The sequence below is a fragment of the Pyrgilauda ruficollis genome, unplaced genomic scaffold (assembly GCF_017590135.1).
Source record: "Pyrgilauda ruficollis isolate IOZ18807 unplaced genomic scaffold, ASM1759013v1 scaffold4, whole genome shotgun sequence".
Lineage (NCBI taxonomy): Eukaryota > Metazoa > Chordata > Aves > Passeriformes > Passeridae > Pyrgilauda > Pyrgilauda ruficollis.
This window is the reverse complement of record NW_024525489.1, coordinates 22054879-22343236: the sequence shown is the minus strand read 5'-3', so window position 1 is coordinate 22343236 and position 288358 is coordinate 22054879. Positions and strand designations below refer to the sequence as shown.

Genomic DNA, 288358 nt, shown 5'->3' with positions numbered 1-288358 from the left:
AAAATCTTTAGCAGCTCTGGAAAAACTTCCATCCAAAGGTATAGGCACTATACAAACATGAACTTAGTACATGCCCTTATGTAAGGGAATAGTCCTATAGAGGTAAACCTAGGTAAAGGGAGGTTAAATCATGTGTTTTAGTCAGTGTTTTGTCCAAGTTTGCTGTGCACAGAAAGTTTTGGGAGTAATACCAGAGGCTAAGTGGTTTCAGCAGGTTCAATGCCCTTTCTTGGTTGTTGTAGTAGGAAATGCCTGTGGAGCAGAAATGCTAATCTTTAAACTACACAAACACAGCATTAATATTAGAATTTCAGAGTTTAAAGAAAAATATTCCAAAAACTCCTCTGCAAATCTCTGACAGAGTATTTGTTGCTCATTTTTCCTTCACATGCTAGTGGCATTCATTACATTGGCTGAATCCAAAAAACACAAATGCTGTCATTGTCATCTACACACCAACACGTTTATTGAGTCAGTTACCTGTAGTAGCAAACCCTTTCCAAGCCTCTTCAGTGTTTTCCCCTTGAGCAGGCCCTTTTGATACTTGGAGATCCTCTGTCAGCTGTACCGGTGAGGAAGGGTCAGTTATCTGTCTTAGATAAGACAGCGTTTAACACTCCATGAAGGTCCAGCTCTTCAGCCCACAGAATTAGCTCAGTATTTGCCATATCTGAGTTTGGAGGAAGTTGTGCTTTAAAATTTTTTTTATCTATTCACACTTCCTAAAGGAATATCTTCATTCTCTCCTGTCTTGTGTATCTCCTCCAAATTAATCTGAGTCATCAGAGAGAGCTTACAATGCAGAGTCTGAGATCTGGAGTTACTCCACAGTTAATCATCTCAAATGACTTGAAAACTATGGTATGCTGACTCTATTTAGGTGAGTCTGACAAAGTGCAAAGCTGTAATTAAGCTCTTCAGTCATCAAACTGCTACAGTGCTGTCAAGCTCAGCAGCGCTGAAGCCTTGTTGGGCTTGTTACTGTCGTACATCTGTGACTGCTCTTTACGTGGTTTGGATAACCAGGTTCTGCCTTTCACAGAGGTGATAGAGACTTTACATTTCCCCCACTTGTTGACTTTGTGGGAAAAAAATGTGATCTCAGGCTCCAAATGTGGTATCAGACCAGTACATAGCATGTATATCAGTGTTCATCATTTCTTTAGCTTATTATAAAATATACATATGAACTTCAGCAGGGTGAAGTCTCAGCCAGTTTCAGATTTCTTCTCTTCTCTGCATTATGTTGAATTTATTTGAAAGAAGATCAGTCCCAGAGCTGGCACCTGTATCTTATGGTAGAGGAGCTAAAGCAATCTGTCTCTGCACAATCAAGGATTTTATTGTCTTTATGAGAATGAAGGGACAGGAATGCTACTGAATTTATGTAGGAGGTAAAAAATTATTTACTAGGGAGGAGGAAACAGGTAAGCATTCTCAGCCATGGAGTTATCTTTAAATGTTAGAAGAAAATATTTCTTGCACTGGATTGTCGTTTACTCATTGACTCCTTTGAAGGATAGCCTATGCCTTTCACTTTCAGCAAGCAGTTCTGAGAGAGGCTTTTCTTGGGATTTGGTGTATTCAGTTTATTGCCAGACTTCAGCCAAAGCTCATGTTGATGCCTCATGAATCCATCAGGTTTCTGCCATTACCATTAACCTACTGAAAGTAAACAGGTAGGTTATATTTGGTGAATCCATCTTGGTCTCACATCCTTTCTCTGATCTTCAGGGTCTGGAAGCCTTTGTTGGTTAAACACATTCCTTACAGAGTAACTGCTGCAGGCTGATGAGCCAGCCTGGGATTTGGGAGCTCTCAGAGCTCCATCTCACAGCTGCTTGCCCAGAATCTCCCGGTAAATGAGACTGCTGCACTCCATCCTGGGGATAGATCTTTCTCTGGCAATACATGATTATATGAACAGACATAAAATTGATATCAGACCACAAGATGCTTTTGGAAGTTTACCTTGAATGGATTTTTAGTAATGCCTTGCAACTGATGAAAGTGTATGACACCAGGAGAGGATGATAAATCACCTTTAGATTGTCATTGTTGTATACACCATTCTGGCCTTTATGAAGGTCACGGTGTTGCTGGTAGTCATGAAAACACAGGAATTGGTTTTGGTGCTTTTAGACAAGAACTTGTGATGGCCTTTTAAGTCAGTGGAAGAGGAGAATACACATTCACATAGCAGTCCAAAATCAATAGTACCATCTCCGTTTGTCACCATCATTGTTAAAGCTCTCTCTGTCTCTCATTTTAAAACTAAAATTAATTGTTTTGCATGCCAAGTAATAATCTGCTCTCTCATGCCAGACAAGCTGGCTGATTTAAGCTATAATGAAACATTTACAGGAAATACAGAATCATTTTCTGCATGACATGTAGTAATCAGTCTCCATCCAGTATCCCTGGTAATCTGCTGTGTATCTGCAATGCTTCAGGATGTTCAGGCTGTCCAGAAAGATTTCTGCCTGACAGGCAGTTTGTCCTTCAAGCAGCAAAGGAGGTACAAATTACTTCCTTATGAAAGAAGAGAAATTCCCAGATACTTCTCAAGGGAACAAGAAGGAACCTGTAATTTTTTTTCTCCTTCTCATTCATTCTAAGCCAGAATAAATGCTTAGAGAACAAAACAGGTGGGTTTAGTGGAACAGGGAGAAGTGGCAGATTCCCTCACAACTTCCAAGATATCAGAGATCCTAAAGTCTCCAGGTGCTTGTTTTCTCCACTTTTATTTACCTCAAGATTATCAACCTTGTGTGACCAAACAGTAGGAAGACTTCATCCTAAAACACAGGTGCAGTAATGCAGCTGAGTGGAGGAATGACAGTAAATTCCACATGGGAGATGAAGATCTCTCACTGTCTCTTGGTATCAAAAGTATCTCCAGTTGTCCATTCACATAAGCACTTCCCAGCTCTCTGGAGATCTTCTTCAATAATTATGCTCCTTTTCAGCTTCACATTTGCTGCAAAGGAATTGTACAGCTCCTTCTCATGAGGTCTTTGTCACTCTTTGTAGACAGATAGTTCAAGCCCAAGGAAGACCTGGAAGGTACTGGATTGAATTGGAGGATGTCTACTGTAATGGAAAAAAAAAAAAAAAAAGGCACTCTAAGAAAATCAGCCTTTACATGCAGTCCAAAGACATTTTTTCTTTTAATAGGAAGAAGAACAAGCTGCACACATAATACGAACAGAGAGACAGTGAGATAATCATATGGAGCATAGGCAAGTCATTCAACTTGCTGCTTTTCAAGTGTTAAAGAGTAAAAGAGGCTCCATTTTTTAATCCAATACTTAAGCAATTCCTTATTGCTGTTTTCATGAGTTTTAAGTGGTGTTTGTGAACTTGACTATGTTGCCCTCATATTATTCCCATGACTAGTGCCAACAGGAACCCACTGTTGGACATCAAGACTGTAGAGGAAACCAAGCCCTTCCATGTTCTGCGTGTTTCTGCCCTTCTGGCTGAGGTATCTTGTGCCCATGCTGTCAAAAAATTTAGGTGCTTCTCTATAGTCACATTATCTCTAAGAGAGATGCTTCCTTCAGAATTTGAGGGTTAAAACCCTCAACAATTTGCCCAAATGTTCTGTAGCAGGAGTTTTGCCCAGGACTGGAGGCAGAGCTCAGCTGCTTCCATCTTCAGCCCCTTACTTCTCTCTTTGTCCCAGAAACTGGAGTATTACCTGGGTGGAATGGATGGATCCTCACATGGTGGCTCATGCCACACTGTGTGTTCTGCTCTGCAGGGAGCCAGTCCAGGCTGTGTGCTGAACCAAGGGCCAGCAAAAGGCACTGCCTTCTGTGACAATTGAGTGCTGTCCAGGAGCAGTGAATGGGATCCTTCTCTCTGTCATGAATTCCTTATGTATGGTGCTAAGCTGATCTCTTGAACCAGATTTTGGACTGTGGTGGTTTGTTTGTTGTTGGAGTTTTTTCTCAAGTTCACAGCTGGATCGAGCCCAGATAAATTAGCAGAGCTGTTGGCTTGACCGTAGTGCCATGCAGCTGACAGGGTGCTCTTCTGTGTCACATGAACTGTCCTAAAACAAACAGTTCTCTGTAAGGTCAGGTCTTAGGTATTTCACACTGAGGACTCAAAAGCATTATCTTACAGTAATCTGGAGGTGGATTTTTTGTGAACCTCTGATTTTATTCAAATATGTATATGCTGTTATACAAAAGGTATTAATAAAAATGTATTTGTAACCATAATCTTTGAACACTTGATTTGGCAACTTTAAGTGCTGCTACTTATGTGTTTGACTGCTTCTTCTTTTGGTCCTTATTAGTAGTGGGGATGCAGAGAACAGGTCTCCAGGGCTGTTCTGGAAAAAATATTTTTAATTGCAAATTAATATACATAATGTTCAGGTTGATAAATGCTTGACTGCTTCTGTCATTTTCATGATTACTCTTTAAGGTATTTGTGCATTACTGGTGCAACGTAGTTCCTACTGAAATGGATGGAAACTTTGTCAGTGCCTGCAGCAGTTCTGGGTTGCACCAGTTACCACTTCTGCAAAATGTCTGTGCAAGTAAGGTTTGGTAACCGCACCAACATTGTGACATTGCAGGCCTCACTTTTCATATTTTAAATTTAAACTTACATTTACAAATTATACATCTCAGATTTGTTGTCATAAAATACTACTTCACAGGTTGTGGAAAAGGTGCACTGAGATTTCTGGAGTGCTGCAGTTCCTAAGTATCAGTGCTTCCATGGCAGTGTTTGGTTTCCCTCCCAGAGGACAAGGGAATTAGGCACAGCCACTGGCTGGACAGCCTGAGCAGTCCTGGCCTGCCCAACCATCTGAATGACAGCTGCATTGGGCCAGCTCTAGTGAGATCTAGGCCAGCTTCTAAGAGAGGAGAGGTGTCATCGGAAAACCCTTACCTCCAGTGAGAGCCTTTTATTTTATTCTATTTCCTGTGAGTTATTTGCCTTCACTTCTCCATCAGAAGGGAGCTGTGGGGAGGCAGGCAGATGGCCCAAGGCCATGGGCTCCTGATGTAGGTGCTGGAGGATCACCTTCCTTTGGTTTGTGACCTGGAGGGCTTTGATTTTAATGCTGGGCTTCACAGACTCATGTCTAGTTCAAGCTTTGCTCTTTAAAAGGTAGAAGAAAGAAGGAACATTTCTCCTCTCCTAAGACCTTTTTCAACCGTCATCAAAACAAGAATCCTCAAAATCTTTGCAACAAAAAATTGGAAAAAATCTATCCTTTTTCTGTACAGTTTTGATACCTTATTATCAGGCTCCTTAACAAGACCCACACAAGCAGAGTAGAGGACAGCTTTTCAAATAAAAACTTAATTCTTTCCAATGTTCCCTTGCACCTAACAAGGACCTCAACACAATTTGTAGAAGTTGGCATTGTAGAATTTAACTTTCAGCTGTTACCTTGACATAGGGCTGGTTTAGATAAAGTCCTGGGTGCTCTCTCCACCATCCATGGCCCATCCATGGCCCCTGGTGCAGCTCTCAGTGAAAGGAGCACATTAACAATGTGCCTGGTTCTCTGCTTGCCTGAGGGATGGGTTTGGTTCATCGTGGTTGGCAAGCACCTCAAATTGGAAATTAGTGTGCATGAATAAATATTCCTTTGCTTCTGTCATGATGAGTTATGAACATATTACAAAAATAATTATCTTCCCTTCATAAATCAGTCTGATAGTTAACTTTGGTTTGCTTACTAATTCACTGTTCCTGCTAAATGTTCTCTGGTTTGGGTCAGATACTTAAGCATAGGAATAAATCACCGCTCTAAGCCAGAATGCTTTTTGTTGCTGGGAAAGAAAAATAAGTCAAAAACCAAAATAGATGACATTTGTGAGCAAATCGACAGTGCAGTGATGGCCCTGAAATGAGGTGTTTGTATTAGCTGTTCTACCCTGCTTTTAGAGTATTTTTAGATAGAATTGTGCCTAATTTATTTAAAATTGTGATCACCCTTAACTTAAGGTGGGCAGGTTAGTGAAACATATTTGTGAAGCTAGATATACTCAGAGGTAAAATCCAGGAGAAAAAGGGAATCATACGTGCCAGAAGCCTGAGGGCTTTCACAAGCCTTGGGGCACGTGAAACGCTCAAGTATTTTATGTGTATGTTGCACTCATACCCACCAGCAAATGCAAGTGAGGCACAAACCTTTTTAAAAGGAGAGCAAATCAAGCCAGTTAGAAGGAAGATGTTGTATTCCTGAGTTGCAAGGAGAAATATGTTGCCAATTCATACTGCACCAGAGCTCTGGTGACAAGGGGCTGCATAATAAAGCGAGTCCTTGTGCGATAGTGCCGGCACACTAGCTGCATGTTCTACAAGAGCATTTTTTAGCCATGTTCAACAGTGTGCCTGCTATCGCTCCTCCATTTGTTGAATTCAGGATGACCTTTGCATGAATAAAGTCAAATAGGATTAAGGCAGGAATTTTCAACAATGGGAAAGAGCAACAGATGTAGCCGACTTTGAACGTGGGAGGATTGTTGATGCACGGTTGCCTAAAGGGAGTGTCTGTGGTGACAAAAAAAGGGGGGGAAAACCCAACAATTTCCTAAAATATTAACTGCATAAAAGAAAAGAAAATAAATAGAAAACAATCCAAAGGAACTGAGTGATTCTGGTTTTTATTGGCATCGAGCTGAAGGCAGGGTTTTTTGATTCACTGCCTGCTTTTAAATCTATTTCTCTCTATTCTTTCAGCAGCAGAACTCTGTTCTCTGCAACTGTCACTATATGAGCTGTCTGAGGGGTTTGTGGCATGTACCATATTTTTAGTTTCACATTTTTTCTGAGTTGTTTTCAAGAAAACAAAAATTGAGTATGCAGGAAAAAAAAAAAGATGTTGTTTTGGTGGAGAATGAGCCATTTGAATACAAAATCCAGATCCTGCTAATGTTTTATGGTTTGATTTGTCCTGTGCAGAAGAATATAGATGGATCTCAAGTGAATATACTTCAGGCACTCTGTACAGAGACTCTGAATAAAGGGGAAAAGAAGGTTAAAAATATATTTAAAGCAAGAACCCTTTCTGATACAACTTAAGTAGTTTTATGTGTAATTAGATATACCAAATTTGTTTTTATCTCAATAAAAAGAGGGCATGCAAATGTGTTTTACTTAGTTTCATTATTGACAAGAGCTGTTTTGCAGTTTAGCAGATAATTGTGTTAAGCCTTGAATGCTACTTCATAGTTTGTAGTAATGAGCAATGCACAGAATTTAGATATCGTTCATATGTCTAATTCAGACAAATCAGCTTTGAAAGGCATGTGTAGGAAAAGCTTTTAAAATGTGAATGAAATCATGTGCTCTAGCTCAATGAAAGGGATTTAAAGGAGCTAGCTAGAAACTAAAGCCATTAAGGAAATCACCTTGTAAATGTTACGAAAAATATTGGTGAGCTTAGTATATTAGCTCAACTTGAATATTTAAAAGCTTGATTAAACACTCACTGATTAAATGCTTACACCACTTTAAAGAGAGCTATGGTGTTGAGAGGGCAGTCTCTCACAAGGGAATAATCATTTGGATTCAGAGGATGTAGCATGGTCAAACATCTTCTAATACTTGTTATCCTGCCTCTCCCCATATTCCTTTAGAGCAGAGCTTGCTGGGGTGAGCTGTGTGTTCCCACTCACAGATGCTGTGCCATAGGATACTCAGTAGTTGTAACACATCTCCCATCCCCAAAATAAGGAATATTTCAACAGACACAAACAAACAAACAAACACCCCCTCCCCCCAAACAAATAAAACCAAAACAAAAAAATTACACACGCACACACACCCCTCCCGCCCCAGGATGGAATATCTTGAAGAAAACAGCTCTCCAGGTACGGGAGACTAATTTGTGACTAATGACTAATTTTTTTTACCTTGATTAAGGTCCTTGTGATGTTTAATTTTGAGACTAGGAGCAATTTCATATGCATGCCTGGAATCTTTAGCACCAAGAGCACATCACTGTTGCTTGCATGGCATGGATTAAAGCCCACTGTGGCTGTAAAAAGTCATCTTTATTTCCCTGTGGGCTCAGTGTGGGGACCAACATTAAGCTCACAGATGTGTACACAAGTGCTCAAATTGTGCCTGCACAACTGGGGCAGAGGCTGTCACAGGCATGCAGCAGAACCAGAGAAATACATTTTGAAAGAACTTCTGGATGCTGACTGTTACATGCCTGGATTTTTGTAGGCATTCTTGAGACTTAATGCAGAGTCCACTGAAGGCAGGGAGAAGTTGAGGTCCTTTAGTTGCCCCTCAGTTGTGTTCCAGAGCAGTGAAATCTTTGCACCCAAGATTCCACGAATGGGAACTGAGGCAGGTTAGAGTTGTTTCTAACCCCTTTGTTGTCTTTTGGATGTTGGAAGGGTGAGCCACAAGGAAGAGTACAGTCTCCTTTTCTTTGGCAGGCCAGCTAAAATCTTCATTCTCCCTCACTTCATCAACACCTTTGAGACAAGGAACTGTAATCTTAAAGCCTTGCAGGGGTCATGTTTCTTGTCTTGCTTCAATGCAAATATATCCTTAGAATCCAACTCAGCCAAACAACCTTTAAAATATCCTAAAATGTTATACCACCACAAATAATTATAAATAAGAGAAGTGTTCTATTTTTGTATTTTTTTTCCAATTATCTGCCTTGTATTTTATGCTTCTTGAGCATAATGAAAGTAATTTTTACTTAAAAAACACATAGTCAGAATGTGTTTCTGTTACTTCAAGTAAGCTTGGGGTGTTTTTTTATATATTGAGAGAGTGTATATTTTATTTCTGTATGTATATATAGATACATTAAAGTTATATGTGTTATATGTATATCTTTATAACAATATATGAATTTGTATACATATATACATTTATATGTAACAAATATATGTTTATTATCTACATTCAGGCTTTCTAGAAAGTGAATTCAGACACCAATTCGATACAGATGGCTTAACAGATCATAATTCAAGTGTTTTATTCTACAATCTGCTTCATAATTCAACCATATTCCATAACACCATGAGCCCTTTTCTTAACATTGCCAAGGTGCTCTTAGGAACTCTGTGAAAAGCTTTGTTTTTATCACTGTAAAGCAATGCTGCAGAATTGATGCTTTTCTGAAGTGCTCTCCTGGCCCTCTGTGCTATTGGTAAGTCATCTGTCATGGTTGTCGTTGACAGCAGTGACTCAGTAACATAATGGGATTCAGTCTTTTATTGAGACATGGGTGTGTAGATCAGAACCCAGTCAATAGGCTTACATATAAAAAAACATGGCAAATCAAGTATTGTTGCAATGCTCAATGTGGTTATAGCTGTAACCACAACTTTTCCACTCTACCTAAAATATTATCACTAGGATTTAAAAAAGGAAAAAAAAAATTGCTTTTGAGGGATTTTCAGGGATGGAGTTTTCTCTGGAAAAGTGTTTAACTATTTTTACATTCCTTTATAGCAACAAGATTAGACTTTTAAAAAAAAGATGTTTGGGGTTTTGCCTGCTAGAATTAGGTTTTCTTTTAGGACAGTGTCCTTTTTTGTGTTTACATGCTTAACATTGTTTTCAAATGTAGGACCAGAATGTGGCATAGGTGTGAGTAATAGGGAATAGTAGAAGATAATTCCAATGAGAGCCTCCACATTTTTGAAATGTTCTTCCATTTCTGGTCTCATTGGCTACATAAGTGATTGATTTAAAATCACAATCTGTCTTTTTTGCAAGCATTTAGAGAATCATGGAACCCATACAACACATGGGACATTACAGGGTTTGCTTCAGAGCACTTTCTTATCTTTTGGAAAAGTGTTTCCTTCCTTTTTTTGGAGGAAGCCAGTACTGTGACTAGTCCCCATACAAATGAAATGTATTGCTCTGGATTTTGGGTACTGTATAGATTTCTGCGTTTTGGGGTTTTTTGAGCACAGATGAAGTGTAATTGGTCCTTTATCACCTCGGTCTCATTTTCTCTGACAGTTGCTCTGCCAGCCTTTTGTGGCCAATACAGAAGAAAAAGAACAAAGAAAGCAAGATCATGCAGTGGGCCTATTTTCTGACCAGATTTTAGCAATTTCACATCCTTAAACTCCTTAACATTGTCCTTGCTTCTGTCCCTGCATGACTAATGGACTCTGTGTGGATCCTCAAACAGATGATCTAAATGACACTGGAAAATGCATATCTGCTTGGAACTATTTGAGAAATAGATTCACATTTAAAAAAAAAAAAGTTTAAAATGGGTTATTTTCATATTTATTGAGCAAAAGGAGAGTGAGAGAGATCAAATCCTACTACAGTCTCATTTTGTTTTGTCCTTCTCAACTTTAAAGATTCTTTTAAAAATTGGTGATGAGTATGGCTGTGAGTTGTAGGTTCAGATTCCATAAGAATTGACCTCTTTTTGTAGTCAAGTTAGTTACAAATATGCTTCTTCTGTCTGACTTAGGACATAAACTACCTCTGTGGTGTTCCATAATGTAGGGACAGAGATAGCATTCCTTAGTCTGCTTGGAGCTTCTTGGTTTGACTTCTGCTCTGAAGAATCTTCTAAACAGCCAGGCTCTACCAGCTGCAAAAGAGGTTTTGGGAGAGCAGTGAGACCCACCTTGCCTACTTGAACTCCTCTTTTGAGAGTCCAGTGCCCTTCCCTTCCTGCTTCCTCCCACCCACTCCCAGACTTGCAGAAGGGATTGTTAAGTACCAGCACCTAGCACTGCCAAGGTTTTACGAACAGGAGAAAATAAAAATAATTGCTAAATGACTTTTTATTATTTACATGTGGTAAGGAAAAAAACTTCTGTGAATGTAACTCATTGAGAAGCTAAACTATGACTAAAGCAACGTACACACTATATATTTATCAACTTGTCATTCTCCCACTGGAGCTTCAGCACTTCTGTTTGAGTACTCTGTAAGTTTTATTGTAACTGCAGGAAAAACTGCTCTTTGAACTCCCCTCCTGTACAACTTTAAAGGTAAGGCAGGTGTTAATCAAATGATGTTGCTGTGCTTGTTTCCCAGTCATGTCTTGACTGATGCTTCTGCTGCTGAGTGTTGCCTAGAAGTTAAAAGCTTGTGTTTTTAAGATGATGGGTCCTGCACCTTTGAATAATTTTTAGAAGCTCATGTAGCTTGGAACTAACGCTCAGTATTGGAACAAACTTTGTAGATGCCATTGGAAGCTTATTTAGAGCAGTTGGCTTTTATAAATTTACCACCAAAGTTTGGAAATTGCAGCTAGTTTGTTGTGTTACCAGAGCTTTCACTTTACATTAACTTTCTCTTCCCTTTATTCTCCCCATTTCAAAGTCTGTCATAATCATTTAATCTCCCATTATGCAATTAGATATGTTGCTACACATTTATTAGCAAACTTACTGTCAGACTAGTAGTAATGCTCTAATTTACACTTCCCAAAGCATGGAAATTCCTGTGTAGGAATGAAGGCTCCCTTCTTTTCCCTCCTCCACCTATCCCGAGGTGCTTGTGCAGTGAAAAGTATTGCAGGAGACTTGAGATGTGTGAGTGATAAGTGCTCAACATGTTGTAAGAGCTGGACATGATCAGACATGTTAAAGATGATGTATGAGGCTCAAGTGTGAGTTTTCTGCATTTGTGCTGGTTGAAGATTTATCCTGTGTTGCTCGTTTGGTCTTCTCTGATAAATCTCATCTCATCCCCCTGTGCAAGAAAGATCACTTGATACCTTCCCCTGATGCTCCTTCTAATAATTGACTGAAAGACTGAAGTCTGCTGGTGCAGTCCTTCTGTCCGGGTGTTCCCTAGTTCTGCCTGCAGATGGGTGTTTGGAATCACAAGCAGCTCACACCCAGCATGTTAATCATCACATCATCTGGGGACCAATAGAGAACCTGGCAGTAATGCTTAATTTTAATTAACACACCGTCTAAGTCCAAAAGGCACTTGAAATGTAACACTTTCTTCCATTTGTGGAAGCTCAATCCTCTTGAGGATTTTAATCCAATGGACGTTAATGTATTGGGGATCCAGTGATGTCATCTGCCTGTCGCTGGAAGTTAATGACATTTAATACATGGATTAATGATTGGAACAGTGAGTGTTGAAAGACCAGGAAGTCATGAATCCATATCTCTGATACTGCCTTAGAAATACAGACTCCAATCAGAAATGCCTATGGAATTGTGGAGTTGTCTGTTCAGGAAAACCCATCAGGCCATTATCTGGGTCCTATGCTCTGTAACTGTACTATGCACAGTACAGGTGTAGTAGTGCATGCTAAAACCCTGTCTGGTTCTTCACATACCCTGTTGTGGCAGTACCCTTCTTTTCTCTCTTAGCTTGGAATACTCCATATATGTATGAGCTGCAAAATTTGTTCCTTGAATCAAAATCAGCATTTTGTCTCAAATCTTTTAATATTACAATATTTGCCATGTGACCCTTTGCTCAAAGTGTTTATTTTTTTTGTTCTACATTGAATTAATGAAAAAAGCTGTCTCTGTGGACAGTGTACTAATACTTAATTCAAAATTTTATGGAGTAGATCCTAGGGATCATTTAGGAGTTTTACATGTGTTTAAAAAAATGAAACCCAGAAGATCTGACTGCTGTGCATTGCTGTAACACCCCTGGAACGTGGCTAACGCCCAATTACTGCATGCTTAGACTTGGATGGGAATTACAATTGAGCTGTAAAATATTTTGACAGTTTCCAACAGTTGTGTGGTTATTAGCCAGGCATCATAAGAGAATGAAATTCAGTGATTTGATTAGGTTTGTATCATGATCTGCTTAAACAAGGACTTTCAACATAAACATGTAGTGTAAAGTGTTAATCAGAGGCAGTATTTAATTATTACCAGCTTTTCTGGAGTTCTGCAGGCGAGAATTCCTCTCTCCCAAAGATTTTGATTTCTTAAATGAGACTTGCCATACCTTTATGCTTCAGCTTTTCATTTACAAGCTTTTACTTGTTGAGTGCTAAAAGCATAACCACACCAAATTTAATTTGTCGCATGAAAATTATGTGTGTATTTTTCAAGAGGATAGATTTGACAGTGTTGAAGCTAGAAAAGCTTCTGTTAATTACATATTATAAAACAAAAAGGATATTTTCATTTAACATGCATTTCTCCTTTTAGCTGAACAAGTCCTAGCAATTAGCAAATTTGAATAATGTAAGCATTCCTGGAAAAATATATGTTAAACCGAGTGGCACTTGAATTGCTGTTACTTTTACATGTATTTTTATTTTGAAATTAAACTAATAAAGCAAAAATATTCAAACTGCATGCAAATTAAGCTCCAGATTGTGCCAGTCTTGTTATGTTCATTAAGCCATTGAATCCTTGAGTAGTGGCTGTTATTCCATGGGGACTGTTCACAGAATAAGGTACTATTCAGAGAGGTAAAGATAACAATCTGCCTTCACACTGCTTAAATAATGCTCATTCTGTTGGGCAACTAAAGCAAGAATATTCAAGCCTGTCATTCCTTAATTTTTCACTTGCTTTATTTAGTAATGCTTTTTTGTTTTCTGTGCTGCTTATGAGTGGTGCTTGAGAGTGAAGCATTCTGTTTCTGGTAGAGAAGGCTTTTTCAAGTGTTGTCATCCTGTTTTTTCTTTAAAAAACCCTCTAAGGTAATCTTTGTCTCTCAGTTCAGTCTGTGACATCTCTGCTGTGGGTGAGAGCTGATTTAGTTACCAGTGTTGCTTGTGTGTTGCTGTTTGCCTAAATACCTCATTTCACCCAGCTGTAATTGGTGGGCTTTTTCTGACTGTTGTCCTGGGTTTGACCTGAGCTCTCACCTTGCAGATGACAAAACCTTTGTAATGGTGTCCTAGATTTTAAAGTGGCTCTGTGACTCTGTGGAGATGTGCTGACTGGGAGAGAGCCTTCCTCTCTGGCAGTCCTCACGAGGAGCAGTTGGAGTGGTGGGCTTATAGTCAGTAGCCAGTCTCCTAAACAGCTGAGACAGTTGCAAACTGTACAACTGTACAGTTTTTCATTTGGAGAGTTGTTAGTGGTTATTGAACTTCCCGTGTATTCAGATAGCTGTGTGCCAGGAAAAAAACCAAAATACACTGTGCTTTGCAAGGAGATCTGATTAACAAAGGGGAATTGGTGCATGAGTTGCTTATGGAACCAATAATATCAGGATCTCTATGCAAGGATTAATTTTTAAAATGGGAAATGGGGTTTTTGGTGGGTGGTTGAACTGAGAGGCCAGTGTGAAGTGTTGCTTGGTGGGAATTAGGGGTTTTCCAGCTTCCTTCCAGTGCAGCTAGAGCATGGAAGTAAGCTCTGCCAGGCTCCTGCTCCCTGGTGGCAGCAGCCCATGTGAGCTGTAAGCTCTGGAGGTAAGAGACACAGATAATGTTGGTCTGAAGCACATCTGAAAGATCACTTGGTCTTTCTACTTGCACAAATGCTAAGTTCTCCTTTACAAATAAAAGATTTCTGCGACCTGTTGTTAAACAGTAATGAAGCATCCATGACCTTCCCAGGCAGTATGAGTGCTTCATTTTCATTATTCTTTATTATAGATTGCAGCTCCTGATGTCTGACCTCTAGCAACTAAAGCCAGTAACTTTGTTTCGGTGAACACTGGTGTGGGGGGGTCAAAGGGTTTGCTTTCTTCTTTGGAATTTTACACGCTTGATGATTTACCATGTTACTTTCCTCTATCGTTTGTTCATACCATAAATGACCTAAATGTGCTTCAGCTTTCTTCATGCTTCCCCCCCCAGTCTTTGGGCTCATCTTCTTTACACTCTGCATCAGGGAAAGCTGCATGTAAATTTTTTGATGTGGTTTTGTCGATGCTAAGTGGAGTGAGAGAGGCAGTCTTGATCTTGCAAGCTTTATTCCTGTCTGTACATCTCAGTACAATGTTTGTCTTTTTCACAACAACCTGATGTTGTTGACTTAATGTTCAGCTTGAATAGACTGTTTCCCCCATATCCTTTGGTGAAGAGCTGTTACCTAACCAGTTCTTCCTTATCCTGTATTTATGTAAATGTTTCCTATGTTTCATTTGTAGCTATTGAATTTCATACTGCTTTTTTTCAGAACTTTACTCCTTTTTATGCGATTGGAGTACTTCTAGTGCATTTGATGTCCATCTCAGCTTCTCGTCCAGGGCATCGTTCACCTTCCTAATTCAGACTTTCACTGAACCTAAGAAATACTCTTGCAGAGCCCCTTTCAATGCATAATTCCAAGAATCACTTAAAACTAGTCTTTGGTGTAGTTTTTCAGCCTGTTTTGCGCTTATGAGTCTCATTAAGGCTCTGTTTTCCATGCTTCCTTATGAGAGCATCTTGAAAGACAATTAAAAGAGCTCAGCTACATCTGTAATCTGTTATTTGATGCTTCTCTATTCCTTGCTTCCCTCTTGCAGAAGGAACTTGGAGTGCTAGTCATGATTTGTTGATGACAAATTAATGTTTGTTGCTTGTCTTCTTTTAACTTTCATATGCTAAGAAGGTCCTTAATTATTTGTTCCACCTCTTTTTCATTTGCTTGTCTGAATTCTTGCTATTTGTCCTTTTTCTTATGCATTTAAAGACTAGAAGGAAATGTAGTCTTTTCCTACACTTCTAATATTCTCCCCTATGTTCAAGTTTCCAAACCGACTATTCATTTCGGATGTTGTTTCATATTTCAGGACCTCAGGATTACATTAAATGTGTTCAGCTAATCTGAAAGCTTCTGGTTTATCTAAGCTCTTTCCACATGGGGCTGAAATCTGACCTTTCTGTGCCTGTATGAGTAATGCAAGTCTCCAACTTCCATCTGATTTGTGGAATAAAGACAGATGCAGAAAAAAAGTACTGAGCATTTCAGATGTCTCCCCATCATCTATGGACAGCTTCTCCTTAGCACTGAGGAGGGAAGCAATGCTTTTGTTAATCTCCATCTCATGATTGTTTACATAGAGTCAGCTGCCGATGCAGTAGTTTATCAAGGCAAAAACTTGTTTCCATTAAATTCTCACTTATCTCTTGCTGTCCTCAGGAGCTTTAAGAATATCCATCTTTATGCCTGGTGCCAGCTCATGGGTACCAGCACCTCATGCAGGATTGTAAAATATACTGATTTTATTTCCACTGTCAGCCAAGAGGTGTACTATGGCCTTCAGAGGTACTGTGACATCAATACCAGGCTTAAAAATACTGAGTGCTCTAAGCACACCCAAACAGAGATTGTTTTCCATTGTTACTGCAATACCTGCACAAATCTGGCATCTGTGTGATGCTCTCAAGTATTTCAAACAAAGATTTCTCATAGGTAAAGGTAAATGCTTCCATAAATCTGCCTATGGTTGGGCATTAATATAAATGATGCAGTAGATTTACAAAATAGGTAACTATAAAGTTTTGAGCAATGTCACCTTTAATGAGCCAACATCAGAAGGTTGCCTGAAAAAAAAAATGTCTGTTGAAATGTTCAGAGGAGTGGGATAATGACTTGTGTTTATTTAATGGCTCTGTCAAAAGAAATTCCTGCAAAAGCAACAAGAGTTCACTGTTTTTAGGAAGAATTGGCAGTGACTCTCATTTTTAGTTTGCCTTGTGCTTTCTTTTAGAAGAGATTCTTGTGACCTTTTCTGACAAGCTCTAACACTTCCATTGTTTGCTGCAGGCCTTTGAAATGTGGCAGAGATAGCCTTGGGCCCAGGGAGGTGCGTTTTGCTAGTTCAGTTCACATTTAACAAAGTTAAAAGCTTTGAAAATTGCTATTCCTCATCTGTGGTTTAAGTTGCTTAATTCTGGCAACCTGCCCAAAACCCTGAACGTTCCCATCATGGCAGAGAGCCAGGGATTGTGAACCAGCAGCATCCTGGTAGCTCGTCTAGGCTTCCAGCACAGATTACATGAGAGCAGAGCGTTCAGCCCACATGCCACCAGGACAACTGGAGGAAGGAAGGTGGACGCAAGGAAACTGCCTGTCTTCTGAGAGCAGAAAAATGAGGCCCCATCCCTGCATGTCATCTGTTCATACTGTTACATTATAAATACTTGTAATCATCAGAGACCGAGCTCCGTGTTCGCTTCTGCTTAATGGTATGAGTTCCATACCTTTCCTTGAGATTTTTAATTGAAAACGTGGCGCTCAAGACAAAGATTATGCGACCTCAGGGAAGAGAAGCTAGGTGAGCCTCGGCCAATCCCTTTTTAATAGTTCAGTCTGAGAAGGAGAGCACTGTAACTTGTTTCCTGGCTGTACTGACCATCAGGTGAAATTACTTCCGCATAAGTAACCAATTCATTATGTTGTCTCAGATTTGTTTCCCTTTTACCAGTTCATTAACATAATCTTCTCCTTGCAATTAGCTAATAAATTTAGGGCTTCTCAGCCTGGTGAGATAGCTGCCCACACTCCTGTGCAGTCCTGTTCTTCTCTGCTAAGAACATCCACGGGGGAGGTTGTCATCTGGAAATAAATCGTCTGCCTTGCTCTTAATTGATTGCCATGAGCAGACAGCCCTGTGTCCTGTTGCGCAAACGAGGCAATTGTCCAGCAGTTGATGTGTTGTGAATTTTGGTTCTGAAGGTTTAGAGTTTAGTTCTGAATTCTTGGCTTCTTTCATCCTTTTAATCCCTGACAATGAAAACCAAAGCAAAACCCTAAAAGACTCAGCTAAGAAAATGTTACTTCATTACTAGACAAAGTAAAAAGCAAAAGGAGGCTACCAGATAATTACAAAAGTTACAAAATTAAGTACTTAGCAGTAGCCTTTGTTACTGCAGTCTCTCCCGTCTTTGTGCACTGGATGCCTGTAGGTTATATACATGTGCACATTTCAATTGTATGATGGCATACTGTAATTTTCTACCAGACCACTTCCTCGATGCTCAGAGTAAAAGTAACCAGAGGCAGCCATCTGCAGGCTTGCTTTCCTTTCTTTGCCCAGGAATGGTTTGGAAAAGCTCTTTCCAGACTCCTGGCCATCAAAATATATAACAGGCAACTGAAAACCCTTTTGCATGAAATAATCAGACCTGCTTGACCAACTGTTAACTTGAGGTGTGTCCCAAGGATTTCACCTTCCTCTTCATCCTGCCACATTCAAACATGAGAGCATTGTGTCAGCTCAGGCAGATGTCTAAGTGTTGGGTTGTGATTGAACATGGGCTAGTTTGGTTGTGCCAAAATTAAACCTGTAAAATGATAAGCAATTTAAAGCTTATGCCTAAGGCTTTTGAGATAAAAGTTTGTATTTTATTGCATATCCACATTAGCTGTAGGCACAATCAGAAGAGTGAGGAAGGCAAAGTTTTAAGATGTCTGCTGCTGATGAAACCTGGCGATTACCTAAGTGTTCATTATTAATCATATATAGGAAATAAATTCAGTGTAACTTGTGTCCAGCAGCTGGGTTTTCATATCTTGTTCATTTTTAGGGACAGTAGGAACCAGGGACATTTTGTACCATGCAAATAGAGAGCACAGAGTTAAAGAATGTACTCCTAAACTGATCAATTTGTTTATCAGAGTAACAGAATAGCAGAACTAACATTTCTTTCTAGGAAATGTGTATTTTCTAATACATGCATGATCTTCCCTTACTAGAAGCAAAGAGCAATGCCACTTGTATTTTGATGTGTCACTAAATTGTAATCTTATGGTGACCTGCTATGTAAAAAATACCTAACTACTCTTAAGTAAAGAACATCTCAGCACAGCTGGGTCATGAGGATGTTTTCTCCATTTTTGGAATAAAACAGAAAGCTGTTCCATTCTATTTTTGCAGACTGTTTCCATATTGTATTTGAAATTCCTGATTCCACTTTTTTACTTACACCCAGACTGTTCCACAGCCCAGAATAAACAAAATTGAATGCATGTTGGACACATACAGACCTTGCCAAAGGCATAAATTCTAATAAATGAGCCATATTCAAATTCTAATACTCCCAGGCTAATGGGACATTCCTATTGGTGAAGTCCTGTGTTGTTTAAAAAAACAAAATTTTAGTATATCATTTTGAGGATATAAACTTACCTATTTGACTGAAATGTATTTGGTGTCTTGTTTCTATTGCACTTTTATACAGCTTTTCAGACTGTTCAGTTCAGCTCAGCTGAGTTTCCTGGACTTCTACATTCAGCCACATGCTGCACATTTTCACTCACCTACTTGTGCCTTACTTTCATTAATCTTACCTTGCATTTTAATGGTTGCACAATTTTCAGTGGGCCCAGACAGCGTCGTGGTTTTGATAGGGGTACGGGAAATTCCCTTTTATTTTGCTCAGTCAAATAAGTTAGAGGCCAGTGTCTGTACTTGCCTTGTGAGGGGAAAAAAAACTTGCTTGTTCATTGTTTGTAGGTCTTCCCTATTCTGACTTTCAGCCCTATCTCAATCTGAGCTTCCTCTCCTGCAATTAATTACCAGTCCTGGGTGGTTGTCTCAGCTCCTTTCCTCTTCTAGGAGTTGTGTTCATTAATATAAAACTCAAACCAGGTAAGTCTTCCACCTAGATTACAAATTTTTTTTTCCCCTTACTCCTCTCAGCATCTTTCTCTTCTGGGCTTCAACAGTCCTGCTTTCTTTAAATACCTTTACCCCCATGCAACCTGTCTACAAGCCCTTGAGGTCCTCAGACTGAGCCCTTACAGTCTTCATCCTGATTGTGTCACAGTCCCATAGCCCCATGTTCTCATCACAGTTCCAGTCTTGATTTTCTTCTCCTGAGTGTTGGGCTGTGTGTCAGACGTGCAGCTCAACCCTCGCTCTGTGAGCCATCACTGTGCCTGCTGCTGGGTTCCTCAGAGCAGCAAGAACAACTATTTAAATATTTTTAAGTGTGGGTATGCAGCCTAATACTTGAAGCTATTGTCCTCTTGTTAGCGCAGAGTAATGGTCTGATGGGATAATCTCCCAAGAGAAAAAATGCATACACTATAAAACATATCAACTGAGCTTCCAGAATATGTAAAAAGAAGAATAGAGACTTCAGTGCTTTTGTTGAGTGTGAAACGAAGATATCCCGAAGCCAGTGCTGACTCCAGCTGATAAATCCATCCTCATGATGCTGCGTTTAGATCTGAGCTACCCCGTGAGGGACGAGCTCTGGAACCTCCGCGCTCGCCGTGCGGTTGCTCCACGGCTGGACAGAAGCCAGTTGTGTTGGATTCCATAACCTGTTGATCAGTGAGCAGCTCTGGCAATCTGGTGTGGATATCTTGGGCTTTTTAGTGGCACTTCCAGCCGAGTTTGCAGGGGCTTCGGCTTTTGAGCTCAAAAAGGCAAGTCATGACTGCTGTGTCGTTTAGAAGAATTGTGTAGTCAATGCTGAAAAGAATGATGTAAGAAAAAGGTTATTAAATTTTCATTTCATCTGATTAGTTCCTACCAATCGTGTAGAACAAATACATGCTAGAAATAGGCACCTGGCAGTAATTGTGTTTGAACCAAGCCAGTAATTAATACGTCCAACTTACAAATATTGAAAGAAAATGTTTTACATAATGATTATTCACACACACATGAAAAAGAAACTAAAACTAACATTTGTAAAGTACTCTGAAGGCATGTCAAGTGCTCACATACAGTTCTGCCTTTACTTCTATATTTCCGTTGTGTCTGGAATTGAATGCTTTTATCATAGATTAAATAATGAAAGCTTTGACGCAGGTGGTGATTAGGAGCATAACATTGTCATGGTATTAACTTCACCTTTATCAAAAAAAATGGACTAATAAGTGTGGAAAGAAAACCTTATACAATTTCTGCTTTATCAGGTGAGAGAAGAGAAAATTGTGCGTGTTATGCACATTATGCACGTCTTAAATCTTCTCTATTCTGGAAAAAGTGCTTTTAGAACATCTAACGTAAGTGGAAAGACAAACACAGAAAAATTATCCAGATTTTCAAGGAATTGCAGTCCGTCTTTTTAAACATTGATAATTTTAGAATAATTTTTTTAATAAAGTATGAAATTCGGCTTAATTTATTGGTTTAACGCCTTTGTATTTGCTTCTGTAAAACCTGCTCTTAAATTCAGCGACATCTTCAGTTTGTTAGATAAGTAATTAAAGTAAAGTAATTTAAATGGCAATATTGCCTAAGGCAATTTCAGTGTTAACCAGAAAGCATTTAGGTGGTGACTGGAGAATTTACCATTTTTGTTTAGAGTTTCAGCAACAAGTATTAAGCCTTTATAATTAACATTTATTATATCTGGTAAGTAGTGCTCTATGATTTGAAGACGTAGCTTTTTGCATTAATAATTTGTTAAAATATCACCATTCCACTGTTTGATAATGCTATTTTACTTTTTTTCTCTCAGTAGTGCTATTTCCATGTATATAACTTATAATAGCAAATATATTTTAAGTAACATAGCACCTTAAATATGAGGTCAGTGATTAGTTACTGGGTTTTGCTTCAAGTTGTAAAGAAAACAAGAAAAAAACACCATCTTAATTACTTCACTGAATCTGGAGTAACAGTCTAGCAGCTCCTATCTTTGTTTCTCTGATTAAAATCTTGTGCGTGGTACAGTTTATAATTTATTGCTGCTTTTCCTTTCCTATTTTGTATATCCCTGTTAAAGCTGTTAATTCAGTGTATTTGGAGATATTTGTCTCATCGTTAATGGATTTGTTCATGCCGATTTGAATTGTTGACAGGATTACAAAACGTAAGCACTTTCTAACAAGTTATTTTGTACATATGATGTGGTGTTAAAAAAAAAAAAATCTCAGCAAGGTATACCTTTTGCACTTTGTAAATGAGTTAGCAGTGCTTCTGTCTGGTGAGGAGGTAGGGTGTTTATGCAATAACTTTTTAGGGCTGATTTGACAGTAAATGAAAAATTACTTCCCCGGCTCTGTGCACTTTTTTTCTTTCCCCAGAAGCAGTGAAAACAAATGAGTTGATAGCAGCTAATTGCTGAGCACTGACAGGCTTCAGTCAAGGGGGGGCATCGTTGGTCTTTGACAAATAGACAATAACAAGTAAATCCATTTGACCATAAAGTGGCTGTGATATAGTAAATTACTTGCTCTTAATTTGTCTTAATTTGGGAACTCTCTAGCTCTAAAGTGCATCAAGAGCTTGTTTGTTTTGTATATATGCTTTAAATGATATTACATTGAAAGAATAGGGGATCTCTGTTCTTTCACTGTAATTGAAATGTAGGATTTGCATCAGTCAAATTCTGCCTGTTTGATTAGATCTAAGAAGTTTTTAAAGTGGCAGTATTTTTCTAGGGAATTAAATGTATATGTCTTGAAAACAGCTGCTGCAATCAGTATGCTGAATTTGAGGAGCAGTGGGTAGTCTGACAAATGCCAAATGCCTGAGGTGTTCTATTTTATTTCTTGGTTTATGCCCACAAAAATGTTACTAAAAGGATCAAAATAACTTTTTTGGAAATGGTCGTTATTAGCTAATGATGATCTAATGGTTGTTAGCTAACGACACTTGTTAGAAACCACCCTCTGATAGCAGATTTCATCTGAAATTCCTTTTCCAGGTAGAAAAGCTGAAGCCTGGAAGAGGCAGCTCTTCGGGTACGGTTGGAAGTGGCTGTTCAGAAACACGGTGCCATAATTACCTTTATGCAATTGCTCACTGGCACAGAAAGAGCACCAAAAACTGTCCTCTGGAGCCTGTACCAGAGGAATTCATCAATCCTGTGTCGTGACTTTGAATGTGAAAGGGCTCGTGGGGATGCTTTTCCGTGGCTGCATTTTGGGAAATGTTTTCAAGGCTGTGTGTCACGGGCTGTGCAGGGCTGTGCAGTGTTTCAGCACGGGTGTTTCCACTGGTACAATTCTTGGCCTCTTCCCCTGTGTAGATCTGGAATCCTGTCTATCTGCATCCTTGGGAGACAAGTGCCTAGGGCAACAACTGTAGATAATAACTCGCGATTTGTGTCTTTTGCAAGTTACAGTCATTGTAAACTGACAGCTGTGAAGGACCTAAACTCACATCAAAGGATACAGATCATCTAGTTAGGTCAATTAATGTTAATTCTCATCTTCCATTAAATTCTTTTATCTTCTCTCTTTTTCTTTTTTTTTTTTTTTTCCTTTCCAGCCAAGCCCAATACCAAGTCCTGTTTTGGGGAGAAAGCCAAACGCTAGTCAGTCATTGCTCGTGTGGTGCAAAGAAGTTACAAAAAACTATAGGGGAGTGAAAATTACCAATTTCACCACGTCGTGGAGAAACGGTTTATCCTTTTGTGCAATATTACATCACTTTAGACCAGACCTAATGTAAGTTGTGTACTCTTTGCCTGCATAAACTAACTCTCGTAGAAATACTGAACAATTTTAAAACTTGAAAATCAAATACCAGTGTGTTTTAGGTGCTGAACTGTTTTTACCCTTTGCTTTCAAGCAGGGAACCGTCCTTTCTAAGAAACCAGGTTTATGAATGCTCAAACTTTGTGACCTCTTTGCTCTCCCTTGTTGCATAAACAATTATTTCTCCCCTCTCTGTGATTTGTTTTTCTTCTTCTTAATCTTATACAAAGAACTGACTTCAAGATGATTATGAGAATTGCGCCAGTGTTGAAATGAGATGAGAGGAATAAGCTCTTTGTATGCTGACAAGGACGGATTACCTCCTGGTAAATTTGGTTGTCAAGGCTGGCCTCTAGTCTCTGCCTTAACTTCTTTTTTAGATGGAGAGCTTCAGGCAATGAAACATGTAATCGGTGTTTATTTATTTATTTATTTATTCCTTTAATTTTCCACACTATTAGTTTTGTTGATTGAATTGCTGTGAAATTGCTAGTTACTGTATGATATTATTGTATGTCAAATTTTTAGATTTAGTTTGTTTTAAAACTGCTGCTTTTATCAAATACTGTATATACCCACTGTGCCATTTTCCCCCTCAGTGACTACAAGTCCCTGAATCCTCAAGATATTAAAGAGAACAACAAAAAGGTAAGAACTGCCAGGCAAAAAAAACAAAACCAAAAAACAAAACCGTAGCCTCAATTTTGACTTCACTGCAGGTTTTTATTAATTTTGGGGAAGTGTGGTTGTTTTGTAAGGTCATAACTGTGGCTCACAGAAGGTATCCAGCCTCCCGCGGTTCAAATCGGATGTGTTATTGACTCGAGTTTGTCATGGTTTTAACATTCACAACAAGTGCAAGGCTGCCATTAGAGTTTAATATTTGTATGGCCTACATTAACTGTGAGAGCAGAGGAGGGGCCTGGCCAGCCTTCTGTGAGCGCTGCTCTGGTTTTTCCAATCAGCCACGTAATTAAAAGAATGAAAAATGTAACTGCTCTTGGACTGTGGCACACAAGGCTTCTCTTGCTTTAACAAGGCTCTGCGAGCTGGGCACGGTTGATGTTGCTTTGATGGTGATGGTTATATTTTTAAAGATGGAATTTTATGCCTACTCTTACACTGCATCAGCTCAATGAAGTAGTGTGCACAACATGGGAGGTTTAGGATAAAAGGTGTTGAGATATTACTTTACAAATTAATTGAATGCTAGCAACATACAACATATGTTAATAGCCTTGTGCTGTGCAACTGTTTTAAACCACTCTTTGTAGGTGCAAGATGTAAAAAGTTTCTCTGGAAGAAGCAGGAATTCACTTTGGGGATCGCTGGAAGACCGTTTATGTCTACTCACTATTTTATATATGTTACAAGCTTCAGTTGGGCCCTAGGGACATGTTTAGAAATTACAATTTTCATGTGAGTCACTGATAATAAAATTGTTCCTGAAGATCATCTGAAAATTGTTTTAAGCATCTGCCTTCTTAAAGCTGTGATTTTATTTTTATACTGCTTTAAAAGGTACTAAATTTAACTGGGATGAAGGTATAAAAATATAATTTGAATAAATTACCAAGTTCAATCTTATATAGCAAACCTATCTACAATCTAGTATTATTTACTTACCTGGAATTTCTGAAAGTACTTTATTAAAATTCACTTTGTTTATATTTTAATGTGCCTGCACACTTATGTGTTAGACAGGGAGTTACTTGTCTTTAATTTAGTACTTAAATATTATAAATAATGAAATATCTCTGAGCTGCTCCTATCTAATGAGTATTTGGCTGATGATATTTTTTTCATAATAATAGGAGGACTTACAGTGACCTAAGTGGATTATCTGTGGCATCACAGTATTTTCTGTGACCATATGTTTTTGTACTTCAAGTTTTGTTGAGCGTCTGGCCTAATTGAGCTGGATTATAAAAAAGAAGGAATAGATTATTAATTAAAAATGTTAGCGGTATGACCAGTCATTTTTTCTTTGTGAAACTGTGATGGCAAACAGTGAACTTTTTAGCCTGTCTCTAACAGGATGTAGTTCCCAGAATTGAAGAAATAGTGATTGTTGTTATTGTGCAGTTTTTTTCTTTCATCACTTTGCCAGCCTTTGCCTGACAGCTACACTGAGTATCTCAGTTGCTTCCTGCAGATTTATTTCCTGGTCTCACACAGTTCTGCCAGATAACCCCGTGTGCCCTTGGTTGGAGTGAATGCAGCACTGCCAACAATGGCTGCCTAGAAATTCCATGCAGATATGTAACACATTTGACAATGATTCCTCCTAACCAATTAAAATAACATCTTTGGATGAATAGGATGATTTTCTTTGTCTGAAGCAGCTCTTTTTTTTAAAAATGTTTTTCTGCCTTTCTTTCCCTCTCCCCAAAAGGAAAACCATAGATTAAAGGTTAAGCTGTAAGAGTATAGATTTTAGAAATGCATGACCTTGTTTGTATTTTAATTTTTAAAAAAAGAGGAAATCTTAAGATTTCTTAACAACTGTTTCAGTGCAAATGCTGTATATAATTAGGGATGGAAAAGCCCTCTTAAAAAAGGCATGTCATCAGAAGTTCTTTATAACACACACCAACCACTTGCCAATTGGATGCTGCCACTGATGCTGAATAAAAAAGGGTATTTACCTGTGACATCTGATCTTGGCCAATATGTCAGTGTGTTACAGAGTTGGGAAATGATTGGAATACTGCCTGTGGTGCTTGTGCTGATGGATCCCAATTGATGTCTGTCAATCAGCTTGTCAGTAAATTTAAAAAAAAAAGAAAAATACTTCATTGGGAGATAGATAAATAGGCTTAGTGTCCTGAATAAACATATATTTAAAAAATCCCAAACAACTACTGCACTGGCATGAGTCTGAATTGGAAGGTATTTTTGGTGCACATTGGAAATTCAAATTTCTATCAGGAATAAAAGAGAAACCAGGATTATCTTTGAGAAAATTACAAACATTACAGGGATACTTTCCCAGCTGGTCTAAAGAGTTGTGCTTCTACTTAAATCTCAGATATAGCTAACTATCCATGCTGCCTTCCTAGTAGTGTTGAACAGCTAATTTGATTTAATATGTTCATTTGATTATTGTTAAATAATAATAAAATTTAAATTAGTGGAAAATGCATTAAAATTACAGCATACTAGCACTATGGTTTCTTATCAATATTAGAAGTATTTTGTGTTGCTAATAACATGTCCTGCACTTAAAAAATATAAGCTACTAAACAATGCTTGGGCTGAATCTTTGACAAGATGAAGGAATGAGAAGTAGAAGGGCACAACAGTATGGTGCTAATAATGAATTTCCAGTTTTAGTCATTGTTTAGAGCAGCTTGGTTCATTTATCATGTGGGTATATCTTTTGGATGTTCAGTTGGCACTTTTAATTTTTATGATGCTCCCCAGTTCTTGGCCATTTCTAACAAATTCCTCAATACATTTGAACTTGAGTGATCATCTTAATAAAATATTCAATTTTTTAAATGAATTCTTTTAAATGATACATTTTAAATTATACATTTAAATAATAAAAGAATTCAGACTTACGGGGTAGTATTGAGTCAAAATGGAAAATATTCCTTACCTTAAGACTGAAGTTAATGTTTTTATAATAGGTGTTCATGCTCACCTCTACAATTTGATTCCACAAAATCATAAGAACAGATCTAATTGCATGTGTAGGAGATGCTTGTTGGCATCAGTATGATAATGTAGAAGCAGAGTTAAGCATGCAGAATAATAAATATTTGCAAAAATTGAGGCTGAGTTATGCCTCTCATAATTTGATAAAAATAATTTGACTTGGAAAATTTACTCTGTTTATACCATGTTGCAAACTAATTAGAAATATGATGCATTTATAAATATGCTGGAATATCAGGAAACTCCCAGCTTTTCTAGTAGTGAAGGACAACCCATCACACAGTGCTTATGGACACATCCAGAACACACAATTGCTATTTCTAGAGCTACTGTCTGTAGAACATTGGCATGCCAATCTACATATCTAGTGTTCTTTGAAAGGAGAGAAGCAAAAATATGGATGAGAATGAGAGGGGATGGGGAATAGGTGTCAGGCATCAGCAGGAAATAACTGTGTTTAATCCCAGGCATCACCAGAAGAACTGAGCAGCCAACAAAAACTGATTGCAGCTGTACTGAGAATATCCATCATTCCAAATTCAATCCTGGTGTAGTGTTACTTCTAAGTACCTTTCCTGAGACCTGAAACACTGTCCTCACACACTGACTTCATTTTATAGACCCTGGGAGATACTAATAGAATTTAGTTTTATTAGCATATAAATAAGAAATTGAGAGTATAAAAGGAGTTTAGGTCAAGTCATGTCTATGGGCTTTGGCTGCCCTGGCTGCTGTGCCTGTCCTTAAGTCCTGTCATTCTTCAGATGGTGAAGATTCTTCCCACTACCTGCAGTGTGGGGTAACAAGTTATTTATACCACTGAATCAGCACTGACCCACTTAGCAAACAGCACGTCCTGGCATTACCTTTAGTCTACAGTCAACACGGGTGGCTTGCTGTGTGTTCATGCCCAGCCTGGTTTCTGCTGTCCTATGAGCATCCATCATTCCTGGGGTCTGCCATGCCTTAGGCTGCCACCCAAACCCCTGCACTGCTCTCCCTTAGCTCGCTGCTCTCTGTGCTCCTCGTGTCTATTCAGTTCCACCCATCTTGTCTCCCTCTCCTCCACAGTCAGTTTGATCCTGCTCCTCCAGCTCTGTTTCCCAAGATGCTGTAAATGACAAACGTCCCTCTTCTACCATCCAAGTTGCTGCCATTTTCTCACACCTATCATTTTTCTGCTGTTCTGCTCCATCTGGAGTTTTGTACCAGGAAATACATCAGACATGTTTGCCACTGCTGCTCCTATATCTAAGCACAGCCCTAGTTATGGTATTTATAAATGCCATAACAGTCTCTCATAATAATAAACCTTCCCATGAAATACTACACCAAATACCAGCAATGATTTTAGGGCTCTCTCAATGATGCTGGGGCTCTCCCCATGCAAATCATTTTGCATGGGGAGAGCCCCAGAAGAGCTTAAAAATAAATTATTCACACCATTTCTATGTCTAGATAAACTCTAGGATTCATTTGTTACAATGAAATAAAAACTACTTCACCTAAAGTGCTTTGGAAAGCTATACCTGAGTATGAGAGGAGGCATGCAGAATTTTGGGAAGATAAATTCCAGCTTTTGGAAGCAGAGTTTGAAAAGCAGCTGAAACAAAAACTGTTGGACCACGGAGTAGGGAATGACATTGCAAGGAGGAGGAGAGAGCCTCTTTTTCTCAGAGCAAACAAAATATCTGGGTCTGCCAGGAGCAGGCCAGCCCAGCCCCACATTCTGTCTCACTGTTGAATACTTAGTAATATGAAAACCGAAAGGATTAAAAAAAAAAAAACAAAACTGTAATTGTTTTATTCTTTTCTCTATTCTTTTTAAACTAAAGAAATTAAGGAAAAAATGTAAAGTTCAAGAGTTGAAGCCAGTGATGTGTGTTACTGTTTCCTTGTGAAAGGACAGTTTTCTCATCCATGTCTTAAATTTAGCATCTGCTTTTGTTCAAAATAGTGTAGGATCAACTGTGAACATTGTAAGCCCTTCAGGAGATGGTGAAAAGGAGCTGCAGGATTCCTGGGGGAGGAAAAGCCCACATGCTTTAACTGAGTGCATCTACGCTAACAGGAGGCCTTTTAAAGACTTCCTTGAAACATAATATTGTCTTCCAAGGTTAATCCAGGATAGTAATAATTAATTGTAAATTGAGAAACAGCTTTAATTCTTCAAAACTAGAAAAACCTGATGCACCAAGCCCACTCACTTAAAGGGCCAGCAGTAAAAGAAGGCAATGTGGCCTCACAAAGTGAGAGGCTTGCAACTGTTCAGCTTTTAGAAAGTAAAGTGAAATGGGAATGATTTTCACTCTCTCTTTCTTATAAATTTAGCATCAACAAATGTTTTTAGAATACATTTGCTTGATGGATTAATGTGATTTATGTCTAGTGTCAGGTAATCTGTGGTGGTGTTCCTTTTGACTATCTGGACATAGTTTTTCATCAGCAGGAATCACTGCAATTACATGACCAATAGAAGGCAGAAGGTTGATCATCAATGATAAAGCTCAAGATGGATTAGTGTCGTGTTTCTTATATCTTTGTTCCTTATCTTAAAAAGCCATCCTGAGTTCCTTTTTTTTCTGGCCCAGCTCTTAGACTTTTTTTGTTTGCTTGTTTCCTGCTACTTGAGTGGGAACCATTTAAGATATTGGTAGGTTTTCCTAGTGCAAAAAGCAGGGCTTTCAAGCTGCAGTTTCATGAATAGCTGTTTAGTCATAGAAGTGTCACAGTTTTGAGTAACAAAAGATTTTAGTATAGTATGGCATTGAAGTATTTTAAAAATATTTAAAACAATGCTATTTGAGTGTTTTTGCTGGTTACATTCTCTCAGTTTGCTTTACTATGAAGATGTCCTGGGACATATGCAGAAGCCATCAGGACAAATCAATGAGCTGGATGTCGGATGGTGCACCAAAAAGTAGTAGTGACTATAATGAATAGAATAACAGAATAAAGAATAATAAGTAATAGAGTCAGAGCCATGTTCTCCCTGTAATACTCGATATGTTTTAGGTTTGCTTATTCTGACTGAAACTTCCACTTGCATTCTTGAGATATTATGATGGGTAAGAAACTGCCACTGTGATCTTTATTTTATCTGTCTTCAAAGGCTTACGACGGGTTCGCCAGCTTGGGAATATCGCGCTTGCTGGAGCCTTCGGACATGGTTTTGTTAGCCATCCCCGACAAACTGACTGTTATGACCTATCTCTATCAGATAAGGGCACATTTCTGCGGCCAGGAGCTGAACGTGGTTCAGATAGAGGAGAACAGCAGTAAGAGCACCTACAAAGTGGGGAACTACGAAACGGACACAAACAGTTCTGTGGACCAGGAGAAGTTCTACGCGGAGCTGAGCGACCTGAAGCGGGAGCCCGAGCTGCAGCCGCCGGACAGCGCTTTGGCTGACTTCGCCTCGCAGGACGACTCCGTGTTCGTCAACGACAGCGGCGTCGGCGAATCTGAGAGCGAGCATCAGACTCCTGATGACCACTTAAGCCCAAGCACAGCTTCCCCTTCTTCACGCAGGACTCGAAGTGACACGGATCCACAGAAATCCCAGCAGAGTTCTGGAAGGACTTCCGCGTCTGAAGAAATTGGGAAGTGTAGCAGTACAGACACAACACAAGTGCAGCCTGTGTTGGGAAGGAAGAAATTGCTGATAACTGACACTTTAGACTTCAGTGACTTAGCACATGTCAGTGATCAAAAAGAGGATATGTCTCCCACAGTTGCTTGTGAAGATAACAACAAAAAGAGACACCAGAGCTTAGACAGTACCCCTGGTTTCTTGGAGCAAGAAAAGCTGGGATGTATAGGATCCACAGAGAGCACAAGAGCAGATCCCAGTTCACCTGTCACAAAACCAAGTTTATCTCCTACTTCTAAGCCTGGATACTCCTATAATATGGATACAGATCTTGCAAAGAAACCACATGCTTCTCCGAGGCAAACAGAATCTGATTCTGACAGTGATGCCAGAGCAGCTTTAAATCATGCAGATCAAACTGCAAAAACAGCCCAGGTAAGACATTTGTGTCTGTGAATTAGGATGGAGGTGCTGTTCAAGTTCTTTCTCTGTGTTTATAATTTACACCAAATCTTTAGCATAAATGGTGAGGTGAGCAGTGTATTTTTATTTTTGGGCAATAAATATTTTGCCTGAGAAGTAGGTGGTGCTGAAAAATAATCATTACAGGAAAACTAATTTGTAGAAATTGTCCCACTGTTGATCTTTCCAATCTCTCTGCAATTAAAGAAATTTGTGTTTTCACTATCTCAAAGATGGCTCCAAAGCTTTTGCTGCTGTCTGTTGCAGTTCATTTCCTCTGAGTGTTGCATACTGAGGCAAAAACTGGAAATAGAAATCAATTCATTAGGAAATGTAAAGCTTTGAATACCTTAAAATTTACTAAAGACATTTCAGAATCTTGTCTGGGAAACCACAGTCTCACGAACATAGCCAGGATGGTGAGGTAGAAACTCCAGACTGTTAAATTATGCTGCTTTCCATTGAGTGGCCTAAGGCATGTTACTTCACCACCATATCATTTTCCTTTCTATAAAGATAACAGTGTATGCCCACCTACCTTGCAGATTTTTTTGTGAGAATGGAAGTTGAATATTATATATATGCTGAGTATTATCAATAAATCATATCATCATAAAAATATGTAAAACATGTTAACACCTCTACTTACGAGAATGCCAAAGCAAGCTTATAATTTTACCCTTGTGAAGAGTTTTCTTGAGTTTGGGCTTTGTGCCATTAGCTCTGGTAAGAAAAGAATATATCCAGTCTTCTGGTAGTATGAATTGCTTCAAATATTTTTATGGGATTTTTTTCTGAGTAAGCATTGTAAAGATGATTTTATCTTTAAGAGAAGCAGTCTACAGATGAGTGATAGTGGCCAAATATTGGTTCCAGAGTCCACTCATTTCTTTCTTTCCTTTAATCAATGAAGTCATGTGAGGTTTCTTATCATCATCATCATCATCATCATCATCATCATCATCATCATCTTTGTGTACTGGATGAGAAAGGAGCAGTTCGGCCCATACAGAATAAAAGAGCAGGAGGAGACAGGATTTGTTCTCTGTGAAGATTTTCATGGGCAAGGGTGTAACAGGCCAAGAAAAAGCAGGAGTTGGCTTTCAAGGCAGTTCTTCATTGTTCATTATTGGTACATTTGCATATGGCAATAAAATCTCAGATGTGAGGCTCCCTCTGAACCTACACTCAGTTGTTGGTTAGAGTCAACCACCTCCATTTCCATGTCGTTGTTGCAGGAGCACAGCAGGCATCACCTGTCCCAGCCCTGGCTCATGTAAAGGCCTGGAGATGCATTTTCCCACTCTTCATAGTAGACCTTGACTAAGAAACCAGCCCTTGGGAGTGTGTCTGCCTCGGAGCTGCTCTTGTTCTTGTGTTGCCTGTGCAGAACCCCCTTTTGCTATTTCTGCTCTTAAAGTAGGCTCAGTCCTTTGTAAGAAGAAGGGACTTGTGCATATTCATAAATTCAGTAGAAGCAGATATTTTTTGAGGGTTTTTTGCCTTGTACCCAACTTCTTTGTGTTCAATTTAAGTTATAAGTGAGTGGTACACATATAAGTAGACAACAAAGCATTTTTGTTGTAGCCATATTTGCATACATATTAAAGTAAATAAGTAAACACAGCACGTTTGACATGGCTTCTATGGAGCCATTTGGGTTTTTTCCACAGTTGCAGTTTAAAGGCATTAAATGTTGATAGAAATTAAGTTTTAAGGGGAAGGAAGAGAACTCCAATTTACATTATAAAGGCCTACGACTTTTTTTTTTTTTTACATTTTGATCATCTTTTCATTTCTACAGAATGCTCTGTCACCTCATGAAGACATAATTCATGTGGCTCCTGACCTTCATTGTATAGGAAGGCCGCTGGCTATTAACTACTGTATAAACCTTCAGTACCCTGAGGCTGCCTTGCTGTTAATTATATTTCTTTATTTTTAAGCAACGTATGTTGTCAAGACAGGAAGAACTTAAAGAACGAGCGAGAGTTCTGCTTGAGCAAGCAAGAAGAGATGCAGCATTAAAGGCAGGGAATAAGCAACTAACCAGTACCCTCATCCCAGCCCGCAATAAGCAGCTGAACGATGTAAGAAACACTGGCCACTCTTGCAGTTTGCAGAGTTACAATGCATTGTGTGTGCTGTCGTGGGGGGAGGCATGTCCTTGCAGAACATTTCTTCTCTACGTTTGATGTGTCATGTGTCCTTCATTCACTTCTAAAACCTGTTTCTCCTGATGTTATGGCCAATAGAAAGGTGCCTCCCACTTCCTTGGAAGCAAAAGTCTGGGAGCATCTTCTTTGATTGGCACTGCAGTTTCTGGTGGGATGGAACTCAAACATTGCTTGTTAAATGATAGTGAAGTAATTTGTGCTATTTCTGATTGCTTCTCTTTCAGTTAATGTAAATCATTTCCTTGAGCCTCTGATGTGAGCTCCTTGCTGCTTTAGAAGTGTTGTTGCAGTGAATGGAGCTGCTTGTGTCAGTCTTGTAAAAGAGTTGATGAAACAATTCCTTTTTATCACCAAAGTTGATTATGCTGGTGAGGGGGGAAAGTGGAGCTGGGGAATGAGCTCCAGTGTTGAAGCAGCTGTGGTTGCATCTCCAGTGGCTTCCATGGTGACCTGGAAGGATCCCTACTCTCTGGAGATGAAAGCTAATTAATTTTTATGCAAACCTTTGCAATGCAGGTTTTGTGATTCTAACTATTGCACATTAGAGACTGTACTGGCAACTGGGAGTGTAAATATAACTGAAAAATAATGATACAGAGAAAGGCTGGAACCTTTACAGATTCCCACCTTTGAGAGCCAAGTCCTGAGGGGCAGATTCTCCTCTTTACAAGAATGGGATCATAAAATCAAAAAATGAAGGCAGTGATTTAACGCATTTCATTTTATTTTCCTAACTCTCTTGGATCCAGGCTGGTTTTTCTTTTTTGTAGAAATTCCTCTCCATAGATTGATACTGCATTTTACTTTTAAATATATTCATAGACACAGACGAGTCTTATTTATATACTTATTTGTATAATGATATATAAGATAATTTTTTCTTCTTCTGTTTTTAAAGTTTTTCCTATATATGTATATTTTAGTGTAAATTTCACTTCGGAATTTTTTTTTAAATTATCTTTTCATAAAGAAAATGGCATTAGAGGAGAGTTACTATAGGCAACTACTCAGGCAGAAACAACTGTAATTAAAGTTGCCTAACATTTTTTATTACAAGCTCCTATTTTCAAAGGTTTTACAACTTTGCTAGTATTTCATTGTTTGAGCTGAAATCTTCCCTGTCAGCTCTTCTGCCTCAGGGTAATATTTTTAGGGTTTTTTTTAACATCAAAAAATCCTGATCATCTCTTTCTCTGTATTAGGTTTGACAAAGCATTTTTTACTCATATTAAAAATAGGTAAAATTTGAAAAGATGGTTAGATTCCCTTGAAAAATCTGTTCAAAATAGTCAAAGTTGTGTTAATACTGCAATCTTGTCAGAGAGCCTTGAAGTTCAGAAAAGTTCCTAAGTGTCAGTAAAAATTGTCTGCATGGACACTGCCCAGCAAGAGCATCTTTTACCATTGCTCTCCTAAGGATCGAGGCTCCTTCTGATGCAGGTCATAGTATTGGGAAGCAAAACTTTCTCTTTTAGCCTCAAATTCCTGCTAATGAAATCCAAACAGGAGTAAAAGCAGCTGCCCCAGTGGCATACAGAGAAGAGGTGCCCTGGGTAGGTGGCAATGTGAAGTTACACAATAAGGAAGTTGGTGTCCAGGCCATGAAAACCAGCTGGAGGGTAGGAGATGGTGAAGGGTTTTCAGGGTGAGAGTTAGGACTGCCAGATTACCCACAGGACCTTATTTCATTTGTCACAGAAGCTGAAAAATTAATTAGAAGCCTGCAGGAAAAGGAAGGGCAGTCTTTAGGGCAGCTTGGCAGAGGCAAAGTTTCTTTCTGCCTCCGTCAGAAGCTCAAGGAGAACTGTCCTGGAACAAATGGTCCTGGCCCATGTGAAATGTGGGCACTCTTGACTTGAGTTGTTTGTCACATAAGAATGACAAAAGCTCCTCAGCTCTGAAGTGTGTTGTGGAGATGTGATTTGGAGACTCTTACAGTTGGTATATAATAATATACATTATATAAAGCTGTGTATAACATGTATGTATATATTATATACATATATATAACATATATATGTATATAACATGTATGTGCATATTAATGCATGTGTGCATCAACATATATATGTGTAAGATAAAATACATTGATTCCTGTTTTCCTGTAATATACTTGATATTAGCAGAGATGAGGTATTTCCTTTTGATGGAGTTCTGCCAGTTTTCTACAGGTCATCGCTCATTTGATTGTTAGCATATAGCACAGACTTATTTCTATTCATGGCTTTTTGGTCATTAAGGTTAATAATAAGAACTTTGACTCAAAGCAGTGTTGTATGTGTCAGTGTGCAGTAATGTGTAGTAGTGTGTTATCCAAATGAGAGTTGTGATAATGAGAATCAGCATTTAGTAGTGGAAATTGGACGAGGCTCATTTTCAGGATGGATTGAGATTCAAAAGAAAATGGTTTGAAACAGGAAGATCTAATTTTAAATAAGAAAACTTTGAAGAGATAGTTCAGGGGCAATACTTTTGAAAGTAACTCTTGAAGTTTGCAATTGCACCTTTTTTGATACCTTCTCAGAAAGAGCTTTGAGCATCGTAGTCTTTCAGACTGTGCTGTCAGTCACCCCAGCTAAGCAAAGCCTGTGGAGTCCTTAATGACTTTAGAGAAGTCTCATCTCCTAGGCCTTGCTGTTAGCACTTTCCGTGTGTCATGTGAGAACCAGGAGTTTCTGCTTTCCCAGTGACCAGGCGAGAGCAGCGTTCAGTGCGTGGGCTTGGATGATGTGCACGGTGAGGACGGGTAGTGGCACTGCTCAGGGTCAGCAACAGGGAGGAAATTTCCACATCTGTACATGGCCATAAATACAGGTTTATTTGGTGTGTGCCTGCCTGATTTGTTTTGGTAAAAGTCCATTTTGAAAAAAATAGCCTTCCTGTTTCTCCTCTAAGCACAGTACAGCCTCATTTCTCCCGTTTCTTCCCTCCTTGCAGCGTGATAGAAGTTTTTTCAGTGTTATGTCTGCTTATTTGGTGCTTCTCAGAAGCCTTCAATCTCAAGCTGTATGCATGCCAGACAGCATGTGGAGGTATGTGTGCAGGTATTTGAAGTCTAAGAAGAAACTGCATTGATCAGAACCTCCTTGAAATCATGCTCATGGTTTGGGAGGATCATAGCTGTGTCATTAAAATTGATGCAGCCCTTTGGAGATGGGAAGAATTAGCTTAAGAGCTCTGTGAGCAGAGGTACTGATCCCCTCGTGGATCCCTTTCTCTATGGTAGATTTATAAACAGCTCAGCCTTTCTGCTTGCTTTCTTGATGTATGTGTGCATGTGGTGACTCTTTTACGAGATGCTTCTGTCATTTGCAATCTGATACAGCAGCTGTAATCACTTAGCTTTTAACCAGGAGGGCCTTTTTATTAGCTTACTCATTTTTTATTTAACTTGCCTTTTCTCATGGTGAATATCACAGGGCTGGAAGGGACATATCTGCTCCCTCCAGATGCTGTAAAATATCAACCTGTAGTGATGGTTGTTAGCAGTGGCAGCTTGGCTGGAATGTTATGTTGGAAAGGTGAGGAGACTGGAGCTAGGCTGTGTGACCTATCCAACAAAGTGACAGGCTAGAGGGGACCACACTGAGTGGGAAATACTCAGAAGTCATGGGCCTAGAAGGCCTTTCCAGGAGGGGAATCCTCATCTGTAGAACATGGGATGGAATCTCTAATTCTTGAATCTCAGCATAACTCTGCTGTCAGCAAATATGTGTAAAGGCCGTTGGCAAAATCTTATTTTCTTTTAGTGACTGGGCCACATAAAGAATGGAAATTTACTGCAGCTGTCATTTATTCTCCAAACTCAAATGTCTATGGTTATAGAGTCAGCATGATTACAGAGAATGGAATTAGGAGTTAAGAAATTCACAGGCAACTTTAATTAACCTCCTTTGTGTATATGCATTATGATGTAGTCTTTAATTATGTGATCACATACTATTTTCCCCAAAGCAATTGTGTCTCATTTTCCTCAGAAGATAGAGGTGATGTAGAAGGCTGTTTGTCCGGAGGACCTCTGTGCTTTTGATTGCAGAAATTGAAAGGTGCATGACAAACGAAGCAGGGACTGTGAGGAGTGAAAAGATGAGGTCATGGTTAAGGTACTTGAAAAAATTAAATGTACTTGTGCCTTTACCCGAGTTCCTAATCAATGCCACTAAGTCTTTTGAGCCAAATGTCCTCCAGGTGGTCACTATTTTTGGTGTCCTTCCTTTCTTGATCGCTTTGAGGCAAAAGTTTGATTTGCAGATATATTGAGCATCCAGGTCTGTCAGGGAAATCAATTGGAGCTGTGCTTGAGACATATAAATGGCTATAAAGCTTGGTATACTGAAAAAAAATCCAACTAATAGGCTTCCCAGAGCAAGCACCCAGTGATAGATCCTTTTAGCTGGATCTCTCCGTCTCAGTTCTCATCAGAAGAGCAGGGTAATAACTCTTCCACGGCTTGTTATGAGAAGGGAATGTGATTAATGCTCTTGAGGCTCTTAAATACCATAGATGTGGGCACTGTAGAAAGAAATCAAGAAATTAACAATTCTGTCTTCAGAGCAAGATTTGAATATTGTGGTGTAAAGAATAATGTTACATGTTGATGGGAATTCATGAAAAGTAGTGCTCATCTGGCAAAGGATGTGTTTTTCTCCCTACTAGGGGCTACAGATAGTTTCTGAAGTTACTTGGGCTTTGCATGAGCTAAGGATTCCTCCTTGGTGAATTTAGGTGCAGGACTGGGCCACCCATAAATGGACTTGGCCAAAAATTTTACATATTTAGGATCTGGCATAGATTCATGGATGCAGGAGTTCAATAGCATGATACCTGGAGGGAATCACTCTGTCTTCTGCCTTTTGTGCAATAGGAAAGTAGTAATTCTTTCTTCAGAGCAGCATTTGAATATAACTACACTAAAAATTCTAAGGGACTCCATTTGAACAATAAGAATTTAAAACCAGAATAATACAAACTGACGTGGGGGGAGTTGGAGAATAATCCTGAGGCTGCTGCTGTGCTTAATTGCGACTGTTGCTACCCTGCTTTCTGTACAGAGAAAGATTTGGGTTTAATTATCTCTGGTACCATTATTTTATATTTATTCAAGCTGAATGACAGCAGTAGCTGCCTCAAGTATATATTGAAAAAAAAAGAAAGATTTGAACGAGCAGTGGCAGTGATGTTCAACTCTTTTAGAAGATTTTGCAGATACAAAGTACTTCTCCGAAAAGCTGTCTCCTCCAAGCACGAACACTGCGTGCAGAGGGCAGCGGAACGGGCTGTGCCATGAGATTGTTTCTCCTTGCTCAGAATACTGCTTTTTATTACTCCCTTGCTCAAAGGACTTGTTGCAGCTGTATCTAATTCATTTTTAATAAGCTCTTTCTACTTCAGGTGTCAATCTGTTGTGCCCATTACTTTTCATTTTCATAAATATTTGAGTGCAAAATTATAATTTTTTTTTTTTTTTTTGCATGCACCAGAGTAGTGGAAATGGAAGTTCTTTTTAGAAAGGCTTCAGAAAGTGACAGAATCTGAAAGGATATGAGTCTTTATGATCTTTAATTTTGGTTGCATACATTTGCACGGATACTGGATATGCTGACTGCAATAAAATAAAAACAAAGAATTATTTTAAATGCTCAAAAAAACTTCTTTAATAAATGATCCAATTTATTGATCATGTCTGGCAATAATCTGCTGCCCCTCTGAACTAATAAGCTCCAAACTGTCCAAACTTACCTCCAGTAAGTAAACTGGAGCCAACATGAGCAGAAGTGAGATCAAAAGGAAATTCAGAGTAGACAGCAAAAATAGAATATTTTATTTTGATTGAAAGATGCCTTAAACTCAAGGTAGTAATGCAAGTGTTCTTTCCTCCAATTATATTTTCAGGTTCTTGAAAATGAGTACAAAATAGCTTCATTTAGTATTTTTTTTTCTGTGTCAAACCAGAATCCCTTGTTATGTTGTATTAGGAAAGGTATCCAGTTCACTGCTGGATTTTTTGTAGTCTCCTCAGTTGGAAAATAAATGTCTGTGATTGAGGTGGTCTTGTTAATTCATTTAAGCACTCTCAAATTATTATTATCTTGTTTTTCTTTTAAAAAAAAAGATTAAGACCTGATCTTTATTAATTAAACATCTAGCATGAATTTATTGAGGTGTAGGACTTTGCAGGTGGCAACCTTGGTCTTTTAATATTAATTGGAAAATATTGATTGAAAAAAGACTAGTCTGTCATGCTGATAATTGCAACCAGATTTAGATATGATCACTAGATCTTCCCAAGATTACAAAGAAGGAGTTACCATCTAATTGGTAAAAAGATTGAACATTATTTTGGTAATCCCTGAGCTTTGGTAACTTATTCCCTGTTGTTCATTTATATGTCTTGTCTATATACCACTAAAAAGTGGTTAAATATGGTGTAAGCTGATAAGACTATGCTGTGAAGTATTTACATTTCATGAGCATTCCAAGTTTTATAGTTGTTTTAACAATATATTTTTCTTCAACTGGAGAAAAGACTGCTGACTGAACACTTCAAACCCACAACTGACCTGATACTTACTTCTTTATAGCGACACGCTAAGGTTGAGGTAGTCTGATCACAATTCCTTGATGGCAAGAGCAAGCAACTTATTTTATTTAATGTTACTCAATACATGAAAAAAAAAATTGGTAACTTTCCAAATAGGTTCTACAGCTTTTGACTTCATATTTGGTCTGTTTAAGCACTTTTTTAGTATGAAGTTATGATATTTCACTGTACAAAAATATTGCTGTAGACAAGTCTCTGACGTAGCTGGGAAAATAAATCAATTAGTGCAAGTAAACCAATTTTTAAGAATAATTAGTATGCACTGTCAGTTTTATAGCAGGAAGGATTTCCTGAATAAAGCATAACCTTTGATAATGCATGACAAATGTTAGCAGTTTCAGTTTAAGATACAAATGCTTGAATTTCTCAGCTGATTTTATTGCTGTTATCTCTATAATATATATCTGTTTACACCAGTTAAGGATCTGGCCTAAATATATAAATTTATTTATTATGTGGCTGTAAATTCAAGGTGCTGCACAGTCTGCAGCCGTACCATTAACTCACACGCTGACAGAAAATAGGCTGGCAGTTTATTAATGGAATTCTAAGATCATCCGAACAAAATTAGTTCCAAAATGTTGGTGTCTTCTATCCATTTATAAATTTTAGGGGTGGGGGGTGAAAAGGTGCCTCTGTTTCAGAGCTATCCTTTTGTGTGCAGAGTGAGACCCGGGTTTCTCAGCCCCTGGAATGCTCTTTTTCTATCGCTGCTAATAGCTGTGGACGTTTTCCGTGTGGATGTTCAGTACACGCTGTTGTGAATCCCAGGATGATATCGCCATTACTTAGAGCTGTATTTTGCATTGCCTATTCTGTGATTGCTCAGCATGCACAAGGGTAGAGTTAAAATCTTTATTCATTTCATTTAAAAATGTTTCTTTTGTTCTCCTTATCGTGTTCTGGCTTTCCCAAGGATATATGCCTTGAACGAAAAGTCACATGTGCATTACTAATTGTGTGCCATTGTATTTACAGTTCCTAGTGGTGGCACTGTGAAGCTACTAATTCTTTTGCTTCACTTGATGTAAAATAATCTGAGTGTCTTTGATAGCAGTGAAACAGTATTAATTGTTTTGTACATTTCTTGGTCACTCTTCTTAGGTGGTCTTCATAATCTATTAGAACTTTCAGCCAGATTTTTGTAATGTCATGCCTCCAGCAGTGATTAAATTGGTAATTAATGAACAGTCCTTGGCAACATAAACCACATCCCGTTAATTTTCCCTTTTGAGTTTTTCGAAGTTGTCGTCTCTGTCAGAAAGCATTGCGCCACCTTGCTACGGCCCCTTGGCATGGAACCACAGCGACGGGATTTTTTGCAGCCATTAGTAGATCAGAGCAGTAATTTCACAGTATTTTGGTCAGGGTAATTATAGTACCAAGTACCGAGTAGAGTTGGGAATTCACACAAGAAGTCCAGAAATACCAGGTGAGCTTCCTTGTGTTCACTGGGACGTTATGATTAGTTTAATTGGGCTTTGTTTGATTTCAGCCGCGGAGACTCTTTGTGCCACGGCACTGCAGCCACTTTCCACTTTAGTGTTTCTGACCTGCATTGACAGGAACTGGTGCAAAAATGAACTCTTTGAAGTGGGACTCTTTGGAGAGGGCAACTAAAAAAGGGGAAGAGTGATGTGTAAGTAGTGTACTGTAGCAAAGTGCGACACCAGCCCAAACACCCTGCGTTGTGCGGGTGATGTGATTCAAATTCTTTCATATTTTCAACCGGAACAGAGAATATTTCTGCTGCATTTGTGCAAATCTCGAGTAAATTGCTGCATTTAAAAACACAATCTGTTTTTAATCGCTGGCTTTTATGTAGCACCTGCTGTTCTACCTTCCTTTGAAGATACAGTTGTTTCTCTCACCAGAAATTCTGTGAATCACCTATTTAGTCCTGCAAACAAATCTGGGCGAATGCATTAATGAGACTGCAGCTGCACTTAGCAGTTCACATGTCACAAAATAGTAGGTAAAGGCATTCATACTTGAGTGACTGACTATAGGTGTAGTGGCCTTCAGCAGTACATTGTGCACATTAAACTTTAAATAGTCACTTGCCTGTTGGCTTCTGAATGAAAGGACTGTCACTGGTCACTTCTCCTAAAGCCTTAATGAAACCAAATAGTTTGCTACGAGTTTGGGCCTAACCATTGGGGTGTTTCATGCAGTCTTGTCAGTTGATGTTCATGAATTGACTTGAACGAAGATCAAAGTGTTTCTCAAAATGGAGAAGCGGGGAGAGAGACAGCTCCTTCAATTGCACCACAAGAGCTAATCAAGCCATCAGTTCTTTATGCACTCTGCGTGCCTTTAGAATTTAATACCCAATGGTTTGTCAGGACAAATTGAAATTCGGGGGTTGGCGGGGAGCAGGGGGGGAGGTGGAGAGTGTCCCTCCTCAGCCTGCTGAAAATACAATAAACGCTTCACTCTTCTGGAGGATCGTTTTGATAAATTTTATCATTTAATGTAAAACTGCAATGTTGATTAAACGTTTGGGGTGGAAAAAAGAAGTTACGGTGGAGGATTCAATGGGCATTATGCACCTTAGCGCTGAGTAAAGATTCAGGTTCAAAGTGAAAGAGAAACTAAAGTCGGGGTGATTTTTTTTTTTTTTTTTTTGCCTAGACATTTTAAATTGGATTCAGAAGATAGATTTTTGAGTGTCAGTTAAAACAAAGTCATGTGAAAATGCCTCTCTCTCTCCCTCCCTCCCCTTCTCTCTTTTTAATTGATATGATTTAGGCAGAGGAAAATGGTAAGGGGGATTTTTCTATTGCAGAAGCAATTTTTAAGGGATTTAGTCTTATTTAGCCTGAAGGTCTTCACACTAATGAGAGCACTTAAGTTACGTCCAGGCGTTGATTAGACAGCTCATCTATCAACTGGAGCATGAGAATTTGTATTTTAGGTACCTTTTATACATTATAAATTTTTTTGTATTACTTTAGACTTTATTTTCCACAAATCTTTAATTACCTTCTTTCACATCCAAGGTGTCTGTAACTCAGCTGACAGGGTACAAATGCGAGCAGGGAAGTACTCTACGTTTGATGTCGAGTGCATTTCGATACATTTTGATATTACCAAAATTCCGACAATATCGAAACTGCATCTGTAGAAATTGGCGTGCTGGATGCATATTGCTACCAAGATACATTCCTTAAACTGCCACAAGCTCCCTCAAAGTCTAAATACATTTATTCAGGAAACACAGAATTGTATATGTATATTTAAATGCCCAGCTACTCCCCCCACCCCTAAATTGTGAATGCTCTCTCTACCTGTAGTTTTTTTGCCATGTTTAAAACACAATAGCATCTTAATTATTTTCTGAACCATTCTGAAAAGTACAGCTTTTGTAACTTTTTGACATTTCAGGTTTAAAAAAAATTAAAACGTTGCCACCAGCTTGCACTATGAGCAGCCTGTAATAACAGTTAAAAAAGCTTTCTGAACTATTTGACAAGATTTCTTAGTGCTGAGGCCATATGCTGTAGCCTTTAAGCTATTTCTTCCTATCAGTTTCATTATCACCTGCCTCTGAGTCTCCAATATCATCAGTAAGCACATGCAGAATCATAATTATGCCATGTACAAGTTCTTTGATAACATGTACAGTTTTCTTCTTAATTCTTTATCAAATGCATTGATCGTGGCATGTGTGCATTGATCCAGGTCCACCATCTGGCTGTGTGTGATAAGCACAGTGGCATCTTTGCATTTCCACTGTCATTCATTGCGCTACAATTTGGCTGCAGGGGAGTAGTGGCTGGGATTAGCCCTGTTCTGCTACTTACTTGCATTTTAAGTTGACACCTCTACAGCGGCTCAGACCACATTACAAACTGAAACACATACGCACGACTTAGTGATGTGACACTCCTCAATAAGCTTACTCCACTAGCTACTCAACAATCTGTAATTGGATTTGTAGGAATAACAGCAAAAGATTTCCTAAGAATTGCTGGGGACAGAAGGTGAAGTTTTCTCATTATTGGCAAAAGGCTAGGTATAGATCTTAGGCGATTGGTATTTTCCATTAAAAAAACCTGCCAGCAGTTTGCAGGACTTTTAAAAAAAAAAAAAAAACCAGCAAAATAGGGTCCAGGGAGATGTGGGGTTTGCACTTGTTCTTTTCATTCTCATCACATAGAAGCAGACAGGGATCTTGTTACCCTCCCCCAAAAATTGAGAGAAGGCGGGGAGGAAAACCAACTTTCAGAGGCCCCCTGCAGCCCGCTGGCTTTGTTCGGCTGGGAGTGACCCGGGAGCATTCCTCAGGAGGGCACGTCCCCTCCCTTGGCGCAGGGCTGCCTGCCCCAGGAGGAAGCTTCCCAGGATGGCAGTCTGAGAGATGCTGCTCTCCAGCTTACGCATCCCATACACTTGCCAAAAGTCTTTTATTCATAACACCACTTTTTTTTTTTTTTTCCTTTTTTTTTTTTTTTTTTTAAATTATAAAGTCAAGTTTACACAAGAGAAAATCCCTTAAGTGGAGCTCGACAAATGTTGACTCCTACAATGAGTAAGCAGCTTTCCTAACTTCTGTCTGTAACTCAGCTATGGAAAGGCTCAGAAAACACCATCTTTAGCCTGTTCATCTCGGATTCTGCCCTGTCTGGATGGTGGCACTATTTTAGGATATTTCTGAGCCGGCATGCTTGAGCCCCTGTTTGTGGCTCATGCCAATAGCACTGACAGTCAGTCACGATGACAGGCAGAACCAGCACCTTAGGTGATTGTTGACCTTAATTATACTTCCTGGATGGGGGAGAGCACAAACTTGCCTAAGCAGGGAAAATTCCAGAGAAGAAGTTAGGGGAGGCTTTTGTCTCTGCTTTTGGTTTAGGTCATCTTTCTCGGTGGTGTTTCCTGGTGTTTCCTCTGCACCAGTGCAAGCAAGTGAGGACAGAAGGAGAACACAACGTGATTTTGGAACTGGGGATCTCCACCTGTCCCTGAAACTTGCAGTAGAGCCAATTGCAGTGTGAAACAGATGAGATCACCTCTGTCGCAGAGATGTGCAGCTCTGAAATGGTTAAATGGGTTAAATCTTATTTATCTGAATAGAACTTGGGGGCTGTTTAGCAGAATGCTCCAGCACAAATACCTGTGGTTCACTTTGACGTTACAATTTTTTTGTTGGTTTCTTTACTTATAAATACTTGAACTGTTAGACCTTTTACTTTTTTCTCTGAGAAAGATGTATTTGTACCAGATTAGAAAAGCTAAACTGTTTCTTTACATTGAATAATCAGCCTGTCATGACAAATCTATCTACTTCTGCATGAGTAGGTGCCAGTTTGACTAGCTTCTTTTAGGCTCACACTGAGTTTTAAGCTGGATCCGTGTGCATGACTGGCAGTGCATTTGTTGGACCAGATCTAAGGAGCCAGAGAGCGTTCAGCTCCTTTTTGCCTACAAAAGAGCAGCCAGACAACCAGCAAGAGGCCTTGGATGTAGCACAAGGTGATACTTACTTAGTCAGCCATTCTTTTTTTCAAATATTTTTTTTTTCCATTCAGTAAACCAAGAGTTTTTCAGTTTCACAATGACACAAGGAATTAAATTATCAGTGGATTGTTTTTCTACAGCCACCATTCTTCACAGAGAAATACTGTACCAACTGAATTGTATGTTTTCCAGAGCAACATAAAATCATTTTTTTAATTAAAAAATAAAAATAGAAGAAATTGTTGGCTACTTCTTTAAAAATGCCTCCTTGGTTTAAGGAGATGTTTTCCATTTTATAGCCACACCATCCCATTTTATTGTGAATTTTGGGAGCTTTTTTTTCTTAAGGGGGACAGCTTTGTTAAGATATTGTTTGTGATTCTTCTAGTTTTGACTTTGAGCTACTTCTGTGTTCATTCTGTCTTGTCTCATCAGTGTATCGGTGCCATAGCTCCTAAGCCAATAGCTCCTGAAGCAGTTTGATACTTTTTGTGATACACATTCATGAAAAAATATTTTCAAGCTACATGCTGTTTATGAATAGTGAGGTAGCTGATGTAGAAGGCAGAAAATATCCAACATGTTTATGTCTGTCTTTGCTTACCACCTCCTACAGTCTGAACAGCCACAGAAATCCAAAGCCACTTTTGTTTTTGCTGAGTGTTCCTTGCTTAGCAATCCATATTTTGCTCACTACCTGTGTATTTTGAGCTGTTCTGAAACAGTGGTAGAGACCAAACATAAATGTGATCCCCAGGGTGATCAAAGATTTAATCTGACCAGATGGGACAAACTTGAGAAAGATTTTGACTTTCCACTCTGTTTTGCAACAAGAAAGGCTGATTTTTTTTTTCTCCCGTCCTTTCTTTGTTAGCAAAGGCAGAGATCAGGCCATCCCCAGAGGAATGAGCAGGTGTGGCCATTTACAAGCATGTCTGGTTATATTATAAACCAACATAAGAAAAGTTTGAAATGGTTTGAAAAGATCTGCTAAACAGTTTTAATGTTTCATCCCAAATCCTATTTACTCATACAAGAGCCGATCAAGGTCACAGTACAACCCAGCCTGCTGAAACCTTTAAAGCTCATGTAATTTTATTTTATTTTATTTTATTTTTAAATTCTGTCTTCTCTTCTAACTGAATAGGTACATTTTGGTAATCCTGAATAGGTACATTTTGGTAATCCTTGCCTCTGGACAAGCACAGAAGTCTTTTTCTTTCTGAATGGCTAATAACAGAGCCGTTCTTCCTGTCTAATGATGAAAGAGGTGGCAGTCAAGTTCTTTCTCTTAGATGTACTGTGCACTCACGGCTGACCACGAACCATTTTGAAACCTACAGCTTCAGGAACTGCTCCCTCTCATACAATTCTGGTTTGATTTTGTTGCTGTGGATTACAAGCAATTTCACATTTTTTTAATTTTACTTTTGTCCCCCAGTCTATGGACACAGTAAAGAATTTAATTTTTAAACATCAATTAAATGCAGTTCGCCAGATTGTATTTTTTTTTACAGTGAGAGGACGATACATTATCAGAATTCTGTTGTAAAGTCAGTTTGCATCCCCCCAAAATTCTACCAAAGGAGGACTGAAAATCCCTAGCGAAGATTTTGTGGTTTATTTTCTTTTTAATGTGAGAAGATTGCAAAATTTTTAGTCATTTAAGGAGATGATTTTTAAGGGGGTGTTTGAGATTTTTTTTGCCCTGAAAGACTCCACCACTCTCAATATTTTCCTGAGTTGGGCAGCTCTCAGCTGGCTGTGTAATGATCTCGGAAACTGCCCTGCCAGTGTTTCACATTCGAATTCACCTTCCCAAATCCACGGCATAATTTTTGGCCAAAGTAATGTCAGTCACTGCCGTCTGCGGCGAGTACAAACAGGACCCCCTAATGGCAGCCATTTTTATTTGTTTCTTAAGATCCAAAGGCTGCTGAAAGAACAATTGGATAAAGTTGAGGATTGGAGAAGCTTGATTTTCTTGTTCCAGTGAAATGAAACTCCCGTCCTTTTTTTTCTTCCCCTTTCCCTTAAAAGCCGGAGTCAGCTAGGGGGTTGTAGCTGTGTCAAAGCCGTTGGGATGCCACTGCTGATCACTTTAATTACTAGGACTAAGGAGGATAAAATTAAAAGTAGCACCATTGAAGCAGTGGAAGAAAGCTTGCCGAGATGTCAGTGAACTGTGAAATATAAAAATTGCATACCAATACATTTTTATAGGAGGGAAACAAGGAATTACATTACTTATTCTTGAAGAGTTTGTCCTTAAATAGTGAAGTTTTCCTCACTGTGCATCTGCATGGCAGATCTTTAAACCATTACAAAATAGTTGGAGGGGAAATAACAAAGAAAACTGTAATGTCTCTTTGGCATGTCAGAGGGTGGAAGATTTTACTGAGTTTTCTTTTCAATTGTACAGGAAAAAATAAGTCACTGTATGTGTGTTTGCTTGGTCCTTTCTTGGTGCAGTGCTTCTTTTCATATCTCCTGAGTTGTTTTTTTTTTAATATTTTTGTTTGTGCCTCTGTACCTCTCTCAAGTCCTTTCCTTTCCAAATTCTAGCTTGATATGCCGTTTAACTATTTTTCTGTACCTCAAAACTTACTCTGCTTTTTCTGCTCTCAGTTTCATTGGCCATTCTTACCAGTGTTTCTTCTGCCAAGCTCGGTAACGAAGGGTTCAAATACCTGAATTGAATTTAAGCAAGAACTAGGCTGGTTTTTCCCTTATCCGCTGGTGATGATTGGCTTAATCAGCACAAACACAAGCCACCATAATCTGTGTTTGCTTGGAGATCCCCGGGATGTTAATGACTATGCTAATAATTCAGGATGCAAGTTCTCTTTCAGGAGGAGGGGAGGAAAGGAGAAATCAGCCAGCTCAGTTTAGGGTATTTTTGTCACAAACACTGGCCCTATTTTAAATTACGTGCTGAAGTAGATTAAATTGTTTGACGTTAAACCGTGTGGGAATCTTAGTTTTGTACATTCGTTCTTAGAAGTCATTTAAGTTCCTATATCCAAGGAATTAGGAATATTGGAGATCTGAGCAGTTTTATTTCAAGTAAAATTCAATGTAATTAATGTTACCAAATACTGTGGGTCGAAATAAAACTGTTTGCTGTGTCAGTTGGCTGGCTAGAAATTAAATTAAATTGATCTATGATAGTGCAGGGGGGGGGAGGGGGGCGCGGAGGAGAAGCTTTCTAGTTGTCTTTCTAATGTGTACTTTACCAAATAAATTTTTGATAGAACTGTTGCTCTGTGCCTTCTGGGAAGTTAAAGGGTGAGAAAGCAAACAAAGCCCATGTGCCATCCCGCTGCCTCGCAGGGCCCAGGCAGAATTGTCTTTCCCGAGGAGGACATTAGGAGAAAAGTAAATCAAGGCAATCTGATAGGGAGTCGGGACTCTGTCACTCAGAGGCGAGATATTGTGCTGTGTCCATATACTTTGTTTACTGTAGGGTTTTATGAGTTGTAACCTGCCCATGCAAGCTGTTAATGAGGCTAAATCTTTCTGCTGGAGGATTGAATTACAGCACACCTCTGGGCTAATGGTTATAAACAGAAAGTCCCATTAGGGCTGCATTCTGATTCAGTCATTTGCATTTTTTCTATTGTGCCGAGAACAATGCTGAGTAAATAGCTACAAACAAACAATTTACATGGAAATGGATAAAATGTACCTAATTAGTATTTTGCACTTGTTTTATTAATGATTGCTTAAACTAAATAGCACTTAGCAACAGCTCTCACCAGCCTCTGCAGGTGTGGGATGCTCAAGTTTCTGGGTTGGTGGGAAGGCTGCCAGAATGGCTCTCCAAAATTAGGCAGTTTGTTATATTCCACTTAGTCCAGGTCAACAGTCTCTACCTAGGATTTATCCAGGTCATTATGTCAATAATACATAAACTTATTGGCAGGTTACATTTAAGCCAAGCGCCGACTTCTTTGCACTTCATGAGCGTTTCTGATATTCTGGGGAGGGGAAGAACAGTCCTAACTTAGCAAAAATCCCATGCTTATGGTGAAAACTGAAATAGTTTCTCTTATGGAGACAATGAAGTCTTATAGATACGTTTAAACAGATCTTTTTCTGAAGTTTTTTTTATCATGGTGGGTTAGCCTTTTACAAAATGTCGTGCTGCAGAACTTTGTTTATTTATGTAACTGAAATATTATCATGCTTCTAATTTATGAGCTTTCGTGAGACAGCACTATCTGGCATGGTTCCAGTATGATTCCCTTAATTATTGACCAAAGCCCCACTAGCAGGATGTTTTAAAGGGATGCAAAGTCTTTTCTGCTCTGAGAGCATCTATTGTTCTTTCAGTAATTTTCAGTAGCTTTTTTGGGTTTTTTTAAAGAAAAATATCCATTGAAGTCAAAGAACATGCCTCAGATTTGATGCCACTTTATACTTTGAAGTCAGCTTGGTGCTTGGAGTAACCAAGAGCAGTATCTGGCTTCTCAGTTCATTTTTGTGACAGAATACTACTCAAATGAGTAATTCAATTTAGTAAAACCATTTTATAACCACAGTAAATCTTCATTCAAATCACTCATTGGGTGTGATTACTTTGAGACTAAAGTGTCTGCAAATTTTCATCAAGGTGCTTTTATAAAACACAATTTATAAAAGCTTTACATTGCAAATCATCGGGTTTCTAATGCAGTAATAATTTGGGGAATGCTCTAAAAAAATAATCTGACGCATGGATGTCTTTAAAAATTGTGGTGTGACACCCAACTGATATCGAGCGTCCTATTTATAATGTGGGCCAAGCACCATGCTGTAAACCAGTTCCTATCATGATGATCAGATTGAGAATGAAATTGCATTTCTGTCAATTACTGAGTTGGCAACTGTTCAATATATCTTAGCAGCAAGATGAAGAGCGGCGTCGGCAGCTGAGAGAGAGAGCTCGTCAGCTAATAGCAGAAGCTCGATCTGGAGTGAAGATGTCAGAACTTCCCAGCTACACTGAAATGGCTGCAGAAAAGTTGAAAGAAAGGTCAAAGGCATCTGGAGGTGAGCTGAGGAACCTTGTATCTTATTCCTATGGCAACCTAGAAACCAGAGACCTTTTTGGGTGTCACTTTTATTCGCACTTCAAAACGTTGTTGTTCATCAGGTGAACGTATCAAAAGACCTGTCCATAGATGTGTTTCCTAAATCTGTGTTGTGTCACCTAATTTCCAACAGTTAAAAGAAAAGCATGCATGTGATTGAAAGAAAAATATGTTGTGTGAACGAGTAGCTCCTGTTGGCCCATTATTTACAGATTTCTCATTACTCACAGTTTCTTAGAATTTCATGGTTGTTGGTTCTCTTCAATATATATTTTTATATAGGAACATGGATATAATTTTGGGGAAAAAACAACATTTGAAATATTTCAGAAGTGTTGTTTTATATTAAATGTGTTCAAAAGAAGAGAATTTTAAAGATAGTCTGTGGGAGGTAGGGGCAACAACCTTTTGACTTTAAATGGCAGTCTTTTGACAGACCACTTGCTTTTACAGGTTTTGAGTTGTAACATTGCTATAATGTTATTAAGCTGACTTTGAAATACCATTAAAATTCATATACCTGCCATTGCTATGAGCTGGAGTAATATAGTGTCACTCAAATTCAAATGGGTGCTGAGCACACGTTTCAGTGCAGGTTTCTTGCTCTTTTAATGTCTTCTAATATTCTAAAGGAAATAGTGTTTCTCAAACTAACTCGTCATCATAAGCCAAAGTGTAAGGAAAATCCAGCTTGGTACTGACAATGCATGTAGAGTCAACAAAAATATTTCTTCTCTACTATATGCATTTTGTATGCCTAAATATTTAAATACAGTCTTACTGGCCCCTAAGCCCTACACTTCTGTTCCATTTAACACCAAAGAGAAAGCAGCGAGTTGTACATCTCCATTTGAGTCTGGTCTTCAATTTTGCTCTCTTTGCCCAGTAAACCAAGCTGGCCAACATAACTCTCTTTTGTGACAAGTAGAGAAATTATATCCTTGATGGCAGTAAGGCTGAGCCAAATGACACAAGACTTGGGTGTTACCTAGGCCAGGGTGTTCCTCATCCCTCTTCACAGTTCATGATTCCCCATCCTACATTATTTCATTACTTTCTTCTCCTTGTGTCATCATGCCTGTGCATAGCTGTTCCTGCCATACCTTCTCTCAAAGTAAGGTCTCTGTCTGGTTCTATCCTGGGTGCTCAGCTGGATAACAGTGGCCCTGTTTTGTTGCAGTGACTCAGTTGTAGAGTTGCTAAATATCCCAGTGTGCTGCTTTCTGGGATGTGATCATCCTGTTCATATTTTCCTCTGTATTTTGCCATTTCTCTTCCTGCCCTTCTTGCAATTTATAAGCAGTCAGAGAGATAGCTGTGCATATATATTAAAAGAAAACTGTATTTGTAGGGGGAGATTGCGTATGTAGCCAGAGAGTTTAGTGTTACTAAAAGAGCAGACAGTATCAGCACTGATGACAATTCATTTATAAAGCAATCACCACTCTACCTATTGGGTTTTATCCAGCACAAAAATTTCCCAGCTTTCTACTTTTGAATTGATTTTTACTTCCTACTTCATTTTTTTTTTGCTCATGCAATAGTTTGGCCAATCTTTTTGAACTTCTCTTGGACATAAAGTTTTCAGTCTCTGTCTTGTTTTATCCCTCTTTGCTCTTTTCGTGTCAGTGTGCATTTTATAGCATTTTCTTCTGCTTCCTCCTTCTCAAAGAGTTTTCATTATGGCACTTCTTCCACATAATTCTACCACACCAGTATTTTCAGGTCCTACACCAAATTTCCCCTGAAGAAATTAATTTTTCTAAAATATAGTAGTTCTGTGAAATGGCACCAACACTTTACAGACCAAATTAATTGGAATTGCTTCTGGGTTTAGTCTTTTTGATTTTTCAATTTCCACCAAAAATTAGGATTTAATAGACAGTCTCTTTATTACTGCTGGACTTTGAATGTTTCCCCTAACTGCATTCACATTTTTATTGTGTAGAATCCTGTATTCCCTACACAATACCCAAGACAAGCTTATTATCTTGTGTTTTCTGAGCTCTCTTGTCGATTATACATCATTAATCTCTTCTTCTGCATTGATTGCAATTACTTTTTGATTTACAAAAAGGGAATGTACCAAATAATTTTACTCTCAATTCAATTATTTCAGAAGAAAGTGGCATTTCAGCTCTGGGATTCTGTAGTCTTTAAAGACTTAACTTCTTCCTTACAACTGTAGGTAAAAGCATGATCTCTTTCATTGTTTCTATGTGCTTATTAAGAATTTCACGCTTTGGCACTGCTGCAATATTCTTTGTTAAAAGGTTTTATTTAACCAAGGTCTGAGAAACTCAAATGACTATGGCAAGTTGAAACTTTCCTGGATAAGCATCCCTAGCTATGAAATCCAGTCTTTTTCATAGGTTATTTGGCATGTGAGACAGAAAATACTGCAGAAATTCTTTCTGCCAACTGCCAGAGGGTTTGGGATGGCAGCTTCAAATTTATGAGATGTCCTATTAGCTTCGGGCCGATAAGCGGATGCCTTGAGATGGATCCAGGGACAGTATCGAGATAGAGATCCAAATATCCTCCCTTTTCCTAGCAGCACCAGGACAACAGAATTGACACATTATCTAGGAATTGTCCCTGAGCAGTGGAGCACCCGTCTGCTCTTCTGGGATTTGGGTGGTGTGTTTTCTTTACTCTCTGGCACATCTCCATCCTTTATTTGAGCTGGCATCGGTGTGAGGAAGTGGCTCGGACCCGGGGGTGGTGAGGGCAGGGTATGTTCAAGGTCTCACTTCTGAGGCAATGATCTTCAGGGAGTGTATGTGGTGGCACAGCCTTACTCATCATGCTTAGTCTCCAACTCATGGAGCGAGTGTTAGGTCCTTAATATTTTTAGCAGGCAGTGTTTCTATCTGTCGACAGTTACTGCTGTAATTTCTTGTCCTGACCTCAGGTTTCTTGTACACGGAACCAGTATTTCGACTCTGCATTTCTTCCATTCCCTGCCTTTGCTGCCTTTATTACTGTGCCCAGGCTCCTGTCACATCCTGTAGCCTTAAAGAGAACTCTGTACCTGGAAGTAAATATACTAAATATCTCAAAATCCACAAGCCTGAAGGATTTCCCAGAGACAATGCTGAGGGCTGGAGATATCTTCCCTGAAGAGCAAGTGCTGTTCGTGCAGCTTCTCCCAGTAATGTGATCCGGCCCCCATCAGTGCTTTTGCTTCACTATGAAAATTATTCCTTTTTCATTTAATCTAGAAATTGATGCAGTCAGCTGCAAATCCTTTGCGTGTGGACAAGCTTAAGCCAAGTCACGAGAATATCAGTTTAACAACAAATTAGGCCTGACCTTAATCTGAGTAGTAAGACATAAGGGCTATAAAATGCCTCTGGGTCCCTTTCCACTAATATTCTGGCATTTCCACAGAGCTCCAAAAGATACTTATTTCCCTCTCTCCAGTCCAGTCTGCAATCCATGCTGTGCAGGAGATGGTCAGTGCTTTTAAGTTGTTGACTCAATCCTTTAGCTTTTATTTTGTTCATTCCTTCATGACATAGTAAAGCTGTACTGTTTTTCTGGGATTCACATTTACATACTTTCCAAGGAAGCGGTACTTCAGTCCTTCAGTCGTTTTCTAAATATCTGCCCTGGTTCTAGATCAAGTGCTTTAAGTTTTTCACACTAGCAATTTGTTCTTTTCATCAAAGATATCTGTTATCTCTTCGTCATGTTGTTCCTTTTATCATTTATAATTGCAAAATCTTGTTGTAACATGCTGCCTAAACACATTTCCCTTTTAATACACTGAAAGAACATTGAACTGGAAAAAAACCCTAGAGTAATTTAAATCAAGGAATCTAGATTTTTAAAGATACTTGAAAAATTCTGAAATGACTTCAAATTACTGCTTTTAATTGATTTTTTTAAAATAAAGTGTAAATGTCCTGATAATCATATTCAGTCAAAGTCTGCCAACTTTAAATTAAATACTAGGTCAGGTCATTATCTGATACTAGAAACTGGTGTCTTCCACATTGCCATCTCTTTTGTTTCTTAAAATGGTGGTGTCAAAGGCAGTGCCTCTGATCTCATCTTGCTATATTAAATTAAAGAAAATCAAATAATCTAATATAAGCATTCTCTTAGTATGCCGGAGTCTTAAATCCTGTCATCTTGTTTAGATTGTTTTGACACATCTAGCATGAGGTGGGATGACTAGTAGCTGTGAGCTGACCTTGTGAGCTGACTCCTTGGGTGATTCCAAAAGTCATTGCCTGCTTTTAGGCTCCAGGTGGATTTGGTTTCCCACTGCCATGAGGGTGTCTCTTTCTTCCCTTCTACCTCTTCCAAATGTCCACAGTAGCCCAGTCATGCTTTCAGTGTGCCCCTGTGAACTCCAGGATGTATCTGGGAGTACCATGGCCTGAGTGCCACTGAATTTCTCCAACACCATCATGAAGGATTTATAATGGTGTGCAAAGCTCCTCATCAGAAACGGTAGAGCAGCTTTGAAGGAAATTCAAAACCATCAAAATTGCTGCTGTTGTTGCTTTACCATTCTCTGTTTTCTCTTCAGTCTGCTTTTTATCCCTTTACTTTTTGTCCTTTTTCCGCTTCATGAAGCTCATGCTGTACCATTCTACTTTTTTCACTTATCTCTGCACTTCCTGAAGCAGCAGGAGTCCAGATCCCAGGATCACCTGTGTGAGTTTAAGTGGAAACAGAGGGGAGTGTCTCAGAGAGTTGGGAGTGTTTCTGCCCATCCACTTACACACCTGAAGCACAGTCTGTCAGGTCCCAGGTCTGGTCGCAGATCTTGGATTGGCTGCAAGGAGATGTTCTTCTCCATCACTCTGGCTCAGTCTGGGGCAGCTTGGAAGAAAGCTGTGTCTTCTAGAGACCAAGGAGAATACATGGAGGGGAGCCCAGGGAAGTCATGGTGCTCAGCTGAAGCACAGGGGTCCTGCTTCACAGGCTGCTGCTCCATCACACACACAACGGATGTTGGATAAGTGGGACACTGACATGGGAACCTCTTTGCTGCTGTCTGTGGCAGCAAGAGCCTTACCCTGTATCAGCAGAGGTCTGTGAAAGATGTTGATTAGTTACAGGGCAATTGAGGGAGCAGCTGGTTAGAAAAAAGTAGTAGGCATAAAAAAATCAACAGGCTCCTGAAATGGGAATTATAGGTGCTGTGGGAATAAAGGGATAGAGTAAAATGCAGTTGTATGACCTTCATGACAGCAGTGTGGGCCTAAAGTGCAAGCTCCAGGGCTGGGAATGAGGTTGAGTGGTCAGCACCAATCTGCGTCCAAACCTCTGGGATTCAGAATTATGGCATCTTGGTACTATCTTTAGGATCCTTTTTGTTTATATGTTGTTTGAATATACCTATGTCCTTTATTTATGATTTGTATTTTTTTGTCCTGTCTTAGATACTTTAAAGTGTCTTTAGTTACTGTCTTGTTTCTTCAGATGCACTTTAGCCTACTCCTTTTTATGATTTTTACACACATGCATGTGTACATAGGAAAAAAATGTTAGTGGAATTCTGAACAAGTGTAGAAACCATTTGATATGAGATCTAAAAGTGAGTAAATACAATGTATCTACTTACTTTGAAAGTACTAATCTAGCTTTTATGGCCTTGAATTTCATTATATATTTGTATTGAAAATGTGAGTCAGGATTTTTTCTGGGATCTGCTTCACAATTCAGAACTTGCTATCTGATCTTCTTCAGGTTACTTACTCTTTCTGTGCCATAATTTACCTACATCATCATCATAATTGTAATTATAATAATCGCCTACTTCATAAGACGTTATGGGGCTCATTTATGTGTTATATTCATAAGCTGCTCTGAGAAACTTGGTAGAAAGTTCCCATAAAAATATAATTACAATTGTTATTTTTTTTTAAATGTGTGTAGGTTACAAACAATGCTGATGAAAAGTAGTGCAGTAAAGCACTTTTAACTTATTCATCAATGACTTGGATCTGCTTGAGCAGGGAGGTTGGAGCAGACCACGGTGGTCTCTTCCAGCCTGGCCCATCCTGTGGTTTTGGGAAAGCAACAAGGCATGAGTGTGCTCTCTGTGCACCTGACAGAGTTGCTTACTGAGATGTTCCAGGTGGTAGCATTCCTCCTAGTACCAGAAGGAGACTTTAAAACCTAGGCAAGGTGCAGTGATCACTGCTCTGGGATGTACTGTACATCCCAGGTACATCCTGGGAGGAGCAGGTGAGGAGCAGCAAGTCTCACCAAGCTGGGAACTCAGTACCTGGAGCCTTTCTGAGGAGATAGGAGCTCAAGGTCCTTCTGCTGCCCAGACCCATCTGAACCTACCACATGGCAGTTTTGGCACCCATCCTGCAATATGGAGAACTGGGAGCCTGGGGGAAACCATTTTGATTCAAGTTACACAGAGTTTCAGCGCAGGGAACAGCCCCTGCTGAGGCCAGACTCTGTCTTTATTGGAGCAGGAGTTTCCAGCAGAGACCCCCATATGTTTAATGAATTGCCTCAGTTTAAAGACACATCCAGAAGTGGACAGACTGGAGTCTCCTTCCAGACTTATTTAATTATTTGCATTTTTATCCTAACTCAGCTTGTTTCCTAAAGCATTCATTTTTTTTGAGTGATGTGTTGCATGTACATATGAAAATACTAACCTTAATGCTGTGTGTTCCTACAGATGAGGATGAGGATGATGATAATATTGAGATAGATACTAATGAGGAGGCTCCTGAATGCTCTGTTACTGGAGGTGGAGATGAACTTACTAACCTAGAAAATGACCTTGATTCAATGGGTAATTTAAATAATGGCTATTTTGTGTATTTTGCATGACTAACACTCCATCATCATATAAATACTGATGTGCTGCTTGTCTCTCTGTCAGCTTTATTCCCGTGTGCCTTTTCAGGTCTCTTAAACCCTAATGTTTAATATCCTGCATTCATGTTTAGTTGAAATTTAAAATTAACGAAATTAATTCCAACAATGTCAGATTTAGATGTCTCTTGCTCTTTTGATGGGGAAGGGGGCCCTAGGCCACACTGGTGGAGCAGAGCCACCTGAAAGCACCCTGCCTGGGTTGTGCCACGTAGGCAGAGGGATGAGCAATTGTGTGGGTGACTACAGCTGCCACTCTGCACTGCCATCCTGGCCCATCTGCTCAGGGGAGAGGAGAAAATGTGTCTTTCTGTGTTCATATAGACTTGGTGTCTCTCTGGTTCCTTACGAGGACCAGTTCTTGGTTGCCCCCGTGGGGGGCATGGAGGTATAAATATGAGTAGAAGCAGTCCTATTTACTTAACAGTGTTCAAATAAATACCAAGGGGTTTATAAACACATGAAGTCACAGGAGTGTTATTCCCCCCTTTCAAAAATCTTCAAGCCCAGCCAGAGTTTAAGTGATAAATGTGTTGCTGAATATGTTGGAATCCTGCAGTTAGCTCAGGCCTGGAGTAGCTTGGCCAGCACAGGACTGTGTCTTGAAACAAGCAGTACAAGAGAGACTATCTTCAGCATCCTCTAGCTTGATCCTGCCCATACCAGCTAGATCCAAATGTGTAGTCCATAATATGTTAAATCAGAGCCTTATTTAGTGTTTTTTTCTTTGTAAATTAAACCAACAGTGGTGTCTGTATAGCACTTTGTAGTCTTGTTTGCATGCAAAAGTTTTGAGTGATGTCCTTTATTTTTTTCTATTTGAGGATTTCCAGACACATAAGAAAAAATATTTTTTGTGTTTCCAGCACTTGAATTTAGCTTACTTAAATCAGAATCCTGTCAAATAATATTCCAATAAAAACTGGTTAATTTTAGAAGGAAGATAAACTGAATAAGTGAATATTCCTGTCCCATTGCCCAGTGACCCACCAACATTTATTTCTGTGGGCCTTTTTCTCTGAGAGGTACTTTTTCATGCATACAAACCCACTGCCCAGTTCTCCATGTCCACCATGGGCAGACATCCTGGAAAAGACCTGGGACATCATTTTGCACGATAGCCAGAGGTACAGACAAGTAAGAAAGAAGATGGGCAGTAATACAGAAAGCAGTCTAGTGCTGTGGTAGAAATCCAGCTATATGGATTTTGGTTTAAATCTGCCAGTCATACCAAGTATAGGCTGAATCTCCTGGGAACACCTAAAAGTATAACTGTTAAGTGACATTTCAGATTGGGGATCATTATGGACCATCTTAATTAGTCCCCTGCTGAATCTTAGCCCCTCTTATCTCTCTCCAAGAAGAGAAAACTTGGTTTTACTCCTTCTTGGTTTTAAGTACTGCTGCTGTCTTTATTTGTCTGTGTTTCTACGTGTTGTGAACCTCTTATATCATGGTTATTACATGATGTTTATGGATAAACCCACGAGAATGTGCATGTACTTACATGTGAGCCTCAATTAAGGACACCCTGACTGGGTGTGCCAGAGGAAAGGGAAACTATCTTTTTTCATAATCCAGCCAAGCCCATTGCTGCTGGAGACAGGCAGCATTTGACTGCCCACATGCCAAAAATGTTTTGGCTAATGTGCATTGGAGCACTCCAAACCTTGGAAGGAGCTGTGTGGCTAAACAGTCATGACTCTACTTTCCACACCAGCTAGAAGTCACCACCCTGCAGTGAAAAACTCAGGTTGTGCATGTGGGAAAACACAGAACTGCTCTTTCCTCTGCCTGTGGCCCAAGGCCCAGGTGTGAGTGCATCCCATGTGCAGGTGGTGCTCTGCTGGCTCCTGTGCAGGAGTGCTTCCTCCCGTGGGGCTGCATGTAGAGTGTGTGTCTGGGGGCTTCTGTTCCAGTGTTCCTCTGCTTCCCTGCCCAGGGACAGCTCCACAGATTGTGCTGCAGCTTGCTGTTAGCACCTTCCTCCTCTTTACACGTGTGTGTGTGTAGGTAACTCCATGTGTAGGTGTGTTGCAAATTCATACAGTCAACATTCACATACAGAATGAGTATTAGTGCGAGGTAAAGTTCTCAACTGCTATTTATTTGGGCTCTGATCCAAGTTGCTAAAATTGATTAAAAAATTTGAGGGCTTCAGCAGACTTTGAGTCTGTCCCTTTGGTGCAGTTCTGAAGCATTTTATGACTCCTAGTTTCAACATATTCTATGAATCATAGTAAATTATTACTAGAAAGTAGTCTTTTTTGATACTGAAATTTTATGAGAAGCTATGCTGAGAAGCCTCAGGATGAATTAGTAGTTCAGAAACTTGAGGGGTTATCAGTATGTAAATTATATGATAAATTGTCATCTTTAAATAAATGGCTTTTTAAGTGTGTTTTTATACCAAAGTATAGGTATGTACCCATTGGGAGTAACTTTAAACATTGTCTACTCTCTGTGTTTTTCATCTGCTGTCTGCAAGCATGTTTACTTGTTCAGCTAAGTGTCATGTATGTTTTCCAAGAAAAAAATCTGTGTATGTTACACAAACCTGCACCAATCCTAATCACAAAAACAATCCTTCTATTTTTTTTAAGTTCAAAATGATAGCAAAGTGAATTAAATCTACCTTTTAAATTGCTACATTGTTGTAGCAAGCCTGCATTGAAATGCATCTCACTCTGTTGTATGTGGTATTTGCATATTTAGCAGAACAAAACAGTAAGTTGGTGGATTTGAAGCTGAAGAAGCTCCTAGAAGCTCAGCCACAGGTGGCAAATTCACTCTCCAGTGCTGCTCAGAAAACTGTAACAGATAGCTCAGAGCAAGACATTAAGGTAAGTTTTGCTTAATGCTTTTGTTTTGGTACCTATGTGTCATGATCAAGGGTGTGTATTTTGTGAGGATGAAAATAATTTCCTACCAAATCTTTCCGAGTCAGAATCACAGAAAATCTTCATGGCAGTGCAGTTAGGTTTGCAGTGCACTGAGTTTTTTCCTGTTGATTGATCAACACTTTTTTTTTTTTTTCCCTTAATCTTGATACTTGTCATTGGCAGAACACTAACAGCTATACGAAGCTCTCTCAATTCTGCCTGCTCACGTTGTTACTGATATCAGAAATGCAGCACGGGCTCCATCCTGCTGCTGGTGCAATCAGCAGCTGGAATACCTGACCTGAATGGGAGTGGGGTTGGACTCTCAGAGATTTGCTTCCCTCCCAGTCCTCGTCCTCTATTTTTCCTACATTAAAATTAAGCTGGGGTACACTTTAAAGGCTTACATACTTTGGGTGCTCGATGAGTGCTTCTGAGGAAATCAGACATGAGCATGTGGTGTATATGGGCACTTTGCCTATTCTTAATGTTCACCACTTCAGCATAAAGTGCCCACCAATCAATTTTCCATTTAATTTTCTTAATTAGACCCCTTTTGTTCTCGCTATTCTATTTTTTAAAAATAGTCCCTGTATGTCATTAATACCCCTATGGCTCTGGGGCACTTCCAGTTGGGTATAACTTTTCACCCACCTGCAGTCTGTGGGGAGAGCGCTGCTGACTGAAAGGATTTCCTTCCCCAGATACAGAGATGCTTTGAAGTCCCAAAACAATGACTTTCATTGCTTTTCCCTTACACTGTCGGTTCCTATAAATTGGTGATGAAAGTGTGTGGCAGCAGCAGAGGACTTTCGGTCTCTATCTTTGAACAAAAGGAAGCCTGGATCAAGTCTGATTTTTGCGTTCAATTTAGCTTTCTGCAGTGGATTTAATGCAAAATGAAGCTGGCCCAAGAATAATACAATGGATTGAAAAGGCTAACTGAATTAGTGGGCTTAGAGGAATACATTTGTAAAGTGGCAGAAGTCCCCAGTCATAAAAAGGTTTCTTAAAATGGGATTTACTAGCTAATCACACTGATATTTTAGCATGTTGCCAGGCCTAAAAAATTAGCCATGTTTGTTTATTTTGGTAAAGACTCTAGTTTAGGCTGTCAGATGGTTATTCTACTAATAACAAGAAACCACCTTTTATTTAACCAAAATCTTATAACCACCTGACTAGTGCAGCTGAAAAGTCATCCAGAGGTATAAGCATTACTTGTTTAAGCCTTAATTCTGTGAAATGACAACAGGCTGCCTCTTAGGGTAATTTGGTATCATCTAACCTAACAAAAATTGTATTTCTCTATAAAAAGCATTTGTGAAGGAGTTGATTTTTTTTCTAAGGTTCTCCCACAAAAAGGTGCAACTTCACAGTTTATCTCTGCGTGCGTCTTTTCTAAGGAAGAGTTGAAAGGCGGCGTTATAAGGAATATATGGTGTCCATCTGTTCTCATGGAGCTCTTGGCATTGAGGTGGATTTGTTTTTTAATAAAATGCAGTTTACAGGTTTCTAAATGAGGCATTCTGTGTTTGTGGAAAAGGATAAACTGTTACCTTCCCTTGGGGATTGTGTATCCCCGGCCTCCTTGAGGCGAGAGAATAGGCCGTTGGAGAACTCCCTCATTACCGATTGTCTCAATGCAGAGGAAGGGCAAAGTCTTGGTAGCTTTTGATAACCAGTTTCAGCATTCAGCAGGCTTAGCTATTAGTCATGCATCTTAGCCTTTCCCTATTTACTTTCAAAACACTTAATAAAAATAATAAAAGATTAGGTATAAAATGAAATATTTGTTTGGTACACAGCACCTCGGTATCTGCAGCTTCCACACACCACAGTGGTTCAGTCTTCTGGGATATTTTGTGTTGATAGAATCATTTGAATTTGTTACCAGTATTAACATAGGAAGCCCTGGAAAAGATAATTGTAGTTTCCTTAGCTGTAAAGGGCTTACTTACAAATCTGGCTTTGGAAAGTTATAGCTGATGAAATGCAGTTCAGTGGGGTAGCATTATAATCCTACCTTTTAGACTTCATCCAGCATTAGTGGTTTATCTCAATGGGCATAAAATTAGAAACTAGTTCTTCTTGTCATACAAGTCTATGGGACTACAGAAAACAACAGATTTCTGTACCGGGCAGGGAGAGAGGCTGAAGGTAACACGCTTTAAAATGATACAGATCGTGTTCAGGGGCAGAGACGCCGTGACTTGGCAGCAGCACGCGCAGGGCTTGGCACAGCAAAGGTGCAAAGGAGCGAGTTTTTGTTTAAAATGGGCATCGCTGGCAAATGCCAGTCACAGTGAAGAGGTCTGCTTGGTAAAGTAGTAGAGAGTTCTGCAGGAGGGTGCCCACAGAGCAAAAAGCCAGTCCTTGCCACCACATATTAAACAAAAACAAACAAACAAACAAAAAAAAAAGTTAATCACTGTTCTACTTCTTTCCCCGCAGCTGAGTCTTCCATCCAATATAAACCACGGCCCGAGTTGTGAAATCCACTTTGTAAAATCTGTGTCCTGTCCCCTCAAAAAAACGTACCTTTCAAATTAATGTCTTCCCGCTTGTAAACAAAAGAAACTGTTGTGTGTCTGGTTTTTTCCCAGCAGAATGGAACAGAGGAACATCGTGCTGAGCGATCACAAAAAGCAGCAGAACGGTTTAGAAATCCCGTTGTGTTCAGCAAGGACTCGACCGTCAGGAAAACTCAGCTCCAGTCTTTCAGTCAATACGTGGAGAGCAGACCAGGTAGGAGAAAATATAAAACCTGTTTTCCCATCTTATGATTTAATAATATTTAACAATAAATATATGAAAACCCGATAATGTAAGTCCACATTTCAATACATAAATATCAAGCTTTATAATAATTTTACATGTCTTTTCCCTTTTTTCAAGAGATGAAAAGGCAGAGATCAATACAGGAAGATACAAAGAGAGGAAATGAGGAGAAGGCTGCGATAGCTGAGACTCAGAGGAAGCCATCAGAAGATGAAGTGCTTAATGTATATTAATTTTTTGTCTGGTTTCATGATTGCTGATAATTCCAAACTGTATGTGGAAATAGTGCCTTTATTTGTTAAAATGAGATGTTAGGGTTTTTTAGATGTCAATCTCCAGTGCATTCAAAGCAGAGTGAGAGGGGTGCACTGTTGAATTAGTCTGCAGTGTGGTGATAATTGTCAGATAAAAAAAATGAATTTTTCAGAGTTCCACAGCCCCAGCTTCCTTGAGACATTTCCATCAGGGCACTTCCCATAAAGAGATTCCAGTATTGATCTACCGGGAGGATTTTAATTATTACAATAGCAGATACCGCAGAGCTGCAGTTAGAGGGAAGAGTCACATGAGACCTGCTAGAATTTCTCAGCCAACCCATTTTGTTGGCTTGGGTTAATGGGTGTTCAACCTTTCCATTATCCAGATCAGCCGTGAATTACTAGCTGAATGATGTTTGCATTAATATAATATATATGGTAATTTCTTCACTTAATTAACGGGGAGGTTCAGCTCAGTAGGGGTATGGGCTGATCATGTGTAAAATTGATTTGTGAGGGAAATATTTGATAGACCGCAGGGAGAAAGCTGGTTTTGATGGACAGCTGCGGGACAGAAGCAGGAAGAACCAAGTTTTAACCTGAATTTTTTTTGTCTGAAAGCGCAACACAGCCTTTGAGGGTGGTTGTTTGTTGGTCTCCACAGTTTATCTGAACACATTTGTCATTTTTGCTGAGGCAATCTGGAGCGGAGTAGCAATTTTGTACTGCTGTCATATCTACACCAAAACATCGAACTTTTTACAAGCCGGAGTTATTTTTAGCCCAGTAGTACTTTTGCAGAGCTGAAAAGGTCTGGCACAGTGAGTTCACATTATATATGCAGATGATACACATGAACTCTTGGGATATTACAGCCTGACACAGCATTTCTTTTCATCTTCTAATAGCAATTGTTAACAATTATACATGCTGACATTAGGGAAGTTTTCATACTATTTTCAATTAATTATAGTTGATGAAAGGCAATATATTGCACATCACTTCAACTCCCCAGACTGAATTTTTTTTCTGTCTTCAGGGTCTGCTCTCAGGGAGTTTTGGTTTTGTTGTTGCTGTTTTTCTGGCTATACAACAGGTAGAAGAAGGTTTTCCATTAGGGATGCTACTGTTGGCTGTTGTGTAGGAAGAGAGGGACCAGATTAATGTCCTTGGATACCCCAAATTTCAAAGTTCTGTGCTCATTGCTGGTTCTGGGTGCTCATCCATGCTGTTAACTTTCATTTTGAGCATGTATTTATTTGAACTAATATGCTGATGTGTTTATTATGCCTGCTGCCTGAATAGGAAGCTGAATTGATTATTTCAGACATTTACAGAAAAACAAGTGAAAGTGTTCAGTGGAAGTGTGAGACCCTTGTGCAGCAACAAGTTAGCCTCTAGTAGGGAAATAAATCTCAAAAAATAAAAAGCCTGTGTATTTTTCTGTTCGCAAGGACAGTGATTTTTGTCTCTTCCTTTACAGGGTGTAGATGAAACATGAAATAATTTTGTCAGGGTTTTTTTTTTAACCTATTTAAAACATTCACCCAGGCTCTGGGTCAGGTGTAGGAGGAAAAAAGTTCATGGAAGGTTACTTGGAAAGAGTAGCATGTTTTTCTTAACTTATGCAAAAACATGCTTCAGGAATTACATTTTAGCATTGTGTACAGCCACAACACTGTGTGAAAGTTGTTGAGCCACATGAGAATAACTTAGGGGTTGCCCTTGCTTGGGCTCCTGCGAGACGGGCAAGTGGCTTTGGAAACGCTTGGAGATCTGTGTGGTCGTGTGCTGGGCAGTGCTGAGGATTTACAGGGTACAAGAGGCAGACTTGGCTTGTTAGAGTGTTCCCACAGCTTTCTTGGTAAGGTTCAGTAGGATTTATCAACGTGGCATCCCTGGGCTGCCTCCTGGCCGGGTGTGGTTGGTGCAGAGGCAGGACAGCTCAGGCTGGTCCCTGTGCACCTGAGTGCCTGCCCAGGGCCTTGTCGCCACTTTCCAGGATAAGAGTTGGAGTTAATTAGTGGTGTTTTTAGAGATCATCCTGTAGGCAGGCCAGTTCCTTCAGTCAGGGAAACCCAGAGGGGCAGGATGGCCCAGGCTGGGGGCCCTCAGTGCTACATTTGGCTCAGAGGAGCTAAACAAGCCAGGGATCTTGTTTGGGGTTTGGTTTTAATCTTAAAAGCCCACTTTTTAATTGTCATTGGACACTCTTGTGCTAGTTTTTCTAGCCCTGAAAGTTAATGTTTTAAAACTGAATCAGACCTGAATGGAGTAGAAATGGCACATTAAATAGTGCTTTATTTGTATTACCTTTCTTTTCATGGCACTTTGTTACAGCAGCTTTTATGCACTTAGAAATAAATTAAAGGAATTTCAAAATAACTGCTAGCTAGTAAAAAAACTGCAAAATCAAATGTTCCCTAAGGAAAAAACCCAGGGTATTTTAATAAACAAATAAGGATATTTGGCAAAATTGTAAAGTTTATGAAATGTGTTAGCTTTTTGGTAGTGAGCATGATATTTGGTTGTTTAGGTAAGTGCCTTACTAAGTGTTTGTGGAAAGGAAAAATGCAACTTACAAGTGATGTTTTTTCTTCTTGTTTGTTCTCTTTAACAGAAAGGGTTCAAAGACACCAGTCAGTATGTTGTAGGAGAATTGGCAGCACTAGAGAATGAGCAAAAGCAAATTGACACCCGTGCCGCGCTGGTGGAGAAGCGCCTTCGCTATCTCATGGACACAGGTACGGTGCCCAATTACACTGTAAACAGTTTTGGCAAATTGAGCGTTCACAAACTCTTATAGAGTTTTGGAAGTGTGAATCTTTGAAGCCTGAATGTTCAGCAAAACTGCCTTGAAAATAAAAAGGCTGCGATTTGCAGCCACCTCTCTGGGCCCTGGTGATAAGAGTGCCTTCATGGGAAGTGATAACTTGCCCTGATACCGTGTGAGCCAGCACTATTGAACAGTGTGCTCATCCATGCAGAGTTGGAATACACATCTGTGCCTCATTGATATGCCACTGCTTAAAAAAAAAAAAAAGGAAAAAAAAAAGGAAAAAAGTAAGATCTTCACTGTTCTACTGATTCAGTGGGAAAAAAATTTGGCCAGCTAAAGCCATGTACTGCATGAAACAGCGCAGTACATGGAGGAAGGCTCCATTGACTAGATCACTGAAATTTAAGAATACTATCTGGTTACTGATGCTCCACAATTATTTTATTTGTTTGTTTTCAGGAGGATAGATTTTAGAAGTCTGTAATACTTGGTGTTGTAGGTGACATTGAAAGGATTTAAATATATGGGCAATTTTTTGTTGAAAGCATAATGGTTGTGACTTCAACAATGAACTTTAGATGGGTATTAAGTGCTGGTGGTCATCAGAGATGGAGAGGTTAAACCATATCAGTTGGAAACAAAAGGTGCTTTGGTGTTTCAAAAATAAATAGTGTTGTAGATCCAAAAAATGTTCTTCATGTCCAGGGGGAAAAAAAGTTAGTTGGTCCAGATTACTTTGTGGGTAAATTGTGTTTTTAAGTTATATGGGTATTTGATGTCATAAACTTAAAGCCCATCTTTAACTGAAATTATAGGTTTTAAAGCATATTGAATCCAGTGTTGTGTTTTGTAAAACAGATTAATTGACTTCAGTTAAAGTTCAATACTTTGAAATGAGCCTGCCACTTGTATCCAAATATTAGGGTGGTTTTTTTCAACATATTTACTTTCTCACGTGCTGAGGTTGTTTGATTTTTTAAATTAATTTTACAAAAACACGTAAATCAGAAACTATTTCCATGCTGACTGGATGCTTGTTTAGTAGGACTGTTACCTATTATGGTCTTTTGAAGCACTTTTTCAAATGCATTGCGTCTTGATCTTTAGTTATTTAGCTGGAAAAAATGTGTGTGTATTGTCCTGCACTTTCTCATGTACTTTTTTGTATTTGTGAAATCTATGTTCTGCACAAAAGAGCCAGTACAACATTTCACAAGTCTTATATGTACTCCAGATACTACCTATAGATACATATGGAGTCCTCAGCATAGCACTTGGGTATTTTAAAAACTCTAATAAGCATGTTATTATTTTATTTATGTAATTTCTTCCATTTTAAAAGAGATTTCTTACTGATTTTAGTTTCTTGTATTTTGAAGTATGACAGAAGTTGCTGTATTCTTTCTATCAGATCCATGGTGAGGTTAATTTTTTTTATAAGTGTCCTACATAAAATAGGAGTCCAGCACACAGCTGGAGAGTAAGAGTGTAGTGTAGAGGTTTGTAACTAGAATACTGATAAATATCCATCACTCCTTGGACTGGGGACAAGGGGAGATCTGATGCAGCCATAATAAAATATTTACTTTTACCTTTAACATTTTCTTATCATTCAGGATTTAATTTAAAGCAATTGATTTGACAAGTCATTATAAGCATCCTATTTATATTCTCAGCTAAAAAAATGCAGTTTAGGAGAAAATATGTGAATGCTGGAGTTTTTAACCAATAGTTAACTTTATAGCCTTGAAAGCAGGGATTCTCAAACTTCTCTAACTGTGGTTCCCATTTTATCAGAGAGCCTTCAGAGGATCTGCTGTATTTCATCTCATTAGTGGCTCTCTTTGTCAGGATGGCACTTGGTTGTCTTCCATACCTCTCAATGGGAAGTAATTCCTCAAGCAGACAGATCAGGAGCTCGTGCCCATGTCTTCATCCCAGCTTCTTCTGTCAGGGTCTGGGCATCTTTGTCTCAGTGTCTGACCGAGGGAGGGATCTGGAAACAAAAATGATGACTCAACACCATATGACCTGCCTGCCTGCCACGGGCCACAAAATGGTCTGTAAAGCCAGGTCTGAAGGAAGAAAGTAACCACAGCATGGTAGCTAGAAAAGCCCCGAAGGGCTGTTGATGATGATCTCGGGGTTTTGCAAATACTCCCTTAGGTGTTAGTACACACCAGAAAGATGAGAAATATGAAATGCTGCCAGCTCTCAGAGTTGTTCTGAAAAGTCTTTTGATGTTTGGGTTTGCTGAAAATGCAGGCTTTAGGAACAAGGAAGACACTTGGGCGTGTGTAGCAAAAAGATCCTGAACACTCACCATGAAGGACAAGAACCACAAATGAATTGGTATAATAATTAACACTCTTTTTAAGTCACATCTCTTTCTTAATTTTATAGTGCCTGGGGTTGTAATACTGGAGAACCTCAGGCAAGTAAAGGTCTCTGCTGACCTTATTTCTCAGCAGTTGAAGCAGGGTACCATGTTTGTACATTTGTGTCAGGAAGAGCTTACACTGAATGATCCTAACAACTGTTTGCAGGGTCATAGTCCCCATCAATGTGGGAGAACATTTGGTACTAGGATTTTCAGCGTTGTTTCTATGTATGCCAAGACCATGCAAGATAAATTAAACAACTGAGAGACTGCCATCATGACTCAGTCATCTGCCTTGAAATTAAATTCAAGAAGGTAGAGCATGGTCTGCTCAACCCTGTTGTGTCTGCTGGGGACTGGCCCATCTTTTCCTTCTCCACTGTGCTTGGCCTAGTTCTTTAGTAAGACTTACTAGGAAGAAAGCACTGTCTCTTCCTTCTCATCCTTCTCCAGCACAGAACTGGGGGTGTTTTTTCCAGTGGGGAGACTCTTTGCCACCTGGCAGCTCTTCATCCTTAGGAGTTCGAGAGTCCTTTTTGTTGCTTAGCCAGGAGCGATTTTTTTCAGGCAGCAGCTTGAACATTATTCTGTATCATTCATTTCAAATCATACATTCATTTCACAGAGAAAGATTATTGTATCCTCTTCCTGTGTATCAAAACATTTGTTTTAGTGTTCCACCTGTCTTGGTGGGAATTTCCTTACTATGGGCTAGTGATAAGACCAGAAAGATACAGTGACTAACCCTTGGACACTGCAGGCTTTGATAAATGTGGAAGAAGTGCTATGGTTTTACCAAAAGAGAAGCAACTGTAAGTATAAATAATGTATTTTCTTGGTTAGATCCCAGCTCATGGTATTGTTTGACTTTGTTAGACATTCTACGTTTTAGAGAAAGTTTCTAGCACTCAGGATTGCAAATAAAAGGTTGAAAATGCCACCCTGGCTTTGATAGGGACGCAGTGGCTGTGGGTAGCTGGGAGAAGTGGAGTCTGGAGGTTCCCAATGCCCCATTCCCTTTCTGGCATGAAAAGGGAGAGAGGAGTCCTTGACACAACTGCTCTCCTGTCCATTCCCTAGGATGCAGCCTGGGTTGCAGAGTATCCATTCCACTGCTGCCCTCGGAGCTGCTGCCCTCGGAGCTGCTGCCCTCCATAAGAGAAGGGCATCTAATGGAAATGGGGCTGTAGGAAGACAGCCCAGGTCCTTGTCTGCACATGGATTGCCATTTTCCTGCTCTGCTAGGGAGCTCTTTTGGCTGGGGAAGACAAGTTTCTGGCCCTTGGCCAGAAGGGAGCTGATACTTTCAAAGTTCGTCAGCTAGGCACAGAGTTTGGAACTGGCTGAAGCTTTGCATTTCCGGTGCCAGCTGCTCATGATTTGACTAGAAACACTTTCCTAAGATGTGTGAAAAAATAAAAGTTATTAAAATTCTTGGGTTGCTGATTTCCATTTGAATCTGAGTAGTCACACTTTTATTAATATGCAGTAATTTATGTCAGTGGCGGCGTGTCCTCAGTCTTTGCACTTATAATGAAAACGTAACCTCACCTTGTTCCAGCGCAGTGTGGTTACTGCTCCATTGCAAAGCTGTGAGGGGAATCAGTGCTTCAGTGCCCTGAGCTCCCTGGAATAACCTCATGGCACCTTTGCTGTTGCTGTCAGGATATAGGTAAGAGTTTATAGGAGGGATTTTGCAACATCTGCCCTATGAAGCACAAACTTGCTGCGTGCAAGTTTTTAGGGAGAAGGCAGCCCAGATGTTCAAGTAAGAGGAATGAGTTGAATGATCGAGTTTAAAAATCATGATCTAATATAATTGATTTTTCTTCTTCCTCTGTTATAATGGCTTGAAACTAAATGATGACAGAGGTAGGATTATCTTGCTTTCCTCTGGATTGTATTTACCCATGTTGTGCCTCACCTGCTATGGGTAAAATAGTTTTGTCTCTGCTTCTGGCAGTGTCTTCCCCCACTGCAAATTCTTCCACCATTGCATTTTAAGGTGTCCATCATCTTGATATCCAAATGCCAATTAAAATGCAGAATTATCACACAGCACGGTTAAAATAAAAGTCAGAGAATCCTGGTTTACAAATCTCTAATCTGAAATTTATCTCTTTTTCAGTCACTGTTTCTTCACTAATTGCATAAACAAGTATTTGGAAAAAAATTGTTGCTATCAGATACTTTGTTATCTGGCCACAGGGTGTGAAGTGTATTTAATTGTTTTTCTGATTAACTTCAGGCTCCCAAATTCAAGTAGAAGCATATTTGTGTTTTCAATGTGAGATCCTGTACCTTACTAATGGATGAGTATGTTTGTGGTACTGTACAAGGATTAATGAAATTTTAAAAAAACCCTCTGCTGCTGCTGATTGACCACTGATGGTAAATGTAATTGAATTAGCAGTGCACTAAAATAAATGTAGACAAATAATAAATATAGACAAGAAAATCTGGTGAAAGCTTCTGTAATGTTTTAGATTAATAGGCATACAGAATTCTTCACATTTTTTATTACGTTGTCCCTAGATGAATTCAAAGTAATTGGGGTGGTTAATTTTATTTACACAGAGCCGTTCACAGCGCATTAAATAATAGAGATAATTGAACAAGAATTGTCAAGTGTGTACTGATATCAGACATATTACAGAAGGGAATGTGCATAAAACTTCATTTCTATGCAGCCATTGTTTATGGTAATTAAGTACACAGATTTATCCCTTGGTTGCCTTCCAAGCTTATGGCAACTGCTATTGTTGTGCTCCATTAATATGTAATCAGGAAATAGTTTAATTTTCTAATCTGCAGTTTGAGAATTCACTTTCTAACAACTCTTAATTACTGCATTGCCCTAATGATGCTCATGGTTAGGAAAACTGAACCAATAAACTCCATGGAAGAAGCCAGAGGGGATTATACTTCCAGAGGTGGTGCTTACTTAATAAACTTGTTATGCCTTCACCAGAGGGAGCTCAGTGTCCTTCAAAAGCAACTAATTTTATATTTCAGAGTTGTACATACCCACAGTGTGAAGAGTTAAGGCACGGCATGCGGTGGGGGTGGCTGCAAATGTGATTCACAAGAGAACCAGATAAGCGATGCTATCACCATTTTGGTGTTTTTCCTACTTTATACTAATTCTGGAGTTTAATTGCACAGGAAATAATGCAGGTGGTTTAATCTATTGTTTTAAACTGTCCTCGTGGGTTTATTTTTGTCAAGTTTGTTTTCGTTCATTAGCCACGTTAGCTTAACGCGGTATCGTGAAATCTTGCTCAGACAGATAAGCTCTATATATTGACAGGTATCTCACAGTTACTGTTTTCAGGGTGAATCTTAAACAGTAAAGGGGTTCTCTCTTAATCATTTGCATTCTCCACTGGCCCATCATTCACCTTGATTGCTATTTCCGTGCTGCTGCTGTACCTAGTGCAACTCTAATGCCAGAACTGAAGTTATTTTGGGTCTGTGCTATTGCTCTATTATGACAATCCAGCCACAGGGATCTTGCAGTCTGTCTGTGCTGACCCTGCCCAGAAGCATATGGTCTTCTTAATGAGATCTGAAAAATGAGAGTTAACATCTGCTGAGACTCACCATTGCTGTGGTATAATACACCTTGGTGGGTCCTCTTAGTGTAGCTAGTCCTGAAGGGTGCATGTTGACAAGTTCTGCCTTTTTCATGGCAATTATTGTGGCTTGAGAGTCTTTTACACGTTTATTTTATGAGTTTGGGGTGTTGTTTATTTTTCTTCAACTTGCACCTGATTTCAACACTGCATGTACTCAAAATGGAGCAGGATTACCATCTCCCAGCCACTATTTCACCCCTCCTTTTTCAGTGCATAAGCTTCCTTGTCAGTAGGACTAATTACACCGTGAACCAAACAACAAACATTAGAAAACCTGTAAACACATATGTTGTGTCACTGCAAATTAACTCTTACCAATCAAAAAAGCAGCATACGCTTTGTTGTCACATGTGAAAGGAAAGTCACATGTATTAATTAGTTAGCATTTTACACAGCTTTGAAGATATAAAGGACTGAGGTTTGTAAGAGGGAAACATTTGAATTTCATAGAAAAGGAAAAAGGTTGAGCTGAAAAAGTACAGGCACAAAAAGAGAGTTAAAATAGTTGATTTAGTTTCTTGTAACAGAATGAAATTTTCACTTCTCATATTAAATCTCATCCTTGGGATGAATTTATATTCAGTCTTTTTGTTGTAATATTTCATACTGTTCTTTGGCTTTTGGCAGTGTCAGGGCACTAAAACTTGGGTCCCAGGAGAAACGTTCTTCCTTTTAAATGTATAAAATAAAATGGACATATGCAAAAGGTTTTAAAGTGACAGCATTTATATATTACACACAGCAGTGTATGGACGTATATGCTGTGTTTTGTTTTAATAGCAATCCAGGGCACATATATAATGGTATTTTGCAGTCTCCAAGTATACATTTAATTAAACCATACAAGTTGTCTAGCATCCAATAATAAGAAATAACACTGCTTTCTGCTTGTAAATTTTGGCTGTGTAGATTTTGAGGCATAAAATGCAGTTTCTTCCTATCAGAGTACACATAGGAAAAAAAAGAGGAGACAAAAGGTGCTGGCTGACCATCAGGTAGCTGAGAGCCTAGGCTGTTGTGTCAGGACCAGAGCTTCCCTCTATCTCACGCATCTTTATTGCAGTCAACAGCTGTGGTGAGCCTGTGCCTTACAGCTATATTATCTGGAAGCCAGGTCTAGAATATATTTTTTTCTTGGGCAGCAGCAGTATCTGGCTGGTTCTTTGGACAGCTTCAGGGCTGGCTGACTGACACCATTGTTAAACACGCTCGTGTCTGTGAAACTGGTTTTTGGAACCGTCTCAGGGTCAAGTTGCCAGTAAACTGTCTAAGTTGCTTTGTGCTTCAGGATGCTTTTTTTTTTTTTGCTTTCTCTCACCTATTTGAATGATGAAGAATGAACTCTCTGTCAGGTTAACAGAATCAGTCTCTGTGCCTATTGCTTGTGATTATAATGCATAAGGGTAACTCGTTTTGGATATTCCTGTGTCTACTGTATTGCCTCAAAGGATAGGTCATTGACTGATTAGTAACCTCTTTGCATAATTTTCCCTTGTGAACTCATTCAAGAGTGAATTTTCTACCTATGCTGTTGCATTAAAATCTGCATAGAAAGACAAAAAGAACTTCTACCAGAACAAGCTGTTATGCCCAGAGATAAAGCATGCATTCACAGGGCTGAAAATGGAAGCAAATAGATAAACATGTATGTATCATCAGGGTTCCTTTCTGCACTAGGCGAAAACAAAGATGCGGATGAGATTCTCTGTTCCATTCGGTGACTGCGTTGCTGCTCTGCCTTCCCTGGGCCACTCATTCCCAACTGTACTCACAGAAATGGCTTCTAGTTTTTTAACCTGGGAGATGTGTTTGTCCATTAAGTTTTCCAGCAAGTAGAAGTGCAAAACATCTAGGTGGTATTCAATATGCTGCAGCAGAGTGCATGCATTCAGAAAAATACATCTTCCTTTATTTGTGGGATGACTCAGAAATACTGCTATAACCCAGGCTGTTAATGTATACAGAAAGGGCCAAATCCGGAGATGGGGAAAGCAGAGGTAGCTCGCTTGAAATAAATGAAATTATCTCAGTTTTGGAGCAGAAGGAGATTTAATCTTACATTCCCTGTTTTTGTTCATAACCACAGCTTCCGAGCTGGAGTGTGTGGGGACACTTTCAGGCAGAGAGCTTTTGTACTCAATAATAAAGTATGGGCTGAGACCAGAGCTCCAATGTCAGCTCTTTTGCAATTGCTGTAGATTGCCCACTAATAAATATATTGCACCTGTACAGGCAGCTTTCTTAGGGGATGGGTATCGTGTATGGCTGTACAGAGCACATCTCCAACAGGTTAGTGGTGAAAAATGTTTGGAAGTAGGATCCCTGCCCCTGATTTCCCTACACCCAAAATGTTTCCCCTTTGAGAATTTAAATATTATTTCTGCTTAGGAGTCAAACTGCTCATCATCACCCTAGTTTGACTAAAGATTTAAGCTGAAGTACGTGAGCAGCATAGAATACATTTCTTGCTCAGAAACACAAACAGCTAGCCAGGCTCTAAGTATATTATCAGGCAAGTTCTTTCAGAAACGTATTGCTAAAGAAGCTTAACATTAATTATTGTAACTTTGGGAAGATTACATCCACACTAGCCTTGTAAGAAGCAGCATACACTTCTTGACCTCCAATGCTAGAGCTTTAAGACACAAGAATGGCATTTTACCAACTTTAATGGGATAACCAGTATTAATCTTTCAGCAGTAAGGGAAGAAAAAGTGTTTAGAGTATAATACCCTTCTGAGTTCTGATAGAGGCTGCCTGTTGTGTGTACTGCAGTCATAATTCATTTGTTTCTCTCTGTTGTTTTGGTTTTGTTTTCTTAATTATTTAAGGAGAAAATCATACTAGATTTTTTTTAACTAACCAATTTACATATTGGCTTCTAGCCCCAGCCGTTCTTTCTGATAGAATGCCAACTTTTTTATGTGGTCTGTTTTTTAAAATTTCTTGCCAGCAATATTTGTGAGAGCTCTGCTGTATGTCTAGTAAAGAAAAGCACGAGAAGTTGCAATTGCCAAGTTGCAGACCTTCCAAAATTAATGGGTTTCCTTCACTTCAATTGAATACACGGTCTGCGAAGTAGAAAGAAAAAGATGTACAGTATGAATGAGAGCTCATATCCCCCCTCGTAGTTGTACTGCTTGGGAAACACTGGAGTCTGCCTCTGCTGAGGTCAGTTGTTTACCTTTCATAAATATGGAGTAAAAGTTAGAGTTTCACAATGCATTCTTAATTAAAAATTAGGTTGATGCTTATGTGTGCTTTGTAGAATCCATAATGATCAACTCCCAAATAAAGAAACTGCAGCAGGATTTCAAGCACATCTCTATTTACATAGTTCAGCACATGAGATTGCTGGATTATGATTAATTTTAATAGCTACATTAAAAAATACATCTAACATCATTCTTAATTAGAATAATCTCTAAAGCCAGTTAAATGTTTCAGAAGACAAACAGTTTAATTAGCTAACCTACAGAGGCTCCCCTCCCCCAAATGTGCAGTAGTCTTAGACTTGGTGTTAGCCTTTCAAGCAGTCTTAAACAATCGGATGAAAAGGGATTTTAGGAAGATTAGAGGACGGGATGCTTTAGACGTTGTCCGTTAATCATGAGATATGCACCATCTACAAAGTTTCACAAAGAAATGAGAATTTAAATAAAATTTACTTTGGTTATCTAGTTAGCATGAATTACAAGTTATCCAGTGATAAGACTATTTAATAAATGTATTCTTTTAATTGTTGATATGAGCAAAAGTACATGCTGGGGTGTAGTAGCAAGTGATATACCAGATTAACATTCTGAAAGGGACAATGCTTTTTTTCCCAGAAACCAGGCCTTTGTTGAACTATCCCAGGGTGCCACTAGAATTTTTTTTTTAAGGGATTCAACTAAAACTTCAAATAGAATTGTTAGAGCTGGATCTTCAGTTTCTCTCCTACTCATCTTCGAAGTGGTTTCTTTTTACTTTTTTTGTTTTGTTTTAATTTAAGAAAGATTACTTTTGAGGCTTAGTGTTTTGTTTTGTTTTTTTTTTTTTTAATTTGCTCAGGTACAACTTTTTTTTTTCCCAGACATAAGGAAGGCTAAACAATTTATACCTTCCTCCCCTCTGCTTCTGTGTTTTCTGCTTGATTTCTTCTTAGTTGAAAATTAGAGGATTTTTTTTTTAATCTAAATTCTACTGAGAGGCAATAGGTACTTGCAAACCTTTTTTCTGAATGTGCTACAGAAATTCTCATTTCTTATTTTTCCTGGAAGATTTGTCATTGTCCTTTTAATTCTTGAAGCCAAAAAATTTATGTTTCTCACCTGAAATTAGTTACAGCAGCACCAACAGCATCACAACACTTCCAGTCTGAGGTGGCTTTATTTTAAATAAATCCCCTGGCTTTCAGTCCCTATCTACCAACTGTGGGGGGAACTGTTTACCTGTGCAGGGAAGCAAAGGGCAGCTCTTAAACAGGAGACACTGACCTCCTTCTGATCAAGTCCCCTGAATTTGTGACAAACAGATCCATAATGTATGGAGCCCCTTGGGAAAATGCAAATGTCAGCAAATCACCTCTTTTAACGTGGGGCTGCAGGCTCCAGTCCAGTGTCACACCTCCCCTGGCATGCTGGAAAGGTGTGTGTGTGTGTGTGTGTGTGTGTGTGTTGGGCACCCTTTTCCACTGCACAGCGAGAGGTAAGAACTCGAGACAAAAACAAAAAGAGGGGGAAAAACAGAGGAGAAAAGAAACAATTCTGGATATCCACAAGTTGGCTGATGTGACCCTGTGGCACCTACCAGTGTGCTGGCTGTGACCCAGGACGTGATACTCCAACAAGCTGAAAGAGATGGCTGTCTCCGCTTTCTTTTGGCCTCCCAAGACAGCTGCCTGGTAGGGACCAAATGGCAGGGAAGAAGAATATCTGCCTCACACCTGCTTCCTCCCAACTGCCTGCCACAATGCCACCGTGCCCACCAGGCTCCCCTGGGAGGCAATCCTGTCCCTGGCCCCCTCTCCATGGAATACCAGGACAGGATAGTTTAGATAGTTTTCTCTTCTTCAAAACATCATTAGGATTGAAAAAAATGAATCTCTTGCTTGCACATTTTGCATAAATACATGGTAAGTTATCAATTGATGTTCAAATAGCTTAATTGAGTTTGAGGGGGGAAAGGTCATTTAATTGGTCTATTGAAATGTTAACAGAAACAGATATGGCAAGGGATAGACTTTAATGGCTGCAGTGTGGCACTGATGTCTGCATTCACTTGCAAAATTGTTAATTAGGGCACTTTGGTAGTTCATTTGCTTTTGTATTGATGTGCTTAGTCCAACGAGAGAAATTGGGTTTGTATATGGTATTTACATGGGGCAGCAGAGGTTCACCGTACAGTCGGGAATGAGGAAAATACAGTGTAAATCAGAACTGGGTTATGATTTGTGACAGTGTCTTCATTGACATCCTGCTGGTTATGGCAGTCATTTTCTAGTAGCTAATGTATTTTTGCTTGTGATTAAGTTTGATATGTTTGGTTTCTTTTTTTTTTAATCATTTTAGTTATGTACTTTAATGATGCTATAATAATAATTTTTTTTAAGTTAGGTATACAAAACTTTTTAGGCTAGATAAGAACAAAATGCATGGCAAAACAAGGAATTACATAGCTGTGTTTGGTAAGCCCTGGAAGGAGGTGTTATCTCCTTAAATGCATACCAAAAGGATATATTCAGTTGCAATTCCTGGCCCACAGTCATCAGAGCCAGTGAAACTACAAAACCGCTCCTTAGTTGTGCAGTAGGTCCATCGAGCCTCCCTTACAGAACATAAACCTTTAAGGTATTGGCATTTTGTCTGTGGGAATGGTGAAATTGCATGGAGTGTCCACTAGCATTTTTTGAGGGTGGTAATTGCAGGGATTAATCCGGGTGCTGTTTCCTAATAGACTTGCTGGATGCAAAGCTTTATATTTGCCTTGGCTGGAAGAAGTCTGTATTGAGTACAGTTTATAATAATACAATATACCCTAGGTACTCTGTATAAACAGAGGCAGCAAGAAAAAAAGGGGAAAAGCAAGTTGCTGTGAATCATCACTTTTACACCAGGGATGTGTTATCCTACCAGAACAAGCTGGGGTAGAAGAGGACATTTTGCAGCAAGTAATGTGCTGATTTTAGCAGCTCCTAATTGAAAAGGGCTTTTTGTTAATTTTACATATATTGTACTTCCACATTTGTTTCTGCCGCTTGCTTCGGGGTTTTGCTCTGTAGTTTTTGGTGGGGCATTTATTTAAACTCCAGGCATTCCTGTAGCCAGAGTGGACATCAGCTTCATTCACTCATATGTATTTGGGAAAGTACTTACATGAAGATCACAAATATGCACAGCACAGCTATCTAGTTCTGCAAGTTTAATCCCGGCCCCAGAAAGTTTCATTGTGGCCCTATGCAAATGTATTTACATAGGAATGGGTCTTGGGTCCTTTAAAGAAGGCAACGAAGTTGGAAGACTGAGGCCAACAAATAAATGAAAGTTTCTCTAAATCCATTGGATAATAGAGGCAGTGTTAAGGCTAACCACAGTGTTGAACTAAACAGAGGGATTACTCCTGGGTTTTGCATCAGTTGTTTTCTGCCGGGTGGCCTCACTTGTCAAAAAAAAAAAAAAAAAAAAAAGGAAGAAAAAAAAAGTTGAACAGGCAAACATTCACATGGCACATTGAGAAAAGAAGTATGCTTAATTCCATCAAAGCTCAGAAATCAGTCATTAATTTATTCTAACCTCCAATTGTTGGTCATTTGTGAAACATCTGGCCTTTAAGTCATAAGAACCTAAACATAAATACAATGTGGGTTCTCCTGAGGATGGAAGCTGGGTGCAGTGGGGGTGCCGTGTCAGTCTATGTACATGAACACGAGTGCACATATGTGTGTGTATTGCAGAGCCTGCAACTGCCACTTCATTTTGGAGACTTCGAAACATATTAAAATGAATCCTTCAGTTAATTTACTCTAAAAATTAGATTATTGTTCATTTGCATCTTGGAAAAGTTCTGCCATTCAAAAGAGTCTCTTCATGGTGGGTTAACAGTTAGATATTTAGCAATCTTGCAGCTTGCTAGTCAGAAGTAGTTTCTAATGAAGTTGAAATTTGAGATAGAAAATGTATAAAAGCTTTCAGGAAAGACATACCCTATTTTCCATATGGCTAAGTAATTGTTATGATATTTGTTTTAAAGCTGGACTTAGACACTCCTGACTGCCCTCTAATTTGATATGGCTGGTCCCGGCGATTCTTCTGGAGGAAACTTTCATAGTAAAAGGCAGTGAAGGAGATAAATAATTTTGCAGCTATAAGCACATGGCAAAGTATAGAAAATAATTTGGTCGCCCTTACTGTTGTGCAGATAACAGTCTCCAGGTTATTTGCCTCTGCTGGGAGTTGGAACCCAAGTAAAAAGGTTTAAATGTTTAAATGGAGATTTGAAATAAAGGTAGCATCTCAGAGCTGACAAAATTCTGCCTTTTGTTAAGAATTAAACTGCTATTTAATTCTAAGGGTTAGGGTGTTGTTTTTATTTGGGGAGGGATTACAGTTCCTCACATAACTCAAATGTAGCAACATCTCCTGTGATGAAATTTCTTGTATTTCACACAAGTGAAATGAGAGGCATAGAGTGAAATTAGGTTATAAATATGATAGAAAAATTTAGATATGTCAATCCACATGGGAATCTCGGAGCTTTCTGTTTTCAGGCAGTTTCCTTCTTCTACTGCTTTTTTGTTTGTTTTTTAAAGACCCCTTTGGCCTGACCATTTGCTTTTCTTGCTCAGCAGAGGCTGCCTGCAGCTCTCAGGCTATTTTGACAGTAGAGATAATGATGCTGTCCAAATGCATAACAAAAAGAAAGAATTTTGAAGGTTTTCAATAAAGCAGCTCTTTCCCTCAATATTTTTCCTTTCCCCCTTGCTAAGTAAAGATATCTCGAGTCTGCACTCTTCTGTGAAATTTACTGTATTCCAAACCTAGATCCATTGTATCTCCTTCCAAGCTGGGTTTTATTCTTTCTTACTAAAAGGATATCTGTGATTCGGCAGCCTGGCACACGTTATATTAAAAGAAAAAATGGTAAATTAGTGGGTAACTTGATGTATTTTTAGCCTTGTCCCTGCCACAGCATGGCTGGAATTTGGTGATGTGGATGGGAAGCATGTGGGAACCCATGGGCACTCACATGTTGCACGGGGCGTGCACGAGCACGTGTGTATGCCCGACCCACCAACACAATACGTAAAAAGTCACGTTTCAACTTTGTTAAAGCACTCATTTCCAAGGCACTGATGTCCAAAGTATTGGTAGGAGAGTGAAGATGAGAGGGAGAAAAAAAATCTCTTTAAACAGCTTGTGAAATGTAATGTTTGAAACGGTTCTTTGAGAACGTGCAGATTATGGCTTGTGTAGTGACTCTTCCCAGCTCTCTGGGAAATGAGCTGTTGACATTCTTTTGGGTCATCATCCGAGATAGGAGGGCAACCACAAGGATTTAGCAGATAAATTCATCCAAAAAGACCTTTATCCATTTCATTGCAACTTGGAAACGTTCATGTCGAATAGCAGCATTAATGTAGCCCTTTTAGCCCTTCAAAGTGAGCCTTATGTTTAAAAAAAAAAAAAAAAAAAAAAAAGACCGGAGTAATAACTTCTGTAGGTCTTCTAAGAGGTAATTCATTATTTACATAATTCTGGAGCATAAACCCATCTTTCCTTCAAGAGGCTCTGAAATAGAATTGAGGCTGTTATACAGAGTCTCTTTTGAATTCTAATCAACTGGATCTGTCTCAAATTCATTTCTAGTTTATTGTAAACAGTGGAATTTAAATTAATTTCTTCTTATCTTGTCTTTTGAAGAAAACTAGGAGCATGTTTAAAAGGTTCTTATTTTTAAATACATCTTAGACTTTATTTTGTTTGGTAATTTTGGGGGGCTTTGGGGGTTTTTTAACTTTATAAACCAGGTGTCAGGCAGGATGGGCTTTGACAGCCAGATGACAATTACACATTAGCATAGGTGATTATGAAATAAATAGGAAAAAAAAATTACTTCTTTTTTTTTTTTTTCCTTACTTGAACTCAAATGATACTATATAGGCTGAATGTGAGGCGAGGTTCCCACAATGCACTGTGAAAACCTAGGCTAACAACCACCCTGCTGCGTTGAAAACCCCAAAAAAAGACAAAAGCACAATGAAATAGAAAGCTTACCACCGGTAGCTTTCAAAACGACAAACTAGGCAAACTATACATCTCCACCACTCCAATTTTGTCAGAATGCTAATGAGCTTGCTCTGATCTTTACTCGGCTTCCCGTGTTTTCTACATCTTCAAGGACCACATGGCGCTAGCAAAATAAAGACAACTAAATGAGAATTTCGAATGCTTTTTGTGTTGGGACCTGGTGCCTTTCAGTTGACGCACTCGTTGAATATTCTCAACTTAAAAGCGTACAACAGGGGGCTGGGTATGAACTTTTTAGCAGGGGGAAATTTGTACAAAAGTAAATGAGTGTGATGAGGAAAATATGAGAAAAATTTCTGATTAATTTCCGCTCTATAATATCAATGACACCTTCAGCCCCTCTCATACTCCTCTAACAAGAGATGCTGATAAAAGATGAATGATTCTGTGTTGTTCACAGTGAATGTTTAGTGGTTTTTTAATAGCGGCATTCTACATAAAAGACACCAGGAAGTACTCTGCATTAGCAGTTGAGATCACTAGTTAATAGGATGATGTCTTTTAGCTTTTGTCACAAGATTATTAGAAAGGATGGGTTTCTGTTCTCATCCCGACATACTTTAGAGTGCTTGTTGAGTACAAGTGCTAAAATATAGGTTTCTTGGTATTGTTTCACATGCAAAGTAAAAGCCCATTAAATGCACCACCTTTTACTTTTTTTTTACCAGGTGATTTTTGTCATTGATCTCTTATTTGCCCCCTTCAGCTGTATTAATCACTTGGAGTGGTCTGCTTCTCAATGGGGGCTTGATGATGTATATGTGTATAGATTCACTATCAAAAAATAAATCCCTTATATGCTCTGCCCCTTCCCAACCCTGATTATCGAGCTGTGTTTACCAGCCTGTATTATACCATCTTGAATGCTCCTTACTGGAGTCTCCCAGTCTGCAAGAGAAATCCGTGCTAGAGTAGGGAGGGGTGAGCTAGGAGGAGGCATCCTATTCCCTAAGCCAAATTTCATCTTTCAAAAACAATTGAATTCACAATTCTCTTTAGGATTCCCAAAAGCAAATGCAGATTTGTATTCACCAGTGTCACGGCTTGGGGAGTAAAATGATGAATGTTCAGTTTTGCCTGAGAGATGAATTTAAAAATTGGTTTTGTTACCTCTTCAAGCTTGCAAGCAGACAGTATGAGAAATATCTGTGCATGTACATAAGGAGAAAAAATAAAAATCATGGTCTTTTCATATATTTCATATCTTGCCTAAATGAGGAAGAACAAATCAGTAACACCATAAGTTTTTATAGCAGTTTTTTGGCCTTGCTTTCCTGCACTGCTGTTGTGCTTGGGTCAGCATGATTAATCTCAGGTGAACCCAGAACTTGCCAGACCATGAGACAGTAATGAGTTGACCAACCATGTTGTGAAAGACAAAGGTGCACATCCCAAAGCAGAGCAAGGATAGTATAACAACAGCCTTCCTGGCAAGATAGAAAATGTAAAAGTATCACTGAAAGCAACATTTTTGATGCTTATCTTTTTACATTTAGCATAAGAAGTGAGTGAAAACATTTCAAAGAAATTCTAGATACGTGAATGCTGTATGTGATACTGGTTTGGGTCCCTGCTGGTGCTGGTTTGTGAACCTTCTCTATTGGAAATACCTAACAACTAGGAGGCTGGAAGGATATTACTGATAGCAGTTTGTGTTTGGTAGAAGGAAAAGTTTTTGACAGGGGCAAAAGATTTTTACTCTAACATGATAACAGTTCACAAAACAATGCCTTGGTAGTTACTGTTGTTTTGAAAGCAAAGGGATATTCTAAAGCATTTGTTGCAATGTGTCTCTCTCCATTGTGTAGAAATGTGAACTTTCTGCCAGGGTTGTGGTAATGGGAGCTTTGACAGCTACCAAAACCCTGGGTGAAAGAAGTGCAATGACACCATGATCAAGGTCTCGTTCACAATATGGTAACTGTGCCTCTCTGTTGCATCCAAGTGTGACTTGGGTGACCTGGGGCCTGCAGAGCTCTGTGGAGATGCCTGCAAAGACACACAGTGCAAAGTCATTCATGACAGTTTGTTAATGCAAATAAACTGGCACACCAGTGAGCTGATTTTCTGACAGGACTCTTCAGGGCCCAGATCATACAGAGATTTCTGCCCAAGTATGCAATTTAATCATGCATTTTTTAGGCGATTGAGAACATCTTGAGTTCTTGAGGTTTATCAGCCTCTCTCTGGTTTTCCTTCTGTTATGTTGCCTCCACAATCTCTTATTGGCAAACTCTTTCCAAAATCCATCTCTTTCCATTAACAGTTCCTCCAAACAGACTTGCCTTTGGTAAAGGAAGACCATCTGGCCATACTTTTCCAGTTACCCACTGTTTCTACAGTGGAGAAGCTTCCACAAAACAAACCTCAAAGTTTGTCTCTAATTTGCCCCATCTCTTCAGTTTTAGGTCTGTGCATTGGTACGCAAAAGTTCACAGGAGGTGACCTTTCCAAGACCAAACGTGGGCAGTGTGCATGTTCAGCCTTCCCAGGCTAAATTCATCAAATCCTTAAAGCGGCTCAGCAGCAGCAGTGACCATATTTGTTTTTTTCTCCAAGTAACACAGAATCCCATTGGCTGGAGAGACTGAGTGATAAGTCAACCTTCTCTCCATGCACTTCCCTGGCTTTTGTAGCCTCATCATTGCCTTCAAAGAGCCTGTCAACAGGTTGAAGCCAGCTTGAAGAAGAGAGTCCAAGTAAAGCACTGCCCGCATAGCAGGAGACTACTCTGGGAGAGCCCTAGGCACTATGAATAGGCTTGCAAGCCTTCCAAAAGTCTTTTACAAGACCCAACAGACACTTGCTTCTTTTAACTGATTTCCATCTTTCTTTGTGGTGTTGCAGTATAAATGCTCTTTCATGTGGTAGGCATAGTGTTTGGCTTTGTGCCTGGAGTTAGCTTTCTCTACCATCAGTGTCTGCTGCAAAGTGAAGGCGAGGAGAAAGGCCCTTTGGTCACCCCGAGGCTCCTGGCCCACAGTGCCACTGCAGTCTGCAGAGGCCACTGTTGTTTTTTCTTGGGTTTCTCCCATTTGCCACCGAAACCACCGTTTCTGTCAAAACTGGAAGCTGTGGGGCCTTGGGACACCTCAGCCTAGCTGAACTCACCCAGGTAGCCCTGGGACGGTTTGGATCCCAGAAGTACAAACCTGCCAAGTCCCAGTAAGAGTACACATTTTCATTAACACAGATACAAGGTCACATTCGTTGCCATCGTCATCTCACTTCAGGCAGTTTCTTGGGTTAAATTCAGCTCTGTCCATCAAAGTAACTTTATAATGTCCACTACCCTTTTCCAGCTCCAGGAGAATATGTTCTGAAGGAAGCAAGGCAACATTTGGTAAAAATGGAATCATATGCTACCTAGTAGAGCACACTCCAATGACTTTAGGTAAATGGCCTCTCACTTGAGTATCTTACCCAGCTATCACTTGCCACATAAACAGGTGGTAAACTGTTCTAAGGAGTAGTTACAAGCTGTACAGAAATTACTATCTCTCATGACAAAACATCCAACTCTGCTTGCAAATCTGCACATCAAATAATTCATCTGCCATACCATCATCCCTCTCTTGCTGGATTTCCAAGCACAATTCACCGTTTTTTTTATAGTTTCAAAAGTTTGAGTGTATCAGTTCATAGTGCATGTTTTCCTGTGCTGAAATTTCTGAGATTGTGTTTTGTGAGAAAATTTGGGTGCATAGAGTACCAGAGGGTGATAAAGCACAAGTGTTGGTTTTACTCAGTGCTAGGATTCCCTACAGGCACTTGTCCTCAAGGCATCACTTTCTTACAGGAATCTCCAGGTGTTTCAGTGGAATCTCACCTCTTGTTGCCTGAATTTTGTGGCACAAAGTTTCTTGGTCTGGATTGATGGTCCCATACTAAAAATATATTCATAATCTTTATCCAGTCCAGGCATTCTGTTCTGATTGGTTTTCTATATTTTCTACTGGCCTCTGTGTAGATTCGTCATGTAGAGAAAATCAGTGGTCTTGCAGGTTTTGTCTTCCACGATTTCTCTTTTTGTGGAGGTTTCAGTCCTGTGATAATTTTAGGCTGCCCAGATTGTAGGCCACAAATGTTTGTCTTCCTGTGAGTCAGTCCGACTGCAGGTAAATAAATCCCCTCATGTGCCAAGATGTGGTCAGAACCCCGACCTTCTGTTTACACAGCTCTCAAAATTTTAAATAGCCTCTCTGATTTTTTTATGTTTCAGAAACCAAAGAACTTTTAAGTCTCCTGCTTGATATTAGGCTAATTTGATGTGTGCTTGTGATAAAGGCATTTCCTTGGTGGCAGCTCAGTTTCATTAGGGTTACAGTATTTTGGGGGCTGAAACAGTCAGACAATGCACTGCAATGTAGCTGGCAGATTCTTGGCAGTTGATTCCTACCTTTATGAGACTCCATTGTGTGGACATCAATGTCTCCTTCTCAACTGCTCTCAGACAGCAAGTTACTGGCCATGAATTTGCCTTTCTAATGTTCTTAGGCATTTTCCCATCCAGCTCAGACTCAAAAACTTGTGCTAGTCTTTCATCTGCTAGCTACCACTTCTGCAGTGTCATCTAAACAGCAGTTCCACCTGCTTATCTGTTGCTGGCTCTTCTTGTTCATTTTCAGTGTTTTTTAATAACTGAGGAGGTCCTCCTGCTCTGAAAGGAGGAAGTATTATGGGAGAAAGCTGGGCGTGGTAATCTCAAATGGGAGGCCTAAAGCTCAAGGTGAAGCAGCCCATCCACTTCTGCTGTGTGGTGTCTCTTGTGGGTTCTGTTTTGACACCAATTACTTAGAAAAAATATTTTATCCAAAATTCTGAGGTTTTCCACCAAAGGTAGCCCTCTGAAAGTAAGGGAGGATGATTTTTCCAAAAAAATGTGTGTCTTTTGGGATGCCTGAGTTTCACTCAGTGAAAAATTGTTGACCACTCGTCATTTAAAAATTTTCACTGTAGCTTTCAGTTGTGTCAGAGACATTTTGCATTAGGTCTCCTGTAACTCTCCTTTACAAAAAATATCTGTTGTAAATATAGGCTTTTCTGCTTAAGTGTTTGTTGAATTCAGTAACTCACATTAAAAACAAGAGCTCATCTGTGCATAAGCTGTTCACAGTGAGCAAGATGAGAAGTCTGTTAAAATCAGTGGGAAGTCTGCTGCTTACTTGGAAGCATTTGAGACCTTCCACCAGCCTTTGTTAGCAATGTGAGGTTGGTCAGCTGAAACACCCGGCGCTGTTTCTCGTCCCTTGCCGTGTTCCCTTTCAGTAAGACTGTAATGGCCACAGCAGATCAGCCCCACAGTCTGGTGCAGAACACTCCACTGTAGTGGGGCAGGTGTGGATTGAACTCAGGCTGGGGCAGGAATCTGTGCAGGGGCCAGTCACGGGCTAACCTGGCCCCAGGGAACATTAATTTAACCTCTAAAAATTAAAGGTTAGCTTGTGTCCTAAAGCAGGAGGATCCAGTTCCTGCCTCCCATGGTTTTTTGTTTGTTTATTTGAATATTTATTGCTACAGCTTTGCCTTTCCATATTCAACATCCAGGCTGCTTTTAATTCTTGCTGAGCTCTTAGTTTCAACATTGCCTCGTGGCGACGAGTTCTACCAGTAAATGATGAGGCTTTGAGGAAAGATCATTCTTTTTATCGGTTTTAAACACACCACCTTCAATTTCAGTGAATTTCCCCAGGTTCTTAGGAGACAAGATGAGACACATCCTAGAACTATTCTTTATTTGCCATTCATGTTCTCCTTCAGGTAAACAAGCCAATCTGTCCACTTGCTCCTAATTCAGAAACTTGTAAAAACTCGTCCCTATGATTGGGCGATGCAACTTTTTTTTTTTTTTTTTTTATGCAGACGAATAAAGACAGTGGGGTATGTTTTCAAAAGACCTTCCTGTTAAATTTGTGGAATTCACTGGCATTTGAACAGCTCTCAGTAGTCACCAAGCTTCTGTCAACTACAAAATAGCCCAGCAAGAGGAGCAGAGCGAAGTCGGCCAGTTTTTGTTGTTATTTGCCCCGCTCCAGTTCCCATGCACTGGCATTCTCCTGCTGGCCTCTTCACCCAAGTGTGTTGAGTGAAGAAAGCTTCTTCTATTCTATTTTAAAACTGTGTGTAAACATCAGCAAATGGATGAAGAATGGGCTCTGTCTTAAGTAGGTTGTTTTTCATGTAGTTCTGTTGAGGTAAATGGGGAGACATGGGAAGGGTTCTGTGTTTAACCATGACACCATGGCACACACACTACACACAGTGCAAATAAAATTTAAAAACAATTACTGCTTAAGACGGCATACAGAGTGATTTCTGTAAACCTGTTATTTCTTGCCAGACTGAATGGGCTGGTTTGGGATGCTGATGTAAACCCTTTATTATTTATCCTCTACAGGTTGTAATTCATTTTTGCACAACACCTAAATACATTTATATTTAAGGATTTTTCAAAAAAAAAAAATTAAATCTATTGTCTTACCTTGACAGATTTACAATGGTATAAAGTGTAGAGGAGTTACTGTATTCATACATTTATGCTGTAAACTAATCTTGTCCCTGCATGTTGTTGCTTTTTCTTCCTTTTAAGTGGTATTGCCAGTGTTTCGTAGCACTTTCTTCTCTGTTTTCTTAGCAATGTACAGGTTTACTATATTAATCTATATTGGGTTTATCTAACGCCTAGCTGCCCAAATGGCTTAAAAATAATGGGTCTAATGGTACCTAGGTACACTGGTTGCTGGCTCAGTTTGAAAGTACTTCCAGCAGGAAAGGAAAAAAAATTGTTCTTTCAAATTGATTCAGAAGAGACATTTGTCAAGATGCTTCTTATGTAAATAATTTGGGATATAATTAGCTTACAATGTAAACAAAAATCCATTTGTAAATCCAGAAGAATATGAAGGAGGATGTGTTTGTAAAAGACTGCCAGGAAGCTGTACAACATTAAAATAAGCTAGTTGCTTATATTGTTCTCAGAAAATGGTAATGTGTTTGTTACCGTGCTTCTTGAGTATTGTAGAAGAAAATTGACTCAAGTTGATTTCAAATAACAATCAGAAATGTGTGTGATGAGCCACAGGAGAAGGGGAAGGGATTTGGGGTTGTGGTTTGTTTGTTTTTTCTTGTCTATCATTAAAATTCTCACTATCAGTACTTTGTCTATCACTAAAATTTGTTCCAGTAAGGGACAAAATTACCAAACTTTATGCTGCAGCCTCTATTGAATCCTGAGCAGGAGCTATTACAGCCTGGAATCACAACTCAGAAGCCAGTAGGAGCTTCTTATATCTGAGGGCAGAATTTAATGTCTTGTGCTATTTGAGGCTTGGTGTTGGGCTCATTCCTAATCATTGAGGAGGGTTCTGGTAGATGTCAAGTGAAGAGAAGAATAGAGCACGCATCCTTCACCACTCAAGCCAGACAATGAAATTAGAAAATGGCACTGGGAGTTGATGTGAGAGAATTCCCTTGGATTCCTAGAGGAAGAATAAAACAAGAATGGATTAATTAAAAAAAAAAAAAAAGAAAAAGAAAAAAAAAAAAGTGGGGGTGGGGGGGTGGCAGAAAGGAAGAGGAGGAAAAAGAAAATAAATGAGAGAAACCCTGCCAGAAGCCTCCTCAGGTTAAAGTCTGACATTAAAAACTGTATTGACTTTTCACATAAAGGCGTGTGTACTCACTGTTTCATCTGAGTTTCTGGTGCTGCATTTTTCAAATCTCTTACCGAGCAGTTTGCATGCATATGATGTTTGCAGCACTACTCGCTCTTATTTGAAGACTGTTTTCAGAAGTCATTATTGAACTATAGGATAAAAAGGTATAAGCATAATTACGTGTTAAAGAGAATAAATATGTTCTGCTAGATAGTTAACCAGATGAGGTTAAACAAGATAAGATGAATTCTGGTCTTTTTAGAAAACTGGCAGTCTTCATTTTAAGCTACAATGTAAAGTGCTTTATCCTGAGATTAGGTATTGTGGCAGAAGCTAAAACTGCCTTTTTCCCCTAACCGTGCCAGAATACAACCTCCTTTTCTTTCTGCGCTAACAAGACTGCTTTACCACCACAGCCCACTCTAAGTAATTAAATCAATCCTTTGTACTTACCGTATTCTCCTCTAGTGACGGTACTAGATCTGATTATATGCTTCATGCATATTCAAAGTACAGCACTGACAGCTCTTTAATGAGCTCTTACTTAATCAGTACGAACAATGTTCATCTTGTTCTTTTTTTCCTCATACATTAGAGCTAGGAACAGTTGGGGAAAAAATGAAACATCCAGCATTCATTTGAAAAATATATTGTACTTTGAAAAGTGTCTAAGCTGGAGAAGTTGCATTCTGCCCTTTAAAAGTCTGATGGACAAATTGGATTACTAGTATTGGATTAAATAACAAATGGTTAGAGGAGAAATGAGAAAAGCTCGCTGTGATCACAGGCTTTAATATTTTTTGTTACTTATAAAGCTGAAGGGGTCTTTAACCAGTTATTAAAGTCAGGATTAATTTGTAATGGTCCAACTTACTAGCTTTAAAAGGGTTTTGTTGTTGTTGTTTATCAAAAACAATAGTGTAATGCATGTATTATGGAAAAAATTTAAGTTTAAGATCTGTGGGCTATTTATAGATTTTCAGCATCTTGTACTGGCTTAGATAAGGGGTTTGCATGTGTGGGATCGATTTGTTCTCCAGCATGGGTTTTTTGCTTCATTTAAATAATCTGTACAGTTTGTTGGGGTTTTTTTCCCCATGAACAACACAGATACTTTCCCAATTTAAATTTTCAAGCATTTGTAGCAAGTCAATTAAATACTTGTTTTACACTTGCAAAGTGGAAACAACAACCACCCCAGCAGCAGCTTGAGTTTTACGGAGTGAAACCGTGTTGAAGAAAGGCTTTTTCTAAATTTTTTATTTAGAAATTGTAAATGTTAGTTTAGCAGTGAGCTTGCAGTATTGCTGCAGTAACAACACTCAGTTTTTCTTTGTTGAAAGTGTTTCATGTGCATCCTTTCACCAAGTAAAAAAAAATGAAGTAATGCTCTAATGCTAGTGTATTTGCCGAAGAGTTATTTAAATTTCTTATATATGGGAGTTCATCTTTATTTTGCTTGCCTGGGAAGAATTTGTTTCAGCTCTGTGCACAAGAATTTAAAAGCTGACAGTCAACAAATAAAATATCAGCATCGACTACTATTAATATTGCACACATGTGTCATTTCACTGATCAAAAAGGCCTTCGCCGGGGTAAAATTGGCCTTTTTCCAAATTGCAAGCTTTTTCTCAGCTTTTTCTTTTTTGCTCTTTCTTCTTTTGTTGCTGCCCGGGGATTTGTGCCTATCGCAGCCGATATCACATGACCGGTGTCAGGGCATCACATGGGTCCAAAGCGAATACAAAAACAGATTTAAAATTCTGTAAAAACAATCAAGACTTTGTTAATTCACTTCTAAACCAGCCCATTCTATGGATATTGCGTGTGCTTTGGTGTCAGCACGGATATATTAAAATAGGCACCTGTGCAGATCTGGCACGACAGCTCCAAGCTTTACCCAGATCTTTTCTCATTATATGTTGCAACTAACTGTGTTTAGAAGGAATGCATTAATAGAAAGAAGATTATATCTGAAGTCTATGTTCTTAACCTGAAAGTGCATGGAACGAAAGTCAACGAATTCAGATCCACCCTTGAGCCAAACACTTTGGAGACATTTGTCTCTCCCATTTCTTTTTCGAGGCTTGCAAAATTAAATGCAGCAAGGGCTTGTATTTATAGTCTTTGAGCCAGACATCCCAGTCCACCCCAAAACTAACAAATTTATTGAAATTTTACTGTAGCCACAGATGTCTGGTTGTGAGAACTTTGCCACATTGCCAGTAAAAAATCTCATGCATTACAGAATAGACTGGTCATTTTGCAAGGAAAAAAAAAAGGCAAAAAAATCCCGTTCTTCTTGACCTCTCCCCTGAATAAGTTTCAACTACTTGGTGCATTTCAACAAAAGGCTGGTGATACTGATTGTTATCTACTTCCAGAAGCAGACCATGTTAGATGGACCAGTACAGCAGCAAGGCCTTTGATCTGTAACTTACCAGCAAAGTGTACTGAACTGCTGAATATTGTTGTAAATGCCGTGGTGTGATATTTTATGCACAAAACCCAAAGAGGAGATATTGGGGGAGAGTGTTACTACATGTCAGATTTCTTCTTTCATTGCTCCATTGCCCCAGGAGCTGGGCCATGCTGCTTTTGCTTGGAAAAGCACTGTGGGTCCATCCATTCTTTGGGATGCTCCACCCTTCCTGACTCACTGCTAGCAAACTGTGGCCCTAAAAGCACCATTCCAGGAATTTTCATTGACCAGGCACTTCCCAGGCAGATAAGTGGATATGGGTGGATGTCTCCTATCAGAAAGGAGAGCATGCCAAATGTAACCTTTTCTTACTGTGTGGGTCCACCAGTTCCACCCCAAGCTGACCCACTTCCCTGTTCATCCTTTTTTCCTGCCCTTGTGTGGATGCCTCATGGCCATGGCAGAGGGAATCAAAGAGTTTGGAGAAAGCTGGAAAACTTCCCCTGCAGGCAGGAGGCTCACAGCCTGGTGAGGCTGAGATTCTCCATGTAGGTCTGGGCTTGCACACTGTTGTGGCATTGGGGTGTGAACATGCGCGTGGCGAGCATCTGAAACACTCCCATCCAGAAAATGAATGCTTTGGTTTAGGGCAAAACAATGTTTTTCTGGTGTCTTTCCAGCTCCAGGTGCTAGAAAAGGCTTCTCTGCAACTAGGGATCCTATGGTTTAAGTTAATAAGGTAGCATCCCCAAGTGTGCAGCACTTTGCGTGAGAGATTTCACACCCCGTTACAAACACCAAAGAATTAACTTTTAGCACCCTTGCAGGATCAGTACAGGTGGTTATTCACGTATGGCACACCAGGTGCTTAAACTCAGACATCTACCCACACTCTCCCAATGAAACTCTGTCAAAGCTGGGAAACAAACTCACATGACCAAGCTCATGCTCCTTTGCCTTCATTCCAAGTTTATTCCTAGACTCGTTTTAACCCTATGAAATGTGTGAGTTTCATAATTCAGTGAGGACCATATCACCTTTGCTCTTCACCTCAGCATGAGGGATGAGAATGTCAGGTTTCCACTGAAGCACGGCCTCCACAAAGGACTTTCTCCAAGTCCCGGAGCTCAGAGAAGACGGAATTTGGCTGAGCAGCCCTGCTACATGGAAAGCACAGTCAGGAGCCTTCTGGAGGCTCATCTGCCTTTTGCTCATGGTGCAGGGGTGGTGAGACAGAGCCTTAGAAAGCCTGGTAGAGCTTAGCACTGCCTGCAGGTAGGCTATGAAGACTCCTGATCCTGATCCTGATCCTGATCCTGCCTGGGATGGATGGGGTCTAGGGAAAGGGTTGCTAGTCCATGCATACACACATGGGACCCTTGGGTACCTGGATCCCAAGATTATTTGTATTTGTGCAGATGCTCCCTTTGGTTGCAGGTTGAGGAGAGGAGCAGCTCTTTCCAGCTCATCTGGAAGAGTGGCCATGAACACAGAAGCTGAGCAGGTGCCCACACCTTAGCCAAGAGTTCAGGATTAGCATCTCCTCTGCAGCTACTTTGATCCCTGCCACATCATCCTGGCTGTGCTGGGTTTGCATGGGTGGAGTGGATCTTGCCTACAGGGATTGTTTTTGTGTTTGGTGATGACCAGACATCTTTTAGCAGTAAGGGTTGTTCACTGGAAACATTGCAAATATGTAGTTCATTTGGGAGAATTTAAAATACACAGTCCTTTTAAAAGGTATTTATTTAGGGTCAGCATGATAAAGAGCACTACAATGTATCCTGGAGGATAGCTGCTTTCAAAGATTTGTTTATAAACCAGGCAGGACTTCACAGTCATATGATATTTTTACCATTTGACAATATGCATTGTCATGCTCAGTGATACTGGCAACTGATACTCCAAAACCTGAAGTGAAAATATGTACCTCAATTTGTGAAATGCCACAGAAGTAATGAAGTTCTCTTGGTTGCAGGAAGAAACACAGAAGAAGAAGAAGCTATGATGCAGGAGTGGTTTATGTTGGTTAATAAGAAGAATGCCTTAATAAGACGAATGAACCAGCTTTCTCTTCTGTAAGTACAGATGAACATATGTATTTTAAAAAGGATGATTTACCCTTCAGATGAAAACAAAACTTTTTTTACTCTCTTCCCATTAGGCTTCAAAAAAAAACCCTCAAAAGTGAGTAGTGTGGATGTGTTACACATCGAGTAACTTGTTTTTCTCATATTTCAGACTTGAAAATGAGAAGCATGCAATGACACAAGATTAGGCTGAGCTGTGAAAAAAAGAAATTAAAGAAATATTAAGCACTGTTACATTTTCAAAAGCCCAACAGTAGAATAAAACTGCATTTTAGAAATGCACAGATAGATTTGGATTGTGCCTCAGGTGAGACAGGTGAAGTCTATTCAGAGAAGAGCCAAATTTGAGTCACTACCTGCTTTGTAGAAAATCCTCAGTCCCATCTCTGCTGAAGGGATGTCAGTAAATCAGTCACAGTGCAGTGATACCACTGATACTGCAAAGTAAGGACAAATGAACCTTTTCTCACTGGCAGTGTTGAGGAAGGGAGAAGGAGCTGCTCGTTTGTAGAGGCATTCTGCCCCGAGTGCTTCTCTTCCAGCTTCTTTCACTTTGATATTTCTTTCAGTAATGCCACCTAGTGTAGATGTCTGCATACTTCCCTGGGAAGAGCCTCTGCTCACCTATCTCCTGCTGGGTCTGAACTTGACAGAGGATTTTACCTGCAAAATATTAAGCTTTCTAATCCCTTGTCTAATTTTTATTGTTGATTAGGGCAGAATGTACATAGAATAATACTTCCAGCCTCACATTATCTTGGTGAATAGGTTGATGCTGGAATTTGCTCATTAGATCTGGGGGAATATTTTATACTTTGGACATTCCGCAACAGCTGTTCCAGAGATGAATATGAAATAATTGCATCCTGTAGTGCAGTGGAGTTAAACTGAGAGAATTAAAGCCGACCTTACGTGAAATGAAAAGGCCCTGTTACTGAATAGGCCACCTGAGCCAGATTTTAAGTTTGTGTATCATTTGTTTGGAGTAGCTTAAAGTTAAAGAGAAAAGTCAGTTGCGAGTCCTAAAATCAATGTAAGTTAAAGGTGCTTTTAAGTGTTTAATGATTTAGTAATTAACATATTGATGAACATTTGCAACTTGCCTAGGGAAAAAGAACATGACCTAGAAAGGCGCTACGAGCTGCTGAACCGGGAGCTAAGAGCAATGCTGGCCATTGAAGGTAAGGCAGTGCTGGGGGCCAGGGGGAAAGCTCTCACTGCTGGACAGGTTTGGCACCTGGGAGTGCCAAACGTGGAGGCTTCTCTGAAGCCCATTGGTAATGCTGATATTTGCATCACTTCAAGTGATAGCGCACAGCAAGTGTGCTGAGGCTGCAATTCCAGTATTAAGTTTTCTTCGGGATTAAAAAAAATAAATTAAAAAAATACCGAGATATGGGACAAAGAAATATGGTCTTGTTGCAATAAACTTTGAAAACAAAGTGATGAGGAGGTAGAGCATGCGTCTGGGGTTTACAGTTTTTTGTTGCAGTAGTGCTCTCTTGGTTTTCCTGTGGCATCGTGCTGCTTTTGGTGCCACAGAAAAAGGAAGGGGTGACCCACAGAAAAGGGCCTCTTCCTTTTAATGTTTCAGACCTGTTCTACAACAACTCACTGAGGGGAAAAAAGTCTCGTTGGTTTTGGTGGTAAAACACTAAGTTTGTCAAGTAAATATTTCATCACGAGCACCAGCAGGATTAGAGTGATCCTTTGCACAGAGTTTCTCCCTTCCCTGCGACTCTCCCCAGTTTAGTCACCTCACCTGAATGGAGGTAACACTCAGGGGAAGATTGACACGGGATAAATGAAACAATTGCACCCTTTCCATAGGGCTTTCCAGTGAATTATACAATAATCCTTGGGATGATTCATAATAAAAAATAAACATCCAGATAGCTTAAACCATTGCTTGCATTATTTTCTTATTTAAATATCTTAAGTGTTTTCTAATGCTGCACCACTTATACCTCTCAGTCACAAATGCTGCCTTACAGTTCAAAGATGTTTGCTTTAAAGTTAATCCTTTGGGCTCTGTAAAATGGACCTTTTGTCTAATCAATGCAAATTGATTTTGCTATTCTGTATTGACCTCTCAACCCTTTGACTGTCCATGGTAATTTCTTTCTTCACCTGATAAGGTACCTGATCCATAATAAATCAATTCTAATTAGTTTGGAGACTTCACTGGGAGCATAAGTTTGTTAGAAAAAAGCAGCAGGTTTCAGGTAGCTTTCTCCTATCTCTCCATCTGTAGTAATATTTTTTGCATAAGACTGTCTTCACTATATTCTTGGATAATCCTGGGTCATAAATATATACATTGCTTTCTGCAGAGACAAGCCAGATTAATTTGGAATTGTACTGATAAAATATTAAAACTGTAAAATAGTGTAAAACTAGAGAGGAGCTAAGAGATCCTGGATTTAAACCTAAACTTTCGATGTTTAATTGCCTCATATATGTATACTGCCTTGGAATGTCCTAGCAGCAGCCTTTGAATGTCTAGCAGCTTCTGCCAGACAGATTGTCTGGAGAAAAAAATGGGTTTTTTAATTTCTTTTTGTAAATTCAGAGAGGTAAAACTCCAGAAGATCATCTTTTATTCTCTTTCTCACATTTTCTTCTCTTTTTTTTTCTCTCTTTTTTTTAATATGCTGCGGGTGATACGGTAAACAGAGGTTTAGGAAGCAAACATAAGTGCTGGAGAATGTTGGTTATTTTGGGGAATTTTTTTAATTTATGCAACAAAGTCCTCATTTAGCATTTTAGCTCTCAGTAAGATTATTGGTCTTCTAGAACTTTTAACAGTTACCTGCTTTTGCACAAAAAACATATTAAAGGAGAAACTGTGAAAACTCAAAATACGCATTTGTGACATCTCGCCTCTCGATGGGTGGATCGGTGTTTTCTGTATTCAGAAGATGCAAAGATGCAGTTTTCGGGAAGCCCTGCTAAAATCACACCATTTCCAGTGTGATTTCTCTGGAGAAGCAGGGGCTGCCCAGACAGCCCAGCACTGTCTCTCCGAGGCCTTTTAGCCCATTGCTAATGAGTGCGTGGGCTCCCTGAAAGAGCTGAAAAGACAGATCTCACTTTTACCAGCACCACTTCCAAAACCGAAGTATGTGGGCAGGAAATAAATTACACATATGTATATACACACACACACACATATGTATATGTAACAGGATGGGAGAGGTTTGTTTGTCCAAAAGAAAGGCAGAGCACACCAACCCAAACTGGAACTTAAAAAAGAAAAAGTCTTTGAAAAGTGGTAATTACTGTTTTGGTAAATTGCTCTAACTCTTCCACGCGTGACTATGCTGTTTAAAAATCTGTCAACCAATTTACTTAGCTGGTTGATGACAGAGGAAAAAAGGAGAGAAAAGAGCTTTTCGGAAGGTGGGAGCCTGCTGATGGCAGATAAAGGCGGTTCTGCCGCGCCTGCTTGGGCAGCGTGCGGGCAGCGCTGCGGCCGGAGGTGCTGCCCGCTAGGATGCTCAGTGATGTGGAGACGGTGGCTCCTTCCCGGCCGCTCATCTGCAGGCACCGGGAGCTGAATGGCCTCTTGGAGGGCTACGGCACTTCACGAGGAGCACATGAATGACCCAGGGTGGTAAAAAAAAAAAAGGCGTACTCCCCCCCCTCCCCCACGGAGCCGTAGAGATAAGAAAGGGAGAGTTAACGCGCTGCCTGCTTCCAGCTAGAAAGTGTTCCTCTTGGACTGTTCCGACCGAGAAAGGCCGGAAGCCCCTCACTAAGAGGCCAAAGAAACCGCAGGTAAACGGGGTCCGTTTTCACCTTGCACCTCCCCGCGGTCCTGGCCGGCTGTTTGAGCCAGCTGCTCCTGTGCGCAAGGTGCCGCGTTTGAGAGCCTGGTGTCACTGCAGCTGCAGCCGAGTGCCGGGATGCCTCACTTCCAGCTACCTTGCCTCTCACTCCTTTCTTTTATTTTTTTTCAGTCGAGTTTTAATGCCTCCTTAGAAAAGATAAGTTCATTTTTGCACACCTTGGGGTGGTGTGTTCATTTTCTGCCCAAGAAATGGATCTTCATTCGGATTTTGTACATCTTGATTTATTCTTGGCTTATAGTTTGAAGTGGGTGCTCTTCTAAAAGGATTTATGCATAGGTTCACTATTTTTGTAGTTATGGTTTATATGATAAGCTTTTTATATTTAAAATCAATATGTAATCCTGTGGAGGAGCTTATCCTCTAAAACCCCATTTGTAAATCTATTTTAGCTTTGTTACACCGCGCAGCCACAGTATTCCATAGATTGATTAGGTTCAGCAGCAGAATCCTATCAAATGGCCTGCTCTGATGATGATGCAAACTCTTTCAGGATTGCTAGTTGACTGGAACTAAAGATAAGACCTGACTGCAATCCCCCAATGTGCTCTTTACAAAACTAGTGTTAATTTTCATCAAAGTGCCAGGCTTATTTATTATAGTGGCAAGGTTGAAGGTTTTACTACGAGAACTTTCGACCATTTCTATTAAAGCATTTCTATGGGATCTGAACGTCTGTTTGCTCAAAGTAATTATTAGTTTAAGCAGTGGGGAAAAAGAAAAAGACAATATGAAGTCAATGAAGATGAATAATTGAAAACATTTCTACTTCAATGTGAATTTAGCAAACTCTGTCATTTTAAACTGCCCGTCGCAAGTGGTGGCACGGGGGTTTTAGCTTTCAACACTTTTAGCTCATATACAGCCTCAGAGCTTAATCCTATTTTTGTCCAGAGTGTAGCTTTTATAACAGTATTATTCTGAAATCTTCAAATTAATCACAGCCCATATTGTAGCTTCCCAGAGCTGCAGTCAGCCTGGGCAGCTCTATGTGACAGGTGTTATAGGTAATCCTGGCTTAAAAGGCACAACAGGTAGGAATCAAACTTGAACACAGTTGCTTTTTTAAACATAGGGATGCTTCCCAAAACTGCTGCCCAGCAGTATTTTGTTGGATAAAACAAAATTGCAAGGTAGTCACCTATAAAATGTTATTTAAATACTTAGAGTCAGTTACCCTTTTAACCAATTGCTGCTTGACCCTTTATTTATTTTGGGGGGAGGAAAGGCAGACTCCTTTCCTAGAAATGGAAGTAAAATTGCAAGGGAATAGTTCTGCCAGCAGGTTTTCCTAAGGCATATTTCAAACATTTATAATAAGCAAATACAGAAAAAAAAAAAAAACAACCAAAAAACCCCAAACAAATACACAGTTCTGTTCTGTGAAATCATAATAGAACATTATTTACTTCACAGGGCTATAAGATGAAGCAACAAAACCTGTAGCACTTAGGAAGGGACTTTAACAGAGAAAAGTAGTGAGGGACTGAGCAAAACATTTACTGAAATATTCTGACTAGTTTGCTCTTTCAAAAGCCGAAGTTGCTGCTGCAACTGGAGAACAGGGGATGAACAAACAAACAAATAAAAAGCTTTAAAAATAAAAAGTGAAAACCATCAAAATTGGGGGGAAAAAAAGTCCAGATAGAGACGATGGATTTAAAATCCCTTTTCATCCAGAGCTTCGTGTGCCCAGATGTGCCGGGGGACCCTGAGTCCCAGCACAATTCCCGGCTGAAGCCAGGGAAAAGTTACGCTGAAAGTTGGGAAACACATCTGGGGGAAAGCAAAAGCCCCTGAAACCCTCTGCCATGTCTCTCTCTCTCTCCTTTTCTGTCTGGCTTGCTGCCGTGGCCCTTTTCAGGGCCTTTTCAGTGTTGTCATGCTGAGATCTCATTGCTTGTGAGGGGCTTTATTTGTGGGGCAAATCGCTGCGGTTTGGGGAAGTTCTGACTCGCAGAGTGGCAGAGCAGTGTGTTTCAAATGGGTTGAAGTGAAGGAGCTTTGCCCAAAAGGAGCAGAAAGGGAAGCAGCAGTGCAAATCTGGAGGCTGCTCTAAGAAGTAGCACCTAAAAGCCTGCTACCCAAATTAAAGGAGCTTTGTGCCAGGAAAAAATGGCTTGGATTACCGGTAATTTTAGCTGCTAACTCCACTTCTAATCTGTGTACACCTGAAAAAATTCTTCCCTTAGCAACGGTGGAGGGGAAAGGACACGTTTAAAAAAAAAAAGGAAATGAGAAAGGAAAAGAAGGAGAAAAATGAGAAAAATGAAAACTCCCGGGAAGTTTGGGCAGTGCCCTGCCAGGCCGGTGTCCCGGGAAGGGCTCTGGTGCCCCCGCACCGGCTCCGCCGCTGCCTGCAGGACGCGGCCGTGGAGCTCGCTGCTCGCAGAGCGTGACACGCGTGTGCCGTGGGTTCTCCCGCCTGCTGCTCGTCCTGGGGCTCGCTCGTGGGCCCGTGTGCCCAGGCAGACGGCGAGGAGGGCGCGATAAAAGCGGTTACACATTCCTGCCTTTCTGCCGCTCTTCCAACCTTCATTGCATGATGATGCATCTAATTTTTAATTTGTAAATACAAGGCTGAATTCCCTCTAGCACCACTTGCTTTCATAAAGCTTCTGAGCAGTTTGCTGTCTTGAATAAATTTGGCTTTGGAGGGGGGTCAGGGGGATTTGAACCACCGCATTCTTGCGGGGTTTGTGAAGATTCACATGGTAACCGGTGGGGAGCATTGTTCGGCTTATCTGAATAAGCACCAGCCATGTGAGTTTTAACATGATCGCCCAGGGCAATGGAGAGCGCGGGTGGGTGGGGGAGAAAGCCAAAAGGACTGCACCCTCTCTCCCCTTCGGCTTCGGGAAGCGCGGCCGGGGAGGAGGAGGACTCCGCCGGGCCGGTGGCGATGGCTTCTCTCGGTGGTTGGTTTTTTTTTTTTGGAGCTGGTGTCCTCTTTCCCTCCCGCTCCTCAATTGTCCTGCTATCTCCCTCATAATCTACTGCTCCTGCTTTTCATTGTTTACCTTCTTAATGAGGGAGGCGGGGAAGGCTGGGGCTTGACTGACAGCGACAAGCCCTCGCGGTCTGGCTGGAGAGCCCGAGGCTGCGGGCGGCCCCGGGGGGCTGCGCCAGGCCGGGCCGGGCCGCGGCCAGAGGAATCCCTTTGGGAATAGCCATGCTGCCCACCCGCCGCTGGCTGCCAGCGCCGGGGCTGGAGAGGCCCCGCGATATTTCTGTAGCAAGTGTATTTTTACTTCAAAGTGGGAAATGCTAATTAAGCGATACCTGCCTTTAAAGTTACTGCGGAGCATATGGTGCGCTGTGTGAGATTCCTGCAGCCGCTGAGAGCGGGAGAGGAGTGCGCAGAGAGGAGCCGGGCTGCGGGAAGCGGACATTCCTCCGGGAGGCAAACCCGGCAGTGCCATGCCCGCCAGTGGACACAGGCGTGGGGAAAAACAAAACAAATTTTACACTAAAAAGAAATTTTTTTAAAAAAAAGGCAAGAAACCCCCCACCCAAACGACCCCAAAATTGCTGCTCAGCTCCCCCAAGCCAAGGAGGGCGAAACGCCGCCGGGCTGCGCTTGTCCCCGCCGTGGCCTCGCTGGGGAGAGAGGCCGGGGCCGGGCCGGGCTGTGCCAGGCTGCGTTGGGCTCTACCGAGCTGGGGCAGGCTGCATTGGGCTGTACTGAGCCGGGCCGAGCTGTGCCGGGCTGCACTGGGCTGTACCGGGCCGTACCGGGCCGCAGCGGGCGCGGGTTCCGGCCGGGCTGGCTGTGCCCGCGCTGCCGCCGCCGCTCTCACCGCTGCTCTTGTTGTGCTTCTCCCGCAGACTGGCAGAAGACCGAGGCGCAGAAGAGGCGAGAGCAGCTCTTGCTGGACGAACTCGTTATTCTCGTTAACAAACGGGACGCGCTGGTCAGGGACCTGGACGCCCAGGAGAAGCAGTGAGTCGGGCAAAGGGGAAGGGGGTTCCCGCCGAGCCGCCACGGTCCCCACGGAAAGTTTGGTCCGAGTCCGCGGGCGCCGTGGCCGTGGGGGAGCTCGGCGCGGCCGCGGAGGCAAGCGGGGCCGGCGCGCATCCCGCGCAGCTTCTCACCGCGCCTCTTTCCGCAGGGCCGAGGAAGAGGACGAGCATTTGGAGAGGACCCTCGAGCAAAACAAAGGCAAGATGGCCAAGAAGGAAGAGAAATGCGTTCTCCAGTGAGCGGCCTTCCCGCGGCGGCAGCAAAATCGCAGCGCGGCTTTCTTACGTTCTTAAAATGCCGACATGAGACTGGGAAAAACAAAAAAAAAAAAAGAAAAATGTTTTGAAAAAAAATTAAACTTTTTTCCATTTTCTTAGGCCATATCTAGGCTGCGCCGGGCCCCACTCCGTTGTTTTTTTGTTTTCCATTCAAGCGAACTCGCGTTGTCCCATGATTTCCTTGTGGGCTCAGCTCTCCTGCCGAAAGCGTTGGAAATGGAATCGCCGAGACCCCTGGCGTGCGGGCGATGCCGGAGATGGGCGGAAGGAGAAGAAATAGTCTATCCTGGTTTCTGGAGCTGGAGGAGGGCTGAGTTTTGAAATAAAAATGTTTTTGTCGTAATAGGATTAGAGAGGGGGATATAGGAAAAAAAAAAATCATTGGGAATGGTTTCATCTAGTCCTGCCATATGTAATACTTAATAAGCTACCTACATTTTATAGTTAGGTCAGATCCACCCCAGTTATTATTAAAAATGTGCTGTATTTACCAGTGGTTTATTACATCAGTTTTACATTTCCCCGGGAGTAGAGCCGAGCTGCTCTGGTTTACTCGGGGGGCTTCTCCCCCAGAGCTGGCACAAAACCCTGGGAGCGGCTGCGAGCGGAGCGGGGCAGCCCGGGGCAGAGACCGGCCCGGCCCAGGACAGCGCGACACTTCCCACCCGCGGACCGGACCGGACCGGACCGGACCGCGCCGCCCGCTCCGCGTTATTTATTGCGCCCGGCCGCGTTCCCCACCGCACCCCGCCCCGTCCTGTGCCCCCAAGCGTGTCCCGCGCTCGCATCGTCCCTTCGTGGAGCTCGTCTCGTTTATTTATTACAACGTCGAGTCATATATACAATTTTCAATAAAACCCGAATCTTTCTTACCGTAACTGCCGCTTTCCTCTTTACCTGGGAAACTCCCTTCACCCCTCCCGCCTTCAGGCGGCCGGGGAGGGGGCGCGGGGGGCGGGAAGGGACCGATCCCGGCGGGAGGGGCAGCGGGGCTCCGCGCCCCGAGCCGCCCCGGCCGCCGCCGCTTCGCCAACGCAACGAAACCCACCGGGCGGAAAAGTTTTTCGTTTGATTTTAATAAAATGCAACTCGGGGAGGGGGAGGTAAAACTTTTCTCCGCGGGGCCGATGCCGCCCGGCAGCGGCGGGGGGGCTGCGCGGCGAAAGCCCGGCCGCGGGCGCGCAAGGAGCGCGGCCGCGGGGAGCGGAGCGGGCGGAGGGAGCCCGAACCCTGCGCGGGACCGCAGCGGCGCCGGCGGCTCCAGGGGCGACTGCGGCCCGCTCCGCGCTGCGCCCTGCCGCTCTCGCCAAAAGAAGTCCCCCGCGGAGGAGGGAAGCGCCCGGTTTTGTGCGAGCGGCCGCCGGTGCCGCGGGATGTACCGGCCTGGGAAACTGGGGGCTGCCCCGGGGCCCGCAGGTGGATTTGGCCCCATGCGAAGTTTGGGAAGATGCGCGGAACACCCCGGCGCCGGTGGGGCTGGGGCAGCGGGCTCTGCAGTGCTCTTCTGCCCTCCCGTAAAAATACAGGAGCAGGGGACGGCAGGAAACACACTGCGAGGGTTCCGCGGCTGCGGAGCGCGGCGGAGGCTCGGGAAGGAAGAGGCGGCAAAGCCCGCGGCGCTGCCTGCCCGGCCGGAGCTGCTGAGCCCCGAAGAGTGGGACTGCCCCTGGGGCTAGGGGGGCCGCGGGCGGGCATCCTCTCCTCCTAGGGAGGCTGGTGTTTGCCTAGCTTTTAAAGAGAAAAAAGTAACTCAGTCGCTGGGCTGAGGGCGAAATAAGTGCCTGTGTCCCCCGTCTTTCGCCCCCAGGCCGGCAAACCGGCCGCAGGAGGCCCCCGCCCCGCAGCCGGACCGATCTGCCCTTCGCCGGGGCCGGGGTCGCGCAGCCCGGCCCCTGCCCACCCGCAGCTCCCGCCCTGCCGCCGACCTTACCTGGGCGCAGCGGGGAGGGCGCCGGCTCCGTCCGGCGGAGGGAACGGGGGATCGGAGTCGCCGGGACCGTCACCTCGGGGGGGTGGCGAGCCCCGCGCCCGCCCTGCCCGCAGCCCCCGGCCGAGCCTGCGGGGAGGCGTCCGCAATTGGGGATTGGGTAACAGCGGGAGCTGCGGGAGCTTGGGGGGACATGGATACCCCCTGGTGTGTGGGGGGGAAAGCCTCGGGGGGGCTGCTGCCCGCCAGGACCGGGGCTGCCCCGGCGGGGCGAAGTGATGGGAAGGCGGCGGGGGCGGGGGGAGCGCAGCCCGAGCCAGGAACTGCCCCGGCAGGACAGGGGCAAAACGGGGGAGAGGGTCTGGAAGGGGGGAGAACTGCCCCCGCAAACTCTTCCTCCTCCCTCCTCCTGCCTTTGCTTTCTTGTGAATGGGCCGCGGCGCCTTTGTTACGGGGAAAAGTGCCCGTGTCGCTGACTTTTGCGGGAGAGCGGAGGAGCTTGCTAACCTCCTTCGCTCTACTCATCGGCTCCCTCCCGCCCGGCTTAGACGGTTCTCTCCTCGCACAGGAAAAAGATTTGAAAAGAAAGGGAAAAAAACTCCAACAACAAAATAAAATGGGGGGGAAAGTCTTCCCCCCGGGAGACCGCGCTCCGATCGGGGCCGGCGGGCAGCGCCTTTGAACATTAGCTCGCTTTCAGCTCCACTGCAATTAGAGGGAGTTGATTTGGGGAGACCAACAAAAGCCGCGCACCGGAGCCTCTTTAGAGGTCCGGGGCCGCTCCGCCGCCTGCGCGGCCGCCGCGCCCCGACCCCGCCGCCTCGAGCGAAGAGTGGGCCCCGCGGAGCGGCGCGGAGGGCCCGGTGTCACCTCGCCGCTGTCCCCACGGCTCCCGTGCGGCCCCCGCCCGCTCGCCCCCGCGGCGCGTAGCAGCCCCTAAATTCGGGACACGCGAGGAAAGGTGCGGTCGCTGTAGTTTTATTGCGATTTTAAAGCACAAAGTTTGCGAGAGCCCGCGGGCATCGGGATGGGGGGGCCGCGACACCGCCTCCCCTCCCCAGGAGCGCCCTCCGTGTCGGCGAAGGCGGCGGCCGAAACTTTTTCTGCGGTCTCCCGGGGCGGCAGGGACGCGGAGGACGGCGCGGAGCGGCGCGGGGGGCATCCGGAGGGAGGTGGCAGAGCTGCGCGGGCGCGGAGCGGCCCTCCCTCTTCCGCACTTCTCCAGCAATTCCCACCACCCGCCCTCTCTGCGGAGGTTGCGCGGGGCCCTGCGCGCCCGCCCCCTGCGCCCCTCGCTCCGCCGGCCGGCTCTCCGCGGCGCCGGGGTCGGTGCGCGGGGGAGCGCGGAGCGGCGCGGGGCGGTGCGGAGGAGCCTTCGCCCCGCGCTGCCATTGCCCGGGCGGCTGTCAGTCAGGCGGGGAGCGGCCGGGGATTGGCGCCGGGCTGGTTACGCAGTTGCTTTGCGCGCACATACAAGGGTAGGGCCGGGGGTAGGTGATCAATCCTCATCAGGGCCGCGGCTCCATCGCCCCGACAGCGCGGGCCGCCGGCAAGGTAACGCGGGGTACCCCGACAAGTCGGGGGTGCGCGGCTCGGCTTCGGGCAGCGCCCCCCCGGCCCCCCTCCCCAGCCCGCCTCTCACCTGCCTGCCCCCCTTGGCCGCGCAGGTGAGGCGGGCGGGGGCGGTGGGCACCGCGCTCACCGACGGGGCGGGCGGCGGCGCCGGGACGGAGCGTAGCGGGCCCGCGGCGCCGTGGGCAGGGGTGGTGAGCACGGCCGGGCCGGGGCTGCCTCGGGATTTTTTTTCTTCCCTCTCTTCTCTTTTTCACTTTTATTTCCCTCATCTTCCCCGTTCTCTCCTCCCGGGACGGGCCCGTTCCGCCGCGTCCCCGACAAAGTTATGCAACGCCGGGTCCCGGCGCTGCCACCCGACCTGCGCCCGGCCCCGGCCTGCGGGGGGCACCGCGAACCCCGCCGGCATCCGCCGCCCCGCGGGCCGGGTGTCCCCTTGCCCCGGCTGGGGGGAGTCGTGTCAGAGAGCGGGGGCTGCCCCCGGGGCTCGACGGGGCCGCCCGGGGTCTCTCCGCTCCTTCCTCCTCTCCGCGTTTATCTGCGGCATTCTGCCCCCGAGCCCGGGCGCTGCCGGCTCTCTCGTGTCGGGTCCCCCCCGGCCCTGCCGGAGCCCCCCGGGCGGGCCCCGCCGCCGTCCCGTCCCGGCTGCCCGCGCTGTCGCCCGCTCGGCTGCCGGCGCGCTCTTTTTTCCTTTTCCCCTTTTTAACTCTTATCCATTTCTAATTAAAACGTCCCCGTCTGCTCGCTTTTAAATTAATTATACTTCCCTCCTCTGATACCTCCTTTTGATTCCTAATCCAATTATCTTTTTAAATAATTGCTTTATCTCTCCCGATCGCCGGGCACTGTTGCCTCTCGGCACTTGTGCGCGACTCGTCTTCGTTTAAAATAAAATAATAATAAAATTAACAATCGGAAGCCGCCCGCGCGGAGCCCCCGCGCCGGGTGGGCGCAGCCCCGCGGGAGCCCCGGGCAGCGCTCGGGCGGCCGAAGCCTCACCCGCTCCTCTCCGCTCTCTCCCCAGGCGCTCCGGCCTCGCCTCTGCGCGGGGAAGAAATCCGCCTGTCTCTCGATCCTCGTTGTTGTTTCGATTTTTTTTTTTTTCCTTCGTTTTTATTTTTCTCTCACTTCACCTGCTATCTCTCGAGGACCTCGTGGCGGTGACGGCAGGACTCAACGAAAAAAACTCCTTTCACGCCGACTTTGTGCTCCGTTTTCAAATTGTCGTTGGCTTTAATTTTTTTTTTTTTTTTTTTTTTTTTGCCTCTTATTTGGGGATTTTTTCGGGGGCTCTTTTTGTCAGTTTTTTTCCCTTTCATTTCCCCCTTCCCCACCCCATACATTCGATTTGATTTTGATTTTTTTTTTTTTTTTTCTGCCGGACTTTGGAGGAAAACTGCCCGGCTTCTAGCATGATGTCTTACCTCAAACAGCCCCCTTACGGCATGAATGGGCTGGGGCTGACGGGCCCCGCCATGGACCTGCTGCATCCCTCCGTGGGGTATCCGGGTGAGTGCCGCGCACCGCGGCCCCCCCAGTCCCCCACCCTTCAGCCAGCGGAGGGGAAACTTCCATCCGTGCGGGTTTGGAGGAGCTGGTGGGGCCGTACGGCTTAGGGTGGGTGGTGGGCTGGTTGTTTGCCTGCACCCCTGCCTGGGGACATTGGGGTCTAGCTGAATTTCCCCGCAGCTCCCGGGGTGTCTTCGTTTTCCCAGGGATTTTTAAGGATAAAGAACTTTGGAATTGAACAACAACCAAAAAAAGTAATTAATTTCTACACAACGAAATCTCCCCGTAGCTCCCGCTGGAGCCAGGCTCGACCCTTCCCCAGCCCTGTGCCCCTCGCCCTGCCCGCAGCGGGACGGGGTCCGGCAGCCCTGGGTGTGCGGGGACACTGCCGCTCCTTGGGGCGCGCCTCAGGCCCTGTCCCGGGGACACCGGGGCTCTGGGGCGTGCGGGAGGTGCGTGGGGGCCCAGCGTGACCGGCCTGGTGGTGCTCGTCCCGCAGCCACCCCGCGGAAGCAGCGGCGGGAGCGCACCACCTTCACCCGCTCGCAGCTGGACGTGCTGGAGGCGCTCTTTGCCAAGACCCGCTACCCTGACATCTTCATGCGGGAAGAGGTCGCCCTGAAGATCAACCTGCCCGAATCCCGAGTCCAGGTACCGGACCTGCGTGGGGGAATCCTGCACCGCTGTGGGATGGGGGATGCAGGACCACCCCAGCTCAGCTGGCGCTGCTCAGACCGGCTGCTCCATCCACACTCATCCCTCTTTCCTTGGGACAGGGATGCGTGTGGGCTCCCATCTGCTTGTCTGTCCCACTGTGGGGACATTCAGCCAAAGAGGGAGCATTTACCTTTATTTTTTAAATTCTCTTGTATTAATTTTATTTTTATTAATATTTTTCTGTCACCCTTCACCTGCTCCAGTGTATAGCAGCCCTACCACCTGGGTGCTTCCCAGAGGTATTCCCTTTGGGCACTGCTCAATGGATACCCAGGAGGGTGGGATATGCGGGCAGCACCCAACACAGGATCTGTCCTCCAAATCCATATTTTGTCACTGTGCCAGGGATGTGCACGAGCTGGGACACCCCAGCCTTTGACCCTGGCTATCCTTGCTTTTGGCAGGCTGTGGGGTGGCCGGGTAGCCGGGCAGGGGCGGGATTATATCTGGGGGTGTGAGGGGTGCGCAGTGTTAGTGGGTACAGGGAGAACTGGAGCCAGGGTGAGGGTGGTTGGGTGCCCGCAGGCTGAAGAGCCCCTTCTGGGGCTGTCTGGGCCCCTGCTCACCCCACCACGCTCCTTGCTCCCCGTTTTCTCCCGGCAGGTCTGGTTCAAGAACCGCCGGGCCAAGTGCCGGCAGCAGCAGCAGAGCGGCGGCGGGGCCAAGAGCCGTCCGGCCAAGAAGAAATCCTCGCCCGCTCGGGAGAGCTCGGGTTCGGAGAGCAGCGGGCAGTTCACGCCGCCGGCAGCGGCCTCCAGCTCCGCCTCGTCTTCCTCCTCCAGCTCGGCCTCCTCAGCCCCGGTGGGCGCCCCGGCCTCTCTCAGCACCCCGGCGTCTTCCATCTGGAGCCCGGCTTCCATCTCTCCCGGCGCGGCGCCCGCGGGGGTGACGGTGCCCGAGCCGCTGCCGCCCGCCGCCGCCTCCTGCATGCAGCGGGCCGGCCCCGCCGCCTCGGCCGCCTCCGCCTCCTACCCCGTGTCCTACAGCCAGGGAGGGGGGTACGGCCAGGGCTACCCCGCGCCTCCCTCCTCGTCCTACTTCGGGGGCGTGGATTGCAGCTCCTACCTGGCGCCCATGCACTCCCACCACCATCCCCACCAGCTCAGCCCCATGGGGCCCTCCTCGGTGCCGGGCCACCACCACCACCACCCGCTGAGCCAGAGCTCGGGCCACCACCACCATCACCACCACCACCACCACCACCAAGGCTACGGCGGCACAGGGCTGCCCTTCAACTCCTCCGACTGCCTGGACTACAAGGAGCCCGCCGCTGCCGCTGCTGCCTCCTGGAAGCTCAACTTCAACTCCCCCGACTGCCTTGACTACAAGGACCAGGCGTCCTGGCGCTTCCAGGTCTTGTGAGGCACCGGTCACCATCCCCCCAAGCTGCCACTGATCCTCACCCGGGGACTCCCCACCGCCTCCTGGGCAGGACTCTGGGCTCTTCCTCCTCCTCCTCCCTCTTCGTTAGCAGTGGCGATGTCCTGGGGAGGTCCTGCCACCCCCATCTCTACTGACTGATATTTATTTGCTTCCTGCACCACTCCACCAGGTTTATTATAATTATTATTTTTTTAAACGCAACAGAAGAGGAGTTTAAAAAAAAAGAAAAGAAAATTAAAAAGCCAAGCGTGTCCCCTGCTGCCCCCCCGGGCAGAGGCGCAGGCTGGCTCCTGCCCTGCCAGTGCCCCCCCAGCTTGTGCGGGGACCCTCAGCCCCTGCGGGTGTGGAAGCCCCGGCTCGCCACTCCTGTACAGCCTCTTGCCGCGGGGAGCGGCGGGAATGATGTAAATACTCGGTCCGTTCCAGTGACCACGATTATTTTTAGTTGATGCTGTTGGGTTGGCATTTATCTAGAGTCTAACATGAAACAGAACGTTAAAAAAAAAAATCTTTTTTTTAATTTCGATTTTTTTCCCTAAAAAAAAAATGAATATTTCCCGGTCTCATGTCCTCCGTCCATCCTCGAGGGCTCTGCACAAGCTTGGCTGTGCCGTCCTGGGGCTGAGGGTGCGGGGGCCATGGAAGCAGCCACGGGAGGTGTCCAGAAGGGAGGCAAACGGGGAGGGAGGAAAGGCTGCCCAGCTGATCCGCAACCTGCAGACCAAAAAAACCCAAAACTTTTGAAAAAAAAAATAAATAAAAGGAAACAAACAAAAAAAAGCTGCAAAAAAAAAAGTTTTGGTTTATTTTTTGTGGGGAGGGTTGCAGGGATAAGCAGCTCTGGTTTGGGGCTGGGGAGGGGGGGCGCACGGCTTTTCGGAGTGTGTTTTTTGGTTTGGTTTTCGTTTTGGTTGTTTCGAGCCCCTTGTGTCGGTCGGTGCGTTGTGGCGGGCCGGGGCTGCAGCCCCGCGTTCCTGCTTCCCCCGCCTGGGCTGGCGCTTCCCGGCAGCTTTGCCCCGCAGCGGGGACAGGGACAGTGTACGTGTGACTTTTGATGCCGTAACCCCTTCAACTGTAAGGCAACCCCCCTCCTTTCTTCCCGCCCACCCCAATAAAATCTAAACTAATAAATGTAGTGGTGTCGTGTCCTCCTTCCTCCCTCCTGCCTCCTCTTCCTCATAAAACTCCCCTGGGGGGAGTGAGGAGCCGAGAAATATTTCCTGGGGATCCCAGCAGGTGGGGATGTGTGTGATGAGTTTGCGAGAGCTCTGGAGGGGGGATCACCGCCGCTTCTGCAGCTGCGGGCTGGGGACCCGCTCCTACGTTAATTGGCGCTTAATTGGTTACGGATTTATTGGTGCCCCGTGGTGCCGATGGGACTCGCGGGCAAGCGCTGCCCGAAGCTGCGATTTCCCCTCAGGATCGGGGGCGCAGCCGCCAAACTCGGGACCGACGGGCGAGCCTGGGTGGCGGGGTGCGACGGCCACTCGGACCTCTGTCCCTCAGTCCCTCTGTCCCTCAGTGCTGGTTCAGCACCTGCGCTTCCAGCCCCGACTCCCGGCCGTGCCATCCTCAGCCGCTGCCGGCCGCGATCCAGCCGAAGAAGACAGGCAGATTAATTTTTTTCTCGTGACAATCTCCCCCTCTTTTTTTCCCCTCCCAGACCTTCACTTCAGTTGTTGGAAGCTGCCTGTTGGTGCTGGGGCTGCTCCTACTTGCACAGGACAGGGGACGCGCGGACCCGCGAGGCCACTGCTCCCCTGCTTGGGGCATGGATGCGCTGCTCGGGAAGCAACCCCAAATTCCACCCTCCTCCCCACGGTCCTGCAGTCGTGCCCACCGCACCTGGAAGCTCCGGGGCTGTGCCGTGTGTCCCCACCCCTGGTGTCCCCTGGCAGCCTCGGGCAGTGGGACCGCGGTGGGGTGAGAGGTGCCAATGCTCCCCGCTGCTGCTTTGGGGAGGGTTTCACATCCCCCTCCCGCACCACCTGCCCCCGCCTTCCCGCTCCAGCATCCTGGTGGAGAGCGAGGGGGGCTGGCCCTGCGATGCTGCGGCTGCGGCAGGAAAACAGTGGGATCGGCCCCAGGAGCCACCCCCAGCCCCCGTGCCACCTTTCAGGGTTGCGGCCACGGCGGAGCCCCGAGGCCGGGGTGGCCTTCCGCACCCATCGGTGTAACAGGGGGCTCTGGGAGGGGACAAGAGACTGAGTCAATGTTAGGGGATTTTTCTTTAAGTGGTTCTGTTCCTTGTTGCCTCCATTTGTGCATGTATATAGATAAAAGATATGTAAGTATTTTTTAAAAACATATCTATACTTCTACTATAAAATAATTGTTCTCTTCTGCAATCACCAAAGTGTGGCTGTACAGGCAGTTTGAGTGAGGGCCATGTGTGCTGGTGCATCAGTCCATGCATCCCCAAGCCCTTCCTTTTAAAGGGGAAAAAGCCGTCACAGCCCTCCTGGGGCTGGAGGGGGGAACAAAAAATCTGTGCTGGGCACAAAATGAACCAGGCTTGCCCTCCAAAATTTACTGAGCACTTGAGAGATAAGGTCCAGCAGATGTACAACGCACAATCCCCCAGACACACACCTTGTGTCTTTAAACAAAAATGATGCACACTTCATCATTCTTGTAAACTGTGTTCCACTACAACTCAGTAAGTGATGCTGAGAGACACAGCCAAGAGAGGAGCCTGAATTTTGCTTTTGGTGACGTGGTCCTAAACCTCTTCGTCCAGTGCCCCACAGTGGGGCTGGGCCAGGGCTCTGCTCTGGGGTGTTGGACTCCAAGGGATGCTCATGTGCCCCCACCTTCCCCCCTGATTTAGGCACCACGAATACCAGGTGCAACTGATTAGTGATTTATCCAGCAACTCCCACACTGCTGTTTGGGCTTTTTCCTGTCCCACTCACACAGACCTGCAGCATGGTGTTGAAGCTGGCTGCTGAGCACAGGTGGTTTTGGAGGCACAAGAAGAGACCTGGACAGATCACACCAAATCATGGCTGTGCCCTCAATGCTCAGCTCCATTTGTTTCAATTTTTTTTTCCAGTCAGTGCCAGCAGGGTGGGCAAGACTTCCCAGGCGGGTGTTGGTGGGTGAGCATGGGCTGGAAGGGTCATGCCTGGGTTTGGGGGGGTCCCAGCACCCTCCCTATGTTGCAAACTTCTCCCACTGTGGGCTATCTCAAGGCTGGCACAGGCACTGCAGCCGAGCATGAGTCACGGCAGGTAAGGTGGCACGGCGCCTGGTGCCCGGCTCCAGGGGCAGGCACCAGCAGGATTGCCAAGCTTTTTAGGGCAACCCGGTTCTGAGAGAGCTGCCTACTTGGCAGCGCCTCACCTCTCCAGCAAGAAGGCTGCTGGGTGCATGGCTACCATTAGTATTTAATTTTTCTTTTTAATAAAAATCGCAGTTGCTGCTGGAGCCCGGAGCTGCCAGGGCCCCGGGGCCGCGGCCACAGTGCCGAGGGCTGGGTCAGCCCCGCGCAGCTCCTGCCCTTTGCCCGAGGGCCGGCAGCTGCCTCTGCACGGACTGCCCGCTCCAAAGGCACCTGGAGCTTTCCTGCCAGGAACTGAAGGGCCAGGATGTGGGGTGAGCAGGAGGAGGGACAGAGGGGAGAACATTCCCCGGCTTGGGCTGCCCTTAGCTGCTACGCTGGTGCTTCATGGACCTGGAATAATCCATGACCTATTTGCTGTTACCAGAGCATTTGCTCTGGGTTGTGTCCCTGCTTCACTGTTGATTCCCTGCGTGTGGCAGGCATCTGGGACAGGTGGTGATGGGAACACCCTTGGTGAGGTGGGCAGAGGCTGGACAGGGTTGCTGCTGGCTGGGGTGAGCAACTCCTCTTTTGGGTGCTGGACCTGCTTTGGGAACGCAAGCCATTATGGCTGAGCATTACTTAAATTATTAAAGATTTGTAACTAAAAATTCTATTGTAATTTTCAGAAGTTGTGCCCACCAACAGGACTTATTACAGTTATTTTGTAGGCAGCCTTCCTGGCAGGGAGCAGAGAAAACAGGTGATTATAGCTGAATAAGGAACCACTGGTTTGTGGTTTTCCCTGCGCTGACCTCTGTGTTAGCCAGTCGCTGCTAATTCATACACTTTGAGCAGCAATTAATGCAATAAAATCCCATGTTGGTTCCAAACCTGTTTTGATTTTGTCAGTGAAAAGTCTGCAGGTGAACCTCCCAGCTGAGGAAGCTGCTGTACTGGTGAGCTCTCCTTTCATGTCACACTGCCAAGCACAAAATGCTGTGGGGAAGGAGGAGGGTGAAAATGGTCACAGGGCTGAAGCCTAAAGGGAAACATCTGCCTATTTCCCGTAAAACCCCTATTCAACAGTTGTTTGGTTTTTTTTTTTTTTTTTCCTGGATAGACAGGACTTTACCAAGAAAACCATGTGAGGATATTTTTTTATGAAAAACTGCAATTTTAGGAAACAGCATTCTGGACCTTATGTACATTTCTAGTATCACTTCCTGTATATTTTTAAGCTGAAATCCTCTTAGCATGCAAAGTAAATAGATTATGATATACTGAAGGATTAAGAATCACTGTCTGGTGTCAGATTAATCCCTCATATAGACCATCACTTGTACTGACAGAAATATGGCTGCAATTCAGCAAAATAGCTGTATGGCAGGGCCCTGTGCCACAGCCTCTTGGGCAGAACAAGCCCCCTGTCACCGTGGTCCAGCACCGTGTGTTTCCCAGAAATTCCGTTTCAGTCGTGGCACATTTAAGGCACGCTCCTCTACAAGCTCGGCCGTCACCACCTCGGCTCTGTGTGGGGAAACGAGGCAGCAGCTGCTCTGTTTTAAAGCTCTCTGTATTTGTTTTTCCCTGTTGAGTGTACAAAACCCTGCAGGCTGAAAGCCCTTGGCTCCCTTCAAACCTCAAACCAAAGTGTCTCTTTTGAATACACGCGTGCAAAGGTGTAGATTGGGATGAAGCGCCAAAAGGGTGCAACCAAAATCACCCATCAGGCAGCAGAACTTTGACTCATAGGGGAAAATGGACTGTAAATATTTTATTTGGGTAAAAGCAGAAGTTTTGTTAATGAAATACTTCTAATGGCTTGTGGGTTTTGTTTTTTTATTTTTTTACATTGTGCCTTCATTTTCAGTCCATTGTACAGATTTGTTCACCGCATAAAGCCAACTTCAAGAAGCTCGCTGGCTTTGGGTTTCAACCATCCAGTGCTCCCCAAAAAACTCAAGATTAACCCCCACACGTGCCTATGACAGAGCACAAAATATCTGTGTCCGTACTCTGCGCTCCATCAGGTGGCAGGAGGAAGGACCCACGATGATGCTCACCCCTCTCCGCTACCAGAAAAAACCAGAGAGGGCTGGCACAGGTCCCCTTCTCAGTGCATTTTCTCTTTGTGGTTAGAGGAGGCAGATTAAAATCTGGACTCCAATGGAATGATGCTTAAGAGGCTCCGCATCTTTTTTCAAGGCAAAATAATGGTTATTCAACTAAGATGATATATCTAGATATGAAAATTGAGAGCATTCTTTGAAAAATGCTGCTGACTGTGAAAGGCTGCTCTTTCACAGAGGTATCCTGAGTGAAGATCTTATCTGCTGGTATCTCAATAGGACGGTTTTCAGAGCCTTAAGTGGAAATTCAAATCTGCTTCCATGTGAAGATTGTAAAAACATATAATGCATAGAGAATTACAGATTTTCTCCTGAAAAGCTTATGGATTCATCCAAGAAACCCCACCAAATTTTTCAGCATTGAGATTGTACAGTAAATGGGGATCAGCAATTACTCGCTTTTTTGACACCTTTGATGAAAATGTCACCAAGCTGCCCTCCACAAGCAAACACAGGGCACTTTGTGCATGGACATATCAATAGGAACCCAGAAATAATTTGGAGGTCTAAGAACAGGATATTTTCTAAGCCTGGTGTTTTGTCGTCTGCCAGTGGCCAGACCCAGGGCTGGCTGGAAGTTTGCCGAAGGTCTTCCCGTGAACTTCACCACCTTGGTGAGGTTTCCTCTTCTCTGCTTTGGCAGCTCAGTCACACCAGCCCAAAGTGCACAATTTGGAGGGACCCGCTGTCTCCAGTCTCCTGTGGGGGAAAGACAGGCAGGATCAAGCAGGCTGCAGGGAGAGGCACTGGGGAATGGAAACACAGGTATCAAAATACCACCCCAACCCAGGGAGAAGAGACTATTGTAGACACTGTCCACTTTGGCCTGGGGATGAAGGATGTAGCCCCAAAATGGTGAACACTGGCTTATCATTCAAGGTAAGGCATTCCTCATCTGTTTTTAAGCCCCTTCGCACCCCTCTGGCCCTGCTGTTCCTGGGAAAACCAGGGCTGCAGCGCCAGGGACCATGCATGGTGTACCCTGGGATGTGAGGGGCTGGCAGCTGAGGCCCCACCTGCCTCTGAGACCGCTCACCTGGTGCTTGGAAACCTATTGGCAAAAGTGAAACTTTAGGCTTTTGTTACCTTTTAATTAAGCTGGGTTAATGCCCACGTGTGGCCAGCCAGGTTTTAAAGTGGGGATGGCATGTGCATCCCTCACACAATGCAGATGTGCGATTTAAGCACAAATCCCATCCTGCACTCTGGGCCAGTGCAGGGTGGAAGCCTGAGCCCTCTGGTCTTTCAAAGGACATGGAGATGGGGAGAATGTGTGCCACCAGCAGAGGTTATTTCATAACCAGGCTAGGGCTAGCGTGCCTGCGAAATGCATGAAATGCTTTGCCTTGGAAAGCGATGTAGCCTAGTGAGTCATTGCTTTCTTTTGAATTACAGATGAGTAGCCAGCCCTTCATGATGCAAAGAAAAAAACTAGGTGTGGAGCTGGAAACAAAGGGAAACGTGTGTTCGGCCTGTCTCAGAGGGCAAAACACATTGGCTGGCGTGGGAAGAGGGGATGGGCTTGGCCCCAGGAGGTGGCTGTCAGGGCTGTGGGAGTACTGGTGAAGGTGCACAGGACTCATGTGAGTGACTCCCTGGCTCCCTGACTTCAGGAAAGATTAAAAAAAAAAAAAATCTCCTAACTCTTGAAGCTTCACAAAGAACCTTTGCCAGAGCAGCAGCTCCATCTCATGGCATGTGCACTTCACCACAGAGATAGAGATCTCCCTCCAAAACAGCATTCCCTCCATGACTTCCCTATCTCAGTATGGAGGGAGCAGTAAAAGTGCAATGGCTCCAAACAAGCTCTGTATGGACATTGAGCTTCCAGCCCGTGGCTTGGCTCTTCCCTTCAGGGAGATGGTGAGAGGTGGCCCTGACATAATACAACCCCTTGAAAACTCTCAGAGGTGTTTTGAAGATGATTTGAAAGTGTCCCTGATGTCCCAGCTGAACCAGTGCTTGCATCTCAGATCCCATCAGGTTATTCCAGTGTGGAAACGTGAAGCACAGCTTCACCACTGAGACTTCTGCTCAGTAAGGCACCTCTCACTTCAGGGAGGTTATGAGGTGCCTTCCTTGGTAGCAGCCCTCATGGTGGGGCTGTGTGTATGTGCCTTGGGTTTTGGGTGGCTTCAAGCTTTCTGTGGGCTCTCCTTGCTCTCTGAATGACACCTGCTGTAGGCTTCAAAAATATGACTTTTTTTTTTTTTTTTTTTTTTTTTTGTAAAGCCCTGAAGAACATCAGTGGCTGAAGGTAAGGAAGGGGTGGCTCTTTTGTCCCAAGAACTATGTCAGGGCCTTATGCAGAGGTGTTTCTGTGGGTGGTTGCTCTAGGGATGAAGAGAGTAGGTGGGCAGGTGAATGCAGGCTGGAAAAAGACCCCACAGCATGTTTGCCCATGCAAGAGTTCAAGGCTGTTTTGGGAGGTCCCTGTTGCTCAAGGTGTAAGGTCCAGAGTGCAGCAGGTGGGTATCTGACCTGGGTTTGTCATTTGTGATTTGTGCCCCTGTCTGGGGAGATGTGAACAAGAATCCAGCCCTGCAGACCTACCTACTTGCTTTTTAAAAAAATACTTTTGAAAAAATCCTATTTGCAAACCTCTCTCTAAAGCAGACCTGGCGGTGTCGCATGGGAAGCCTGTGATGTGGCATGAAGTTTGCAGAGGTATTTAATGTTAATCAAAGGCTGAAGAGTGGTGATGACTGGAATCCTCCTCTGATATCTGCATCTTTTCTGCTGTAGCACCCTGGCAATAAAAGGTGCTGTAATAATTTGATGAGAGTTGGTTTTCATTGTGCAGGAAGAGGGCTGTCCAGGAACAGGGGCAGCCAGCACTGCAGTGCTGCTCCCTATGGTAATGAGCTGCTGGTCCTCCAGAGAAGGAAAACATGAATATCCTGACAGGAGAGCATCTACTTGTGCCCTGGAGAGTTCAGATCGTGGGGCTTTTCATGGTAATGATGTGGTCCCGCTCCGGCAGCCGAAGGGAGGAGCGGTATGGGAAGGCACACCCTGTAATTGAAGAGCCACTCAGTCAACTCGGACCTGCAGGGATGGCAGGATGGAGGCAGTGGTTTGCTCTGTCTCCACAGGTCTGAGGCAGAACAGAAGATCCTTCTACTCTCCTGGAGTGGGAAATACAGAGAAACCTCTTCCCCTTGCTGCCATATGGCTCCCAGGAGGCTACGTTTTTTCTCCTGGGATTATTCTCAAGGGCATGATGAAGGTGGGAAAGGACAAGAGTGGGAGAGAGTAGAATAAATGAAAGAGCCCTGGGGAAATTATTTTAAGCACCTGTTTTATTCAGATGAAGACTGCCTGGTACCAGGAAGGACTAGGTGGAAGGACATGCCTGTTGCTAGGTTCCATAGGTACCACTCCTTTGTACTGGGAATGCCTTGTTTCCCTTGAATAGCACAATACAAAACAATTCTGGCTGAGAGATAATCCACTGAGTGATAATATATTAAAATTATCACCTGGTAGCCATAAGGAGCCATTGGCTCAGCATCTTAAATTGCCTGGTAGAAGATCAGTCTCTGAGATTAACATTTTCCAAAGGGTCTTGTTTGTACCAAGGTGTTTGCAGCCTTGGTTTCACTGATCCAACTCCCTGTGCTGCTACGTGGAAACTCTGAACTAATCTACACTGTTGCTCAAGATTATCAAATCCCAGAATAACACAGAGCAGGAGGGACCTCTGGGGCCACCCTGCTCAGAGCAGCAAGGCTGGACTGGGTCTCAAGCAGCATGGTCCTCCAGGATCTCACCTCCAGGATGGAACACGAGGACCAAATCCTGGCCACTCCAAATATTGAGGATGGGATGCTCGCTTCTTATCTGCTTCAGCCCTGAGGAGTCATACCCAGAGAGGCCATGCACAGGGCAAGGAAAGCTGCAGGTTATCCTCTTTCCTCCACCATCTGTCTTCATCCCCACCGCTGTGCTCAGTGGTGGGATCCTCTGGCCAGCCCAAAACCAGTGGCAAAGCCACCTGTAATTCTGCATTTGTCCTACTGCCAGCTGAGAAGACCGCAGCAGCCCTTACCCACCATCACCCTCACACCACTGGGCTGCAGGCAGGACACAGGTGACCTGTGCTGGTGCTGGAGGGACACAGGTGACCCCCATGGTAGCACAGTCTTGCCTCTGAACCACTGCTAACGCTCCCCTCCAGAAAACAAATCTTGTTCAACAGCTTGAGCGCTGCTTGGCTGTGTGACAGCCAGCTGCTCTGGCAGGTCACTGGGAACAGTTTGTTGCACGATCTCCACAGTTTCAGGGAGGAGAAGCTTCCTCATAGCTGAGAGCAGCAGCGAGTGAGGAGTTCATGTGCTGTGATGCACCTACAGAGGACAGACCCGTGTCAGGTTCATCCCTGCCGAGGCCTCAGTGGCCATTTGTCCTGGGAATAGTCACCCCTGGCTCCAGCCTTTCCCCAACAAACTGGCAAAGGAGGGCAAAGCAAATCCTGCAGCTCAGAGCTGCAGGGATCTTGCTGCAGAATTGCCTGTGCAAGAAGGGCCGGGTTTTGGGTGTGCTCCCCTTGGGTGGCACCAAGCCCAGTATTGTGCGAGCTGCCGCTGAAGCAACACACGGGAAGTGCCGTCAGGGGGACGCCAGCCCGGGGACGCAGCCGGGTGAAAGGGGCACCTCAGGATCGGGTTGTCCATCGTGCAGCAGGCTGGTGGTGGTGTCCAGGGGAGGAGCTGCCGATGGTGGGTTTGGGATGGATTTGGGATATGTTGAAAGCCACAGGTCGGTCCAGCTAGAAGGATCTGGTTTGATTTGCTGGGTGCTGGTTCCTGTGCTGGTGCCCAGCTGCTGCAAGACTTCTGAATTTCCACATGCCTTTAAAAGTCAGGAACAAAATGTTGATAGAAAATGTTTTCTTTACGGAAAGGTAACTTTATGGAAGCATAAAGTTAGTGTTACATGGATGGCTGTTCTTCTCCAAAAACCGTGGTGTGCACTAGAGGCTCCCCTTACCCTGCCAGCCATCTTCCTCTGCAGCCCATAGCTGCTGCCTCCCTTCCCTGGGTCCACAGCAGCTCAGATGGAAGTGCCCCATTTTCCTGTGCACAAGCAGCTCTGTGATGTGTGCTGAAATCAAAACACCTACTCCCAGGTCACAGAGGTCACACTTTGACCCACCAGCTTTTAGCAACAGTGACCACTGAGTTGCAGTGACTTTCTGGAACCAAAGAATGCTTTAACCACTCCCTTGGGTAGGTCCTTAATGATATGATGGCAAAGCTTTCTTCTGTGCATCATTCTCCTTATACAGCCTGAATGTTTGGGCTTGTGGATTTCACTGTTATAGTCCAGAGATTTCAAATGAACTTCTCAGTTTATGAATTCAACTGCTTATGTGAAGGCAAGGACATCTTCCACAGAGCTCGGGGAAGGAACAGTTAACTGCTGGCTAACCCAGCTGCAAAGCCAGGGATCCCTCCAATGTCTGCAGACCATCACTGCTGCTGTGCTTTACTTCACTCTGTGGCCTGAGGCCAGCAAAATCATCCAAAGGCCAATGGAGAGGTCCTGTGAGATGAGGATTTCCCTCTGGTGTGACCCTGACGTGGTGAACTCTGGCACCTGGTCCCCAGCCTGTGCCCATCCTCCACCCAGTGCAAATGCACAGGGGCCTGCAGGAAGCTGCAGAGGTGGGGCTGCTGTGTGTTCTTCCTCAGTGCTTCAGGACTGGTAGAACAGCTCTTAGAGCACAATTTTACTTGGCACAGGCTGGTTTTGTAATGAAAGAAATAAATAAGTGCCATCCTGCTCTGCTGGAAGGTTGAAGTGTTTCCTTTCTTTCTTTTTTTTTTCAAAGATCTGTTTGCAAACTGAATACTTTGGCCTCAAAAATAAAATTTTAAACAGGAATTGTAATTGGGAGAAGGCAAACACAGACAGTCTTGTGCCTTCATTGGTGCTGCTATGAATTATTTTATGATTTGCTATATTTTCTTTTAGTTTGAACTTTAGTGCAGAACTGAGGAAGCGCGTTTGTGCTGCGTGCTGCTGACTCACCAGCTCTGGAGAGAGGCTCGCCCTGTATCTGTGCTCTCTGTGCACCACCACTGACTCCCAACCACCTGGGATCACAAATCAGGCCAAGAGGGAATGTCCCCATGGCAGATGAAGGACATGGGGGGCAGGGTAGGGTTTTCCTGCCCACACGGAAGTCTTCTCCTCCTCTCTCCTGCAGTGAGTTTCCTGCAGGCTGGGAGCCTGTGAGCCGGCAGAGGAACAAGGCTTGGAGGCTGGCAGTGTGGGAAGGGATGGACCACCTCTCCTGGCAGCACCCACAGTTAAATCAGCTCAGAGTTATAATGAAACCATAGGGAAGCATCTCACCCCTTTTCCCTGCAGTCTTCCTCTTGGAAGTGCCAACCCAAGAGCTGGTTAGCTTGTGTGAGATAAACGTGGCTGGAGGATGAGAGCTTTACGTGCTGTGCTCAACACAAAGCAGCAGGTGAAGCCCTACTCTAGCAGAACCATACAGGAGCATTTCTACCAATTCCAGCAAGAGCCCTGCAGGCAGACAGCTTGCATGGACAGGCTTGGGGAGTTTCAGGAAGCTTCAAAATAGAGTAAATAATAATAAGCAGAAATAAAATAATAAATCAGAAATGCGTTACCTGCTCCGAAGGAATGGCTTTCATATTTCCTTCAAAAAAACAAAACAAACAAAACACTCACCATGTTATTTACATTCCATTTAACTCACTGAAAAACCCAAACAAACAGAGGTATTACTTTCACTTTTTTCATAAAAAAAGCTATTTTATATCATGTTTTTCAACGGATGAATTAAAATACTTAATATATTGCTTATACAAGTCTATACACGTAGGATATGTATATTCCCTCAAACACCAAAACAAGTTAAAGCAACCATGATTTTTGTGGATGAGGCAGTGTGGAGATGCAAGGCCAGCAGCAGATCAGGGATCCCAGGTAGTCCTGAGCTGTTGCAGGACTGGGATGGGCAGTCTGGGACAGTTGTGGCTGCAGCACGCCTCTCTCCCTGCAGTGGGGTAGCCCTGGGGTGGAGGGGCTGCCTGCCTGAGTGCTTGTCTGCTGTCTTGGGAGGGCTGTGTGCTGCCAGGTTGCTGCAGGAGCTGCTTCAGGATGAGGTTTCATGTTACAGCTTGAGCTGAATTAACAGCTGCCAACATCAAAAAGAAGTCCTTCTGCAGGCAGTGTCCTTCTGCCCCTTGCTTGGTGCTGTCTGTGGTGTCTTCTAATCCCCACACAGGGCAGGTTGGTTCATGGGATGGACAAAAGCCCATGGGAGAGAAAACTAACAGCTTTTTTGGGTTGGGTTAATGTGCTGCCAGCTCCCTGCATGGTCCCAAGAACGTGAGTGGAAGAAGGTGGTGAGGGGGCAGCAGGACTGACCCGTTGTGGCAGTGGCAAGTTCAGCTTTACTGCAAGGTGGAAGTGCATCCCTAAGTGCCTTGTTTGAAGCAATCCCTTTCAGCTGTGGCTGTAGGAACCATCTGGCCTCCCTGTGCCTGGACACTGGCTCCATTCCTACCTACCCGTCTGTACAGCAACGGGACACCCGGACAGGGCAGGGGATAAAAATCCTCGTCTCGCCCCTTGTGCAAACACTCTGACCTATCCCTGCCTGACTTCCTTCACGGGACAGCTCTTTAACCATGACCTTCTCGTGCTGGGCTGCTCCTCTGCTGGATTGCTGCTCTCCCTGGGCTCTGCTGTGATGGGAATGCCAAGTGCTGCCGAAGCAAGGCTGCCCTCGCTTCCCCCAGAGCGCCGCAGGAACCGCGTGCGCTGCTGCTGCCCAAGCCATGGGAGCGGGGAGGCTCTGCTGCTGCTGGCTCCTGCACAGAGTAACAGAGCCACAACAGCTGGGAGTAACAAACCCTGCCTGTTTGTGTTAAATCAGGGATACTGCTGCAAGATAAGGAGATCCAGGTGATTGGTTGACTTATTCTACTTTCCATGAGCCAGCAGCTGAATCCTCCTGCCTTTCCCTGCTAGGAATATACACACCGAGCTCATGCTGCAATGCCTTGTTTTTTTTCCTGGACCTAAATGAATATTCAAGATATGAATTATCAATACTTCTAGCTTCATCCCCCTGTGCATATTTGAAAGAGACTTGTTCACTTACCTTCCTGGCTGTTGGAAAAGGTTTTCTTGATCAGGGAGGTGCTGTGGCTACCCGCTCCATGCTCAGTGTCCTCTGCTTGTCTGCGGCTGGTGGGTCTTGGAAAACAAAACAGAAGTGATAGAAGGGGAGGGAGCCATGCCTGCAGAGTTGGGAAGCCACTGCAGAGCAGAGTAAAGCTGTTCTGTTTGTTTTCTATCTTTTCAAGTATACAGCAGCCTGTGTAATTTCCTGGCCACAAACTGCAGCTCTTTTCCATCAGATGCCAGTAGATTTGTTGACTGAGTGTCACTAGGATAGCTCATTTGGCCGTGCAGTCGCTCCAGCACTGTCCTGTCATTCAAAGACGAGGTATAAAGCTGGTGGTGTTTTGAGTAATTACAGTTTTGTTAAGCAGGACAGGCTGGGGACATGTAACACACATAGCAGGCACCAGGCACTGCTGGCAGCCCTGCACGGAGGAAGTTGGGCAGATGCCAGGAGAGGAAGATATCAGACTCAAAATACAGCACTGAATTTCTGAAATTTTTGTTGTTCCCTACACCACTTTCATCACTGAAATACAAGTTGTGAAGGAGGTGCAGGCAGGAAAGCATCAACTATGTGTTATGGAAAATGCAGATTAATTTGTTGGTGGGTTTTTTGGTTTTTTTTTTTGTTTTTTTTTGTTTTGTTTTGTTTTGTTTTGTTTTGCTAGTCTTGGTTTCTTCAGCCATCATTAATCTCTGCTTACACAGCCATGTGGAAAGGCAATCCATTCCCAGTGCAGTGGAACTGGAAACCTGGAGGCCACATTGTGCCATCTTGGCTTGCTGATTCGCTGCTCGTCCTGCCATCCACAACCTGCCAAGCGCCCGGTGAAGTCCAAGGGAGCATTGCTTTCTTCAAGAACGAGTCAAGTAGAGAAAATAAATTAAATATCCAATGCCAGGCCAGCTAGGAGCTCTTTTGGGAGGATACTCATCGTCTGGGTAGCTTTTCCTCCTCAGTGGATGTAGTCACGTTTGACTCAAGTAGTGTTTTACTCAAGGGTGGCTTTCAGCTACGACAGCAGTGTAGCTGTGAGAATAAAAATGTGAACGCTTTTGTGCAGCAACCAATTTCCTCACTGCCACAGTGCAAAATCTCATTTAGCTTTGATAATACAAATAATACATTCCAGGCATAAAGAGCCCTTTATTACTGATGAGAACATAAATAATTAAAGGAAAAGCTGAGATTTCCCCCATGCTTTTGTCTTCCCACTACCAGCCAGAAGACAGCCATGCAAGCAGCTGGGCACATGTAAAGCAACTAAAAGCACCTCTCCTCATCAGCTTTCTCGAGACATTTTTAAGCTGCAGTAATGCAACTCTCCCATCACACTAAGCTTTATTGGTTCAGTGTAAGAAACTAAGAAACTTCACTGGAGACCAGATTATGCTGGTTGCAAAAGCGGGGGGATTCTTCTGCTCTTCGACCCCATTATCTCCTCTGTAGTGTCTTGATCAGCTTTCTTACACACAGCCTTGGATTCTGCTGAGACCCGCAAATTGCTTTTTTGGCTGCCAAATTGCCATAACCCTTCTATTTTTATATTTTAAAAGAGCTTAAACCCCTCCATCCTCTTTGGATGTGTCTTTAAAATTGACCAGTACTGGGAGGATTTCATGTATATCCAAAGGCTTAGAAGAAGATGTTACCTCTACTGAGCTTCTAGTTTTACAGTCAACAGACATGAAAAGCCCAGCGGGGATAAAAGGAACTTAACCAGTTCAGTCTAATGCATATAAATCTACCTAAGAGCTCAAGGCACTGGAAGTACTCAATGCACTACATTTATCTGAGTCTAAGATACAGAAATGGGTCTTCAGCCCACATGCCACATGTCCCATTTTGATGCCAAGTTAATATGAATTAAGAGACTGAGATGAATAAACAAGGTCAGTCTGGGCTGGGCCAAGTTGAATCAATGTAAAATAATTGTCAGTATTTTCTGTCAGCAAGGCTGGTTTATCTTGGCTCAGGATTCTCAGTGCTATAGATTATAAAATGTTTTCAGTGGAACAGTTGGCAGACATTTTATTGATTTTTCTTTGTTTTGTGAATGCTGGAAAAATTTCCATTAAGTATACATGCCATTCATGTGATGAAGCCAAATTGCTTTTTCAAACTTTTCTTTCTTCAAGTGTGCTAATGCGTTAATACATTAGCAATCTAATTTAATCAAGAGGACCTTTGTCTGGAATCAAGAGGCCATGGAGCACACCTTGATGCATCTTGAGCACTTATGGGCTAAGAAGAGTTAATTTTGTATTTTTCAAGGTGCAGTGTGCACACTGACTGATTAATTTGCACCTCTGAATTTGGTAATGTATTATCTCAGTTTTACAGATGTAGAAATTGAGAGTGCAACTTTGCACAAAGCCATCTATATCTGCCTGCTGTTGCATTCTTGAGGCACGTGAAGCTCCTGGGCTGAGCAGTGGCAAAGAATGAGAAGGAAGAGAAGAAAGAGAAGGAAAGAGAGGGAAGGCTGCAGCAGACAGGCAGGAACAGCACTGGATCCAGCTGAGCTGCTGGATCCCACTTCTGACATGAATTTCCTCCACCACATCACCACATCCCTGCATCACACCTATTAACAGAGTTAATTTGGAACTGAAAACTGCTCAGGCAGACAGAGCAGCTGGTAGGATTATACCTGAACTTGGCAGACGTTATCCCTCAACCTATATTCCTGCTATTTTGTGACTGGGTTTGCTTCCTGGTTAAAGAGGACTTTTGAAACAGGTGGAAGCCATAACAGTGATGAATGCTTGCTTTATTTGCACAGAACAGTCAGGTAGGAGTAAGAAATCCATTTAATGTTGTTTTTTATGTGACACACAAAAGGGGATGCTGTGGGATAACTCTAATTCCCTCCCTCTATGCTGATTTAATAACCAACATACAGAAATGAAAGATGCTGTTAGAACTTCCTAAGGTTTGGTCAGTGATGCTACAGATTCAAAATATACAGACATGCTCATGAGATTAAATAAAAAATTTTAGAGAAGTAGGAATGAGTGTATTTTTAAGGACATAATCAACAAGAAAGTTTCATGGTAAAAATCACTGTGATGATAAACACTTTTGCCTTCTATCCTAATCACTTGTATTAAAATAATAGATAGCCTAATTAAAATGGGAGTAGTTCTGGTTTGGGGGATGGGGACTAGGTAGATGGATAATGAGCTAAAAACCCCTCCAACCCAGCTTCACACACTGCCAACAAGTGGAAGATACTTAAGCCCACAACACATTATGGTAAGGAAAGAGAATGACACACTGATGGGGAGGAAACCCACACTGCAGCTACCAAGGCCAGTGGCAGAGGAGTGAGTGCAGTCACAGCTCAGTGTGACTCTGGTGCCAGACTCTGATATGGTCACAGGCACTCTCTAGTTGACTCATCCAGAAATGAGCTGTCTCACAGGCTGTTGATCAGCTCCTTTGTGTGGCTGAGAGGATCAGCATGCTACCTCAGTCCTCTGAATAACAGCATCCAGAATATCCTCCTCAAGTGCAAGCTTCTGCTGCAGGGTAATGCTGATCAAAATGTTTTCATAAACAGATAACAAAGTAATGGGAGGACAGGAACTTCCAGGCTAAAACATAGCTGACACTTGGAAGGAGAGAGGGCAATGGTCAATGCCAAATGTAAGCCAGAGGTGAGATCTTTATCTTATAAAATTATTCACTGAACTGTGCATTGTTGGTGGTGTTTAACTGTCCTTTTTATGTTAGAGTGAAAGAAATCAGGCAGAAAATGAATTGTTGCTTTCTGGAATGTTGTCCTGAAATCTTTACTGCCCATAACTTTTTGTGTGTGTATATGTCTCAGAAAGCTGACTACAGCTCTCCACTGGCAGCAACACCACTGCTGTTTCCACAAAACATCATGGAGTTAAATCAAGAATAAGTTCTTAAAGAAATAAACCCTTGAGATTGTTCTATGAATTATTGTTTTATTTCCAGCCTCTTCTGTCCATTTTCTGTCCCTGTCTCCATCCCAGATTATGGCTTTCCTGGTTAAGCAAAGGAGAGGATGATGTGAAGAGTTAGTTAAAGTGATTTTTTAATCACACAGCCTGGAAACTGGGCTCCAGTTACACATATGCAGATGTCGAACTCCCTGAAGGGCACCAGAAACAAGGTTTATTAGGCACGTGAAACATAAGTGTCTTCTGTTAGTCTTCACAGGGCCCTTGCTCGTGACTTCTGCCTAGATGTAACTCGTGAGATATGCCTCAGCTGTCCCAAGAGCTGAAATACAAGGGAGAAAGAAATATGTGCTGGAGATGAGCTTCCACAAAGTTGAGTGAAATGCGGATTTGGGACAGCATCTGGGACTGATAGGGGTAGTTGTGTTAAAAATGCAGTAATGTAGTAATGGTGTGACTAGCTGGTACAAAGATGTAAAGCCAAGACAAATAACAAGAGACTCTGAAAGAAGAAAGAACAGCCATTGGACACTCTTGCTGAACAACTGCAAAGTCCTGGTGTGGTCTCTTACAGGAACTTAAAGAACCACTGCTACCCAGAAGAAGCCAATTACAAACCCAGAAGTCTCTGGTAATGCTGGAGTATCTGGGACAGAGAGATGAAACACTGCAACGACCGCAGAACAGAGAACAGCCCTATTAATGTAGGGTCCCAGCACTAAAACTTCCTTTCGTTATAGATATTTCTTCACATGAAGAAGTCTGATTCAGACTTGGCAGCAGATGCATTGTAGGAGCAACTCATGGAAACTGGAGGCAAACCAAGCCACAGTTGGGTGCTTGTAACCACCCATGGCTTTCTTTAAGCACAGGGAAGAAGTTGTTGGAGTCACCTGTGCCTCAGCAGGTGACCTTCCCACCTGGCTGGTGTTGTCACAGGGAGTGCCTTTGAAACCTAAATTCTTGTTGGCAGGCTTCGAGCAGCTGTGGCCAGCCAGGAGAGCCGTGAGAAGTTTTCTTCCATAGCATTGTAAGCGGCCACCAAAATCTCCGGCCTCTCCCGGCAGAGGTCAGCGGCATCTCCAGGTGTCCGCAGGTGGAGGAGCTGGTGCATGGGTGGGAGCTTGCTTTATGCTCCCCAACCAAAAGCCTTGGGAAATCCCAGCTGTTTATGCAGCTCTGGCGACTGCAAGGAGCCACTCCTGAGGCTCAGCAACTTATGGTGACCCAGCTGGGTAGGAGCAGGCAAATGTGGTCAGGCGGGGAGCCCAGGAGTCGGGCAAAGCTGAGCTCGCAGCCTCTCCCGAGACACCTGACGAAGGCAGACGTGGGACTGCCAGAGCTGTGTGAGTCACAGCAACCTCCAAAAGGAAAAAGGGGAGCGAAAGGGAGGGAGGACAGCGTGTTTATACCTCGGGATCAGAGGCGTGTTGGGATCAGTCTCAGCTCTGGTGCGCTGCTAAAGGAGCTCCTTTTATTGGAGCACTTGGAGCCCTCTGGAGACAATGCAGCCTCCAGCATGGAGACTGTCTTTATAATTTGCCCATATCAGTACAGTGATATCTTCATCCTAAAAGTTAAGAGGAATAACTCTGCCCTGTATTTTTAAAGCCAGTCCCACCTCCAAACCCATTAGATAGCTCGGAAAGCTTTAGAGCGTGTCCCATGCCCTAAAAGTTGTAGGCAATGTATAAAATAAATACTTCATTCGTGGTGTGCAGCTGGTAAAATGAATATGACACTGCATACTGAAAAAACTCAATGCTCCCATGTGAGAGGAGACAGAAAACTAGTTAACCCAGAGATTTCCAGAAAGAGAAGGAAATAAGAAAAGGAAGAAAGAAGAAAATGAACCATGTGTCCAGCATAGTTATATACAAATGGCTGGGATGAATGTAACGTGGAACTTCAATGTCATACTCACACCAGATTTACTAAAAACATTCCTATAGACAGTAGACATAGAAAATAAAAATAAGTCTATATACTACACATTTATATACTCACTGGGAGCAAATAACTGTTTTTCTATCAAGAATGCACAAAGAAAAATAACAGAAACAAATGGTTTTTGAATCTTTGCAGAAGAGCTGTTTCTTTTCAATTTCCTATCCCTTGCAAGGTGGTGTGCAGGTTCACTAGCAATGAAAGTGCTGGAAAAAAAAATCCCAGTTATCAAAACTGTTGTTTTTCTCATAGCTAAGTTCAAGGTTTTAATCAGCTTCAGAAGAAGAGCACTCTCAAAAGATCTTTCCAGGGATTTTGACTACAGGCTAGTGATCTTCTTACAGAAATCTGTGAAGATCTTGTCAGGTTTCTAAAAGTTCTGTTCACCACCTGCAACCATTAATTTGCTGCATTTTCATTGCTGTATTTCTCTTTTCTCCACATTCAACAAGCAAGGCTGCCTTTGCCCAGATGATTTAATTTGAAAATGGTTGTGCTAGTGTATGTTAAAAGCTTGCAAACTGTCTGTGTATCTGGAGATTTCATTGTGTCTATGCCATGTCCTCTGGGCTTCCAGGTTTTTCTTAGTTTTTAGTGTGTTAATGTTTTATTGTGTTTACAGTCATGATGCAGACTACAGCTGCAGTTGTCAGGAAGGTTCAGAATATCAAACATACATTTAAAAGCCATTCACAGCTCACCTGTGGGAGCAGCTCTGCATTGGTGGTCTGTCGGCAGGGCCGGGAGCAGGCGGGTTGCATCCTCCTCCCTGCTCTGGAGATTGGTCAGGGAAAGCTTCACAAGATGGGTCTTCTTCATCTGACTGCCCCAGAAGTTCTGTTAAGATGGATCAAGATATGGTATCACACTTACTTCATCTGAAAGTACCAACCAAGCTGCCAGCTGTTTGCCTTGGATGCCCATAAGGACAAGGGTGTCCTCTCTTGCAGGGGATCAAACTGAATGGAAACCCACATGCTTCCACAGCTTTCACCCTTGGCTTTTCCCTTGAAAAGGAGGCCAAGTAGCCAAAGAGCAAACCAACCTGTTTCTTGTAGCACCAAGAAACAAGTCCAAGAGTTTTTGAAAGACAGAGACAGGGTGTGTATTGTCTGTAGATAGCAAGGAGGAAATGCATTCTCTAAATTGTCAACTACAGAAGGTCCAGCTGGCTGCCAAAGGCTGCTGCATGAGCCATAGGGATCAAAGTCTTATCAATTGGACTAGTTCCCCAGAGGAGTATGTGTAACTCCTTCCTTTAAAAATAAAGACTTCCCTTGGCTTTGTTTTAAAATATTTTGGTTCACAATTAAAGCCTGAAGTCTTCAGTAGGTGAAGCATGAGCACCCAATTCACAAGTTCCAGTCTGAGCCCTGTGGTAAAAGAAATTCTTTAAAAATATATGAACCACTTAAAAAATACAGAGGAGGAATTGCATATTCTAGGCGTGAGACATAAAATAAATAAATAAAAAATTTAATCAAACCTCAGGCTAGCAGAGTTTGGATTAAGGAAAAAAATCCTGTTACAGATAAAGACTTTAAAAGATTTTTCTCAAAATCATAAGACCCTTTTGCATTTTTTCCTCCTCTAATCCTGTTCTTCTCCCCTTGTTCTCTGCCTTCTTGGATCCTGGATAAGCTGATCAGCAGCATACCCATGGTGGCACTGTGGGCAGTGGGGAGGATGTAACAGCCTGGCCAGTGTTGCCACGCTGTTGGTTTACATTTCGTCTGGAGACCCAGAATGCTCACTGGCTTAGGAGGGCAAATCTCCTCGTAAGCCCTTCTGAACCTCTGAGTCTTAAACATCCAATGCTGTGGGACTGCTGTGGACTATTCCTACTCTTCATGCCACCTAAATACTACTGGCATCTGTGGTGTGAGGGAGGGTGAAGTGTGGCAAGATTTGGCTTTCCCAGGTAGCTGATGTTGTCTGTCTGTGCTGCTGGTTCCCACATTTTCAACCATTTCCCAGTGTGGGGAATGGTTGAAAATGGCCAACTCAGTTGAAGGCAGCACACCTCAAGCATGCACACCACACTACAATAAATAAAGGTGCTAAACCAGCACTACTGCAACTTCTCCTCCATCTTGAAAAAAAGAATCCAAAGAGAAATAAAAGCAGAGGAAAGAACAAGTGTACTGGCAATGCTTTAATCTCAGAAACTCAAATCCAGGGCAAGTAAGGGAGGTTTCTCTGGAGATGTCTTCTTGGAGCCTTGCAGAACGAGAAACCAAAACAATGAGAAGTACAGTATTGAGAACTCATAAATGTTTGTGAGAAGCTACTTTTCACAGACATGAAGAGCTCTGGGAAAGGGCTTAAACAAAATTGCTGTTGATGGGGAAAAATAATTAGGCAAAATCCACTGCAGGTCTTGTGGCACAAACTTTGACAGCCTCTGCTTTGGAGCACAGCTCTCACTGCTGTGCTCCCACCTGGAATGGAGTCCTTGGTACTGAAAATCCTCCCTCTTCACTTGGCCAGAGTTGGTTAAGAAGCAGAATGTTAAACCTTTGAATTTGCAAAATGTCAAAGCTCAGATGTACAGTGTGAGTCGAGCATCTGTAATTAATTTTTCTTTTCTCTTTTTGTCTTTTTCCACTTAGTAACAACTAAGGCCTACATAATCTACCCCCTTAAAACTACAAACTTTCACCAGTATATGCTGCCCATGACTTCCCTTGAACCCACCCCACTCCTGGGGTGGGGACATTTCAGAACATAAAACCCTGAGAGATGCTGAAAGAGGAGTGTGTATTGAGAAAAGAAACTTATCAGAATTGGGTCAACTTCTTCTTGATCTCTTTCCATCACACTACTGATCTGTGTTTTCTTGTCTCTGCTGAGAACCAGTGCTGAATAAATCCCAGTTCTCACACCAATCACTTCAGTGTAATTCATGCATGTGCTCCAGGTGGTACCCAGCAGCTTTTTAACATGGAGTGGCTACAATTTGGACGTATAGAGTCCTTGGGTGCCGTATTTCCCATATATGAACGCTATGAGCAATTAATTACAGCATGGCCAGTGACTGATACTTTGTGCTGTGGATGTAACACAGCTACACCTTGTTGAATAATGCTACTGGATCCACAGAAACCTCATGGAAAACAGAGCAGTCTGTCATCTGCAAGCACAAAACCAGGGGAAGAGCAGGGTTCTTACCCACAGGAGTGCAAATAGATTTCTCGGCACTTTCGTATCTAAAATAAATATCTGATATGTTAAAACAGCTATGAGCATTGAACCTATTGTGGTCTGGAGATTCAGCTGCAGTGTGGATGCCAGGAGTGGTTCAAAGCCACAAAACCATCAGATATGAGCTATAGAGTAAAGAAATAAATATTTTTGTTGTGGGACATGGACTCTGTTCCCTGTGAGAAGTGCTAAAGCAGGAAAAACAAATGAGCAAGGAACACTGTTTAAACAACACAGCCCTTCCCAAACTAGAGGCAACATATCCCACTTTTAATTAGAAAGGGAAGGGAAGGGAAGGATTTTGGCAACAATGCTACAGACCTGGGAGAGGGTGGTGGTCCTCACATCTAGATGAGGGCTCTGGCTAGGATTTGGTGCTTGATAGAGACCTGACTATGCTAGCACTGGAGAGATCATAAGTTTCACCTAAGATTTTGTATTCAGGCAATTCTGAGATATTCCTTTGCCTTCTTGCACAATAAACTCTGGCTGTTTCAATTCTAAACTACTATTTGCTTAACATGTTACGATCTGGGGATTTCAATCTGATTTTGAATTTCAAAAATTTGAGAATTGGTATTGTGCTAATGTTGTGGTTTCACCATTAAAGTAATTTACCATATGCAAGAATATGAATCTTTTGTGCTAAAATCTTTTTAGCAAATCCCATTTGTCATGATCAATATTGGAATAGCATTGTGTACACCCAACCATACAATGACCCAATGCATATTCTACATTTCCAAAATTAAGTGGTAATTGCTATTGCTACCTCTCACATGTGTCTGAAAGAGCCAAATATCTTTCTTTACAAGTCCACTGAAAGTTCTCCTATGCTTTAATGAGCAGAATGCTCTCTGGGTAATGCATGCAGGTGATGAGATATCACGCCTTGCCTGCCCACACATCTGTCATTATTTAAACATATCTATTCTCTTTTGAATCTGTGTCTGCAAATCGGAAGCTGTTTCTATTCTTCAGGATCCTGCACTGGACTTTCAGGGATAAAAACTCATTTCAAAATGTGCAAATCTGTGGTAAAACGAAAATCTCCTTTTAATATTGTTTGCAAAATTGACAGCTCTACTTAACAGCAGCCATTAAATTATTTACAAAGTAGCAGCTGCTCTTGTAGCAGCCTTTTTTGGGCGTGAAAAATAAACTAGTTGATAAGTGAGAGATAAGCCATTTGACTTCCTCTTTGTGTGCCTGGCATGGTGTGCAGAGCCAATTCTGTACAATCTGATGTTTACAGAGCAATCCTCGTGTACGACCTCCTTAGGCAACCGGGACACAAGAAGCCTTTAAAACGCTGAAGCAAGCATTTAATCAGAACTCTTCATGCTGATCTCTGAAAAATTCAATAAGTTCAAAAAAATGTAACTCTTTCTAAAGATAAAATATCACTTTTTTGCTTCAGGAATTGCAAATATATCCCAATGAACTCCCAGTGAACCACACAAACTTCAGCCACATTGCTGTTTTACTAGAAAGAAAGAGGTAAATTGTGTTTTTCTGAGAGAAACTAATCAAGGGTCTGAAGAAATGCAAATAGTTAATTCAAGTGAGTGCTGTAAAACTGTAGACTTTATTAACAACCACACTTTCTTTCTCTTAGGCATTTAAACAAATTAATTTTTCTACTTGAACAGCTAATTCTATGTAAATTAATTAATATCTTCTCTTATTATGAAATAACCTTTTTTAATCAAGTATTTATTTTATACCGGTTGAAAGCAAGCTGTCATGATTTTATGAAATTTTGGGGATTTTTTAAAAGACAACTGATAACAGCAGATTGCTGCAGAAGGCACGAGATTGAGCATGATTTCACACATTACCAAGTTATGATAACTTAATTCTATCCCAGGTTTTCTCAAACTACATAAAACTATTTCTAAAGCCACTGCATAAAATTCTTATGGTATCAAAATCACTGGGAACTTCCACTGCTGATTTGAGTGTGGTCAGCTCTTTTTTCTGGCTACAATTGTTCTCCCAAAAAAGTCTTTCTAAATAAACATATTCTAATAAAATCGTTTTGTTTCAACAAATTCCTGCAGGGAAACCACAGACCTTTGTTTGTGAGTGTGGAAAAATGTAACTCTAAACTTCTTTGCTTTTTCTGGGCTAATTTTCCATGGATTTTAATTTTTAGATTATTTTTGTGTTGTTTTGTTAATTCCCAAGGTTGACGTGTTTGCATTTGACAAATACAAATTGTCGAAATATTGGTTTTGTAGTACTTGTAAAACTCATTGAGAACAGCTGTTACTGTTTAGAGAGCTGGATAAGATTATTCCTGAAATTAAATCTGAATATCTCCCAGTTCTGTTGTTTAACAATTTGATGCCTGAGAAGATAAGGCACTTCAATCACTACTAGTAGAATCAATCCTTAATAGTAGCACAGCATGTCATTATTTCACTTGTTGGGTAGTAGAGGTATTAGCAGCAGTAAAACTGTTTTAGTGGGTGTGCAGGAAATTTAAGAATTAATATAAAAGTTATGTGATAAAACTAAAGAAGAAGCTAACATTTATAAACAACTGCTTTGTTTTGTTGCTTTTTTGGTAGTGTAGACAGTTATATTTCACTTAGCAGTTTTCTGCAGCTTGGTGTGAAATCTGGTTTTAAAACTTTCTGCAAATGGAAATGCTGAGTATTTACTAGCATTGGCTGAGATTTCCATCTCTACTGCTCATTTGCTCTGCTAGAATCATACACAAAATTAAGCTAACCGCTATACAGCCTGAATAGTTAATTTTATACCTCCCTGGAGCTTAAGTAATCAGGTTCCTTAGGAACTACCCCAGCAGTGTCAATATTAATTAATTAAAAAAAAAAAAAAGAAAAAAAAAGGTGTGTCTTACAGAGTGATCCAGATGTGGTAGTACCAAGCTGTGGTGAGTCTCCAGCTGGAAGGGACTGAACAACCAAGGATTTGCTTCAATTCCAGCCTGCCTCACTTCAAAGGCTTGACTGGTGCCTCAGCAATAGAGATGCTGCACCTCTAGATGTTATCAGGTTTCCCAGCCTGTGTAAAGTTTGCAGGGCAATCCTGGCAGTGGGTGAGCAGCTCTCCCCTTCCTGTGGATGCCTGTGAACCAGCTGGAGTGCCAGGATGAGCAACCTACAGCTGCTACTGCTCAGCAGTTACAGGAGGGACAGGAGGTAAGACAGTCCTGGAGACTAGGCAATGTCTTTGTTTGGTAAGTGATGCTTTAGATACGGTCTTTATTTTATTTTATTTTTCTTTTCCTTTTTTAAAAAATATTTTCAATTTTAGGTAATTTTATTTTATTTAGAAATAGCTGTTCAAAAACAAAGCCGTGGAAGAGCTGCTGGCGAGCAGAGACATTCCCATTGTTTGGGGTGAAGGCTGCAGCAGTGGAAATGTGGGCGCGTGCTCCCGAGCATCCCAGCGAAAGCATGCAGGGAAGATCTCATTATTCATAAGTGATGCTCCAGAGACTCTACATAGGCAAAAGCGCCTCCGGCATTGCAAGCCCCAACCCACAACGGGCAAAGCCGGCGCTGCCGAACCTGCGTGTTCCTTCAGCTGCTCTCCGTGCTGCCCGTGCGTGGGGCACACCCTCTGCTTGGCACTTCCAGCTCAGGGACCCAGCTCCTCCACTCCCGGCTTCTGCCCTTCAGGCATCCAGAGCAGGGAGAAGTGCCGGCCAGACCGGAGGCAGGTAGGCTCCGGGGAGAAGAAAACCATTTCAAGGGGTTAATTGAAAAAGACAAATCTGCAAGCACGAGATGCGGAATGGGAGCCTGCAAATGAATGCTGCCAGCTGGAAGCTGGCCAAACTGATAAAGCAGAAAAGAAATTGAGGGTTAAATGTTTTGGATGCTGAAGGCTTGGAGTTCAAAGAGGAGCTCAAGGAAACTCCCAGCCACCAAGTCCATACAAAGAGGCTCTAGGCAAACACAAGCCTTCTGCCGGACGGCTTTATCCTAAACAGTTTCCAAAAGGCAGTGGTTCAAATGAATGGGTAAGGGATATCTTCCAGCATCTGGGAGCTCTTTTACAAGGAAAGATGATGCCCACAGGTGAGCTATGGCTGAGGGGCAAAAGGAGTTGCTTTCCACAGGGAAGAGGATGAGAAGTGCATCTGCCCACGCTGGGTTGGAAGAACAATGTGTAACTGTGGATCTATTTTCATTGCTTGGTGCAGAAAGGAGCTCGTCCTGAAGGCCAGGAGTTGATGGCAAGGCTGGAGGTCACTCTGCCTTCCCAGGAGCACCAGCTCTTGTCCACATCAGGAGAGAAGTGCTGATGGCAACCTATTTTCCACCAGTTATATAAATACTGAAGGACTGAAACAGAAATTTTTGCCTAAATCCCAGGAAGAAAACACGTTGGATTTTTTATTTATTTTTTTTAAATCTGGTTTAGGTCTGAATGGGCTAGTTTTTTCCATGTGGTGGATGGGGAGCAGGAAAGCCACCTTCCACTCAGGATTAGGAAGCTGGACTCAAAACAGAGGATGGGACAACTGGTGATGTATTTCTCTGATAAAACACTCTCTGTGCCCGCCCCTCCTCTTGTTTGGTGACAAGGACCCTGCGTTTCCCATATTGTCCCTCCCCTGTGCAACCAGCCACTTTGGCATCTCAGAAAGCCTTTTTTTTAATCAGCTCCTAGTGCAAGAATTGTATTTATGGATGGGAAAGTAGTATCCACACTTTTTGAGCAGGTGCATAGCTATGCCATAGCATTGGAGCAAGGCTAGAGTTCAAGAGTTAGGTAATTGTATCTCTCTCAAAAAGGAATTGCCTCAGACCAGTTAATTTGTCAAGATAACGAATTGCAGCAATTCTCCTCATTTGGAGCTGGGCCACTAACACTGATCTGAACTGTATTTAAACTCTTGATGACAGAGACTGAAAAAGATATTGCAATACTGGAGGTACAGGTTCCTAAAGCAAAACTGCATGTACAGCTAGAGCTGAGAGGCAGCAAGGGCATGCGAGTACACATCCTGCACATCCCTTAGATATGAAGAAATTCCCTGGGGCACTGACTCTGGTGCCTGGGCAGGCAGAGTTCATCTTGAATCTTTGGGAGTGATTGAGGTCCAAAAAGGATAATGTAGTACCCATCAAGTCTCAGTTTCTGCAATATGAGATAACACGAGGAGAATTTTTACCTCCCCCCTTCCAAATAAAGAAACATACCCCAAAAATACTCATTTGAAGTTATTGAAAACTTTCTGGTAGCAGCAATAAAAACTCCTCTGAGAGCCTGATGTTGGGATTCCCATGGCATTTTGTCCTGTCATGCATGTCAAGTATGGTTGCTGCCATACTTTTCTGTGCCACAGCAGGCATGAACAAGTTTGGAGGAGTAAAAAAGCAGAAGAAAGCTTCAGTGAAAATGCAGGCTTAGGCCAATGACTGTCCCATTTCTGATGAAAGGTAAGTAGACAGCACCAGGTAAAATGAAATGATGCATGTTCTTGTGCCAGACCTTCTCCTCTGGCTGCCAGGCATTCCTTTCTCCACAAGAGAGACACGGACCAGAATAAATCCTGCACATTGACTCAGGGAAACTGAAAGGAATCTCTGACTCCTGCCTTGCACTGGCACACCCTCTCCAAGAAAACAATGGATTGAAAACAAAATTGGTTGTTAACTCTGTGACTTCATCTGTGCCTTAAAAAGCATCAACATGAGAAATTAGACAGACAGATTATTTCAGAATATTTCTGCTCAATAGCCTACTTGGAAATGAAATTACTTTCTTTCTTATGTTATTCAGAATAATCATTCTCTACCTGTAAGTGCACTTAATTTAGAAAAGCAAAGAGGCTTTTATTTTGGAATAAGTGCATCCACAGGCAGAGTTCTTTCCAAATAGCTAATCTGGTCATTGCCACATGTAAACAATTTATGTAAACATAAATTGATGAGGATGGTAAAGAACTCATGAAGGTATGGCCTGGGACTCCTTACTCAATTTGCAAGCACTTACTTAGACCTATCTTCCTCAGGGCTATTATGGTGATCAACCCTTACAGAGAGCTAGGTTCAATTTAAACAACTTAGTCAGATGTTTGAAAAAGAAATGAGCTTTTCAAAACTGCTGTCCCCCAAGTTCCAAGTCTATTTTACTTTGGTTGATCCTCACTTTTAAATACCTGTCAAGTGGTAATCTAGGATTTAGTAGATCTCAGAATTGCTGATTGCCCATAGGGTTGGGTCTAAGGCTGGTAGGGGGTGGAGGTGAAGTGTGTGCAGTCTCTTCTAGAGCAGGTGAGCGGCTGCTGAAGGGTGACTCTACATTGCCTGCAGCTGCTTTCTTGGCTTTGGCTAAAGCAGACACGTCTTACTGCGTGCAGACTGCAAAGAGAGGCTCAAATGCTAAGGTAGAATGTTGTGGAAAGAGCATATCTTTGCAAGGTGGGTTTTCATCTTGTGCATCCTGTTGGGTGCTTATTCTTTTTCTTCCCGAGACTTTTCTGCTGCTCGAGTGCTCCTGGGAAGGAAAGGGCCACCTCAGACTGGAAATCATGTGTTTGCCATGGCTTAGTGCGTGTGTCCACACAGCGTGGCAGCAGCAAGAGCCATGTGGGAGATGCAAAGTGACCTAGATCAGCATTCCTAATTCCTGCAGCCGTGCTACCTGTCCTGTGCAAGTGATGTGAACCAAATACCAGCCACGTTAGAGACTGACCTTGTTTTCTGGGAGAAACCTGTGTAAAAATGGATATAACAACACTCTTGACACTTACCTCACAGGATGTTGTGAAGCTTAATTAAATGTGTGCAAAAGCATTTTGAGATCCTTAGATGAAAGAAGTTTTTATAAATGCAAATTATAATAATTACGGCTAGTAACCACCATCAACTACTGAAACAATTAATTCAGGTTGCCACAGGCCATCACAACAACGTGTGCAAAGAGGAATCAGCCATTTAATGACATATATGTTGCGTGAGAACTCAAAGCCTTAAAAATACTGTAAACAAAGAGGAAAAAACTAGACACTCGGGGCTTGCCTCTGAGGGTGCTGTTGGTGGAAGTTTCCTCGATTGTTTCCATCACCTCTGTGTTTGCTTTGTGACTGGTCCCCAAAAAGAGCTCACCTTAAAGTTTGCATTGCTGGGATCATTTTATGTCCCTATGATTTTTAAATTTAATGTGGCGAGAAAACTGAAAATGACTGCAAACACCTCGGCTTACAAAAATTTGGAAATACCTGACTATAACTCTGGTTTTGGTTAATTCTCCCTTCACCTGGACCCCCTCCCCACACACACACACTCCCCCCACCGCGCACCCCCAGCCCAGCCCACTTACAGCATCGCAGAATAGACTTTGGCTACAGGGCATTATCCAGCTGACTTTCCAAGGGTGAAAACAAAAGCCGAGCAATCAAGATGTGTCTGACCAAATACTTAAAGGCCCAGTGCACACATTTAGTTGACAACTGACTGAAATCTGAACCATTTTGTTCAGCCTTTCTTGTTGCTTCAAAACTGATTTGGACTTAAATAGCTAAAACCTACAGGTGTTTAAATGCTCTCCCTTGTCAGCAGAGCAGCCTCATCAGATATGGTCTGAGGATGCAGTCAGACTGGAAGAGATATCCAAAGACCCCACAGGTGAATCCCAAAGAGCAGGCTAGCCCACCTGTGGCCCTCAGGCTTATTTTGCTTGCCTTTAAAGATGAAAATTCAGAGAAGTAGGAGTTACTAAGCACCCAACTTACCAAAGCAATTAGGCTAAATGCACTGCAGCTAGAAATTTAAGCAATGCACTGAATTTAATTTGAGAATTCATGGATGTAAAACTGAAACCTTTAAAAGCAGCAAATTAAATCAGCTTTCTGACCAAGTGAAAAATTCTATGCTATTGAAGTTGGAAAAGTGTGAAGCACACACCTATTAAAAGGAGGGTCTTTTCTTTTTCTTTTAATGAAGAAAAACTTGAGACCAGTTAGTTGCCTAATCCAAATAATGGAAAAATGGGAATACTCCCCATAAATAAATCCCAAATTATAAACCAGCATTATTTTCTAACCTCTGCCAGACTAATGTATTTGTAGTCAGTGGGTTTAAAAAAAAAAATAAAAGTGTTGCTCATGCTGGAAGGTTGTGTGAACTAAACTTATTCTGACACCAACAAGCTTAATGTGTACCAAAACTGAAAATTCTTACATGGTTTTTTTTCAGTCTCTTTAAAAATACTGACTTTAGGATACTAAGTTGGTAATGTCTCAGATGAGTTATCATAAAATGAGGGTCAAGTTTTTATGGGGTCCGTGTGTGTCTCTGCATAGAAAATTAGCAACACTGATGCAATGCATAGAAAACATGCTACACAGCTGGTACCAACACGTTCTTTTAAACCTGCAAACCCTCAAACTTTATGGTGATGTATATACATGCAAACTCTGTGCTTGCACACACATACACATACACATATATAAATATATATATATATAAATATATATATATACACACACACACAGAGGATATGCATACGGGTATCCTGGAATCTGGAATCACAGAATATCCTGTTGCTAAGCTCTCTTAATGACACTTATACAGTGCTCTGCTCAATGTCTCTTGGATAAATCCTACAACATAAGACAAGCCTTGGATGCATTTTCTAAATGCACCTCAAGGCACCAGGACATAAAAGGAGTTGGGGTATGTGCACACCTCATTTCACCCATCTCCAGAATGCCCTGACCGACATTTTACAATTTCAACCACACCAGAAAGGTGTGGCTGAAAAGGCACTGAAGCAGATACAGGGGCAGGTCCTCCCTGATATTTGTATCCTGTCACTCAGCTGCTGCAGTGCTTTGCTGCACAGACTTGCTGATAACCACCAGCGCATTCTGTGGTTTGGGTGCCCAAAGGCTTTAAGAAGCTGATGTGACCCTGTTGGCACCAAAAAACCCAACTGATGGGTTGATACTTTCCTTCCCACCCTTTCCCACTAGAAGAGACTGATTTAGAGGAAAACAGCTTTGGAAAGGGGACACACTACTTCATGTGTCCTGTCGGAGGAGAAATGCAACGTTGCAGGAAGAGTGGGTTTTTCATTCCCAGGCTGTTCCTTCCACTCCCTGGGAAGATCTTCTCCTGACTGATACCCCTCAATTACAGAGTGGCAGGAATACCACAGCATTTTTTCTTTTTAAAACCTCACAGAGGTAGTTTACACTATACACTGCCTCCTGCAAACACCAGTACTTTCTTCCTGCCTATTTAAATAAACTGTGTCAGCAGGAGCAGCGACTGTGGACACCGCTTGGGAAGCTCAAAGCCCTGGCGGGAGCTGTGGGCAGTTCCTGGCATTACTTGTGCTTCTGAAGGTAACCAAAGAGGAAAGTCCATGGGAAGCAATGCAAAAAACTGATGCCTCAATGCCAGGGAAGAAAAGTCACCATGGCTCCTGCTGGTGTCTCCTCGCCACCCCATTTCATTCCCTTTCTCGCTCCTCTTTTCATTGAAGTAGACAACAGGAGTTTGGAGATTAGCTTCTGTCTCAAACAGAGGCTCACCTCTCAGGATAAAAAAAAAAAAAAAATTAAAGGAAGGCAATTAACCTACATTGCATTCTCTGATATCTGTTAAATACAGAATTGCTTGTCAGCCACTGCTTTATCACTTAAAGTGTATTTTGTATCCACAGAAAGCAATTGATGTTCAATGGGAAAAATTTGCCCTTACAAAGGCATCTTTTCACTTTCCTGCATTGCAGCAGTGATCTTTTTCCTTCCTTACATGCCACCACCAGTCCTTCTCACACAGATGTGTGTCACCCATAGATGTTTACTTCTACCTGGCTATTCCTGTGCCCTTATAGTCCTTTCTTACAGCCTGACTCTGCTCCCTCTGTCTTTTCTCTGGCTTCAGGTGGAAACCCTTCCTCATGTTTTCTGGCACATTTTTGGACTGGTTTAGGCTGCAGTTGGGAACTCAGCCCATTGCAGGGAGGATCCTGGCACCAGGATACTTTCTGATCTGTAAAGAGTTGCTTGAAGCAACACTCTCTATAAGAACAGAGCTCAGGGTAAAGCAGGCTTACCGCTTTCTGCTGCTTTCAGGTCTATTTGACTAATGATTTTGCTTCAAAACCAGCAAAATTACCTTTGGGCTCACCTAAACCAGCTGAGGCAGAGTGCCATGTGAGCTTGTGCCTGGCCCTTGAGGCTCTTCTTATGCCTCCCCTGGGACCCCAATGGAGCAGGGGTACAAGCAGCCACAGTGGCCAGTGCTGGAGTTTTAAAAACTGCTTGCCTAGCTGGCTTTTCATCTATTCCCTTTGTACCACAAGCAAGAAGAAGAAGAACCTGATCTGAAACCACATGTGAAAATAAGGACCTCTTCAATTTATATTTCTGAAGTCAAAATAGATGTGTTATACTTTCAAACCCCCCCAACAGCACCGATATAAAGGTTTAATCACTGCTATTTAAAATAATACTAAGCAAAAGTGAGTTAGGAAGCCAGTAAGCTAGAACAGAGGAGACAGCTTTCTAGGCAAGCTGAGTGGCAGAAGCAGTGGCAGAACATCTTCGTGGCAGCTCTTAATATGAAAATGGTCAAGGATTACTTCACAGTCTTGCAATAGCAGATGGCTGGAGCCATTTAATCAGGCATCTTTTCTATTCCTAAAGCCTATAATTATCTGTTATAAGGACAACATCAAACTGGCACATGAGTTTTCATTTCCCATCCCCAAATGGAAGAGGGGCATGGCTACCAAATTTTGGAAGGCTTTGCTCTCCTGAAGAGACCTGCAACTGCCCAACTTGGGGAATTGTAGCAGAGATGGTACCTGAGAATTCTTGTTCTGGGTAGAATTACCCTGGGCTGTGCAGTGCATGCTCAAGAATAACCACTCCTGTGCCATGGAGTTACGAGAAATCTGTAAGGAGGTAAAAGAAAAGCCAGATTTCTCAGATGCTTATCACAGCAGCATGGTGCTACTTGAGATTTAATCTATCAGTATAAAGAAAAACACCACCAAATTTAAGGCATGCTCAGAACTTGTTCTCTTCCAAAGCAGAAAAGGTGAAGGCAAAGCTGAATCCCAATGATCCTCTGGCAGAACAGATTCCCTGGTCCTGGTGAAGGCCAAGCTGCTTTAACCATTATGTTGAACCGATCAAAATCTGATTAAAAGTGAAAACATTTGCATTTCCAAACCTAAGGCAAAAAAAGAGGCTATCCTACGAGTACTTAATGTATTCTGAATACTGCTACTGGAAAATCTTTATAAATTACTTTTCTTCTAAAAATACTTTCCCCCTCACACACAAACCCTGACTTTTATTTTAAAACTCCCATACAACCCAAAACTGTTTGCTACATTTTGGGAAGTGCCTGAAGTTTTGTTTAAAAACAATTTCAACTTCTTAATACACATCATGTATTTTACTATTTCTTCGTCATGCATGCCACTGATAGACCCAAAAAAAGGGCACTATTTCTGATAAAAAAAGTTCCTTTAAAACTAGTTTTTAAGTTTTTTATTCTTCTCTTTGAAATGAGTGGACTTCAAGTTGTAATTTCTAATACAGTATTTTAAACAACTTGTGAAGGACTCATCTATAAGCACCAATATTGTCAGGCTTCAACACACACAAGTAATTTAACATTTGCACTGGGCAAAGCAGTTTACCTCCTGCTGACTGCAAATTACTGATAATATTGACTGTTTCTTTTGCCCCAAAATAGGGTGAGATCAGTGTGTGCAGAAACTCTTCTGGTTTTGTAAATATTACCCTTCTTTGACAACTGCAGCACCGGGAACCTGAGACACGCTGAATGAAATGCAAACAGACTTATCTGTTAGTAAATAATTTCAATTAGGTGATGGAAAAGCACCCGGAAATAAAATGTTTATTGCTTTCTTCGGCCTTTCCTTCCCCTCGGTTTCACACTGTTTTCCCCGAGTGGACAATGAGAAGTTTAGGATGGGGGTGGTATCCCTGCACACCCCAGCGCAGCCTTTGTGTACCATGGTTGTTGTCACACTGACACCTAATGGCAAACACGAACGAGAGGATTACAGCCGGTTCCCCAGGGGTGTGCTTTCACCCGATGTGGCAAAAATTACAGAAAACAAGTCAGCTTAGGAAATGGACTTCACCTGGCTGTGTGGTCAGCCAGAGGGAGGTGACAGCGAGGGGCCCTGGCATGGGATGGTGCTGAAAGGATGGGCAGCCTGCCACAGAGAGGTCACAAGGTCCCCAAAGGAAAGCACAACCATCCAAGGCTAAAATGAGGAAACCAGAGTCATCCCTCGGGTTGGTGATGATCGTAAAGGTCTAATTACATCCAGCTCTTTACCTGCTGTCTTGGTTCTATCCCAACGAGTGGACAGCAAAACTCCCAAACACACAGGGGAATAGCTCGGGGCAGTACACTTGACAATAATACATGAAAATAAGGCACTGACTAAAGCCTGTGCTTCCTTCATCACTGGTTGAGGAATGTTTCTGGAACGTTTTACTGTTAAAATTCTGTTTATTACAGTGATCAGTGTGGTGCTAACTCTTCCCTTACATATCTGAGGCAATGGCAGCACAGTGAGCAGGGTGATCTGGACTCACACTGCAGAAGAGGGTGCCCACACAAGCCCCATACTTGCCTTCATTAACTAAAGATTTTGCCCTTTAGTGGTTAAAAGCAAGGGCCTAAGTTAAGCACTTTGTAGCCCTTTTCTTTGGCCACAGTGCATCCTGTGCAGTAAAATAAATAATTAATTGTAGCCATCACCTTGTATCTATGTGATAAGAGTTTGTATTATTTAAGCAGAGGTGTGGTGAAATTTAGTAGTGAATTTCAAACAGGGTTTAGGACTGGGTGCACTTTAGATGTATTTGGAGGTCTCCAAGGGGGATTTTAGCAGCAAGAACATTATCAAGAGAAAGGACTAAAATCAGCAGAGGTAAATGAATAACCATAGCAAGATGTAGCACAAGTTTCATTAAGCAAAAAAAAAATCTAGTTCTTGTGAAACAATGTTAAATTTTTGAAAAAAAAAATAGAGAAGCCATGCTTAGGTTTTTAACACAAGACTACAGGAAAGAATATTGACTTCCATGTTCCTTTGCGGGGAAATTTTTAAACTATCAGTTAAGTGGTTAACCCATGTAATCTAATTTATGTAAGAACCCTACCCCAACTTTTTACTGATGTTGTGGTGTCCCTGGGCTGGGAGGGCAGGAGGCAGAAATCAAGTGGCTGTTGCAGTTTTGATTATCATAAAGATGATGGCAGTGTGACTGCAGTAAATGACTAATTAAAGTGAACACCATACATGCTTATAGGCTATCATTAATGATATCTTTCCATCATATTAAAATATTTTGCCATTTCATAATATCAACATGGCAGAGATAACCAACTGCCGCACAATCTGTTTTTAAGACTGAATTTATAGTTTGAAATCTAGTACAATTCAGGACTTTTACTGTCTTTAATGCTGTGAAAAATATTATTGAATGGCAGGTATTATTCATGCATGAGTTGGGGAGTTGCAGAAGTTTCATGGCACTGAGATTTGAAGTAAAAAGAAGTGTCAGTGCAGACTAACTGACAGGAAGGATATTTAGAGAAAAATACTTCAAATAGCTGAAATCAAATACAGAATGTATGTTTAGGAAAGAAAAAAGTCATTAATTCTGCATGTACTTACTGCCTTGTGCTAGGCACTGCAGATCACTTTTTCACCAATGGTTTTTCTTAAACAACTATCTTCATTTCATCTTCTGGCCAAGTGTGACACTTCAGAAAGAGCAGGACTGAGAAGAGCAGTGGATGCAAAGCTCACCCTTGGGCCCTGCTGAACTGTTCCCTGTGCCTCTCACCAGCTGTGTCCTGATTAGAACGTCCCAGTCCTGAGATGGGATTTTAACAGGGAACTTGGTTTTGTTAGGCTGGAAGCACTCAACAAGAACCACCATCAGGTCATCAAACACCCTAACACCTGCGGTGGGAATTTTTCAGGGGTGAACTGTCAAGCAGTCTCTTGTGTAGGAGTCTTTGGAGGAAAACAGCCTCAACCTCTGTTCTTGCCGTCGGCAATTCCACAGTATTCCCACATAAGGACCTGTGGTGTGCCTGGGGAGTGCAGTGAAAGAGGAGGAACTAAATAAATTGTCCTTCAATGTTCCTGTTTGTCTGTTTGATCTAACACCACATGTGCAAGGGTTCTCATATTTACAAGAGTTGTTCCTTCTGAGCACAGGGACCTTCAGCTTCCTCCTGATGCTGACTGTGCTCTGCCTGATCACTACTTCTAAAACTCACCTGCACAGGGAATACTCAGAGATAACTCTTTGATAGGTGATTCTAAAAAACCTTAACACTGAGAGACCACAACCCAACATTAAACTGCCACCTTGCATCAGCCCACCATCGCACCTCTTTTCCAATCCCTCTGCTGTCACGCAGCTGATGTGATGAATTACAGCCTGTCACATCACGTTACATTACGCAGAGCAAACAGGACAAAACACATACCAACTGCCATGCAAATATGTGTTTGCCAACGCTTTTCAGTGCGCAGAAAGAAGTGCAACCGGCGAGTTCCCCGTCGGAAAGCGAGAGGCTGAGGGACGGCTCCAGGGTGTGTGAGACAAACATGCCCCTGACACATTGTGAGCACACAGATCCACAGCTCCCAGCCAGCTGCAGCAGTTATGAAAGCACCTCCTGCTTGTGATTACATTTTTGTTCTTTCAGGAAACAAAACAGAGCAAAACAAAAAACAAAACAAAACAAAAAAAAGTAGCGGTGATGTCATGAAGCAAAATACAAATACGTAATAACTCCTCTGGCTTGTGTTCAGATTCAGAGCTATTTTCATGACTGGCCAGATTTTGGCTGTGTATGTGTAAATATAACACCCACTTATGTACACACACACGTGCATACTATGGGATGTGTGAATATATATTACATATATATTATGTGGCTTTTAACTGCAGTCTTTTAGACCACATGTGGGCCTTTTGAAGCTAATGGGAGATTTACCAGGGGCTTTTTCACAGAGCTGTAGGCAAGAGTGGAATCCAGAACATATGAATATTATACTATAATGATATAGTGTAAATCATCTAGTTTGACCTACAGTGAATTAGAGGCTATTAAATTTCATCCAGCTATCCTACACCGAGCCAGAAAAACATGTGTTTGACTAAGCATAAATTGTATTTGGCTAAGACCTATTTCCCAGAAAGGTATTCATTCAGTCTTTATGCAAAGACACTTTCCATGCATCAATTTCTTTGATAGTTTGTTTCAACAGTTATTTTAAGTATGTGTGCTTTCTATTTAAATTTACTACAGTCTATGGACTGAAGTCAGTGATGAGAAGCCAAATTCCTACTTAAATTCCTAGCTACAATGTCAACAGCTTGAGTACTGACTTGCTTCTCTTCACTTCAATGCCATGCCATGGGCATCCCTCCGAGATCTTTTATGCTAAACTATTCTTTATTGTGTTACATCCTCCCCCAAGGTGTAGCTCTGTAAATTCCTTTCACTTTTGAAACTTTCTTCTTGATCTGTTGCCACTGAAAATATGTTGTTTACTTGGTAATTAGTGTCATCCTTCACTGTTGTCTGTGTGCATCAACTTGGCTGGGGGTTATAGGGATAAAATGGAATTATACTGAAGAGATCTGAGTGACCTCACATGCCTTGCAATGTCCTACTTGCTAGCAGAATAAAACCCTATCAGGTACAGACAACTCCTTTCAATTTCCAGAATTTGGAAATACTGGAATTTTTTTTCTTGTTTGTTTTTTTATAAACCAGTCATAGTATGTGGCTTTAGGTACAAAAAATGGAAGTTCCTAAAACTGGCAAAAAATAGTAAATCTATGACTTCTGGTAAGATTTTTTCATAATCAATAGGGCATAATTTTACTGCTGGCAGACATTACAAAATATGAGGATCATTAAAATATGAAGGAGAAGGTGTCTTCATTTTGGGCATATAGTTGTGCTTTTTAAATCTGTTCTGTAGCAGGCAAGAATATGTCACTATAAAGAAGGGGAAAAAATGGAAGGCCATGATGATTCTAAAGCTTGACACAAAACTATAAATCTCTTTCAAGTGAAGATACACAGATCTTTGTGGAGACCTCTGCAGCTAAGCAAACCAACTAGCCTTTGATGTACTCATAATTATTAGGGGCTGAGGATTATGACTTTAGGCAAAGCTGTCTAGCAATGGGAAGGTATAGATCAAACCTGACATCATGACACGAGCAAGAGGAGAGGTGAGATGAGGAGCCTAAAATAGCTTGGTATTACTGTAGACTTCAAGTAAAACAAATGAGTCCACTTCTTGAAAAGAATACAAGGAGGGGAGCAGTAAGTGCCTGTAACCCTCAAGAGAGTAAAATCCTCAGTGCCAGCTGGAAATTTAAAAATAGGATGCAATGCCATCAGCGCTGGCTGCTGCTCCCTCCTCTTGAAGCCACTCTACACCTTGGTCCTTCCAAACCAGGTCTTTGCACATGGCAGCAGCCCTGGTCATACCATGTCCACCCATGAGATTGCTGCTTGCTAAAACCCCCTTCCAAAGCCCACTGAAGATGGCAGAAATCCTTTCATTGTGTTTAGTGGGCTCTGTGTCAAGGGCTGTGTGTGGCTTGATATGTTCAAGAGAATGTGTGTATATGAGCACAATTAAATAATTTCAAATTATTATGGAGCTTCAAAGACACTCATCTTGGGTGGCACAAAATTAAAAAGGTGCGTGTGGAAACTAAATTCTTGCCATAGGTGAACTGCCAATCATACTTAGAAAGCATTTTTCATTAAAAATGTTTTTCTGGCTCTCTGGGGAAAAAGTTACATTATTAGAAAAATAAAAGCAAATGATTTGATTCCAGAGGTTTTGATTGACTTAAACTGAAAATATAAATAAATAAATAGGAGATCTAACACTCACACTGAAGGGGGCAGGCTCCAAAAAAACTATAGTATGAATAGGTGTCCCCCAAGCCCTCTCAGATCACAGCTCACCTGTGTCTGGGACAATACCTTTGAAGCATGCTGTAAACATGTTATACAGTGAAATAAAAGTCATTAAATAAAGGCCAAGATTCTCAGTTAACTTGAAACTTGATGGATGACAAGAGAAAGCTGCACGTGCCAAGGAAGAGCAGGAAATGAAGAAGGCTTTGCCATCAGTGTCAGAAAGGGTATGGGAGGGTGAAGAAGAATATTGCTTGAGAGATGAAAGGAGTCATTATGGATCAGAGGAGAAGGAAATGTTACCAACTAGGCTAATGCAAGGCCAGAGAAGGTTACAAACACAGGGGGACAATTCTAAACATGGTCTTGAAATGCAAGCAGGCTCCCCTGGATTCTCAGGAAGAGGGGAAGATCTGAGTAAATGATAAGTGATTTTGCAGACTGTAATGCAAGACCAGACTGGTACCTCAGACAAAACACCGTAGGATGTGTCATTATTAATTATCACAAAGAACATGTAAGCCATTCCATAAAAAACACTACCACAAAACTAAGATAAAATTAATTAATTCTCCACTTAGGGTTCAAACTGGTGATGTTCCTTGCCAGTAAGGTGAAACATTTAGGGTCCCTACATTTTAAATGTCATTTTACAAACACTGTGGGAAATTATACTTCAGTCTCTGTGAGAACTGATAAGATTCCCTATCTTGCAAACAGTATGGAATACTTCCAGAAATATTTTAAAATTCTATTTTAAATGGAAAAACCTCAAGCGCTTTCATGAGAAGTGAACCACCAAAATGTTAGTCAGTCCCATCTAGCATTTCAGAACAATGCAATTATCTGAACATCAGTGTTTTTGTTAAGATACCTCTGTTAGAAATGTTGCCTAAACATTAGTTACTAATATTCTGAAATTCTAAGTAGAAATACAAGGTTTTCCAATTTGCCTTTCAACCATGCAGCAGTGTTATCTGTCTTGTCACAACATGAATCCCTTTTGGGTGAAAGCTGTTGATTTGAAGGTTAAAATCACCTTGCTAGGCCCTAATGTAATTTGTTGGAAGTTGGCCTTGGGAAACTTTCTGACACTGCCTACATATGCTCTTCGTTGGATATTCATTGAGCAATGATGTCTGAAGGGCTGAGCTCCTCACCTCCACGACCATCATTAGCTATGGCATTTCTTAACAGGCTCTGCCATGTCAGTTCTTTGCAACTCAGGTTTTATATTAGCAACCCACACTTTACAGCACCAAACAGACTCACTCTCCCACCACAGAAAATACTGTTCCAGGAGAGTACATGCCAGGTTACGCTCATAAACGGAATTTATTAGTAACCTACATATATGCCAATATTGAATAAATTATTTATTCTCTCTTTTAATCAAGTGAAATGAGGTGCACAGCATACATTTTAGGCAAGGCTAAATGAGAACTCCCTGACCTCATTAAGGAACTTGTGGATCTACTACAGAAACAATTCAACAGAAAATCTTTGGAAGAAGAAACCACAGGATCCACGGCCAGTGGTCTGCTGATCAAATAAGGGTGGGGAAAGAGGAGATAGCTAATGCCATTTCTGAGATATACAATACCATTACTTCAATCTTCTCATCCCTCAAGATGCATTTTCACAGGCTGTCAAACATAAACTCTTATGAGAATATTGATCCTCAGAAGATTTTAATCAGATGAACAAAATATATGATTCTGCCAAAACCATAGTTCACCTGATGCTTCATCTTGCTCAGCAATATTCTCACCAAGCTACTGTACTCTGCAGGTCTACAGATGTTTTTACCAGATGCCCACAGACCTCCTTGGCTCCTCAGCTTTGAAGGTGGCTTCTTCAAAACAGTGTCCAGCAAATTGCAACCATGTGATGATGAACTGAGAAGAGCCAAAATTCAGAAAACCTTAAAAAAATCAGCCTATTTTTAGTTTTATCTTGACACAAATATTGGTATAATATATGTGAGGAATCTACCCATATAGAACTCTGGATGACGTCCATAAATTTTAATTATATTGCCATTCTACATTATTTGTAGGAGCTTGAAACTTTCCTGGAAGTCTGAGTTTGAAATACATTATGCTTGAAGTACACAGAAATATCTTGACAAATTAAATCTATCTGGGGCAAGATGGAGCACACTTAAAGGCTTGGGAATCAGCCAGAAGCACTGACTCATCTTCTTTTCAAGCAGTGGTGAGCTGAGGTTTGGGGATGGGCTAGCTCAGGAAATTTCATCAGATATTGACATATGACAATGGTTCACTTTATATATATATATATATATATATTTAAGAAATAAGTTGTAGAGGTGTCCAGTATAAGCTCAATAGTACTGGTTGCACCTTGCTGCTTAGGTTACTGTCTCCTTGTAAAAGCCTGAAGTGGGTGTTCAAGAAGTTTGGGGAGAAGTGTGACCATTGGTGAACTGAGTGGCTGCCAGCTCCAGAGAGCAGGGTCCAGCTGAAGAGGTCTGGGCTTGAGAAGAGGTCAGGGGACACAGACTTGTTTGAAACTGCATTTTAAAACTTCTGGCTCTGGAATGATTTTTTTCTCCCCCTGTCAAAGTATTAGAAAGATACAGCAATTTACATATAAAGCACTCATCATCTTTTGTTTTCATTAGGTCCACGAAGTTCATACCTCATGTCAACTTTTTTGTCAACAACAGTTTATGAAATGAAAACATCATTAGAAGGGACGTTGCAATAAAGTATAACAAAACAAAACCTGTGGCTGAGATTTCACATGTTTAAGGTGAGACTGAATCTGCAGCGAAACAAACTCATGGGAGATTCCTGTTTATTTTCATACAAAATGAATTGGATGCAAATTCATTACTGTTTAGAGAATGAATCTCAGTGACAGTTTGTTCCTGGGGGCATTGAAAAGTACTTTAAATCACCCCGATAGTTAATTATTCAGCAAAAGTCTTTATCATATAAAATGACTTTAATAATTTATGCTAATAGAGCATTGCAGACGTAACTGTAGGACTGGTCTGGAGGAGGGGAAGACTTTGTGCCTGCACATTTACTGCTGAATTGTAGTTACACGTGTATGGCATTTGACATGCAAGGAAGGCATCTGTGATCACCTCTGTCCTTTTCCCTACCCCTCTCCCTGCATGTCCATCTACAATGATACAAAAGGCTCTCACTAAATTTATAAATAGCCCAGCTTCAGAAATCTACTAATCATCATAGTTTGCAAGGAATTAAATGAAGATACAGATTAGAGTTTAAATTTTCTGGGTTAAGTGTCAAAGAACAGATAATGATCAGATGCAATCTTGGGTATCTCAGTTATATTTGGAGCAGCACATAAGTACCTAAGAAAGAAGAGAAGAGAAGAGAAGAGAAGAGAAGAGAAGAGAAGAGAAGAGAAGAGAAGAGAAGAGAAGAGAAGAGAGAAGGGAAAGCAAGGGATAACTGCACACTTTAAAGTGCCCATTAAGGGATGACCTAAACAGGTCAGGATTTTTTCAAATTCTAGTGGTGAAAGGGCTTGCCCAAAAGCCCAGTTATGGTTTAAAAATGGCTTTAAGTGACTTGAGCATGAAAATGAAAGACTCTGAAGAGAAGAGTTCAGGACAGGCACCTCTTGATTCACACTCTGCTGGAGAGGGAAGGAGGTGCTACTGTATTGCAGTAGCCTTGAAAGTCATGGGTTTATACAATCTATAGAAATGGGCACATAAATGCATATATGGCCTCTCTGCATTTCTAGGTACAGGAGTGGCATTCCCTTGTATGTTCTGGGTAAACAGGGAGATGTACAGCTCTAAAAGAATCCCATGTTACCCAAGATCTCATAGGTTTTGTGACTGACTCACAAAAAAACCTTCTGAGCTTTAATCCTATTCTACTTCTTGGCATGAGATAAGGACAAAAGCTCAGTGCTTTCCTCTAATGATGCAGTAGAATAAGCAAAAACAGAACTGTGCAAATTTTATACAAACAATTTTAGGCTTTGTGGGTTTTCTTCCCTTTGTCTCCAGACACCTTCTTCTTGGTTCATGCTATAAGGCACGAAATCAGAATGGCCTCATATACTTGCATCTCTTCATGTCAATTCAGAGGAAACACAAGGAGGAAGTGAATAAATTGTGAGTTCCCCTGCATGAAAAGTCATCTGTGTTTCAGCAGTTAATCTCACACTGCAACTTTAGCATTGCTATTCTTTATGGAATGGCAAGAATCCCACTTCATGCAAAGCTGCTGCTTTAAAGCCAGGATGTGAAGCTGTTCTCACATCAGTAAATGCTCTATTTGAGTGCTGCCAAAGTATCAATGCTGGATGTGGCTCCAGTGTGCACCAGCAAATATTTAGAGGTGACTCAAATTGCCATATACCTGGCCTTAAATGTTGATATGAACAAAGATTTTCAGTTTCAGCCCCTTATCTCTTGCACTCAGTTCAGTTTGTATAGCCTGAACTTTTCTATATAGCCACAGTATAAATCTTTTTGCTTCATAGCTATCATCACATGGGTACTGAAAGGCAAAGCTGTGTGATTTTTATAAGCCTCCTTTAGTTAGGAATAAAAATACTGTTCTTTAGTCACAAATGAAAATCCGGTCTCACTTTCAAAGAAAACAATGCAATCAAAACAATAACCCCTCTACAAATATAACAACATGTTCTACAGGACAAGTATTGATTAAAACAAAAGGGCTTTTTAGACACCATTAATTCTTACCAATTCCAGTAGTTATTGATTCTGCATCAATGTCATTAGCCTTTCTCTTTGCCACTTCAGCTAGTGCCAATTCACCCTTATCTAGAGCAAGGTAATGGATGTCCTTTGGAAATAAAGAAGAAAAAAGATTAATCTAAAATTAATCTCAAAGGAGCAACAAAAGGGATTTTGAAAGAAAGAGGTTCTTTTATTATTTAGATCACAAACATAGATGGAACTGATGAACCTACCATTACATTTTAATTCCCTCCAACGCAAATACATTTCCTTACTTGTGCTGTTGAATACAGCAATGAATAAAACACTGACCAATCAGGCACTGATAAAAGCAAAGCTATTGACTCAGTGTATGAAAGAAACCAATCTGTCGACTTTCAACATAACTTCTGTTGAATTAAAAGAATGTTGATAGGAGGTAGCTCTGTGTAAACTAGATCTGAAGTATTGGAACTTTCCTGGCTGACAGCCTCTATTTGGAGCATGCTAAATGCAGATGTGGTGCTTAGAGACATGGGCTAGTGGTGGGCCTGCTAGCAATGGGTTAACAGTTGGACTCAATGACCTTTGAGGCCTTTTCCAACCTTAATGATTTTATGATTTGAAGGTTTCCATCTTTTAAGGACTAATTTTTGTTTGAATGTTGTCATACCCTCACTGTTGAAGGCTGTTACCCTCACTGTTCTATGGGTAACAGGGTGATGGTCCTCCCTGTGCTGATATTGGAGGCAATAAGAGCAACGGTGGCTGCTCAGTGGTTCCAACATCCACAGGGTTGGCATGATTCCTGAGTCACTTCTGAACAACAAGGGACTTTCCAAAAATGTTGTCTAGCATTTAGAATAGTTGCTAATACTCTGTATCTAGTCTTTTATCTAGAGTCAGAAACAGAGGGCTGCAGCAGGGGTGTTATCATTATACAGAATTATAGAATGGCTTGGGTTGGAAGGGACCTTAGAGATCAATTCATTCCAGCTCCCTGCCCTGGGCAGGGACAACCTGCCCTTCCACTAGGCCAGGTTGCTCCAAGCCCCATTCAACCTGGCCTTAAGCACTTCCAGGGATGGGGCAGCCAAGCTTCTCTGGGTGACTTCTGTTTCAGGGCCTCACCATCATCACAGGAAAGAATTTCTTCCAAATATCCAACCTAAACCTGCCCTCTGCCAGTTTAAGCCGTCCCCCCTTGTCCCATTACTGCATGCCCTTATCAAAAGTCAAGGCTTTTTATTGCATATTAATATTTGAGGTGAAAACCACCTGTACTACACACAGAGCTCTTTGTGGGAGAATATATTCCTGCAGACAAACTACTCTCTTGCTGCCCTTGCTTTTGGTCCTTGAAAAGTAAAAGTTTATTCTTGACCATTAATCAAGAGACAATCCCCTCCTCATCTGGCATCACAGACATGTGCTGCTCTGTGCATGAATTGTGACACAGAAAGTGAGAAAAATCCAACAACAGTTGCCAAAGTTTTTTCCCCCGCTACTTTGCTGAAGATGCCATTTGACATCCAAAGATTTGAGTTACTCCTTTGTTCTGCAAGCCATCTGCTTGCAGGAATTAAAAGAGAAAAGAAATGTTTGCTGGAAATATTGACCTCTGCATGCCATAAAAGCAACTGTGTTCTCCCTAATGTGAAAGATCTCAGGTGAAACCATTCTTCTTGATGTGAGTTTACTGCCATCTGCATCAATATCAACAGAAACTCTTACAGGAAAAGTGACTTTACTCTAGAAAGACACGTTTAGATAAAGAAAGTGAGAGTAATAGTGTTAGGAGAAAGACATGCTGCTTTCAGTAACTCATTTAAAAACAAGAACGAGAACAAGAACAACAACTTTAAAACAAAAGTAGAAACCTTAGAGAAACTGAGATGATTATGCAGTAAAGCCTGGAACTGACTTGCAGGATCTTCAGAGTCTGCAGGAGACAGCAGTGTCTTCTCATCACAAACACAGGTGTAACTAAAAAAATGTGCAAATGTCTTGGAGCAGAGTAATGGGTTATGAACTTGTGGTGAACTCTTTATTTCCTCTCTTTGTAGGTCTAACTTCGCTGTCAGGAGAAAAAGGCCTGAGCAGCAAGGTATGATTTCTATGAAGATTAAACAGCAGATACTGTCGCCTTATTTAGATAACAATAGAAGACCCACGGGCCCTTGGACAAGTCTGAACTTACAGAGATTTGGATGTACAGGCAGACTTACTTAAAATACATTCTGACAATATTTAATGATTGTCATTTGTAGCTTAAACTATGAGAAGTATTGTATACCTCTGTACAATTTCAAATAGTAAGCTTGAGGCTGGAGTGGAAACTACTGCAAAAAATGATGAAGTTTTGTCAGTGAAAAGCTTGTGCACTCTGTGTATCAAAGCAGTTGTTATTTCAGGTCTTGTTTTTTTCCATTTTCTGGTTTGAGTAAAAAAATGTAAAGGTATTACACATCCATCATTAACTAACAAGGGCCTTATAAGAAATAAAGGTTTGTAGTAGGTTGGTAAGTGGCTTGCTTTGTTGTTCCTCAAGTTGCTGGTTGTGAAGAACAATAAAAAAGTAGCCTTTGCCTCATCTCTAAATCAGCTTTAGAGAGAAAAGATTACAGACGTGAAATCTCCCAATTAGACCATTTCAGATCTAATTTAGGTGTTTCTCATTCAAATAAACCATCATAAGTGATTTTTCTAAGAATTTATAACTCTCTGAGTAGATTAAACTAGAAAACTGAAAAACCAAAAAAGAAGCACCAGATTACAGGCTGCTTTAAAGAATGACAGGAAAAAAAAGGAATTAAATTATCTGAATATTCATAACGGGTTTTTTTCACACAATTATGTAAGAATTTATAAGTCCAAAGATCACATCTCTCTCAAACACAATGGTGACAATAAAAACAAATTCAGCTGCTTATCAGGAGCTTGCTGAAAGGGCTCTATTTTATCATTTAACAGTCTGCTTACTTTTCGGACTACTTCCCTTTCCCCCTCACCTTTGTGACTCACAGAGCTGGCCATTGGTGAGCAGAAGTCATTTGAAACACGATGTGCATTTGTCTATAGGATATTTCTGGGCAACACTCCAACATTTCTTCGAAGCATGCACTTTCCTCATCAGTGTATCACCCAAGATCTGACAGTTTTATTAAAGTGTCTTTTCCTTGCATTTTTTGCTACCTTTGGTACATGGGATGGCCTTTTGAATTTTCAGCAGCTGAGAGTTGGACTGCACTATAAAAGCATTTCAAGCTAACAACCTTTCCACTGCTTGATCTTTTCTGTCACAGATTGGATCAGTCACTGTCCAATACATGGAGCTGTTGTTCTTGATATTATGTCCTTTTCAGGTTTTTTTTTTTTTTTTTAACTTTGTAGGAGATGATATTAATTGATGGACTTGGATGTGACACAAGGGTAAAGCTCAGGGAGAGACACAGCAGTGTATGTGTTTTGCTATGGCATCATCTAGTGACACTATAGCTATAGCTGTAAGCCTTCTTGTTTTTTCTTTTTCATTTCTTTGAAAGAAATTAGCCCTCAGATAGCACTCTCTCAAACTTCTTTGCAGTCTCAAAACAAATAATGGGAATGCTGTAGAGCCCTGTTTGGTGAAATTGAAGCTTGGGGTAAATTCTCTAAGATATAGGACATTTTCTTAGAAGTCTCAGGTGATGGGTACTCAGTGTTTGCATCCTCCTCAACCTCTGTTGTATCTATTCCTCTCTATTGTTTCCTTTTTCTTCCTTCTCTGCTCCCTTTTAATAAACAGACCTTTCTCTTTCTCATTTTGCTTATGTCATCTCCTAACTTTATTTAGACTACTATTTCTTCTTGAAATCCCATTAAATTAATTGAGAATAAGGCGATGTGACTCCAAGAGCTAGCTGAGGTTTTAAAAATGGATAAAACTGCTTTAAATATATGCAAAATCAATTTGTATATTAGTAATTGCATTTTGCCCTACATAAACAATATACAGGAATCATTCAGTATTAAGCAGAAGTGAGGGATACACAATCCTTGCTTAGCAGTAGCATTGTTATACTAATACCTAGAAGGACTGTAAGGTTTCAGGGAACAGGTTATCTAATTTTCACATGGCATTAAGCACAATGAAGCCAAATTCCCTAGAAATTACCATGGTACAAATAAATACTCTTAATGACCTATGCATGTTTGAACTTCTTGAGTTCTGTACTTAGTGGACTTGCAGCAGTACCATGTTAGCTTATTGTAAAGTTTGTTCATTAGTGACTGACTTAGACGATGAATTAGCAAAATGACATTTCCCCAGAGGAGGCAAGAATGTGTGCTGCTTGTAGCATAATTTAGGGGCAACTATGAGGAATTTCAAAGGTTATGCAAACAGAATGAGGACATTGAAGAGCTGGTTTTGATCTCACAATGACAAAAGCCAGGAGGAACTCTTCAGAAATATACATTTATGTTTAAGGGCATTTGGTAGGATGGGAAATGAAGAGTAGGTGTTGAGAGAGGAAAGGAAAGGCAAAGAGTAGGAAAGGATGGAGTTAATTGCTTTGTGAACAGTGAAACTCCTCTTGAAGAAAGTTGGAGAGACTTTTTGTTGAGAGTAGAACGTGTTATCTATCACCTGTGGAGTCAGGTACTGACAGTCCATCCCTCTTGCTAGCAGCTGTGCACCCATCTCAACACCCAACACTGGTGTCTCCCACCCTGGCACAGAGGTGCTCCCTCAATCCTGCTGTCAGTAGAGGGAAGGAAAGAGAAACAGATCACATAGAAAATGCTCTCAGTCATATGAGAGAGGGCCTTTAATGCAAATGCTGGGACATTTATTCTGTCAGAATGGCTAAAATTAGGAAATATTTATTATCTGTACACTGGGAGAGCCCTTGGCAAAAAGCTTTAATCTGCTCCACACATGCTAGAGTCTGAATTTCATGTGTGGCTGCAGCAGTGCTTAGCATGATTAGGCAAAAAATTTGTATTGAAGAGGTTACATTCAATAAAGAGAGAAGAGGAAAGAGATGATCTAAAAAGACAGAAAATCAAGAGGAGTAAACATAGAACATGTAATGAATTTCCTAAAAGTCTGACATTTCCATCACATTCTTTTGATGCATACTTAGGAAAGTTTATCGCAGTATTCACATCTTTCTAATTAGATGGAACAAGCCAGATGATTAGAGCTGTGAAAAAAACATCAAAAGGTTCACACAACTTTTTATATAATTAGAAGGGAATTTTCATAACCCCTAAAAGCAGGATTTAATTGTGTAATTTAACATACAATTTAAATATCAAGATCAAACTAGCAGGGCAAGTGACTTAATGGGATAAATGATATTAACATCTAGTGTCAAAGCTTAATTTAAACAACAGAATGTCTTCATTATGCAAAAGAGTCAAGCAAACGAATCGTTCAAAGGGCCTTTTTTTCAACAAGCCCTTTCCTATTGTTTCTTTGAAAACAATGAAATCAGCTGTGGAGCAGCAACATGCTGAGAGACTAGGAGAGCATGACTGGCTTTGTCCATCTGACCTCACTGTGACATTGTGGTGCAAGATCTTATAAAACAAGAACCTCCTGCAGTGCTCACACAGAGGACCTTTTAAGAGCTGGTTAATTTTACTTTTGTAGCTAATTAAATGGGAGGAGGCAGAGTGTGCATGAAATGTTAAAATCTTTGTGTTGATGCTGCTGAGCTTTGTTGTTTTAAAAGTACCAGCAGAAGCGTTCATAATTTGTCACTTTTCACAAAACCCCAAGAGACAAACTAAGAGCATTCAGGATCCCCAGGACATGGACAGCTCTTGTGACCAGGGCTCAGCAGTTAGACTTAAAGGAACAGATTAGAAATGTATAAGCTTATTAGAGTGAAAGATGACATTCACCCACATCAGGTCAGACGAAGAAAGGGAAAGTTTAAAAACATGTACAATAATTCCTGGAAAATTAAGAATAGCCTGCAGGCCCCGCTGGGGAAAACGTCAGTGACTCTGAAGATACCCAATTCCTACTGATGAGTTTCATGGTGTCAAAGGTAGAACAGTTCTGTCTTCAGTATGTGTCCTAGGCTGCAAATGACCTGGAACTGCTGTAATGTGTGCAAAAGCAGACAAATAATATCCTTCAACAGCCTCTGTCTCCAGAAACAACTCACCATGAACAGGTCCCGAGCATCGATGTCAACAGCAAGCAGAAATGCTTTTTCAAACCTCTGATACCTGAAAGAAAAAAGAAACACGTCGCTTGCTGAGGTTAACTTAAGAGCTGCATCAAATTTTGCTCATGGACAAAGTCCTTCAATGCTCACCAAAAGTGATGCCAAAGCTTTACTGGGGAAACCTGATAGGCTCATACTCAGATTGCAGAACTGTGGGGTAGGACAGTGACTACCCTTAATCTTCTTCATTGTATAAAACCTTGACCAAGTGGTTCAGTGTTGAGTCCCATCAGATCTGGTTGAATCAACATTGCACTGGCAAATGCTAATGCCAATGGAAAATTCTGCACTGGGCTAATGTCTCTCTTACACTAGGCACAGATAACCATTATGTGACATTGTATTATGAGAAAGTGATTCTATCTGTACACATTTTCCTCTATTGAACATTTTTAACTGTTTAAAATTAGCTACAAAAATAGGTTTGGTGATTAGTTTTAGAAATGCAAATACCCCAATTTTATTTCAGCTGGGAGGTAGAAGATTGATTCCATATAGAACGATTTTGTATTTGTCCCATTACGAAGTGGGTAAATTTCCCTTTCCACCTGTTAACAATTTCGACAATAGATCAAGTTGCAGACACTTGAGGTTTGGAAGGAGATGACTTCTTTGCCCCAGTGGGGAAAAAAAAGCATTGTGATTTCTCAGGGTTAGAAAGGTGTAGGCTGTGCTTGTCAAATGAATATTGTCAGACAGCATCACATGGTGCCAGAATTCGTACAGCTCTGTACCTTGGTGGTGTCATAGGAAACAGTGGGCAGTGCTGCAGCTCCTCCTCAGGCAGGTGTGAACAAGAGGAAAGATGGGAATCCTCCTTCCCCTGGCTGGGTAAAGTAATCCCGTGTGATGCACCACACCAGGATTCCTGTTCCCGGCCACAGCCTCAGCGGTTTCCTGGCTCCCTCCTGTTACAGCCTTATCGCTCTCCTCTCTTCTACCACACACTTGGAATGATTCATCAGATTGCAAGATAGAACCAGAGAGGACTTTTCCTCAAGGAATAACATTCGTGACAAGAAGGCATAATATGTTAGCTTAAGTAGAAAAGGAAATGCACTCTCCAGGTGAGGTTCCTAAGAGCTGGAGCGGGGAGCCCTTCCCTCCCTAAAGCTAATCTCCCTGCTGTGCCTTCCAAGTACTAATTTGCAGCCCTCCTCACAGAACCAGTTTAAGGGAGGGGAAGAGATAAATCAAAGTTAACCTCTTGATCGCCAGGGAACAGGCAGTGCACCCCCACTTTCTCATGCCTGTGTATTTGAAGTTTTCAACATGATTCCTATGACAGATTTTCCATCAAAATACATGGTTTTGCAATGATGCTTTTGAAGTTATACTTTAATTAAGAAAAATAAGTAAATGTTAAAAGATGTGTATCTTGAACAGCTATCACTTTTATATTTTTTTCCTGGCACATTTTTTTTTTTTCCATTATGGATTAAATATACGTTCTTAGTACTTAGAGAGGAAATTGGAAACTGAAGAGAAACCAGCAATGTGACTGGCTAAAAAGAATGTCTGTATCATTATTTTGTATTTCCAAAGTTATCACTACATAGACTATTTGAATGACATTTGCTTTAGCCAAGGAAAAAATGCCTGCAACCAAAAAATATAAAATAACTTTCTCATTTGATTGACTTGCAGAACAGAATCATGGCCTTAGGCTGTAATTTCTTTGCAAATTCACAAAAAAATCTTCACAAAGATTTCAATTATTTTTCCTTTAATCAACATACATACTTCAGTCTCATTATGACCCCTATTCAAAATAGTGTGATGTTAACTCATTATTTTCAGATCTGTACTAAGGAAAAAAAAAAGGAGGAAAAAAAAAAGACTATCTAAGAAATGCTCTTCATAAACAAAAGTGTTGCAAATAACAATCACAGTTACTTCATAAATTATTATAAATTGAATTGCTTTAAAAGAAGGCAGATGTTACAAAGAAGAGTGACAAGTATTTTTTGCTTTACTTAGGCCAACAGTATTAAATCTGTCAGGAATATCCAGCATTTTTTAACCTAACTTTACAAGAAGATAACTGTTATTCTGAAACCCTTTGTTATGAAAGTTTTGTTGGTTTTAATGTACAGAAACCATTAGAGAGAGGTCCATATAGCATGAGACCAACCTCAAGCTAATAATGTCTGTTTTATAAGCATGCTTTATCCTAGGAAGACCTCTTACTGTTGTTAGCACACTCACTTAACAGTTTAGCAGCTCCTCCAACAAACAAAACACCCCCCCGAGTGAAACCTTCCCCCTTTTGTTCTTGTGCTACAGTCACCAGGTACAATATTTGCTCTGTAAAATGGAATCTCCAGGACCCTGGTGTTGAACAGTGTCTTCCCACCCTCTCCTCCTCCTCGCCCCTTGTTGCTTGGTTCACAGTAACTCCAGCAATCAAGACTTATATGTCCCTTGAAAAAGAGAGATAAGGAAATCCACCTGCAAACCATGAAGTTCAGCCACTTGTTTGGTCAAAATGACAGGCAACAGAAATATGACCTTCAAGATTAGAACTCTGAAACTGCAATTAACTATGTAGGACACAGGAAAACATTCCCCTGCAAGCCATTTAGCAGATACAACATTAACTTCAAATTCTCACATAACTAAAGAATACTGTTATTATATGCATTTCTGTATGTATTCTAAAAATGTATAAAAAATTTCTGTTAGAAATCAAAGGGCAATGGGACTAATATAACAACAGGTGTGTAGGTCAAAAATGGTCAAGGCAGAAAGGAATCCAGACTCGCCTTCCATGGTGAAGTGACAAACCTGCTGCCTGCCTGTATTTTGGGAATATGACTTAACTGAAAAGATGCCAGGAAATAATTTTAAAATAAAATAAAATATATAAGTAATAAAAAATATATAATGTTATCTGTAACTTCAGAAAGGCTATTCTGGCATAAATAAAAAGAGACTCAAATGTCTAGGATTTCCTTCTGTTGGATGTTCAGAAATACAGTAATTTGAAACACTGTTGATCAAAAAAAATGTGTATGGATTGCAGCCTGCAGAGAAGGGACAAGAAGTCTCTTTGGTAGAAAATGTTCTACAAATATATAAAATGGCAAAATTTTTTCATCTGTATTCCACAACTCCTACATTGAATGTGGTCACTTAAAGATAGAGAAACATTTTTCAGACAGAAAATGGTCAACTTGAAAACACTTGTAATATTTTACCATAATACTCAAGTGTCTTGTAAGACCTCCAAGAAGCAGGAAAATAAAATAAAAATCACGTGGAGGGAGGAGGAAGGGAAGGGAGAGGGAGCTCATGCAGGCAAGCAATATAGTGCAGAAAAGATGGAAACATTTCTTTAGGGACTAGTTACAACCAACAAGCCTTCTTAGACATGCTCATCGACCATGTAAGCATATTCCTTGTGCTGGGCTGATAAAGGAGGGCTGCAGCAGCTTTTTCCTTGTCTTCAATAAGAGTACACAACATTTAGAAAATAATCTGCAGGGGAAGAGCTGTGGCACAAATAATATTTATAAGGCAATCCTTTTTAATGGAAGAAATTTCAGAGTCCTCCTCATCTCACAGTCCAACCAAGAGTGATATGCATTCAAAAAGTGGATATTAAATATGCACTGAGCAAACAGAACAGGAAAAAATGAATATTGAAATAATTTACATGTAATCAAACTACACTGAAATTAAGTTTTAATTGTTCAGTATTCCATGATGCATATGCAGATTTTAAAGTATTCAGAATATCAATCAAGTGTTTACTTACATCAAGCAATTGTATTTAAGCATACAAAACAGATGATGAAAATATGTTCAATCAGCTACAGCTCCTAACATTTACTGCTGGGTTTACATGATCACTTTTAATTCAGTTATTTCATTTAATATTTCAATTTAATAGCTCATTCTTTCATTCAATTTCTAGGCATCTTGCCCATTTCTTAAACACAATAATAATAATTATTCATAAAAGGAGCTGTTTCCTCATAAATTCTCATATCAGCAATTTTTTGGAACAGAAATGGTTTTCATGCTTTTTTCCCCCTCAAAATATGTTATTATCTGAAATATTTTCCTTTTAAATTAGACGATATACAAAAAAAGAATAACATCTGCAAAATTACCCTGAACCCCATTCTGCTGGAATTCCAAGCCAGAATAATTAGAGATTATCAGGTTAAAGAACCTAAAAATTGTGTGGCTGGGTTGTTAAGTGGTTGATTTAAATGGGGACAGATTAGTTTTTCACCAACTGTTGAACACAACACCACTGATTTAGGCATGTAGCTGTATGTCAGCTTCAGAGCCTATTTACAAAACCAGGGCTAAAAGGACTTACATATTTCACAGGAAAAATTCTCATGTGTAATGGTCTTTAAAATGACAACCCAGAAATTCTATCGAGCTCCAATGAGATACTTTAATGTAAATTCTCAGTAAATTCTGAAGACTTAGATTGCTGTGTAATCCATTGTATATAGAGTATAGTATTAGTCAAAGGTTTATATCCTGCATTTTATATTGAATGCTGAAAAAGTGGTATTTAAGAGTTCCTGGAGAGGAATAAATAAATCAAGATCTCACATTTCTTTAAAAACAACCAAAGAAACTCACTTTAAGCAAAAGTCAACAAAAACCCGAAATGATTTTACCCTAATGAGTTCGGTAGGATGCCCTATTTTAAATAAGGTGGTTGTAGAGAACTGAATGCTGCCTGAAGACCAGGAACTCTCCAAAGAATCTATTTTGTGCTTCCTCCTACGCAGGCTCAGCACAGTAACTCTTCCCGTTCCCAAAAGCGCCCTGCCAGAACATCCTCCAGACAATACTGTCCTCCTCCCAGCAGGGCATCCACAGCCCCCTCCCAGCCAAGGTTTGAACAAGAGGCCATGTGGACCACGCTCGGTGTTCTGCAGCACATCTCTTGATTGGCAGAACTTCTATCTGCTGAACTTTCACTGTAGCTTTTTGGGACACAGATAACCTCCTGCATTCTATTTAACCCCAACTGGTTGCTGATTTTCACAAAACTTGCAGGCATTTGCTTATTTCTGAGACTTCTACCCTCTGTTAAATTGCCTGAGATTCCCCAATGATTCTGGAAGTTAGTAGGGAAGTGGCAGAAGGATCAATGGATGCATTGGAAAGCTCCACCCTCTGAGATGCCAGCAGTATTATTTTGCCAACCTGCTGCTATTATGCCACTATGCTGTTAGGTTATGAGCTCCTTTGAACAGGACACACAAACCTCTGAGGAGGGATCACAGCCTCATTACCTTCTAAGATACCAACGAAGAGAAAGTGCTGCAGAGCACACCAAAGGCTAATGGAGAAACAGCCACTGGGTCTATGTGTGTGTGAGTCAAGGGGATAATCTCCTAAATTGTATCCTAAATTGTATTTTAGATGTAGGAGCTCTAAAGGTTGTCCAGGCATAATCTATACATCCCTTCAGGCCCAGATTTAGCAAAGCATTAATGCATGAGTTTATGACCTATAATTTTCCATGGGCCCTAAATATGGGCATGTTAAGTGAAGTGCTGGATTTGTGGCCTGAGTGACTTCTTTAAAAAGAAATCCCTTATGGAACCTTTCAAAGGTCATACACAAATAGGTCTCAGGTAAGTCAGTGAATAACCATGAGAAAATACAGTATACAAATACAAAAATACAAGTATCTCAAGGCACTCAAAATTTCAGTCACTTTAAAGTTACATATCTCTGACCTAAAGGAAGTCCACCCATAAATTTATAGATTGCTGGGCGTAGAACTGAATGCCCTTCACATCAAAGATTTGGTTTGAAGCAAGAAAGCAAACAAGCAAACCAAATTAAAAAAAATAGGAAGAAAGAGAAAGCTAATAAGGGGAGCCAGACAGAATGACTCTCTGGCCAGAGAAAGCCCTTGAGGGCTTTAACTGGTTGTGAATCTTGAGGTCGTTCCCAAACCAACCATAAAAAAAGTTAATAATCTTTGTATGTGATTCCTATCTTCTAGAATGATATTCTGTTCTTGGAAACCAATATGTTTTTTTGAGTCAAATAGTTCAGGTGACTGCCTTACACACTTCTTCTCAGGACAGAATTTTGAGTCAGTTTTTCAAGTGAACCAAGTTAATTTTTGAATGAAGTAGTTTAATAATAAGGGATCATTTAAACCTTTAAAATACACACTTAGCAAGAAATAGTTTAGATGTATGAAACATTCTAGAAAAAGCAGTGGGTCTAGGTGTAAAGAAAGATATGTCATTTATTTGTTGAACTTTGCTCAAATTAATTACAAACCAGCACTACTGTAACACTCTGGAACTGCCTCATACCTACACTGAAGAAACATTTGTTTGAAGATCCTGATTCTATGAACATTTATGCCATACGCTTCCCATGTGATGCTGGTCATTCACGTCGGCTTGGGTTCTTGTAGGATGGGTCACTGAAAAGTATGACTGCATCCCCTTCCTACTGTGAATGAGAATTCTTTCACATCTGACAAGTGTTCCAAAATTTTCCAGAGCAGGTGCCATAAAAGTCTGGATAACATAAATTGATTACTATCATAAAATATTATCACATAAATTGAAACTATTACAATTTGTGTCTTTTAAAACTAGATCCTGTCTTGTAATCTGTACTTCCTTTCAATTTCCTACACTCCTTATTTCCTTTTTCATACTCATTTTCCCTCAAGAGAACATATATTTTGTTGCCATAGCAGTATTTCCCTACCTTGCAATTTTATCATCATGGCTTTCCTTCAGGTTTCTCTAAGCTGCAAGCAACACCCACCCAGCAAACAGAGGCTTCCCCCACCCCCAAACCTCTTCATTCCTCCAACCTCTCACTACTTAGTAACTTCTCAACAGCGTATCTTTATCTTTAAATACAGACACACTCCAACATACTCTTCCAAAGTACTCTGGGCTAAAAACAGGTGTTAATTAAAAATGCTGATAAAAGTCAGTGACACCTGTTGTTTCACATTTATTTTACTCAACCCTGTCTGTTAAATCCTAGCCTTTATTGCATTAATTCGCTTCTGCTTTTCTTCTTTTCCAGCTTTATCCCTCTCACTCTGGTGATCATGTAAACTTAACAGTATGTCTTGAAAGCTGGATTTTATTGAGCAAACATATCAGCATGTCTACACACTAAAGACAGCTATATAACAGAGGCCCAGTATCATTGCTGTGGTTAAGGATGAGTTGCTGCCTTTATAATAATCCCTATTGTGTACGTGTGATATCTCTGCAATTTTGAGCTGCAGCAGATGGAAATTTGGTATTAAAGTTAGGATGAACAGGCCCTTTTCCTTCTTGGCTTTCTATGAGGTACAGGGCCAATTCTCCCTCATGCCTGACATTGGATAAGATGTGCTTTTTTAGTGCTAAGTCTTCTCGGAGAAAACATATTAGCTCAGTATTTTCTAAAGCTGGCTGCCTAAAGATAAATATCTACTCACAGAATCATGGTGCAGGGCCAAAATTTTAATCACTTGCTGAATTATGGGTCCATTAGAGTACATTTACCTTTTCCATCCATGTTTGTTAATTACCAAATTATTTCTTTATAATAAAATAATGCAGTGTAATGCTCATACAATTCCCACACATAACAGCTCCATTGCAGAAAATACAGCCACGGAAGAGACAGACAAGATATTGTCTGGAACTTTGTATGAATTTCTGCACATTTTTGAGGGAGCAAATGGAAAATTATTGAGTCTGATGTGCTTTTTCTGCACAGCATCATGTCCAGAACATAAAACACAGAAACAGCCTTTTGCTGAAGAGACTGAAGGCACTCCTGACCTAATCCCTTGCCATTAGCTGGGAGAGAATATTAGAACAGGGCAAGCATATGGTGATACTTCCCTAAGTAGTCTCCCAGTCTCCAACAATTTGCGGTTCAGGGATTTGCTGAGCCAGAGGTGGTTTCCAGGCTGGTGTTCCTCAGTGAATTCCTCTTCTCTGAACCTTGCCTTTGAACTCACATACAATTTTATCATCCACAACATCCTGTGGTAAGGAGGTTCATATTTTAATTATATGTTATGTGAAGAATCACTATATTTTGAAATGGCCACGTGTTAGCTTTGCTTGATGACCTCTATTTTTTGTATTAGAAGAAGCAGTGAGCAGTCATTTACTGTGCTCTTTCTCCCTAACACTCACAATTTAATAGATCTCTATCTCTGCTGCTCCTCTTTAGGTCAAGGAGTTCTAGTCTATTTAACCATTCCTTTCACTAAAGCTGTTTCATGCCTTTAATCATCCTGGCTGCCCTTCCTAAAGCTTTTTGAGTTCTACTATATCTTTTTACAGATTGTGGGACTCCAAAACTACGCACAAAATTCAGGTGTACTGAAGTTCACTGTTTTCTTGTTTAGCTCTTTCTAAGAATTCCTAGTTTGCAATGTGCTTTTTGTACTTCAGCTGAGCACTGAACTATTTTATAGCTGTAGAGCTACAGGACCAAAATCTTCTTCCAGAATAATGTTGAGCTCAGATTGCAGGTTACACATGAAGTTTGGAGTCACACACCACTGTGTACAAAGTGCTTCACTTTGAATTTATTTACCTTTAATTTTACCTTCAATTTTGACACTATGTCATTGTATCCTGTGAAGCCCTTTTTCTGCTCTTCACAGCAGGTCCTATCTTTACTAGTGTTAATAATTTAGTGGCACTAGCAAATGCTGGCAGCTCACTGTCTGCTCCTTTGCCAGGTTACTTACAAGAACAGATCTGCTATACTTATAATTTCCATTGGTGACTTCCATGACAACTAACCATTTACTCTTACTCTATTTCTTACCTTTTAATTAATTACTTATCTATGAAAAGGAAGCTTTCCTCTAATCCTGTGGCAGCTTAGTTTCTTGAAGACATATTGGTGACAGACCTTCCAAAAAGGTCTTCAATGGTCAAACTTTCATCAGTAGCAGCTGGATAGCCATTACTCACATGATTGCTGACATCAAAGAATTTGAGTTTTGAGATGTGACTTGCCTTTACAGAAATCCTGCCGACTCTCCCCCAATATGTTATTTGTCTGTATGTTCACACATTTTTAAAACATAGTTTCTACTAATTTCACTGGTACAGACGCTGGACTTACAGGGCATAGTTCTCCAAGGTCTCTCCAGATCTAACTTAATATTTTCCCTGGTTTTGTCCTTAGGTGCTAAGGTCATTCTAAATGTGAAGTTACACACCACACTATTTCAGATGTTTTATCCTTTACTACCTTTAGAAATTCTGAATTAATTTTACCTAGTGCTGGTCATATTTATCTATCTCTAGTTGATACTTCAACATGTACTTGTGCAAACCAAGAAACATCCCCATTCTCTCCTATCTTGGCCAACTGGTCAAAAGGAGATTTTTTAAGAGATCTACATGCCTGTCTGCTTTTTTTATCTTTTTGTAAAACTTTCTTGATATATTTTTTTAAATCTATGTGCCTCTCTCATTCTATTACAGAAACTATCTGAGCATCTAAGATCTTTCTGTTAACTGGCCGGTAATAATGTGATACAGGAGCTAGACATTTACAGTGCAAATCATTCCATTTATCTTCAAACAGCTTACCTTTACATGGCTAATTTAAGCTAATTAGGTAGGCTCCTTTTGTAGTTAATTGATAGGGATAGGTACTGACGTTTGACTCTTCACGCTTATCTGAGATATCTCCCTTCAGTGGGATTACTCATCCTTTGGGTGCCCATGTCTTTTATCCTAACTACAGAGGAAGCCCAGATGAGCATGTAGGACACATAAATTCTACATTATTAAGGCATCAGAGGTGCACCCCCCAAGACACTACATCCATTTATTGGACAAATGACTATTGCTGACTTTTTTTCTAAATTTTCCTCTTGGTGTTCTTTCCTTCACAGGCTCTTGGGTTCTGAAGAACCATAAAAGGCAGATCTGCATTTGAAGACAGCCTAGGGCTGCCTGACTATTCAGTTAGCTCTTCCTGCAGGGCACTGGATGGAAATGGGAGAAAAGTCAGAAAAAACTCTGAGGGAGTGAGAGAAAACTCTGATCTGATGAGCTGAGCTCACAACAGAATATTGCCAGACGGTCCACATACAGTAAAGGGAAGTGTAATGGTGGGGCTCAGGAAGACTTTGAAGATGGAGAAAAAGTGTCTTGGTAGAGAGATGAGACACGAATTGATTGGGAAAAACTTTAAAGAGAAAAATAAATCTTAATTTCAGTTCTTGATTAGGACCTCAAATTAGAGATTTTTGAGGTTTTCACTGTAAAAAAAGATGGTATTAGTGACTAGGTGGAGTTGATGGAGAGGGAGAAACTGATGACCTGGGAAGGATTACAACAGCTGCTCAAGGATAGAGATATGTTGCTAAGAACAAATTTTTGAGGGGTTTGTCCAAGAATATGATGCATTTGCATTGTTTCTGCAGTCAGTGTATGCCTCAAGATTTCAGGGAAATTGCACAGCTGGTACAGCAGGAAAAAGCCACCTTACGAGATTATCAGTTACACAACACAACAGTGGTCTCAGTGTGGGCTCAGCTTCTGAAAGTAGCAATATCAAAGTCAGATTAACCAGCAAGTGGGAATAGATTTGGCACAAACAGTATCAGTCCAGTGTCGCTATTTCATGTTCCTTTTTTCTAGTGCAGCCCCATGGGTGGGGACATAGCAGAGAACTGGATGACTTCTAGCACTCCGGGCCACCAAATTGCATCTGCTGCTGGCTGTGCAAAGTGGCTCCAGATTATAGCAGCTCTGGGACTGCTCTAAGTGTGTCTAAGGGGCCATTCTTCCTATCCTCCAAGCAATGTCTCTCCCATTAAGTTGAGCAGCAAATCTTGCCCAAATCTCCAACAGCAATTTCTCATGGTTTATCTTCATGGCATTTTGTTCTAAAGCAGTTATGTCATGTAATTCATTGTCCCCCCACTCCAATATTTTGCTCATTATTTCTTACATTGTAATCATTGCCAGAGAATTAAATCCTAGTAGCATCAAAGTATCTGACTGAAATTGAAAACTGTGTTGGAGCTGGTTTAAGAAAAGAAATCATAACAACATAGGACTGAAGCAAAGACAGTCTAAACTTTTTATGAGATCTTTAACCTCTTTAACTGCAAAAATATCATAGTTCCATTAAATAGGTGCCTTTATTTCTTGTTTCTAAAACAGGTCAAGAAGCATGACCAGGGGAATCTTTTCATGTGTAGCTCCATCACAGCAATATAAATTCTCATTTATCAGTGCTGTGTTAATATGAAAACCTTTGGTTTTGATCGTTTTTCAAAAGATGACAAAAAATGACTCTTCAAAGTCCTCTCCAGAAGGTGCTACTTTAGTGAAAATGCTACTACTGAACTTATTCCTATAGAGATGAATTCTGTTCATGTGGCCACCATAGAGAACCTGACTGCCATCAATGATCATTTTATCTGAAGGCATAATTTAATGCCTAATAGGTTACCTTATGAATATAAAAGACATTCTTAGTCCTCAACCATGTCATCATTAATGTTTATACATATTTTGTGACACACTATGTACCAATATAATTATAGATTCTACTTCTAGGGTGCTCTTAAAAAGGATCATAAAAGCTCTTTGCTCACTCTGTCTCTCAGTTCCATACAGTTGGCAGCAGATGGGATGGAGAACTATTCCTATAGAGCTGAGGCATTTTTTTCACCTTTGATTTAGGGTCCTATTTAGGATGGAAATACTCACAGCGAATATCTACTTTGGAGATTGCAGTGTAGTGATACGGGAACCTGCTTACCAAAGGGTAGTTAGTACTGCATTAGTGATGTACCTGCAGGGCAAAAGAGCTTTACTTTAGCTTTTCAAAGGCTGTCTTGGACTTAAGTGATAACTGTCTGTGTCCAGGCATCATGTCTTGTAGTATAGAAGGGCACTTCAGAACTCTTGAATAGTGAAGTGATTCATAAAGATCAGTGGTGGCTGGAAGCAGGTCTCCCCTGATGCTAATGACCACTTACCTTCTCATCTTCTTTAAGAATGTTTATTTACAAAGGAGGCCTATCAAGTCCTGTGTGCAAAGTGATAACACTTGATGAGTGTTCTGCCCAATATGATGATAATTTTTTGCATTTACCCAGTAGCATCTTACATGGAACACTGTGAAGAGTAAAACACTTCTGAGATTTGTGAAGGAGTGAAAATAGCAAAAGTAAAAACATGGTGGAGGTTCTCATTTTTGGATTCATACAAAGGAGAATCTTTCATTAATCCATCCAAAATTCTAGCAGTGAATATGATCAGAGTTGCACTTTCCTCTTGAAAGGTGAAAAAGCACTATGTTGTTATTTACAACAAAGCTTTGCTTTGTAGTTAAACATATTTTTACTATAGGGGGAAAAAACCAAATTACATTCTCTTAATGAAATTACCAGATTGAAAGGTGCAAGTGGTTTTGAATCTTAGTATTTTTCCATGCAGGAAAAAAAAAAAAGAAAAATAAAAACAATCCTTAGACTGGGTATTCACAAACACAAAAACAAAATTACAAAGGAGGAAAGGGCACAGCAGAACCACAGAACTGTGGCTGCATCTTAATTCTTCAACTCCTGTGCTGCATTTCAAACTTTACTTTCTAGTCCTGTTTTCAAAAAATGGAACAGAACAGAGCAGGCGTGTGCTTGTGCCAGTGTGTCCGTGTCAAACAAACAAGATAATTTCATGCATTAGAAAATATGACAAGTACAATTTACAAATGCTTGATCAGAGTGAAGCTAAGCCATGAGTCAGCGATGCCGCAGTTAACGAGTGCAAAATGGTTCCGTCCCATTCCGTGCTCCCTATGCGGCTACATGAGGCTATGAGACAGAGGCAGGAGGTGCTGCAGCCGCTTACACAAATACACCTAGCAAAAGGGTGGGGGCAAAAAGGGAGGTTACAGCTCCCCAAGGCTTCCCAATAAATCCACCTCTGCTCAACATTTTACATAATGATATAATGCATTATATTATTATAAGCAGTGACATCATAATGAAATACCAGAGTGCTACTGAAGTGGCAAGGAACACCTAAGATACATTTCTGTACTTGTAATTCAGTTCCTGGATTTTTTAATTATAGATAAGGATTTAGAGGGAAAATAATTATTCATTCCATAAATACTGTTGTAATGGATCCCTGGCATATAATTAAGAGTCCTTTAATTTTAATTTTGTATACTGAATGCTTGTTTTTGGAGGTATTCCATATTTTACATTCAGGGCCTGCAAAGCTCTAAGCTTCTATTTTAGTGGAAGCTGAAGATGATGTGTGGTTTGCAAATTTAAGAACTTAGCTTTTATAATGATGGATACAAACAACATGGCTGAATCCAATATATTGCAAATAATTTTCCTTCCTTCTAATTGCAATCTGCTTCAATTGTGCTGTCAGTGTTCCTTTGCCCATCTCAGCTTGGATGAAGCATCTTCTTTCTAAAGTGCCCTCATGCCTAAAGAGGGAATCTCCCATCACTGCATTCAGCATTTTCTAGAAATTGACCTCATTGATGGTAGAAAAATAGATAGACTATAATCTCCCTGAAAATGTGAAAATGGATGTCCCCAGTTATTTTCAACTGAACATACAACCTTTTGGCCTACAGTAAAGAGTAAAATCACTGGCACATGATTTTTACTTGGTGAGGATAACCCTTCTGAAAAGGTAACTGTATTTCTCAATTCTAGTAAATACAGACACTCACAGCTTTAAAAGTACAACAATAAATGGAACTTTTTTGGCAGACTCAGTAGGCAGGTCAAAGACTGTCTCAGCATGTAGAATGAATTAATATTTCTCTCCCGTGAGCTGGTCCTTCTAAAAAGGCTTAAGGCAGATTGGTGGGGTATTCAAAGGAAAGCTGGAGAGCGGGGTGAAACCTTTTGTTTATATGAACATTTTTCAGATTTAGATCTTGAAATATTTAAGCATTTTAATGTTTTAATCTTGTATGAAAGACTCCGCCCTTCCCTGTCCATCCCTGATGTGTCTGCTCTCCTCCACAGCCCACCACACACATCCTAAGCTGTCTTCTCCCATTTGGCTCTGTGCTGCTATTCTGCCCTTCTTGCAGGACACTGTACATTCCCACACCTGCCTTCAGACCTTTGTCCCCAGCACCTTGGCTTTTACTCATGCTCCTAACCCCACTTCTCTGACTTCCTACCAAACCTCTGAGCTCTTCTCCTTAGTTCCTTGTCTTCCAGGTTTAACTTCTGTGAAGCTGCTGCTTGCTCTTTATGAAGCCCAAATGAACTGCAGAAGGCCCTACTCCATGCCAAGAAATGCTTTTTGAATATGAGCCACAATTTCACTGCATATAATTTAGAAAGCACTATGCTTCCTCCATTTGCTGCACTAGGGTACAAAACGATCATTTTGATTTAGTCTCCTCACACTCACAAGAGAGTAACAAATGCCCCCTAATGCTGCATCAAGTTTACAATCTCAGTTTACAGGGCTTCTGCATCCAAGTCTTCTGGTTTGGTCATACAGACACATCCGTTGTGATGAAAAAAAATCACTCTGAAGAGATACTCTAGCTGTTTTGTAACTAGCCTGCAAGTATTCAATGCTAAATGAAAAAGGGTAAAAAAGTGAATAAATCAAATAATAGAATCATAGAAACATCTAATATCCTGAGTTGGAAGGGACCCACAAGGATCATGAAAGTCCAGCTCCTGGCCCTGCACAGGTCAGCTCCAAGAATCACACCCTGTGCCTCCAAACACTCCTTGAGCTCTGTCAGGCTTGGTGCTGTGACCACTGCCTGGGGAGCCCTGTTCCAATTTAAAAGCACCCTCTGGGTGAAAAACTTTTCCTAATATTCAACCTAACCCTCTCCCAGCACAGCTTCAGGCCTTTTCCTCAGGTCCTGTCACTGGTCACCAGAGTGAAGAGATCAGTGCCTGCCTCTCCACTTTCCCTCATGAGAATGTTGACCACAATGAGGCCTTCCCTTGGTTTCCTCTTTTCCAGGCTGAACGAACCAAGTGACCTTCTGTCTGCCAGGGGACTGCTTTCCATCAACCAGGATCCCCAGGTCCCTTTCCACGGCACTGCTCTCCAGCCTCTCATTCCCCAGTCTGTATTTTTTCTACCCTCTAGGACAATGCATTAAAAAAAAACAAAAAAACCCCCCCCGTTTGTATGGTCTCCCACAGCTGTGGGCAGCTTCACCTCCAGTTGAGCTTTGGCCACACAAATTTTCTCCCTGCAGTGGTGAACAGCACCTCTGTATTCCCTCCATGTCACCTGACCTTGCTTTCCCTGACAGACAAGTAGTGTCTTGGGACTCCCCATTTTCAGTGTCCTCATGGGCATAACATGGTGACCTGAGAAGGCAGGAGCATAATTCCCTTCTCACTTTTCTCCTGCTCTGAACCCACAGCTGTAAATCAGGCTGGCAGGAGTGCCTTGCCTTGCTAGTCTATCACAGCCAGATGTAATAGCAGCAGCTGCAACTTTCATGTGTCTGAATTAGTGGGCACTGTGCCTCCCTATGATCCTCCTAGACATTGCATCATGCCTGGATGGCATTCACTCACCCAGAACCATGGTTTACCATTCCCCACAAATCTGTAGTTCTCTCTGCTTAGCCTACATTTAAATCATTCTAGTCACTTAAGAAAACATCTAAAAGGAAATAAACACCAATTAAGGCACAGCCACTTTAATGCAATAATGATCATCTCTGAACATCATTTCCTTGCTGTCTATCAGATAAATCTCCCATATTTGAACATTTAATTTTGTACTTAGGTTATGTCTTCTGAGATAAGCTTTAAGCATTACCATCTGTTCTGCAGCAATCACATGATCCTATCACTTTGATTTGGTTGAATACAAAATCCCTTTGAAAATAGGAAAACAGCAAAATAACACATTTGTTCCAAAACCTGCCACAACTGTAGATTGTTCAAGGGCTGCTTTACAGTGGGAGGTAAAAGACATCAGGAGACTCTCGTGCACACCTCCTGCTGTGCCCCACGCTGTCCAGGCAGTGCTCTGCCACTGAAGGTTCTTGTTTTAGGAGGATTGAGTCAGTGTTTCAGCTGCAGCCTCAAGGGCTGGCAGCTCAGCCAGGGCCCCATGCCTCTGCATGCCTGCTAGCATTTGGAAGCAAATCCTGAGTCAGAGGGAACACACCTTTCTCTTGCAGATGTAAGAGCACTAGAGTTACACCTCTCAGCAATCTCTGAGGCATTTTTCCTGCATCTGTCCTCTGCAGGCAACTGGCCCACGGCCACAACAAGTTGGCCACTGTCACAACAGCATCTTCCCTGCTGGTTTCTAGGAGAAAGGCAATAACAGAGTTTGTACCCACTGTTGTGGCCATGTGTGTTAAGAAAACTCCAGTGAAGGATTGGTGCATATTATGCAAATATTGGATCATTCTTCTACAAGGAATAATTTCCCCACTGGAATGGACCTGTTCACCAGAAAGATGATCCTCTTCAGCCTCAAAATGTAGAAGACGATACAGAATATTTGTCTTCTAGATTTGAAAAAAAGCACATTCTGTGCTATCAAAGTAATTTCCTTTGCCCATGCTGACAGTGTAAATACAATCTGGATGAATCACTGCAAAAGGGTGCATTGTCAGTCTTTGCACTGTGTCCATCTACACTCCTTCTCAACAAGATGTTACAAACATTGTATCATTAAGAAGGTAATTTCACCTTATTTTTATCCACTGGATAATTCCCAAAGGGAATATCACAGCTGTATTTGTGAACAGGTTGAACTGCTTCATATCAAAATTTATAATGGGTTGAAAAAAGTACAGCAGTAAAGCAATGTACTATAAATTCTTGCTGAATTTGTTATTATTTCTCGTCTAATATCAGAGCAGCTTCCCTGTGAAGACAAGGCAAGGAAGTTGGGGCTGCTCAGTCTGGAGAAGGGAAGGTTGTGTGAAGACCCCATAGCAACCTGCCAGTATCTGAAGGAGCCCACATGGAAGCCAGAGAGGGAACTCTGTCAGGAACTGCAGTAGAAGGACAAGGAGTAATGACTACAAAGTGAAAGAGGGGAAATTTAGGTTGGATATATGGAAGAAATTCTTTACTGTGAGGGTGGTGAATGGCACAGGTTGCCCAGAGAAGTTGTGAATGCCCTGTCTCTGGAAATGTTCAAAGCCAGGTTGGATGGGGCTGGGAACAACCTGATCTAGTGGAAGGTGTCCCCGCCCGTGGTGGCTGGGTTATAAAAAGATGATCTTTATGGTCCCTTCCAACCCAAACCATTTTATGATTCTATACAATTTACAGACAAATTCAACACTGTATTTTCTCCTCTTATTTTAATGGCATTGAAAATCACTGGAACCTGAATTTACATATGAGAATTTTAAAAGTGAGACTAACAAAACGTTCATATTTCAGTGTTGCAAAGACAAAAATGTCTTGGACCATGCAGCATGCTTTTGTATTCTAGAATCTTTCTAAACTCAGTGTTTTCTCCAAGCTTCTAAGTTCTTTCTATAACTAATCTGCAAGCAGTTGGTGAATATTAATCTCTCAGAAGCATGGTATCTTTTTTCTATCAAGCTAAATGGGAAAGGGTGATTCATTTTAAGTGTATTGATGACAGAAGAGCTCTGAATAGCACTTTATCCGCATTACTCTATTTGAAAGGAACAAAGTGCAAGTTAAACAAACATTAACAATGAATGCATTTTTTTCAGGGGTGGTCCTCTTAGAAAACGTTAACCACATTAAAGTAGGTAGTTATTGAAATATGCAATTAATTTTAAGTTGATAGAAGCTGAAACTGTCACTCACCTGAGCAGGTGGTGGAAGAACCTTCTTGCATATCTGCTGATGGGGTCCCTGTACTCCAGCACAGTTCTATCCAAGAGAGGCCTTGTTGGAGCATAAAAGGTTCCAAGGCTTGCCTCAAGCTGTGCTGTGGAATTCAAACACAGCAGCAATGAAACAAGTGAATTAGTTTCAATTACAACAGGTTGCTCATGTTTGCAGTCAGTCAAATTCCTCAAACAGTGATGAAATGTGATGTTGTTGAAGGACAGATGAAATTAAAATATGACAGATTGTACAAACAGAATTGTGCATATAAACTTTGGCTTGGAGGCACAGCTGACAATGACTTTGAGCAACAAAAGCTATCAAAAGGATAAAGAAGTCTATAACACATCAAGTTCTCACCAGCAGCCTACAACTAAAAGTGACTCATGAGACTAATACAGTGTGAACAAGATTGTCCAGTAGAGATCAACTCTCAATTAGCTCAAATCGTCTTTGTCCTCTTAGGCAAACAACAAGGGAGTTCAGTTTTTCAGGGATTATTGTGTTAGGTCAGCAGGTAACAGAACCCTCTTTGTGAAGGCCTTGAGGTCTAAGGAACCTCCTTCGGCCCACAGTTCTTTAAAAATTTTAAATAAAAGGGTCTAGAAACCCTAAGGGTTTGACAGCATGTAGTGGTGGGAAACAGGATAACCTCTCTTGTAATCAATAAAATAAAGTCCTTTTGTTACAAGTTCTCTCTTCTTTAAATATTTTCTGACTGCTGTACTCCACAGCTCAAGCTCTTAGGCATTTTTCTACACATTTTTAATACAAAATTATAAACAATAGAAGAGTACTTATGTGTTCCACACGCTTAGCTGAAAGGAAATTAAATGATCAATAATACTTATACTCTTTGACTTCTGCTTCAGAGTTAACAATGTAATACAAGGCCTTACAGGCAAAAAAGGGAGAATTTAAGTATTTGCTGTATATTTATGTTGCTCTACAAGCAAAATATAACCTGTTGTCTCATTAGGCAGACAGAATCTCATTGATTTGCCATTATTAATGTTTGTTTGAATTAGGCATTTCTGTATATAGTGACAATTACTCTTTACTTCCAAGCATAGTTACATTTGATTTTATTAGGCTTGATAGCACTAAATGTCCTAATAGCACTGTGTTAGTTACCCAGACAAACTGTTAGAAAATTAGTTTTGTGTTATCTCTAATCTAGATCGTAAGATAAGTCGAACTTTAAAGGTATTTTCTTTCAAAGCAGCAGTCAATTTAGATTAAAATAGAAAAACAAGCCAAACTCCCTTGCCATTGCTGTTTTCTTGACAGCATGTTTTGAACTTCTGAAATATTTCAACTGACATGGAATATGAGTGACTACTGGCACAGTTATACATTCATTAAATAGCCCAGCTTGATGTTGAAGGCAGGATAAAGATCTCAAAGATAACTGCCCCATCACTATAAATAAAAGGTCCCACTGGGTTTTGTTAATAAAAAAGAAAACAAATTACCATGCAAAATTTGTTAGATTTAAATAGAATAACTCCTGGATGGAATAAAATTCCTTCTTCTGTGAACAGTGTTAGGCAGCTGCATGGGGGAAACACACAGATATCTGTTTATAATGTACATATTTTTAGAAGAGTATCATAGCCAGCCCTTTTCACAGGCCCTTTTCAAAGCATGTTTTATTTAGAGTTTATATGTTGTGTTTGCGACACAGAGATTTTTTAAACCAGATCCCACAAAATGCTGATGGTTTGGCAGCAATGTAGGACACCTTGGAGTTTTTCTATCATCAAACACACCAGAATCCTAAGTATTCTCTCTTCCCACAAAAGATGCCTGGTCTCCAGCTGTCTGCCTGCTAGACTGGAGGATAACACCTTCACTAAATCAAGGCACTTCAAATCTTGAAGTCTACTGAGTTTCAAGATAGACAGCAAATCAGGAGGAAGGCACCACACCAGGCTTTAGCAGAGACAGGGCTAAACTTAAAATTCATAATTTCTTCTGAGGGACCCCAGCTACTACTGCAGGGGGCTGGATTACAGTAAGGACAAATGCTTTAATCCTAAAGGAGGCAGCAGAGGATAGTGTATTCAAGGCCTTTGCATCTTGTAATGAAAGAATGACCCTTTGAAAGCACCTTAAAAAACATACCAAAATCTCTTGTCCCCACTTCAGGAAAACATCTCTCCTTAACCTGGTGCTGTCTCAACCTGAATATAACACAAATATTTCAATCCTGTATTAACTAACCTTCTTCTGTAACATAAGCTAAATTTATAGAATGGAATGAAGTTACAAAATATAATGCTAGTGCTATGTATATTAAGTAATGCCTATAGCATATATATATATATTACAATGTGCATTATTTTAGTGTCACTATTGATACAAACTAAAATGTAGTCAATGTACATTGGTCCAGATTTTATTGAAATTACTTGTCTACAATGACATGTGATTATGAGGCACCATAATCTGGCTGTCTGTGTGGAGTCTCATTATGGTCTTCTTTATACAGTCAATAAAAACAGTCATAATCCACACATGAATTACCAAGACACCACAGAAATCCATTAGAAATATAAAGTCTCTTACCTTCTCTAGCTGGTGTAAGCTTTTGTTTAAGGAGGTGGTTGCAAATGGCACTCAGGCAGATAAAGCACCGCTGACCCATGGTGTTCCAGTTCATGGTGCTCAGGACATTAATTGCCTCCTGTATCTCATCGTTACGAATGTACTGGTGGATGATTTCCTCAAGGCCCAGTTGTCCTCTTGTGAGTACACCTTTAACAAGAAATATTACAACCAGAGATAATGGGTTCATACTTTTATACAGAGTATGTAAACCAGTAGCTGACTCCTTTTCAGCACAGTTAAAAATAATTGCCATAATTTAAAATTAGGCTGATGGGTTTCAGTATTAAATTTTAAATAAAAGATAGCACCTTACTATCTTGGCATACTTAGCCTGAGGGTGCCGGTCAGCAGACAAAAATCATCAATGAACTTCACACATGGATGTTGAATGAATGTAGCCAAAAGTCACTGGTGACAACATTACATAATGAAATTTGGCTTAAACAAGATGGAATAACTTTATTTGGAGTTTATCACTATTGCAAGGTAGGTAATAAATCAACTTTCACAGCGTCTCCTTCCTGTAGGGAAATAGTGCTGGACAACACTAAACCCCAGCATTTGTCTCACACAGATGTATCTTTGCATAAAAGCGTAGAGCAGCTCCAACCTCAAAGCAACCTCTTACTCAATTACTCTCCATATTGCAACTGCTCTGGAACATCCTTCCAGCCTGGCAATATTCTCTAAGTGGAGCACTTTTTCTGAGGGGATACCATGGAAGTTATCATCATCTTGATACTACAGACCTTTGAATTAAAACTGCACAGGAAACCAAGAACAAGCTTGCCACACAGATGTTTCTTGACTTGTGGATCTCAGCTTCCAAACAGAAAAGCTGATAAGAAGCTGCAGGAAGTAATGTTATTTATTGTCTCTGACTAAACAAATGATCATGTGACATTGGCCACATACAGAATTTTAGCAACTCCTGCTCACTTTGGATCGCTCTGATGGAGTACTCTTTATCAGCACTCATCCAAATATTAGAAAGAGACCACAATAAATTTACTGTTTCTCTATCTTTAAATAAAAACATAATTTTTAGGTTGGTTGTTTTTTTTTTTTTAATTTAACATTTTCTCTATTTATATTCTGATGTTGTTGTTTCTGATGAGAAAGGGAACAAGCTGAATTTCAATACTGGTATTAAAACCATAGGACTGGCTGAGGTAAACAAGGCCTGGTAACAGAGAAGAGCAGACCTGTTATGTATAAAACATACCTCACAAAACTTTCATAACTGTTGTGAATACTGTTTGTGATGTGAAATAAGAAGTGAGGGGAAAAAACGGGAGAAAAACATCTGAATACAGCTTGAGGAAAATTAAACTGCAGAGAACTTGCATATACAGAAGTGATGTTTTTGGGGAAAACCTATGTATATATGTATATTCACATTTACTAACAGAGAAGTACTTAATTTTTTTAGCTTCATTAAAGAAAGGTTTTCCATTGTATTTCACCTTATATTTGCATATATTAAAGCCTATGGACATTATGCTGGGTAACAGCCATGTTTAACTTGTTAATATCTAATAGTTATGGCAGACTTTATTCTTCCTAAACGTTTAGTGTTTTTAAAGCATTACAGCAGCTGGGCAATCTCCACATTAACCTCTCAGCGAAGATGAAAATACTTATTTTCATGTTAATTAAATACAATACTATATTTAAAATGCCTTTAGAGGCCAGCAATGCTGAACCACTGGCACCAGCACCATGTTTGGCATTATCCAAGATCTGGGTTGACATCAATAAAAAGAAGCCGCTTTTGGAAATGAGTTTGGCATTAGACATCAAAAATATTTGCCATTAGTGTTTGAGGGTATGTTTAATATGACTTTTTCCTGAAATAAATCTGGATAGACAGCATAATGGAGATTCACAGAACTTGTCCAAAACCATAATGTAGCTGGAAGTTAAAAACATATTTGCCTATTCTCACTGACATAGTTTCTTAACTGACTTCTGTGGGAAACAATTCCAAGCCATGTGTTACTCATGGATTTTATTTCAGTCCTGAATGCCTGTCTGGGTCTTGCTGTCATGAGCCCCTAATTTTTTTGTTATAATTTATTATTGCATTTAATTAATTAATTAATTAATTCTGCATTATTTCTTAAATAGCAGAAACCTAAAAACTGAGACTGTGAAGAGGGACTTACTAATCAACACAGTGTTCCCTTGGCAGTGTGGCAAACTGCGGAGATGAAGTGTAAAGCTGAACACCAGGATGAAATAGAGAGCAGCATATTTTTGCATGGTGGACTACAAAGAGGGAGAAAGGGAAGAAGGGAGAGAGCTTTGCCTTCTTCGTAGAAGAGATTTTACAGTAATTATACAGAATGAATTTTAAAATGTGATAACTTTCAGCTGTAGAGGTCAACATCTTCCCATTTGGATGCTTGACTTCTCCTGGGTGGTGCGCTTCCAGGCAACCTGCTTGGGAAAAAGAGGTGACAGCCAACTCACTGCCTAATTGATTTAGGAACAGTGCCCAGGGAGACAGTCCAATTAAATTTACAAGCTGGCAATTAGCAGGAAAGGCCTCTAAATCCCTGTACTGAGAGCCTGCTTGCCTTGGTAAGAACATAAATGTGCTAAAGATAGCAAGGGGAAAGCTGTGCATTCTGGAAAGCTGGTGAGAAAACCTCACCAGGGAGGACTCAAGAAAAGCAAGGTAGAGGTGGGTAGAATGCCTCCTGCTCAACTCCATCCCACCAAATCAGGACAGAGATAATTTAGAGGGTTTTTCTTTTAAATGGCCAACATGCACAAAATCATCAAATAGCTGTTATAATTAGTGTTCTGGGGTACACTGTAACTATTAAACCTGTCATTGAACTTAATGCAGCTAATTATCTCAAAATGAATGATAACCTGTAAGCAGGTTTTTAAATAGTTTTTATGGATAACAGCAATAATCTGGATCAGCTCTTTTAAAACTACACAACTATAAGCCAATCCAACATCTTTTTGTTACTAACATCCTATTACATTAATTTAACTTTTTGCAGTGGCACACTTGGTTAAAATTTTTTAATTCAGTCTTTCAAATTTTTAGGTCTCTGGTAATTTTAGACAGTTTTTTGCCCACAAAAGTACATGTGTATCTCATTAAGTAAAGAAATTAAATAGATTTTAAAAATAACAACCCAGGTTGTTATTTTGAGTCTTTTGGCAATTTGTGTGGGTTTGGTTTTTTTATAAAAAAGGCTTCTTCCTAATCTCAATAGCTTTATACAAAAGAATCATTAAAAATACAGTTTTTAATCTACAGAAGTAATCCTGTTTTCTTGGACAGACAATGGGCAAAATGCTGAAGTTTTCCAGGATGGCTGTCTGCCCTGCTGAAACACTGGCTTGGGAGTCAGAGGGTCTAAGCATGATTGTTTTTTTAGCTCACACAATGGGCTTGCACCACTGTAACTTGCCTGACTTGAATGAAATGAATACAGTTCTCACTGATGAGCCACTGCAGGGGTTTTATTCTTAGTTCAGCCACTGTGTAACTCTTGGAAAGCCCTTTAGCTTTTCTTTACTGCTTCTTGTTTTTCTGTTTGTAAAAGGAAGTTAGTTGTGGTTTTACTCTTTTAAAGTCTCTTCACACCTAAAAAGAGAAGTGCTATATAAATTTTAAAATTAGCATTATTACTTCTTTTATTCACAACTCCTTGCAAATTAATTGAGAGAAAAAACTTCTCTGAAGGTTATGAAAATCATTCTTCTTCTGTGGAAAGTCTTCAAAGGAAAAAAAAAGGTGCAACTTCATATACCGAAGCCAGGAAGAACAGAATATTGGACAATATACATCACACATGCAAAAAAAAAAAAAAAAAATTTGGTAAAGAAAATAGCATTACTCTTCTATTATTAAATATAGCTTATTTTAACTTGTTAGGGTTATTACTACAGAATGAATACAATTCTTAAGATTATATACTACAGATTAAATTAATTTTCCAAAGGAAAATTTGTTATGCTTTATTAAAGTAGTGAAGAACATTATGGGATGCTGATCAGACAGCAGGTCAGGGTCTTGTTCTATGAACAGGAAAAGGTATAAAGTCATTGTGAAACATAAAGAACTCCTTGGTATCTTCAGATATCTTTGGAGCAATTTGCTTTTAAGGCTATGGTCTCATATACCTAAAATTAGGGTGTTCCCAACCTTGTGGGATACAGATATTTCTTTGACAGCTCAAGGTTCAACAGATGTGCTTAGTAACTTACCAAGTTTAAAGTGAAGCACTCCCAAGGGTCCTTTATCAAATCTAACCAACAAAAGATCATGAATATCCATGCTGTCAGGACTGGGAAATGCAACTGGAGGAGCAGCCCACTGGATCTGGATGAGGCTGGTGGACACATCACAGTGTTTACTGAATTGCAGAGTTCCCTCAGGTGAATATTCCTGTGCCAAGAGCTGAATTTTAATTGGGGACAGTGCCGTGTCAAAAAGCTGCAGCTCCCCTTGAGAGCTGCCAACCACCAGCAGGGCTCCAGAAGGGTGGTAGGTTATTTCAGCAGGGAGCAGCTCTGCCTGGGCCAACAGAGTCACTTGGCTGTAGGCTTCGTACAGAACTACTGAGGAGTCTTCACAGCCCAGCACCAGTTTGTCTTCTGTCACATCCCTGCAGCAGCTGATGGCTCTGGCTCGCAGGGGGACCCTGGTGACGGCGGCGCACTGGATTCGGTTCCTGACACACTTGTAGACGCAGCTGTCGGCCATGGGCTCCTTGGCTGCGGACACCGAGCGCTCCACAGTCAGCACCTGCTGGGGCTGGACAGAGCTGAACCTGGCATCCAGGGGCTCCCACTCCGTGCGGACGTAACTCAGCACCTGGCAAAAATCCAAAGCCTTTTGGTACTCATTTGTAGCGATTTACTCTTAAAAATTGACTGCTGCGAATGCGCTTTCCTGTGGGCAGTCACAAGTAGGCATTCTTGAAATGGAGCTCTGAAATATACTCTTTTAACATTTAAAAGATCAATTCATTTCATTAAAAAAAACCTCTGCAGTAGAGTTTGAACCATATTTGTTTGTCTTATTAACAGTTTAGCAGAACTGAAGATAAAAGAGGGAATGGTCAGTGATAAGACAAGAAAGGACTGATGTAAAAGAATAACTAATTATTCACAAGTGGCCTGGGGTAAAAATCCCAAAATTCTGGGAAAAATCTATAGTAAATTACTCTTAGCATCAAGCATAGAGGATTTTTGATCATTTGCTTTGGGCCATGGTAACAGAAAATATTAATCTTTAGTGGTAGAAACAATGGCATGTTAAAACAGCACCTACTATACATTGCCAGATGAGTAGGTGGTAGATGTTCTTGGGTGCCATACAGTTTTAGATGCAGAAATAATGAATTTGTGATAGCAGAAAAGCAGGGACCATTACAGGGTACTTGAAAGTTAAACGAATGGGAGGAAGAACACAAAGATAGAATGTGATAAAAAGACAGCAGCTAGCAAAGAGCAAGAATCCGCAGTGTGGAAACATGGGAAGTACCCTTAAGAGGTGGAAGCAGCAGAGGAGACCAGCGAAGGTTCATGTACTAATGATAAACAGGTTTGAACGAGAGGTGCTGTACAGGATTTGAGCAGGGAAACCGTGAGAGAAACAACAGCTGTAAATGAGTTACAGATGAGCTTATGAAAAGCTATTTCATAAAAAATAGACAGAAAACCTGTGGTTCTACAAGAGTGAGAGTAGTGGAAGCCAGTGAGAAACTTGCTGGTGTTTGTTCATGCAGAAATAAAGAGTGAAAGGAAAATGTGAACCTGAGCCGAACCCTTCTCTCATGTATACCCACAGTAATCTTCACATTGTAAATTAAAGCTGCTGACCTGCCACAACTTTTGGAAGCCCCTTGAATCCACATGGTATGAAAGCACAGAAAGGAATAAAAAATGTGATTAAAAGGTAGAGAGAGGATGAGGAAGGAAATCTAGACATTTCAGGGTGAAAACAGAAAGGCACACATAATGTTAGAGCAATTTAAATTTGATTTCCACAGATCACAAGACCAACTGAATACGCAATTTAGCCTTTCATCCTAAAGGAGAATAAGAAATTCAGATTTTTTTTTTTTGGCATACTACCCATTACTTCTAAAGTAACTGATAAATTTATAAACAAGCTTTTTGGGACGTTGATAAGACTGATTAGGATCTTTTGTTCTGACAGTTTACTTATTTTGTCCGCAAAAGGGTTTCTCAATCAAAAGAAAGAAAAAAGGGATTATGGCAATGCTCTGGCTAGAAACCAAATGACAGTTAGTACAAAAATCTTTGCTACTTTTAGATGAGTAGCTAGGGACATGCAAAGAACGACTTAATGCAAAAGCACCTGATGCAGAAGCCAATGCATTTAACCTGTGAAAACCACATCAACCAATCTCAACAGAGATCCATGAAAATATGTGTCAAAGAGGAAATAAAAGATTACATTACTTTTCTAGTCTGAAAAACACTTTCTCACCTCAACCATTCCCTCACCAATGGCTTAGCCTCTGCAACAAGTCATTTTATGCCCACAAAACCTTGCAATGGTTACTGTGTAGATGTTAGAACTGCTGAAGTGTGTTTATTAGGTGTTAAATTGCATGGCAAGGAAACTCCCAAAAGAGGTTATTGTGGACACAGGATTACTGTGACCACAGAGTCCTCTAACCCCAAATAAAGACAAAGTGAAGTGTTACTGTTTGTTCTGCAGTTTTCCCTGGGAGTATGTATAGAGACCAGGCAGCTCCTTTCAAATGTGTGAAACAGAAATCTTGCCCAAGCAAGTCTTCAAAGCTTCCATAACTTCAGTGAAATGAGCCTTGAGGCTTTCTTGGACTCACTTTTCTGTCTTCCTCTGGGAAGTTTCAATGTACTGCATTATTCTGCTACATATTTTGACCCCAAACCAGTATTTTTTTCTGGACAACTCTTCAAAAGCTCCAAGAAAGTCATGAAGATCCACAAAATAATCAGGCCTATGAGAGATGAGAGCCTGAAAGCTCTCATCAAATTAAATTCAATTCTAAAGAGAGACTGGCCTTGAAGGTTAAGGCAATAGACAAGAAAATATGTGAAACATGGATTTTACAACTCCATGGGAGTGACTGGAGGAAACCAGCAATGGAAATAGTCACAGAAAAATAAATGTTGCCATATGATTCTTTGAGAGTCAGCAAGTAGACTGCAACCAATTCATCATTTTGTCCTACCTTCTTAGAGCAAAAGTGGGACAAAATGATGATCACTACCTAGAATTTTACTTCAAAGGAAGTAAAATCTTCCATATTGGAAGATTAATGTAATGAGTCTTGAGATGAGAAGCTTCCTAGCTTCACATAGTTTTGAGAGCAAATCCTTGAAATGAAGTCTAGGATAGGTCTGGTTGCTGTATATAACACAATTCTTAACCAGGAAAAAGTTCCTGCAAGGAGAGAAACTCTCTGTTGAGAGTTTCAAAACATAAGGTTTGGCATAATGTTTAAACACATAAGGCTTAAAGGAAACCTTTCTAGACATTGCTGTTCAAATTCTGGCTGGAAACAAGAGAAACATTTCTCCCCAAATTGGAACAGATAAGCTGCTTCTCATGCATCAGTGGCCTCATGTGCCTCTTGCAGGAAGAGAAGCAAGCCGAGAGACCCCTTTGTTCTGCCTTCCAGTGCTGCTGAATGTATCTGGTATTCAGCACTCTGAAGGGGAAAAATGAATATTCTCTTCCATCTGAGAGGGAAGATTTGGGTTTCTCTGTCAGAAATTAGTTTTATTATTCATTCTCATGCCACTAACTGAAGAATTAAAGCAGAGAGACACACAACTACAGAAACATTAATAATGCTTTTGAAAGTTAAGGCTAATAATCAAAACTTTTTTTTTTTTTTTCCCAAGAAGATGGTACTCTGTCAATTGTTTTCCTATCTGGTAAGTAGACACATGGTAGTAAATGTAGTGCATATAGTGCTTTAGCTTTCCATTTAAAGGAATCCACTGAGATTCCTTCCTGATGAGAAGCAGTTCTCTGGAACCCTAAAAGGTGACATTAAATCATTTAACAAAACATTTCTTTTGGAATGGGAAAGCAAAAGCAGGAGGAGTTTCCTCAGCAGTGGGTAGAACAACTGTCAGATTTGTGGGGGAGGGGACAGGGCAGTGGGTCTGAAAAGACAGAGCTGTAATATCACAAGGCAGGGTGTACAGTCCATTCAATGGTCAATGATTCCCAAAAATCTTGGCCTAAGCACTTAGCCTTGGATTTCAAGAAAAGACTTCTGGAATTATTTTGTATGAAGTAAAACCAATTAATTTCTTTAAAATAAATACCTTAATTAAAAAATTTAAAAGTTTTATGACACGAATGCTACAAAAATACAGTACAGGCATTTAAATATTGTCCATGTAATTTATACATATTTTCTTTATTAATGTAGCAGTCATGCACCACTACTGCACATTTATATTGTTTTCCCCTTACAGTACTGCCTTGGACTCTGCTTCAGTTCATCAGCAGGATAAGGGATGCTATACGTGCCAGGTTCCCAAATCCTAGAGCCAGGAATCATAACAATCCAAGTAAAGGAATCTGTTAATCTTTGTAAATAAGAGGCCTGCTATGCTATTTAAAACACTCTCTTTCATTTTATGTTTGAGAGAAATAATAGTGCTAGCTTGTGTGGGCAGTATCACTCTTCTCAGTGAAATTTTTTGAACACTTAAAATTGAAGTATTTTGCATAGAGTGCTGGGAAAGGATAAAGTCCACATAGCAAAACAAGTAAGAGTTTAACCAGTAGCTCTTAAGCAGAAAATTGGCTTACCAGGCAGATGAAAAAAAGAAAATAAAAGAAACAGAGAAACAAGCTTGCTGTGACTGAACTGTGTGTCTTTCAGATGAGAAAAGAATGTTTGATTTATTTTACGGATGTTAAAAAAGTGCTTATTTAATTTCACACAGTGAGGTTCCAAATAGCAACAAACATTTTAATTAGAAATGTAAAGTGGGAAGTGTGGTGCACACCAGAGTAAAATTGTTTTAAATATGGCCTAGTGAAGTTGAAAGGGAAAAAAACCACCTTATTTTAAAACATTTCTGAATAAAAATGAAAAGCTCCTACTCTAGGTTACTTATTTGGCTTCATTGTATCTACAGACCTACATGCAATCTTATTATTTAGATCTCCAGTCAACACTTATTCTTATTTTCTTTCAAAATTTATCATCATCATCTTCATCCTGTATTATTCATTGAACTTCTAACCCAATGTGACACTGAGGATTTCACATTCTTTGCTGTATGTGTGTGAGAGGTATTTCAGCCATTCAGACACACAGGGTAGATGTTTTTCTGAGCACTCCAGTAACTGTAGGACAGCTCACACAGAAAAGATCTGCTGTGCTTATTTCACAAATCCGAGGCACAATATGAAAGCAATAACTATTAAATATTATCTCTTGGGAGAAAGAAAAATAATATTCTCTCTCAGGGAAATTATTTTTTCCACAAGATTGAAGTATAATTTCAGTCATTCCCACTAGCACTAAACGGAGTGAAAATAAGAATGGTGAAGACAAATGCAAAGTGCTACAGTAACTGTGCCCTGGCATCAGCATCCCCTGTTAATTTGTGTTTGCAGAATAAAGTTCATGTTGATTTTAACACAACTTTCTCCCAAAGCATTTAATCCAAAGATGACTTCACATCAGATCCTATTCATTCATAGCAAATTGTCTGAAATAATTTCTGGAAGGTTCCTCTTCTGGTTTTGAAATCAAAACACCAGCATTATCCTCACAGAGACACAATTTAAATAACATTCTTTGATCGTTGGTACTTTAAGGTTAAAAAAACCCAACAAACCCCAAACAAAATAAACCAAACGAACATCCAATAATTAAATAAATAAATTAGAGAATGGGTGAGTTTACTGGAGGAAACCCATGCATACAGGAAAGCAGACAAAGGTCCAACAGACAAACCCTCCTGCAGCAACATGCATTGCACACTGAAGCAAGGTCACATGCTACAGAGAAAAGCACCTTCATTTCTTCAAGGGACAATTCTTCACCAAATCTTACAGCATTCAGCACAGTAAACACTGATCTCATTAAAAAAAATCAGTAAAATAAGTCAAGATTTGTGAGGAAAAAGTTATTTCTGTTTGTAGAGTGGTTACCTGTAGCCTTAATAGTAGTAAATGCTAAAAATAAAAAGCCACGTGGCAAAATTCAAATCAAATTTCCAGTATGTTTAAAAAGTGAAATGTATTTCCTTCCTTGGATTGAGAAGCTGCTGAAGTACACTATGCCCCAAACACTCCTCGTGCAGTGTGAATCATCCCAACACAGAACGTGCAGTTACAGGTGATGATCATGATGAGGGCTTGAGCTGTCTCATCCCAGAGCTATTCCTGTCCTCATCCTAATAAGCACTCTTCTGGTGGGCAGCCAGGATCACTCAGGAAATTCTTTCAGGCAGGAAGCAGTACCATATAAGTGCCCATTTGCCTTTGCTCTGCCCCAGCAGCAGGAGTGGCAGCAGCTGGCAGGTTGTTTTGTGGTTTCTGTAAGTCAGCACTGAGGTGATGGCTGCGGTGAGCACCCACTCATTTCCTTGGGCTTGGTTTCATAAACCAAACATGCCAAACAGCTCTTTATGGTCACGTTGTTCGGCAATTTCTGTTTTTCTCCTGATTCTAGATAATAATGCTATTTTATCCAGTTGATGCTACTATTTTCAAGGAAAATGTTGGTGGTATTACTTTACTACACTTGATTTTGATAAATGCTCTAAACTGAGTAAGTTCACACTTCTAATTCTTATATTGATAATAGTCTTTCACTGGGAGTAAATTAATATTACTGGTCAAATATGATAAATATGGATTTACTTTCATGAATAACAATGGCATGTCCAGTTCTTTTTTCAAATCTATACCTGAGGAATACTACAAATGGCAAGGGATTAGAGGAAAAGAAAGGCAAGTAAGCATGATTACAGAACCACTGCCTTTTTGTGGTATCTGACCTAGAGAGTAACTGTTTACAAGCTGTCTAGAAATGGTAAGTATGCTTTTTTCACATATAAGCTATCAAATGTCCTTCAGAAGTTAAAGATGTTAAGTTTCTCTTCAAGACTGTAGGGGAAAAATGCACCTCAGTTAAATGTAGACTGGGGGCTGATGCTAATTCTAGAACTTCTGGGTTATGATATTCTCCCATCCATGCACAGGAATTTAATCCCTGCCCATAAGCAACTCTATAGAAATCAAACAAAAGACCTCAGCAAACAGCACCACGGGTGACTCATCATGGACACATAGGCTAAGTGTACAGGCAGAGTGACCTGAGCTTCCAGAGCATCCAAGAGCTGAATACATGGAACAGCCTAACTGACAAACAGCAAGACAGTTTGTTACTCATATATGACTTAGCTTTCTATTGCCCTGTCATAGTGCTTGGTATTTTATTGATGAATACAGGAAGAGAAATTTCATCTGAAGATCTAAGAATTAAAACAGAAAAGTACAGGGAAAGAATCAGAAAATGGAAAGCAACTGAACAGTCAAATTTGGCAGTGCTGCTTTTAAAAATAAGTTTCTTATATTTCTGTTACAATATGGGCCAAATTAAAATTATTATGACCTTAAGCCTAAAGCCTCAGAGAATGTTTATTATCACTATTGTGTAAAACACCAGTGAAGTGCTTGAGACTATACCAGAGTTTAAACCAGAAAAGGATAAAACAAGGTGTATTGAAAGATGCAGGGGAATGCTGTGACTTGGAAATCTCCCTTAAAACATATTAAATGAAACTCAAGAGAGCTTTTAACTGATAGGGTGGTTTCTGTTAATTTCTTAAAAGAAAACAGTCTCTAAAAACCGTCTCAGGAAACAGACTGCAAACTGCTATGGTGGCAATAGGGAGATTTCTGGAAGACATGGGAAAGAATAAAATAGGCACGGGAATGTTGCTCTCCAAAACCATGGTAAAAAATAAGGTCTGAAATGTTAGTAGGATGAAGTTTCATAATAACTGGCACAGAGCTGGAAAAGCTTACAAAGAACAGCCTCACATTTTAGCTCCCAGAGTAATTTTTTCTATGTGATTTGGCATAGCTGCAGGGGGAATGGAGAACTGCAGGTGTAGATCAGGCAGAGGAGAGAGATGAGTCAAAGATGACCGTAAGTGGAGAGAGGTCAATTGAAAAGAAGTAAAGAAGGCAGAGCTGGAGGTAATTTAAACTTCAATTCTACAGTGACTAATGACAGAAATAAGAAAAGGAAAGCTGTCTCAGCTACCTTTTCTCTTCACTTTCAATAGGTAGAAAATCCCAAGGGAAAAGAATCTCACTTAAATTAATATTAGTTATCAAAGTAATAGTTTCAAGACATTAAAACATTTACATCTTCCCTAATTAAAGAGAGGAGGATGCTATTTGTAAAAGTAGCTTATTCTTAAATGTTACTTAGGGGTTTTCCCTACAGGGAAATAGTCTGTAATAGCTAATCCAGAACAACTATTCCACAGCTGATCCTTGAGTTTGTGCTCTTCTCCCACAGTCAGTGCCTTTTTAGTCCATATTAGAAGTGGGTAGAGATAAACTGAAAACAAAATTCCAAATAGAGAAGCATCTATACAAGATGTTTGTCCAGAAAAGCTTTTATATTTTAAATTCAGACTCCAGATCTTTCAGAGTATGCTCAGATAGCTTCATTTTAATATTTCTACCTAACCAAACAAATTGGATTCAAATATTCTTAAACAGATGAAACAAAAATTAAATAATTGAAATGAAAACATCTGCCTATAAATGTAAGCTAAGCAGGTGTCAGGAGGGGGGGTCAACTTGTAGCTTTGTCTTAACTCACAGCTTACATTCCCACCTGTAGATGGTGTGTTTTAACTTTCCCTTTGAGAAAAATATCAGTCCCTCATTTGACCAATACTCATAACAAAAATTTAACCACCATCTGGGCATAGTTAATATTTTATGAAAAACACTTGAAAGAGATGCAAATTGTCTATCAGTTAACATTGCAGACAATGTAAAATAATTGCAACAGACATACATGCAACAGTTACAATTGCTAATTCATTTTGGAGTTTTCTAGTGGAACTCTGACACTTCTGTTTTCAGTTTTAGCAGCACAAAGCTGTTTCATGATAAAGACCTAATTTCCTGGCTACATTTCTCAGGTTTGATGTGAAAATAGTAAACAAAGTAAATAAGGTGCTTTTCTGTTAAATAACAAACCTTTGTTTTTACTATTAGAATGGCTGATTTTCCTGTCTTCTGTTTTAATCATATCTGTTCTTTATATCTACTCGAATATGCATTTAAGAGGAATAGCTCTTTCTTCAGCAAATTCAAAAAAATAATGTAACAAGACAGTTCATCACTTTACCTCCAATTTGCCATGTGCACAGCCTAATAGCAATAGGTTGGCTCTGTCCCTCTGACAGGAAATAGGAGACCAAGGCCATGCTCCATCACTGGTTGCTGACCACCAGCAAATGACCAGATCTTGCATACAGTTTATTGCCAGGTGACGTTTCATCCTTCTACCTTCTGGTCCAAGTATATCAACATAAGAAATCTGAGGGAAGAAAAAAATGCAGGAAATATTGGAGGTGATAAAATAGCATGGTAGGAGCAAATGGGAGGAATTACTTTGGATGTATGAGAAAGAATGTATATATACACAGAGCTCTGCGTACATATATCTTCATAGAGGCTGTCTGTAAACGTGAAAAATATCTCCTCAGACAGAAAGACATGCTCACTCTTTTATCTGTGGGGAGGGGATTGGGATGGAAAGGAATATGAGTTAAGAAGGAATTTACTGCAATGACTCCAATCAATACCAAAATGTACAGTCATGGTTGCTTGACAGCATCGACCTCCACACAGGATTTAAGCTTAGCCATATTAAATGACAAGTTCTGCAAAGCTGACCACGGAGCTAAGGCTAGTGTTTAAGACATAATCAAATATTAAATATATTCTACAGTATTTGAGCAAACATATATCTTTCTTCTTCCTCCCCAAATTAAGGGATGGAAACACAAACATCCGCTTTGCAAAAGAACATATACTTTTCTGCATAATGTGGATGAGCTACAGCATCATGCGTAAAGTTTATGCAGCTCTTGAGAATTGTGCCTCTTTCTCAGGAAGGATTTGTGGAATTTATTATTCAAACTCTGTTATTTGGAGCATGGTTATTTGAAAACATGAGCAGTGCACCATCTGGGTGACACATGCCAAGGAAATATAGATTGCACCGCATTTCTGCTTAAGGAATTAATGGAAGGTTGATAGCTAGGGGAAAAAAAAACTATCTTGCCATTGCTGGTCAGCAATAATCGAACCACTTTCTGGGGATTAAGCGCATGGCTAAGCCTACTGGACCAGACACTAGCAAAGGGCAGGGGGTCTTCTTATCAGAGAAATGCTTCTGGAGCCAGTCTCACTACATGACAGATTGCTTTCATATTCCTGTCTGCAAGGCAACAAAGGCTGGCAGTAATGCGATAATGCCAGAGTGCAATGGGTGTTAAGAACCCGTTGCATTTATGTATTGTATTTAGTAAATAATCAGGCTCATCCAAATTGTGATCTCAGCTCTCAACCAAGGCCATTAAAATCAAGGTTAATGCTTTAATAATCCTTTGCTGTTTTTTATATGGTCAAAAAGAACCCTTTTCTATTTGCATGGTCATAATATTATTGACCTCTTCATCCCATGAATACACATAAAAAGGAACTGAAATCAAAGTAATTACCAATGTTGTTCTCTCATGGTAAACATTTAACTCCTTGTTCTGTCTCCTTCAGTAAATTGAAATGGATTAAAAAAGCCAGACAGGAAAAACTTGAAAAAGGTCAATATTTTTAGAATATCCTGTGTTTTACTGGTCAAAATATTTTCATGGGTAAAGATAAAATATACACAATAGTTAAGAGGTAGCTGCTACTTGAATTAGAATAGCTAATTTGGTGACAACACAAGTATCAATTAGTCCTGTATTGTACTGTTAACTGTTCTTAACAATCACACATGTCATAACAGCCACAAATCTTTGTTGACCTTTATGTCTTGCATTAGACATGTCACTCTCAAACATGAACTCATGTCACTGAGAAAAGGTAAATAATAATAGTTGGTTTTCTGTTTTGCTGGTCATGAAGACTGTAGTGATTCATATAGTAAGTCTTTATTGTTTCAAAGTGCAAATACAATTCAAGGTGGTATCAATTAGAAAGTAAGAGCATAGGGAGATTAATTCATTCATTTAGGTATGCATTGCATAAAAAACTCGACTTTTGGATAAATATCAAACTGTGAGGAGGAAAGCATGGTTGACTTGATCTTATTATTCACAGAACTCTGGCAGTCCAGTACTGCTGCCAATTTTGCCCACCATGAGCCTGGAAACTCAACAATGTGAGGTTGCTTATCATTACAATGATAATATGACAGAAATTTAATTATATCATTACAAACACTTTCCTCATTGTAGAAATGGGACTGTAAACCAAATACTACATTTCTCAAGACTATGCCAAAAGTCAGAGGCAGAAATGAAGGTTACAATCAAATTTCCTGAATCTTGGCTCCAGATTTTAATCCTGTGTTAGTTCTATAACAGTGCACGCTACCTTATTCATTCAATTTCTCTTGAACAAAACCCCAACTCCAAAGAACCTTTTTTTTCCCCTAAACCCACAACATTTGTTATTGTTACATATTGTTACATACAATTACAAGTTTGCAGAGCTGCAATTGAGGATCATCTTATTTTTCTACTGCGAGTGACACTACTGCTATGTCTGTGATCTTCCAGCTTTTGAGGTTTGACCAAAATCAGCCATGAAGAACAGTAAATCAATGCAGAGAGCTGACACAATATTATTGCAGAAGTGAATAATATTTTCTGCAGTCTCACACTGGTGCAATTCTGAAGATAATAAAAATTATATTTAGCTGCCTAACTAGCAAGCCTCACACAAAGGAACATTCAATTAAAAAATGCAAATGCCTTTTTTTGGCTGGTGGAGAAACGTTCCATAGTGATTCCCACTGATTTCAAGAGAAAGCAAAGTTAATGTTGAGCATGGAGGTGTTTTGAGAAGCTCAGCTGCGTCAGCAAAGAACTGAACTTAACAACCCTATTAAGGAGTGCGGCAGACACTTCTGGTTTTTCTAAACATTAAATCAGGAGCTGTGGCCCTCACACTTCAGTGACAAAGGCAGTTCACCACAGCTTCTTCGTTAAACTTTAGTGCTATTAAGAAAAAAGCCCCACCACACACCAGGCTCGCTCCCAAAGCACAGCCTCAATGAACACCACAGGCCAGGCACAAGGCACAGCATTTTAAAGTAAAGTATGTATCAGCTCAGTTCCCAGTGAACAGTGAACTGTCTCAAATCCACGTTATAGAGGTTGGATCAATCTTGCAAACACAAGCCATTGCTGAAAAGAAGCCCTGAACTGAAACAGCCTGGAAAATGTATTAGATATTAATCCTAGCAGAAAGTATTTCTACCAAGCAAGTTAAAACACATTATGGCAAAACTTAAATTAAACATATCCTTAAAGAGCTTGCCTTGCAGATGCAAGCTCCCTTATGTGAGGAAGTAAATTACTGAGGGGTTGTCAAGGGGAAAATATTTGCTAGCACAAGATTGTTTTCTTTAATGTTTATCCAGTCTGAAATAAATACAAACTCTCTCTTTTGCTCACAACATCTCTCTGCATTTCTTGGGAAAAGGCTTGACCCTTCTTCATTCTTGCAGTGAACTGGATGCAGCCCCTTCCCGACTTCAGCTGTTCAAAGTTAATTGCCTTGGCTGATTATTTTTTCATAATGCTGTAGCACCAAGCACTTCCACCTAAGGAACTGGTGTCCTGATGCCAAAGTACTTATGGTTGAAATAAATTACGTCTACCCAGCCCAACCCATCGTGAGATGAGCTGGTTTCCACTGATCTCCAGACTGGGCAGTTTAAAGCTCAGCTCAGCTCTGTCTAGGCTACCTTTCCACTGCTGCTCTCACTGTAGTGAAGACACACCCCCACAAAAAGGGCTGCAAAAAAGGACTATTTAAACTGAGGCACCAAGTCACTTGCATAACGTCACACACATAGCTGGCCAGTGGTGAGAAACTCAGCTTCTATATTTTGATTCCTTACTCAGTGGCTTAATGCTAAAAGCAACCAACACCATTAATGTAACTAGTGGGGAAATAAGGATTTCTGCAAAGAATGACAAAAGTCTTGGACCTCAGACAGATGACTGAATTATCAGAGCTTCATGTGTTTGTGTCTATCAGCTGAGACACAGTAAGTGACCATGTGTGTTGTCAGCCCACAACACACAAGAGGTAAAACACATTAACTTAAATCTTTTACACTGAGGTTTACCATTACAGACTTTGCTTCATGCTTGTTAGATGCCAAGAATGTGCCAAGGGTCACTTACTGCTGCTCAATGGACACAAGGTAATCCGTCAAGCAGGGGTAACTCAAATGTGTGTCTGAGCCTGAAAACAAACACAGTAAAAATCTGGATCTCTTGGCACAGTATTTTAACTCTTTAACTCAGAATGCCATTCTAATTTTTTTGCCTTTTCACTAACTGCCATTTTTAGCGTTTGAGCTGCTCTGGTCAATTATATTAAGGTTTGCAATTTATGTGGCTACACAATATCAGTGAATACCAGTGATACATGATGTATAATTCCCGCAATATTTGCAGTCACCATTGGCAGCTATACCTTAAAGTCCAAAGAAGAGAGTTTTTCCAGTCTTTTGTTTACATCAGGAGAATCCATCATCTTTGTAAACTGAATAAAGCAGAGTTGGTTATGGTCCTCAAATGACAAGATGATGAAATTGTCTGTAAGAACAGCTGAAAAAAAACCAAATAAAAATTGTCAGCACTGTAATACCTGTCTCTAGGAACAAAACAAAGTAGTGAACCCTCCACTGAGATGCTGCAAAAAGCAATTTTTTTCCAAGACAGTGCCTTAAATATCACACTGAAAGCCCTGTAATGTCCTAAAACATATCAGTGTGTCATCCTATCAGCACCTTCTTGGATATGAGAAATAAAGCCTATGGAATACTCTGATTACATACACCTGAATAAATTATCTCATACCAAAATGCCACTACATTCAAATATACATTTTATGCCCTTCCACATTAATTTTCATCTCAGTATTCAGCCTTCAGTATTTTTTTTTCTTATGGTTGCATCCACCAGTATTTTGCAAATGGACCTCATATAGCTTAGCTTGTGTTAAGGGTGATGAATGCAAATGAGTACTTGGGGTGTATCTGGTATTTTGACATTGCAAGGTTCCTCGTGCTGCTGCAGACACCAAGGAGGCTGTAACATGTAGGACAAGGCTTTAGAGGAGTTATGAATTCACTGAAAACTTCACATGGGGGTACCCAAACAATACAAGTAATCAAGATGGAAGAGACTCCCTTGGAGTCTGGAAAAGCTCAGTGGAATCCCCACTGTTACCATAAGGGGGTGCTAGACCAAATTAGTTCAATATAAAAGTGATTACTCTGTCAATGAAAATTACTTAGAAAATTGTATTGAGAATTTTTCCCAAGAGTTACCCCGTTGTTCAAGCAGCACCCACAGCTGAAGAGAGGTCTGAGTGTGAAATGAGTAATTGGGGTAAGTAGTACCAGATCACTGACGGTTTAAAATGAAGCTGTGCTCAGACTGTAAACTCAGAAACCTCTCCTAAAAGGAAAATGCCAATTAAAGTGGAACCAGATTTAGAAACAAACACACAACCCTCTGTGGAACAACCTCTGAAAAAGAAATTAAAAAAAATAAAATTTATTACTTATATCCCAGATTCTTAAATCCAAATTTTACATATCCTTAAGTAGATTGACAGTATAGTCTTACATATAAGCATGAAAAACTAGCTACTGAGCTTTGCTTTTCTTTAGTCTGATTTATAACCACTTGCATTTTCTAACAGTCATGTCCTGGCACAACTCTGAAGTATCTGGTATGCAAATGCTAAAGGGTAGAGTTTAGAGCCAAATAATTGCCTTTGAAATGTAACATTAACATTAGCTTTTTTGGAAAAAGAAAAAAAAAAGGTGATAAAGCATCTGATAAGGTGATTCAGAAGGTATAACTGAGATCCTGCAAATACATGAAAATTGAAAACCACTGAATATGGTATCCTCAATACGCATGCACACCGTTAAAATATTTTGATGTCCTCACATACACAGTTTGCATTAAAGATGAGCTGCAGCACACTTCAGATGCTGATGAAATTTTGCCTATAAATAATAAGAATCAGGAGCACTTTCTTAGATGCAGGAGGATTATAAAAACAGTAGTAATTCTGTATTTTGTGCACACAATCTGACCTTTATTCCAAATGTTAAGAAGACATGCTACTCCAAATGAGAATTACAAAATTTCATAAATAATTCTGGCAGGTTGTAACCCTTATCCATTTCTACATATACACAATTGCTGAAGTAAGAACTATTGTTTTTATACAAGCTTCTTGTGCTAAATATAGCTTGGCCAGCTTTATAATCACAACCCTAACTTGAAGCCAGATTTGGAAAGATGTGCTGTTTCTTTGAATTAAAATTAATTTCCTCTAGGACAACATTATCTCATGTTTCTCTGCAATGATGGTTCAGTGTAAAAATTTGTATTTTGAGTGCTATTTGTGTGGGTAACAAAAGCATCTTCTTTTATTGTTCCTGAAAATAAAAACTGTATTGCAATGAAAGTTATTGAGTGGCTTGCTTTTACTGAACAGAGGCAGTTTTATTTCACCTACAGACTTGTCTGTTAGCAAACATGGAGGTTTAAGGACATCCTGCATATGTGAAAACAGGGACAAAACACTATATAGTGTTATTTATATAATAAATACAGTTGTCCAAAAGGAGCAAAACATATTTCTTGCTTTATTGTTGTTTTAGTTGTAAGCTCATTTAGTTAGCAGTATTTTCTGAACAAATATTTCTATGACATATTAAGCCAAAGTAAGGCATGACCAACATATGTTATTTTTTATTGTTTTTTTAAAGATGAAGTATTCAAAATAATTTCCACAAACTACTTTAATTTAGGAATAACCTTAGATTCTATGCTTTCCTACTTTTTGTCATCTGAAAGTAGGAAATCCTCCCCCCAGAAGCAGAGTGCAAAAAATCACAGATGGAATTAGAAGTCCAGTAATTAAGGTGGAGAGTGAAAAAAGGAAGACAAGATAATAAATATGTTCTATTCTCTCTGTGTAATTAGTTCATAAAAAATGAGGTCTGGGTTAAATTTTTTTAATAAGTAAAGATTCTACAAACATAGTTATATCAATATTAATTTTCAAGACTAAACTACTATACATTGATAAGACAAGATCAGTGAGACACAGTATTGGAGTTTCTTAAAACCTAGGCCAACATTCAATAGATGCCTGGGTAGAGACAAAATTAAATCATTAAAGATCAAACCTGAACTAAGTGCATATTCTTACTAGAAGGATGTAATGTGGGTTTACTCTTAAAAAATTTGGAAGGTAGTGCACATGTAACATGGCTTACACCAAAATTTCATACTCTTGCTTCTGCAGAAGCCAAGATACCAGTAGATTTCTCAATGTTATGAGTCATATCATAAAGCTGTGGAAAACAGAGACACTTTTGTAAGTTTCCTTCTGCATTAAATGAAAACTTAATTTTAGCAGTCACTAGTTAATAACAACAGGGAGATTCTGGGTATCAAGAAACTAAATCAGAACACCTCCACATAACTAATGTTATCCAGCCTTTTTTAATAACAACTTTAATAATAACTATCCCATGCAATTATTCAATTGGCTAATGTTTGGTTCTGTCCCATTCTCCCGCTTACGAAATAAACATGACACGTTCAAATGGCATGTTCACAGTGATTACAGTGTGTAAGAAATGGGGTTTTAGAAACCCATGCAGCATTTGACAAGCCTGAAAACTTTGATGTTAAATATTATTCTTAAAGTGCTCTTAGTCCTGAGGGTTGTAACTATAGCATTACATGCAATTACTTGTTGTGTTTGCAAGTCCCCAGTGGCAATAATTAGTCTACCTGTTGACATACTGTTTCTCTACTCTATTGTTAATGCAGGCAATTGATTTGCACATGGGTGTAATTACCATCACTGATGGTGTCGGAGATGAGCTTCCCCACCAGGGTCCTGTCAATCACCACCTTCTCCAGCTGTGGCCCAGAAAGGCTTAGGGACACCAAAATACCTGAGTGAAAGAGGAGCTGAATCCAAAGAGTGAGAAAACAAGACATCAAAAATCATGAATAAAGTGAAACCTTCCAAGGTACATATTAGCAGCCGTCCATTACGTAGTAATCTAATTTTCAAAATTACAAAAATGAATTATCATTGATGTGAAGATGTCTTATAATGGCTTTGAAAGCTTTTTCAATGAAAGAGAGAGATGTAACACAACACTGAATTATAAGGGTACAAGAGCTACAACTGCTGAACACTTGAAGAAGTGGTTAAATCCCCAAATGTTACATAAAATATATTGAATTTTTCTGTTAAAAACAAAGAAGAAAAATCTGTTTTGAAAAAGCAAATGAATTACACTGATCACTCTATCATCCATAGACCTGATATTTTCAGTATAAACTGCATAGCCTGCATGTAAAAAAATATAAAGTAGGGTTTAATATAATTCTATGTTATCATCACAAATTAAAACCAGCACCTTTTTTCTGTTCTTGTTATTTCTGATCATTCATATATTGTTTAAATAAATAATTGCGCCCTACCACAGAGATAGCTGTGAGCTCCCAATAAATCCATTCACTGGCTAACATAATGTTTTAAATGTCTCTCTTAGAAAGAAAGAATTTAAGCTATTGGACAGGGTTATTTCAGAGTTAATTGAATATTCATGCCTAATTAATTTAAATTAAATGATACATATAATCTCGAAGACTAAGTCACAGTATTTATCAGCTCCTTCTTATGCAATATTTTCTATGAGAGAGAGACTACACAGTGGGAGGAGTTATGAAAAACATTTCTTTTTGCATAATTAAACCATTAGTCATTTTCTGAATGCAACTACTACAGTACAGGAATTCAGAAAATAGAGCCCATAAAAGGAATTCTCTGTGGAAAGACCTCTGCAGACAAGTCTAGAGGGTCCACCAAAGGCCAGGAATCTGGAACTCCAGCTCTTACTTCTACCTAACAGTAGATTTTTAAAGAAATCCCTGTGCTTTTAGAAAACTTAACTACTGAAGAAACACTTGTTCTTGTAGGAGAATTTGGCAGAAAAAAATTCCCTGTTTGTTCTGTGCTGGAGCTGTGAGACAAACATGATATAATCTTTAGAATTTTCTTGCAGTGAAATCCACTGGATTGTATAATAAATAAAAAGTATGGGGGACAGAAATTGGGCATGTCCCTTATGCAGTGCTCTGCTCTCAATAATTAGTTATGGAAATTCTCCTTTATACATATTTTGCTATATTACTACACCTCTGTGCTCTCCAAAGAACAGAACAAGTTGTATTTAAACAAATTGTTTTCCTGCCCTAGCACCTTTAACCAACATGTTTAACAAACAAATTCCAGTAATGTGTGAAGTAGAAACAAATAAAACCCTTGGATGTGAAATGAATTTATAAGAACAAAGGATCAACTCCCATCCTGCCAAAGTCTAATCATACATTCATTTGATAGATATATATAGTCAATATTTCAATATTCCTTATCATGACAGATGTCCTTTAAGGTTTTGTCCCAGTAAAAATGTTAGACACGCTTACACTCATGCAGCTTTTATTACAATCTTTCAAAACTTCAATTTGTCCTTACATTGAAGTTAGATTAGATAAAATCACAATTTATTTCCAACTTGGTAACATGAAGTCCAGCAAGGTTTGACTACAGTTGGCTGTAGTCCATAACTGTCCAAAAAACCTGCTGGAAAAACTGAGGGTTGAAACCCAGGAGCTACCACACTGTGATGTAAGCAACAATGAAGCAAAATTACATAAATACTCTAGAAAGCTCAGTTCTGAATAACTGAATGGATATCAGCCTGATAGAGTGAAGTGAAACACCCCCAATCTTACAGTGTTATGTGCCAACAAGAGGGATGGTGCAGTCGGTGTGCAAATTCACTTTATGCCTATGTATTAATTTTCTGGTAAAGGCATAAATCACACCTGTTACAGAGCTAGAATAGAAATAAATGAAAACATCTCCAGTGTCTCATGACAAGACATTTAAATAAATATAAAATGTTGTGCTAATGGGTGTGCTTTGCTTTACATCTATGAAACTAGTTAAAAACCAAAGTTAAACCGATGTTATGGATTTTCAGTACTGTACAGATCTCTGTGCTATCACTATTGCATGACAGAATTACAGATAGTAGGTAAATGTAGTATCATTTCCATTACTTCTATTGTTTCTCTCATTGTGCTCCCTTCCTTCTTTCATTTTACAGCAAAACATTCTTTCTCATTACTCTCCTCAGAAATCTGAGATATTTGGGAAATCTTAAATTGTATTTTAACAAATTGTTGTTATAATAACTTAGTGTGGTTGGTCCATAGGTTTAAATTCATTCTTCTAGGAAATTTTAGAGTTTAAATTTAAAAGGTTAATCAGAGACTTTACACACTATATTGCCATGCAAGGTTAGTATTTCATCCATCTCCCTTTAAAAATGCTTTTAATTAGAACTGAGGTTTTTTAAAAATTAGTTCTTAGAGTTTACCACGAAGTACAAGCAGGCACTTAAAGAAAACAGGGCAGTGATAGAGTCACCACCCGTGGAGGTATTAAAGATGTGTAGATGTAGAACTTAAGGGCAAGTTTTAGTGATGAGCTTTGGAGCATTAGGTTAACAGCTGGACTCACTCTTAAGGGTCTTCTCAACTCTAAATGATTCTACGATTCTATGCTATCTTTCATCAAAAATATTCCATAAAAGAGAAAATATTTATGTCCTCAAATTGAAACCACAATTTCAATTTGCTACATTCTGTGTAGTCTGTGCAAAGACTGTTCTATGATAATAAGATTTAGGTGCTGTCACAACTAAGCTTGCCCAGTTAAGCTCATATTTTGGTAGATGGGAGCAGTCCAGTCAGAAGCATGAATGAATATAAAGCAAATAGGGAAGACTGCAAACTTGGCTTGAACAGGGATACACAGTGATCCATCTCCAAAGGGAACAGCCCATAAATGCTAAGGAATAAAAGCCAATGTAAGAGGCATTATTTACACAAGGCACCACATCATTCCATCTAACAGATATTAAATTAGGGAAAGAAATTCACAATGATAAAACACATCATAAATTTTTCAGATTGAAGCACTGTGATGGGAAAAATAAAATCAGAAGAGCTATCTCCAGAGCTTAAACAGTCACAAGGTGTTCTTAAACAAAATATGAAAGCATGACTTCATACCTATTGGAAGAATAAAGCAGAGACTTTGTACTTAAATGTAGTCTGAGTAAAATGTTTGGGCACCTAGTTATTCTCCATACGGGAAGGAAGGGCCACTTAATTTCTCTGTTATGGAGGAATTGAATGTGAAGACTTTGATAGAAAGGATTATGTATTTTATATGCCAAAAATTGCTCTCCACTGAGCAAGAAAGGCATAACCAGCAGAGGATACTCAAGGGAAGACTTAGCATTTCCCTTCTCCAATAGCAAAGTGCTCTAATATGTATTTGAGATAGTTTTTATTAAGCAAAAGACTTAAGCACAAGTTCATGACTTATGGACTTTAGTACAACTTAAGCATCTACTTAAGCAGATCCCTTTATCCTCAGAAGCCTGAGCTCTTGACTTCTCATTCATGCAGCTCAGCTGCTTATCAGTTCTTCTACCTAAAAAGATACCTGTGGAGAAAAGCCAGGATTTGCTTCTATCTGATTAAAATTGGAAGAGAAAGAAAATATGCCTGTAAAAAATATTGCTGCAAACTGTTTTCCCTTAGAGAGCCCAACTGACAAAGGAATATGCAAAAGAAGAAGAGAATTGCAAAGCACTTCTTGTTCAAGCAGGTTCCCAGGGTTTTTCCCCACCTCTTCATTCCAGATTGCTTTCTTAGCCACCCCACCATAATTACTGCGTTGCATGCCTTATTACAGATGAAGTTATTGTTGTTACACGTTACTGTTTCACAATAATCAATGCATTTGTACTTCTAGCTCCAAATATCTAAAACCACACAACACATTAATGGTTGTGATCAAAAGCAACCAAAAGAATTTAATATGAGGGCAGTGTTCCTCTTAGTAATTGGGGATGGGTGCTGGCTTCTCATGTATTCTAGACAGAATGTCTTGGTTTTGATATCAAATGTGCTACGTCACCATGTGCCTTGCTAAATCAGTTTGCTAATGGGCATTGTAGCTGACAGAACAAGCAAGAAAATATTGCTGTGGAGCTCAGTTCAGAATCCAGTTCCAAGTATGTCGACGATGGCAACAGAAAAACTATTTATACACATATGTAAATTGCAATACAAATACAACTAAATGAAATCAAAACAATTTAGCAAAGTATACATAAATCTTTTTCATTAGTAGGTAACAGATATGATTCATAGCTAGTGCTTGGCTTTTATACAATAAACTGTATAACAATGTTGGCATGTGCTTAATTCAACATCATAATGCAAATGTAAAACTAAAAAAAATTTGGAAATCAAATGTTTCAGCTAGATCTCATTTATTTTTATTGCTTTATATTGTAACACCAAACCTTAAGCAATGGCATCATTTCATAGGAAGATTTCATGATTTTGTGGCAAAACTTAAAAGCATTCCAAAGAATTAGAGAAGGAGACAAAGACAAGAAGCAGCCAGATCTGAGCTGAGTAAACTCAACAATACTGATAAAATTAATTCCTTAGGTTATTACTCCTTGGCAGGGAAAGCTGAGGAGCACAGTGGCATCTTATTGTAAAGACTTCTTGTCTTTTTCCTGTCATCCTTCTTTTATGGTCTATTTATTTTCCTTTGACATCAGCTAACTGAAGATTACAGGATTATTTCAGCAACTCAACACAGGTCATCAAAGTTGGGGATCAGAAGTACCATACAGAAATGGTGTGGGTTCACATCCTATTGGAACACAGCTAAAGAGAAGACCTCAGTCCTTTAGGACTCAACTAAGCTCTTTTAAATATGAGAGCAAGCTCCTTGATAAAAATCCCTGTACTGTCTAGGTTATGTTTCCGTGAACTGGCACATCATCTATTTCAGAAGCTCTAAGAAGTGGTGGAATGTATACTTAGGACTGCAAAAATAAAGGTCATTGGGGTTTTTTTGGCAATGGACAAGGAAGTAAATATGAAACTTCTATTGCACTGATTGCACACCAAAAAAAAAACCACCAAAAAACCAAAACAACAACAACAAACAAAACCAAAAAAACCCCAAAAGTAATAGGATAAATTTTGATACATAAAATTAAATACTAACAAAGGTAGAAACACAGGCCAGCATTAAGGTCTTCTCGGCAAACTCATATAGAAAAGCCAACTTTGAGAAACACACTCATGCAATGGACAAGATAATCTGCAGGCAAAACAATTGGATTTCTCATTGGGGCATATGCATGAAACCTAATTGGCCATTTGCACATGAACAGTTACCATGACTGCATGCTTATTTTTAGCAGATGCATATTTAAAATTACAGACCCCAATTTTTGCCTATGGGCCACTTCTAATATGGAAGTGCTGGAGGAAGATTGAGGGATTAGGAATAGTGGTATATTGTATATTTAGGCTACAGAAGGCACACTGGCAGCAGCCCTATGATTGTTTTGCACAAAACCTGAGAGAAATCACACTACTCTTTCAAAGTATAGTTTTGTTTTCATTACATCACCTTTCAGTTTTCATTCCATTTGTCTTGCTCAAGGTACAGCAGCCACTGAGTTTCTGGATGGCACATTGTTATTACAATACAAAGGGAACTGCTTCTGGTTCAGCTACAGGTATGGCCGATTCAAATATAAATAACATTTAATTAAAATGGGGAAATGTGGCTGTTGAATTAAATATTTTAATTTCTATAAAGTTTATTTGACCTTGCATTGCTACTAAAAACAAAGGAAAAACAAATACTATAATTAAAACCATATGCTCAAATTTAGCCCCAAATATTGAAATTATGAAAATCAAGGTAATTTCCTACATGTTCTTCATGCTGTTTGTCTGACACACTGCTTTAACTCTCCAAAGTAAATGCAAATGTGGACTCTTCCCACTAGCTCTGGTATTCATCCAAAAAAGGCTGTGAATACAGCAGTGTTATGCCACAGATGACACCATTGCATGGTAAGCACACTCTGCTGAAACAGTTAATTAGTATTCTACTTAGAATTAAAAAATAAATACACAACATATTCTCCAGAAGCTTCAGAACATTTGCATCAAAGAGGGAGAGTTCAATTATTGCTGCCAAATGCTCAAAGACAAATGAGCAGCAGAAAAAAAAACCATCTGACATCAAAATTGATAGAAGACAGCTTTTCTGTTCTAGATTCTTCCAAATGATTAATTTTTCTCTATTTTATTTTCTTTTGTTGGAGGTCTTTTATTTTCAGGAAGACAGAAAGTGGAATAACACAATTGTTTTGGCAAAACACTCTAACCCTTGCTGGAGATTTCAATAATCAGTCACTATTAAACAAAACCATTTTGTTTTGTGATTGAGAAACCAAAAGCAGAATTTAAGGACAGAGAAATTACTATGATTTTTATCTATAACTTTCACTCTGGTTATGTTATAACCTGTACCATCACTTATACTCTGGCCTTAGAAGCCATCTGAAAAAACATCCCAAATACTCAATTTATTAAACTACCCCATTACATGGTTCAATACCTAATACACTAAGATGAAAACACCCATCTCTTTTATTTCCCATCTCATAGAAGAAATAAGTTAAATTGCATTTGTCTCATTCATGTTGATGCAAGCCCGAAACAACTTAGAGGATGTGAAGTCAAAAAACAAAGAATAGTTTTATACAGAACTGATAGTCAGCCAGAGGTGTTATATTGTGTAGGCAGGACAACACATCCTGGCAAGAAGTTTACTTTTCCAAAGTATGCACTGTACACACTGCAGGTGGGTGCTGATGAATGGGAGGGGAAGGAAAATGGTAAAGGGAGAATGGACAAGGAAAGCAAATGAAGAGACAGCAAACTGGGATGCAAATGAATGTGCTCACAGCTAATTGACTCGGTGTTTCTTAACCAAATTCCTTTCCTAATCAGAACAATAATAACAGGAAAAAATGATTCCCCCAAATTAGCAATTAATATTTAAATCAGCTCTAGAAGATTAACATTCACAGATGTATACTATGTAATTTGTATGTGAATGATATACACTTACTAGCAGTAAGATCTGATAGGCAAATATAACTTAGACAATCATATTTTTATTATTGATATGAAAAGACTACATACCATTTGGCATGTCAAGCATTTAAAAATTTTGCTATTCTCAAAGGCATTTCTGGAATTTTAGCTGCACAGTGTTTGGATATTTAACAATCATTCTGCTGACACACATTTGGAACTACTTGAATAAGAAGAAAAAATTATGAGTCTGAAAAGCATAAAGGTTAGAAGACAAAGTTCCTTTTTTGAAACAGTAATATTGACAAGTATTCCCCATGCCAAAGCAGTTTCAAATATGATGCATTTCCTCATGAAGGTTGTATAAACATATAAAATTCACTACATATGTTTTTCAGAAGAAGCACATGATTGGGGAGCACTTCATGTTCAGCTCTCCTCCCTGCCCTGCTGTTCTTAGTGAGCATGTGAAAAAGGGTTTCTTGTACACAAAATGTGGAAATCATATAGCCAGAGACATAACTGTTTGTGTGCCACATGTCACAATCTCTTTTATCCCATAGCTTGATTAATGACCTTGTTGGTTTGGAGTTATAACTTTCCTTCCATATTACACAAGCATAAAGCAAAAAGATTTGTGACAGGCAAATAGATCATTAAGACATAAAAATAATATAACACAGATTCCAGACCTATCTATATATTTTAATACATAACTGTTCCCTCAGCTTGCTATTTTAAGGTACAGGATGTTTTCAGTTTCCCCAAACAATAATAGTAATAACAACAATAATTAACAATAATAATAGTAATCATCACCATCATCATCTCACAGAATCAGGGCCTTTTAATGTAATTTCTTTGTGTTGATAAACCCCAGGCTTTTTATTTGAAGGATGCTTTTCAGGGTAGAAATTTAAATAAACCAAATTTACTTAACAAGGGCCCATATAGTAAAAAAACTCCAGTGATCTTCAGTGTTAACATTTTAACACTACTGCTCCCATCACTGAATGGCTGTTCAGCACCACCAAGTGAACACTGCAAGACCTTTTGATGACACTGTACCTGACAGGTATGTTTGTTCTTCCATTTGCTCAGCACACATGGACTGTACTGCATCAAGTCCTAAAGGACAACAGAAAGCAGAGAGTGGAGTTGGCAGCACACATTGTCACTATCAGTTAACAGACTTCTGATTTTCCAGTTTACAGATGAAAAGTGCCACACAAAGATGCAGCTGTTTCAGAAGAGCCCACCAGACAAAAGCACATTTATCATCACTGGGAGAGTTGGATCTTTATGAAAATTAAAGCTGTTGAAAGAGGTTTGAAAACCAGATGAGATGTTGCTGTGCTTGAACCTTTCTGAACCATACCTCTACCTCCTTGAGTGCATCTCGCAGTTTGTCCGCTCGCTTGGTTTTCAGGATCCAAGGATAATCTCGAGCTGTCAAATAAAAGTGAGGGGGAAAAAATAAAGATTGTAGAGAAATGTGTATATGTAAGTGACTGTATACATATAAAGTGTGTGTGTGCAAACACACATTTACATGTGTCATTTTTAAAAGTTCTATGAGTTGAACTTCCTTTTTTGTGTAAACACAAATCCAAGGTTTCTAGGAGTTGCATTACATGTAAAACTTACCTACAGCTGGAAGGAAACGGCCATGGTTTCTATTGTCAAAGGATCTGTTTTTGGAAGGCTCAATCATAGGAACAGTTGGCATGCTCTATCCACAATGACCATGATTTCCCCATGGCAATTGTGTGCAAAGCTTACCCAGCTGCTAGGCACTTGCAGTGAAAAAGTATCTGCTGTTCAGTATATTAACTCAGTTTCAAGTTTCAAGCATCCTAAGTAGATTCTATTCTTCTGAACTAACCTTTCATTGCCTAATTTCAAAAAGCAGGCACTAACTTGTCTGCAAAATACATATGCATGAATATATGCATATATAGAAATATTAACAACAGGCAAATGTGAATGCCATAACTTACAGAGTCTAGTTATTTACAGGATGTTCTTGCAAATTTGGTCTGAAGAATCTGCCAAGTCAAGCAAAGAAAAAGCTGCATGACTGCTGAAGTCCTTTAACAAATTTATTAGTGTTCAGCACACTATTGTGAAAATCCTGACCTAATACATTAATTCTAGAAACCAGGAGGCAAAGCTTCCTCTGGAGTTGCCAATAATTGGCTTGTTTCATGGCTGAGAATCAGGCTCTAATAACTTGTGAAATTTCTTCATTTAAAAGTGAGCAGTTTTCTGCTCATAAGTGTACAATAAAACCATGAGAAACTAGAACACATTGTTTATAATCTATTCCTATTTAAAGGAAACCTGATGAAAAGTTTTGAGCTCCAAGCTGTCAGTTTGTACGCCAATTTCCAGACTGAATGACTTAGCAGTTGTGCTTAAACCTCCCTGCAAAAAACAGCTTACAATAGAAGTGCTATACAGTGAAAAAATGAAGGATTTCATACATCAACAAAAGAGGACACCAGCATACAACTTCTCTTTGTGTTTCATTGGACTGAAGCCAGCGTTGGTGGAACTGTTATGATAATATTAATTAGGCATGTAAGATCACATTTTCAATGGCTGCTTTCATAAATACTGGAATATTTATCCACATATGCAAAATGGGAAATTGCCTGTACAGATACCAAACTATCTGTACAAATCAACAGCTGTGAATAAAGTTTCCCAGTGCAAAATGTGCTGTGCAGGCTCTATGCCAGGGGCACCCCTACATTCCCAGGCACAAGGTGCAGCAGCTTGAGTTCCTCTTTCCTGTCACACGTGTAAAAGGCACCACTGGGGCTGCTGGTGACAAGGGTTATCTGGGCCTGCTCCTCCGTTCACACATGCAGCCCTGTGGGATACCACTACACTGAGCCCAAGTGATGCAAACCTGTGAGGCTCCTCCCTGCCTAGAGCCCTCCCTCACCTCCCCACCTTCCCAGAGCCGCGCTGGCCCCGCCTGACACAGCATCCTCTGCAGCGGTGTGGATTTGCCACATGGCTGCACCTTCACACCCATCCCCAGCGGGGCTTCAGCCTGCTCCAAACACACCTTGCAGTGATGGGAAGAACTAATCCTTCCAGAACACATTCTGCCTTCATATGCATGCACAATTCCATGGGAATTTTCATTTGGATAAGCTAACAGCGTAGACATGGCTTTGTGAAGTTGTCTAAAAAATCAATTAGATTTTTCAGAGTTGTCATGTAATAATGTCTGAACATTAATGAATGCTCTGAGCAATGCAGGAGTTGTAAAACTTGAGCTAAAGAAAAGTTGTGCTAATATAAACGTCTTTAACTGTCACAGTACTGCTGTGTGATAGCATTAACTGAAATTGCTTTTAAGCAGGTAATGCAGGGATAGTGTAAATGTTTCAAAGCTAAAACCATCCTATGAAGGCAGCTGATTATTAGTCTGGAATTATTATTACTTATTATTATTAGTCTATTTGGCTGAAAGTATTTTAGTTACAATTTCCAGTTTTAAGCCAGTTGGTGTTGCAAGGTCAGAGATGACTGGGAAAATGTTTATTGCTCATCTGCTAAGTAAATTTCGTAAGGAAGAATCTGGATTATTTTTGTGATTCCTTTTGACAATGGACTGGAAAAGCAATACACACTGCCATGCCTAGTGACAGGGGAAAAAAAAAATACAGATTGCAAATATACCAGGAAGGAAAAATTATAAATTTTCAATTGTTTTGTGATCATCAGTCTTAGATGACATGTGCAGAAAGTTACATTGGAAGCAATCTGAGGTTATTTTAATGCTCTTCCAGGGGCATAATCAATCCAAATTTGCCATTTGATCTTACTGTAAGAAGAAACTCAGAAAATATCCTTACATTCTGCTAGCTTTTGCTTCTCTTCTAAGTAACTGTACTTCATCTGTGATGCTAAAGGAAAGAGGATGAAAAGATGAATTAATCCTTACAACTGCTGTCAGCAAATATTAATATTTAGCAAGAAGACCAGCACAGTTGGATAAAACACAGAAATTTCCAAACCAATCAAGGCAGCCCCAGTGCTTTCAGCCTGGACGGCAGATATCTTAACCTGGTAGTGAAAGGAAGGCTGGCACGGCCGCACAGGCAGCAGCCAGGTGAGCCGGTGTGGGAATCCATAAAATCAGAGGGTTTTGGGAAAGCTGCAAAAGGCAGGCCTCAGAGACAGCAGAACAGTGATTAGAGCTAAGCAGCAGCCATAAGTCAGCAGAAGAATTATGTAAAAAGTAGAAAAGTAAGGACAAATTGAACAATGGTCTGTGTATTAATGCTTGTCTAGAATAACTCCCTAAGCTGCAGAAAAGTATACCTAGCGAGATATTAGGAAGTTCTAAGCTTAATAATGGAGATCTGTGCATTGTGTTTTAAGGCTTACAAACAGGTATTGTATTCAAAATAAGCAAGTGTTTTTTTAACCGAAGGTATGTGTGCTTATAGTGATTGGATGGAACTACTGTCAATATGTTTTTCCTTTGTGTGATTGGTCAAAAAACTTATAAAGTAAGTAGTAACATTAAGTTCTTGGTCTGCTGCCTAAGATGTGAGCTGCTGGCATCTTCCCATTGTCATAACCATGTAATGAGACTGATGCTGGAAAAGAAAACGGCTCAAGGCCCGTTCCTACAGTCCTGTCCCGTTGGTGATTTGTACATAGCCCCCGGCCGGCAATGAGCCGGCTCCGTGGGTCCGTCAGCCCCAGTGAAACAGCGCCGGGATGGGCGGAACGGGGGGAACTCCAGCCCCACAGCCCGTGGGGAAACTTGTAGGATCAGCAGGATTAATCAGATCAAGGAAAGGGATGGCTGCCCCCAGAGTGGCCATTCCAGAGGGCAGGCAGAGATGCCCTCTGCTGGGATCCCGAAGATCACCTGGCTGTGCCCTGGGCTCCACACAACGCAAAATATCTTAAACCCTGTAAGAATTCAGAGTGTAAAATCCCACAGAGGTTTTTTAGTTACATAATAGTTGGTTTTATGTGAAATTTTTTCCTTTTTTTTTTTTCCCTTCTGTGGTTTAAAAAGTTTTTTGATATTCCTATATAAGTTTGGAGACAGAAATTCTTTCTGTATTTCCTTACTCCATAGAAATACAGAGGTATATACTAGCAAGAAATTTGAAGCTGCAGTTTTAAAAGCAAGCAGTTGGTGTCAAACACTGAACATCCTGAAGTTTTGTTCAGTTTCAGTTATAGCTATTTATATTTTACCTGGTTGTTTCTTGTCACAGTACTGGTGGATCCCAATGTCTTCATCTGTACAATTAAATGTAAATACATTAAGTTATTACTAGAAACAGAATTAATTACTAGAAACAAAACACAACTTAGAAAGCAAGGTTCAGCACCTCAATTTTTGCCTGCTAAAGCAGTGTTTGGTGTTAAAATACAAGCACAGTATATAGCCTGAACACCATTGGGACTTTCAAGAACCAGCAGAGAAGGCGTGAAGAAGGATGTGACAAGCCCTTCCATTTATTTGGAGCTGTAATTTCCCTTATATACACTTTGATTTCCTTCCAGCTGCACACATGCAAAAGTATTTTTACCACCTTCCTAATTAGCATATTTTGTGTTCTTTCACAAGGAAAGGTAAGGCTCATGGTGAAAAGTGTGTCTTGGAATAACTTAAAAATGTTTTCTGATAACTGATAGAGCTGAATTAAAGACAACAGGTTAGAGTTTTTTTCTAAGATTCATGAACTCATAAAGCTGCTCTTTCAAAGGATCCAATATTGTTAATCTACAGGTATTATCATCTAGCTGGTTCCTGTGGCACAGAAACGTGGATATTTCAGTTCTTGATGTGGCTGACAGGTGAGCACTTAGGGGTGCCATGGCAAGCTCCACTGGGCATGTCTAAGTACAGCATTATGTTCCATTGTTTTAAAATAATTATTTTTTCACAGCATCTGTGTCCTCCTAAAGTCAGACAGGCATATTCCATGGGGAGAAATTCCTTAGATGGAAAAAAAATGTAGGAAGGCACTTAAAAGGCAGGCAGGTTTTAAACTAGAACATCATCCTCCCTTCTGCCTCAGAATTTTTGAATGAGGCACCTAGGTAATGAATAAATGGAAGCAAGAAGGTCAAAAGTGACAAACAGGCATGGTACTCCACAGCAGATCTTTAATTACAATAAATCACAACAGTGTTTTCACTTAAACCGTTGGATTTTTCTATGAAACACAGATTTTGAGTTTTAGATGTTATTGTTGTCATAGAATACTTCTCACACAAAATGGGATGTCAAGACACACTGAGTCAATATTTAATTAACAACATTCAGCTGAATATCAATTGACTATTCAAAATAATATTTCAATAAAAATATTGTGCAGTACAATTGATATGATGTGTCATTAATAATCTTTTGATATTGTCCACTTTTAAACCAGTGGGTTTTTTTAGAATTATATTTTAGGAATATATTTTAGGTTTAGGAATAGCAAGGCAAGATGAATAAAGGTAATGTATACATGGCTAGGATTTAGTCATATGTCTTTTGGAACAATCAATTTATAAGACAAATATATCCTTGTAAGTATGAAATTTCAAGGAATCATGCAAAATACCAGGAACATGCAGTGATCTTTTAGTTTCACATTGAGTACAAATTCCAATGCCTCTGCAGAGCACTTGACTGTGGATCATTCACCCAAACTAGCCATTAAACTGAAGCTCACAATCAAGTAGGCCACAGCTTCCTGAGAAGGGAAATACATCCAATCAAATATAATCTTAATATTTTTTTACTTGAAAGGATGCTCCAGTTCCATGACAAGATAAGCAAAGAAGCTGACCAAATTCAAACCCTGTATTGCTCCTAAGTATAGAAAAAACTTCTTTTGGGTATTCAGAATTTTATATTAGTTTAATATCCATCAACAAGCTTTGATGATTTGTTTTAGTAACAGATAACAACTTACCTCTAATACGTAAGTTGGTCTTCAAAGACCACAGAAACATCTCAGTCAGGCAGAAGGACATCTTGTGATATATGGAGGCTTGCACTAGCAAAAGAAGGAAAGGAACTGTATGAGCCAATTTTTTACCCTTCATCACCACTGAAATGGCAATTATTTTGGAATCTAAGTGCTGGAAGAACGTAGCACTGATGATATTTTGTTACATGTAAGCTGTATTTTTAAATTGCAATTAAAGTGAATAATGCTTGGGAAAGAATAGGATAAGTAATGTAATATACATGTACACATCAAACACAGAGGGGAAGTAACCATTCTTTAAATGTACAACTGCTCTCACTAAAGCATATAACTTTGTGCTTGATGCTTCTAATATTCACATTAGCACCTATTTTTACTGTATGGTTATTACCTTGACATATGCAAAACTGAATCCACTACTTAAATATGTGATTTAGATATGAGAATTTGACCTTCAGGCCAAATTTTTAAAATTCTATACATTGGGAAGTGTCAATATATTAAAGAAACAGTTTTGAACACAGTATTTGCAGGCATTAGTTATAGTGTCAAAACAAATTATGTCTTTCTAAATGAAGACACCCCAAATCACTTAGAATATATCAATTAGAACTGACAAAACAGATGTGAAGCTTATAGAATATGAGTTGAAGTATTATATACATTGCTATTAACTGCTTGCTAAGCTTTTTTTAAACAACCCCTCTGAATGTTCCCAGTGGAGGACATGTTGTGTTTCAAAGGAGCATTGGGAATTTTCCTAGACACTGTAACCAGCAGACTCCCCTGAGTGATTTCCTGCCGTGCTGTAGTCATAAATGGGTCACCAGACCAATTAGTTTCACTTCTTCTGCTAAACCTGGGCACCCACTGAAAGCTGGACTGAGCAGAGGTGTTCACACAATGCAGCAACCTTTAGAACCACTGCTAGTATGGTACTATATATATATATATTTTTTTTTTAAAGTAGTGTCTTCATTTGGTTCACATGAGTGCCTTTTAGAAAACGAATCAATTCAGGTAATAATTGCAGAATTTTTATCACATAGAGTATCAGACCTTTACGTCAAGAGTGCTATGATGAAAAATATGTGCAAGGATCTCAGGTAGCACCAAGGAAGCTGGGAGACCTTGAGGTATTATCACTCAAGCTAATATTTATGTTTGAAGAACTGCCTAATCCACTGAAATAGCACCAAGTGGAAATAGCATTTTCTTTCCACTGATCCCCAAATGTACAAAAAGTCTTGCTTAGTAAATCCCATAGTTCTGCCAAAAAACCCCACAAAAACACACCAGCAAAAACAAACAAAAAAAGCTCACAACACATGCCACACACCTAGTAAAAGAATATACCTTCATCTTAGGTGAGAATGAGGTTTGGAAAAAAAATAGAGGATTAGGAGCATGGTGGTCTGTTGAGCATGAGAACCATTTTTGGTATAAATATAGATGAGGGTAGCCCCTCCTTTACCATGTGGACTAAAGTAAAAGGATATTGTACAATATAATTTTATCTGTTTTCTCATTTTTTACTTACTTGTGTTAGCAAGTGAAACAAAACTTGCATTCCGTAGGGCCCATAGATCCCAGATTAGAAACTCTCGCTAATAGGAAGTCATAATTTTGAGTGACCTTCTCAAAATCTTATTGTGGCCTGACTAAAACAAAACCCACACACCTTCAAGTGGTAGATGATCTCTCAGCAGGAGAGAAGGTACACCTGCCCCAAAGCAAGGTGTGCTGGGGTGACCCTGGCTGGACACCAGGTGCCCACCAAAGCTGCTCTCTCTGCTCTGCTCAGCAGGACAGGAGAGAGAAAATAGAATTAAAGGTAGGTGAGATAAGGGCAGGGAGAGATCACTGACTGCATGCCATCATGGGCAAAACAGACTTGACTCAGGGAAATCAGTTTAATTTAATACCAAACAAGATAATGAGAAATAAAATAAAATCTTCCCCCTACTATCAAAATCTTGCTGCACAAACCCAAAACAACAAGGTAAGACTAGAAGATTTTGGCATGACAGATAATCTAACATAAACTGCCCAAATTATTCCAGAGCTCTTGTATGTAGGCTCCACAGACACTTCAAGTTGTGTCCTCCTATTGAATATAAAGCCATCCCATAATGCTTTAATGCTGCTGAGTGCCTTCCCATCTGACAGGTCAGAAAATAATTTCAAGTCCTTTTTTTTTGTTGTCAGACACATAGAGGGAACTTGCTAAAAAGCAGAAGCAAGTTTTCAAATAAGCACTAAATACTCAATGTCCAAGATGCATACTTTTAAGAAATTTGTCCTCAAAAATGTCTCAAAATCTTATTGTGGCCTGACTAAAACAAAACCCACACACCTTCAAGTGGTAGATGATCTCTCAGCAGGAGAGAAGGTACACCTGCCCCAAAGCAAGGTGTGCTGGGGTGACCCTGGCTGGACACCAGGTGCCCACCAAAGCTGCTCTCTCTGCTCTGCTCAGCAGGACAGGAGAGAGAAAATAGAATTAAAGGTAGGTGAGATAAGGGCAGGGAGAGATCACTGACTGCATGCCATCATGGGCAAAACAGACTTGACTCAGGGAAATCAGTTTAATTTAATACCAAACAAGATAATGAGAAATAAAATAAACTCTTCCCCCCCCTACCAAAATCTTGCTGCACAAACCCAAAACAACAAGGTAAGACTAGAAGATTTTGGCATGACAGATAATCTAACATAAACTGCCCAAATTATTCCAGAGCTCTTGTATGTAGGCTCCACAGACACTTCAAGTTGTGTCCTCCTATTGAATATAAAGCCATCCCATAATGCTTTAATGCTGCTGAGTGCCTTCCCATCTGACAGGTCAGAAAATAATTTCAAGTCCTTTTTTTTTGTTGTCAGACACATAGAGGGAACTTGCTAAAAAGCAGAATCAAGTTTTCAAATAAGCACTAAATACTCAATGTCCAAGATGCATACTTTTAAGAAATTTGTCCTCAAAAATGAGAAAAAAAGAAATTTTTTTAAGAAGATGAGAAGATGTTAAAAACCCAGACTTCTAAAGAACACCCTTTCACACTGACTAATGAAGAGGAAGCAAAATTCTCCTTGTACCTAAAAAGGGAGAAGAGATTTGTCAATTACCAGAAATTTGAGAATTTAGATTTTTTTCTTCTCCCTTACCTAGGACTCTGAACACTCACTAACTAGCTAATTATTGGAATACTTGTTACTGTTGTGCCAGTGAAAATGGACAACTGCCCAAAAATACTGTTCCAATGTAATAAACTCTAATCTGAAATACCTTCTGATTAGTCACACTCTACAGTAAAAATTTAAAAAGAGAGAAAATTTGCTTCTGTAAGAAAACATGGCACTATCAAGTCTGAGTACTTTTTTCAGAGGAATTATTCTTTCTTGTTCCTTTTGAAGGAATACATGCCAGCTTTCAGAGTTATGCAACTATATCTCACCATTTCCCACATCATTATATTCCAGCACAATGGGGATGAGGATGATGACGACAAAGTGATCTTTTTGTATTTGAAAAATGCCTCTCAGAATGTACAATATTCCTTTTACTCCATGAGTTGGGCCCTGCTATTGCAAAGAAGGTAGGTGTGAAAACATAGAAAAAATCCACCCATTGAGCTTTAAGAACTCTATTCCTCCCCCTTTAAATTGATTAGAATTTAGAAAAAAGGGGTTGAAATAACTCTCCTGTTAAGGTAAAACTGAAATTCAGCTTAACAGCTGGTTCTTTTTCTGGCTCACACAACATTTACTGGCTGCTTTCACAATGCCACCACAAACAACAGGGATATTTTAGTGGTTGCAAAAGCTTACTGACACATGGAGATGTTTTGCAACGGTCAGCCTGTGCCAGTATCTGTGTGAGGATTGTTTTGTTTAAAAAAAGTCTTCAGTTTGGTAACTATTCACACAGAAAATAATTGCCCTGCCACTTTATAACATCAACAAATGCTGAAATTGATATCAAGAGTCTTCTTTGACACCTCCAATATAGGTCCTGTCATGACAAATAATTAGAAACTATGCACTGCATGAGTGATCTGGGGCACTGGTGCTGCATTTCCTCTTTCCATAGTCACCTGGGAGAGTGGGGTACTTGTGAAAGGCAGTGTTCAGCTCCCAAGGTGACTGCATCCCAAAAATGCCTCTGAAAACACACTAGGAGCAACCTAGCGATGCCTCAGGTTTTAGCTTTTCTATTTTTCGGATTCTGTGCTGCTTTAGTATGTGGGTCTGAGCTTCATATTAGGGGACAGCAAGATCTCTTCACAGAGCAGGTAGGCAAAACAATTCCTTCTCTAGCTGGGGACCAAGGACAGCTGATCCAGATCTCAGGCCCAAGAGCACACACAATGCGGAATGAAGAGAGAAAAACAAGAAGGATGGGACTTCATGGGCTAAAGCTGTAACTGGACAATTAGCTCCAATATGCTAATGGACCAAAACTTATAAGTGTGAGACCCCTTGACCACTCATCCATTTTGTGACCATTTGGGTTCATCTTGAGTGTAGCCCCGGCTGGGCTCTTGTACTGCCCAAGGTGTATCCATTGAGGACTTCTAATAAATCCCTACTTTATTCTTTAGCTCCATCTAGTCTCTGTTCTAGGTCAGCCTTCACAAGGCATCAATAGAGCTAGAGAACAACAAATGCTGACTACAACAGACCACCTGGACTTGGCAGTTCCATCAGAAGCACGGCTCAGTGTGACAATACTATCCAAAGTGTCCCTAGAAGAGTAAACCCTGTAGCTGCTATGATACAGGGCAGCCTGTGATGACCATCTGCCTATTCCATTGAAGGTGGGCCCAGGAACGTGCTCCCAGAAAGCCAACATTCCTAGTGAAAGAGCAGTAAACAAGAGGGATCCCCCACAAAATGCTGACATTGTTTGAGGCACACTCCTAGGAGTGGAAGCAAGGTAAAATACAAAGTCAGTCGGGAGCAGGTCCCCCTATGCCACACAAAGCCACAAAACTGCTGCAATGGCATCCATACACGTACTAAATGAGGTGCTTTGGATATGGGGTTGGGCAGAGGTTATAGGACAAAATGCCCATATAAAGAAAACACTGCAGAATCCATTTTCTCTACTTACGTATCATCATATTTTCTTTGGCAAATAATAAACCACCAGGAATTATTTTATAAAAATTGTCACAGGCTACACTTTTGTGTTCTCCTACTCCATGGAAATACACAATCATATAATATCCTGAGTTGGGAGGAACCCACAAGGATCATTGAAACCCAACTCCTGGCCCTGCATGATTCTTGAACTCTGGCTGGATGGTGAGCCTGTTCCAGTGACCAATCTCCCTCTGGGTGAAAAAACCTTGTCCTGATATCCAACAAAAATCTCCTGAGACAGCTTCAGGCCATTCCCTCGGGTCCTGTCACCACAGAGAACAGATCAGTGCCTGCCCTCTGCTGCCCCTCAAGAGGTTGTTAAACACCCCACTGAGGTCTCCCTTCAGTCTCCTCCAGGCTGGACAGACCAAGTGATCTCAGCCACTCCTCACACAGCTTCCCCTCCAGACCCTTCACCATCCTTGTGGCCTCCCTTGGACACTCTCTAATACCTTAATGTCTTTTTTATACCATGGCACCCAGAGCTGCCCCCAGCACTGGAGGTGAGGCTGCCCCAGTGCAGAGCAGAGCAGGACAATCCCCTCCCTTGCCTGGCTGGGGATGCTGTGCCTGATGCCCCCAGGACAGGTTGTCCCTCCTGGCTGCCAGGGCACTGCTGGCTCATGTTCAACTTGCCATGGACCAGGTTCCCCAGGTCCCTTTCCATGGCACTGCTCTCCAGCCTCTCATTCCCCAGTCTGTGCATCCAGGGCCGCACCACCCCAGGTGCAAAATCCAGATTGCTTTCATCTTCCATGGGTCTAATTTTTTTCAGAGAAATGGAAAATGTAATAGGTGCAATGAACTCTAATTCACAAAGATACATATTTTTTCATTTGATTTTGGATTGATTACACAATAGCTCTACTAACTATAGATGCCAGAGCAGATTACCCTCAATCTCACTTCTGTCTCCCTTCCTCCACCTTGCAAAGGTTAACATCCAATCTCTGGCACTGCTACAGCTCACTCACAATGGCTAATTTTTAACTTGGACCCCTAATGTTCAACAAACAAGGTAAGTCATCAAGTCATCCTACAAAATTCTATTTCTGTGAAATAATATTTGGAGCAGAAATCACTGCCAGTTTTTTCTTCCTCTTCGTGACCAATTTGTCCTTCACAAGGAGAGAAACTCCCTGCAGCAAAAATATGATTCAAAAATGTACTATTTGACTCTGGAAGTTGAAGTTCAGACTGAACTACCTGCATTAGATCAGTAGCTACTTGATGTATGCTTTATGTTGATGTAACAATTTATTTGTGTAAACCACATGAAATAAAATTTTAGAAATACTATCTTTTACATTTTTAGCTACATCAACTTAAAATTTAATGTAATTATTCATTTAAAAGTAGACCAGTTAAATTTTTTCTCTATCATGTTCTCACAGATAAAAAATGAAAAATATTCTCCCAATCTTACAAGACAGGCTTCATCCTTTTATAGCTGTATGAAGCCACAGCCTATTTCATATCTAATAAAACACATACTGAAATGAAGTTAGTAAAATCATGAAAATTTGTAAAGCTTCATTTTGTAGTCTGGCATTAAATAGAAACAATCCAGATTCTTCCTTCACAGCCACAAGTTTTTACTTTTTGACCAAGTATCAGCAGCACAGCAATTACAAGAAAATGTTTAATTTATACACATATATTGATGGTTTTAATTTGGTTTCTTAAGAAAGATGCTTAAGAAGGATGCTTATGTCTGTGTGTCTGTCTAACCTTTTCAAGTTTTTAATCCCTTGATCTAAATTAGCTAGAAGTAATCTGTTTTCTCACAAAAATTTGTCAGAAATATGTAATTCCTGAAAATGCTGACCCAATCTGCATGTGGGCACACGGAAAAACTCTGCACCAGAACTGAGGAATACACAGGGATAGCTCAGGCTGTGATTGCTTTTCTGTAGATCTATCCTAGCTGGGGAATGGTGCTGTGTGCCCAGCTGGATGATCTAGCAAAGTTCTCATCTCTGACACTGGCCCACATGCTTAGAGCAGAGCATGAGATGGGCACACGTGAACAGTCCCTTGCCCCTGTGTGGAAATTTACTGACTACAGGAGTCCAATCAGCTTGTAAGGCCTTGGCTCAATGGGCCCATTGGTAAGATCAGCTTGGAATTTTTAGTCACACCACTTTTAAATTTCACAAATGTTTGGATGTAAGGCACTGTGGAGATAGCACAGAGTAACACAATTTTAGTTAGGTTAGAAGTTAAACTTGTGCACAGATGGCATTCTGATCTACCCTCCCTTCTTTGGGTTTCAGGGACAGTAATTCTGTCACCTATGCAGGAAATAAGCTATTGGGACTGCATTCTTAAATGTTTCATTCATTTAATTGCAGAAGCTTGGGTTTATTTTCTGGTAAGTAGAGGTTCCAGTCTCCATCTTTCACATTGCAGTGGCAAAGCCTGAGATGTGTGTACTATCACTGCAACTCTGCAGTGCCTTGCAAACTGCACCTGGGTTGGAGTTTCATTTCCAGCGAGACTGTGGTTAAGCACAACAGTGAATGCCGGTCTGTCACTCCTGATCAGACCAAAGCCACCATGGCTACACAAAGCAAAAGCCTGACCTGATCAACAAGCACAAATTTGAATCAAATGCGCTATTAATCCATTCTGTAATGGCAAGCTGGCTTTGGTAGCCCCCACTCTTATACTGTGTTGGCTCCCTGACACCTCTGCTCCCACTGCACCTTCCCCTGCACAAGCAGGCTTGGGCTCCTCTTCCTTTTCCTCTCTTTCTCTTAGATGCTTGTTGAGGTCCAACCCCTGACCTGTTATTTCTTTCTGAGCCTAGGCCAGTCCCTTCTCACAATTACTGCTCCTGGCACTGAAACCCCCTGTCCGAGATCCTGGCTATCTTCAGCAGCACAGTGGGCTTCATTCTCATATTCATTTACTTCTCCTTTAAATCCCTTTTCCACTGAGAAAACAACTCTAGATTTTGTAGTATAAATGAAAGTCAGATCCCCTGTCACTAAGACCAGCCTCTGATTTCAACAAGTAAGGCATGCTTCTGTCAATCTATTCAGTGCATAATAATTCATATTAAGAATATTTTCAACAAACACAAAGTCGATCAATTATCATACCTCTGAATCTCTAGGCAAATATTTACTGTTGCTACTTTTTTTTCTCTTCAGACTCTAATGATTCAGAATATTTTTGCCAAACACATGAGAAGCAAATTCTTTTGATTATTCTAACTTCCTCAATCTAAATAGGAAAACTATTTTGTAGATGGGTGAACAACACACAGGAGCACTCTGTATCAAAATACACACTGAAACTTCTATTGTAATAAAGGCCTAAATATGGCTTGCAGAATAATCATGGAAAGGAAATACATTATCTGATAACTCAAGAATTCTGGCATGAAAATTATACATTGCAAATTTATTCCCATATGCTGTAAAGTTGTTTCAAGTTCCATTAAGTTATTTTTTGTGAGGTTTGTTTTATTGTTTTGGGAATCTGAAAATTATCCTGTTTTTTGCAATATCAGTTCTATTTACTGAATTTTCATACTTTAATATATTTGCATATTTAACTACAAAATATACATATAGATCCTTAAGAACATTAAAGTTATTTGACACAAAGTAAGAACACTGAAAATCTGTAAATGCTCCAAAAAATGTTCTGTAAAACAGAACAAACATTTTATCTCCAGCTGATATCAATTATTTCTTGCACAATTAATTGGGCAAAAAGGCACATGGGCCATTATTCAGAATGGGAATTGTTGGCTTAGACATTTGTCCAAGTCCATCCTCTGAGCTCTGAACTAAAAACTCTGTCTGCTAGATAGAGGGTGCTGAAGTTCAAGGACACGTGCAAAAATACTACAGAAAATCCATATGGGGTAACTTGTTGCCACCAAATTGATTGTTCATGTGTCAAAACCGAGGCCTGGTTTTTGCTGAGTTATCACTCAAGTAGAAGATGACAGGATCAGAAACTGAATTCTGCCATGCTGCCATGGCGCCTGCCTTCAGAAACATACTTCCAATCCACATTATTGGTCCTCTCTTTCGAAAGACAGCTATTGATTAACTGAACAGATAATAAGATTAACAACAGTGAAGCAGAATTAATTTGAGGGAGGTAATGCCATTTGTCAAGAAGACACTTAAGTTTATGTATCAGCCACACCTCTGACAACCTTAATGAAGCTAAGAACCCTTCTCCAATTGATACTGCAGGCAAGTATTACAATCTGTAACAACTCTCAGACAGAGTGGGTGTGAAAAGTTAAGAAGGTCACAGAAAATAGATATAATTGACCTGGGTTTTTACTTCACAGAGCGAAAAGTTCATATACACATTTTGATAAAGACCCTGAAGGCCTTTATATAAACCAGATAGTAGATAAGTGATCCAAACTACAGATATCCAGTGCTGACACGACATAAGGCAATTACAGAAGTACTAAATGTCAAGCTGCTTTACGACATTCTTTTAGATAGTGATTGCTGTTGTAAATAACCCAATTTTTCAATACTAAAGGTCAGTAGGTTGTAAAATTTTGTAGCAGTGTTTTCTTATCACCAGCCAAAGGAGAAGAAAACAAAATCTCTCTTTTTTTGAGTTAAGCAAAAAGAAGGTAGAAGGGCCTACAAATAATCCAAGCACAGGAAAAGTCCTTGCTCCACTGCCCTACCATTGCTGCAATTCCTATTTGCAAGGAAGTTTATATGGCCAGGTCTTTAAACTTAGAACACTAGTTCTCATTGAAAATGAATGATGTAAATCTGTGGGTTTACAGCAATGCTGCAGACAGCAGATGTAAATAGTTTCTTTCCATCTGTGCATCTATGCGTTGGCATCCTAGTTCATCAGCTGCCTTGCAGTATGGGCTGCTACGAAATAAACAGTGATCAGAACAACAACTAAGTCCAAAGCAACAGTTCAGTCTGAAATTTAACTATATTTGCACATAAGCAAATAAGAGTTTTCTATATTTTTATGCAGAATTTCAGATTTAGCTATTGCACAACTAACTAGACCTGTACACATGTCAGGTAAAGAGGACCACTCAAAAATACAGCATGAACAACTATTTAGTTTGCCATTTATGAGCTGTACCAACTAATTTCTTGCTGAACTGTACAGCTCTAGCCTTTAACACTTTATATTCTGCATGTTCACTGAGTATGTGCTTCAAGAATTTTCTAAAGAACATTGGTAAACACATTGATTTCATTTATAAATCTTGCAAATTTGCAAGCTGCCTTTAAAAAACAGAAATATATTTCAGAGTATATTGTATGAGTTGAATAAATTTAGTAGAACAAACAGATTATTTTTAGATCTACAATATCTTTAGATGTTGTTTTTTGCATTCCTTTCTAGAATGTTTTTACATTTAAATAATTTACAGTAGCTATTTTATGTTGACCTATTTTGTTTAGATGGAGGCAATAAATTAGGCAAGCAATAAATTAAGATTTACTAATATTTAAAAATCACCTTTGAATAGCCTTTTGCAAGGCTTATTGAGATTCTTGTTTGTGAGCATTTATTTTAAAATGGGTTTTTTTTCTGCTATACTTGAATTCTAGTTAATCCAGAGAGACTTGTATCTTGGTTTCTTCAATGTAATATTTAAAAAACTACAATGCCTGTGTGTCAGACTTCTTTTTAAGGAAGATTTGATTGCAAACACAAACAAAAAGCTTTTCTTCTTTTGTACTCCTTTATGATCTTCAAACAAGTTTCTATGAAAAGGACTGTATTTTTTCAATTTTAAGCCATACTCACCTTTGCAGTTAAAAAAAAAAAATTCATGTTACAATAATTAATTCCTGATTGTAATGTTACAGTATAGTTTATGTTGTGTTCTAATTATGCAGATATGCAAAATGGAAAATAACTTTGAAGAAAAAATGCATTTGTTTAAGCATTTTAATAATTACAATGAAACTGTTGAACAGTGGGTTGTATATAAACTAAAATATACACAGATCTTAATACTGAACTATAAACTCTTCTACCACTCTTGAGAAAACCACAGCAGTAAAACAGTCTGCAAGTACAGCTAGTTTCAGAAATCTACCTCATTAAAAATGCAAACAAGATAGGTCCAAAATGGTCAAAAAGCTCAGATCAGCTTCATTCTACCTCTTATGGGAGCCGAGTAAGACCAGCTGTCAGTCAGATCCCTGCAGCTGCCTTTGCCCACTATTTAAAACAGTTTTGGTCTCAAATCTTTCCTACAACATAATGTCAATAGATTTACTAACTTCCAGCACCATTCCTATACATTTGAGTATCTATAGCAAAGAGAAGTCGAGTTGTAGGATCTGCAAAGAGATCACACAGATAATGGATAGCATCCAACACTTTTAAGGAAAACTTTCCTCTTGATAATAATACTATCACCATGGGATAAATACTGTTAGGTGCCACTTTACGATGAACTTCATCTGCCTGAAATAGCAGAACATTACAGTAGCTTTATTTGATATACTAGATATTGATACTGATGGAGAGGCAATTTCAACCACCAGCTCCAGTTTCATGTATGCAAGAGCTCTAAATTCTGGCTGGTATGAACCAGTTGTTCATCTTAGCTTCTGTAAAATAATGTAGTGGTGGAAGTCATAGGTATTATGTATTAAATGAAAATTGAAATGTAAAATGGATTTTTAGGCAGCTCTTAATACTTCTGAAACAACCAGCTAGAGTGCAGCATCTTCCCAACACACAGTCAAATTACGGAGAGAAATGTGAATTGGTTCCCCCTGTATTTTCAGATAATACTGGTGATATGTTCTCTGGCTTCAGGCTTATTGTCTTACTAATTCAGCTGTATATGGAGGGTGTTTTTTAGTGGACAGAATTGAAGGACACAAGATACACAGAAATAAAATGTGCATCTCCTCACTATCTTTAGTCATGAGTTAGAGTATCCGGTATATTTGTTCATCTATCCTTTCTTTTCAATACAATGCTTATTTGCTCTACTCCATCATTAGCTAATGGATTTATGGTACTTATTGGAAAAAAACATATGAAGCAGCTCTTGTTAATTCAAGAAATATTTACTGAAGGAATCAATCCTGTTAAAATTATAAAGCGTAATACCAGAAGGTGTAATTAGCTTACAGAAGTATAAGATTAGGTAAACTCCATTTTCAATTAATCAGTCATTGCTACCTGGTTCTAATTTTAAAATACCCGTTGTGAACTCAACCAGTGATTTACAACAGCTACTCAAATATGCTACCAGCAGAAAAATCCATGTAGCTAATTTTCAAAGAGTTTCTAACTTAAAGTTGCATCCTGTTTTCATTCAGCTCAGAAGAAAAGTTACTGCTGGGTCGGTTGGTCCAAGCTCCTCGTGAGAGGAGTGTGCACACCAATATTTTGTTCCAAGCTACAACACGATTCTGATTTGCACAAGGATAGTGCCAACACATCAGATTGGGGCTGAAGTTTGATGGGCAAACATTACAAACTGTTGCATTACAGATTTCCTTAGTATCATCTTACATTGCTTTCATAAGTCTCATCTAAAAATGTTTTTGAAAATCTATTAACAACTACCTTTAAAATGACACAACATATCCTTCAATGCCCAATACCTTCAAAGCACTCACATGCTTCCATTTACCTATGTGTTTATTCAGAAGGTCCAAATTTTGCATAGGAAGAACAGGATATACAATATCCAGTAATTCACAGTGTCCAATAATTCAGTCCGTGCTAAAGAAAGATGTATTACTTTTGCCTAGATTTCACTCTCAAATTGAACAAAAATTTATGTGAGTCAGAACTAGACAGTACAGGCACTAAAGCAAAAATGCACACCTTTTAACAGATAAAAGGAACATTAATGAGTATCACATAATCTCTTGGAAGAATTAGAATTAAATTAGTTATACAACAATTTATGTCAGCTTCACAAAGCACACCCACTGATGCTGAAATTCACATTACTTAAATATATATGCAAATACTAAATTCCCAAGTTGTTAGTGAATGTGACGTCAGAAAGATTCACCCATTTTAATTCCATGTGTTCTTGCAATGTAAACATTGCCTTTTGAGAAGAAACGTCCTCACAATCTCAGAAAAGATATTGTGCTGCACATGTAAAACTGGAGACAGCAGCACCAGCAACCCTTTGTGTAAATATGCTACTATGAGCATTATCAGCATATACTGGTGCAATAAAGATGTGGACACTTTTTGGCTACCCTTTTTCGGGCTTAGGAGGCTACAGGTTCCTAAAGAAGCTCCTGAAGAAAGCTTTGATCCCTTTCCTTTCCAAGCTCTGTGCCAGTTCCTCCAGCTGTGTGCCAGCATTTTAGTTGAGATGGTCTTTGGAAGTTTGGGCAGCTTTCAAAAGCTGCTGGATATCAGAAATCCTTACCTTGAATCAGAAAATTATTGCAAAGATGTATCAACTTCTCCAGGAGGAGTATTTTCAGAATCACCATCTCCACGGGCTGGCTTTAACAAAGACTTGCAGGTGGCAGATTTCTCTGCTGAGTGCTCGTGACCATTCCTGGGTATAGAACTGAGATGTAATGCTTTGTGCTATGTTCCACTTTTGAATTTTAATGGATTTTATTCAATCAGTCTTAGGAACTGATTCCATAACAGCAGAATTTTCTTTTCGAAATCTTTTTATTTCTATTCTCCTTCACTAACCTTGCACCAATGTCCTGGGTCAGAAGTGCAGGCTTTAAATTTGTATTCCTAGGACAAACGGCTATAAATCCTGTTCCCTACTCTGCTGCCTGCACATTCTTACAGCAGAGACACAGCGTTTTTAAGTTTGCTGCTGAATGAGGAATCATGATTATTCTACAGAAAGAAAAGCCCAGCTGTATTGCACTGAGAGTTTTATTTTTAAATCTTTACTAGCAATGGCAGAAATTTGCAAACTGAATCTATTTTACTATTCTTGCTGCTAATATATGCAGTGGAGTTATAATGAACGAATGTATTTCTAAACAAGGCAGTATAATGTGGTAAGTGCTGTAATGTACAGATGCTCATCTCTATCATTAATTAGGTAAGAGACCAGCCCATTTTTCACCTGCATGGGGTCCACGTATATTTTCTTTTGTTTTTACAGTAACAATTATGAAATGTAATAATTTTGCTATTTTGAATCATTCCACCTTCTCTCAATCACCTTTAGTTATCAGCACCTTAATCCTCTGAATTCCAAGAATAGTAGTCCAGGAAGGAATGCAAATTAAGAAGAAAATGGATAATTCTAGGAAACATAAAATGTTGTTAAATCTACAAATACTTAAAGTTAAGTAAATTTGGTTTCAAGGAAAGAGAGCTCCTTGGTGCAGAAGCACCCTCTAATGGCTGGCTCCTGACTGCTCTGAATCACAACTGGAAGAGCAATTTAACAGCTCCCCTAAAAAGCAAGGGAAACTGCTAAGATTATTAAAAAAAAAAAAAAAAAAAAAAAAGGAAATGAGAAAATATGTATGCACACACACATGTTCACATTTCACTTACAGTCTGTGCTGCATATCCTTAACATACCTTAACATAGAAAAAGGGCATCATGAAACTGACAAACTTTTTTTCATTGGAGCCTGTATTTCCTTTTAAAACAATATTTTCCATTTAGTATATAAAACAGCTTTTTATGTTCTCCCAGGTTCCAACCATTCTTCAAAATTTAAAGACAAACAGAAACTGAATTTTCCTCTCTATCTCAATTAACTTTTACAAAAGAAAAAATTAACTGGCTTTAAGAAAAATGCTATAGTAAGTCTGAATCTTAAAATCATTTATGCTAGAAGGAACGTGGAAGTCAGTGGATCCAATTCCCTGCACAAGTTGGCCAGCTCTGAAGTTGCATCCCAATAGTAAAATACTGTGTAAGAAAATAAAAAATCCTTTTGATGCTAAAGCTGTACTAGAAACGTAAACAATTTCTGCTGCTTAAAAATATGCCTTAATAGGTATTTTCCCCTTCTTGTCTATAGTTTTGCCGGGGTTTTGTTCAATGAAAATATCCAAAATTTGCTCATATAAGTGCATTATTTTACTTCCACACTAGAATATGTACTTAGCATACAGCCCTTTATTATTAACTGTTAAGTATAATATCTCAGTGCTCATACAAAGCCAGTGGCAGATAGAGCAGTTAATAACATGAGAGTAATGAGACTAACCGACCAACTTGCTTCTCAACATCACTTTTCAAATCTCTTTGGGCTAAATTTTCAGTGTGGGGAATTAGCCATAGAAATCCCATTAACATTAATGAATGTTCCATGGTTAACTCCCCATGCTCTGTGCTAAAGATTTACCCCTATATCTCTAAAATAAATATGTACAGATGCCAAAATTCTTTTTATAGAGCCTGAAGAAATTAAGAACTCTATTCTCAAATAATTGACTTATGAACATGTATCTTTTCCCCCCATGGATCATCTTCTGCATATCAGGATGGGTGTAATGTCTGCATTATTCTCATTGTACAGATTATCCAAAGTGCATGTTTACTGCATAAAGGCTGAGTTTAGTTAATTGCGTATTTTACAGAAATAACATATAGATTGAGTTGGATTTTTCTCATCATTAAACCGTGATTGAACAGTATTCACTGTCATGGAGAACAGCATGTATTTATACTTATATTTCTGAAGATATAAGTATTAAGGAAAGTCAATAGTCTGAAAGAATTGGAAATTACCCTATACACCTACCAAAAAGCCAAAATACAACGGGTCAACAGAAGTCTCTGCAAGCAGCAACTGAAGCACTGTGTAAAGATAGGGAACAATGTTTGTTACCTTGACTATGAAAATATGAAGGTGGAAAGGGCTTCTAGGACCAAAATCAGCAGAGGTGGGGGACATATTGTCATGATTTTTTCTATTCCCATTTGCAAGAATATACTCTTAGTATTTTTAAAATATTAATTTAGAAGCTTACCTTCCAAGTTAAGTTCATCATTTCAAGTTCCACTACAGCTTAAAACAAAAGCACCAAAACAACTGCTTCAAATCATATTCACTTGCTAAAATTTGGAATAAATCTTGAGTAACACTCTTTACATACATAAAATATTTACTTTGCCTTCCTTTGAATGACTCTTCTTGGAGATCAGACTAGAATACATCAGCTATAATGCCCAATTTTATGCATGTATCCTGAAAACAGTGACAGTGTGTTGGTGTTACCACTACAATCTCAAGGAGGAGAATCTACTTCCTCCCTGAATACACAACCAAAAAACCATTTACATGGAGCCTGTACAAATTGTTTTATCTGAAAATAATATACCAGCTAAATGAAGAAAGAGGAAACCCCCTGAAATTGTCCAGTGAAACCATATTTAAGAAAACTCACTCAGAAAAAAGTATAATTCTTCTGGTTATACCTGGAGCTGAAGATGGCACATTTAGATAGAAATACTTTAGCTTATGAGCAGACTCTTAAACCATTTCTAGATCAAAGATTAAACGTATAGTCCTCCTAAGAATATCAAACTATGCGACCATAAACCAATCCTCTTTCAATACCAACACATTTAGACAGATTCCCCCTTTCCATTGAAAGGTCTTTCATACAAGTCTTTCATAGCCAAGATAAAAAAGAGAATTTTCCTGGTAGCATTCTTCACAAAAATGCTTTCAGCTAGAACTGGGAAATCTGGAATGAGGTAAGGTCAGACTGGTGGGGGTGGGGAGGAGAATCAGTCATGTAAACAGGTTTTATATTGCATTTATTACAAACTCCCCTTATTTTCAGTTGCTTCTTTGGAAATTAGCACAACCATGACTGGATTAATTCTCTGTGGGTTTCCCTCTGTACTGTTATTGAGCAGTCATGGGAAAATTCAGGCCAAATGAGTATGGCTCTAGTGAAGCCATACATCTATGAGGAAGGGCAATCACCAGAACACAGGGTTTGTCTAAAAAAAGACATTCAAACAGATAGGGCACTTAAGCTGACCTCCCTGAAGTGATGTCCTCATACTTTAATTGAGCTAAATTTTTGATGTTTTATGTCACTGTAAACGAAAAGGAATAATTTTATAGAGCATGTTTGTTGGTTTTCTGGTTTTACAGACATGTTCCTACCTACCCTTCAGGCAGCCTATCACTCACTGCACTGCTTCACATCTGAGCAGGTCTTGCATCCATACCTGCACACCCTCCAAGACTATGCAGACCTGCTAAAATCCCTCTTTAAAGACAACCAGGAATGCGTCTTTCCAGTATTATGAGAAACACAGAAATTACAGGAGCCACATCTTTTTCATACCTTCAGCTCATGAGAAAACACAAGGCAAAGACTTTGGCATGCCTACTGCCAGGTCTAGTGTTTCCTTCCCAGTGGTGCACAGTCAGTGCTCCCTTTCCACCGCTGCATCCCCAGAGAGGGGTGCCATCCTGGTAAGGAGCAGCAGCGTTATCTCAATTTTTTGTCCAGTGGTTTTTGGAACACAAGTCTTTACCACCTCCTGGAAGCTACCTCAAGATACTGCAGTGTCAAGACACCTTGCATAGGTTTATCCATGGTGACTAAATTGCTGACATCTCTTCTCCTCTGACCTACTCCCATGGGCAGTATCAGCTGGAGGCCTTAAGTATATTTGTCCATACCTGATGCTGTCTGCTTGTGGCATCCTATAAAATACTTTTTCCCACCAAGATTTTTTGCATAGGGTAATGGGAGAAGCAGAGAGAGGATAGGCATTTTTGCTTACCCAATATCACTTAAATATGTTGAGCAGTCTATCTATAAAACATCCCCACAGCTGTTGCATTTCACAGCAGCCTCCTCCCTCAAAGCATCAGAAATTTCCACAACAGTCCCAACAGCTGTTTCCCAATGTTCAACTAGTTTGCAACTGAGGGAGTCTTCAGATGGGAATGGCAAAATGCCTTTTGGCACTGCCAGGAACTCCCCTGTCTACCCAACTCACTGGAGTCAGTTCAGAGACAGTCAGTGGCCTATGTTACACTGAATTTTTGCTTCTACCACTGGTCATCCCAGTTGTGCATCATTACACTGCTTCTTCATGTACACCAGCAACCAGCTGATCTATCCCTAAAGCAACACTCCACCAAACAAAGCAGCTTTTGATAAAATCCTGGGGAAGGAACTATTCTCTTCATCTACTTGCTCCCACTTCTTCAGTTGCTGTATGGCCATAACTTCAAAAGTTTTATGAAATCACAGACCCAAAACTATCTCTCTACAAGACTAAACATGTGCAATCTAATTTCCATTAGTGATTATCATGATCTATGACATATGCTCTGTGCTGCCTTATAGCAGTTCAAAATGGGATGGCAAAATTAACGGACAGGGGGAGACGAACCGTAAATTTTTTAGCTTCATCACCAATACCAAAATTTCTGCAAGTATTACAGGCATTGACATATGAAGAATTGCACAAACACATTAAAAAAAGCAACTGATCCACAGCATGGAACTGAGTAACACAACATCGCACGACAGGCCCTTCCTCCAGGATACCCCGTGGTTAAATTACAAAAGCAGGGAACACAAAATACATCACTCCAGCACGCTGAAGTTATAGCGAGGCATTTCACTTTGACAGAGTCAAGTTGCTCCACATGGAGTAAACAAACTATTCCGGTTCCCCCAAGTGCTCTTCATATCTGACAACACCTTTCTATACAGATCCTTAAGGATCAGGAAGAGCCTGGGTCTGTAATTCCTGCATCAATATATGTCTGAGGACTTTTAAAGGTAGTTCATTACTGTGAAGTCTCACCAGCCTTTGTCCTGGCCTTTGTCCTTTCGAAGGATTTCCTCACGAGATGTGTGATATTGAGAACTACATTCCTCATCTGTCAGCCTTCATTCAGGATTGCAAAACACACACCTAAAAAATATTCCATTGCTCGATCACGCTAACACAAGTCATATTAATTAAGAATATGTTTGTGTAATTACATGGGAGAGGTGCTTTGCACAGCACTTAAAGTGCATGCAACATCTATAATAAGCAACCCTGTGTGTAAGACATTATTACAGTACAGGATTCTTGGTCTGAAAGAAAGAAGTAATTTGAAAATTGATGCCAAGTCTTTGGTGTTTTCTAGGTCACATAAATTGTTATTAGGACCTGATATATTTAAGAAACAAAGCACATTAAATAATATTTTATCTGACTCAATAGGAACAATCATTCTATAGCATTTGCTGAATAAAGTCAAACACATTTCTTCCAACAAGTTAATTAAAAATGTATCATTTACACACAGCAGCCAGATCTGAATGGCTATTGCAAAACTTTGATTTTCTTTAGACCACTTTACCTAAAAGAATAAACATTGATGCAATCAAGTTTTCACATCTTAAAATTATAATGATTACTTTGGTTAGACCTAACTCTTCTCACAGATGCAATAAGTAGAGTTGCACACATTTTGTGATAAAGATTTGCAGGCTAAAAAAACTGTTAACAGGGAGCCCAAATGTCCTTAGGGAAGCCAGCTCCCCAGTTACTGCCCAAACCAGGCAGCAATATATAGGAATAATGTGCACATGCTCAGCAAATCCATTTTTATGTTTTCTTTTTCATTTTAATATCAAAGTATTCCAAAGCTCAATTATGCTTCATTAGTGAAACTGTGACTATCCCACTTAATTATTTTAATATCTCAGGATTAGACAAGGAATGCAGAATTTTAGTAAATCAGACAATGAAGGAAACAAGGACTGTTCCAAGAAAAAAAGCTGTATTTCATGTTTTGAGCCAATCAACGATGAGCCACAGATATTGTATTACAGATGATTGCTTTAATCCTAAGGCATTTTAGGGTGTATTTGAAGTAACACAAGGGAAGCTTGTTTTGATATATTCACAATATAAAGCTGCTAGGAGATGGTTCCTAGATTCACACTGTGAGTTAAGTTCTCTCTCCCCCTTTGAAACCAAAAAAGGAAAATACTTGCAAGTGGACTTAAAGTCAAAATAAAACATCAATTTATCACAGAGCTCTTTCCTGAGAGATCCCTTTTCCTTCTGCGTATCACAAAACCAGAACTGCAGGCACACTCGCCTTCATCCTGTGCTACAAATCTTTCATTTAAAACTGCTAACTTCTCTGCACACATTTCTCACAAGTTTTTAAACACCATTTTCACCTTCACTGCCTTCAGAAACTCCACAGAAGCACAACTTTACACAATGGCACCACCTTGTGTTTCAAACACCAATTTCCAATCCTTGTGCTGACCTCAACTTCATGCCTTTCCTTCACAGTAGATGAAAAAGAAACTTATTTCAATACAAATAAATCAAATATGGTAATAAAAAAATTAATATATTATTTTGTAATATAGAAATATATTATATAAGTATTTCTTTCAAATGAGACTTATCCCATTTTCTGCCAGTTTAAATTTGTGTCATTCATACCCAAAATTGCCTACAATAAAACCTCTGTGAGCACATATTTAATTTAGTCCCTGGTTGTTTTTCATACAAAAGAAATGCTCAGATCCTGATGGATGAGCTATTTTGGAGTCAATTAAATTTTCTCTAAAGCAGGATTTACCTGCTTGGTTAAATGGAAATCACATATATGTATCTTAAATCATTATCCGAGAAATGGATAATTCAAAAATATAAGTCTTGAAAAGAATGTTTACTTAAAAGATTAAAGGCAGACATTATAGTATTAGTAAAACGTGTCATCCAGTGCCCAACCTTTTATTTTTATGGGCAGGGTGGCAGCCTTGCTATTTAGAAGTGGCAAACCACCTTACTAATCTTACAACTCTACTTAAAGTTCTGAATAACTTTGAAATCTTCATCTGTGTGAGATGAAACACAAGTAAGTCGTCACCAGGCTGACTTTTCTTTTTTGGAAGTGGAAAGTGAGGTAATTTTGCACCAAAAATTGGTTCGGTTGCTTACATTTTACAGCGTTAATCTTCATCTTTGAAACTCACTCACTACTATACCTAGGTTGGATCTTAAAAAAAAAAAATCTGTGACTTTTTCTTGGGGAAAACAACCATGTTCTTCACAACTGCTCAGTAAAAGAAATAGTTTTTAGTAAATAACGTCCACAAAGTTCCACTTCTATTTAGGGTGCTCTAGTGTCCCTCTTCTCAATGCTGATTTGGCAGCACCTAATCCTTTGAGCCCCCTGTTAAAGGCATTGTGCACCATGCTCTTCAGGCTCCTCATTTCCAATAAAAGCATTCTATTACTCCAAGGCCTATTCCAATGTACACTGGATTCTGGGATTCAGAATAACCAACTTTTCACAATATAAACTTTTGATGGTTCTCCTATATCTCATATGCTCCTCCTTACAAACCTAACCCTTGCTTCAGGTGCAGTCCTTCTCCTTATTCTACTCTTCCACCTGCTATTTTCTTCTTCATCTTAATGCAATTCATGTTAAAAAACCAACCAACCAGCACCACCAACAATGAAAAACCCCAGCTGTATCTTTATATTACTGGCTATACTCAAGTCACATTTGCTCAATATAAATAAAGGCAGACTTTATAAAGGTAAACTTAGTCCAAAAATACCTAAAAAAAATTCCTCAGATATTTACATGGGATTCCACTGCACAGTATTTGAGGCTGCTGATACAATGGTCACACATCCCGCTTGAGTCTCCAATATCATGGAAACACCAGTTTTCTGGAACCTTCTTGTGCAGACTTCTGCACACCTTTTGCCAAAATTTTTTAGCATTATATCTTTGAAGGAGCTCCATGACTGTGAAGGTCCTGACAACAGACCTCTTTAAAAAAAGCAAAAGCTGCTGATTTTCCTTCAGCTATGCTGGTACAACTGCTTATAAGGCATGCAAAGGAAAATGTGCAATTTAAAACCAGTTCAATTCCATGAACCAGCGCACCAAGCAACCCTACAAGCAGTTTGCCAGTGCAATTATGCTAGTGATGCAAGGACAGAACGAGAGCTGTGTCAGCTGGCAGGGCTGCCAAAAAGATGACTCTCAAAACTGCATTCTCAGGAGAGATGTAATGAGAATTTGTGATATGGGCAAGGCTTTTTCAGCTGGAGTCAGCTGGGCACAACAGCTCCACAAGGAGAGGATACCTCAGAATGTGCCTGGAACAGTCCTGTTTCTCCCCAGCATAACAGTAGAAGCTGAGTGGACAGTGTGACCTAGCAAGTCTCTCTCCTACCAGTTATCTATCCTGTGATATCTGTACTCATTCCTTTTCCCCACTCTTCAGCCCCTTGCACTCCAATACCACAGATGTTGTGTAAGAGTTGCTGAACAAACACAAGCCTGGCATATTAAAAGTAACCCCAACCAGTCACAGTTTACATTAATATGCCAGACAATAATCTGGGATGATTCGACTTGTTTTTATGAGCAGCAGAGGCTGGAACAATGAGAGGCATCTGACAGTGACACGTTCCTCACAGACTAAGCCACGCTTGCAGGCTTTGCTCTTCTGTTCTACCCGTTCTCTGCTCTCCATATGCTCAGGAGGGGAAACAACCTTCCCTCTGTCAACTCCTCTGGGAGGCCAAATCAGCAGCAGCACCTCAGATGCTCCAAATATCTTGCACTGAGTTACAGGCAGGTAAACAGCAGCTTTTTCTAGTCTTTTTTCTCGCTGAAGAAAAGGCTGGGGACAGAGCAATGGTTATCAGGGATCATGGTTATAGATATCTGTGCAGCCACTGGAGACAAAGATGTAAACAAACTGAAGACTCTGACAAACATCTTTGTCCTTTCTGAATAAAATGGGATTGTAGGAAATCTAAAAATTTTAATTCACTGCATTGCTTGGCCACAGCCCTGAAAAATGAGGCATACTGTGTCAGATGAAAATCAAAAGGCAAATTTAGGCACAAGTTAACACAAGGCCATACGATAACTCCATCTCTGTGGACTGAAAGGCCATGAAGGTGACAAATTCCAAACCAAGTTGATGATGATGACAATGATGAAGAAAAAGAAGAAGAATGGTATTTTCACAAAAAGATATACTAAAAGCTGTTAAAGACTGGGCTTCTACAATGAAACCCAGAATTGCATTGCAGTCACTACCCATCCCATCCCTGCCAGGAAGAAGGCCTTTCACATTAGACTACCACTACCCAACTCCTAAAGTAAACATGGAATAGCATAAAAATGAATACATACTCTTAATCAAATTATCATAATCAGAGAGAACTGCCATTGACAGCACGCAAAATGCAATTGCATTTGCATGCACGTCAGAGCCATGGCTCCTGTTCAACACAAACAAAATTATTAGATCTGAAAAAGTTTAAAAGTTTTTGAACACTCTTTTTTTGGGTCCTTTATAAGCAGAAAAATCCCAATTGCAAAAACCCTGATTTCCATGCAGGTAGAGAAATCCTGTACATAAATTCCTTTAAAAATACTTTTGTTTCTGGGGGGGGGTATCTGGAACATGAACCAGACTTCTCTGTACAGCCAAGCATTGCAGTACTTAAGGTCTTAAATAGTTTATTCATTGTCTACACTGCTTTTGAGTGTGAATGCTAAAAGACTGAGGGAAAGGCTAAAGGATACAATTGCTCTAGTTCAGTGTGCCAGTTCTTGAGCAGGGCAGATTATCACCAGACAAATGCAATAGTGCAATACCATTTGTACCCCTAATTCTCTTTTCCTTGGCAACAAAGGGGTTCTCACCCTGTTGCAGAATGGCTAAGGTGCTTGTGAAATTGGGATTTCAGACTCAGTCCTGCACTGATGCAAGGTACTGCTCAGTGCCAATGGTGCACTTGCACCAATTTCAGTTTTCCTCCATTTGTCAACGGTACCCTGTGGACCTGCCACATAAGCAACTGAATTGTTCCCAAAGCAGAGGCAGTACAAGAACCACAACAATCATCCCAAGGTAAATTGTCCCAGATTGTGCATCAGATCCCTGAGGCACTTTATGCCCCTGTAAACCCAGTTTAAAAGTAGCAGCATTTGGCACACACTGACTGATTAACACATATAATCCACCTTAAGGGGAGCCTGAAGATATTGCTGAGAGTTTGATGAATCCATCACACTGATTGCCTAATGCAGGTGGTCACACATGATCCTTCCTTTCCATGTAGATTTACACAGCAAACATGAAAGAAATAGTAAAAATTCCTTTGCATTCAGAAAGGGATTTAAGAAAATGAGTTCCTTCTTAAAAAACAAAAAAGCCTGTTAAACTGTTGTGTTGCCTTGCAGTAGCAATTTGTAGCCGTGCTACTTGATATCCTATAGAAGGCAAACACTATTGCTGTGTTCCAACACCCACTTTCACTCAGGGTGAACTGAGATTTCTCTTTGCCAAGCTATGACACAGATGGGAGTCCCAACAACATAAGGCCCTGTCTAATTCAAAGGACCCAAAATAATAAAAAGTTTAAGATAGGAGAAACAAATAGCAGCGCTGAAGCATATTATGCGCAAAAATCTTCCAGGGACTCACGAAAGGAAAGAATGATTGACCTTGTTTTCAGGCTTTGTATGCTGATCAATCAATACAGCATGACTCAATATGAGAGGAGGCTTTGCTGTTAGGCAGAAACAGAGCAAAAACTAAGGCAAAGGGGATGGTTTTCTATATAAGCTGTTGCACAAAACCTCTTTTTTTCATACTGGGAAGAAGTCCAGAATCAGAGAGGTTCTTGCTTCATACTGCTACAGGCCATCAAGTGTTATTCAAGACATTTCTCTTTTCTTCATTTTCAGACTTCACTTTTTTCTCTTTGTCGCTCTCATCCCACCTGACAGAACAAGGCAGACTTCCTGCTCTGCCTTACAGTCTTCTGCCATTTCAGTGCAGCTATTGATAGGATCAGTCAAGATCAGTCTTCCTGAAGAAAGTCCAGCTATGTCTGTTGTGCCAGGAGTCAATTTCTGCTCATTCACGTGCAGGTGGGCCAGTGGCCCAGAAGTGAGACAAGTGCATTCTCTGAAGATGCAAGCTTTGGACAGCTAAATGGTGAAGGTCTCATAAGCCACAGACAAAGTCCAATTTTTCAAAACCTATTTAAAATGTCTGTTCCAAGGAACAGAGATGTCAGTGTCTTCAGGGAGAGGGAGAACCTTTAAAAATGTTAAGAGAAAGAAAGTCCTAGGTAATTTTTCCTAGCTTCATCCTTAAAGAGACTGGCATAATATTTTTACTTCTTCCAAAAATCTGTAGATGTAACATACTTCCAAAGACCTGTAGCTGTAGATTTAACATACTTGAGTTATAGCAATTAAGGTCAGAAGCAACTGAAAGTAAGTTCCTACAAAATGAATCAGGCAACCTTTCTGATCTTACCTACAGCAAGTAATTCAGCCTACTGAACAATTTATTTCTCAGTTACATATTGGAAATGTCATTTGTTCTTTTTATGTCACTAAATGACTCTCAAATTTATGTGGGCTTGGATATAGATGTTATGCTGTACACAATGAATAAGCAAAGTATACAATTGGTAGCAGGTAAAATCCTTCTTGGAACAATATTTATATTGTAGGGATTACATCAGTCTTTATCAAAAGTGGAATTTTTGTACTCCATAAAATTGTGGTTAGTCTCTGTCTTTAAAAACTTTAATATCTTCTCATAAACAGTATGCTAACAAAAATGTGAAATTTTATGTTTGGGTTACCTCTCTAGAAACAAACCAGCAATTACTATTCCTTATTCAAGCCTATTTCTTGTATTTAACATTACTGATATTAATATATAAATAGTATCTAAATTATTTATCTGAGCTACAAGAGTATCTGAATTCTGATTTAACTTGGGATGAACTTATTCTTTGTTCCTCAGAGAGAAAATGCTCCTAATAAAATTATTGCCTCAAATCTTCCTTCCCTCCCTTCCAAAACCAAACCTGATATTCACATTTCCTTCTTCTTCTGCAATTTGATGAATGTTAACCATGCTTGTGTTCACAGGGACAAATAAAGATGACAACCAAGGAAGCAATTACAATAAAGGTCTGATCTGCTTCCACTAAAACATATACATCAGCTCCTAAACAATATGCTACTCAAATGGAATAAACCCTACCTGACACTAAAACTACCAATGTTTGTCATGTCTGAGCACATTTTTGGACTAAATTAAATAAGTATTGCCTTTATCAAGTCTCCTAAAAGATAAAGAACATTTAGTGGCTTAAAAAGCAAGTGCATGTAGTAGTGTGTTTCTGCCACTTCCTCTTAAAGAGAGAGTTCTGGGCACTTGTAAACTGTGAATTTTTTTTTTTTTTTTTAATGGCATCTTGATTCTTGGTGGATTTCAGTGGCAGTTGTGTTTGCAGCTTTGAAGTCTCCTCCAGGTCTGTCATTTGGTAAGGCTGTTGATGGGTGCCTGGGGTGCTTTGTCCTCCGGGAGGCTATTTTCCTTTAATTCATCTCTGATTAGGCGCAATTTATGCATTTTCATCTGTTTTATGTAAAGATCAAAGGGATCATGGTTCCCAATGTCGACCCTATTATAGACAAAAGGGGAAGGCTGCACATTTTTGCTTGGTTGCAGTTTAAGCCTCAAAGCACTCGTTCATACTACGCAGTTCTTATATCTCTCATAAACCCATGTTTTATATGGAGACCCATTTGCTTGCCTGTAAACACCTGCGTGCTTTTATATTTATATAAAACAAAATCGTGGGGTGAAATTCCCATTCTCAAATCTGCTACAATAATTTTTGCCCAATGAGAATAAAGAGATAAAAGTTTAAATTCAATATTGCCATAACAATATTCCTCTTACCAGTCCCATTAATAAATCTATGGCACTTCATCTAATCACAAACTGACATAGCTGGCCCTGCATCAGAAAGTCTGTTCAAAGCTTTCTCAATACATTTTTTCTGTCTCCAAGTTACAACAAAGACTGACTTTTATGCAATTTAAACAGAAATTATTCCCAACACAAAGATAAATTTAAAATTTATTCCAATAGAATCAATATCCAGTAAGCCCTGATATGAATGACATTGATATTAACATTGTTGTCACCAAAACAAGAGAAAAAATATAGATGTCACCAAAACTTACCTAAAGTGAACTTCTAAAATTAAGGCTTCTTAATTTTAAGAAGCCTTAATTTAAGTCTTTCTTTAAGACTTCTAAAATTAAGGAAGATTTATTTTATTTCCATTTTTTTAAGCAAACTCAGTACATATGCCAGCAAACATGCTGAGATGGGAAACTTCCAGAATGTCACCCCAAGCCACTAAACATGCACTGTAAATGCAAATGTCACTTCTCACTTCCAGTCAAATTGACTGCCTCTGCATAAGGCTCAAATCTTCCTTTGTCTCACTAATCATGCATAGAAAGAGGGAGAAAATACTGTGAAGGCAGATAGAAAGTGGGGAAAGCCGTCCAAAAGTCCACATTTTTGGAAGAGGCATAGCACTATGTTTGGGAAGGCTTCTCCCCCTGCAACATGGGGAGAACAAAAACTGGCTTGGTGGCTCATGATATTAAAGAATTAAAGAATTAGGATTGCACTTCATCAGCAATGTCCAGAAGAGGATGTTCCCAAATGAGGGACTCATAATAAATCATGGCTCTTACTTGAAGCATAGTGGAGTCTACCCTTACCAAGTTTGGAAAGTTTGTTAAAATAATTACGGTCATTCTCTCACTGGAGTGACAGAGGGGCCGCACAAATCAAGTGATGTACAAGAAAAGAGCACTGTAAAAAAGATGCCCAAGAACTGTACAGCTTATTTGTTATCAAGATAATCATAACCAGACAAGAGTATTTAGAATTTATACTTTAAAAAATAGAAAGAAAATATCTATTACATTGTAAATGACTTTGCAATTTTCTGCTCCAGGCCAAGGTTTTTGCTCAACCTGAGTTACCACATGCCACTTGAAAAAATAAAAAAAACCAAAACGACCCACCATCACTTCAGGGAAGTGATGAAACTTATGAAACTTGTGAAATTTGTTATGGATTAAAAGGAAATAATTCTTAAATGCATTACAATGTTCCCATGTACTTGTGTTCTTCCATAGCAGCCATCGCTGGGATTTTGCTCATAATTCCCAATCTCCCAGAGCCATGCATGTGGTAACTCATGGTCAGTGCAAACAGAGAGGAGAGATCCCAGTGTTCACTACAAGGTAATTGCTATTTTTACTTCTTTGCAACACAGAATTGCCCTTAAAAACACTTAAAAGCCTGGAAAGCCACAGTCACAGAACAAGACAGGCTGATTTCTCAGCTTGCATCATTAACACCACCACAGTAAACTCTGGTCTTTGATAGTTTCTAATACATCAAACCCAAACAACAGGCAGAAGAGGTACTAACACATATCCCTGCCCTGCCAAAACACAGAAAACTCCAACTTACAGGACAATTCAAGCAATAATTATGGTAAAGAACCTCAGGCTGTCAATCTTATCCATAGTAAAAAACAATAACTGAGCTCTTGGAAAACGTATCTGAAATCAAGACAAATTCTAAGCAATAATAGCTATAGGGAAAGAAACACCACTGACAAAAAAACCACAGTTAGCAGAGTTCTTGAAATTTCAACAAGCAAGGAAACTTATGAGGTATTTAGGGATGAACATTCCAGAAGAAATTGAAAGACTACAAAAAGAAAAAGGCGCTGCTTTTAAAAGACAAATATTACCTTGAGAAAATAGGTAAACGTTCAAATTCATTTCTAGGGAGCAAGAACGCTTTTCCTTTTTCAGGTCTGACTTACCCCTTGCCCAGGGATCCCTTAAACTGCATTCAGACACATGTAATCAAGTTTATATGGTAAAGGAATGGGAAAAAAACTGCCCAAGGGCTAAAGGAAGGTTCTGTTTGGCAGAAGGCAGTGAGGCAGGGGGAGACCAGGTGAAGAACCCTTACCTTTCCTCTCAGAAAGTTGTTAAAAGGCCTTGTTTGATCTTTAGTGGAATTCAGGGTCTTTTACTGCTTAACAGAAGAAGAAAAATTACTTCAGGATCTTTTCAAATCTGAAAGGATAAAACTGAAATTCTACATGTAGCAAACCGACACAGGAAAAGAAAGGAACCAGGAATTAAATGCCTGTTGCTTGTTGCTTGTCTTTCTTTTTTTTAAATCACTTTATGAACCATGAAAGAAATTTCCATGGATTTTCCTCTGAGTCCTCAGACCAAGACATTTGGAAAAAAAAAAAAAGGGAAATGGGTGGCTTGACTGGAAATTGTTTATTCTTTATGAAAAACTAGAATTTGTCTGCTGAAAGTAGTTAGCCCAGCTCTCCTCTTGTGGAATTCAATAATTCACTCCAAACAATTTGTGATAAAAAGGGGTCAGTTTGAATAACATTTCCAGCTCAAAACACTGATGCGTTCAAAGTGTTCTGATTAGACGGCCAAAGCGGAATAGAGAATAGAGAATATATGTTTCCATATTTTGCAACTGGAAAACAAAATATGCTGCCCACAAGTGAATAATTCATCAGACTACTGAAAAAGTAAAATTTACAAATTTCTCCCACCCATGCAGTAATTTCAAATAAAAAAATAATGAAGAATTACATTGTGACTACAGTGAAGTTTTTCAAGCCTATTTTAAAATACAGTAAGAAAACAAATTCCTTTAAAAGCAAACTGAAGAGCACAACATGATAAAAAACCTGTATTTTTTACTCTAATGAACACTGTATTTTTAAATTCCCTGTTTTTCTGGTTTAGGCAAATAAAGACAACAATAGGATTACAATGATATACTTTTACTTTTGCAGTCAGGTGTCTAATAAATCACTCTAAAACCCCTTTAGCAATTAAAATTTAAAAGCTTGTTCTAGATAGAGATATGCAATTTTATGCAGCAGGCTTTTAGAAATAAAATCCAGTTTAAAAACAACCCCTTTTGTTCTCAAGTGTTTACATCTCGGATTAATTTTTAAAGTTTTCTATAAATCTTCAACATTGTTCAGATATATAACCTAAACATGAAATGTGGCAAAAGTCGACAAGTAAATTTATTGCACCCTGTAATCAACAATCTACGCTGATCTTCAGAAAAGATAAACTCGAAAATAGTTGCTCATTCTGTAAAGGAGATAAAAGCAAATGGGAAACTCTGAAAGTGTTCCAGAAATGCAAATGCATACATCATTTGTGCTAAAGGCAACACCAACATTCTCCCTCAAACGAAGCCATTTATCAACATGTAAGAACAAGGAGGCATTCTTCTGTCAGCAGAAAACAAAGGAAACATCGCCCATGATGAATAAGTGAGTTTTGAAAACAAAATGGCAACAAGAATTACGCACTACTTAAAAATTTATTTTCAGTGTTCTTGTATGCCACAACACATACAGGTTGTAATCCAAAGGACAGAAAAAACAGTGAAGGATACTGCAACTTTTCTGATTTTCTATGCATTGGTGATGTACAAGCAGAACCTCATATTCCCAAATCTCCATGTTAGGTTCCTCACTTTTCCATTGAGTTTCCCAAATTCCTTCTCCATTACATTCAGCTTGTTCACTTCTTTGTAGCCATGCCCTTCAGTTCCCTTTTCCTTCCTCTCCTCTGCCACTACATGCAACTCTGGTGCCAGCCAAGCACAAAGCAGCACACCATGGCTTCTGGAGCCTTCTCAGCCACAAGGAGCTGTGTAGTTATTGACTGATATCAAAGGCCAAATTAAAAAAAATCCTTGAGCTCAGGTCACAGTCTTTTCTTGAGCAGTCTGGGGAAGGGAACACCAATTTGCATTTCCTTGAATTTAAAAAAAACATATTCACATTTGAAGCTTTAAAGATCTCTACCTTATCTACCAAATGCATAAAGGCAGCTAACAAGCCCCAAAAAGGAATGTGGGACAGAAGGTAGTGAATGTGTGAACTGGAAGGCAGACTGTGTGAACTTGTCCCTTCAGGTAATCAAAAAAAAAAGCTGTGTCCTTACTCAGCAGATCTTACTTATATAAGTCATGTGATGATAAAAAAAACAAGAAGGGAAATAACAGTGTTCTGGATATAGATGCATCAGTTATCTATTTGCAAATCAGGGCTGCTGCTTTGGGCTAAGTGTTCAGTTCATCATTTGAAGAAAGGAAAACTCTCAGGTAGATTTCTTGTTAAATACCTAAGGTTGCAAAGCCAAATTAATTCTAGTATATATCTATATGTATGTATGTATGTGTACATATATATATATATATATATAATATTTTAGCACTTCATATTTACTGATTTAAACCATCATCTCAATAGAGACAAAGACACAGTTTTCATGAGCAACAGAATTAGTATTTGCTCACTCCAGAAGAGTAAATTTTTACAAACCCCAGCTTGAAATCTATTTTTGGCCCTCTCCAAATCTGTTTAGCTTTAACACTGACTTGGAAAAGTGTGTGACTTTTCAAAATTATCCACTAAATGATAAAACATAGTCATTAAAAACACCCATGCTTCAAAGCTCTGAAAGATCTATTACAGGGTAGTCATGTAGGGTGAGCAACTTTCTGCTTGCTCCCTGCTCCTCCCAAAGTATGTTATCCCATTTCAGCTGCCATTACTGAAATAAGTATGTAAATCCATAGTCACATTTCACTTTTGAAAACGAGAGCACTTATAAGTTGGCATTAGAGCCCTGAATTTAGACACTGTGATTATGACAAAACTCCACAGTTCGTAAGGCATGCTACTGGGCAATAAATGCCATTCCCTGATTCATTTTCGAACAATGCAACATCTTAATAATAAAAAGAAATGTTTTCTAGGCTCTGAGAAAAGATGCATGGATGAGTGATAAGATAAAGTATCTTCAGATAAAAAGAATGAAGGGTAACTCATTATCCCCAGAAAGAAAAGGTGAAAATAGCAATGCATCTCTACCTGGTGAAAGCCATATATATTTCCGGATTTTTTTCTGCACCTTTCCTAAAACATAGGCAAAAATTAGAACAAAATTTTATTATTAATACAAAGCAGCTTAATAAGTGTCACAAACGCTACTTTTTAGTGTGCATGGATATGCCTTTCCCCAGAGGGATAAAGCTCCTTATACCCTATTTCTGCCATATCCAACCACAAACCTGGGCAGATCCACTTTTTCATCACTTAGACTTTACAGCAAAAGTGTGCCCTGGAGCAACAATCCTAAAAGGCAAACAATAACTCATTTCATAGCTCTTGCTTAAGTGCAGAAAGTGAATTCTTTCTGTGTATTTCTCAGAATCAGAAAGAAGTGGCACACAGGAAAATATTTGTCAAGTAAAACCTGGGAGAGGTCCAAGAACACTTGAAGGTGTCAACAGGACTTGGAGGGGCAAAAGCCACTAAATTTTTTCTGCACAGAGAACAGGACAATAGTTGTCATGCTGAGGAAGCTGCCTCAGTTCTTGCTGAGCTCATTCCTGCTCTCACATTTCCAGGCACCAACTGCAGTTAAGGAAAAAAAAAAACCCACAGCTTTTTATTTTTTTCATACTGATTCATCAAGATAGTTGTATCTTTTTGCAGCATGATGAGTGCCTAATTACAATGATTCAAATCTCTTGTCACCTTCAGGCTAGACTACAGATAGCAATGGGTTTTAGCCAGAGCTGATAGGGAAAATGAACTTGACACAGCACGCAATGGCTTGTTAAGCACAATATAATATCAAAAACATCACTCCCCTTTTTAATCTAGCCAGGAGGAGGGAGAAAAATCACATGATTTTGAGTTCAAAGTTGCTAAATCCCTTCTTCAGCAGGGGAACATGTTTGTCTGATTACATTTTCAGGTTGAATGCATTTGTCAGTCTATCACCTTTCTCCACATTCAGTCCTGTTTTGAGCCCTGTTGGCTTCAGAGAGCTCTTTCTCCTCCTAATATCACTGTAATTTCTCAGAAGTTCCTTCAGCCTACTCCCACTTTTCTTCTTGGGAAATGGTTATATGCAGGCTGGGCCCTCTAGTGCATGGTGATGTTAATGCACCACATTCCCAGTGCTCTTGGCTTTGTTTTCCTCTACCAAGCAACTTCTGTCAGGGCACCTACTCCATGCAGGTGCCTTTTTCAAAGGGACCCTATTTCTGCGTTCACAACTTCAAAAGAAGGAGGAGTTGTCTGAGTGACACCACTCTGGCTGTCCTGTGGCTTACTGCCAAGACTCAAACTCAAGCACTCGGCCCCATGAATGGCAAATTCTGCTAAACCCCTGCAAAAAGAGCATCAAAATCCCAGCAAGAAACCTGGGAGATGAGGACAGAGAAGCAGCTTCCTCACCAGGCACAGAAGTTCAGAACTTGAATCTACTCAATACTTGCAGTACAGGTCATTTCTGAAGCCAATGACCCGTACTACCTTTGAGATCAGAGGGCTGCACACAACGGGCCACCATGGGGGCTCTCCTTGCTGCGCTTTCAGCTTTGGCTTAAGACAGAGAGTAAACCCCTGAGGCTGTGATTCCCTCAGTCACTCTGCTGCATGTCCTATCCAAACCCTTCAGCATTTAGAAAACCATCTTGATGCTCCTCTACCGCATTTTTGATTCCTCAGGTTCTATTTCACGACCATTAACTTAATTATCCATATAATCTCAAACCATTTGCTTGTCTTTCACTTTTTGTTTCTCAGGATAAAAAGGACCTTGCTAACAGGCAAAACTGGAGATGATTAAAATGCTTTAAATAAAACCCCTGCAATTATACTTAGAAAACCCAGATATTTTTACATCACTTAAAAAATTTAGGTTTTTAAAGTAATGAGTGAAATGTCTTTAAAATAGGCAGCATTATGTACATAACCAAAATTTACACTGGCAAAGCCTGCAATAGTCCAAGAGGAAAACATAATAAAACATAACATAATAGAGAAACTGGCAATAGTACAATTAGTGTGAATGGCATCAGAATAATCTGCATAAATTCTCAATACAGCATATAACTTCACTATGTCTGTATGACCTCTAAACTGATAAACCTCCATTTTTAAAAAAAATTTAAACACATCATCAAAGATCAACAAACATAGACATGAATGCCCTGTGTATGAATGACTGCTCTTTACACCCTGATGAAGCTTTTTCAGCCACAATCATTACCAAAGAAAAAGGAAGTCCAATTAAATAGAAACTCTCAGTATAGCCCAAGCTGCACATTTTGTTACAACTTCCCAGGTTACTGACAATTGAATGCACCTCTTGACTGCATCACACCCAGGCTATGTTGTTGGAAGCAAGACGTATTTTGTTTTGTTTTTTAAATAGCTTTTAAAACAGCTTCTGCCAGCATAGGCCTTCCTAGTTTTGGAGAAGAAAAAGTTATTATAAGAATCTTGTAAATGTCATGGAACATGAGGGAATCGCACACAAGTGGCCAAATTTGCTAATAGGTTTGGAGTTACCTGATTAAATCATTGCAAAGTGGAAGCATTTTAAAACTTGCTTTTCTTTCACCTCAACATTAATTTAAAGTCTTCTTTTAAAACCTTCAAAAAGTGTTCATGCTCTTTCAAGCTGTGTATATGATTTGTGTCCAACAGGTGCAACAAAATATGAAGAAGTTTATGAAAACCAAGAATGGGCTTAGGTTTAACTGCTGCGGATCCATTTAACATAAGGATCATAACTTGTCCTCGTGGATTTTTAAATAAAACAGAGTTAAATTTATACCCCTGACATTTAGCATAATGGAATAACAACTATTTATGGTTTCCCTGTCAATTCTGGTAGTAAAACTCTGGATGTGGTCACATAAATTATAAATCTGCATTTTTATCTGAAAACAAAATGATTATAATAATTTTCTGCTATTACAAGCAATTGTCTTTAATTACCTCAATATATATTACTTAATTGCCTGAAAAGACAGAATGTCAGCATGAATAGCATTGGTTTGGCAGCCCCAAATTATGAACAGCCATTGAAATAGTGCACATTCTCTCTATTCCTTTCCTCAAAAATATGAGATCTCACAGAAGCTTGATATGTAAAATTTTAAATAAAATTTTAAAATGGAAATAATAAGGAATCAGACAACACCAGAAATTTCAGGTGGTGTGTTCAGATCTTTTAATTATTAATCAGTTCACAATTTGACCCCATCTTTCTACCAACCCATTTCTCACGTGGTTCCAATTTACACCACGGGTAAATGGCAATGTAATGGAAACAGTGGTACTGAGCACACAACCTAGAATGTGATAATTATTCTGGAGACAGACATACAAGGATGCCTTTACAGCATCAGTCAATCACTGGCAAATAAGCTGCTTTCATGAGGTTTCAAAAAAAAAATTTGTAGAATGAGAAATTTGTAATAAATATCAGTTGTCATTAAAAAATAGCAGTTGCCATTACCATTATTTCTGTGACTGTATTGTAGATCAGCTTTTGCAATCCTATAATCCCATGTATTCAAAATAAACTTTTATAATTAACAAATTTTGGACTACAATTTCCAGCACAACGATCATATTTCGCCCCTTTTTAAAAAATTTTAAACACTTCTGTTTTGTGTTTGCATGGAAGGTTTTGGTAGCAGGAGCTTTCAGGGAAGGAAGCTGAGGAAGCTTTCCCTATATCCAGCAGAGCCAATGCCAGATGGGTCCAGGAGGGATGCCTGCTGGCCAAGGCTCAGCCCATCAGCAATGGGCTCCATTACCTCAGGAATAACACAGTTATTTCCTCATTATCCTACTCTGAGTTGATTGATAATAAATTAAACTGATTTCCCTGAGTCGAGTCTGTTTTGCCCATGACAGTAACTGGCCCTCCCTATCCTTACCTTGACCTTTTTGTTGTATTTTCTCTCTCTCTGTCCCACTGAGCAGGCGAATGAGATAGGCTTTGGTGAGCACCTGATGTCCAGCCAGGGTCACCCCACCACAGCTTCATCCATGATCTCTCACCTATAATAAACACTGTTTAAAAATGCATTAATTCCGGGCAGTGTGGAGCTATCTTCTCTCCAAACAGAGACTGTGACTGACCCTTCTAGCTACCTGCAACACTTGCCACCTTCCACTTTCACAGATATAAAATATACAGTTTAATTAACTTATCCAAACAAGTGGCAGAGCAAAACAAAACCACTAAATGGCTGTGGCTGGGGGAAGTAATTTCCCCAGAGTTAAGTAATTTTTGTATTTTACTCAAGCTTTTATTTTACATAAGTCTTTTAAGAACTGATACAATTTTAGGGTCTGTCTCATTTCTGTCTGTGGATTTCTTTTCCCAAAATCTTTGTCTGAGTTGGGTTTGCTCAAATTAAAGTCACAGCTGCTACTACAATTCTGTGTGATGCTTCCTTTTCATCCACATTCATGTTAAGGGAAGCAGCAATATTTTCACCATTTTCATTATTCCTATACTTTTAAACAGAAGGCCAACAGCATAATCTTCACACTAATCCATGAAACAAATTACAATTATATATATATAGGTTAGAAAAGATGCAGAATTTTCATTCTTCTGTTTCCTTGCCCTATTCAGCAAATACTGCAGTATTTCCTTTCATGATGATAACATTCCTTTGATCTCAGCAAAGAGATTTTTTAAACTTCGTTGTTAGAAGTACACGTAGAATAACTAACTTACATGGCCTCAATTACAAAATGGCATTTGCTGCAGTTCATCCACGATGAGGGAGTTTTAAAATTCACAGCATGCCATCTTCTGAAAATCAAACAGCAGCACTTCACAGGTAGGCCACTCCTGGAGCCTTATGCAAAGTCTGCACTCACATGTCCTTGAATTCAGAGTGACTAATAACCTCAGCAAGGTGCACATTTTAAAAGAACACTCATGCTGAAGTTGGCATTTATTCACTGGCATTATGGGTGGCACATTTTACAGGCTGCTTCTTAAGGAATATTCAACCACCTGCACATTGTGTGTCATTGCACTGGAGTTCAGCCACATGCTGAAGCTGTATGTGTTGCAGTTTTGGTAATCGGATTCAGAAAACAAGCATGACAGAGTGAAATTCATTTATTAAGTCATTTACTAAATAGGGATATTACTTGATATATTACAAAGGAGACAGACAGAAAAAGACAATTACAGGGTTTCCCAATACCACATACAAAAAAATTCTACTCAGAAAACAAATCAAAAAACCTCCAACAGGAAGAAGTTTATAAAGCTAAATATCATCACTGACAGATGCCAAAGAAGATACTCCAGCAAGATGTCTATAGAATATAAATATTTAATTTACTCTTTGATGAAAAGTCAATTAATCAAGTTATTCTGCAACAGTCCCAAGGAGTAAGGTCTGCTTACTGAGTATTTATTCAAATGAAACTCCCACCGATGTCACTGTTTCATAGCTGTCCAGATTCTGTATTTTAACACAAGAATGGCACTATGTTACAAGTTTTCCAGTACAAGTTTTCTTAGATTGAGTTCCACAGGAAGAGATCTCTGCCACAAGTTGAAGAGTAACAAAGTCAACAGCACTCCTAAGATGTAGGGAACTTTGCCAGCAGTGTTCCAGGAACATTCTGGGCTTTCATATAACTTGTGTCACAAGGTGCACCTCATTCACTGACATTACATCACTATGACTTTGGTCTCAATTTCAACTTATTAATTACATTTACAAAGGAAATCTTCCAACATGTAAAAAAAAATTTAAAAAAATTAAAAAATAAAAAGAAAAAAAAAGCCAACTGCATCCTGCAGCGCTGCATCCAGCTCTGAAGCCCCCAGCGAAGAAAGGTATGGACCTGTTAGGGATGTGTCAACAAAAAAGAGCCACAAAAAATGATTGGAGGAAAGGAACAGCTCCCCTTTCTAAAAAGGTTGGGAGACTTGGGGGTTTTTAACCTGGAGAAGAGAAGGCTCTGGGGAGACCTCATGATAGCCTATTAATACTTAAAGGGTGGCTTATCAGAAAGGGGGACAGGGACTTTCTACATGAGGTCTGGAGTGACAAGACCAAGGGCAACAGTTCTTATCCAAAAGAGAGTAGATTTGGATTAGATACAAGGAAGAAATTCCCTACTCTGAAGAGGTGAGACACTGGAACAGGTTGCCCAGAAAAGCTGTGGATGCCCCAAGCCTGGCAGTATTCAAGGCCAGGTTGGATGGAGCTTTGAGCAACCAGATCTGGTGGAAGGTGTTCACAGTGCATTGGACTTCAAAGGTCCCTTCCAGTCCAAACCATTTTGTGATTCTGTGACAAAAGCAGCAGACAACTCATTGCAATTCACTGCATCAGGTCAAGTTATTGGAACAAAAACTGGCAAAACAGTGGATAGGGAAGCATCTACTTAAATACACAGATCAGGTACAAAAGAGTGGAAACAGCTTTGTACATTAAGCTTTATATTTGTGCTTGCTTTTCTTTGTACTTCTATTTAAGGAACAGTCAATACAACAATTAAGAAAAAAATAAAAATTTTTAATTGATGATAAAATTGGAAATAATGTCACATAATGCCATGATTTTGAAATCTGTACAGACCTATTCTTCCAGCATATATTTCTAATGCATTTTACAAGCCTTCAATTTCTCAAGCAAGACAAGCTCAATATCTACAAAACCACCTAAGTGTCTTCCAAAAATGCAGACTGTCCTTTACAGGTGCAGTTTTTAAAAGTTTAGTCATTTCTGTCTAAAAATTATGCTACCAGATGTTGTTACTGCAGTGGATACTCCCATCTTCTCAGAGGCACATTCAGAAAGATAATAATCTCTCAAATTTTACTCAATACAAGATAATGGATCACTCTAGTTACTCAGCTGCCTGGGACAATGGAAAAGAAGATACCTTATCAATGTTCAGTAGGTCTGAACTGGTTCCCATGCAAAGGGATGTGGCCACTCAGAGCTCACCAGTGGCCCTCAGGAGGCAAGCTGATGTCCGCCAGCACTGCAGAGGATTCCTAGCTTTCATTATAGGAATCAGTGGCATTCATTTAGCAAGGACGGAGCCTAGCACTGCAGTTAAATTAATGGTATTGTTAATGACACTTCATTAATTTATGTCCCACATGGCTATGTTGAATAAATAAACCATCTGCAGTATGCTGCTGTTCTGAATTATCTCTGCAGGTTTCAAGTCCTTGAATCACAGTCCCCTCCAATCTAGTTTGTCAGGGAGTCACAAGTGGTCCAATTACACAGGCAACTGACCCACTACTGCTAAAAAACTGCCTCCTGTGAAACTCCATGAAGGTAAGAAATATCACGGTATTGTCATTCTCCTGGGCATGACTCTGTGACAGTCAAGTGCAAACAGAAAAAAGTGAGCAGCAGGTAGAGAACAGCCCTATTCTATTTCTCTAAAGACCACAGATCTTATTTTTCCAACAGAAACATGGCACTTGTCCTTGTTCTGGCAACACTGAAATCCTTAGATGGTAAGAAATTCAAGCTAGTGATTTTATAAGTCTTTTAGATACACTTTTATTTTTCCCCCAAACCTTGTAAGCTGGGGATTAATTTCCAAAATAGCTTTCCTATCAAATACAGCATATATAGGTTATAAAACCCCAAAGGTGTAATCAGCACGTTTTTAAGGAAGCTGATTAACAGGTTTACTGAATTACCCAGCCCAGAATTGTGTGTATATATTATTAAACCCTATTTTGAGTTTGCATATTACCTTCCTTAAGAGTGTCTTAGTTCCTCTGTTTGGTGTTTTATATATTTACAAAGATACTCAAAAGTTTTGTCTTATTAAGAGAAAAATTGCATAGAATGAGAAAAACTTCTTAGGTAACTTTGGAATCTTTTAACTTGTAAATTAGCAATGAAAGCAGTGAGATAAGTCTTTGGGAATATATTTGAAGTCTTAATGAAAGGGTCAGATTACAAAAAGCCATAGTGGGAGTATTATATGAGGAAGCTTTAAAGTTAGTTGCAGTGTATTAAAAAAACAACATTCAAATAAATTATTTTTCACTGCAGTATGCCAAGTTTTTGGAGATAGAATTAAAATTGGGCTTTCATTTTAGACCAAGTAAAGCATAATACTAGACTATAATACTGCGTATACTAGTGAGATCCAAATGCCCACGGTGTTGCAAGAGAACATTTTCCCTCAGGCATTTGAAATGTAATGCTTCTTTAATATTCTCTGTTGGATATTGTTAGAATGGAATTTCAAATATTTCCTGCAATTTGAGTTAAAGATTACTGAATAATGCTGAGCAGCAGAAAATTTTTGAAGCGTACATCTAAAGCTGGCATAGTAGCTTAATGTCCTGTTGTTTCTTGCTTTAGCAAAATTAATTTCTTCAGTCTTCAACCACGAATTCACGCACCACCTGGAGATACAAACCCATAATTTAACTGTGGTGTATTTCTAGCTCCCTTGCCTAATACACGCTGAGGCCAGATCCTGTCTGTCAGGCAACTATAACAGGAAAAGGCCATTTTAGAGCAATACTTTATATTCTCCCATATCAGACAGTAAGCAACTTGAAAAACAGTATCTGGCCCATTATTGTAAATAAATGGGATTACAGGCCATGAAACAAAAACACATTCCATTGTACAGACAAGAGTAACACCTTTCCAATAGGACTCAAAATATTCAAAAAGCTTTTATCCAATTAAGGTCCAATTTTTTCACCACATCTGTGTTAGTGCTTTACCATGGCTACTCTTTACAGGTAAGGGTAGATGGCAAGTTGAGCAGAAAGGCATAGCTGTATCATTCTAAAAGGAAACTAGAAAAACACAAACTGCAATTATGATTCCTGTTGCTTGATTACTTCATGGAGAAGCCTCCATCAGCCAAAGATGCAGCATCTTTCCACCATTTGTGTCACGATATAAGTGGTCAATTACCCAATATTTTTCTGTGGCCATTGCTCCTTTCTTGTTCATACTTGGGCACATGACTATCCTGAGTTCAAATTAACTAATTCCTCAACACCATCCCAGCCTGACAGGACAACTCTCAATGACTTCATGACAAACCCAAAAGTTTCTAACATTTTCTTTGAGCATGAGCCTGAGGGCCATTGTCATGGGTTCCAACATAACCCTCTCCAACACTGAACTAAAAGAAAAACAAAAAAATATATGCATGCCTGTTTTTGAGCAACAGGAAACTCCAAGTTGTGTAGCACTGGTATGGACAATACAGTCCACACAGCTGGAATCAGCTGGAATTTTATCCAGAGATGGGGCTGTTTAGCCCTACAGCACGCAACTGAATGAGTACAGGCATGTGCAGAGTACTTGTGTTTATGTGTGAGCAGAATGAATAAAGGCAATTTCTTCTTTCTTTACTCAAATATCAGTAGACACTGAATATGGCCAGTATTATAAGCATATATGCTACTAAAGCCACCCATAGACTCTGCTGCTGCCTAAAAATCAGTTTGGATAAGGTTTCCAAAAGCAGACCAGATACCAAAATGAATTTGTTAAACAGCAGAAAATCCTCCATACAGGAAACAAAGTGCTTAGTTGCCTCTTACACTTATTACTGATAAATTCATGTTTGAAAATTATGTTTCACTTATGAATAATGCCATTAAGATAAAAAATTCAGTCTTTTCTATCAGTAAAGAATTATATTTTATACAATTAACAAAAAATTTTAAAAATCAACACCGTAACACATCATTCTCTTTCCACTGGTATTTCTATGGATATTTTCTTCGAAACACTGTTTAATTATTGGGGGAAAAAAAGGAGAAAAATTTAGTTTGTATAGTGGCAGCTATTAAGAATTTGGTTCTGCAAAAATACAGAAATAAAGTCACACGGATGTTGTAAAACAAGCTGAAATATTTTAAGCAAAAGATGTGACCATAATTCATAGAAATAAGCCTAATGAGAAAAACTCTTGTAACTGCACAAGAGATTTGGCATGGAAGAGCATTCATCAGTCATTCTGACATGGAAAGGATGGATAAAGGAAGTAGATGGATTCACCCATCTGCACTGCACCTAAAAAAGGGAAAGTCATCATTATGGTTGCTAGCTTCTTGTTCAAAATGTATAACCTCATTATCAGGTTATAATGAACAAATGCAAAAGAAAGTTTTACGAGAGAAAAAGCAAACATTTATTTTCAGTAGGACCTGTTTCCCTTGACTAAATTGATTCACTTGACTAAATGCTTACCTCATTTAAAAACTCACAAGGACATAGCTTAATGTTTACATCTAGTGGGGGAACGGGTGCTGGTGCTCATGTTGGGTTTTTTTAATGTTGCAATGAATTAACTTTAAGAGTACAAGGTTTGCTTTGGTAGAACTTGAATTGTAACACAGGTCATCTCCTCTCTAGAACACCAACCTGCCTCTTCTCCTCCAGGCAGTGACATTAGTGAGTACAAAATCCACACACTGCTGTCACAAAGTGTCTGTTCAACCAAGAGAAAGACAGATTTGTGTTAAGGTAGAAGAATACAGTAAACTACTTCTCATGCACCAGGAACACAACCCTTCTGTTCACTTTGCAATAATTCAGAGATCAACGTTGCTGAATTTACAGCCAATATGCCAAATTTTTGTGCCGTGTCTGATGTGGTTGTTTGGTTTGTGGGTTGATTTTGTTTGGCTTTGTTTTTAAACAGGCATTCTCTGCAGCCCAGGCCTTGTAACAACTGTGAGAAGAAAACCCTCCAGAAGTGGCACTCGGGTGGGGGATGAGGACAGATCTTCCAGGGTCCCTCAGCTCTGGGGGTGCCATTAGGAAGCCACTGTGCCACCAGCCCCTTTGGTCAGTGATGGAGCCCTGAACTCCTTTGGGCACCAGAGCACCCACCTCAGATCTGATGTGCACCCACACCAGAGGAGGCCTGAACTCTCAGTGTCCCCTGCCAAACCCACAATACCTGCTCATACTATCGACCTACTTAGGGAAAGCAAATAAAGAACTTTCTGTTCACAATTTTTATTAATATTTGACTCATGAATAGTTCATAAAGATTACTAATACATACTACAGGCAAGCTACAGACCATTTGTGTCTCTTCATAGGCAGCAGGCACATGAGTACAGGATGTGTTATTGCATCATAGCTACCTGTTAAAAACATGCTGAAGGCTGTAGAAATCAATTGATGATAACTATCCAACTTCAATTTAAAAACCAACTAAGCTGTTAAGAAATTAAAAATAAGCAATAAAAAATTAAATCACTTCCATAGAAGGTAATATTTCTTTTAGAAAGAAAGTTTTCACCACAGCAAAAACAAAATCTGGATTCTAAATGGAATTTATAGATTAACTTCTTCATGACATTTAATGTCCATGCAGTACTACATGACTGAAGTTTATGAAATGAATGGTGAAAAATTATGTTTGGGACATTAGCACTAGGAATTAAAAAAAAAAAAAAACTGTTTAATTTTCTAAACTACTATTTTAATAGTTCTTGTTCATATCTATATATTTTTAAAAATCTATTATAGATTTCTCACACACTTCACACAATAACTTTTGATCCTCTTAATTCTATTTCAGTATTTTTTGTAATGTTTTACCTTCTTTCTGAAAAATCTCTTACTATTATTCCCTTGGACCAGAACACAGAAGAGATTTACAAAACTATTTCAATTCTAGCATTTCTAGATTTGAACCTGGTCACTATATAGTTAATTTTTCTTACATAGTCTTGTGCATTTTAAATGTTAATTATACCACACAGACTTAGCTACAAGAGAGATGACTTGGTAACAACAATTGTAAGTAAATGCATAAGATAAGAAACCTGTACTAGACATAGAGAGTTTGATAAAAAGAAAAATTTACAAATTATTGAAAATGAAGTGTAAAAACTTACCTAAAAATAGTCATCAGTTTCTATAGATGGCAATGAAGTAAAAGAAAATCCCATCCAAAATACAGTTAAAGAAGACAGCCAGCTGTTAACAGAGAATAATTCATTTAAAAATTTTTTTTTAATATTAAGAGATAATTCTGGCAGACTACCCTTCAAAACTACTAGTTGCCTTGAAAAATAATACTTAATCTTCTGAAAATGGAGATTAAAACATCTTAATACTTCAGTGTGTTGTTTAATTACCGATTTCCACATAATTCAGTATCTTTTGAGTGCAAAAATTGCAAAGTGTATTTGAAAGTTAGCCCAGAGCCCAAATCAGATGCACACTAAATTTCCATTACTTCATTTGCATGTAATGTTTATATTTATGCAGCTTTTTGGCTTACAGTGCTACGCGAAAGACTCGTACTAATGAAACATTGGGGAGCATTAAAGAATATTTTTTAAAATTACATTTAAATTTTACTTAGAAAACATCAAAGCTTAACAAGTAGAAACAAAATATAAGAAGGAAATACTAGAACTCTTAAGTTTTGCTGACTTTAAAAATTACACCACATTCATAAAAGGCAAAATTTTACAGTATTTTTAGTTAAATCAGCACAGACAACAACTGAATCCAACTTGGACTAATCATACTGGAATTGGACTAATCATACCGAAGATAAACTGATAAACATGGTTCTGACAAACAAAAGCATTTACACATGGCTTTGCACCAAAACAAATCACTTTCAACACAAAGTAACAAGATTTGTTGTTATTCCAACAGCAAAAAATTCCAGGAGCACAAGCTTGGGCAAAAAAGGAGTAAGAATAAGGAGAGTCATCTGCAGAAAAAAGTGTGAAAATTTCAAGTTAAGCTCTTAACTGAAATCCATTATATCAATACAATCTGTAAGCTAACACAGACAAATCAGTTTACAGCCTGCCAACATTGATTTACCTGAAAATTTATAAGAAATCAATGAAACTGAACCAATTATGGTCAGTGGAAATTACCTTATGTGGGTCCATATCAGGTTTTGTTTATACTTAAATCTTAAACAATCTTAAATAGTGTTAATTAAGTCTGTATAACGTCTGGGTGCAGAAAAGGTTAAGAGTCACCAGGGTAAAGCATCTTAGGACACTCTGGGAAACTCTGTGTTAAACAAGCTCCCTCCTCCTGACCAAGCTTCCCAGCAAGCCAGCCCTCAGCTCTGCTCGCAGCTATTTGGCTTTCAAACTCACCCACGGAAGGGAACTTGGCTACAGGCTTCATTCATATTAAAACCACACGGTCATTAACAGATTTACATCAGCGATTTTACATGCAGCCCGAGAGCTGGGGCAGAGCGGCGCAGGGGCTGCACCCGGGCAGCGGCGGGCCCCGCTGCAGGGCTGCCGGCTCCCCACGGCTCCCTGAAGCCCCGGCACGTCCCGAGCCGCCAGACCGGGAACGCTGCGGCACGAGCCGCGCCTCACAGCCCCTGCCCCAAGGCAGCAGCCTCCCTTTTCTGCCGCAGCGCCGAAGAAACTGCCTCAGGACACACGCTCCTTAGATTGCTTTTTTAAAAATACTGCTGTAAGGACTAGAGAAAGATTTCAAAGATTTTTGTGAGACCTTCACAAAACACTTAACTAACTGGGAATCCTTTCAGGATCTGTGGGAAAAGAAAAATCAGCTGTGCTATGCAAGACCTTCTTTTTTAAACCCTATCAACAGTTTAGAAGCTCTACTCTGCTGATGTATTTATGCCGGTACCAGCCTCCCTTACAGCCAGACCAAAGGAATTTACTTCACTCAACAACTCGAAATACAAGTAATCGAGCAGCTTTATTTCTGTACAAGTGATCGCTAGTTTAGCCACGCAGTTCTACCAGCGGAATAGCACAGGTAAGCTCTCAGCTTTCCCTGAAAATAAAAAGGAGAAGACCAAGCAATAGGATGGCAGGATTTCACGAAGTGTGGAGCGCGGGGAACGCGCCGGCAGCTCCCCAGAGGAGGCCGGGCGGAGGGAATCGCGCGGAAAACGCGAGGGGAACGCCCTGCCCGCCCCGGGCTCGCAGCTCCGGGACGCGCCGGGGGGATGCCCCGGGGGGATGCCCCGCCCTACTAAAAGGGCAGGGCCCGGCCGCGCACTCGCACCCACCGAGCGCTCCGAGTTCGCGGGGCGGGCGCGGGAGCGGCGCCGCCGGCACCGGGGCCTGTCCCGCGCGTCACCGCAGCAACCGCGCGCACCGCCCCCCACGCATGCGCAGCCCCCGCATCCTAGCCGCTGAGCGCGCACGCGCACTCCGCGAAGCCCGCTCTTGCCGCAGCCCCCACCCCTCCCAACAGCGCGCACGCGCAGCGAAGGCGACCGCACATCGTCTCCTACCGGGCCAACCCCTCCGGAGCCGCGCGGCTCTTCAATGAATGGGGGGAGGTGGGGAGAGGCAACCGCCAATGGCGTGCGGGGGCGCGGCGGGCCGCCCCCGAGGCACGATGGGAGTTATAGTTCTTTGCCGCAGCCAAGCGACGCTGGCCCGCGGCAACCACGACTACAGCCCCCAGGCGGCCGAGCGCGGCCGCGCGCCCCGCCCCACCACGGCGCCTCGGCGCAGCGCTGCCACGGCCGCAGTCGCGCCGCAGAGGTGACCTCGAGCAGCCAGCGGATCCGCCGCTCCCGCAGACATGGTCGGTACCGGGCCCGCGGCGGCACCGCGCCCCTCGGGTTCCTTCGGCTCGGGGCAGGGAATTCCGGCAGGCGGAGGTGACCCCGAAATGGCGTCGCCCTCCCCGGCTGGCCGCGCTGCTCCCGGGAGGGCCCGGGGAGTGAGGGGCAGGGGTGACCTGGAGGTGGTCGTGGCGCCCAGAGAAGCCGGGCATGGTGGCGCCCAGGGCTCGCTGCAGCCCCCGCGGAGCCGCGCCGGGGTGACCTTCCAGGCGGGGACGTGGGGTCGGTGCCGGCCTGGCGGCGACTCTGGCTGTCCCTGTCCCCAGGGCCGTGCGGGGGAGGGCGGGGTGTGCCCCCGTCGGAACGCAGCGAGCCTCCCTGTCCTGGGGCTGCCGCTCCGAAGGGAGATCGCGCCTTTTCCCGGCTGCCGACATTGCCTTCGGGAGATGCGGGCTGTCAGCGCTCCTTCATGGTGCGGTTCTGTGTTAGCTCAAGGGAAAGTGCTTGTGAAATGTCTTTGTTGGTTCATCCCTGCTTGCTGACGGAAATCCAGCTGTTTGTTCAGACTCTCTAGATTGTCAAGGAGTCCTTCCAGTTCTGCCCTGAGGTTACAGAGGTGAACTGCAGTGCTTTGCTTTTCTGCAGCATGTGTACATAGATCTATAAATCTGCACAGAGACCTTGCTTTCCTTTCTAGGCGTGAAAACATCTCTGTGTTTTTCTAGACTCAATACCCTTGTAACAAACCTTCACTTTCAGCTATTTTGCTATAGAAAGGATGCTTGCATGCTCTGAAATGTGGCTTGTTTCAGCTGTACCCTAAAAAATACCAAAATCTGTAAACTTTGTGCTTCTTTTCCACGTTTTCTATTTAAAATGGGGATTTGCAGGAGTGACAGCATGACAGCAAGCTCTAGTTTGTATTTGAACTCTCAAAGCATTGAGACGTGGATGGGCTGGTCTCACAAAGAACTTTGATGTCCAGACTTTTCAGAATGTCACTGTTTTTAGCTTGCTTTGCTGTTCAGGTTATGCATGTGGTGTTGGGCAGAGGCTTTAAGTTTCTGAAATAAAATCATCTGTCAGTGCAGCCACCATTAGCTCAATGAAATGGAAAAAGTTTTACAGGGCACCTGTGTCAAGGTCGTTCCTTAAGGAAGGAATGCCTTTGGAATTGCTTTGGTCTCTGAACCGCAGCACTGGTGGTGTTCTTCAAGTGCACGGCTGCCTTGCAGCAGAGAATTTCTGCTACATTTGCAAACATGTTTATTGTCACCACATCGCTGCTTTAAAGAAGGGAGAGCAAAGGGAAAGTTCCTTAGGCAGACTCTAGACTTCGGAAGAGATAAAAATTTATTTTAATGATTAAGTAGTTATTGTAAAGCAAGGTGGGATAGCTTAGTTGGCTGGAATAATGTTCAATATTCAGGAATAATGTTAAGTTGGTGGTATTTTATAGACGTGCTTATCAGCAATAATCTTTATAGAGATCTCTCGTAACTGCAATTAGCAAATGCAAAGTCTGTCATTTGTGTAATCAGGATGTTCCTGTCACAACATTTGATAGGTTGTGAGTTATCTTTTACTTACCTTTGTAATGTCCTGAATCAGTTTTGCAGTGCAGTGCTGTTTGCAGGTATGGCACTAATGTTTTAGGTCTGCTGATACCAGCTGTAATCACAGAAATAACTGAAGCACTGAGTTCTTAAACCAAAGTCTGTGGGGCGGGCGTTAAGACCTCAACTTCCTCACTTGATGTTGGAGGCTTTGCTTTTATCTGTGGTAGTTTAGGAGGGGGAGAGATCCTACATTTGCTGGATTCGATGAAGAAGGGTACCTGGGGATGCAATGGTCAGTTGCTGGGGGCTTATTTCTCATCCTTTTTTATCATTACTTTTGCTACTCTTTTCTTTTCCTAAAGCTTTTTAACTATACATCAGTTGAATGTGGAGTGGGGAAGGCTTTGGAACAAAATAGTTCAGCTAGTTGTTGCTTAATTTGTCCTCTAGTTCCTTTATACCTGAGAGTGAGTAAAGGTCACCCCTGCAGTTACCACAGCATGAAAGTCCTGCAGGAGCCAAGTCACGGGTTAAAGCGTCTGGAGCCTACAACTTCTGCTGGGGAGCTTCTCATTTCTCTAAAAGTAGCTTCAGACATTCAGTGAGACCAATTTTAATATGAGATGTAAGGTTTTTTTCTGAGAGTTATCCACATTTTGTAAGCAGCACAACAAAAACCAAAGTTTTTTGGTTTGTTAATCCAGCTTCTGGATTTAAGAGAGAGCATGGAAGTTTCTTTGATAAATTCTAAATTCTCACAATTGATGCAGGGGTAAAAGGCTCTGAGGAATGCACTGAACCCAATGCACTTATGGTTTGGAAAGGAAAAACAAGTAGGCAGCACTCCTCACCTTATTTTAGCTTATGTGCTTTCCTCCTCCAGCCTCAAATAGGGGACAACAGGAAGGATGGTAGTAAGCAAACAAATTATTTTGAGAAGGTGGTGCTGAGTCATGACTGAAGGTTTGGGGTTTTTTTAAGAGGCTAAATGCCAAGTTTGTCTCAGTAAAAAAATAATAAATAGTCCTATTTCTTACCTTTTTATCTTCTCCTCCTTCCCTCTCCTGTTGTTGTGCTGAATACTCACTGTAATGCTAGTGGATAGGTTGGCATTTTTTATGTTTCAATCAGACTGGCTTGTAAAGTTCATAGAATGCAAAAAAAAAAAAATCTCTTTTCCTTTATTCCTTTTGTCATGCTGCTTTAGAAGAAAGAGCCTTAAAATCTTTCTTCTCTTTACTGGAAATCCAGAAATCAATTCACAATTGATTTCAGATACCCTATAAATATAAAGAAAACATGTTTTGCTGCTACCTGTGTGAGTTCTGGAATAGCTTAGTACGGGATCACTTTTTCTATGATGGGGATTTTGCCAGGCCAAGGTTTTGCAGCACTGTAACTTTATTTTACTAACTAGTGTGGTTAGCTGCCTTAAAAGAGTGTTCATTGTTCCATTTATATAAATCAGTGTAGATTCTTCTTAGAAACAGGCTGAAAAGTTGGCTTTAAAATTTGATACACATCCTAATCCATGCTGCTCATCATCATTCAGATGTTATGGTGCATTTCCCTGCTCAAGAATAGAGTACCAGAACTAGTTTTGAGATTTAAACCACCAAGAATTGATTGTCTCCTTCCCCTCATAGTGGAGTTTCAATGAAATTAGAGGGGTGTGACTCATAGTAGGACAAGTTCAAAAGAGAATAATGCACTTTGACACCATGTAACGGGCAATTGGGTAACGAGATATTTAAAGAATCATTCCCATAATGAAGGCCAGGTCTAAATCTGCAAGTTCAGTAGTTCACCTTCATAATTTATGCTCTGATTTTATCTAGTATGTGATAAATGGGGTAGATAGCCTAATTTTTGTAATTATCTAACATTAGTTGATGCAGCTATGCTTGGCTGGTCAATTCTGCAGAGAGAATACACTGCAAGCCCCACATGGTTTTCCTATAAATATCAGTGACAGGAATATTGGTTGGAAAGGATCTGTAGAGGTCATAGAGTCTGCCCTCTTTCTTGCTCCATGTCTGGAAGTTGTCCAATGCAGCCTGACAGTGAGACTTTTGCCACTGATAGATCATGTCATAGGTGTTTTGGTCTGGGCCTTGAAAACTGCTGGGGTGAAGGTTATACAGACCCTCTGGGTATCCTGTGCTGCTGCAACAGTAGCACATAATCAAGAGTTTTTCTCTTAATTTGTAGCTGTTGCACCCTGTTCTGCCACTGCTGAGAGGTGTTGGGAGCAGTGTTATTTTTCTAACACTCTGAAGGTGTGATGGTCTGTGTGAGATCCCCCTTATCCTCTACCTTTCCACACTATGTCCTGACTGACTTTCCCTCAGCCTCATCTTACAGACCACAGAACCATACAGAACTCAGGTCTCCAGAACTGGACCCAGCATTCCATCTGCAATATCACCAGCACTGAGTGCAAGAGGTGTCTTTGCTCTGCAGCTTACACTTTTTGTAATGTAGCCCAGAATGCAATTGAATCACTTTTTTCACATTCAGTTATGTCTGGTTTGTATCTCAAATGATCATCTTTTAATTTTCTGAAGAAGTAGGCTTGGCATTCCAGCAGGCTGGTCAGTCTGCTTGTTCCTGTCCTAGTGCAAACTGCCTCAGCCCCATTGCCTCTAGAGAAAAAGGGAAATACAAATAACAGGTTTACGAAATACCGGGTTATTAATGTCCTTTGCCACGTGGCCCGTTTTGGTAGAATCATAGAATGCTTTGGGTTTGAACAAATTTTTAGAGGTCATTGATCCACCTCCCTGCATTTGGTGGGGACATCTTCAACAAGACCAGGTTTTTCACAGATCTCTCCAATTTGATCTTGAATTTTTCCAGGGGTGGGGCAACTGCCACTTATCTGGACAATCTGTGCCAGTGTTTCACCATCTTCATTGTAAAGTATTTATTTCTTATCTTGGTCTGTCCTCTTTTAGTTTAAAACTATTGCCACTTGTCATTTCATAACAGGGCCCTACTAAAAGGTTTGTCCTAATCTTTTTTGTAAGTCCCCTTTGAGTATTGAAAAGCCACCCTGATACCTTCTCTCCTCCAGGCTGAACAGACCAAACTCCAGCAGCCTTTAATTTTCAATACTAAATAACCTCTGGATTTCTTCCAGTCCTGGTTCTGCTTAACAAAGTGTCGTTTTGCTACAGGACAAGCCCTTATTCCCCTCTTATTTGCAATATAGTAGCATTTTGGCAGTCTTCTCCCAGTCTTTCGGAGTCTTGGGTCAGTTTGACAAATGACTGTTGTATTATGGATAGTGTCTGTGTTTGTTCATAATGTAGCTTTTGTCTGTGGATTAGTTAAATTTGCTGCCTAACAGTTCAGTGAGGCAGTAGTTTTAAGTCCCCTAGATTCTTTGGTTTCTGGCATCCAATAAGTCTTTGGCTACAAATAAGCATTCAAAATGCTTAATGGAAACAGTCCTTGAAATTGAAAGAATCTGAAAATCAGTCAAGTGTCACAGCTCATGAAACTTCTGTAGTAAATTTCAAGTATGAATGGGTGGGGTGCATGTTGTATTGTATTATGTTAACAAGGCACTGTTGTTAAAGGGAATGCAAAATTTTTCAAATATATCATTATTCCTGGCATTTTGCAATTTTTCCAGGAGTGATTCTTAAGGATATTTTAGCAATTGTGGTCTGTTTCTGTAAAATCAAGCAGAGAAGTTGCTGGTGGGTCTTGCAGAACCAGAAGTGTGATCCCAGGAGCTGGGGCTGATCCACCTTTAGGCACACGCTTTCATCCAGGTTAAATAATCATAACTTTATTGCTGCAGTAACTTCATTTTAACTGGTGTGAGCCTGAGGTGTGGAGCTGTGGGTAAGGCTGTGTCATTTCCTTGCAGGCTGAACCTGTCAGAGTGCTGGTGACTGGAGCAGCTGGGCAGATTGCTTATTCCCTCCTCTACAGCATTGCCAAGGGCGATGTCTTCGGCAAAGACCAGGTAACACTTGCACTGAATTCACAGAAATCACAGAATCACTATGTTGGAAGAGACCTTCAAGATCATCGAGTATGACCTCCCCGGTCCTGCTGGCACAGGAATGAATGAATGTCAGAACTGCAGACAGAACTGCAGTGCCTGAGACTGGTTTCCTCCTAGACACTCGGAATGGTTTACCAATATGCAAGTAATTTCTTCTTTAAGTGGGGAAAATGGGACCTCTGCTCTGTTATGCAAGCTGTCAGTTGTTGGTTGTGCTGAAGTTGTTTTCTGCAAATTGGTTTTAAATCTTGCACGGGATGACAGCTGAGTACAAGACAAATTCATTTTCGAAGCACATTGTGCCCAACTTGCACTAAACCTTTTCCTTCTTTCAGCCTCTTATTCTTGTGCTGCTGGACATCACTCCTATGATGACGGTCCTGGAAGGTGTGGTGATGGAGCTGCAGGACTGCGCTCTGCCACTGCTCAGAGGTGGCCAAAACAATTTTTTCTTATACCTACAAGATGCTGCAGTACAATTCTTGCATTTCTGAGTCCCTGTAGCTGGCAGGAAGTTGGGCAGAAGAAAATCTTAGATGATCCTTCCTTGGTTTTGTGTTCTTTGGAATATAATCAATTTAACTTAGCCTGTAAGCTAGGAAGAGTGACATCAAATAGGTTTTGTGGACAGAATTGGTAATGCAGATATCTGGATTTATATCATCTAATCCTGGGCTTTGAGCCTGGACAAGAAATTATCAGATACTTGTGCATATGTGCATTGTATTCTGGCCCAGCCATGAAATATATACAATATATCATTGCTATATTGTGTATATAATATCTATTGCTAAATTTAAAAAAAAAATCCTAATTTAGTCTTAAACATATCTTCTGTATAAAGATACAAAATGAAAAAGCACTCTTCAAGCCATGTAAACAAGCTGAGTTCTGGTAGTTTAAACAAGCAGAAGAAAGGGAGCAAGTAGGAGTGAGTGTAATTACTATAACACATGACAAAAAAAGCATGTAGGTACCAGCTCTTGTACAAATAAAACCTTCTCTGCTTTGAATTGGTAAAGGGGCAGCAAAACTCACTTGTGTTCGTCCTTGCCACTGAAATTTTATTGTAAAAGTAAATAAAAGCATATGTACTTATATACACATTTTAGAGGCAAATGAAATGTATCTTTTTACATAGATTTCTCCTGTGTTTTCCACTTTAGATAAATATTTGTACATAAAACCCATTTACTGGGATGTATTTAATCAAATGGGCCAAATGACTGTTACTTGTATTTTTGTGAGGGGAAGGTGGTGGCATTGTCAGATTAGATTATATACTATTTATGCACAAAAGACTATTCCCGTTAGCACTATGCCATGAGTATTTATCTTAATGAATTCTTTTCCCCCTTTCTTTTTTTTTCTAGAGGTCATTCCAACAGACAAGGAGGAAGTTGCATTCAAAGATCTTGACATAGCAATCCTGGTTGGCTCCATGCCAAGGAGAGAGGGCATGGAGAGGAAGGATTTACTCAAAGCAAATGTGAAAATTTTCAAGTCTCAGGGTGCAGCCTTGGACAAGTATGCCAAAAAGACTGTCAAGGTGAATATAGGAACTGAATTTAAAACATTAATTATTTGCTATGTAGAGATCTGGATACATTGTAGAAGAATATTGCACAAGCAGGAGCCTGTTCAGTGTGGACATTACTTTCCTTATGGCCTGGAAAATAGATCACAGTCAAGGGTAGATAAGAAACAGAATGTTAAATAGGTGGATGATTTAGTCATTAATTTATTTGGTGAAAAAGATGAGTCCTACATTGTATTGCTGTATTCCACACATACTCTGAACTGGTTACCACCAATTTGAAAATCAACCCCATAAAACTGTATTTGAAAAAAATAAGCAGTCTTTTGCTTGTTATCACTCTTCTCTAAGAGAACTGAATTAACTAAATGCAGCTGCCTACTTCATATCCATCTGTGTCCTTTAACATAATGACCCTTCAGTATCAATATGGAATTACAGTTGCACAAAAATCAGCTTTATTCAGGTTGTTGGCATCTTACTTGGAGCATTAGAAGATTTTAATTGTTCTCTGTCAGATTCCTTCAGCACAGTTAATGGGATCATGTGGCTTCTCTCCCACTGCTCTTAATCTCAGGCCCAGACTCCGACTGTGCTTTGTAACTGACTTTTTAATGTCTGCTGATGAACTTCCTACGGCTTCTAAGGACGTGTTTGCTTCTTTATCCAGTTGGAATAAAAACTATCAATATAACTATTGTGGAGTAGTGGAAAATTTACTGAACTCACTTTCAAAAAGGGAAATACAAAGAGAGGTTTACAGATCAGCTTGTGTGATTTAGAGTATATGGAGTTTGACGTAAGTCATTTGAGGCACAAATGAAGGATGAATAAAAATCAGTTTTGCATAGTAATAAATTGGTTTAAGTTGAGGCAGTGTTTTACTTCTAACTGCCTATTGAGATAAGTAACTGTTCTGGATTTCTTAATTATAAAGCAATTATATAAAGTAGTGGCGGCCAGTCCAGAAAGCATTTTAAATGGTTGGTTAAAAGTGTGCTTATGTCTGTTTCCCTATATCTGGTAGCATGAGTTTTGAAGCCAGGCTGTAGGTCCAGATCTCCCTAGAAGTCTTGTTCTCTTTCATGTTGGATGTCAAGTTAAAGAGAATACCTACCTGGAAAATATTTTTATGTGCAGTTATAGAAGATTGGGTGACTACGAATGACACACTTAAAAGACAATCTTGTTGAATACAACCAAGAGATTAGAAAACTTAACTTTTAGATAGCTTCTTTGAAGGCCAAGCAGTGTATTTCACTGAAGGGAGGTGTTTTGCAGAAATACCTACTTCATCTTTCCTTTTTTCATTTTTAGGTTGTGGTTGTTGGGAATCCAGCAAATACCAACTGCCTGATTGCATCAAAGTCAGCCCCATCCATACCAAAGGAAAACTTCAGCTGCTTAACTCGTTTGGATCACAACAGAGCCAAATCTCAGGTAAAAAAAGGCCTATTATGTTATCTCTGCTAAATACAGAGCAATGCTTTCAAAGAAGCCTGTGAATTGAGAAGCTGAAGTCAATGCAATGGACGTCTTTAATTTCCAATTAGATTGCTCTGAAACTTGGTGTGACTGCTAATGATGTGAAGAATGTCATCATCTGGGGCAACCACTCCTCCACTCAATATCCTGATGTTAACCATGCAAAGGTAAATGTGAAAGGAAAGGAAGTTGGAGTCTATGAAGCTATAAAAGATGACAGCTGGCTGAAGGGAGACTTTATCCTGGTAAGATACATTTTTTTTTTTAAAGTCATTCTGTGCTTTCTCATTACCTCACCTGAAATTGTAAACAATGTAACTGATGTAGTGAAGCAGCTCTTTTCTCTCACTGGAATAAGCCATCTTCTGATATCTTGTTGCTATCAGTTTTTTGCCCTGGAAAATTCAGAGCAGGAAAATCTACATAACTTCTGTTAGAAAAATCCAACTGGAATGCTAAAATGATTCAGCTGAGAGTTTTGATCACAGCTCATGTGAAACTTGTGTGCCACAGGAGCACCATTGCCATTTCACTATGGTGACTTTTTGGGGCAGTTTTGTAAATGAAGTGAGATGATCCATTTGCTGCTCCCCACCCACCCAAAAATGCCAGCAACTCTTTCCCCACTCATGCATGTGCACAGATACATACACACATCATCCAATTCTAAATGTGTGGCATCACCAGCACCATTTCTGAAAAGGAATCTGAAAAATCTAGGAAATGCTTGCAAGTGTCTTAATGTGGGGCAGTAATAAATAATAATGTAAGTTAGTAAAAAAAAAAAATTTAATTGATCATGAGCACAGGCTACCTAAGTGGAATATGAAGGGAAATGGATTACTAAAGCCCCAGATGAATAAAGCTTTAGCAAAACTATTAAATTTAAAAACTATTAACTTGAGTATGGTGAGGTAGGTTCAGCTATCTTCAGGAATTAAATTAATTTTATGCATTAAGTATTGTAGGATTGAGACCAGTAAGTGTTTCACATTGGTATTCAGCAGAAGACCTTAATTGGCAGTCTGTTGATTGAGACATCTGCTACTGTTGACATGCACAAAGTCTCCTGGTGGGAAAAGCTTGAGACATCTGGTTGGTATGAGGGTAGTCAGCTAGCTGTAAAGTTAAGGAATGAGCCTCTGAAACATTGTTACATTTGTGTTGGCAAAACTCTTCTAGATTGTATTTCTGGATTGTATGCCATGTTTATTTAGTGAAAGAACTGTATCTTCACTGATAAAATTAAATAATTACATACAACAGTCTTTCTTGATGGCATTTGCTAACAGCTTGTAGACCAAGCCATGGTTTTGCTGCTTTACAATTTAGTTATGGTGGGGTTTTTTTCTTAATTGCAGACTGTTCAGCAACGTGGAGCAGCTGTTATTAAGGCCAGGAAGCTGTCCAGTGCCATGTCAGCTGCCAAAGCTATCTGTGATCATGTGAGGGACATCTGGTTTGGCACTCCAGCGGTAAGATGTGGCTATTAAAGTGCTTGTTTGCCTAATGCTTTCATTCCGTGCCCACCTCACTGACCTCGAGTGTATGTGTGTTCAGAGGAAATAATCTGTCTTTTCTGGAATAAGTTGTGTAATAGGAGATAAAGGATATCCAAAATCATGAAAATTTTGCCTGCTTCTAGCAGTGAAAAATGTATTTATCTCTGCCTTTCTGGTTTCAGGGGGAGTTTGTTTCGATGGGAGTCATTTCTGATGGCAATTCTTACGGTGTTCCTGAAGACCTGCTATATTCATTCCCTGTTGTGATCAAGGTAACTAGGCTGTATTTAAATCCATATATCTTCTGCAAGACCTATTAAACTGTCATGTGAGCCTGTTAACAGCAGTGTGGGACTGCAATTCCTGGGATGTGGGGGTTTAGCAGTCTCTCTTTCACAGAGAGGACTCTTATTAACCAAGTTAACTTGATTGTCAGCTCAGTGCTGGTAGACAAGTACAATTTGACATAACTAGCTGGTGCTGGTTGCATTCTTTATCTGAAATAGAATTATCTTCTGCCTGATGTGGTTCTTAGGGCCATAAGCTGTGTTCTTACGCCATAAAGTTTCTTTCATGCAGACTGAATGAAGCCTGTTCTTACATGGAGGGCTTTTTGTTTGTTTTCAATCAGGACAAGACCTGGAAGTTTGTTGAGGGTCTTCCTATTAATGATTTTTCTCGTGAGAAGATGGATCTTACTGCTAAGGAGTTAACTGAAGAGAAGGAGACTGCTGTGGAATTCCTCTCCAGTGCATGACTAGGTCAGGAGGAAATACGAAATCATTTAAGAGTGGAAGAATCGAAAAGCCGTCTGTAGGTCTGCTACCAAACACCAATACTGTATCCAAGTCAACTGTCTGTGGCCATTGTGCATTTTAAAGTTCATATGCTTACTGGTACTCTTGTGCCTCTTGAGTTATTAGCAAAAATATTATTAAAGAAGTAAAACTAGTTTGTTGACCAAAGTTCTTGTCCGTTCAATACTAGTTGCTTTCTGTGTATGGTACAGGATAATTGTTTGCCTCGGCCTTGGCTACTAACGCACAATGTGAGTTTTTATTAGAATTTGGCACTACTGGAACACGTCCTAGTCTGTGATCACTTCAGCAGCCTCTGTCTCAACTGAAAATGAGATTAGAATGCCAGTAATTCTCTTTGAACTGATAGTTCAGTGACCCAGGTCTATCACTGGACAGACTTCAAGTAAATACATTTCACTCTGGTTATGCTTACAATGTTTGTCGATAGAAATATTAAAAGTTGTTCAATCGGATACTGGCTAAGAGTAGTCTGTTGCACTTTATTTGCATGTTTTAGTTATGTAACTAACACAGTTTGATAGTACAAGATTAAAAAAAAAACCTTTAAAGCCTATTTTAGGAAACTGAAGGAAACTAGTTAAAGCTTTAAGCATTACTAGCTTTCGTTATGACTAACATTTCCCTTTGCCTGAGTTGGTGTCTGTCCTGTTCTAATAGAAGTTTCTGCCTTGTGCTAAAGTAAATCTTGGTCTGTCATATCTGGAGTCATCTCATTTTTCTTTTTTGGTTTGTTTTCATTTGATGAGGATTTGAAAAACAGAAATTCTTTGATGAGAAAAGGAAAGGTTAAACTGAATTATAAGCAAATTGAATGGTTTCTTTGAGGATTTACCAGCCAGAATATAAAATAGATTAGCAAACATCAGTAAGCTTATCCAGAAAAATAAGTATGCTCTCAGAATATTGCTGTACCTATTAAGTGCAGTGACAATGATGCAGCAGAGACTTATTATACGTAGAGGAGAAAGGGGAGAGAAGCATTCCAGAAAATGGGAATGTGCTGTGTCACAGGGCACAGTGAGTGAACGCCATGAATGCTCATGAAGCAGCTGTTGCAAGCATATATGCATTTCTGCAGTCTTAAAAATAGACAGTAGTGTACACAGTTGTATATTTTTCACTGTTTTTTCTCATTCCTCTGAGCCCCTTAAAGTTTCGTTTTCAGGAGAGAATTTCATACACCAGTTTGGGCACTTCCGCAGAAATTAGGGAGGGAAGAAAAGCTGCCAATGCGTTGACTGCCTTCTGGCAGTTCCATGCAAAGTCAGTAAAGTCTCATTTCAGTATGAGCTCAGGGATCAAAGGAATCCATTGCAATAATTACCATGCTACAATTTATTTTAAATTAAGGTGTTTTTGCAGTGAATGTTGTAGGAGATGGCTCTAGTGCACAAAGTGACTTGGTATAAAAAGGCTAAGTAAAGGAAAAAGTGCACACCTATGCCTGATAAATAAAAATAAGGGATGATAAATGCTGGTAGTGTCCTTTGTGCCATACCTACTGTAACATCTTCATGTAGGGAATTAGCTTTAGGAAAGAAAATCTGGAAGATCTGGCTCTTCAGGGCTTTTTGATGTCTGTTTTAAAGCTGCCTTCTGCAGGAGACAACGAATTTCTTTTAAAGCAATGCTTCTAACAATGTATCAGAACACTTCCATAGTTAAGCTCTGCACTTGATAGAGTATCTCTGTCTCCTGATACACTGAACTCAAGTTAACAGTTGCACTGACATTTACCTCCTCATGCTGAGTTTTAACACTGTGTTTTCCCTTCACACTTCCATGAACCAGTTGAACAGGAAATCTCTCACCTGCTCATTGTCCAAATGCTTTGCTATCCTGCTACTTACAAACTACCACGTGGTGGATATTCTTTGTATTGAAAGTTACTCTCCAGTTACTGATGAGGTATTTCCAGGATATAAAGATTTTCTGTGCAGGAAAGGATTTCACATCCATTCTTTGCTTGCTGATTACTTCTCCAAGAGAACAAAAACTAGGACTTCAAGCAGCAGCTCCTGAGTGAGTACATACAAGCATTCTTTGAGAAACAAATCCTAGGGGAAATTAGGGTTGGAATAGTTAGATCCACTTCTGGAAGGTTTCTAGATGGAGCTGCTGAGAACATTAGAGCTCCTGACTGAGTCTGTGTGTCTGCAGAAAGGTTCCCAGGGAAGGCTGGAAATTGTTCAGCCTGGCTGGCATGCCTTGTTGTGGCACACCAAATCCCTGAATCCCAAATCCTGCCTTCATGCTCCTGAAACTGCACAAGGCAGGCTGCTAAACTGATCTCTGAGCTTTCTTGACAGCTTTCCATTCCCAACAAGAATTCTTTTGAGAGGGAGAAGAAATAAAGCTTTTCCCCAAATGAACAAAAAACTGATTCCAAGTTTGTCTCACATCATCATTCTTCTCCCAGTACAGCTGTTCCTGCTATTTCTTACAGTAACTCAGGTGAAGTTGGAAACCCCAGATCTAACAAATGAGTCTAAATCAACATTATACTGGTGGTCACCACAGAGCTTCACCCCTGGGCTCAGTTATAAGGCATCACATCATAGCCAATCAATAGGTTTCAATCTTCCTTTCTTCAAGGGAAGGCAGGAGAACTTCTCTGGCAAGTGCTTTCAGAGCACTGGATTTGCAAACTAGAGGAAAGATGTCCTGAATGAGCTTATTAGAATTACTTCCTTTTTTTATTCCTCCCCTCCCCCCCCCAACCCCCATTTCCTGTCGTTTAGGGTCTTTTTTACATCTATAGACACATTTTGAATTCCAAGTAGCAAATCCTAGAGGATAGCTATACCTCAGTAGTAATAAAAGAGGAAGTTACATAAATGTAACTATTTGTAGCTTAAACAGCAGATATTTTAAGTGCCACATTTTATTTAAAAAAACCCATTCCAACAGCTCTTTAAGTGTCAGCTTTGCATAGCAGCATGATAAATGCCTTTGAAATAGAGCAGAGGCTGAGCAGTCAGCTGCTTAAAATAAAACTCTGTAACTGCAGGTAAATAGAGGAGTGAACAGATAGAGATGCAGTCTCCAGATTAGCCAGAAATTAGCCCATTGTTTTGATTTTACAGAATCTTTAAATAATTTATAACTAAAAGCTTAATTGCACAGATGCTTTCTTTTTTTCAAGTCTGCTAACCATAATCATCAATGCCAAGACCACCTTAATCCTAAATAAATTATAAAATAAATAAATACAAATAAAAGTAGTTTTACAGTGCAAGTTTTCTTGGAGCCTCCAGATGGAGCTAGTACAGAGGGAGTCAGCTGGGGAAACTTTTCTCCTCAACCTGTAAGCCTGGAGAATAAATACCTGTCCATGAGAAAGCAAACAAATCCCATTCTGCAAGGGGCTGGGGGCCCAGGAAACTCTTGGACAGGAGAGGGAAGGTTTTGACGAAATACCCAATTCTCACCAGTGTGGACACCTGTCTCTGTGCCATTGAGATGTCTACATCTCTTCCATTCCCCAGTAAAAACAGCTGCAAACCCCAGTAAAGAAAGTGCTTGAGATCGAGTTATAAATTCAGGAACCAAGTTCTGCTGTTGGCTCTGCAGGAGCCCACAGCAGCCAGATGACCTGTCTTTGCCCCTCAGCTTCTTGTAGCAGACATTTGCAAAAGAAGTTGAAAGCCCTGGCTGGAGGATGCTGTTCAGGGTGTGGTCAGTTTCCTTTGTAAATGCTTTGGAAAAGGTGGGATGGCCAGGTGGGATGGCCGTGCACCAGGTGACACTGGCCTGAGAGGCAAGTGGAGCAGGAAATGCAGGCATCTCTTCATCAGCAAGCAGACCACAACACAAGTAATCCTGACCCATTAACTTCTCCTAACTGGAGAAGCTAAATCCAGGTGAAGATGGCCATGCTACTTTTGTGAGCTTTCAAGAGAAAAGCATAAATCCTCCTCATTACAAAATACCATCATGAGAAAACCAAACGCTGTTTGGTAACTTCTCTTTGGTGTGGTCTGGTGCTGGTGCAGAGCAGAGCATGATAAACATCTGCCTTTTCTGAGAACCAGGAGCTCTGCCTTCCTGAGGAGAGGCGAAGGAGATGAGCCAGAGGCCACCTCTGTGAGTTTAGGGCTTGTTGATACCCTGAATGGAAATACCTGGAGGAGGGAAGGGTCAGACATGGTTACCAGGCATTCCCATTTCTCTCTGCAAAGCCACAGGAGATGAAGTTGGCTTTTCTTGGCAGGTGCCAGGCATTTCTCTGCGTGTTGCACAAACAGAGAAATTATTAATACAAACTCCTTGTATGCTATACTCCTGTCTGGCTGCATCACTTTGAAACTAGACATGTGGTAAATTAAGTTTCTTGTTAGTGTCCAGGCTGGTAACAGTGAAATCTGGTGAAATGTTTGATCTCAGCCATCCCAAACCACATCCCCCTGAGTGAACTCCTGGCAGCACCTCCCCGGTGCCTCCATTCCCTGCACTCTGTGGGGCTGGGTTGCTGTTCATGGACTCACCTGCACCGGGCAGCAGGAGAAGGCAGCAGCCAAGCACTGCTGGTCAAGAGCATCTGAAAGGGTGGGAGGTTCAAACTCAGCCACTTATAATTCACTAGATGCTAAAGAAATCGTTAGAAGATTGGTGTAGACTTGTCCCCTGTACTTTTACCTCCAAATTTGACTTCATATCTCTCCTCCTGGCTGTCACACTGACAGCTAAAATACTTTGCACGGCTCGTGGTGCTATGAAGAGGTGATCTCTTAAGGTAAACCAAAGGTGTCACTTGAGCCACGAGGTGTCCCCACAGGGCAGCTGCACGGCCTTGGGAGGACTTGGAGGGGAGCCACTGGAGAAGACTCAACTCTGTAGTGCTGGGCATGAAGTTCTGACTCTTTTTTTTTTTTTTTTTTTTTTTTAATTTTTTTTTAGCGGTGAATGTCTATTTTTGGCTTTTTCTAGAAGCAGTCCTCCCCTTCCATTTAGGGAGAAAAAGAGCCAATCTTTCTCAGTCTCTCTAGGACCACTAGCTGCAGTAGGGGCAATACAGGAAAGCAGAGGTTCCATTTTCCTTGTCCTTCTCTGGTCCCACTGCTCTGCTGTTCTCAGTGTGCCTGCCAGACAGAGGTACAGAAGTGACTACAGAAATTATGTTTCTTGGCCAAACAGTAACTTCCCCAAAAAATGACCATTTTTGGCACAGAAAGTGTCCATCCTAGTTCCTGGTCTTTTCATCCAGAGTCCAAAAGGGCTAATTAGGGCTAATTAAGGATAACTAACTCTTTATGGAGATGACAGCAAATGGGATTTGAGGGTACCACTTCTTGCTGCTGTATGGTTATTTCTACAAGGTGAGAATAGGAATAGCTCCTTGTGTGTCCCAAAATGTTCAGAATTTGTGCCTTTTTCTGAGCAGCTCAAATCCCCTCAGGCAGAGAGGACAGCAGAAGCAAGAGCCCTTTGTGAAGTTCTGAGCTATTTGGTAGACAAAACCAAAAACACCACCTTGATGTGAAACCAGCTTTTCCTTTTTTTCCACTTTTTACCCAATGACATGCTTCATTTTGGTGCACAGAGAAACATTTGATGATGGAATAAAACCCCAGAGATTTCATTTCTTTTTGGTGAGTGGTGGGGAAAAGAAGGTGTATAGAGTTTCTACATTTGCACTTGACTATTGGGCCTCCCATCCTTGCTGCTTTTTACTGAATGAGGCATTCATGCTAAAATATAACACAGGGTTTGGCTGAGGATGGGGCTCTTCAGCACTGGTTGTTTTCCTTTCCAGACTAGAGAAGTCAACAGAAGAAAAATCTGTCAAACAGATGAAAAAATACCTGTTGGAGGGTCTTTCCAAACCTACAAGCTGCCTGCATTGAGATAGGGCTCAGAGTAACCTCTGCTCAAAGTCCATGGTCCTTCAACCTGGTCTTGTAACCTGGGTAATGACCTTGGCCACAGGATAAGTGGGCTTATCTTGGCTCCTGGCATGGAAATTGCTGACAGGGAATACAGGGAGCTGAAGGGGGCACACAAGTTTACTGCTGTCCCATATCAGCTGTGGGGAGGCATCCCACAGCCAATGGGTAATGCAGGTCCTCTTCCAAATCCCAGGCTACAAGTGGCACTGCGAAACCTCTGGGAGTTACCACCTGTCCCTCTTGAAGCACCCCAGTGATGTGCTTCATTGACACATTCATCAGCACAGATAACCGTGCTTGAATTCTACAGGGGGAAAAGCCTGTGGGAAATATTGCCTGCAAAGTTTTCCTTGCTGTGAAAAGTACCAGTCATGAAATCTCCAAACGCTTCATCCATGACAGAAGGGCTGCCACGTTCCTGACTCTTACTGCAAACACTTCCTTCATGTCATGAGTCACCTGGTTCCTGGTGTGCTCACAGGGCAGGTGATGAAGCCCACAACTACCTGGGTGTAAAATGTCTCTTGGCCAAGGGAGTGATACCTGAGCAAATAATCTGTCATCTCATTCACGTAGTTCCTACGTGGTGCTCCTCTGCCTGGCATTCCGGCAGCCCTGCTGGGAAGCAGGACGGAAAGATCAGGGAAGTGAGTACAAAAAACCCAAACCACGTATATCCTCAGGCAAACAACAGAACAAAAAAGAGTAGTAAAAAAGTAGTAAAAGATTACTCAATGTTTATCTTGGCTTTTTTAAAAATTTTATTTTACTGGCAAGGCAAAGGTTGGGGTGTCATGGCACAAAGGGAGTCCTCAGCATATTTTTTTTAAGAATGTCAGACTGAAAAAGGTCAAGAAATGCAGTTTGAGTGACTTCAACCTGAAAATCAAAGCCACAGAGATGCAACCTGATCAAAGCTGCCCTGTGGTTTCCCAGCCACTTCTGCTATTGATTTTGACTGGGTTTGGTTATGGACCTTGATAAAAGCGGGGCCAGACACAAAATCAATGCTGCTTTTTACATGTATTTTTCAGTCCATTATACGCTATTGGTAGCACCTGGTATTTTTTCATCATGACAAGTTTTTATCTTCCCCTGGTTAGTTCATGAGCTTTGTCTTAATATACTTTTTGCCTTTCCAGTAGGTAACACTGTACTCTCCAAACAACTTATCTGTAATGACATCCCTCATTTTCAGTTGTAGCACTCTTCCTTTTCTTTTTGCATAGTGTCTTTTTGCATCCATCATCTTCCATTTACTCCAGATAAAAGGCCTGTTCTTTTGTTCCCCATTTTAAAATGTGTTGAGAATGATCTTGTGTGTGTGAGCTTATGAATTCCCTTGATTTTGCCTCTACAGAAGGTATGTTCTTGGCTCTAGCACAAGTTAAGAAACCTTTTGAAAGCACAGTGAAGGAAGCTAGTCAGAACAGCAATTAACAGTGTGGATTTCAGGAGATGGGAGGAAACAAGTAGATGTATTCAAAGATACTGGTGACTGAAGTGCACAAAAACTGGCAGAACCCCAAAGAGAGGTGACAGAAAAAAGAGATGTGTGACACTGTTAGAAAGACAACCTGGCCAGGAGGATGAGGACATCACTTCAACTTAGGAGGAGCTGATTAAGTGGAAATGAGAGGAACCAAGCTGGAAATAGAGCCAGGCTGGCCTGAGGGATAATCCCAAAAGCTACTGAATCTGGGAGAGGGGGAATACGGGCAGAAATAGAGAGAATTTAGGAGAATGGAGGAGGAGGATGAATTAGCCCTGTGGTAAGGAGAAAGCAGACGATGAGACAGGACAGAAGGTGCTGGTGGGAGGTGGAAGTAGGACAGACAAGAGGTCAGGATGTGGAGATGTCAGCTGGCTGATGTCCCTCAGGAGCAGCCCGCTGCTCAGGCAGGTGTGAGATGAGCAGCAGCAGTGTCACACCCAGCATGTCTCTGAGGGAGGCTGGCGGTCACCAAGCCCCAGCAAAGGCCACAAGGGCACAGCTGTGGGAGCACGTGGCAGGGGAAGTGTCCATGTCCGTGTCCGTGTCGCACGGTGCCTCGGCTGTGTTTGCTTTGGCGTTGGCAAGGCAAACGAGACCAAGCGGGAGAGAAGCAGAGTGCAGATGGCAGCCGGCATGGCTGGGGGTGGGCTGTGCTGTCTTGCCTCACTGGAGTCACAGCATGAGAGCAGAGACAGAGGGAAAAGTGCTGCTCGGACGACTCCAATTGACACTCCCAGGGAGAAGCCTGGGCAAAAGCCAACAATGGAAGTTGCCAGGAAGGCTGAGGAGGAAATTGTGCAGGTTAAAAAGCAAGACCGAGGCAGTGACAGCAGGAGAGCCCGCAGGTAGAAATGTCCCTGGCTACAGAGCTGGGGCAGGGCTTATGAAATTTTCCCAGAATTCCATGAAAGAGGATGTTCCTCTCCTCCCCACTAAGCCAGCAATTTTACAAAGCTATGTGCTTTGTAAGGAGCACACGGGATCTATAAGGACCTCTGTGCTGGTGAAGGCTCTTGCCCATATTCCCTCCCAGCCCTTTCTGTAGCAGGATCCTCCTCTGGACCTAGCAGGGGTCCAACACAGCTCAAGGTGAGAGTCTGGAGGGCAGAGGACAGGAATTTCTTCTATTTTTGGGCACAGTTTCAGTAGCCAGCCAGCTGCACCTTATGCCCAGTTCCACCCAGGTGTGCAGGCGCTGGAGGTGAGCGGGTGCCAGCTGGCTCCTTCTCCAAGGTGTGAATGCCTGCCGTGTCCTGCAGCAACCCTGGGGCTGTGGCTTGCTTGGAAATCCAGCCAAACCCCCATCTGCAGCAAAAAGAACAATGCAAGAAGAGGCAAGAGTCCGAGCTGGAGAAATTAGCATCAAGCCATCCATGCTGTTCCCATGTGATATTCTACCCTTGCCTTTCTAAGGCAGATCAGCAGCACCTATGTTAGGTGCTTTTGAGCACCTAACTAATCAGGACGTGCTTCACCTTTTCTCCTGACTCATATCCTGCTGTGGTACACTGGGTACACAGAAGCAAAAGGTTGAGATAACTTTCAGGCCACCATCCTTTAGTCAGGTTCATCCAAGCCCATGAGCGGAGCTGCCAGAAGACTGGGAAGGAGGCGGCTCCCAGGGTACCACAGTTCCAGAAAACATGTGCTCATTACATCAAATGGAGGCTGCACTTTGGTACTCAGACTTAAAGGCTTCTCTTCCATTTATGCCACTTTGACCGAATCAATATTATAAAGACAAATTACTTGGCCAAACCACTGTTTCCCTTCCAGACTCCCTGGGCGAACACATTTGTGTTAGATTATATACACAGGAACTGGTTTTTCAGAGATTTATCATATTTACATGAGAGGAAGAAGGAAAAAGCAAATTATTTATCTACACCATTCCCACCTCTCTCTCGTCATGTCATGGAAGATGAGATGGGGTTGTGAGAAGAATTTCTGCAACCCCGGTCTGCTTGTCCTCCCTCAATAACTATTTTAACATCCTCTCTCTTTATGGCTGTATAATTGTTACTGCATTGAAGCACTTGAAGTGGTCTTCAATTTTCATCCAAGCAGAGGAATGGGAAGAAGATTGTAAGAAAGGCCTTAGCTATGTTTGCATCCAGTATCTACCAGCCCTTTTTTTTGTGTGGTTTCCTCCTGTTTTTTATTATTTGATTCCAAATTAGCATCATTTAAGAAGTGACCATTTCACAGTGAATGCAGATTTTATTTGCTACATATAAAACTGGAAGTGATACTCCAGTGAAGCACTTTGTAAGAGTTTTAAGAGAAATCATGCCAGCTTGGGAGAAAGGAATGGTTTGGGTCTCTCTCCCTGCAGAGTTTTATTCAAACAACTTTTCCCAAGCAGTCGTAGAGCAGACAGAAAAGAACTGTAATTAAAAAGAGCTTACAAATCAATCTCAAGGTTGAATCAGAGCTGGAAGGGTAAATTAGATGTTGTTATGTTATTTATGTAGCTATTCACCCTTCCCAGAATGGCAGGATGGATTCAGCTCCACTGAAGGCTTTATTCATGGTCAGTACTGTGGATAATAACTGAGCCCCCACATTGCTCAGCTCACCATAACCACCACATTCCTGGGAGCAAGAGCATGTGTTAGATCTAGAACAAAGTGGAGGCACTGCAATAACTGTTAATATTTAATCACCAGGAGAGTTTTCCAGCCCTCTGGCAGAAGCCGGAGCTGGGGAGCACGTCCTCCGTTTGCAGTGAACACACGCTGCCCCGGTGGCACTGAGGACGAAACCTTAAACTTCTCAAGGTCCCTTTGATAAGAGAAACTCAGTTGACCTGGGAGCTGTTGTTCCCCAAAAAAACATTAATAAAAGCAAATTCTGCTTTCTCTGCAGTTGTCCTTCTTGATTATGAGCTGGATTTGAAGAAAACCCAAGGATTTCCCTGGTTACAAAGAGCAAAAAAATCACTCTTCTTAACCACCAAATGAATTTCTGCAGCAATATTTAAGCTGAGCTGTGTTTATTTCACCTGGTCTTCCACTCTGCAGGGCTGCCAGGTGATGGGCAGACGTGGTCATCCATGGCCATCTGGGAGAGGCAGATCAGCTGGAGCCAAGCCAACCTTGGTTCCATCACTGGCATTTGCCCAGCCCTCGTCAGCTCTCACCTTCAGAAGAGACACGCGATGGTGTCACGGGTCTTGCCTGCTCCACGACAGCCAAAAATACTGGTCCTGACTTCCAAGGATTTAAAGAAGGAGTAGATGACAGGTGGAAGACATAAGCTAGAAAGGAGATGGTATTTTTATAGCTTCTTCTGCAAGGAAGCTGTTGACCCAACAGGGATACATGATGAGATAAAAAAGAGAAGATTTGAGACACTTGGACAACTTCAGGCGATGGGGTCTAGACAATGGTAAATGTCACATCCCTGTCAGGAGCCTACCCAAGTCTGTTGAGGTGAACACTCTATGTGTGGATTGGGGTCCTCAGCTCTTCAGGAGGGGAAAATCTTAGCAGAGGATTTTTCATAAAATATCATAGCTACACAAGTCAGAGTGAGATTTGGTGAAAAAGCATCCATGGAGAAGAGTGGCAATGAAGTCTGTCTTTTAAATTTACAGCCCAGGAACAACCCACTCTACAGTGTGGGACACATCCTGGATTGTTGCTTTTAGGGAATCTATGTTGTTTTCCATCTCTAATTCAGCAAATAGATGGAGTTTCTTACAGAGCTTTTTCAAGATGATAAGTCACTAAATCATTTTGTCTCATTTCCCCTGCAAAACTCCTGTCCTCTCTGCCTTGCCTCTGCCAGCATGTGAGCATCTTCAAGGTCCCAAGTGTCCCACATGACAAATGCCACAGCTGCTCCGCCTCATCCTGTTTGCTCCGTTTGAAAAAGTGACGTTGGAAAATGGTTTGTCTTCCAGCGTTACCTCTGAGAACCCACTCTGGCAGGGCAGCTCCACATGCCTGTCTCGCCCCGGGGCCAGTGATTAGCAGGTGTTGTATTAGAGCTGCTTAAGTGAGCTCAGCCTCAGAGGCTCAGCTCTATTTATAGCTGAGTTCACCACCAGGGCTGTGCCAAGCAATGGACACGCGGTGGGACCTCATCCTTTGAGGTTCCTTACAAATCCTTGCAGTCCCCCAAAAGAGGTTGAACTGCGTAAGCACAAAAAAATGCACCCTTAGGACCTCAAATTATTACTCTTGGTGCTCCCACAAAACCGCTGCACTTGGCCTTGGGTGGTACCAGGTCTTTAGGTTTGCCCCCGGAGGGTGGAAGGGCTGTGCCAACCCATGGGACACTCCTGCCTGCAGCCTGTGGAATGAAAAGGTGGAAAGGTGGTTGCAGGGGATTGCCAGCCCAAATAGTGAGTGCAAACAAGGGCAGGTTGGAAGAGAACCTCCAGCAGGGTGTTCTATGTGCCTCCATCTGGGTCATCTCTCATTTTGGGAGAGGTGGCAGGGCTCACTGCCACATCTCCCAGGAGCTGAGGAAAAGTCACGCCAACAAACAAGGATCTATTTTAATCACAGCCCTGACAACTGTCCCTCCTCCACAGGGGTTTGAAATGTCACCTTAAAGACAGGGGGCTTGGTACATGCTGTACAGCTTAATGAAAAAAGTCATGTGGAGCCTCGTGGATAGAAGTTTGCTGAGTTATACTGGGAAAATTAAGCACAAGTCAGCCTCTGTCTGCATTTGGCATCAACACATTTATCATACTAAAGTCGTTTTCCATGTGGTGGTAGTGAAAGGCCAAATTCTGTCTTTGCATAGTCAAACACATGTGCTGTCATTGAACTGGGACCCAGGACATTACAGATGGATTTATTTACTTCATCAGGAATTGCTGTCCCTTGGTAGCAGCACACAGTTCTTTCATACCAGCTGGATGTGAGCCCCCGTGGAGCAGATTTTGGTTAGTGTCCCTTGCAGTTTTCTGTGGGTACTTTTAAGTCCAGACATGCTTAGCCCCATTATTTCCCATGAAAATGGTGAATCTCTTAGTGGGTCTCATTAAAGTCTGAATTTACAGCTCAGTCTTGAAAAAAAAAAATTTGTATTTAACAGGAAAAATTCCTGTTAGAATTATTGGAACGAAGCTTTGGACTCTGTGATCCTTGTGGGTTCCTTCCAACACAGGATATTCTATGATTGTACAGCTTAGAGAGGCAATGTAGAGTTTTAATCATCACAGCATTTTAAAACTTAAATTCCTCTTGGTGTTCAATTTTTTTCCTTGCATTTTGCCAGTTAACACTTAGGCGCAGAATTAATTACAAAGGATCAACTTTTACAGGTTCAGTCCAAGTGCTGCTCATATGAGTCCAATTGCCTGCTTATAGCCTTCTTCAGAGGATTAGGAAATTAAATCTCTTTAACTGAATAGCACTGGCTATCTAATTTCCACTTCCCATTTCATTGACATCAAGTGCAGAATATCAAAAGAACAATATATGGTAAGAATTAATGGCACATATTTGGCATCTGCTCCCAATAAAGCATTTGGGGAACAGACAATTGGATAAAAAAAGGAGGTCAGGAACCACAAATAAAAATAGCATTTATTAAGGACTGATGACAATAGATACTCTGTCTCCTGCACTAGGAAAATATACTGGTGTTTTACTGCTGTGTTTGTTATTTAACCACAGGACAACTCACAGCTACTGAAAATATTCCACTGAAGTCCTAGCACGCTGCTGAGTCCAACAAGTGTGTATTTTTAAGGGGGAAAAAAAGCAGAATTGTCTTCTCCTCCCCACCTGAGGGGGGTACAAGAAGACCAACGCCGCAGGAGCCGGTGGGACTGGGATGAGGAATGGCTCAGTAACCCTTCCCTGTCTCCCCCCGCAGCAGCCAGCGATGAAAGGCGCTCTCAGCAGGAGGGGACATCAATGCCAGGATTGTAACGCAGCTTTCCCTCCCTTCCCGAGGTCCGTCTGCAGCCTTCCCGGCACAGAGCTGCCTTTTCAACAGCCCCCGCTATTTCTGGTGCTTTTTAGCCATCTCCTCATGGGATCAGCCTGGCTTCAAAACACCGCAGGGGACACAGGCAGAGCCTGCGCCAGGAGAGCAAAATGGGAGTGCCGGGTTGACCTGGAAGACGTGGAAAGCTGTGCATGAGGAATTACAAGCCACTACCTTATTACATGATTGAAAAAAGGTACAGAGAAGCCCAGCTAGCTACAGCTCCACCCAAAACACGTGTGGGAAAGATTTAATGGGAGCCATGAACTGCCGAACTCCTCCCATGCCAGCACCCCTCCTTCCCAGCCTGGTTTTTCTAACAAGCAGCATTGCTGCCTTGCCTAGTGCTTAGCTCTGAAGCATCCAATGCCCCAACAAAGGCTGTTATGAGCCTAATTTATATTTGCTGTTTATGCTGGAACATTAATTTGCCTGGCAACCATGGATATTTTTCCCATGCTGGCTTACTATTATTTATGCGCATTCACAGTGGCAGCTCTGCTTTGTACAGGGTTTACTGGGGAAGAGACTTGCTTGGTTTTCCTCTGTGCTGGCTCCTCCATGGCAGCTCAGCTGGGTGCTGGTGCACTTGTGGGACCAAATGCAGAGGTTCAGTTGAGCCAGAGAGGAAAATGCCTCTGTTCTCACTTTGCTTCTGCTCCACCTTGGCACTTGGAAATGACTATTTCCAAAGCACATTGAAAGAACCAGTGGCAGTTCCAGTCTGCCTTTCCGCACCAAAAGCACCAGGGATCTCTTCTCTACGCAAAGCACCCTCTCTATTCAGACACCCCTTTTCCCATCACAGAGCTGGAAGTGCTGGGAATGGTTTGGGATAGGGGGAGGGGTTGGCTTGGCCAAAACTGCTGTGGCTGTGGTACAATATGACTACAGAGGTGATAATTTGGGAATATCCCTGACCCCTCTGCAGTGTGAGTTAGTATATGCTGGTGTGAAAACAGCCTGTGGGTGGAGGTTTTGGACTTTTCCTCTTGGGATTTTGGGTCCAGACTGGGTTGATGGAGTGGTTCCTCCTGCAAAGACATTTTCTTTTCAAGGAGAGCTGAGAAAACAGTCAATGGGTGGAGGATTTTGACTTTTCTTGGGATTTTGGGTCCAGACTGGGTTGATGGAGTTGTTCCTCTTGCAGACATTTTCTTTTCAAGGAGAGCTGACAGCTTGCATCTCCTCGCCTTGGGAAACATGAAGCTGCAGAATATTTCTGCAGCTCCTTTTCTTCATGCTTTTGTTAGACACAGCTTCACAATCATCCTGCCCAAGCTGGGAATGTGCATTTGAGATAGTTTTTTTTTTTTTTTTTTTTTTTTTTCTGGGGGCCACATGCATTTGAGATAGTTTGGTTTTTTTTGTTCCTGGGGGCCAAGTGGCAAAGAGCGAGTTGTAAACACATCCATTCCTTAGCCCCCAGCCACATCCCAGCTGCCTCGGAGGAAGGTCACCAGCCAAGCTGTGGGCTGGGATGCTTTGAAGGGCTGTGCTGAAGTCATGAGTGATCCACACCCTGTGCTGCTGATGTAATCACAGCAGAACTGCAGGATTTGCAACAGTGGAAGATACAGCCCCGATAATTTAAATTCTGTTCTCGTATTCTCTGCTTGCTAACTCGCACATTGCTGGATGTCTCTGGGCTTGGTTTCGTTGGAGTCTCCACTTAAGCCCTCCTAAGCTTCAGAGGAGCTGGATCAGAAAGAAGCAGCTGGGTCCTTATTTTAGAAGAAACCCTGGATCAGGCTCTAAGCACTTAATATATGGGAGAATTTAGACACACTGCTCGTCATAAAGCAGAGAGGCAGACAGCTGAGCTGAGGTCCAGCTTGCTAGGAACAGCCTTCCTGCAGAGGTACAGCTCACCTGGAAGTGCTCCCTGAACTGCTCATGGCCCAAAATTATCCTCTTGCATCTGGGACAAGGAGGGGATTCAGAACTCTTGTCCTCCTAGCTGGTCCAGGGGAAATAGAGAGAGAAGAGGCATTGCAGATGAAAGAAATGAAGCTACCTGGGGGAAACAGAAGGAAAGCGAGAGAAAAACATCATGACAGAAGACAGTGGTTAGGGAAAAATTAGGTTTAGAGTGGGAAATGTCTGAAGATAGAAGTCCTAGGAAGAAAAGTGATGGATGAGTGTGAGAAAATAAGAAACCACAGGTCACCAAAGTGATTGCAGGAAGGTCTGTGAATGTGCTTCTTTTGTATTGGCTGTGACTGGGAGATGATCCAAAAATGCTCCAAGATCCATCTGTGCCTGTCCTTTGGCCTACTCTGACTCTCTCTCCCAGAACAGCATTTCTTCTGGATCAAATTTTTGGGCAGGTGAGGGTAACGGGAAGGTTTCAGGACATGAAGAAATCTTTGCATCTTTTTATTTGTTTTAATTTGAAATTGTTAAGCCACGTAAACATGTATTTTTATTTAAATTAAAAAATGCTCATACACATACCTAATTGTGTTTATTTATACACAAACATCTCTTCCCCCCATGCTGAACCAGGTTGCTTCTCAGCTGTTCATCCCACTTAACCATAATTTTTCCTTTGAGAGCCCTGGCAGCAATAAAGTTCTATGGAGCTCTCCCTCTGCTTATGGAGGGAATGAGGCTGATCCCCTCCCTCCACTAACCCACTGGGTGTGGGGCTGGCACTGTGTTATCCCACAGCTCATACCTCCAGCAAAACCTCCCACTGCAGGGGAA

At 40.8% G+C, this 288358-nt stretch overlaps 4 protein-coding genes across 13 annotated transcripts in view; 3 read left to right on the top strand and 1 right to left on the bottom strand.

Moving 5' to 3' along the window:
* The window catches only part of EHBP1 (EH domain binding protein 1), a 205350-nt gene extending 103053 nt beyond the window's left edge, over positions 1-102297 (top strand). Inside the window, exons 11-24 of one of the 9 annotated variants that reach the window (XM_041477089.1) lie at positions 23050-23228; positions 23858-23906; positions 30034-30948; positions 32922-33065; positions 50106-50250; positions 56956-57072; positions 59871-59998; positions 62647-62785; positions 62936-63042; positions 65696-65819; positions 93215-93314; positions 94434-94507; positions 101006-101120; positions 101290-102297. In XM_041477089.1, the coding sequence (XP_041333023.1) occupies positions 23050-23228; positions 23858-23906; positions 30034-30948; positions 32922-33065; positions 50106-50250; positions 56956-57072; positions 59871-59998; positions 62647-62785; positions 62936-63042; positions 65696-65819; positions 93215-93314; positions 94434-94507; positions 101006-101120; positions 101290-101380 (2427 nt within the window). In that variant the 3' untranslated portion in view covers positions 101381-102297. Of the gene's footprint in view, positions 1-23049; positions 23229-23857; positions 23907-30033; positions 30949-32921; positions 33066-50102; positions 50251-56955; positions 57073-59870; positions 59999-62643; positions 62786-62935; positions 63043-65695; positions 65820-93214; positions 93315-94433; positions 94508-101005; positions 101121-101289 lie in introns of all 9 variants that reach the window. The other 8 variants (XM_041477083.1, XM_041477082.1, XM_041477081.1 and 5 more) reach the window with 8 other exon arrangements.
* A 4033-nt stretch (positions 102298-106330) lies between these two features.
* OTX1 (orthodenticle homeobox 1) lies at positions 106331-108506 on the top strand. Of its 2 annotated transcripts, none has more exons than XM_041477184.1 (3): positions 106331-106427; positions 106927-107078; positions 107748-108506. In XM_041477184.1, exons 1-3 carry the CDS (start codon positions 106331-106333, stop codon positions 108504-108506), a joined length of 1008 nt encoding a protein of 335 aa, XP_041333118.1. The 2 variants fall into 2 exon arrangements, with proteins under 2 accessions (XP_041333118.1, XP_041333117.1); XM_041477183.1 differs by having other exon boundaries at positions 106331-106431; positions 106880-107078.
* Positions 108507-114114: 5608 nt separating this feature from the next.
* LOC121358534 (WD repeat containing planar cell polarity effector) lies at positions 114115-260965 on the bottom strand. Its single transcript, XM_041476774.1, has 19 exons — positions 260880-260965; positions 258742-258823; positions 214916-214999; positions 213198-213242; positions 211832-211882; positions 209335-209405; positions 209025-209084; positions 200732-200846; positions 197308-197441; positions 192932-193123; positions 183756-184365; positions 179478-179666; positions 176883-177006; positions 159023-159086; positions 152883-152985; positions 128684-128819; positions 122074-122168; positions 120572-120600; positions 114115-114623 (listed from the first exon to the last, which is right to left on the bottom strand). Exons 3-19 carry the CDS (start codon positions 214974-214976, stop codon positions 114573-114575), a joined length of 2130 nt encoding a protein of 709 aa, XP_041332708.1. The 5' UTR covers positions 214977-214999; positions 258742-258823; positions 260880-260965; the 3' UTR covers positions 114115-114572.
* Positions 260966-261265: 300 nt separating this feature from the next.
* Positions 261266-272763, top strand: MDH1 (malate dehydrogenase 1). Its single transcript, XM_041476773.1, has 9 exons — positions 261266-261406; positions 266826-266924; positions 267302-267398; positions 268340-268515; positions 269821-269943; positions 270057-270233; positions 271350-271463; positions 271673-271762; positions 272122-272763. The coding sequence occupies exons 1-9, from the start codon at positions 261404-261406 to the stop codon at positions 272245-272247; spliced, it is 1005 nt and encodes a 334-aa protein (XP_041332707.1). The 5' UTR covers positions 261266-261403; the 3' UTR covers positions 272248-272763.
* The last annotated feature ends 15595 nt before the right edge of the window (positions 272764-288358 follow it).

Bases quoted from the DNA above. Each gene is read 5' to 3' on its own strand.
- MDH1 (XM_041476773.1), top strand. The intron at 266,925-267,301 runs GTAACACTTGCA...TCCTTCTTTCAG, and splicing joins ATGTCTTCGGCAAAGACCAG to CCTCTTATTCTTGTGCTGCT. The intron at 271,763-272,121 runs GTAACTAGGCTG...GTTTTCAATCAG, and splicing joins CATTCCCTGTTGTGATCAAG to GACAAGACCTGGAAGTTTGT.
- OTX1 (XM_041477183.1), top strand. From the start codon at position 106,331: ATGATGTCTTACCTCAAACAGCCCCCTTACGGCATGAATGGGCTGGGG. The intron at 106,432-106,879 runs GTGCCGCGCACC...GGCGTGCGGGAG, and splicing joins TCCGTGGGGTATCCGGGTGA to GTGCGTGGGGGCCCAGCGTG. The intron at 107,079-107,747 runs GTACCGGACCTG...TTCTCCCGGCAG, and splicing joins TGCCCGAATCCCGAGTCCAG to GTCTGGTTCAAGAACCGCCG.
- LOC121358534 (XM_041476774.1), bottom strand. From the start codon at position 214,976: ATGTCCTTCTGCCTGACTGAGATGTTTCTGTGGTCTTTGAAGACCAAC. The intron at 179,667-183,755 runs GTAAGTTACTAA...TTCTTGTTAAAG, and splicing joins AGTGCTTCACTTTAAACTTG to GTGTACTCACAAGAGGACAA. The intron at 128,820-152,882 runs GTAAGAATTAAT...CCATCTTAACAG, and splicing joins ATCAATAACTACTGGAATTG to AACTTCTGGGGCAGTCAGAT.